The sequence below is a fragment of the Mobula birostris genome, chromosome 7 (genome assembly GCF_030028105.1).
Source record: "Mobula birostris isolate sMobBir1 chromosome 7, sMobBir1.hap1, whole genome shotgun sequence".
NCBI classification, from domain to species: domain Eukaryota; kingdom Metazoa; phylum Chordata; class Chondrichthyes; order Myliobatiformes; family Myliobatidae; genus Mobula; species Mobula birostris.
The window spans coordinates 131,901,438-132,189,795 of NC_092376.1; the positions used below are offsets into that span (position 1 = coordinate 131,901,438).

At 39.9% G+C, this 288,358-nt stretch overlaps 1 protein-coding gene across 5 annotated transcripts; it reads left to right on the plus strand.

Annotated features, from left to right (window-relative positions):
- The first annotated feature begins 35,699 nt into the window (after nucleotides 1–35,699).
- Nucleotides 35,700–189,486, plus strand: LOC140200823 (complexin-2). 5 transcript variants are annotated; one of them, XM_072264442.1, is made up of 4 exons: nucleotides 35,700–35,850; nucleotides 37,723–37,837; nucleotides 169,046–169,221; nucleotides 185,860–189,486. In XM_072264442.1, exons 2-4 carry the CDS (start codon nucleotides 37,807–37,809, stop codon nucleotides 186,055–186,057), a joined length of 405 nt encoding a protein of 134 aa, XP_072120543.1. In that variant the 5' UTR covers nucleotides 35,700–35,850; nucleotides 37,723–37,806; the 3' UTR covers nucleotides 186,058–189,486. The 5 variants fall into 5 exon arrangements, with proteins under 5 accessions (XP_072120543.1, XP_072120544.1, XP_072120546.1 ...); XM_072264443.1 differs by lacking the exon at nucleotides 35,700–35,850 and adding an exon at nucleotides 36,110–36,130; XM_072264445.1 differs by lacking the exon at nucleotides 35,700–35,850 and adding an exon at nucleotides 36,164–36,213.
- Nucleotides 189,487–288,358: the final 98,872 nt, after the last annotated feature.

Below are 288,358 nucleotides of genomic sequence, written 5' to 3' on the forward strand. Positions count from 1 at the left end.
TCACTAGTCTCATCTGCCAAGCAGAGTGAACTCCTTGTTAGGAAAGACATTATCCCACAAGAGTAAGAGATCCTGCACAGTTTACTATGCTGAAGATGTCTATATATTAGTTGTATTATATAATATACCCTGTGTTTGTGTGTTTTTGTGTGTGTGCCCTTAACTCCTGGTGGAGTCGTCAGGGCGCCATCATTGCAAGCTTTTGGTATGCTCATCATAATGCATGTCTTGGGCATCTGAAACTTGGCAGAGCTCATCCCTCTCCAGGTACTTTTTTTATGAGGTCAAGTTGTTAGCTGGACACGCAACCTAGGCACGGATGGAGAGCGTGCAAGGGAGCCAGCTGGATTCAAACTCGGGACCTCTCGCCCTGAAGTCCAGCGCTGATGCCACTACACCACCAGCCGGTCATAATATATGATGTGCATTGATATATAAATATAGATGAATCCTATGTTGAGTTTTTTAGAGCTATGCAGGGAGAAGTGTATTTAATATTTCAGAAATATTTGAGTAATAATTTACATATATTGTTTGATTAAGCATTCTTTGTTTACATATTTCATTCTGGGTTATATGTCAGAAGTACATGACCGCCATATGTCATTATACCACCATGTCATATGTTCATCCCTCACTAAAGAAAAGGAAACTAAGTAGATGTGCATCTCCTGGCTCCTGTGCTTTTCTTTCGATTTGTTTCTGGAGCTACAAAGCATAACATGGACAACAGTTCTATGCCAGAATGTTAAGATAAAGGGGATCGAGTGCACACATTAGATACAGTAGTCCTAAGATTTACTGGAACAAAGATTGCAAGAGACAGGTCATCAGAGTGGTGAATGTCATTCAAAGGTATGACAAGTGACAATCTGCAATTATTTGAGGGATGAATGGAAAAATAATTATATCTGTGACACATAGAAATTTAGAGATGGGGAGGTTGCGTGGAATTATGAAGTGCACAGATACTATTGGAAATGCAAAAAGTCATAGTGAAAGGAATAGGCAAGTACATTTTTTAGGAAAAAAAGTGTAAATGATATTTTTGGCTCCCATATGGCAGTATAAGAATTGTCATGAAAAACATGCAAATGATTTTTGGAAGTCGAAGAGATATCTCTAGAAATTGTGGTTCATGATGTATTCAATAATGTAGGAAGGATTAGAAATGAAGATCCATAGAATTGTTACAATTGGGCAATAGATTAAGGAGTATAGGTTAGGCCAATGTCACCTGAACTCAGATGGAAGTAATATCGGTGCTAACGGTAATATTAATGATATTGGGGAGGGTACAATATAAACATGGTAAGAATGCAGGATGGAAAGCAAAATAATCTCTGAATATAGAAGTGGTGTGAGAATAAACATCAAATGAGAAGAAAATTAATGGAAAGCAATCAAGTGATAGTGATTCAGCTTAATTTAAGCCAAGGCTAAAATATAACCATTCTCATCTTTCTTTTTGAAAACAAAATATGCAAGACAGGAAAAAGGAGAATCAGTGGTGGTTGTGATGAAAGATTCAGTTGTGATATTAGCAAGTTCTCTTCCAAAAAAAGCTTTGTATGTTTGATTAAGTGCAAGACTAAACAAAACAAAAGAGATAAATGGGTAACTAGTAGTTCTTTGAAAGGGCATAATTCAGGATAAATTTAGTATATCGAAAGGCGTGAATTTCTGTAAAGTAAATTGTGCATGAAAGATTTAATAAGATTCTTAACAGGGTGTTACAAAGCACATCACAAATAAGCTGCATATTATGCATATGAACGTTGAAATGGAATTTAATATATTGCAGTAAAAGAAGTATTTTGATAATGTACACCTGTGCAGAATTTAAAGAAGATTAGAGCTAGAAGTTAATTACAACAGTGACTTCAAAAATCATTTCGGTGATTATAAAATACTTTGTCATCCTTAGGTCATTAAAGGCAACTTTCCATTTTATTGAAGGAAATTACAGAGGACATTGTTATTGACAGCTGTTTCTTCAGGTAGAAAAATATTTAAAATAAACAAAGAATATTAGCTTTATAAAGATTAAATTTTGTCACATGTACATCAAAACATAGAGTGAAATGTTTTGTTTGCGTCAATGACCAACCCAATCTGAGATGTGCTGAGGGCAGCCCATACGTGTCTCCATACTTCTGGCACCAGCAAAGCATGCACACAACTTACTAACCCTAACTTCTACGTCTTTTGGAATGTGAGGAGAAACTGGAACACCTAGAAGAAACCCACATAGCCATAAGGAGAACATTCAAACAACTTATAGGCAGCGACAGGAATTGAACTCCGATCTTGCAGCTGCTGCTTTAAAGCTCTACGCTAACCGTTACACCACTGTGGTGCCCCTATCCTACCTTAAGAAGAGTCATGAGAGAATATAGAAGAAATTTCTTAAGAGTCTACCATGGATGTGATATTTCTGTAGGCAGAAGACATTAGAAAAGTTATGATAGACTTCATTCAAAGTTAAAGTAAATTTAGGATCAAAGTACATAATAGGTTATGTCAAGATTATACTACCCCAAGATTCATTTTCTTCTGGGCATTCACAATAGATTCAGTGAAAAACTGCACACGACAAAACAAGCAAACAGCCAATGTGCAAAAGGCAACAAGTAAAACAACCCAAATAATAATAATAATAAATAAATAGTAAATATTTTAAGATCATTAGTTGTAGAGTCCTTGAAAGTGAGTCCATATTGTGGATTCTGTTCAGTGTTGGGGTGAACACTCCCTTCTGTATGCTGATTGGTCACCACCTTTGATTTGGATAACAATAGTAATGTCATCAATAAACTTAGATATAGCGTTGGAGCTGTACTTCATCTCTCAGTCATAAGTATGAAGTGAATAGAGCAGGGGGCTAAGCACGGGGCCCTGTGGTGCATTTGCGCTGGTGGTGATTGTGGAGCAGAAGTTGTTGCCAATCTGAACTAACTGGTGTCTGTGAGTGGAGTAATTGAGGATCCAATTGCACAAGGGAGCATTGGGTATATCAGAACAGACAGCCAAGTGGGAGTCAACAAAGGTATTTGCAAGATGCATTTGATGAGAAAGGTAAAACTCCTTCTACAAGCTGATGAATTTGGTAGGCAGTAAGAACAAATTTAAGGTAATTTGGAAGTGTACGACCAATAGAGACACACATTGTCTTCAGTACAATATGATTACAACTATAATAAGCAGAACAAAATAGATTTTAAAAAGTTATTATAAAATATCCAGACGTATAGAACCAGAATCAGTTTTATTACCACTGTCCTATATGACATGAATATTGTTGTTTTTACGGCTGCAGTGAAGAATGAATAAACGGTGCAAAAATAATGAGTAGTGTCCATGGGTTCATGGACCAACCAGCTATCCAATGGCAGAGAGAAAGATGACATTTCTTTTATCATTGAGTGAGGGTCTTTATGTTCCTTTATTTCCTCCCTGACGATATTAATAAGAAAAGGTCCTGCCTGGAAGACAAGGGGCTGAATGATGGATGTTACCTTCTTGATGCACCACCTCTTCAAAATGCTGGAGGAACTCGGCAGGTCAGGCAGCATCCATGAAAATGAGCAAACAGTTGACATTTCGGGCCAAGACCCTTCTTCAGCAGTGGAGAGGAAGGGAGAAGATGCCAGAATAAAAAGGAGGGGAAGTGGAAGGAGGGCAGTGAGAAAGTGATGGGTAAAGCCAGGTGGGTGGGAAAAATAAAAGGCTGGAGAGGAGTGGAAGGAATCTGACAGGAAAAGACCATGAACCATAGGAGAAGGGGAAGGAGGAAGGGACCCAGGGGTAAGTGATCGGCTGATGACAAGAGGTAAGAAGCCATCATGGGGAGTAGAAAAAGAGGGGAGGGGAGAAAAAAAAGTATCATGTGGAGAAATTGATATTCATGACATCAGGCTGGAGACAACACAGATGGGATATAAGGTGTTGCTCCTCCACCCCGAGGGTGGCTGCATCATGGCACAAGAGGAGACCATGGACCAACATGTCGGGACGGGAATGGGAATCGGAATTAGAATGTTTGGCCATTGGGAAGTTACACTTCTGGCGGACGGAGCTGGGTGCTCAATGAGATGGTCCCCCAATTTCCCATGGGTCTCACCAATGTAGAGGAGGTTGCATCGGGATCACTGGATAAAATAGATGGCACCAGCAGATTGACAAGTGAAGTGTTGCTTCACCTGGAAGGAGTGAATGGAGGTGAAGGAGGAGGAGGAGGCACTCTGGCCACTTGCAGGGATAAGTGCTGGGAGGGATATTAGTGGGGAGGGACGAATGAAATCACGGAGGAAGTGATCCCTGTAGAAAGTGGAGGAAAAAGGGAGGTAAAGATACATTTGTTGGTAAGATCCATTTGGAGTACTCAAGGATGTTTTCAACCTTTCACTGCTATGGGCGGAAGTTCCCACTTGCTTCAAAAAGACAATAATTATATCAGTGCCACTACTACTACTACGTTGACTCAGGTCAGACGTCGGTGGACTCTCCACTTCTCCCTCTCTCTCATCAGTGTGTTCAGTTCACCTACGTTAGCCGCACCGCTGTCTTCTACGAGTATATTGACCATAGTCTTGGGAGGGCGCCCAGGGTTCATCCTCCCATGCTTGGGCTCCCACATGATGACTAGGCCGGCAGGTAGCTCGGGGTGGTGTAGACAGTGCCCCGCTAGCTGCAGTCTTCTTGCCTCGATTTTAGTGGTGATTATTTTAGATAATACCAGTGCCAAAGAAGAATAATGTGGGCTGCCTTAACGACTATTGCCCGGTAGCACTCACATCTACAGTGACGAAATGCTTTGAGAGGTTGGTTCTGACTAGATAGAACTCCTGCCTCAGTAAGTCCTGGACCCATTGCAGTTTGCCTATCGCCACAATAAGTCAATGTCAGACACAATCTTCATGGCTCTTCACACAGCTTTAGACCAGCTATACAGCACAAACACCTACGTCGGGTTGTTGTTCATCGACTATAGTTCAGCATTTAATACCATCATTCACAGATTCCTGATTGTGATTGAGAAGCTGCAAAACCTGGGCCTCTGTACCTCGCTATGTAATTGGATCCTCGACTTCCTAACCGGAAGACCATAGTCTGTGCGGATTGGTGATAACCTCTTCGTTGACGATCAACACTCATGCACCTCAGGGATGTGTGCTTAGCCCACTGCTCTACTCTCTGTATACACATGACTGTGTGGCTAGGCATAGTTCAAATATCATCTACAAATTTGCTGACGATACAACCATTGTTTGTAGAATCTCAGGTGGTGAAGAGAGGGTGTGTAGGAGTGAGATATGCCAATTAGTGGAATGGTGCCGCAGCAACAGTCTGGCACTCTACATCAGTAAGACGAATGTGATTGTGGACTTCAGGAAGGGTTAGATGAAGGAACATATACCAATCCTCATAGAGGGATCAGAAGTGGAGAGAGTGAGCAGCTTCAAGTTCCTGGGTGTCAAAATCGCTGATGGCCTAACCTGGTCCCAACATAATGATGTAGTCATAAAGAAGGCAAAACAGCAGTTACACTTTATTAGGAGTTTGAAGCGATTTGGCATGTCAACAAATACACTCAAAAACTTCGATAGTTGTACTGTGGAGAGCATTCTGACAGGCAGCATCACTGTCTGGTATGGAGGGGCGACTGCACAGGACCGAAAGAAGCTGCAGAAGGTTGTAAATCTAGTCAGCTCCATCTTGGGCACTAGCCTGCAAAGTACCCAGGATATCTTTAGGAAGCGGTATCTTAAAAAGGCAGCGTCCATTATTAAGGACCTCCAGCACCCAGGGCATGCCCTTTTCTCACTGTTACCATCAGGCAGGAGATACAGAAGCCTGAAGGCACACACTCAGCAATTCAGGAACAGCTTCTTCCCCTCTGATCTGATTCCTGAATGGACTTTGAGGCTTTGGACACTACCTCATGTTTTTTAATATACAGTATTTCTGTTTTTGCACATTTTAAAATAATCTATTCAATATATGTAATTGATTTACTTGTTTATTTATTATGTTTTATTTAATTTATTATTATTATTTTTTTCTCTCTCTGCTAGATATGTATTGCATTGAATTGCTGCTGCTAAGTTAACAAATTTCACGTCACATGCTGGTGATAATAAACCTGATTCTGATTCTGAGATGGGTGGAAGTTGTGGAAAATGATGTGTTGGATGTGGAGGCTCATGGGGTGGTAGAGAAGGACAAGATGTCCATAAGACCATAAGACAAAGGAGCAGAAGTAGGCCATTCGGCCCATCGAGTCTGCTCTGCCATTTTATCATGAGCTGATCCATTTTCTCCCATTTAGTCCCACTCCCCCGCCTTCTCACCATAACCTTTGATGCCCTGGCTACTCAGATACCTATCAATCTCTGCCTTAAATACACCCAATGACTTGGCCTCCACTGCTGCCCGTGGCAACAAATTTCATAGATTCACCACCCTCTGACCAAAAAAATTTCTTCGCATTTCTGTTCTGAATAGGTGCCATTCAATCCTTGAGTTATGCCCTCTCGTACTAGACTCTCCCATCATGGGAAACAACTTTGCCACATCCACTCTGTCCATGCCTTTTGACATTCGAAATGTTTCTATGAGGTCTCCCCTCATTCTTCTAAACTCCAAGGAATACAGTCCAAGAGCAGACAAATGTTCCTCATATGTTAACCCTCTCAATCCCGGAATCATTCTAGTGAATCTTCTCTGTACCCTCTCCAACGTCAGCACATCGTTTCTTAAATAAGGAGACCAAAACTGCCGACAGTACTCCAAGTGAGGTCTCACTAGCGCCTTATAGAGCCTCAACATCACATCCCTGCTCCTATACTCTATTCCTCTAGAAATGAATGCCAACATTGCATTCGCTTTCTTCACTACTGACTCAACCTGGAGGTAAACTTTAAGGTTATCCTGTACGAGGACTCCCAAGTCCCGTTGCATCCCAGAACTTCGAATTCTTTCCCCATTTAAATAATAGTCTGCCCGTTTATTTTTTCTGCCGAAGTGCACAACCATACACTTTCCAACATTGTACTTCATTTGCCACTTCTCTGCCCATTCTTCCAATCTATCCAAGTCTCTCTGCAGACTCTTCGTTTCCTCAGCACTACCGGCCCCTCCACCTATCTTCGTATCGTCAGCAAACTTAGCCACAAAACCATCTATTCCATAACCCAAGTCGTTGATGTACAATTGTGACGAAAGAGGGTTACAAAAGTACACATAGACTAAGATGCTAACTGTCCTGTGCTAGCACCAGTGGGATCAACAGTTGATTTGCCACCTGTCTTCAGGAGAGAGAGATAAGTAAGACAATGGAGCAGCATTTGGAAATGTTAATGAAGAGACGAGAGAGTTTAACGGAAGGAGACACTGGTCTGAGTATTGTCAAGACCAGCTCCTTTTGAACCCTGAACTGTTTGAAGTGTGATGGACAGGCGATACCCCAGCAGGGGGATAAAAAGGGGCAGGTTCGCTGAGACACGACACCACGGGGTAACGAGACCCTGGAAGCGGTGCGCCCCCACAAGTCGGTGGGAATTTTGGAGGTCTGGTCGCGGGACCAGCCATAGACGCACAGGGTGGAAAGATACGGTCGGCGGGAACCTGGTGTGTGTCCGCCCTTGCCTGGGTGCCGGGTTCACCGCTGAAGAACGATCGTGTCTGGAACGGAGGGGTCACAGTCGGTGACCTCAGAAGACATTACAAAGGGCTCGCCCAAAAGCTGACTGCGAGGAATATCGAAGGTCTGTTTGGAATCGGATTTGAATATTCATTCGTTCTCTCTCTCTCTCTCCAACGGCACGACGGCAATTACTGCGAACTGAACTAAACTGAACTCTGTCACTTGTGATTGAACATTTTACCCCTAGACTGCGATAGAGCTGATTGACACTATTATCCTAGTTCTGTGTACGTGTGTTTATTCATTGCTAACCTGTTGCATTTATATCCTTACTATTAGAGTACTGTGTTGCTTATTTCTTTAATAAAACTTTCTTAGTTCCAGTAATCTAGACTCCAACTGAGTGATCCATTTCTGCTGGTTTGGTAACCCAGTTACAGGGTACGTAACATAAGTGGGGTTCTCGTCCGTGATTTCGAACGCTAAATTTGGGACGAGGTAAATTGATTGGGTTAAAATTCCTGAAAGAAAGAAAAGACAAACAGCAGAAATGGAGATTGAGGAATTTCTAAAGGCGCTGACCTTGGAGGCATTAGAGGATGCCAGGAAAGCAGAATTGGCAACTGTGGCCAAACGGCTGAATCTTGTTAAGGGGAAGTCGACAATGAGGAGAGAGGAGATACACAGAGCTATTGTAGAGCACTATGTATCTAAAGGTGTGTTTCCCCAAGGGGAGCTGGAGGTGATATCTATTGGAAAACCTGGTGGAGACACAGTACAGGTGCAGATTGAAAAACTGAGACTCGAGCACGAGTTCCGGGTACGGCAGCTAGAACATGAAGAGAAACAGTTAGAACGGCAAGAGAGAGAGAAACAGTTAGAATGGCAAGAGAGAGAGAGACAGTTAGAACGGCAAGAGAGAGAGAGGGACAAACAGTTGGAGCGAGAAGAGAGGCAGTTGGAGCGAGAAGAGAAACAGAAGGAAAGGGAATTCGAGCTGGAGAGGTTAAAGATAAGGGCAGAGCAGGGGCCCATCCCGAACCAAGGTGGAGGGTTCAGGGTGACCCAGGAGCTTAGGCTGGTTCCCCCATTTGACGATACCGATGTGGATCGGTACTTTCTCCATTTCGAAAAAGTTGCTGCAAGTCAGGACTGGCCGAGGGATAAGTGGGCTGTTTTGCTTCAGAGTGTACTTAAAGGAAAGGCCCAACAAGCTTACTCGGCTTTGTCTGCGGAAGATGCCCAGAGGTATGAGGTGGTGAAAGAGGCCATCCTCAGGATTTATGAGTTGGTCCCGGAGGCATACCGGCAGAGGTTCCGGAATGCGAGGAAGCACTGGGACCGCACGTATTTAGAGTTTGCCCGTGAGATGCAGACATATTGTGAGCGTTGGTGCGCCTCAAAGGGGGTAGAGGGGGATTATGACAGACTGCTACAGCTGATCTTGATTAAGCAGTTTAAAGGTTGTGTCCCTGACGGTATGAGACCCTACCTAGATGAGAAAGAGGCAGGCACCTTAGCCGCAACTGCTAAATTAGCGGATGAGTATGCGTTGACGCATAAAACGAAGTTTGTCCCGAGTAAAGGCTACCAGAAGGGTAGTCAGGACGGCGGGGAGAGTCCGCAAGGAAAGTCAGAAAGTAAGCCGGGGACTAGTGAGAAGGATAAGGTAGACCGGGAGCAGTCTGGTAGGAAGTCTCCTGGGGTCATATGTTATAATTGTGGGAAAGCCGGACACTTGGCATCCAGGTGCTTTGCCCCAAAGAAGGAGACAGGAAAAGGAAAAATGGCAATTTCGACTGGCTGTATTGAGCTGGCAAACAAACTGCTAGGAGAGGAAAGGTCTGCCAAAGTTCAGGAAGGGCGCGAGAGGTTTATCTCGGCCGGATTGGTGTCGGTGAAGGAGGGGTTAAACCCAGTTTCAGTACGGATCTGGAGAGACACGGGAGCGTGTCAGTCATTGATATTAAAGGGTGTGTTAGACTTTAGTTCAGAGACCGAGACTCGGAAAGTCAGGGTCATAAAAGGCATTGGAAAAGGGACTGAGGCAGTCCCTTTGCACCAGATACACCTACAAAGCAACTTGGTCTCTGGACTAGTCACGATCGGGGTGAGGCCCGAATTACCGATGAAAGGCGTGGAAGTCTTGCTCGGTAATGACCTCGCTGGGGGAATTGTGTTCTCGGCAGTGAGATTGACAGGTCAGCCTGCCAGTATTGAGGCCTCGCCCATGGACTCACAGGTTCATCCTGTTTGCGCAGTGACTCGCTGTATGTCCAGAGAGACTGCTGAGACGCTTCTACCAGCCTTGTACGAGGAGGGGGTAGAAAGTGAATAGAAGGAGCGTAATGAAACAGGAGGAAGTGGGGAAATTAAGGTAGATTTATCATTAGAAAAGAAGGACTTTATACAGGCACAGGAGCGAGATGAGGAAACAGCCCTCTGTGAAACAATATTAGGAAGGGAGCCAGTGAATTATGGTGTGAAGGGGGAGGTGCTAAGGAAGGAAGGGAGACCAAGTACCGCAGATGAGGAATGGGGGGTGGTGCAAAAGAGTAATGGGGACGAGATTTTTAACCTGGCCCACAAGGTACCCCTCGGTGGACATTTTGAGGTGCTGAAGGAAACAGTCAGCGGAGCCATGAAAGAGTTTTTCTGGCTGCACAGGAGGAAGGATATTATTGATTATTGCAGACGTGAACTGAGACGGTCACAGGCTTTTGATATGCTAACAAACCTAGTCGGTGTTAGCGTGGAAATCAATGAAGCTAGGGTGCCACCTGATGAGGGGAAAACCCATTTTGAAAAGATGAGTATGGTACCGACCAGATGGGAGAAGGCTATTGTTTTGGCCAGCTCTGCTGATAAGGTCTCTCCCTTAATCCCCGAACAAAGTGACCCTTTAGGAGAGCTAATTAAATGGCTCACACACGTGTGTTTGATTGTCCCAAGGCAATGCAAAGAACTGGGACGTTGGGTGGTGTTTGTCAGGGTCAGCCTAGTGAGCAACAGCCCTATAGAATGAGTAATTCAGTGACGAAAGGGCTAAAGAACACAGAAGTGTATATTGGCGATGTAATACGGCTGTCTGAAGCCAGCTTGATAGTGAACCTTGAAAAAAATGAGTTCGGACACGCGAAGGTCACTTATCTGGGAATTGTGGTTACACAGGGGCAGCTGGCAGCGATGCAAGCTAAGGTGTGGGCTATCTCTGACATCCCAACCCCGACAGACAAGAGGGCCCTCAGAAGGCGCTTGGAGTTGGTGGGGTACTATAGGAAGTTTTGCAATAACTTTGCAGGTACTACCCCTCCCCCTCCTAGTAAGCCCTTGCGAAAGAAAACTAAGTCGGGATGGGACGACCCTTGTTATCGTGGTCCAGGACGAAACCCAATGAGAGGTTACACTGATCACAATTCATCAGTGTTTTCGGCCACTATGAAGTTTGCTAAGTTGGAGCCTGGTTTAGAGGATTATTAAAATAACACGTATAAAAGGAACAGAAAATGTGATAGCTGACTGTCTGTCAAGGTGTTGACAACTTAAAATTCTCTGTATTAGCCAAATAGCTGATGAAGATGTATATTTGTGTGTATCTAATAATGTATTCATGCTTATAATTTTTACCCCGGTAAAAATCCTTAAAGGGGAGGGGTGTGACGAAAGAGGGTTACAAAAGTACACATAGACTAAGATGTTAACCGTCCTGTGCTAGCACCAGTGGGATCAGCAGTTGATCTACCACCTGTCTTCAGGAGAGAGAGATAAGTAAGACAATGGAGCAGCATTTGGAAATGCTAATGAAGAGAGGAGAGAGTTTAACAGAAGGAGACACCGATCTGAATATTGTCAAGACCAGCTCCTTTTGAACCCTGAACTGTTTGAAGTGTGATGAACAGGCGATACCCCAGCAGGGGGATAAAAAGGGGCAGGTTGCACTGAGACACGACACCACGAGGTAACGAGACCCTGGAAGCGGTGTGCCCCCACAAGTCGGTGGGAGTTTTGGAGGTCTGCTCACGGGACCAGCCATAGACGCACAGGTTGGAAAGATACGGTCGGCGGGAACCTGGTGTGTGTCTGCCCTTGCCTGGGTGCCGGGTTCACCGCTGAAGAACGATCGTGTCTGGAACGGAGGGGTCACAGTCGGTGACCTCAGAAGACATTACAAAGGGCTCGCCCAAAAGCTGACTGCGAGGAATATCGAAGGTCTGTTTGGAATCGGATTTGAATATTCATTCGTTCTCTCTCTCTCTCTCCAACGGCATGACAGCGATTACTGTGAACTGAACTAAACTGAACTCTGTCACTTGTGATTGAACATTTTACCCCTCGACTGCGATAGAGCTGATTGACACTATTATCCTAGTTCTGTGTACATGTGTGTTTATTCATTGCTAACCTGTTGCATTTATATCCTTACTATTAGAGTACTGTGTTGCTTATTTCTTTAATAAAACTTTCTTAGTTCCAGTAATCCAGACTCCAACTGAGTGGTCCATTTCTGCTGGTTTGGCAACCCAGATACGGGGTATGTAACACAATGTAAAAAGAAGCGGCCCCAACACTGATCCCTGTGGAACACCACTGGTAACCGGCAGCCAACCAGAATAGGATCCCTTTATTCTTACTCTCTGTCTCCTGCCAATCAGCCAACGCTCTATCCACTAATGTAACTTTTCCGTAATTCCGTGGGCGCTTATCTTGTTAAGTAGCCTCATGTGTGGCACCTTGTCAAAGGCCTTCTGAAAATCCAAATATACAACATCCACTGCATCTACCTTGTCTAGCCCACTGGTAATTTCCTCAAAAAATTGTAATAGGTTTGTCAGGCAGGATTTTCCTTTAAGGAATCCATGCTGAGTTCTGCCTATCTTGTCATATGCCTCCAGGTACTCTGTAACCTCATCCTTGACAATCGACTCCAACAACTTCCCAACCACCGATGTCAAGCTAACAGGTCTATAATTTCCTTTTTGCTTCCTTGCCCCCTTCTTAAATAGCGGAGTGACATTTGCAATCATCCAGTCTTCCGGAACCATGCCGGAATCTATCGACTTTTGAAAGATCATCGCTAATGCCTCCGCAATCTCCACAGCTACTTCCTTCAGAACACGAGGGTGCATTCCATCTGGTCCAGGAGATTTATCTACCTTTAGCCTATTCAGCTTCCTGAGTATTTTCTCTGTCATAATTGTGACTGTGCACACTTCTCTTCCCTGCCACCCTTGAGTGTCCGGTATACTGCTGATGTCTTCCTCAGTGAAGACTGATGCAAAATACTCGTTCAGTTCCTCTGCCATCTCCTTATCTCCCATTATGATTTCTCCAGCATCATTTTCTTTTGGTCCTATATCTACTCTCACCTGTCGTTTACTCTTTATATACTTGAAAAAGCTTTTAGTATCCTCTTTGATATTATTTGCTAGCTTCCTTTCATAGTTAATCTTTTCCCTCTTAATGACCTTCTTGGTTTCCTTTTGTAAGGTTTTAAAAACTTCCCAATCCTCTGTCTTCCCACTAATTTTTGCTTCCTTGTATGCCCTCTCCTTTGCTTTAACTTTGGCTGTGACTTCTCTTGTCAACCACGGTTGCATCCTTTTTCCACTCGAAAATTTCTTCTTTTTTGGAATATACCTGTCTTGCACATTCCTCATTTCTCGCATAAACTCCAGCCACTGCTGCTCTGCTGTCTTTCCTGCCAGTGTCCCTTTCCAGTCAACTTTGGCCAGTTCCTCTCTCATGTCACTGTAATTTCCTTTACTCCACTGAAATACTGACACATCAGATTTCAGCTTCTCTTTTTCTAATTTCACAGTGAACTCAATCATGTTATGATCACTGTCTCCTAAGGGTTCCTTCACCTCAATCTCTCTAATCCCCTCCGGTTCATTACACAATACCTAGTCCAGTACAGCCAATCCCCTAGTGGGCTCAACAACAAGCTGTTCTAAAAAGCCATCTCATAGACTTTCTACAAATTCTCTCTCTTGAGATCCAGTGCTGACCTGATTTTCGCAATCCACTCGCATGTTAAAATCCTCCACAATTATCATAGCACTGCCCTTCTGACAAGCCTTTTCTATTTCCAGTTGTAATTTGTAGTCCACATCCCTGCAGCTGTTTGGAGGCCTATAAATAACTGCCATCAGGGTCCTTTTACCCCTGCTATTTCTTAGCTCAACCCATAAAGATTCTGCACCTTCCGATCCTATATCACCTCTTTCTAATGATTTAATATCATTTCTTACCAATAAAGCCACGCCTCCCCCTCTGCCTACCTTCCTATCCTTCCCATACACCATGTATCCTTGGACGTTCAGCTCCCAGAGATATGCATCCTTTAGCCAGGTCTCAGTGATGGCCACAATATCATACCTGTCCTGGAAAAGAAAGCCACATCCGGGGAACGATGTGGTGGAGAAGAAGGAACTGAGAAAAGGGAATAGCATTTTTGCAGGAGACAGGGTGGAAAGAGGTATAATCAACATAGCCATGGGAATCAGTAGGTTTATAAAAGATGTTGGCCAACAATTTGTATCCAGAGATGAAGACAGAGAGATTGAGAAAGGCGTGGGAGGTGTCAGAAATGAACCAAGTGAATTTAAGTGCAGAGTGTAAGTTGAATGCAAAGTTGATGAAATTGACAAGATCAGTATGGGTGCATGAAGTAGAACCAATACAGTTGTCAATGTAGCTGAGGAAGATTTGGGGAGCATTACCAGTGAATTCTTAGAACATGGACACTTCTATGTAGCCAATGAAAAGGCAATGAAAATAGCTGGGGCCCTTTGAGTCAGGAGAAAGTAAAATGAGTTGAAGGAGAAATTGTTGAGGACCAGTTCTGCCAGATGGAGGAGGGCGGTGGTGGAGAGGAACTGGTTGGTTCTTTTATTGAGAAGGAGGCTGAGAGCTTTAAGGCCTTCTTGATGGGGGATAGTACTGTATAGGGACTGGACATTCATGGTGAAAATGAGGTAGTCAGGGCCAGGGAATTGAAAGTTAGTGAGGAAATCGAGGGCATGAGAAGTGTTGCAGATGCAGGTGGGAAGGGACTGAACAAGGGGGATAGAATGGAGAAGGGGTATGGGGATTTGAGCTTAGCAGGGCAGGAGTGGCTGAGACATTCAGCCTACCTGGTCAGTCAGGTTTGTGGATCTTGGGTAGGAGGTAGAAGAGAGCAGTGTGGGGTAAGGGATCTATGAGTTTAGTGACAGTGGACGGGTGATCTCCAGAGATGTTGAGATCAGTAATGGTGTCAGAGAAAGTTTTCTGATGGTCCAGAGTGAGGTCTTCTTCAAGGAGTAGGTCAGAGAAGGTGTCTTAAAATTGTTGTCTGGACTTAAGGTAGAAATCAATCCACCACATTACAACAGCACCCCATTTGTCTGCAGGTTTGATCATAAGGCTGGGATTGGTCCATAGAGCATGGAGGGTGTAAGGTCCAAGGGGGAGTGAGGAGTACTGAAGTTGAGCTGGTTGATGTCTCGGTAGCAGCTGGAGATGAAAGGAACCAGCACGAGGTGTCCAATTGTAGAAATCTGCAAGCCTTTGGTAACATACAAAATCTTCACAAATTTCCAACAAAGTAGAGCCACCAGCAGACCTTCTACGTATTATGTTAAAAAACAGACAGCAGATTAAAAAAAATACCTTTGGTATTTATTTAGTTGCTGTGATTAAATACATTAGTAATGTGTTGATACAAACAGTACTGTTTTCTTTACATTTTTTCAAATTCTATTTGTGTGATGTTTCTGATAATGCATCAATATCATTTGATAGCCTGAAAGAGTAAGTTAATAACAAAAGGGTATTGCCAGATTCTTTGTATGTTATCTACAGATTTCTCCCTCCACCAACTGTTTCATAATGTTGAACCTTTGTTTTACAGTATATTTAGTAAGTTGATTAAATTTGACTATAAGCCTACTGTTTCTACAAAGATCAAATGTCAATTCAAACTTACATTGAAAAAACAATCAGTCAATATGCAACAATGCATTAGCTATTCAGTATCGTAACTATTAATTTACAGATTCCTCTGAAATGAAATGAATATTTCATGATTGTTGAAATTTGTGTCCATTTGCCAATGACTCTGTACCCTTGTTATTTCCTCTGCGCTGGAGAAATTGAGAAATGGTATAGAAATAGATATGGACAAATACCACTTTATTGCCTTTCTAAAGGTTGAATTTTCTAGTTAGCCAATACAGACAGTGGATTATTTGCACATCACATTTTTCTGTAATGATAGAGTTCCAATGACTATTGTCCACAACAAGATGTGCCAAAAGAGATACTTTTCACTTCCACAATTACAATTCAATAAAAAACCTCTTGTTCCCAGTCCATTAAGCTTTGTGAGAAATTGGAAAGAGAATGTGCAATAACAAGGAAAACTTGTTTTTGAAATAAAGTAGCTGTGCAAATCTATTAGACTTCTTGTGAGATTTTAACCTAGAAATTGATACCTATATTGGACATTAAAAGCACTCAATTCTGCTTTTTTAGTGTTGATGTAAAGTCGGATCCTAGTAACCTGGGCAAGCCTATGATTGAGTACTCCCAGATGGCATTGTCTTAAACTCACAGTGCCAGGCTAGGAGGACTGCAAAACTAGTGAAAAGCTGGTCCAATTACTGCAGATTTTGGAAATCTAAAATAAAAAATGGGAAATAATCTGGAATATCTCAGCAAGTGAGGCAGCGTATTTGGAGATAAATGCAGAGTTATTGTTTTGGGTATGAAAATTTATATTGCCTAGTTTGTTATACACTGAGTTTTGAGGTGGTGGGCTAATGGCCAAAATTATCAATATCCCATCCCTTTAATGCCACTTTAACAAGCCTTTTACTGTGAACAAGAACGTCTAGCCAGTTATCTCTTTGTGGATTGCTATGTATAATGTAGTACAGACTATTCAGTGTTGCTGCTGTTGATGGGAACACTAATTAAATCTTCACAGGGTGTCAAAATTTAGTACATGGTCCAGATGTATTATGCAGGATGTCACCAAGGTTGGAAACATGAAGCGGTAGCAGCTCTATTTTGATTTCAGTAGTGTGAATATCGGAAACATAGATATGGTAATGTTAATAGGCTCTTTACCATTACCTATGGGAGATGGATTTCCTTTATGGAATTTTTGAGTAAACAGTAAAGGCATTCCAAACAGATACAAGTAAATTTCTTCATAATTGCAATCATAAAAATATCATTATCTTTTCTCTAAAATCTCCTAAGTAAAATGTTACCTAATGCCTTCTGAAAATTCAAGTAAATCTCATCATTAAATCATCCTTTTTAGTTAATTTAGTTATCTCTTTTGATGAAATTATAACAGGTTTATTTTGCAGTGGTGAAGGGATAACATTAGCAGTGACTTTGAAGGTGGCTCCCAGGAAGATCTTGTATTCTCCAAAGCAAAATCTTACCAGGCCTTGTCCAAAGGGAAAACTGTTTCCAAATAGTAATGAGGCAGCGAGTGGGGAATCTGTGGAATTCCTTGCCACAGAAAGCTGTGAATATTGTGAAGTATAGGAATATATCAAGCAGACTTTGATAGGTTATTGTAGTCAGGGTGTCAAAGGCTGTTGGGAGAAGGCAGGAGAATGGGGTTGAAAGGAATAATAAATCAGCCATGATTGAATGATGGAGCAGACTTGATGAGCCAAATAGCTTAATTCTGTTCGTGTCTTATGGTCTTATCATGATATTGATGCACAACTTTTAATTATCTTCATAAAGTTCCAAACATGTCCATAAAATTGAGGTGAATGTCAAAATATTGTGGGTAAAGAATTTAACATTTTATTACAAAATATAAATTCTGTAGACACTGGAATTCTGTAACAAAGATGGAACATATTGAAGGTCAAGCCAGGACCTTTCAAGAGAAATGGCAATATTGTTTGAGGTTCATGAAATTCTAGTAGATGGGGAATAGTTAGAGATATAAGGGGCTGAAGCTGAATAGAAGGATCGGAAAGTAGAGTTGGAACAAAAGGGAAATCCTGTGATTAGGTGACAATCAAGGGCCAAATAATAACATATTAATAACAAGGCTAGTAAATAACAAAGGGAAGAAATGTAAGAAAGTGAACAAAATCTGCAGTGTTTGTCCATTCACAACTTACCTTCAGATGATCCTGGAACCTAAACAGTTTCTGTACCCTGAAATGAAACAACAATTCACATGCACTTCTTTCAATCTATTGCATCTGGTTCTCACAATGTGGTTTCATTACTCTGGAGAAATCAAGCACTGACTGATCATTTTGTGAAGCACCTGAGTTCTGTCTGCAGGTGTGATCTGAGCTTGTGGTCCCCTGCCACTTCAATACACCACCCCACTCCAGCCTTTCTGTCTATGGCTTTCTGCACTGTAACAATGGCACTCTGCGCAAGCATAATTAGCTATACCTCATTTGCCAACTGAGCAATGTTTCAGCCTTCCAGGCTCTGTATTGAATTCTTCAATGTTAAGAAACATGCTCTTTCTTTCTATCCATATCAGACCTAGACATTTCTGCCTGTCATCATTTTGGCTCAGTTTATTCTTTCTCTAACTGTATAATCTAACCTGTTGGACATATTCCACAACATCACTGTTGACATTTGCAATGCCTTGACAAAGTATTCAGCACAACTACGCTTTGTTCACAGAAATGATTATTACAATGAGTGGTCTTGATCAATTTAACTGAGAGCTTTTATTTGTGAACCACGTGCTCCATTTTTTCACAGTAGAGCCCCAAAACAGGGGAAATTACTAAAAAATCAAAACCTGAGGTATCAGTTGTTCAAAAGTATTCATCCCCCTTTGCTCAGTACTTGGTTGAACCACCCCTCGCAGCTACTACAGCCTGTAGACTTTTTGAATAAGTGTCAATTAGCTAACTGCTGACATTCCAGTTTTTAAAGTGTTAATTTTTCGCGGTTTACAATTTTCCCTGCTTTTGGGCTGTATTGTGAAAAAAGGGAGCATATATTTCAGTGATAAAAATGCTCAGCTAAATTGATCAAAACCTCTGCTTGTAATACTCATTTATGTGAAAAAAAGGTTGGGGGCAAAATATTTTTTCAAGGTACTATACAAATTTGATCTCATTCTGTTGGAATTTTTTTTGTGGTACTTATCACTACTCTACTTACTTTATTAGGGGACTCCTCTTTCTTACTTCGAAGTGAATGGAGTGCTGCATGTCCAAAAAGGTGGATTATAATGAGTAAGTGAATCAGAAAAAAAAATGATACAGATTGCCAACAGCTTGCAACGAATAGATCTGAAGAGGGAAAGAGATTAGAGGGAACGGTCTACGTGTATTATTAGCAAACTAACATTAGGGGTCTGCTGAAGAGTCAGGCTTGAGGCTCTCAGGAAAGTGGACGAGGTACTGTGCAGCACTGGTGAACTATGATGCTGAAGGCTTAAGGGAAGATCTCCAGAAGAAATAACGTCAGTGAATGTCTGGGAAACAATGGCCTAATTTTCAATCGTGGTATTGTGGTCCACAGGGAAATGTGAGAGCACAGAGCTGACATTCAGGGTCTGTGAGGTAGAGGTAATTTGCCAAACAACAACAGGGCTCTTGACAGTAGGTGTGATGACAATATTGGGCTTGGTCTCCAGTGAGTGGAGTACTGCACATTCAGAAGGGTAGATTAGAATGAATAAGTGGAGTGGAAAAATTGAGACAGATTGCTGACAGCTTGCAATAAATAGATCTAAAGAGGGAAAGAGACCAGGGAGAACAGTCCGGGTATATCTTATTACTTCATAATCTTCTAAAAAATTAAGTACTTATTTGAGTGAATTGCAATCTATGTGCATAAATTTAAGTTTATTTTTGGCCAGAGTATTTATAAACACAGCAATTAGGGCTTGGTACACCATTAAACACTCATTTACAATTGAGCACCTCAGTGTACCTTTGATAGACTCTTCATAGATCTCTGAGTTGTTCATCAGTTCAACTGATTTCCCTTGATGACACTGGAGAAAGCTAAATTGTGCAGCCAATCCAGCAGGGCAAAATCACAGAGAGCATCCTTGGGAATTCCAGGCTAAATATTGCTTCTGTGGAAATCCCACATATACACGGCCATAATTTTACTCTATTCCAGCATAAAATCCACGCTTTTGTTCAACAAGGGGATGTTATTTTTTTGAGCTGCTGGTATATTGCCTTACATACCCAAATACATAATAAAAATTCAGCTTTAGGGCTCAGAGGACTACAAAGAATTTTCTCTTATAAAAGTTTTATTACATTTATTCAAGAGCAATCTACATGCAAGCCCCTGTTGTCTTACGCATTCCAAATTCCTCATCCATATTTCTAATATACAGATCATTTTGTCAGAAATAAAGTCTCCCCTCTGTGGAGCATTATGCCTTATTTTATTGTTACAAACTTTAGACTAAATGACTGCTACTTATAAGTTCATACTCAATTCAGGACATAAGACAATATTTACTATCTTCCACTCTGAAGTCAATGTCACAGGGGACACAGAAAACCAGAATACAGACAGCTCTTTAAAAAATTAATCAATAACAGCAAGGAATCTCATCATTTTTTTTCTCAGGAAGATAAACAATCTGATATTTTTCTTTTGTTGAGATGGAGCTCCATAACTTCAGAAAGTTCTAGGGAATGCTACAGGACTAGCAGTAATATGAAGTATGATTCATTGATTTAAATACTGTCTGAACCATAATTAGGGAGTTAGATATGGCCCTTGTGGCTACGGGGATCAGGGGGTATGGAGGGAAGGCTGGGGCAGGGTTCTGAGTTGGATGATCAGCCATGATCATAATAAATGGCGGTGCAGGCTTGAAGGGCCGAATGGCCTACTCCTGCACCTATTTTCTATGTTTCTATGTTTCTATAATTCAGTGAATTTAATGCAATGGCTCATGAAATTCTAGAACATTTCAGAACATGCCAGAAGAGGCCATGCTCTCTTCTCCCCATTGGGAAGGAGGTACAGGAGCCTGAGATCCCACACAACCTGGACCAGGATCACTTATCACCCTTGAACCATCATGCTTCTGAACCAGCATGGGTAACCTCACTCACCTCAGCACTGAAATATTCCACAAGCTGTGAACTCACTTTCAAGGACTCTGCAACTCATGTTCTCGACATTATTTATTTATTCATTATTATTTCTTTTATTGTAATTGCATATTTGTCTTCTTATGTACATTGGTTGTTTATCCATCTTTTTTGTGACATTATCATTGTTCCTATTGTGTATCTTTGTGCATGCCTGCAAGAAAATAAATCTCTGGGTAGTATATGGTGATATATACATATTTTGATAATAAATTTATATTGAACTTTAAACTTTGCAAACAAAGTTCAAAGTCAATTTATTATCCAAGTACATATATATCAGCCTGTATGACCCTGACATTCATCATTCTGTCGGCAATGAATCCATAAAATAATAACCATAACAGAATCAATGAAAGACCGCACTAACTTGGGCATCAACTGGTGTGCAAAAAACAACATGCTGTGCAAATAGAAAAATAAATAATAATAGTAAATAAATAAGCAATAAATATCAAGAAGGTGTGATCAAGAGTCCTTGAAAGTGAGTCCATTGTTTGTGGGAACATTTCAATGATGGAGCAATTGAAGTTATCCCCTTTGATTCAAGAGCCTGATGGTTTGAAGGGTAAAAACTGTTCCTGAACTTAGTGATGTGAGTCCAAAAATTCAATAGTTCAATTTAATATCAGATAATGTATACAATAAACAACCTGAAATTCTTGTTCTTTACAGGCATCCATGAAAACAGGAGAGTTCCCCAAAGAAGGAGTGACAGTAAAAATGTTAGAACCTCAAAGCCCCCTACTCCCCTCCTATGCACAACCAGCAGCAAAGCATTGACCCATCCCCTCCCCCCACTTATTTCAGCAAAAAACCATCAGCACCCTCCACCCACCAAGCAAGCAATAGCAAAGCCCATGAGAAAGACAATGATCTGCAGTACAACAAAAATTGATTGTTCACCTGACAATTCCACCTACCACTACTTTTTGTAGGACTTTTATTAAAGGGCATTAGTATTTCCATACCAGGCTGTGATGCAGCCAGATGATATACTCTCCACTGCACATCTGCAGAAGTTTGTCAAAGTTTTAGGTATCATGCCAAAACTTTGCAAACTCCGAAGGAAGTGGAGGTGCCGCCATACTCTCTTCAAAATGCCACTTACATGCTGGGCTCAGGGCAGTTCCTCTGAAATAATAACACCAAGGAATTTCAGGTTTATGACCCTCACCACCTTTGAACCTCCAGTGAAGACTGGCTCATGAACCTTTGGTTGCCTTCTCTAGAAATCAATAGTCAGCTCCTTGGTCTTACTGACTTTGATTAAGGCATTGTTGTTTTGGCACTACTCAGCTAAATTTTCAATCTCCCTCTATATGTTGATTCATCACTACCTTTGAATTGGTCTACAGCAATGATCTAATCAGCAATCATGAATATGGCATTAGAGCTGTGCTTAGCCACACAGTTATGATCATAAAGTGAGCAGGGCAGGAGGCTAAGCAAAATATCTTGTGGTGCCTCTGTAATGATGGAGATTGCGGAGGAGATTTTGTTGCCAATCCAAACTGACTGGGGTCTGCAAGTGAAGAAATCAAGGATCCAATGCACAAAGGTGTAATGGTGCCAAGATCTTGACTTTATTGATTAGTTTTGAGAGGATGATAGTATTGAAGGCTGAACTGCAGTTGATAAAGAGTATCTTGATGTATGCACCTTTGCTGTTGCATGATCATTTGTGTGAAGAGTTGAAAAGATGGCACCTGCTGTGGACATGTTGTCTCAGCAGGTAAATTTGAGTGGATCCAAGTCACATCACTTCTCAGGGAGGAGCCGGTATGTTTCATCACCAATTGCTCAAAACACTTCATCATTGTGGATGTTAGCGCTACTGGACGGAAGTCATTAACGCAGGTCATTGGTGTAATTGAAGCCTACTTGAAGAGCAGGTGGGTACCTTAGACTGTCAAAGTGAGAGGATAAAAATCTCAGTAAACATTCCAGCCAGTCTTTAGTTCTTGACCAGACTGGGCCAGATGCTTTCCATGGGTTCATTCTCCTGAAGGCTCCTTGCACATTGGCCTCAGAGTTTGAAGTCACAGGATCATCAGGGGCTGCGGGAGTGTGACCATTTTTTGGTGGTCAAAGCAAGCATGGACGGCATTGAGCTCATATGGAAGCGAAGCGCTACTATCGCCTGTGTTGCCTTTAACTTTATAAGACATGATAGTATTCAAACCCTGCCACAACTGTCAAACATTCTTCATTGATTCAAGTTCAAAGTGAAAATAAAACTATACCTATGAGAATCCCTGCAGCATCTGGTGACCCTGTGATCTCTGTCCCAGAGGACTACATCAGAAGGTCTTTGAAGAAGGTTAATCTTCGCAAGGCAACAGGCCCCAAAGATGTACTTAGTAGGGTTCTGAAAGCCTGTGCTAATTAACTGGTGGGAGTGTTCAAAGACATTTTCAATTTTTCATTGCTACAGTTGGTAGATCCCATCTGCTTCAAAAGGGCAACAATTATATTAGTGCCCAAGAAGAACAGGGTGAGCTGCCTTAATGACTATCGTCCAGTAGCATTCACATCTATGGTGATGAAATACTCTGAAGAGTTGGTTTTGGCTGGAATCAACTCCTGCCTCAGTAAGGACCCAGACCCACTGCAATTTTCCTATCACCACAATGGGTCTACAATATATACAATCTTATTGGCTTTTCTCGCAACCTTGGATAACCTGGACAATACTGATACTTGCATCAAGCTGCTGTTAAACAGCTCAGTGTTTAACAGAATCATTCCTACAGTTCCAGTTAAAAAGCTCCAAAACCTGGACCCCTGTGCCTCCCTCTGCAACAGGATCCTTGAAGTCTTCACCAGAAGACCACAGTCTATGCGGATTGGAAATAACATCTCCACCATGCTGGCATACCTCAAGGATGTGTGCATATCTCACTCCTCTACTCTCTCTATACCCATTACTGTGTGGCTAGGAAGATCAAATGGCAACTATAAATTTGCTGACAACACAACTATTGTTGGCAGACTTTCAGATGGTGTTGAGAAAGCATACAGGAGTGAAATAGATCAGCTGGATGAGTGCTGATGCAGCAACAACCTTGCACTCAATGTCAGTAAGACCAAAGAGTTGATTGTGGACTTTAGAAAGGGTAAGACGAGAGAACACACCAGTCCTTATCGAAGGATCAGAAATGGAAAGGGGGAGCAATTTCAAGTTCCTTGGTGTCAACATCTCTGAGGATCTACCTGGATGCATCATATCAATGCAGTTACAAAGAAGGCATGACAGCGGCTATATTTCATTAGGAGTTTGAGGGGATTTGGTATGTCACCAAAAAGACCATGGAGAGAATTCTAACTGGCCACATTACCATCTGGTACGGTGGGTGGGGGGGGGGGGGTCAAGCACTGCACAGGATCGAAATAAGCTACAGAAAGTTGCAAACTCATCATGGGCACTAGCCTTCCTAGCATCCAGAACACCTTCAAGGAGTGATGCCTTGAAAAGGTGGCATCCATCATTAAGGACCCCCATCATCCAGGACATGTCCTCTTCTCATTGCTACCATCAAGGAGGAGGTACAGGAGCTGGAAGGCACATATTCAGTGATTCAGGAGTACTTCTCCCCTCCGCCATCAGAGTTCTGAATGGACATTGAACCCATGAACAGTACCTCTCTACTTTTTTGGTCTCTTTTTGCACTATTTATTTAATTTAATTTACTGTAACTTACAGTTTTTATTATTATGTATTGCAATGTACTGCAGCTACATAACAACAAATTTCCCGACATATGCCAGTGATATTGAACCTGACTCTGGTTCTGAAGTTTAGTCTGGAATTGCCGCTTAACCGATGAGATGGCTTTTCCAGAGATCGTACCTAGACCTCCTGTAACTTTCTTGGCCACCAGACTTGAATGCCTCTGATCTAGTCCTCAACAGTTTGCCAATCTCATAGATCATCCAGGACTTCTGATTGGGGAGGGCTCTAAATGATATTGTAGGGACACACTCGTCTACACTGGTTTTAATAAAGTCCGTGACAACCATGGTGTTTTCATTGAGATCCACAGATGAGTCCTTAAACATGTCCCAATTCACTGACTTGAAGCAAACCCATAGCTTCCCTTCTGCCTCCCATGACCACTAATTTGTTGTCCTAATCAACGGAGCTTTGCTCTTTAGCCTCTTTCTGTATGCAGATAGGAGAAGGACAGTCAAGTGATCTGATTTACTGAAATGCAGCCTGAGCATTGAACAGTAGGCATCCCTTATCCTAGTAAAACAGTGGTGTAGTGTGTTGGGACCTTGGGTGCTACAGGTTATATGCTGATGGTAATTGGGCAGGGTTTTCTTCAAACAAGCCAGGATGAAATCCCTGACTATGATATGAAATGCATCAGGATGAACTGCTTCTTGCTTTGGAGATGGTATCTTGCAGTATCTCAAATGCTTGATTATGGTCAGCCACTGGTGGTATGTAAACTATAAGACCATAAGATATAGGAGCAAAATTAGGCCACTCAGCCCATTGAGTCTGCTCCAGCATTCTATCATGGCTGATCCTGGATCCCACTCAACCCCATATACCTAACTACTCGCCGTATCCTTTCATGCCCTGACCGATCAGAAAATTATCAACATCTGCCTTAAATATACCCACAGACTTGGCCTCCACCACAGTATGTGGCAGAGCATTCCACAGATTCATTACCCTCTTGCTAAAACAAATTCCTCCTTACCTCTGTTCAAAAAAGTTGCCCCTCAGTTTTGGAGGCTGTGCCCTCTAATTCTGGATGCCCCAATAGGAAACATCCTCTCCACATCCACCCTATCTAGTCCTTTCAACAGTGGTAGGTTTCAATGAGATCCCCCACGCACCACCCGCTCCCCCCCAGCATTCTTCTAAATTCCAGTGAGTTCAGGCCCAAAACTGACAAATGTGCCTTATATGTAAACCCCTTCATTCCTGGAATGTTCCTTGTAATGCTCCTCTGAACTCTCTTCAACTCTCTCCATTCTGAGATATGGGGCCCAAAACTATTGACAATATTCCACATGCAGCCTGACTAGTGTCTTATAAAGCCTTAGCATTATATCCTTGCTTTTATATTCTATTCCCTTTGAAATAAATGCCAACATTACGTTTGCCTTCTTTACCACAGACTATGGTCAAGAATTTGGAGGAGAATTCCCTTGGTGAGTAGAATGGATGGCATTTGATTGTTAGGGGTTCTAGGTCAGAGGGAACATGAATTCGAATTATGAGAAGCAGCTAAACGACTTAAAAAATGTAATATTTTCATTTTGGATCTGATGATAATATCTGAAAAATTTATAATATTTGTGTCTGCCATATCTGTCAAGAACATTCTATAAAAGTTAAATTAAAAGACTGCACTACATTACTGTATTTTTAATGTATGTGAAACCCAAGATTATTGATCAAGTAGATCAGTAAATAAAAGGACACTTATTTTCCCATTCTTATTTAATGCATGTGACAGGAATTTATGGAATAATTTGCACCTACTAATGCAGTTATAGTACACTGTATTTATTTTTTAACTGTCATATTCTGGATTTATAAAAGAGATATACAGTTTACTGAAATTAAGTTCAAAGGCAAAAGGTAATATCACAGCAAACTGTGAGTATCAGTTATATTTTCTGTCCTTTGAAATAAATGAAACAAAACATGCAGGAATTAGTGAATCCAGATAATGGCCAAAACACTTGCAGATGTTGAGTGAAAACAGCTAAAGATGTTCCACATGTTCAAGCAGCTGCATAATAAAATTATGCCCCTAATTGTAGTTGTTATATGAGGCAGACTTTATACATTTCAATAACTAGCTTGGTTCAAATATTTGAAGGTAGTTTTAGAAACTAGAAACTGTTTAATTGAACTTAACGTTACATTTCTTCATGAAGACCAGATACCTGAATTCAATTTTCTCTGGTTATAACATATCTGAAAGTGATGTATGTCCACATAATAAAGCTATTATCTAAAGAAATTACCAGATTAGTTTATATCCATCATCAACTGTATTAGGGATGTTTTTTAATATTGACGAAATATTGAACAAAAAAAAAACAGATTAAGAAGAAACTAGAAGGCAGTCAAATCACATTACTTCATTCTTAAATTATGGACAATTTCTCATTTAAATAGCTTTGGATTGTTAATCCCTAAGGTTGCATGTGGTCCTTAAAGACTGTATTAAAAAGAAGTCATATTCACTTTTAATTTAATTTACAAGAAAATCTGGAAGTGGTATAAACAATTTTTGTCACACAGATGTTGACAGAGAGACGAAGACCTCTGATCCATCCAAACTATTCCACACAAATTTGATGCTCACCCAAAACAACAGTGATGCCTTGAGAGAAGCAGGAAACCATTGGAAGCTAAATGAACTTAGCAAAAGAGATATGAATACTCCTTTGCTATCAAACAACTTCTTCCCACAACTCCCAGTTCTGACAGAAACTCAGACCTAAAACATTAACTGTATTGTTAACTGTTTTGCTTTCTATAGAGTCTGCCTGGCTTATTGAAGGTGTCTGGAGCTGATTTGTTTTTAACCCCTAGGAATTAACTCTGGCCCTTTCTTTTTATTTATACCTTCAATAAGAAAAAGGGTCAACTCTTCCTTCCAAGTATTTAATGAATTATTGTCTGCCACAGAAACTAGCAACCTGTTCCAGACATCCACAATTTGACCTCAAATATGGCTTCAAACAACTTAAAGTAGAAATGCTTGACTTCTGGTTTATTTGGATTCACTCTCAATTTGAATAGCATTGATCTTGTTTCTCAGCAATTATTGATCTGATCCTCATTAAACCCAAGCTTCTCTAATGTCCTTTTGAAACAATATTTCTGAAGTATCATCCACTATTTGAAAACTAGAACAATAATCCCTGTACACGAACTACTGAAAGTTAATATATTGGAACAACAAGCAATTTGGAAATCAAATAGTACGTTGACCTTAATTGCAAGAAAATGTGAGAACACAAGGAAAGACATGTTACTAAATTTACTTAGAGCCCTGGTGAGATAATACCTGAAATATTGTGAATGTATCTGTACTCCTAACCTAATGAAGTTTAGACCAATGATTGAGAGACTGAAATGAAGATTCTTGAGATTCATTCCTTGGATGACGGGATTGTCCTATGAGAAAGATTAACAGAAAGAGTTTAGAATAGCAAGAGATTCCATTGAAATATACACAGTGTTGCAGGACTTGACAAGCTAGGTGCAGCAATGACGTCACTCCTGGCTGAAATATCTAGAACCATGGACCACACTATCAAAATAAGACATCCATTCAGGACTGATAAGAGAAGAAATTTCTTTACACAGAATACAATGGATCTTTGGAATTTCTTACTTCTGGAGCACTGTTGGAGGTTCAGTTGCTCAGAATATTCCAGATGCAGTACGATAGGATTTGACATACTGTATTAAGGAATCAAAAGTTCAGGAAAATGATGCTGAAGTAAAAGATCAGCAAGAATCTTAATGAATAATGAAGTAGACCAGATAACCAAATACCCTATGTCTAATTTTTGTGTGATGAGATCTGCCCAAATGCTTAACTTAGGAAAAAATTCCAGTGAATACAAATTCACATTTTGCTAGCCTAGCCCCATCAATTTTCTGCAGTACTCATGAACCTTTGGGGGATCTAAGCATCAGATGGTCATTATCTGGTGCCATTAGCTCGGTGTACAAACACCAAGGCCTTGACAATATCACTGTGGTCATGTTTCACAACCTACACAAATCCACTATGTGATATGCCAAATCCAATTATATGGTTCTTTAGCAATACACACAAAATGCTGGAGGAACTCTACAGGTCAAGCTTGGTACAGTTCTTAATGTGGTTCAAAACATTATTATTAATAACAGAGGCTTTGAGTCTGCAGAGAAATCCCTTGTGGATTAAGTTATAAAAAACTTTATGAATGTCTTTATGAAAAATTTATGAGTATAAAGGGAGCCTTTTCTGGTTGGCCGCCGGTGAATAGTGGTGCTCTGGGGCGGGGGACGGCACTATTGGAACTGATTTTGATGATGGATTTGAAGACATTGTGGCCAAGTATGCGGATGATATGAAGATGGATGGAGGGGCAGGTAGTGTTGAGGAAGCAGAGAGGCTACAGAAGGGCTCAGGCAGATTGGGAGAATGGGCAATGAAGTGGCAGATGGAATATAGTATAGGGGCCTGTGTGATAGAAGGAATAAAGACACAGACTATTTTCTAAACACGAAGAAAATTCAGAAATCAGATGTGCAAAGCGACCTGGGAGTCCTTGTGCAGGATTCTCTAAAGGTTATCTTGCAGGTTGAGTCAGTGGTAAGGAAGCAAATGCAATGTTGGAATTCTTTTTGAGAGGACTAGAATATAAGAGCAAGGATGTAATGATGATGTTTTATAAAGCTTTGGTCAGACCACACTTGGAGTGTTGTGAACAGTTTTGGGCCCCATATCTAAGAAAAGGTGTGCTGGCATTGAAAAGGATCCAGAGGAGATTCACGAGTATTATTCTGGATATGATTGGGTTGATATATGATGAGCATTTGATTACTCTGTGTGCAATGAGAGCACAGGAGGTTCATTGGCTTGTCAGCACCCAAGCAGTACATAGGTTCTTCAACACCCTTAAGGTCATTTATGGCTCAAATATCTAAGACTCCTCTTGACTGATAAACAAGAGGTGGGGTGAACTCATCAATGTCTGCTGGAGAGAGCTCTTCAAAACCACTCTAACCACAACACTGACCTTATTCTAATCTTCATCGACACCAACCCATAGAAATCAATTCAATTTAGTCTTGCCACTACGTCTGACAAAAAAGAAGTAGCAAAGACAGTATCCCAACAAAAAAAAAGCAAAGTCTCTTGAGCAGGCAGTACCCTGCTGAAGCTTAAAGTCTTGGCAGTGAAGAGTTTCAGTTAAGAATTCAAATTTAGTTGTGTACGTAGGCTTGTAGATCGACACATCAGATCTAAAGAACATCTTGTGGCTACAGAAGGACTTAAACAGATTGGGAGAATAGGCAAAAAACTGGCGGATAGAATATAGTGTAGGCATGTGTATAGTCATGCACTTTAGTAGAAAGAATAAATGTATATACTGTTTTCTAAACGGGGAGAAAATACTCAAACTCAGAGTAGCAAAGGGACCTGGGAGTCCTTGTGCAAGATTTCCTACAGGTTAACTTGCCAATTAAGTCAGTGGTAAAGAAGACAAAAAGAAGAAGGCTGTCTACAAGAAGGGTCAGAGCCGTCTCTATTTCCTGAGGAGACTGAGGTCCTTTAACATCTGCCGGACGATGCTGAGGATGTTCTACGAGTCTGTGGTGGCCAGTGCGATCATGTTTGCTGTTGTGTGCTGGGGCAGCAGGCTGAAGGTAACAGACACCAACAGAATCAACAAACTCATTCATAAGGCCAGTGATGTTGTGGGGATGGAACTCGACTCTCTGACGGTGGTGTCTGAAAAGAGGATGCTGTCCAAGTTGCATGCCATCTTGGACAATGTCTCCCATCCACTACATAATGGACTGGTTGGGCACAGAAGTACATTCAGCCAGAGACTCATTCCACCAAGATGCAACACAGAGCATCATAGGAAGTCATTCCTGCCTGTGGCCATCAAACTTTACAACCCCTCCCTTGGAGGGTCAGACACCCTGAGCCAATAGGCTGGTCCTGGACTTATTTCCTGGCATAATTTTCATATTACTATTTAATTATTTATGGTTTTATTAGTATTTAATTATTTATAGTGCAACTGTAACGAAAACCAATTTCCCTCGGGATCAATAAAGTATGACTATGACTAAATGCAATGTTAGCATTCATTTCAAAAGGATTAGAATACAGGAGCAATGATATATTTCTGAGGCTTCATAGGATATTGTTCAGACTGCACTGGAATATAGTGAGCAGTTTTGGGCCCCTTATCTAAGAAAAGATGTGCTGGCATTGGAGAGAGTCCAGAGGAGCTTCACGAGAATGATTCCAGGACTGGAAGGTTTAATGTATGAGGAGCGTTTCATGGCTCAGGGTCTGTACTTACTGGAGTTTTGAAGAATAAGGGGAGATCTCATTGAAACCTATTCAAATATTGAAAGGCCTAGATACATTGGGTGTGGGGATGATCTTTCTTATGGTGGCTGAGTCTAGAACCAGAGGGCACAGCCTCAGAATAGAGAAACATCCATTTAGAACAGAGATGAGGAGGAATTTTTTTAGCTGGAGGGTGGAAAATCTATGGAATTCATTGCCACGTGCATCTGTGGAGGCCAAGTCATTGAGTATATTTAAAGCAGAGTCTCATAGGTTCATGGTTAGTCAGGGTGTCAAAGGTTATGGAGAGAAGGCAGGAAAAGAGGTTGAGAGGGATAATAAATCAGTCATGTTGGAATGGTGGAGCAGACTTGATGGGCCAAGTGGCCTAATTCTGCTCCTATATCTGATGATCTAAGCATGCAATATGTTCCTGATTTACGACAACCATCTAGTGACTTTTCAAAACATATTGTGAGAATTACCCAACTAAATTTCCACCCTTTGTTAAAAATACTTTAGCCTTCTTATTGTCCATGAGTAAGGGATTCGCACATTTTGCTTAGTTGAGCGTTAGTTGCCTTTATGTAGGGGGAAAAAACATTTCTTACACATTTTTTGCATAATTGTACATAAGGTTTTGAAAGAAATGGTGAGGATATTCTGGTTCTCCTCATGCTGCACAAAATTAGCTTTTTGGTATCTGTTTTTTTTTCATACAAATGAAGAATCTGGGATGAAGTTGTAAGTACAGACTAAATGTATCATAACAAATTAAGTCTTATGCATTTCCATTCAGGTATGTTTTCAACAATGTAGCAAGTCTTAAATACAATCCAACAATTATTGCAGTACGGAACATTAAGATTTGCCAATGAGAGGTCCCATTAATAGTTAAAATCTGTCCCTTTTACTTCTCACGATCTCTATTTTTTTTAGTTTGCATTTTGAACATTATCTGACATTTCACTAACTTAGCATTCTTATTCTGGTTCAGACTCTTAAATACTGTGACAATCTGATTGATTAAGTAGGTACACAGTGACTTAACCTGTTCACGTAGCTTGATGATTCCCTGTAGAGGGCACTGGTATGTTTGGTTTACAGCAACTTGCAACTGGACAAATACCAGAGACATGATTTGCTACTTGTAGCAAAACACAGGTAGAATACTGACAATACTGTATATTTTTCAAATGATTTCAAAACATGGAATTGAACACACAAAGAAAAATACTGAGAAATTATTTGATATAATGAGTCTCTTTAGGAAAAGGTAACACACACTAATAACTTGTAAGATCCTTATCATTCGGTACCCTGTTTAAACTTGATTCATATACAGTTAGAACATTATGAAATCTATTATTGATGCTAATTGAAAAATGCAATATGTAGATATAATTATATTTTTAAAAATCAATCTTAGACATTTGGAAAGTCAGTGTCTTTGCAAAACAATGCATCATTTAATATTTAATGGTTTGTCAACAGTAATTGTATCAATTCTGGACATTACACCAGGGCAAAAAGCCTGTTTCACATATTGCAGCATTGCCATGATGAAATAACTGCTTTTGGGTTTTCAGATGATAATCACAGTTTTCAGATGACTGAGGAGGCTGAAGGCAAACCTGTACAATTACATGTCCTCTTCTCTCTCTTTACATTGCTTCCATTCACCCCAAAAAATGTATGTAGCATATTGGCTTTTAGGGATTTGGACTGCAATGTTTCTTTACGTGTTTGGATGTTGATGGAGACAAAACTAAACCAAAGAGCAACTGGCAGAATCACACTATTTTAGTCACTCCCTCAATATAGGCAGTTGGAGGATTATCTTTTGTTCTAAGTGTACTTCATAATGACATACCTACATAGAGTTCACAGATTCAACTGAAGGAGAGGCTCCCTGGAGTAACTCAAGTGGGTACCTTATACCTTGCCTTCCCTGAGAAATGTTAAACCGCAGAGGAAACGCTTTAACAAGACTATTATATATATATATATATATATATATAGAGAGAGAGAGAGAGAGAGAGAGAGAGAGAGAGAGAGAGAGAGAGAGAGAGAGAGAAGATTGATGATGCAACATTCCATCCTTTTTTAACAGCTAGATGGACCAACCATTGCTCTGAGCAAGAAACTTCTCCATGGTCTGAAAACCGTGCAGTCCTTTGAATGTTTTGTTTTGTAATATGCATTCTGTGAATATTTAGAATAAAAATTGAAAAATCACATACTTTTGATTATATTGATTAATTGAAAGTTATATAATGAAATACAATACAACAAAGAAAACCTTTTACGTTTCACTAATGTTTTTTGGCTGCGCCCAATTCCAACTGCGCTGCAACAAAGGCCTTGTGCACGGGAGCACTTCAGGTACTGCATGGCGGCACTGCTTAGAGGAAGCAGTGTGAGTAATTCCCTATTTTGAAGACAGAATTACTTCTTCCTTTTTCCTGCACTTTTATTATAGGCCCCAGTGAATTGGCTGCACCTAGTGGGAAATGAACATAACTGTTCTATGATGAATTGTTTTTTAATAAACAATCATAGATTAGCGCTTTCTGACCAAAAGAGAACATTTTCATTAACAAAATCATGCTCAACAACAATCATTGTTGAATATTTTTAGGTTCAGCCATTCCAAATTTATCAAAATAAGATTTTCTTGTAGTTAACTTAATTGGTGTTCATTGTCAAGGGCAAATAAGGATTTGTCCAGAATACCTCAGCACACGCAAAGTTTGGCATCCTTCGAGTAAATTGAAGTTGGTTAGACCATAGTGGATTAAAGCCTTCAGGTGATCATTTTGGGTTTTGACTACATTCTGGTCATGTGACCAGAGCAAATAGTTGTTTAGGCATATATGTGCAACCAAAATTCATACTCTGTAAATTAGCCAACCAGCTAACTGAGTATATTCCTTGAAAGAAATATCTCATTGCAAATGTATTGGAGATAATTCTAGAAACATTTGCGGCTGTGGATATCATACCCTGCTTTATTTCCCATTTTTAGTATTATACCTCACCAGCACACAAAAATAGTCCTACCTTTGATCCTTAGAAATATCAAACCTGTTTTAAAAATGATGAAATATATTTCCCAGTGAATAGTAAGTGACTGATGACTGCAATGGATACACTGCAGTGCCCCCTGTGGGGAAGTTGGCAGAGGGATGCAATGACCCTGACTCTTTGTTGCTGGTTTCAGTAAGAAATTCGAGTCCCAGCATCTGCCGGTGTATCTTTGCCCAACAGGAGATGAAACCAGCTCAATTCCGAACAGCTTGCGTTTGGAATAAAGCCCACCTGAAAATAAAATCACGGATTTATCCAAGCTTTCTAGGGGTTGAGAAGGCATTTCATAGGAAAACAATTTCTAAATGAGATTTTGCTATGAGAGGCAGTGTTTATTGTGTCTTTATTTAGTTTAGGTAATGGTTTTTCCTTGGGAACTGAGTCTCCCTTTGATAGAGTTGATACAAATGATTTTTTGTGCTTCAGTATCTGATTGTCATGATCCATGAATTTAGTATTTAAAGTGACAATTGCATTATGAAACATAAATCTTTCAAATCTAACGTGTCCCTTTGCTGTAGGAACGGTACAAAATCAGTGAAATAGTAGGTAAAAGCAACACGAGCGAACCAAGAAGTTCTCAAAGTTATGCTTCATTGCTAAGCGATGCTTCACAACATGGCTTTTTGGCTACTTGCATTGCACTGTCGGATAATTGCAGGAGGATGGAGCGCAATTGTTCTTCGTCATGTTGGCGTCCAATTTTATGAACAATAATTCTGATTTTCAACTACTTGAAAAAAAAGGTAAAGGCTGCAAATTTGAAACAAATCCCCGGGTATACTTTTTGAGACGAGTGACTCCTGTTTCAAGTTCGGAGGAGGAGGTTTAGGTTTGAAACCCTTCCCTCTTCACACCTGGGAAATAAAAGCGAGAAAGAAGGTCGAGGGGAGAACACGAACACCGCAAAAGGAAGGAGCCGAATTCCTCGTAAAGTGTTGAGATTGACGGATAGGCAGTAATATCACAAAAGGGCAGGTTCAACAAAAGGAAAGGCACAAGAGGGGGCCGAGAATGGCTTCAGGGTGTTAATGAGAAAGAGTGAGAAATATTTAAAGCCTTCAAAATGAAGTAAACTCGCACCCACCAGCCAGGACAAGGTGTTGAGAAGATGAAACAGCAATGGGTGCTTTGTTTCCGATTTGCAACAGGTATCAGTGCAGATGCAAGCGCGAAGCCTGTCATTAATTCTGGCACAGCGGGTTACGGCCACGATCTGTTTGAGGCCCACTTGAACATTTGGTCATTAATTTGCCATGGTCATTGTCATTGTTGGTAAGCGTACACTGAGCTCTGGACCAGAAGGAAATCACGCGCATCAGCTAAGAAGAGGAAATGGTTATCTCGCCATGCGCGTAAACATAAAGCAGCTCCCCGGAGAGTTACAAGCCGGCATGACGAAACCGTAGTTCAATTAATGCAAAGAAAATAAAGTAAGAGATTGCTGTAAACCCGATCCCTCACATATATCCTTTATACTTAGTTTGCTTTAACATAGAGGAATAAATAATTTCATTGTGCTTAACCAGCACTAACCTGCCTAAACCATGTGCATTGATGGTGAGTGGGAAGAAACTCTACGCATTGAATCAATATTAATCAGCAGTGCAAGTAACAGCGAAGTTGTTTGCTCGAAAATACCGGCAGGGCCAAAACTGAAAGCAGATCTGTATACTGAAGCTGGAAATTGTGGGCGGAAGGTGATGGGAATAGTTTCCTGGTGTAGATTACTCGTGGCGTCTAGATCGTAATATTCGGGACTCTCCCCTCACGGGCTGTCGTCAAACTAAGTAGAAATCTCGACGAAAACGTGGTGCAAGTGACTTGCAGGCAAGAAAGATACCGAAACGTATTCTGCACGCGCACCTACTGAGACTGAGGTCGAAACATTCCGCATATCGATCAATCTCAAGTAAGATCGATTATTTTTTTCATTCAGAGCTGCCGGGGGTGGGTGGTTTTTCGACAACGGTCCAGTTGGCTTTAATGTGTCTCAGAAGCTCCCTATCCTTAATTGCACAGTTAATAACTTGCGCTGTCCCTAAGACGGTAACTATTCAGCGAATGTTACTGATATATGGCGGGTGGGGAAGAACCAGGCTAAAATCCGTGCTTTATTTCAAAATGTGTTGTTTCGCATGCCCCGCCCCTTTACTTTGCCAGCGGTGAAAATGCGTGTGGAATACTTAAAGGTGCGTATGCAGAATGCGCTTGGGCTCTTTCTTCCCAGAAACTCAGCTGTACCACGCAGTGGTCAAGATCCCTGCTCAAAGTAGTGAGGCTGCGTTGATTTTTATTTACTTTTTGGGGGGAAAGGAGACGAATACTCGTGACTATTAGTACCGACTGAATGCTGTATGGTCAATGTATTGCTCTCAGCAAAGGGGTCTGTCTTGTGGGGTTATGTTCAATCTACCAACTACACTAAAGTCTTTTGTGTATAATTATGCCAAACACCTGTAACGCAATAGAGACAACGGTCTCTGATGCAAGTTCGCCGTGGATGCACTTGTTTCCAGAACCCAGTGCTACAGGCACCTGTTACAAATGTGTTCAGGGCACCAGCCTGGGAAGGGGCTGCCCTACCATGCCGGCTTGCGGCGTTTTAGGGATAGCGGCATCGTATCTGCGCCTTTGGTCGCAGTGATGGCGACAATTAACAATATAGCAACATAGGAAGGAAAATTACTTCCATACTTAGAAAGCTCACGAAAAAAAACTGGGTATCCTTGGCCGTGATCCAAGCGGGTGTTTATAACCGAATGTGCAAAGTACCTTCCCAGTATGCACAAACAATGCTGGCAGACGCACCGGAGACAGAGAGCACCTTGGCATAGAAAAGTGAATTACTAGTGTCTTTCTGGCACTTGCTACTTTTGCGACTGGAGCCGCAGTTGATCAAAGGCGAAGCTCGCATGGTCGCCGTCTGTCATATTAATTGGGTTTATAATTTTCTTTGAAGCTTAGTTGTTCGCGTCTTCACGTTTAATTTCTAACTCCCAGGGAGTAACCGCAATGTTTTAATGATGACCCATAGGGAACTAAATTAGGCACGGTAAATGCTGGCATTCTGCAGAGCTGGGATTGCTTCTTCCCAAATTTGCTCATGGTATCTTCCTGTCATAAATTTGTATTAGCCCCTATTGCCCTATCGAATGGAAGCCTCCCATTACAATTGTCAGTCAGTGACCTGAATGAAATTACACATTCATGTAAATTCCTGTTTAACTCCTCACAAATTGCAGCGACCAATACTACGCTCCTAGCTCGAAGCAATCAAATCCCGCCCAAACATAACAATTCACTGTAAGCAAAGAACAAAGTACTTGTCAACATCGTCAGTGAGACTCGCCATAGATCTTGAAAAGGTCACCAGGAAGCAAGCCGATAAGTAAATAACACGTACAAGCGCGGCGTTTGATGTGACAAGTATGCACACCAGCGTAAAATTGAAGGCTGAGGCAACTAACTGCAAGAAGCACCTCCACCACTAGAGAGAGTCATACTGCCTACAGAACGTAGCTTCCTACGGCGTCCGTAACTTGCAGACACGCCTTTAGTTATTGTACATCCAAAAAATAAATGAAAAAGGAGTCGGCGTCCGTAGATCCCATTTCACAGAGACTAAGACAACGGTACACACGTCCTGTAAAATATGGGACTATAGCCTACCAATATAAGTATACGAAGCTGTAAACTGAACTCACTTCCAGCAAAGCGAGAGTGCAGAACGAAGCAATTCAACAACACACTGTAATCTATTTTCCTTATATCTTGTTTCCAGGTCTGACGGCGTTCTTGGGCAATTCAACAGCAAATCTGAATGAAAGCTTCTTAAATTAGGAGTGAAGACAATTAGTTAAGCACCATGGATTTCGTTATGAAGCAAGCGCTGGGCGGTGAGTAAAGCCAGTCGTTATTATTTGGACAAGTCTGCGATGCTGTTATCAAACACGGAAGAATAATATTGGAATCACTCTGTCTTAATGTTGCGCTGGCAATCTTTGTCCCGATTTTAGTGCGCGCAATGTCGATGTTCGCTACTCATTCTTACTATAACTCAGGATTTCACAGAGAGAGAAAAAATAGGAGCTGAATCTGGCACGTGAGGTTCCAGCACGATCTGTTGTTTGCTCAAGGTCACGCTGTATGCTAAAAATCGGCGGAAAGGTTAAATGATGGAGGAAGATCAAGGAGCCGGGTGCTAGGGGATTAGTGCCTATTATAAGATTCTATATCCCGAGAGGCTTTATGACTGGCACAAGCGATAATGATGTTCATAAATCCGATATATTCTCTTAAAGCTACAGTATACTTATCTATTACCTTGTAGCTTTTTCATAACGGGGCTGATAACTACAGTGCGTGTAATCAGCATCTTTGTCGAGAGGGTCCTGAAGTTTAAATTCACATACATTAAGCGAACAAAATCAAGCACGGCTCCTTTACTTCTCTTCAACTGACTTTTTTGCAAACGGTATGGGTGTTGGCAAAGCCAGATAAAGACATCAATATTGTAGTATACGAAATAAACTCTTTCTTACCGTCGTTATGAATATCCTATCTGTGTATTTTTTTTGATGGTGGAATGTAGGTGTATTTTGCGATACTTTTCTAGATGAAGTTTGAAATCAGAAACTCCCTTAAGAATAAGTTATTTATTTGTCTGTATATTATCCATGGGATTTTGCGGTAGGTTAATCTGCGACTTGTAATGCTGATGTTGACTCATTAATAATTTGATTATCGGGATAGATTTGACATTTATAAAGGAGTTAAAAGCACTTTATTCAACAGGCAGCTGCACAATTTCGATTGGAAGTCGCGGAAAAAGATTCAATGTTAATGCAAGGTCAGGGAATACGAAAACAATATTTGGTGTTTTGTCATCAATTGAATTGGCTCTAATTATTTTGCCTGGCTTTTTTTTCAGCTTCAGTTACAACGTGTCAAGTTCTTGTCACTTAAAATCACCTCCCACATCTCCCAAGGGAACACTCAAAATCGGTTTATTAACAGATGCTTTACCTCCTCCTCAGTAGGAGAGGTCCCATTCAGCAGACAGCCACGGTCATTTGTACTGGCCAACACTTTTATAGTCCTTGGAAAATAAAGGAAAAATTCCACACAATATTTATTTTCAGAATTCATTTTGACGCAAGACAAAGTATAATGCAATGGAATAGTTAAACATTCCATTGATTCAGAAAGGAGCTTCAAAATTTATTGCCATGTTTATACTTTCATCCAAGTATTAAATATGACAAGCAACACACATCAACACTAGATATTTATTTTAATAGCTTTTAATACTATATTTAATCGTTGTGGTAGGTTCTATTAAAAAGTATTTGAATTCTTGCAATTTTGATGTCAAGTCCCCTGAACAGCATAACGATCAGAAAGACCTGATATCAAAATTAGGAAATAAAAAAATAAAGAATACAGTAATTTCAAAAATAACCCCAAAAACAATACAGTAACTTCCTTGAATATTGAACTTATTTAAATTCAATTTATGTAAGCCTCATTGATGAGCAGATTTTCTATTCTCATAAGGTTTTACAAATGAAAGCAGGGTTAAGATATTATACTGTCAAACTCATCCAATTCTGTAGCCAGCAAATGAACCATAACTAGATTCCACATAAGCGAGGGACAAAATGTACTGCCAGATTATGTACAGTTATGCAATGCTGCTAGATTAAAGATGGTTGATTGGTGATTTGGTTGCTGTTTAAGTTCTAAAGAAACTAGATAATATGAATTATGTTAAGTTTCTTTTTACCTCGTTTTGAACAGTAGAAGTAAATAACATGACCTGCATTTGAGAAGTGTCAAAGAGGATCTAAGAGAAACAATATTTCAACAACTGGAAGACCTGTCTGTGGAAGAGGGTCTCTAGAAAGAGAGTAGAAGCTGTTAAACTTGATTTATTCAAATGCAAATTGGATAATTACTTTCAGAAAAATAACATTTCAGGATGTAATATGTGAACAAATGAGACCTGGTGTGTATGGATGACAAGCTCGAAAGGAATGATTAGACTGTCTTCCACAAATCTTTCCCTGCCTCACATTTGACAGAGCCATAAATGGTTGCTACCAGTGTTCTAAAATAAAATCTGACATCTTTCCAGTTCAAACATTTTTTTTACAGATACACCAATTCTCCGCCAAGATCATGTGATGTTATGCTGCATTCGGAGAAGGTTGTGTTTGTTAGGAGAAGAGGTTGAATGGTGTAGGAAAACGGTTTGTGTAAGAATTATTAGAGGCTAAAATTAGAAATCTTTCTATCATATCCATGATGTAATAGTAATTAGAAGAGGACATGGACACTCAGAGAAATCAGCTTCTGGAATTATTTCCCAGAGCATTTGATTATGAAAGCTATGTCATTATAGTGTAGAGATGGGCCAATTGTAGCCAATTGTTTCACTTGTCCACATGGAACACTTACTGTACCACATCGTGAGCTGGAAGAGTAAGATACCTTACACTTCCATCTTGCCACTACCTCTTCTTCAACTGCGTACTTTTATCCATTGTTAAGTGAATCAAAGTTATTTGTTTCAAATATTTGTGATGTTTCTAATACATATGATCTATTTTAATTATATTTCTGTACTCTGGTTTGGAACACCTATATCTACCTTATCAAATAATTTCATAACTTTAAGAGTTTCTACCAGTCTTTTCTAAAATGTATTGTTGTTCTTGGTAGAAACACATAACATCTGAGTTCTCATGTTTCTACAATGCCTCCATCTTTTCCGAGATTTTAAAACCAGAACTATTTGCTGAACACCAAAAAGTTATTGTAAAGCCCTTGTTTAGTATGTGAAGAAGAATTATAAGCTTGGAGCTCTTAGGGGAAATTGTATTTGTTAGCTTTTATTTGAAATGGTTTAAAGTGTTTCTTAAGGTGGATAATTTTCTAATCTTTTGGTAATTTTGAGGAAAACTTATCAGCACAATTCTTTAACTGTTATTTATAATGTTATTTATACACTTCATGAAAAGATCACTAAGAAATAGAATGAGAGGTGGCATGTAAGTAACATGAAACATGAAACTATACCTGGACGTCCTAGCATGTCTATCTGCTGACTATAAAAGCAAACTGCCATTGTTTTCCTCAAGTCATCTTTACCACCTGCACCCATTCCAATCAAACGACACTACCATCCTGACTGGTAAGGTCATCACAGCCCTATCTGTTATTTCTCATTTTACTCTGCTTAGCACAGAAGGCTTGCTATGTCAGATGCAGTATTTTGGTGTATGAAACCTTTTGAAAGATTTGTATGTGGAAAGGTTTCTAACTGAAAATTGCAGCCATAATGCAGGTACTACACAAAATGGAGGGATGCAGAAGATCTGAAGAATCAGAATTAAGATTGGGTTTAATTATTTTGTGGCAGCAGTACAGTGCAAATACATAACATTACTATAAATTATAACATAAATAAATAGTGCAAGGAAAATAAATAATAAGGTAGTGTTCACGGGTTCATCATCTGTTCATAAATATGATGGCAGAGAGGAAGAAGGTTTTCAAAACATTTTGTGACACTATGTGTTATAAATGTTACTTTGTCAAAGCAGCGCAAATTCTTCATGTAGCCAACATTGCAAATGCATAGATTTAGCTCATCTAACCTATGCAAATTGCTATTCTGTTCCTCCTGAAAATCAACTATGTGATCTTTTGTTCTTTCTCCTGACATTGCTGATATCTTCAGCAAACCTTTTACACTAAGAACAGTGTGGATTTAGGAGCATAATTTTACACAATATTTTGTGGATCTCCTTGCTGAAAACTGGCTGATAAGTAGGAAAAACATTGAAAGCAATATATATTTTCCAGTGGGGAAAGAATCTAGATTTCTACTGAACAATGGGATTTTGATGTCCGTAGATATGAACATTAAAATCAGGCATGTGTTTTCAACTAGTTAGGAAGACAAGTGAAATGTTGCCCCCTATTACAAGGGGGACATAGGGATACTATCTAGGAATCCTTGCCACAGCTGCAATTACTTGGTGATACTGTACCTTGTGAAATGCACAGAGTATTGTCGTAGAGTTAAGGATAATGGAGAACAGTCAGAAATTTGGAGCAGAAGTCAAATCAAAGCAGCCATGATAGGAAGGGCACATTTCATCCAACATTTTGCCATATTGCTATGATTGCCTTTCTTTATGTTCCTAAAAGATCATGGGATTTAAAACAAAATTATGGCCAGCATAATGTCGGTTTCCAGAGTCTTACTTATTCAAAGAAATGTACTGGAAGTTGAATCTTGCCACAATTACAGTGACACTCCATTTGGGTGGAAATCATAAATTTGGTTCTTCTATTAAACTACAATCAAGAGCAGCAGTAGACTTGAACCTGCATGTTCATTCTTCAAGATCATGTCTTATCCTCTACCACTGATTCTTATTCCCACACAATCTCCATATCAATCTGTCTTCTTTGAGTAATAGCAATGGCCAAGCTCCTATAGCCTTCTGATTCCAAAAATTGGCATACTCAGAAAAGAATTTTTCTCCTGTTCTTATTCCTACATGGTTTTCCCTTTATTCAGAGACTGTGGCCCTTGGATTTTAGAGCCCTCCACCAGGACAAATATCTTTACTGCAACCATTATATTAAGATACATAGGAATGTTGTACGATTTAGGAAGATCACCTCTCATTCTTCTAAACCTTAATGATACAAGCTCAGTATGTTCAATTGCTTCCAAAGTGGCCAATCTGTACGTGGAGGGTAAACTGGAACTAGGAGACAAAAATTTAAAGAAAGATGATGGAAATGTAGATACAGAAAATGCTGAAAAGATGAAAGCAGATCAGGCAAAATCTGTGAAAAGAAAAACATAGATAACATCTTAGGCTAAAGCCTTGACCAGAATTTGGAAAGAGAGAAAACAATTTATTATCAAGTTGCAGAGAGTATGGGAGAGGTATTTATTGACCTAGGTACCTCATATCACTTTATTTACATACAATCCATATAAATATATATGAGCAATCTTGTGTATTTATATTTAATGTATATTTATTATTGTGTTTGATTGTGCTGCATCCGATTCGGAGTAACAGTCATTTTGTTCTCCTTTACCCTTGTCTACTGGAAATGACATTAAATAATTTTGAATCTTGAATCTTGAATCTAAGGAATGGGGAAGCCAGTGTTGCTATGACAATAGCTGTTCGTGTAGCAATCTGGCTGATTGGGGTGGGGAATGGTATTTAAAACACAAATTAAAAACCGTTAACATGCATGTATGTAGAAACTACCCATCAGGTCAGACTGTACTGTTGGAGAGAGAAAATAATTGGGTCATTATTGCAGATGGAGGACTCATGGCAAAGGTGGCCAGGTGAAATGGAGAAACAGAGAAACAAGTGGAGAAAGCAAGTTACCTGAAGTTGTTGAGTCCAGAAGGCTGCAGCATGTCCTGATAGAAGATGAGGGTTTGATTCTTCAGCTTACATTCACTCTCACTCAGGCAGATTGAACTCAGGTGCTCTGCAAAACATTCAGTCAGGTCTGCATTTGGTTCCTGAATGCAAAGGAGACCACATTTCATGGAAGAAATGTAGGATAATCACTGTTTCATTTGGAAGGACTATTTGGATGGCTCAACAGGTTCAAAGGACAGGGATTGTACCTCCTGTCATGGGAAACATTTTATGAAAAAGAAATGATTGATAGGGATAGAAGAGTGGACCAGAATGTGGTGGAAGAATGTTCCCTTTGAAATACAAATATGGAAGGGGAAGGTGCATCTGATAGTGAAAATTATGCAGGACTCTTTGTGGATATTCTTTAACTTCTCTCTTTTTTTTTAAGATCTTCCATATTAACTGTGCAGGATTCTGGAGCTGCTCTTCCTGCCTTAGATTCTCACTATCCTATTTAGTTATTCAGATTTTGTAGCAATATAAGTATTGGTATTTTTAAATAGTTTTAACTTTTTGTATTAATCCTTTATGTGGTAATCAAAAATCTGATATCAGAATGTTGCTTGTGCAGTGGTTGAAGTTGATTTCAAACCTCCGTAATGTCCTCATTTAAGCTTTCTTGAACAGAGAAGTCACTATAGAGAAGGATGTGCATATTTTTGTGAAGAAATAAAAAAAATTGCAGCAGATGGTTGCATCAGTGTATGGAGATGTGATAGACGGTATAACATCTACTGCCTGACATTGATATGTACTTAAAATCTGTTGTGGTCTAATACAAAAGGTTCATCCTATGATGAATCTAGAAAGAACTGTGCATTAATCTGGAAGGTCTCAACGGTGTTAGAATCATAATACAATGAAGATGAACTTTTTCACTTGCTAGTACAGTTCTATTATAATTCTCTGATAGTTAACCTATTTATAGCTTTCAAAATAAACAAAGGTTTTCTTAATGGTAATTAATGACAATTAAAATGAATTTTCCAGCATTCACAGTGCTTTATTAAAATTGACATAGCTAGTGAAAATAATTTTAATTAAAAATATCACTGAAAAACATTAGCTTTCTTAAACATCAGAAAATCTTGTGCTTTTACAGAAACAGTAATAGCAATAATAGCTTCACCATTACAGCATAAAATAGACAGAGGCCTGTTTTAGTTAAATGAAGAAATAGGAACGTATGACATCTCTAAGACAATAAGGCATAGGAGCAGAATTAGGCATTTGGCCCATCAAGTCTGCTCACCGTACCAACTTGGCTGACTTATTATTATGTCTCTCAACTCCATTCCATAGAATATAGAACATAGAACAGTACATCACAATACAGGCCCTTCGGCCCACAATGTTGTGCCAACCCTTAAACCCTGCCTCCCATATAACCCCCCACCTTAAATTCCTCCATTCCCCTGCCTTCTCCCTGTAACTTTTGCTGTCCTGACTAACCACAAACCGATTAAAGTCTGGTTTAAATATACTCAATGACTTGGCCTCCACAGTCATCCTTGACAATGAATTCTAAAAATTCACAACAATGGCTAAAGAAATTCCGTCACGTCTCTGTTATAAATGGATGTTCCTCTATTCTGAGCCTGTGTCCTCTGGTCCTCGACTCACCCATCATCAGAAACATCCTCTCCACATGCACACTGTCTAGACCTTTCAATGTTTGATAAGCTTCAATGAGAGTCCCCCTCATTCATCTAAACTCCAGTGAGTTCAGGCCCAGAACTACCAATTGCTTCTTATACATTATCCCTTTTATTCTTGGATCATTCTCATGAATTTCTTTGAACCTCTCCAATGCCAGCACATCTTATCTTAGATAAGGGACCCAAAACTGCTCACAATACTGCAAGTGTGGTCTGATCAATGCCTTATAAAGAATCAGCTTCATATCCTTGCTGTTATATTCCAGTCCTCATGAAATGAATGCAAACATTGCATTTGTCTTCCTTTCCACTGACACAACCTGCAAGTTAAGCTTTAGGGATTTGTGCACAAGGACTCCCAAGTCCCTTTGAACATTCATTTTTGAATTTTCTCCCCATTTAGAAAATGGTCTACACCTTTATTCCTTCTACCAAAGTGCATGACCCATACAATTTCCTACATCATATTCCACCTGCCACTTTTTTGCCCATTCTCCCAATCTGTCCAGATCTTTCTGCACGCTCAGTGCTTCTTCAACATTACCTTTCCCTCCACCTGCCTTTATTTTGTCTGCAAAATTGGCCACAAAATCATCAATTACATCTTTCAAATCATGAACATATAATGTGAAAAGAGGCGGTCCCATTATTGACCCCTGCGAAACACTACTTGTCACCAGCATCCAACCAGAAGAGGCCTCCTTGATTACGACACTTTGACTCCTGCCAGTCAGCTAAATCTTTATACATGCTAATAATTTTCCTGTAATATCATGGGCTCTTGTTAATCAGCTTCATGTGTGGAACTTTGTCAAAGGCATTCTGAAAATCCAAGTAAACACCATCTACTGACTCTAGTTTGCCTATCCTGCCTGTTATTTCCTCAAAGAAATTCCAATAGATTTGCCAAGCAAGATTCCCTTTAAGGAAACTGCTGACTTTGACCTACTTTATCATGTGCACCAAGTATCTCAAAGCCTTACCTTTAATAATGGACTCCAACATCTTCCCAACTACTGAAGTCAGGCTAACTGGCCTATAGTTGTCTTTTTCTGCCACCGTCCCTTCTGAAAGCATGGAGTGGCTTTTGCAATTTTCCAGTGATTCTTGAAAGATAATTATCAATGCCTCCACAATCTCTTCATCTCAGTCTTTAAGGATACTGGTGTATAGATTATCTGATCCAGGTGACCTTTCTACCTTCAGATCTTTCAGCTTCACAATCATCTTCTCCTTAGTAATTGCAACTACACTCACTTCTGTCCTCTGACATTTTGAATTAATAACATACTGCTCATATCTTCCATGGAGAACATTGACACAAGATACTATATTAAGTACATCTACCATTTATATGCCTCCCATTACTGCCCCTCCAGTGTCATTTTCTAATGGTTCAATTTTCACATTTGCCCCATTTTTACTTTTTATACTATATTTTTGGAGAAAAAACTTTAGTATGTTTGGCTAGCATTCCTTTATATTTCATCTCTTCTTTCCTTATGGTTTTTGTAGTTGCTCTCTGTTGGATTTTAAAAGCTTCCAAATCCTCTAACTTCCTGTTATTTTTTGCTATATTATATGCCCTCTCTTTTGTGTTTGTGGTGTCTTTGACGTCTCTTATTAGCAAATGTTGCCTCATCCTCCCTTTAGAGTACTTCATCTATGGAAGTCTCTATCCTATGCCTTCCAATTTAACCCCCCCCCCAAAAAAAACTCCAGCCATTGCTGTTCTACTGTCATCCATGCTCGTGTCACCTTCTAATCAACTTTGGCCAGCTCCTGTCTCATGCCCCTATAACTCAGTTTTGTGATACACCTGATTTTATCTTTTCCCCCTCAAACTGTAGGATGAATTCTATCACATTATGATCACTGCCTCCTAAGTGTTTCTTTACCTTGAGTTCCCTAATCAAATTAAACAACAACCACTCCAGAGTTGCCTTTCTCCTAGTGGGTTCAACCACAAGCTGTTCTAAAAAGCTATCTTGTAGGCAATCAACAAATTCCCTCTCTCAGGATCAAGCACCAACAGGATTTTCCCGATCTACCTGCTTGTTGAAATTCCCCATTACTATTGTAACACTGCCCGTATTACGTGCTTTTTCTATTTCCCTTTGAAATTTATATCCCACTTCTTGTCTATTGTTCAGAGGCTTGTATATCACTTCCATCAAGATCTTTTTACCTTTGCAGTTTCTTAAATCTATCCACGAGGATTCTACATCTTTTGATACTATCTCACCTCTTTCTAATGACATAATTTAATTTTTTGCCAACAGAGCTATCCCACTGCCTTTTCCTACCTATCTGTTCTTTTGATGCAAGCTGCATCCTTGGATGTTAAACTCCCAACTATGATCTTCTTTCAGCCATGACTTTGTAATGCCTTCATTATCATACTTGCCAATCACTAACTGCGCTGCAATATATTCTGCCTTCTTCCGTATACTGTGTTCTTTCAAATATAACACCTTCAGTCCTTTTCGATTTTGCCCCCATGTTAGATCTCTCCTCATCTGATGGACTACAATTTTGCCCTATCAACTGCCTGTATATCGTCACTGTCTCACTACACACTGCATCAACCTGTATATCGAATGTTCCATCCTCATCCCTATCACCCCAGTTCCCACCCCCTGCCAGTCTAGTTTAAACCCTTCCCAGCAGCTCTAGCAAGCCTGCCCGCAAGGATATTGCTACCTCTCGGGTTCAGTTGTAACCTTTCCTTTTTGTAGATTTCATACTTTCTCCAGAAGGGATCCCAGTGATCCAGAAATCTGAAACCCTGCCCCCTGCACCACTTCCTCAGCCACTCATTCATTTGAACTTTCATCCTATTCCCGCCCTGACTAGCACGTGGCGCTGGGAGTAGTCTAGAGATTACTACTTCAATGCCCTGTTCTTCAGCCTTTTCACTAACTCCCTCTGTACTCACTGTGCAGGAACTTCTCCCCCTTTCTACCTATTTCATAGGGGCTAATGTGCACCACAACCTCTGGCTGCTCATCCTCCCTCTTGAGAATCTTCTGCAGCCACTTTGAGACATCATGGACCCTAGCACCTAGGAGGCCACACACCATCGTGGCTTTTCTTTCACTGTCCATACCCCTGACTACTGAGTCTCCTATCACTACCACTCTGCTTGACTGTTGCCTTCTCTGCTGAGCCTCAGGGACAGCCAGCTTGCAACAGGCATGGCTGCTGCTGATAGGTCATCCCTCTCCCCGTCCCACCAGCAGTTGCTGAGGGGAATGCCTACAGGGAACCCTGCACTGCTCGTTTACTCCCTTTACTTCTCCTGCACTCTGGGTCTGATCACCTCTGTAATAATTAATCTATGAAGTTTCCAGCCTCCTGGATTGTCCTGAGTTCATCCAGCTCCAGTTCCAGTTCCTTGACCTTGTCAGTCTGGAGCTGATGTTGGATGCACTTCTTGCAGATATAGTCATCAGGGAGATGGTTAGGTACGCAGAAATCCCACACCTCACAGGAGGAGCATTCCAATGCCTGAACTGCTATCCTGCTTACACTTGTTATGCATCTAACTTCTCAAACTTAAGTTCTAGCCTGCGTCTGGTCTCGCCAAATTCTGATCACTTTAACACTGCCCACTGCAACAGTGGCCGCTCTGCTCAAACCGCTTTTGGTTGACCTGTGGTATTAACCCAAGCAATCTTCTGCTCCACAGACAAGTTCAACAGACCCTGCTCACTTTTTAAAACAAAGAGGTTTCGCATTTAAGTATATGTTTTGGCATGTAGTTTTTGCTAGTTAGCCAGTTTATCTCATAAGTATAAGAACATTTCCATTTAAATATGGTTCAATGTTTACAGTGTGATAAGTTTGATTTACAGCCGGGAACCTCTCTGGGAAAAAAGAAACCTTTATTTATTGAGCACACTGAAAAAATATATTTTTTGTCTCTTCTAGCACACATTCTCTTAATTCAGTCTTTCCCTTTATTTTGACACTGAATTAACTCTTGGATGACATTTCTTTAGACACTATTGCTCAGTGGAGATTATTCCATTTGATTGGTTAAGCAGGCACACAATTAGCTGGCTTTATGTACCACTGACTGAAAAATACAGACTGAAGTTAAAATTTGAGCATCAATAATAAGCAGACACTCAGTGCACAATTTAGTTCTTTGAATCTGATAAAATGCAATCTTATATTAATTGAATTAATATGCAGATAATATTGTAACATCTGATGCTTAACATGTATTTTCACATTAGCTATGTAATTTTAGTGGTGCCACAGATTATTGTACTCAAATGTTTGAGTGTTAAATCAAAGTTGTAGTTTTATTTCTGACCTGTCTCTTTTGAGAATGGCTCGAAATTGAATGTTTCCATACACTTCTAATTATGTAGACACAGGACAGTGAAGAGAACATATCATGCTTTGTAACTAATTTCCATAGTTGCATTTAATTCTGGTATGTTTGACCACTAATTAAAAGTTGTAAGTACGATTTTAATGAGCCAAATTGATCTGGCTGTGGCAGGCTGAGTCTAATGGTAGAGTTCAGGCATGCTGGGATTCCTGCTCTAATTATCTCTGCGTGTCGCTACCTAATGCGGTGTCAATTCTTTTCAAACAATAAACGAAATAAAATAATTTTCAAGGAGTGGAACAAAGTGAGAGGTTTCAAAAACATACAGAAATCAGGAAAAATAAAAGTCATATTACGTGCTTATAGCAATACGGTATTAGGATTCAGAACCCTAAGTTAGCTTGTGCTATTCTGCTGGGCCAGCTGCACTATATGAGCAGTCAGAGTTGTCTTAAAACTTCAAATTTATTTTAATCTTTGAAACTTCAGTGAGTTTAAAACAGCTCTCAAAATGTATGAAAAATAATTTCCATACATATTATAGCAAAAACATCCTAGCATTTACAGGGCATATTTAATTAAAGAAGGTATCACAAAATGCTGAACATGGGCACAATCTGACAAAAATCTAAACTGAGTCAAAAAAAGGACATGATCAGAGGAAGGTTTGCAAAAGTGGGATTTTGAGAGAGTCTGGAGGAGCAGGTATGAGGCAAAGAAAGCTTAGAAAAAGATTTCCAGTACTTTATATCTAGAGAACTGAAGGCATCACAAAATATTAAAGAATTCTAATGGAAAGTAATCACACAAGTTTAAAATATATAGCTTTTGACTTGATTCTGTAATGATTGCTAGAGGGCACTGTCGTCTTTAAAAAGTTTGCTTCAGGATTATATCCTTAGGCACACGTTCTTGAGAACAAGCTATCCAAAAGAAGTACAAGCATACACAGACATGTATACAAACACACATAAACATTCTGCATTAGTGATAACATAAGACCAATGCAATAGGATAATACTTTCATTTATCGTTCAGAAATTCATCTACGTTTGTCCTGAATGCAGTTCAGAGTTTATACATTCGTCTGTTTACCTCACTTTTAGGGTATCATTGATTTCAGTGGAGCCAATTTTCAGAGCGCAGTATAAAGTGCAATTGTTATGAACAGTGCATGTTTGGCATGAATGAATAAGGTATAGTCTGTATATACTTATGTTGAATAAATTTCAACAAATGACATTTTGCAGAGGGAGCAAATTAGGAAAAGAAAGTGAATACAGCTAACTTTTTATAATTACCAGAAATTGGCATTTCTAGTTAGAATATTCTCGTGCTTTATTGCTGGATAATTATTTTGTGATCCATTTACAACTAAGAAAATAAAAACAAAGTCATAATTTTGAAAAAAGAAACAACAGAAAATCTGCAGATGCTGGAAATCCAAGCAACACACACAAAATGCTGGAGGAATTTTGTGTGGGCATTGACTGTACATTTTGAATATACTTAGCAATTTTAAATCCATTTTTCATAGATACAGTATACACTCAGTGGCCACTTTATTAGATACAGCTGTATCTGTACACGGAGCAAAGAGATTAACACAAGCTGTTACAGCTCAGAGCTTTCTGGAGTTCAGAGGTCAATCACGGTGCCATTCTATAAGGAGTCCCTGTATGTCCTCCTTGTAGAATGCATGGAATTTCCTTGAGTGCATCAGTTTCCTCCCACAGTCCAAAGACTTACCGGGTAGGTTGAATGGTCATGGCAAATTGTTGCTTGAGTAGGCTTGATCAGGTTTGTTGGGGGTTGCTGAGGCAGCATGGCTCAAAGGGCCCGAAGAGTATACTCTAATCTGTATTGCTAAAGTAAAATAAGATTGAAAAAATAAATAATTCATGTGGCAACAACTCAATGCCTAAGAGCATGCGGACCAGAAGACTATAAGATATGGGAGCAGAATTAGGCTCTTTGGCTCATCATGCCTGCTCCACCATTTCATCATGGCTGATCCACTTTTCCTCCCAGCCCCAATTTTCTGCCCCGTTAAGATAATGGGCCCAAAACTGCTCACAATACCCCAAGTGAGACCTCACCAGTGCTTTATAAAGTCTCAACATTGCATCCTTGCTTTTATATCCTAGTCCTCTTGAAATGAATGCTAACATCACATTTGTCTTCTTCACCCAGACTCAACCTGCAAATTAACCTTTAGGGAACCCTACACAAGGACTCCCAAATTTCTTTGCACCTCAGATTTTTGTATTTTCTTTCCATTTTGAAAATAGTCAACCATTTCATTTCTTCAACCAAAGTACATGACAATATACTTCCCAACATTGTCTTCCATCTGCCACTTCTTTGCCTTTTCTCCTAAACTGTCTATGTCCTTTTATAGCCTCCCTACTTCCACAAAACTACCTGCCTCTCCACCTATTTTCATATCATCTGCAAACTTTGCAACAAAGCCATCAATTTCATCATTCAAATCATTGACATATAACATAAAGAGAATCAGTCCTATGGAACACCATGAGTCACTGGCAGCAAACCAGAAAAGGCCCCCTTAATACCCACTCTTTGCCTCCTGCTGGACCAGAGTGAAGGCTCCCGAGTTTGAATCCAAGTCGGGCCACCCCCCCGAGCATGCTTTCCATCCGAGCTAGCCACTCGGCTTCATAAAAAACCAGGGTCGAGTCAGGAACGTTCATATCGTGACCCAGTTAATCTGAAAGGAGACCAATCCTGATACTACGTGCCAGACAAGAATGGCTGACTGTCAGGTGTGACACGCTAGGAAGGCCTTCTGCCAATCAACTACTGCTTTATCCATGCCAGAATCTTTCCTGTAAGAACATGAGCTCGTAGCTTGTTAAGCAGCCTCATTTGTGGCACCTTGTCAAATGCCTAATGAAAATCCAAGTACACAAGATCCACCAATTCTCCTTTGTCTATCCTGCTTGTAATTTCTTCAAAGAATTCCAACAGATTTTTAAGACAAGATTTTCCCTTGAGGAAACCATGCTGACTACAGCCTGTTTTATCAGGTGCCTCCAAGAACCCCAAAACCACATCCTTAACAATCAACCTCAACATCCTCCCAACCACTGAGGTCAGACTAACTGACCTATAATTTTCTTTCTTCTGCCCTTCTCCCTTCTTGAAGAGTGGAGTGACATTTGCAATTTTCCAGCCTTCTAGCACCATTCCAGAATCTAGGAAGATCATCACTAATGCTTCCATAATTTCTTCAGCTAGCACATTCAGAACCCTAGGGTGTACACTATCTGGCGAAGGTGATTTATCTATCTTCAGACCTTTCATCTTCCCAAGAACCTTCCTTCCCAAGTAACCTCACAAACTTCATGACCCCTGAAATTTCCACCATACAACTAGTGTCTTCTACAGTGAAGACTGACGCAAAGTACTTATTCAGTACATCCACCATATCCTTGTCCCCACTCCAGCGTCATTTTCCAGTGGCCCAATATTCACTCCTGCCTCTCTTTTACACTTTATGTATTTGAATAAACTTTTGGTATCCTCTTTAATATTTTTAGCTAGCTTACTTTCATATTCCATCTTTACCTTGTTATGACTTTTTAGTTGCCTTCTGTAGGTATTTAAAAGTTTCCCATCCCCTAACTTCCCACTAGTTTTTGTTCTCATTATATGCCCTTTGTTTGGATTTTATGTTGGCTTGGACTTCCCTTGTTAGCCATAGTTGTATCTGTTGTAGCGTGGATGAAATGACCGGAGAGACAGAGTTACTGGTAGATACAATGCAGCTTCTTTATTTGACACAGCAAGGTACAAAAGGCATCTTATGGACGGAGACGCTTTCCGCAGAAAGGTCTGCTAGCTCAACGTGGGCTCGATACTTATATGTTAAACACAAAGGCAATCGCTACTTAAAAAGTTATAGACAATGCATAGACAATGCTTCCTTTTGAAGCTACTACAAAATATCACACTATCCTTTCCTTCCGACGCCAACACGTCTGGGTTGGTATCCACAGCCTTTAGGAATGTAAGTTGTCTACGATACACTTATTTGGCATTTCCTGTGCTAACATAGAAGACAATTAATATTTATAATGTATAGATAATACTGTCTTCGCAACTACAGCATTAGATCAAACTACGGTGCCAGAAGCATCTGGAACTCACACCCTTTTAGGAAGCGCATTGTCAAACAGTTAAAATAGAAATCTGGTGGCCAAAGTCACTTAAGTGTAAACAAATGACCCAAAAAAACTCACTCTAACAGTATCATCTTGCCTTTAAAATATTTCTTCCTCTTTTGGATGTATATATCCAGTGCCTTCTGAATTGCTTCCAGAAATTCCAGCCATTGCTGCTCTGTCATCATCTGTGCCAGTTTTATTTTCCAGTCGATTCTGATTAACTCCTTTCTCATATCTCTGTAATTTCCTTTACTTCACTGTAATACTGATACATCTAACTTTAGCTTTTTTTCAAATTTCAGAGTTCTTTTACCTTAAGCTTTCTAATCAATTCTGGTCATTGTACACTATCCAGAATAGCTGATCCAGTGGGCTCAACCACAAGATGCTCTAAAAAGCTATCTGATAGGCATTCTAGAAATTCACCCTCTTGGATTCCCGCACCAACCTGATTTTCCCAATCTACCTGCATATTGAAATCCTCCATGACTATTGCAACATTTCCCTTTTGGCATGCATTTTCTATCTCCTATTGTAACTCGTAGACTACGTCGTTACTGTTGTTTGGGAATCTGTGTGTGACTCCTGTCAGGGTCTCTTTACCCTTTCAGTTCCACAACGATTCAACACCTTCTGACCCTATGTCACCTCTTTAATCAGTGATTTAATTTCATTCAAAGAATTCAGTTGTTGTTCAGACTAAACATCTGAATGGAGAAGAAATGTCATTTAAGTGCCCAGGTGGAATGTTTTCGGTGCCAGATAGGGTCATTTGAGTATCTCAGAAACTGCTGCTCCAGTGGGCTTTTCACACACACACGTCTCCAATAGTTTACAGAGAATGGTGTCAGAAACAAAAAAATATCCAATGAGCAGCGGCTGTTTTTGCAAAAATACTTTGTTAATGAGAGCATAAGAGAAGGATGATCAGACTGGCTCAAGTTGACAGGAAGGTGAAAGTAACTTAACTAATGACTGATTACAACAATGGTGTGCAGAAGAGCATTTATGAATGTATAATATGTGGAACATTGAAATGAATGGGCTACTGCAGCAGAAGACTACTCCAGCTCTGAATAACGTGGCTACTGAATGAACGTTATTGGTAAAGTTCCTTTTGTAAAGAAATTGACATGTTGAATACAGAGATATTCCCCTCTCGCTTCTGGCTAATATCCAAATTCCAAATTGACACAAAGTTCCTTAAATTCAGAAAAATAATGTACAACAGTTCAAAAGAGATTAATATTAAATCAATTTAAATTTGAAGGTGACTTCACACCTCGCTTTCAGTTAGCAGGGAAAACAAAGCCTTTAGAACGCTGATTTAAGTGACACCTCATCATGCACATACATGGATGCTTAACTTGAGAATCTGGATTGACGCCAAAAAACATTTTATTAGAAACAGCCTGAATTGTCCCTGAAGCAATGTAAGTGCCACAAAGAGCTTGTACATGGTGTTTGAGACCAGTGTTATATCATCTTTCCTCGGGCCAAGGACTTGAAAGCTTTTGTTCTGATTTGCAATGAATGGCATTTTGACTTCATGCTGCTGTTTGTAGACATTAATGACACCAGACGACAGGAATTCTTCCTCCTGAATACGTTTGGGTGCATCTTATGCATTTTGGTCTTCTGATTATGAAAATCACCATAAAATTTCCCTATCATGTACCGTTGTTTTTAAGTCACCTGTATTTGTTATTTCAATTCAGAACTCAAGTCAATTAAAATGTTGCCCACAATGTAGGCTGAAACGTTTCCTATCTTGTCCAGCGATGCCTGGATATGCTCAGGCAGTGTGGATGCTGCATGGGAAGAAAGGTTTTAGAAAGGCTAGAAAAGCATCATGCGCACACCATTGTATACATTATGTTTACTTGTATATCAGTTTGCGATCACGTTGATGCGCATGCTGTACACTCATAGCAAGGCAAAATCTCGCACCAATGTTGCAAGCAGCTGTGATACTTCATGTTATACTTGTGGCGAGTATACCTTTACATCTCAAAGATGGAGCATGACTCCTCTTATTAAGAAAGCCTAAGAGCTTGACTTTGGGTTTAAATTGGCAACCAAGACACAGCCTGGGCTCCTCACCTTTGTTACGCAACGTGCGCTGTTGCTTTTGGAGCTTAGCTCAGAGATACTCGGAAGTCAATGTCGTTCACTATCCTGATGATTTGGCAAGTGCAGAAAGATCATGTGATAGACTACCTCTGTCTGACCACTGATGCCAAGATTAAGGAAGGCAATTTTGCTGGTCCACAAGCCAAACAGGTCATTAATGACAAACAATTTGAAGAACTTCTAGTGGAATGGGAGAAAATTACATGGAAGGCATTCAAGGATATTGTGGAAAGTTTTCTTGGTAACTACAGAGCACCTAACCAGCTGGTTGACAATATGCTTCAAGCATTCAAAACCATGAAGTGCAACTTGTCAGGAAAGATTAAATTTCTCCATTCCCATTTAGACTTCTTCCCTGTCGATGACGAGAATGGTGAAAGGTTTCGCCAGGACATTGCGGTCATGGAGAAATGGTATCAGGGCAACTGGAATCCATCAACCCTGGCTGATTATTATGGGACAAGCGAGAAACTTCAGAAACACAGTACAAATGAAAATCACCAACAAAACATTTTTAGCTTAGTTGAACTATTGCAAAGCATCGGCATCATTATGCAATTAAATGCATTATATTCAATAAAAGTTAATTACTTGTTTCTCCAAACTCCAATGTGATACAGGTAGTCGGAAATTATATTTGTTTCCAGCTTCAAGCCTTCTATCATAATCACAAACATTTCTGAGCAAGCAACACCTTTGAAAAAAAATTGTTGTCTGGTACAGATGAGAATGTCCTGTGCTCCTGTGAGAGAGATATATATAACTGTCCACTGCCAGCAGAACTGTGTAGTCCTATTAAATGTTACTTTGCACAACTGGTGAACATTCAAATGCACATACTTAATGCTAGTGGTCAATACTATCATCTAAAGATGTGTATTATGAGATGAAGATTGTGATGGTATTGGATTTGCTGACTGTAAAGTTCTAAACTCAAATGAAGACGTTAAGCCATATCAGATATAAACAGCCATGAGTACCCTCACTGAAGGGAGATTCTACTGTAACTTCCCAATCTTCAAAGGCTAGTTCACTTCCCTGTTTATTCTCCATGGTGAGCTTAGCTGCTATTACCCATTATTTCAGTGGTGGGTCCCCTTTCCAACCTTCCAGTTAACAAAGTAATTTCAAGTACAGTTCCAGTGGTACACATTTAAATCCAAATAACATTCATAAAATACTTTTGAAACTCACAGAGGATTTCTACCTTATAAAACATTTCTAAAATACGAAGGATTTCCAAAACACTGGTACAATTTCTATGAACTAAAAAGACATACTCATGATGCATTTGAATGAATTGTCCGTCACAGAAGTCAAAGGTAGAGGAATGGACTCCAGTCCACCCTGTGTTTCTTTCATTCCTCTTGACATTCCTTACTCCATACCTAATGAGCCTGAACTGATTTCTACATTTCTACTGTTTCTTTGCCACTTGGATGACTTCATATGTATATGAAATTTCTTCAGATACACTTTTTAACATAAATGATGAAAAAGCTTTTGGAGACTCAGACCTTAGCTACCCATAGTAAATGCTGTAGATCAAACTTCTCTGAGTACATAAAATTTCCACCATAAATAGATCAGTTATTTATATGCTGAGTGACATTATCCATCAGGTCTGCAAGCTTCCTTCAACAGAACAACTTAGTCAACTTGTCTGTTTTGAAAATGCCAAATTAAATAACCCTTATACTGCACCTTATATAGTGGCTGTTTAGCAGCAGTAAACCAAGTGTGATGGGCTAGCTGTCTGCTCCATCGACACAGCTTGTTTGCAAAGCTGTATTTTCAACTTCAAGCTGCTTACTGCTTTCCAATTGCATTTTAAGAACTGTAGACTGGCTCTCATTTATACTAGAAGCTAAACAACTGTTGTTGGGTGATTAACTTACACTGTTTGATCTTACAAGAGACAGCTGCTGTGATTAGAAAGCTATGCATGGCAAAACATGAGGCCTTCTGTCTCAGGAAGTGGATATTCACCACAAGGTTAGTTGCAGCAACAGGATAATCAAATGTTTGGTTCCTTTCTAGTTAAAGATTGGCAAGAAATTTAACTCAAAGTGTTGAAGCCTTTTTCCCAATGCAGGGGATATAGAACTTGATGGTATAGGTTAAAGGTGAGAAGGGAGAAATTCAAAACAGATTTGAGGGGTACATTTTTCACACAAAAAGTTGGTGGGTTATTGGAAACAAGCTGATGGGGTGATGATAGAGGCAAATACAATTAAAACACATAAAAAGGCTTTTGAATAGGTACTTGGATAAGATATATAGATAAATAGATACTTAATGATCCCAAAGAAATTACAGAATCACAATAGCATTATAAGTGCACAGATATACAAATATACAAATATTAGAAGTAAAGTAGGAAAAAATTAAAAATATTACCTCAAACAATCTTAACAGGAGAGGGTCATCACTTCCTTGGCTATAGGTTGACTGATTATAGAGCATAATGGCCAAGGGTAAGAATGACCTCATATTGCGCTCTGCGGAACAGCACAGTTTCTGAGTCTATTGCTGAAAGTGCTCCTCTCTTCAGCCAAGGTGGGATGCAGAGGGTGAGAAACATTGTCCAGATTTGCTAGGATTTTCTGTAGAGCCCTTTGTTCTACTACAGCCTCCAGGGTGTTCTGTTTGACTCCTATTACAGAGCCAGCCTTTCTAATCAGTTTATTGAGCCTGTTGGCATCACCTGTGTTGATGTCATTGCCCCAGCACACCACTGCATAGAAGATTGTACTGGTGACAACAGATTGGTAAAACATGAAACAGAGGCCTGCATACTTCAAAGGACCTCGGTCTACTCAGGAGAAAGAGGCAATTCTGGCCCTTCTTTTACACAGCCACTGTGCTTATGCTCCTCTCAAGTCTGTTATCCAGGTGCTTGTAGGTCCTCACCACATCCACGTCCTCACCATTACAATTAATAGGAAGCAGTGCAGGCTTAGTCTTCTTAAAGTTCATCACCATCTCATTTGTCTTACTGATGTCAAACTGTAGATGATCCAGCTTGCACCATTTCCCAAGTCCTCCACCAGGGCCCTGCATTCATTCTCCCATTCTCCCTTTACACACCCAACTATTGTTGAGTCATCAGAGCAGTAGAAATAAATTCAGGCAAATGGAACTAGAATAGACAGGCTTTGTGGTTGACATGGACAGGGTGGACTGATAGAACATGTTGTCTGCTGTTCGATTCTATGATTCTAAGCCACAAGTATTTCTTATTTTCTTTTGCAATTTTAATAAATAATCCAAAATTGAAATGTGTATGCTGAAATGTCATGTGGATTTCCCTGTGAGGAAGATACTTCTGTAGCATCCATTGAGAAAATCTTTTTTATCAATATCACAGCATGAACATTTGATTAGGAGGAACTGAAATTTTGGTCAGGAATTTTGTCTTAAATTCACGACTAGCAAAACTAGTAAAAGAGTTTTTGAAGAAGTTTAATACTCTCCTTCATATGGTGCAAGTCTGGATTTTTGCAGTCATGTGATCATACTTCTTCAGTTGCTATGACAAAAAAGAGACTGCTGTGAAAATGTGTCTCACAGCTGTGAACTATTGTATGATTTCCTCCCCTGAAATATTGTATGAATATAAAAGAGTGGTGCAAATATTATGGATAATAATGTCTTGATGTTAGGAAGTTAACCGATGTGCTAAATACATGTTTCATTTTGAAATGCATCCAACTAATTATACAATATGCCAACAAATCATGTCATTGTTTCAAATATTTAGTTACTTAATCAACTGGATTCTAAGTTTTCTTCATTAGAATACAGATGTAGAACTAAAAAAAAACATTCTGACATACTTCAGTGAAATGAGATTAATGAAGATATATTGCTGAATGCATACACAATCGGAATAGGGCATAACACACATTCTGAACATTTGCCTTGTAAACTTGCACATGTTCTGCCTGTTTTAACAAACATTTGACTAAGAAGCCTTTTCCTGATGAAGGGTTTCAGTCCAAAATGTTTACTGTTTATTCATTTCCATAGATGCTGCCTGACCTGCTGAGCTCCTCAAGCATTTTGTATGTATTGCTCTCGATTTCCAGCATCTGGAGAATCTCTTGTGTTTTTGACTAAGATGAGGTTTATTGATTGTTAATGAGATATTTGAAGTAAGAAATCTATTTAGGCTAACCCACTCTTTAAGTATTAATCTCATAAGACAGTATTTATTATTTGCAAAGTAAAAATATTCTCTTATTTGAAAACATACTTCAGTGCAATAATCCTGAACAGCAAAAGCAAAATGCCTTTGCATTGAAACAGATAAAAGATGACCTTAAACCACCAGTGATGTTTTTCTTCCAAATCCTACACCTTTCGTTATTTCTGCTTTTTATATAAAAAGCAGATAACTTGTGTAAGTTCTGCAGCTGGTAATTTACATTAAGCAGTTGTAACAGGCTTTCAATGAATGATATTAAAAATGCTAAGCAAAAATTAGTTTACTAGGCAAGCTAGACTCAATTCAGTAATGAAAAAGCTGAAGCTTTTTTTTTGCTCAATATCTTCTCAGCATGAATTTTGACGTGAACAATGGATGGAAATATTTACCTTTGCTGTTGGGAGAAGAATATTAGTTACTTCATTAGGGACTAAACAATCATTGTATAAAACCAAAAACCAGCCAGGCCAGATATTTAATTCTTCTTCATAAGAAGTCTGAAATTTCATTAGCTTATATGCATGCAGGTTTATCATTCTAACTAATATAGTTAATGAATATATTTGAAAACAACATGGGTAACATTATAAAAGGAGAGAAGAAGAGTGTAATAAATAGGGTTACATTTTAAAAGAAGGAATTTAAGGAGGTTATATTTAAGGAATGAGAAGTTGAGAATTGGGAAGCATTTGGAAGAGTTTCAGGCGTCTGAAAGTATTGAAACTGGACTGATGGACTAAAGGTCTGAATTAGAGGTAGCAAGTATGGGAGGTAAGTACTGAACAAGTCAAAAGCGACAACAGATTAATAAATATGGAAAGTTGCAAATGTAAGTAAGAATCTACATTTTTAAGAATGTGCAGATGAAGGATAACTGTATATCAGCAAGAATGGAAGAGTTCAGTTTTCAGGACTTAATGTGGTACTAATATGAAGACAATATAAACACAGTTTATATCTGAAGCACATTTTTTGGTTTTCCAAGGTTGCCATTTTTTGGATTTGATGTGTGCACACACATTTGTGGGTTGGGTTAAGGTGAAGGCCATTTAGAGACAATACCTATCAGGTGTCATAATGTCAATAATAGTTTAAAACTAGCATTACCTTTCAGAAGCTCAATGCTGCAGTTAGTGCTCTCTTCTAATCATGCATGGCTCAATACACCTTGCATACCAGGAAGCACACTTTACCAACCTTTTTTTTAAAGGCACCAGTACTTTCAATTGGTTGTTACTTGATTTCTACTGCCTCCTGCCACACTCCCACCAGTTAATTTGTTTTCCAAAGTTTGTAGTAGAAGGACATCCCAAGTAAAAGTTTCTCCTCAGTCATGTGTTTTAAATGCGCAGTATATCATATACTCATTTTCTCCAACAGTATCACTAAACTACACAGAATTGAAATTTTGAAAGTAGAGTCAGCATGGGTATCATAAAAAACGTCTGACTGAAAACAAATTTCCACTCATTAGTTGTTGCACAGCTTGACTCGGTAATAGAAAGCGAATTGGGAGATGAATGGTATCAGAAGCAAAGGCACAGAGATTGTGGTTCATGCTGGAAATCAAATATACTTTTTGCTTGTGTTCAACTAGAGTAAGTGGACTTGATATTGTCTAGCAAGAAGCAGCCCTATAGCTCACAGTTATGACAAGACAAAGCAATGTTTATGTAGACCCTTCAAGATATTAAGAGGAAATGAAAGCTACGTCTGGACCTTGGGCAATTTCAGAGAAAACATTGAGAAAATCAAGGAGAGAATTTGTTACTAGTGACATGATACCTCCTTTCAGATAGATTAGAGTGGTGGAGGATGACATAATTCAAAGATAATTGGAAGGTTAAGGACAAGTTGCTACGTTGCTGTGTTTCTAAAACCTACTACACTCTGTTGAATTAATTCCCTTGGTCCTTTAACTTAGTAAATTACCTTAAAGTCATGTGGGAAACACGGAGTAACTTTTATTGTGAGGCAGACCTAATAGACCAGGTTTTAAATGTCTTAAATCTGCAGTAAATTTGAGGTTCAACAGTAAATATTGCTCTTATAAGCAGGCCTTGAACCCCTTATGACTTTCATCTAATAAAAGAATAGAATGATCAAGGGGTCTTTAGGATTGATTCCTGCAGAATGATTAAGTACCCCTTACAAAATGATACTCTGCAAGTATGTTATTAGTTTGCAAGGGCAATTTAATGCATTCTGTTTTCTTCTAAGACTTGTTGATGGCATATCCAGGTGGGATATAATAACTTGATGTGTATGAATAAACAAAGCAGGTTTTTGCAAAATGCTCTATTTCACATTCATGCCAGATAATACACAACTTTCACATCATCTTGGTAGGAAATACTTGAGGCTGATCGATCATATTCATAAAGTGGTCTTAAGTGTATGCTGCAAGTATTCTGACAGTTCAATGAGCTTCACCTTTAGTATCTAGTGGAAAAGAATCACCCTGCATATGACACAGCAACTTCAGAGAAAAATAAATACTATCCCCTGACCTCTTTCTCATCACTGGTTCTAAAATAATAATTCCATGAAACTGCCAATCTTAGGTACCACCTTGAATGAAGACAACTTGATTTGGAAGCTGACAGTACTTGAAAACTATTCAGCTAAGAACCCTGCTGGGCATAATGAGTGAAAATCATTCTAACACCACCATGTGAACTGCTGTGGGATGTATTTAATGACTCCCCATTGCTTCTCAATTAGCATCCAAAATGTTTCTAAATGTTAAGTTACAAATTGTTATACATTTGGGAGTTAACCTTTTGGAGAATGAATGAAGTCTTTTATAATAACATGAAATAAAACTAATTTCTTTCCAGGCAATATAGATTGAAGTCCCAAAATGTTACACAGAAGAAATCTAAAACAATGAATCACCTGAAAACCAAATTATCGCATTTATTCATTCAATTGAACAAAAATGGCAAGAACAAAATGACTAATTTTGGGAATAAAATAAACCTGATTTCAGAATATATTTTATGACATACTCATGTAAATGCTTTGGCATATTGTACACGGTACTGGGTTTAAAATGCAGGAAAAAGCATCTTTACTATATCTAACAACTTTGTCTTATCAAAAATATCTCAGAAAGTGTTCTGTTCTCCATATTGTTGTTCCTTGGCTTTTTGTTTTCTCCTTTTTTCACCGTGTGACAAAGGTAAAATTCTTCATTGTAGGAGGATCCCTCCTAAAAAGTGGATTATTCATTGCTTTAGCTTCCCAAATTTCATTAGATTTACTTTGAGATTGTTTTTATAATGATCTTTGTGAATATGTTTCCCCTGACTGAGTTGGGAACAGAGAACTTGATTGACAAGGCCCTCATCCCACATGTGCACACAGTAACTTAGCAATTCCAAGAAATATTTGGAATATCTCTAGGAACAGCTTGTGGCTTTTATTTCCCCTGTTAAGGCTTTTGGTTCTGTGAACTATAGTAACTGCTGTTTGGGAGGTGTAATACCCATTTTCTTGTCTTCTTCGGTGAACGAGTCAACAATAACCTGGAACTCCACATCTAATCATGTATTGTATAGTAATCTTAATAACCAATATTAGAGTGACCTTTGTTCTATTGTGAAGATGTCATCAGTCAGGTATTTACCTATATGTCCTGTAAATTAACTCCACATGAGCAGCAGAGTGGCAGAGATGGTACAACCAGGTCATCACAGCTTCAGTGATCTGTGTTCAATCCCAATTTCCAGTGCTGTCCATGTGGAGTTTGCACCTTCTCTCTGTGGCTGCAAGGATTTCAAATACAAACACTTGCAACTCTAATCAATTTTGTGAAAAATAAACAAGAGAAAATCTGCAGATGCTGGAAATCCAAGCAACATACACAAAATGCTGGAGAAACTCAGCAGGGCAGTCAGCATCTATGAAAATGATTACAGTCAACGTTTCAGGCAGAGACCCTTCTTGAGTCCTGATGAAGGGTCTCGGCCTGAAACGTCGACTGTACTCTTTTCCATAGATGTTGCCTGGCCTGCTGAGTTCCTCCAACATTTTGTGTGTGTTTTTCAGAAGAAACAAATCTGTTATATCAACCAGTCCCCATATCAAGACCAATGCACATACCTGTATTTGAAAATCTGGCTAAGGGTGTCAAACATAAGCAAAACATGAATTTGCTCTTATTCTTGATTACCAATGAAAAGGAAATTGTAACCAGTGAATAAATATGCTAAATTCTAAAAAGTTCTATGTAAGGTGATGTCCACCTTGAATGAGTAAAGGAATGTTTTGGTTTCTGGATGGTGGGAAGAAATGCAGTAAAGGGAATCAGAATCAGGTTTATTATCACTGGCGTATGACGTGAAATTTGTTAACTTATCAGCAGCAGTTCAATGCAATACATCAGTGGTCCCCAACCACCGGGCCGCGGACTGGTACTGGGCCACAAAGCATGTGCTACCGGCCCGCGAGGAAATGATATGATATGGCGATGTGAAACGATATGAGTCAGCTGCACATTTCCTCATTCCCTATTGAACTTGAGCACCACCCCCCCCCCCCACCCTATCGGCCGGTCGGCAAGAATATTGTCAATATTAAACCGCAGTGCAGAAAAGGTTGGGCACCCCTGCAATACATAATCTAGCAGAGAGACAAAAATAAATAAAATAAAAGTCATAATAATAAATAAACAAGTAAATCAGTTATGTATATTGAATAGATTTTTTAAAAACATGCAAAAACAGCAATACTGTATATTAAAAAAAAGGTGAGATAGTGTTCGAAGATTCGATGTCCATTTAGGAATCAGATGGCAGAGGGGAAGAAGCTGTTACTGATTCACTGAGTGTGTGCCTTTAGGCTTCTGTACCTCCTGCGTGATGGTAACAGTGAGAAAAGGGCATGCCCTGGGTGCTGAAGGTCGACACTAATGGATGCTGTCTTTCTGAGACACCGCTCCCTAAAGATGTCCTGGGTACTTTGTAGGCTAGTAGCCAAGATGGAGTTGACTAGATTTACAACCTTCTGCAGCTTATTTTGGTCCTGTGCAGTAGCCCCTCCATACCAGACAGTGATGCAGCCTGTCAGGGTGCTCTCCATGGTATAGGTGTGGATCTCCAATGTTTGCCCATGGGAAGTGGAGTGGATATTATAATTCAGGATGAAGTAGAAGTGAACTGTCCACTTAAAATGCTGGAAGGAGTAGGATGGATATGTGTGATGGAAACAGAGGCAATTGAATGCAGAGTCTGGTGGAATAGAAGTGAACAAAGTGAAAAGGGTCCAGAGGACGTTAACGAGAATGATCCAGTGAATGAAAGGGTTAACGTATGAGGAGTGTTTGATGTTTCTGGACTTGAAATCACTGGCGGTTAGAAGAATGATGTGTCGCTATAGAAGGACAGGGGGTATTGCAATGTTTAAATTCCGAGCGCCTGACAGCTCGGAACTAGAACTAATATTTTCCTGTGTATTACAGACCGATGGCTGGAGTGCTGCTATGGCGCATTGCTCTATTAGGGGCACTTCAGGGGAAGACCCTGGGGTCCGAGCTTGGACCCCCTCCCCAGCCGATCATAAAAGAAAGTGGAACCTTACACGATCAATATAGGCGATTTCTCAGGGATCTTATTGAAGCCTACCAAACATTTAAAGGCCTAGAGAGAGTGGATGTGGAGAGGATGTTTCCTTTAGTGGGAGAGACTAGGACCAGAAGGCACAGCCTCAGAATAAAGGTGTCCCTTAGAACCAAAATGAGTTTCAAAATGAAATTTTTTTTTCGTCAGTGTGTGGTGAATCTGTGGAATTCATAATTCATTGCCATGAGTGTTTGAGAAGGCCAAGTCATGGGATATATTCAGAGCAGAGGTGGATAGGTTCTTGATTAATAAGAGCATCAAAGGTTACAGTGAGAAGAAAGGAGAATGGGATTGATGACATCATCCATGATCGAGTAGAGGAGCAGACTCAGTGGGCTGAACTGCCTAATTCTGCTCTTGTGGTCTAATAGTCTAACATACAGTAGTTCTGGGAGGATGAAGAAGTGGAGAGAGTAGAAGTGAAGGAAATGGAACAGAGAAGCTTTAATTACACATTCTCTCATTAATCTCATCACCTATGAAAATCTGTGCATCACCTTGAATCACATAGTTTATCTTTACAACACGCATCCCAGATTATTTTAAACTTGAAGACTGGAGGAAATATATCTAAAGATGTTAAGACATTCAAAGTAAAACAAAATCTTTTATCTTCTTTCCAAGACAGACTGATTGGATGACAGTTCTTTAGAACACTTGATCTATTCACTTCAAATCACCAGCCCAGTCACACTTTGACCTCCACTTCCAATATTGTTCCAGTGAAGCTTAAATAAATTAGAACAGTAGCTCAGCTTTTGATAAGGTTCAATCCTTTAGAAGTAACATTTGAGTGTAATAATTTCACTATAAAACTAATACCAAAGGGTCTAGAGGAGAACTAACTGTTATGGCTATTTGTGTTTTTGCCTTATTACATTTTTATGCTTTCTGTTCTATCAAAGACTTTCTTTTTACTTCTCCTTTCCCTGTATCAAAAAATCTTTCATATTCTAATTGAAATGTAGAAAAGAGTCAGTGGGACTAATAAGGTGAATGTCACAGCGTTTATTTTTATGACTGGGGACTCTAGAAACAGGATCATTGATTCAGAGAAAGGAATTTAGATGAAGAGGAATTTCTAACTGAATGCATAGCAGGAGAAACACATGGAGAATCAACATATTTAGCCCTCTGCTGAAAAGTTAACTTACAGGAATTAGGTGCAAATAACCAAGCAGTTTCAGAAACTAAAAGATTGTCCCAGATATCTCTGTCGGAGACCAGTATCAGGGGATTTACAGTCACAGGTTCAGTTAGGAATCTGTTGTAGCCATGGGTGGGGCAATGGAGTTTGGCCTTCTCGTAGGCAGTGTGTGATCAGTGTATGAAAGGCTGAGGTTATTGGGTTAGTCACCCCACAGTCAGAGTAGGGGAATCTTGGACCAGTGCTGCGGCATGTGGTGAGTCACGCCAGGAAGTGGGTGGACATATTTCCACAGTGATGTACCGGGCCCAGACATGGTTATTATTGGACTTTGCTTAAGAAGGAGGCCAATTTTCAGTTACATAACACTTGATAAATCACCATTGTCTTTTTTGGTAATGATTGTAAATTCTGGAATGTTAAAGCCAAAGATGTGTAGATGTTCAGTGGTAGGAAAGCTTATATTCAGGTCTCTAAAGTTTGGAAATATAGTATGATCTTATAGCCCAGTCTACATAGTTGCTTACAACAAATCTGTAAGCAAAAACTATATTGAGAAGGAAACCAGTTGATTCCTGACTTGAATTAAAACACAAAATTAAAATGACTGTAAATGTTAAAATTTCATGTAACTGTTATCAAGGCCAAATTATTTAAAAAATGCTCGGTAAGCTGAAACCTGGGGAGAAGTTCTGCATAAACTGGATCGTTGATGAATTGGCGGAGGCTTATTACATCTACATTTTTTTTACCACACATTTTGAAAGCTTTTAAAATGTGACATGTTTTTTAATGGCTACTTATCACTGCAAGTGTTTGTTTGGTAAGTTAGAAATAATAACTGACTGTACTTTCTATAACCATAGAAACAGAACATAATTAGAAAAGCAATTACCTGATTATGTCAAAATGCAGCTTAATCCTACAAGCACTTTCTAAAATGTTTGTAACATTATTTTCTGCCTTTCAATTTTCTGCTGTTCTGATTAAAGGTGCAGTCTCATACTCAATACGCTGTGTGATTTAAGCACAACCTTCAGGTTCAAGTGATCACAATATATATCTGTAGACTTTTGGTGTCGGTACCAGAGTTAAACCTGACAGATGCTGCTTTTATTGGAAAAAACACTGGACCATAGATTCGTACCTGATCATATCATTCCTGTACATTTCAACAATAGCAATGTTTATTTATAAAGCTCTAATGTAGTATTATCACACAAACTGTTTCCCAGGAGCGTCATCAAACAAAATTTGACCAATACTTGAAAATTGTTGGTGATTAAATAAAAAGGTTTTTCATATAGTAGATGTAGAGTATGTATTAGGAAGTGCCTTAAAGAAACAGATGGAGGACGTACTGCAATATCTATTCACTAACGCAATGTTCCTTTTCACACTTTTAATCATCTTGATTTCTGTGTCTGTTTGGAAAATAATACATACAGCAAAAGATTATGAAAGTGATTTGAAAAAGTAATTAATTCTGCCCTGGTTTACACATACGTGTCTGTAAAATTTCTCTTTCAGTCAGCTGTTACTAGGTTTTCTAAAACCGACTGATGCAAGGTGGGTTAGTGCGAAGTTAACAAAATGATGTTGTTTAATTAGCTGCTACTGATATACTGTATATTTACTAACATTGTTTTACATCAGCTAAATGACTATAAAAGATACAGAAATGCATCTGCCTGACTTTTTCACCAGTGTGGGAGAGCTACATGGAGTTAAGGCTAACACCGAGAAGAAACTACATTGCATTTTGTCCACTTCATGTTTTTTCTGCGTGAGAGGGATTTGGCCTTTATTAATGTGACCACCGTTTTATTATCTATCCCTATTCACCCTTAGAAGACTGGTAGTTAGCTGTTTACTAATAGCACTGCAGTATTTTGGATGAAGGTACTCCTCCAGTATTTAGATTCAGTGATATAATGAAGGAAGAAATATATTTGAGGGCAACTTACATTTGGTGGCATTCCTATGGATAAATTGCTCTTGTGCTTTAAGCGATATCAATTGTGATTTTAAGGAGCTTTAGTGGATTTGTTGAAAGTAATGATAATCATACATTAAGATTTAAGTATACCACTAGTTTAAAAATCAATTATAAATTCCACCTTTATACACTGTGATATGGGATATGACACATGATCCTAATATATATCAGTGCAATTTAAATGATGAAATTGCACTCCAATGATGAAATGATGAATTTGTACTCCAGGGAGCACGAAGAGCAGTATCAAATATCACTGTGATGATTGTACGCTCTAGTATCAATTGTTTGGCGACAATACAGTATAAAGTCTGCTCTTGAATGGAAAGGGAAATCAAAACAGTCAACATGTACGGTCAGAAGTAAATCATTGAACCTGTTGCTTGAGCTTGTGATCGCTAATGAGCCATAATCCAATCAGTTAGCACCGATTGGAATGCCCCTTCCTCTTCACTGCAATCTGTAGCCTAGAGTAATGTCTGATTATTTAGATTAAAGGAGTTATTGTAGACTGTATTGATAGCCTCCGTTGGTTGGGTTTGACCATGGACATTGCATCATAGCTGTTGAAGTCGATACACAAGTCAGTATGCAAGCCAGGGCAGTATGATAAGGAGAGCAAGCTGTTGCCCAGCTATGTAGCTGATGAATCCAAAGGAATAACAAACACCAATACAGTTTGGCAGCAGCGGCATTGCAGGAGTTGCCAGTCAGCATTGAATTCAAATTAAGTCTGCCTGCGGGACTCCAGCTTTAGACTATTCCTCGAGATTTACTTCAGAAGCCTGCCCCATGAGTGGCTATAGCCGCAAGGCAGCGGGGGTTTGAAATCAGAGTTTCCTTCTCCAAGATGAGCTACCGACCATGGCTGACAAACCGCAACTGTCCAAAGTGAGTGGTTTTAAAGCACCAGTAACCCAACTTTACCTCTTCACATATCAGTAGAAGCAGTTCTGCTGGGCTTAGTAACAAAGCCACACATGAATATCAGGAGCTGGACTTTGTTACTTGAGATGAACACCATTGGGAGCATTCAATAGGTACTGGGAGCTTATCCCCAGTACCTCTGGCTATGACAACAGTAAGGAACCATAGACTATATAGTATTAGGAGAAAATAATACATTTTAACATGCTAAATACTAATAAACTCTTTGGACCTTCACAATCACATGACAATTGTGCATTAATGTTGTTATATTTACACAAAACTTATCAGAATATTTACTGTTCTGATGCAAGACACAGGAAAAGGAACAGTGATTTCTGTCCAGTGATAAACAGTATTTCCACCATATTACTCATGGACAAAACAAATACTTTGAAGAGAATACCAAGAACATGATCACACACAAACCAAATAAACATGCAAGTTTGACACAACTGATTGACTGCTAACACTGTAAAGAAGCTCCTGAGAGATATCCTTCTAACCTCAACTAAAGAAGCAGCCTATTTATATTAAAAATGTCATTTGGTTGGAGTTGGGGGACAACCAAATGCCCAATAAAACTTACAGAGTGATGTGAAACAACTGAAAAATAATTCCAGAGAAGAATCACTCAAGAAGTACGATGCTGATTAGAACTGCACTATGCAGTTGAAAGTATGTGTCGTAGATATTCTCTGAAGTAGCATACAAATCATTTTGTATGAGGTTTCCATGCATAAAGCAGGTCTTAAAAGTTTGGAAATAGTCTATGTCCTGTTAATTTGCAATTTAATCTAAACTGTTGCTGATAATAGTGTTATTAGTAACAGTATTCAATAATGCAAAACAGTACTCTTAAAAAGCCCATAGGAGGGTGAAAGAAAAAATACGTCTTTAATAGTTTGAGATTCAAATTTTAAATGTTTTCTTCGGGGAACAGGTTGCAGCTGTTAAAAACTTTGGGGAATACAACAAATTTGTTTACTTATTAGAGGAGTAACTGCATCCTTTCAAAAATTCACAAGTCATAGACAACACAATAATGACATAAAACAAATCACTTTGAGGTCTTGGATAATCTTCTGATTACCCAAGACATCACTTAATCTAATCTTTGAAGTACATATATCAGATATTCCAATAAAGATTGACTTAATTTTACACATTTACCCTTCTTCATTGGTACTTCGATTTCAGGAGAAGTTTTACAAAAGATTTTTAGAAAACATGTTTCCAAAGAGCAAATGAATAAATAAATGCATAAAAAACATGGGAAATAATATGGATAATAATTTTAACAATAAAAGAGAAAGAAATTATTAATAAGTAGACCAAGTTGTGTACTACTCACATCTATCCCTATATACATATTTTAGATATGGTCAGCTGTCTATCCATGATGTAAATAAAAGATTTGGTACCTTTGACCTCTGGAAAAACTCTATGGTAAATGTTTATTATAATTAGATCCAAAATCTGCACAGGAAGTAATCACAGATGAAAAATCAATCTATGGGTAAAAATGTCTCCACTGTACTTTTGATTTGGTTTATTTTATTTTAGTATTCTGACCATGAAAAAATGCTAATATTTTAATTGAGATAGGGGAAAAGATACAAGCTGTACTTTCTTGGTAACATTTAGGTGTTTAAATCATAGTAAAGATTATTGTCGTATGCAGAAGTGCATGCATGCACAAGTGCAATGAAAAACTTCCATGCTGCAGCATCACCAGCATTCACATGTAAGCATCATTTAAGAAGCATTAACAAGAAATATATAAATAAAACATAAATTGTACACAATTTTTACAAGAAAACATTATCTGCAATTATAGTCTTGTGTTCAGATCCTTTGAAGTAATAGAACAAAATGTAATGAGGGATGTAAAGTGGGTGGTCAGTGCTTCCATGCCTTAATTAAAGATATATTCCTTCCACTGTAATGGTGAATCATGTACATTTAGTTCAGCTTTAATCTATAACATGACCACTTCAAAGAAGCAGTTGTTTCCAAGGTTTGTCTGGAGTGTGGCTACCAATTCTTCTTGCCTTTCAAAGGCTTTCAAAGGGAAGACTTCTAAATCACTAGTTCTGATCTGCTTCATCTAATGTTAATTGTTTAATGGTCCTATATTGTTACTAAACACTTCGAAGAGATTTAAATACAACTTCCCAACTTTTTCCTGCAGCATTTTGAAATTAATTTGAATAACTTGTGAGAATAATGTGCTGTCCATTGCTGTCAAATTGATGTACTAATAGTCCTTAGCAAGAGTACAGATATTAATATTAATGGGGATTTATGTGAACAGATTCTGTATAGGCCAAAAACATGCTTAATTTATTTGATTACCCAAATATATAGGGCTGTGATTGTTCACTCATTAACATTTTATTAATCAAGTACAGGGTAAAGAAAACTGTAGCAAATGATAAGTTTATATCAGCAGCACTAAATCTGAAAAAAAAATTCAAAATAGTGTTTCAATGTATTAAGTCATATAGCCTTGCAAATACAGGACTTCCTCTGTATATAGCACTTTCTGGATGTTTGGTTGATTATTGCAAAACACTGGGTATTCCCAGTGGCAAATCCTCCAAGTACTGCAATGTGATGCCACCTTTCAATGAAGCAAAACAGTGCCGTTTAAAGCCTCGCAGGAGAGTGTAAAAAAGCAGTTTTCTTTTGCAGCTTGAGATTCAAATGTAAGAATTTTACCTTAGGGAATGGTATGGAACGCAGTGAAAATTCTGGAAAAGAAACATTAAGTCACTGGAGGATAAGCTCATATGCCATAAAAAAAACCAACGTGGGGACTCAAAGAAAATTACTTTGGTGAGAGAATCTTATCCTTCCAATTATATTAGGTGCTGGTTTCCTTTTGATTTGAATGTGTGCCGCAATTAGCCAATTAATTATCGATACGTTGCGTACTATTTTCATGTTTTGAAAATAATGGAAGCTATTGTGCATATGCAATGCTGTTTAGGTTGGAACAAATTGCATTGAGCAGATGACAATGATAAGCAGCAAGGGCCTCTCGTACTAAACCAATCAGAGGATTAAATGATACAACAAAATATCTAGGATACCTCCCTTGGAGATTGCTCCCACCAATACACTGGTATTGGTCAAACTCAGCTGTGAAATTTGAGATTCCGCCTTCATGTATGTGGCTTTATGGAACATTTGTAAATCATTCATATCCAATTTGGCAGACTAAACGTATATCAAATTAACATTGTCACTTATTCCATTTGTTACAGTGGTCTGTTTAGCTGAGCTCTGACGATCAAAGTAAAATAGTATTCCTTGAGTAACATCATTGTTTAAAACAACTCTTTGAGGTGCCTGAAAATAGTCCATGAGAAGTTTGACTTTGGCTGCACCTTTTCAAGCAACCTGAATACATCTGGGCAAAGAACGAACACTGACTGCTACATGACAAATCTCAGGCTAGTATTCTGCATCAGCAGTACACATCTTGCTGGAGAAATCCAGCATTTTGATGGTCAGGGCATTACAATAACAGGCTACACCTGAATGTATTGTTTCGTTCAAGTTTATTATCATTCAGCCGTACATCTACACAGCTCAACAAAACAATGTTCCTCTGGGACCAAGGTGCAAAACACAGTGCATATATCACATACAGCATATCAAATAATATTAACACCATAATATTAGCATATAGTTAAAATACAGTTCAACAGTATAAGGTTACTGGCGCTGTCATGTAATGTATATACTGGGTGATGTACTGTATAACAGGGTGTTCAGAAGTCTCACAGCCCAGTCCTTGTTCTTATTCTGTGGTACCTTCTGCCTGATGGTAAGAGGTCTTAGCAATTGTGGTACAGTTGGGAGGGGTCCTTGACAATGCTGTTGCTTCTGCGAATGCAGCACGTCTGGTATCGTCCTGGATGAGAGAATGAGATCCTGATGATTTGATGATTCTCTCAGCAGTCCATACAAACCATTGCATGGCTTTGCAATTCCCATCCCAGCTAGTGATACAGCTGGGCTGGATACTCTTGATGGTGCTCCAGCAAAACGTAGTTAGAATGGGGGCCTGAACTAGGGAACTAGTCCTAGCATACTAAGGCTGTAACACTGAAGCTCACTTGATATGTGAACTGAACAGTGTAAATTTGCACACCTTCATAGTAAATTTTTTTAAGTGTTTTGAATGAAAGGGGCCAATTGAAATTCAGCAGACTGAGTCATTTTTCACATTCATGCAGAGTGCCAATTAAACTTTCCTATAACGCTTCTCACCATGGAAAGTAATTAAGTATTCCGGACTGCAACAGGGAGACTATATACGTATATCAATCATATGATTTATTTTTCTGAGTCTTGCTGCCTTTATGATTTATTCAGCTGAGCCCTGCTGAACAGTGTGAAGACAAAATTAATATCACTAGGTGATGTTGGAAAGTATCAGGAACCCCTCCTCTGCATCTGAATGGTATTGTAGGGTAATGTAAATTGGGAGAAATGTACATATTTTACAACCACTGACATTCAGCTGCAGTTTCACTTTAAGAGGGTGGTCTGACGTGATAATATTGTCAACATAAAAAGTTTTAGTGTGCTTTTGTGTTTGGGTTTTGGAGTTCAATAAAATGTGTTATGGGTTTCATTAAACATAAAACACCTCACTTCATTTTATTTGTGAAAACCTACAGTATTGTCAATAGTAATCTCATTGTTTCAAGGAAGGCTTAATTTCTCCTTTATGTATTTATTTACCGTTTAATTTTATTTTACTGTCAAATAGTTAAGTAGATGTTTTTACCTATTAGTTCTTAGAATTCCCAAGTCTGGCCAGCGAAAAAGAAACAATTATCTCCTCTGCTGGACCAAGTAGTCAAAAACTGTGAATTGCTACAATGACACTGAATACCTTGTTGCACAATAATTCTCCCTCTAACACCACTTGAGAGCTGGAATGTCATATAATGAAAGTGTCATGCTTGACTTCTGTGTATTCAGAACTGGCATGCAGGATAAAGAGAGTGCTATCGCCTGCTAGCTGCACATTAGAAGCAAAGAAATTCTTGTGGTTTGTTGTCATATGGTACTTCAATATCAAATAACAACTCATGGTGCTTGTGAACGTGGTCACTCTGCAGAATTGGCAAGCTTTCTGTTGGTTGGCTGGTGTCATTGGGAAAGATATGCATTACAGAGCTTCCTGACTAGGTCATCACAGGCATCCGTGTTGTAGGAACAAAAAGGCAGCCAACCCCTATATCAAAGTTCACATGATGTCACTTGGAAGAATCAGATTACAAAGATATCAAACGTATTGGCTTTCAGACACTGACAGTCAGTGCTGTTCTCCCCTAATGGAAGGATGCTTATAAGAATTGTACATGTTTGGAAATCTGTTGTACTTTGGAAATCATTTGAAATTCAGAAGTCTTTTTATAAATCAGAAATACTCTGTAAGCTTAAATGTATATCACTAAAAATAAAATAACTGTTTAAACTACTTCCTTAGCTGGAAATATTTCTTTCTTGGTAGGGGAGCAGTTGACATCTTTCTTCTAGGGCAGCAGTCTGAAGAACTGAGAGCAAATCAACATTTGATTGTAGAGTATGATAGGAAGAAATGTCTCTGAGATCCCTAATCATGTGATGATATTATGCTCCCTATCTGCAAAGCACCAAACTTAAGAAGACTTTAAGCCCTATCCGATATAGATATCTATAGGTACCCTTACCATCAGCTAGTTATACTGTATCCATCTGCTCTTCAAGGACTAGCTTACTTCCCTGTCTAGCCTTTGCAGTGAGGTGTACCTGCCCCAACCCACTATTTGAGTGGTGGGTCCCCCCTCCTTACCAAGGAGTACATACCTCCAGATAACAAGGTATCTTAAACACAGATATTTTATTTTTAATGGTACACATTTAAATTTAGACAAATGATTCTAAACACATATTCAATACTCATTGAGGGTTTATAATTTATAAAAGATTTCTGAATTACAAAAGATTTACAAAACACAAAGTTTTTCCAAACACATACAATTCTTATGAACCAGAAGAACATATCAACAAGTTGCAGTTGAACAAGTCGTCCATCACAGAAATCAAAAGTTAAGGAATGAATTCTAGTTCTTCTTTCTTTGTTGAATCTTTTTGTTGTTCTCCTCATCAATCCTAGCAATTTTCCCATTTTTCCAATATTTATACTATTTTCTATTAGATCACATCAACTGCATGTGATATTTTCCAGATACTTTTGCTGGGACAAAGTAACTCACACAGATGATCTTTAATCACCTTTTTTAAGGTGATTTAAAAAACTTTTTTTATGCCATTGACTAATAACATTAAGCAAGTAGTCCATGGACCACAGGTTGGGAAACCCTATCTTAAATGTTTCTGGCAGTAGAGATCCAAAGTAAACTCAATTTTGGTCCTGATAAAGAGTCTTAGTCTGAAACATTGACTGTTTATTCATTTCCATAGATGCTGCCTGACCTGCTGAGTGCTTCCACAATTTTGTGTGTGCAGAGAATAGATTGAGATATAGATCAGTTGCGGATATGGTCAGAGAAATGGCAGATGGAGTTTAACTTGGCCAAATGAGAAGAGTTATACCTTGTTAGGTTAAATATAAAGAGACAGTACACTGTTAAGGGCATGATCGTCAACAGTGTTGACAAGCAGAGGGATCTTGTGTTCCAAGTTTATAACTCCCTGGGTTGATGGGGTGGTTAAGAAGGCATATGGCATGCTTAGTCAAGGCATTGAGTTCAAATGTCAGGAAGATGTGTTGCAGCTTTATAAAATTCTAGTTAGTCCACATCTGGAGTTTTGCATACAGGCTGTCCCATTAAACGAAGGATGTTGAGGCTTTGGAGAAGGTCCAGAAAAGTTTTATCAGGATGTTACCTGAATTAGAGGGCTGTGCTGTAATGACAGGTTGAATGAACTTAAATTGTTTTCTCTGGAGAGGCAGAGGTTAAGGGGACATCTGGTAGATAGAGTAAAATATAAGATTGTGAGAGAAATAAATAGAGTTGAGAGACAATCTCTTTCTCCTAGGGTTGAAATGTCTAATACCAGAAGTCATGTATTTAAGGTGAGAGGGGTAAATTCAAAGGAGTTGTGAAAGGCAAGTTTTTTAAACGCAGAGAGTGGTGGGTGTCTGGCATGGACTGCCTGGGCTAGTGGTAGAAGCAGAAACATTAGAGATTCTTAAGATACATTTCGATAGGCACATGAATCTGGGGGAAATGGAAGGATAGAGACATTGTGTGGGCAGAAGAGATTACTTCAGATAGCCGCGTGATTACTAATTTAATTGGTTTGGCACAACATTGTGGACTGAAGTGCCTGTTCCTGGGCTGTACCGTTCTATGGTCTATGTTCTATGTCTTCTCTTGATGTTTATTTACATTAGACTTTGAAAAGGTATCCTTTTATATGTATTGATGAGAGATTACAAACAAGAGATCCTTTACAGACCAAATCCCAAGGGAGAATGAGGTCGAGAATGGCTGTGACAATCCACTCTCTTCTCCGTCCTATTCACTGAAATACTGCATCCTATTTCCAACAAGTTTTATTTCTGGAAAAATACAGAAGACCTGCCAAAAGTTATGGAAAATTACATATCTAGAATGAAAATGGAGTCTACAGAAATTAACATTATTAGAAAAAATAAATTTGGATGATTTTATACAATTGAAGATAATAATTCAAAGAATCTGATGATCGCTATCCAAGGGTTACAAGGAAAGATTATATTGAAATATAAATACTCCAGTTGTTTTGCTAGACACCTCTCTACCAGACAGGCTTAACAATTTCTTTGCTCGCTTCGAGGCATCAAACACTACAGCAAGGGGGAGAGCCAGTCCCTTTTTACCATCTGACCAGCCGGCTCCAATCATTGATCCAGAGCAAACACAGAGGACCCTTGCCAGGGTCAACCCCCGAAAAGCGGGAGGTCCCAACAACATCCCTGGACATGTGCTCAAGGAATGTGCTGATGTATTAGCAGATGTCCTGACAGACATTTCCAACATCTACCTTAGTCAAGCTATTGTCCCCAGATGCTTCAAAACCTCCACAATCATCCCTGTAGCAAAGAAATCAGTTGTAGCCTGTCTGAATGATTACTGTCCCGTTGCCCTGACCCCCATAGTGATGAAATGCTTTGAACGGCTTGTCAAGACTCATATCACAGCCAGCCTCCCCTCATCACTGGATCCTCTACAGTTTGCTTATCGTCCAAATCGCTCTACGGAGGACGCAATATCCACCACACTGCACAGTTCTCTCTCACTTGGACAACAAAGACACTTATGCCAGAATCCTGTACATTGATTTCAGTTCAGCGTTCAATACCATCATCCCGCAGAGACTAGTGGAGAAATTGTCGCTGCTTGGCCTTACTATTGCCATGTGTCGCTGGATTCTGGATTTCTTGACAGAGAGACCACAGTCAGTCCGTGTTGGCAGGAACATCTCTGACTCCATCACACTGAGCACTGGATCTCCACAAGGTTGTGTGCTTAGCCCATTGCTGTTTACACTGCTAACAAATGACTGTGCAGCCAGATTCAAAGAGAACCTGATCATTAAATTTGCAGACGATACCACATTAGTGGGGCTCATCAGCAAAAATGATGTACAGGGAGGAGGTCAAACACCTAGAGAGCTGATGCAGGGATAACAACTTGATGCTTAATGTCACCAACACCAAGGAGATGATCGTCGATTTCAGACGGTCTCAGCCTGAGCACACACCCCTCAGCATCAGCTGCTCCACAGTGGAGAGAGTGGAAAACATCAAGTTCCTTGGGGTGCAGATCTCGGACAATCTCACCTAGTCCAGGAACACCACTGGGCTTGTGAAACGGGCCCAGCAGAGATTGCACTTTCTGAGGAAGCTTAAATAAGCATCACTCCCCACTAACATCTTAACTACATTTTACAGAGGCGTGGTTGAGAGTGTGCTGACCTTTTGCATCACAACCTGGTACTCCAGCTGCAGTGCTGTCAACAAAAAAGCTTTGCAGAGGGTGGTTCGGGGAGCAGAGAAGGTTATTGGGGTCTCCCTACCTTCTGTCCAAGACCTCTTTCAGAATCGATGCCTCCAGAAGACATGGTACATCATTAAAGACCCCTCACACCCTCTCCATGAACTGTTTGTTCTTCTGCTATCAGGCAAATGTTACAGGAGCATCAAAACTAAAACCACAAGGCTACTAAGCAGCTTCCTCCCACAGGCAGTCAGACTGCTAAATAGCTGCTCCACCTGACTCTGCTTTGGACACTTTTAACTTGCACTGGACACTTATAACTGATTTAACTGACATGTGGCTGTTGTGTTTTACTATTTATTGTTATGTTTATTATTTAGTGTTACGTTTGTTATGTTATGATTGCACTGCCCCGAGGAACGCTGTCCCATTCTGCCTTGCAGAGCTGATGTATGGTTAGAATGACAATAAAGTTTTTTGAATCTTGAATCTTGTAAATTCTAAAATGGTTACCTCAGATTAGAAAGTAGCGTAGTGGTTAGCACAACACTCTACAGTATAGGCGACCAGGGTTCAATTCCTGCCGCTGCCTGTAAAGAATTTGTACGTCCTCCCCGTGGCTGTGTGGGTTTCCTCCAGGTGCTACGGTTTCCTCCCACAGTCCAAAGACATACCAGTTTGTAGGTTAGTTCGTCATTGTAAATTGTCCAGTGATTAGGCTCAGATTAAATTGGGGGATTTCTGGAAATGCTGAATCTGAATAACAGGAAAACATGAGGGGAAATATTACTGCATAAAATAAGTTTTTCTTGGGACACAGGGATGGATTTTACATCTGATAATTGTCATGAATCTTACTGTAAATAAGCACAAATGGAAGAGATTGCCAACATACAATTTTCTTAAAGATGAGAAAATTTGAAGATGCTAGAAATCTAAAGCAAAATGCAGGAGGAACTCAGCAGGTCAGGCAGCATCTATGGAAAAGATGTTTCACACCAAAACCCTTCATCAGGACTGGAGAGGAGGGAGGAAGGAGTCAGACAAAGAAGATGGGGGAGGAGAGGAAGAAGTACAAGGTGTCATATGATAAGTGAAACTAGAAGAGGGGGAGGGGTGAATAAAAAGAGCTGGGAAGTTGGTGGTGCAAAAGGTAAAAGTTTGGAGATGGGGAAATCTGATAGGAGAGGACAGAAGACCATGGAAGAAAGGAAAGGGGGAGGAGCACCAGAGGGAGGTAAGGAGAGAATGTGTGGGGAAAACAGGAATGGTGAATGCTGAAGGAGGGGTGGGGGGGTTGGCATTTACTGTAAATTCCAGAAATCGATGTTCATGCCATCAGGTTGGAGACTACTGAGACAGTATGTAAGATGTTGCTTCTCCAACCTGGGTGTGGCCTCATCATAGCAGTAGAGGAGACCATGGACTGACATAGAATGGGAATGGGAACTGGAAGTAGAATTGAAAAATGGGTAGCCACTGGGAAATCCTTGTTTTTGTGGCGGATGGAGCAAAAGTGCTTGAATTAGCAGTCTCCTAATCTACATTCTGGTGCGGTCTCCTGTATCTCAGTGAGACCAGACGTAGATTGGGAGACACCTTTGCACTTGTGATTCTGTGTCATTATTATGTACCAAGAGTGTGAATGTGTAAATATAAGTCAGATGTAGTGAAGCATTACTTCTGTTCTGTTCCAGCATGAACATTGTGTGCTGTTAGCAAAATAAATATCCTTAATACCATTGAGAAAGAAATTAATTAGCTAGATAGAGTGAAGAACAAGCAATTTAATGTTATGATCTTGGATCTATTGGTTATTGGGCTGAGTCCCCTCCAGTTATTTTAAATGTGGAAATCAATGAGAGAGATAATCATCTTTGGACCTGGAGCTGAATGGACAGTCCTGTTCTTTATGCCTTTTTCTTCATGTCCTTGTTATAGTTACTGAAACTGACATTGGGGTTCTCTGAAGCAATGCTTCGGCAATCCAATAAATCTGTTAGAGAATTTCTTGTTGGATAGTAAGACATTATATAATAGATGTTCATGCTTATTTCTACGCCCAAGCAATGCAAGTAATATCAGAATCAGAATCGGGTTTATTATTACTGGCATATGTCGTGAAATTTGTTAACTTAGCAGCAGCAGTTCAATGATATAGAAGAAAAATAATAATAAATAAATAAATAAATAAAATTTAAAAATCAATTACAGTATAAGTATATTGAATTGGTTAAAATCTATTCAATAAAAAACAGAAATAATATGTGTAGCCCCCCTGGCCAGCCTCAGGGTTGCTTGGCTCGCTGTCGTCTAGGGAAGCAGCCCTCAGCCCCACCAGACGGGGTAATCAGTTTGTGTGGATGCTGTGTGATGTACCGCACCCCGCCCAATTAACAGACAATACACCAGATATGATTAAATGATTTACAGTTTATAGATATTACTGGAACTATATAATTAATAGAGAATAAAATATGAAAGGAAAATCAAGGGCGCCACACTTAGCAAAGTTCAATCTCTTCGTGCACAGACAGTTGGAGCTCAGGACCCTTCTGCTTCACTCGGACCACCTCGACCGGCTGCCTGGGACCAACAATGGTGGTCGACCAGACGCTCCACACGAGTCCATCTCCGTCTCCTCTCCTCGCCAAACGCCCCGCTCAGGGTCTGACCCCGTTAGCAGACTCACAGCACCTGGTCTATCCTCTGTCTCTCCCTCTCTCGCCTTCTCCCCCCAAAACCCCGCACATACAATATCTTACAGACACACCAAAAACATAACAACTCTCCCAATTGGTTCATAACATCTTCTTATCAGTAACGTGATTCAAACAAACTGCTAGCGGGAGGACTTTCTCAGCAGTTAACATAACAAAGAAGCCCTTTCAATTATAACATAACAAAGAAGCCATTTTAATTAGACTACGCAGTGACATAAAAAAAAGAAACCCTTACATATATATATAAAAAATAGTGTTCATGGGTTCAGTGTCCATTTAGGTATCGAGTGGTAGAGGGGAAGAAGCTGTTCCTGAATCGCTGAGTGTGAGCTTTCAGGCTTCTGTGTCTCCTACCTGATAGTAACAATGAGAAAAGGGCATGCCCTGCGTGCTGGGGGTCCTTAATAATGGACACTGCCTTTCCGAGACATCGCTCTTTGAAGATGTCCTGGGTACTTTGTAGGCTAGTACCCGAGGTGGAGCCGACTAAATTAACGACCCTCTGTAGCGTCTTTTGGTCCTGTGCAGTGGCTCCCCCCCCACCCCCCATACTAGGCAATGATGCAGCCTGTCAGAATGCTCTCCATGGTACAGCTACAGAAGTTTTTGAGTGTTTTTGTTGACACACCAAATCTCTTCAACCTCCTAATGAAGTATAGTCGCTGTCTTGCCAATAGATACTTGCAGAGGTGCGAAAAGTTGCTTGGACATGTGCAATTGGTTTCAGTATGTAATTGGTTCATTCGGCTTGTACATTTACTGCATTGCACTATTCTGTTTTTGAATAAAAGTGCTTGATATAAACATATCATATGCAGATTTAACTTGTCACAAATGTAATTGCATTGTTGACTTTGTGTCAACTTTTTAACTTGAAGTTGACCTAATTCGGTAAAATCCTGCTGGCTTTTCTATAATATGCATTGGATCAACATCTGGAATACTCTCTATTATGTATAATTCCATGTTCTTTTTCTGTATATAATTGTTGTAGTATTTTATGTGTCTAGTTCTCACTGCATGTATTTTTGCAGCATAAGTATCATGCCAACATTCAGATTCTGAATGTTAGTTTGGTTGGGTGATAATTAACACATCTCAATCGTGAGGCTCCAGTTGTTTCTATCTGTCGGGTGAATCATAATTACATTTTTCACAGGATTTCCTATCAAGGTGTGGTTGAACCAAATTCAATACTTGAGAATAACTGTTGTCCATACTTGAGAGTAACCTTTTGTACAATTTACTGCCATTTTATGATTTAACATAAAGCTTCTTAATTGATGTTTCGTGGTTAAACTTTGTGACCCTTGTCATACTTGCTACTTCCATCTTTGACAGTCTTAATGGTCTCACCACTCTACCAATTGATACTAGATGATGCTAGATTCTAATAGATACTAAATGGTAGATGTTGTGTGCTTTTACTCCAATTTTGTTTCATAATTTATTCAAATAGATATCAATGAACCTGAGGATTGTTATCCAAGACAATCTCTTCTGATAATTTACAAGTGAAAAACTGACAACAGCACAATTTGTTCCAGTACTGCAAGTAATATATTTCACCTCAATTCATTCAGAGTATTTCAAGTTTTTATTTAAGAATTTATGAATGCCATTCTCATTAAAAACCAATGTGTACTATTTGGAAAAAACTCATTGAACCTTTCCAACTCACTAACAGTATTCTCCTTGGTTTGGCTCTGCGATCGCAAGCAGTACATCTGTCTATTAGCCAAGATGTTTATCTAAACCTTGCCAGTAAACAAAACCTCTGGCAATTGCTTTCTTGCTCACAGTAACAAAGTGTTCAGTGTGAAGTTCTTTTTAAACCAGATGCTTTAAACATCTTGTTATGACAGCTTTGTTTTTACACCCACTTCAACTCTGCCTTGCTAGCAATCTTCAGTTACAGCACAATTCATTGTTGCCATCTGGATATTGGTATGATTCAGTTCATCCATTTGAAGGCTTTTGTATGTTCATTATAATGTGTTCTTGTGTCTTACCATTTCTGTAACTTCCAGCTACCACCACTGGTGCAAATTATCATCTTTTCTTTCAGTTTGAAGATCATGCATTCAATCTGTTATTTGATTTCTCATATGGTAAACTTGACAACATGTTTCATTTTCAATGTCTATCTTCAACTTGGTAATTTTATTCAGATAGAAAATGACTCACTTGTGTTCTTTATGCAGCCATAGTTAATATTGTTAATTTATGACTAAAAATTGCTTGAAATGTCTTATGATCTGTGATCAAAGTGTCTTCAGTAGGAACTGATGATTCTTCTAAAGAAAATTTGAGCTAATTTTTCTTAAACTTCGTCAGTTATGGTAGTTTATGGACAACTGGTTTCTCTTGCACATCATGAAAAACATGCTTGAGCATAGTTCGAAACCCATAATTTGAAGCATCATATTTTAATTAGGTTTTGTATCATGGTGGACTGACAAAGACCTGCTTTCTAGACTTAATGTGCACAAGTCATCTGTCTTTTGCTGTTCTGTATCCCATTTCCATTTCTGGCTTTCCTCAGTTACTTAGATTAGATTATGAGGACACTCAGTCCTCATTTATTGTCATTTAGAAATGCATGCATTAAGAAATGATACAATGTTCCTCCAGTATGATATCACAGAAACACAGGACAGACCAAGACTAAAACTGACAAAAAACACATAATTATAACATATAGTAACAACAGTGCAAAGCAATACCATAATTTGATAAAGAGCAGACCAGAGGCACGGTTAAAAAAAGTCTCAAAGTCCCGATAGCCCATCATTTCACGCAGACGGTAGAAGGGAGAAACTCTCCCTGCTATGAACCTCCAGCGCGGCAAACTTGCCAATGCAGCACCATTGGAAGCGCCCGACCACAGCCGACTCTTGAGTCTGTCCGAAAACTTCGAGCCTCCGACACCGAGCACCATCTCTGCCGAGCACTTCGACCCCACCCCGGCCGCCGAGCAACAAACAAAGTGGAGGACTTGGGGATCTTCCCCTCCGGAGATTCTGGATCACACAGTAGCAGCGGCAGCGAAGCAGGCATTTCAGAAGTTTCACCAGATGTTCCTCCGTGCTTCTCACGTCTGTCTCCATCAAATCAGGATTGTGCACGGCACCCTACTTGACAGATAACAGATATTCATCACTGGAGTGGCTGCTGCGAGCTGCGTCGCACCACTATCTTCTCCTCATTATAAAATGGAACAAACACAAAATGTTGGAAGAACTCAGTAGATCAGGCAGCATTTATAGAAAGGAATGAACAGTTGATGTATTGGGCTGAGACCCTTCCTCAGTCCTGTTCATTCCCATTGAACCTTCCTACTGTATTGGGCCCCTTTCTGTTTAATCTGTATATCTTGGGATTAAATACAACACTGAGTCATGTCATCTGCAGAAATTTTCTGATGATTCAAAAATAATTGGGTTTATAAAGTGAGGATGGGAGGATGAATACAGAGCCCTGCTGGAGGACTTTGTCAAATGGTGCAAGTAGAATCATCTGCAGCTCAGCATCAGTAAGACAAAGGAGATGGTGATGGACTTTAGGAGGACTAGGCCTGCACTGTTCCCTGTTATTATTGGTGGTGAGGACGTGGATATGGTGAGGACCTACAAGTACCTGGGGGTGAACCTGGATGACAGACTTGAGTGGAGGACTGACAAAGAGATGATGTACAAGAAGGGCCAGAGTCATCTCTACTTCCTGGAGGCTGAGGTCCTTTGAAGTATGAAGGCCTGTCCTTGACATGTTCTACCAGTCTTTTGTTGCCAGTACAATCTTCTTTGTGGTGTTGTGCTGGGGCAATGGCATTGACACGGATGATGCCAACAGGCTCAATAAACTGATTAGAAAGGCTGGCTCAGTTATAGGAGTCTACCTGGACGCTCTGGAGGGTGTGGTACAACAAAGGACCCCATGAAAAATCCTGGCAATTCTGGACAGCATTTCTCACCCTCTGCATGCCATCTTGACTGAGCAAAGGAGCACTTATAGTAATTGACTAAAACAACTGCACTGCTCCAAAGAATATTATATGAGGTCATTCTTATCTTCACTATAATGAGTCAGCCTACAGCTGGGGCAGTGATGAACCTCCCCCCCTCCACCCCCAGACTGTTTGAGGTAACTTATTTTTTATTCTTTCATACTTCTCTTCTAATATGTGTCTACCTGTACACTTGTATTCCTACTGTGACACTGTAATTTCCTTCAATAAAGTATCTATCTATCTATCCAACGATGCTGCCTGACCTGCTGAGTTTCTCCAGCATTTTGTATTTGCTGCTCTGGATTTCCATCATCTGCAGAATTTAAAAATGCAAATACGAGGAATTCTGCAGATGCTGGAAATTCAAGCTACACACATCACAGTTGCTGGTGAACGCAGTAGGCCAGGCAGCATCTCTAGGAAGAGGTACAGTCGACGTTTCGGGCCGAGACCCTTCGTCAGGACTAACTGAAAGAAGAGCTAGTTAGAGATTTGAAAGTCTACACCCAGCCCACCTTATACCACCATATCTACACCCAGCCCACCTTATACAGCATGTATTAGAAAAAATTAACATAATTTTGCTGTTTATTATTAGGGGAATTGGATGCAAACAAAAGGAGGTTATGCTTCAGTTACATACAGCACTGCTGAAATTACATCGGAGCTCTAAAATACTGGTCTTTCTTAAGGAAGGACATTAATGCATTGCAAGTATTTCATTTGGTTTACAGCTTAGAGTTGTTGGATAGATTTTGAAGAATGGCTAGACGGATGAGGCTTGTATCTGTTGGTTTAGAAAAGGAAGGAGTGTCTTGATGGAAATATATAAAGTACATTCAAATAAGGTCAGCTGTGCAGAAGATGCTTCCACTCATAAGAGAACAAAAAAAAAGTGGTTACAGTTTAAAAATAAGAAGCTATCCTTTTAAAATAAGAGATAAGACTCTTGAGCAACAATCTTCCTCAAAGGACAATGGCAACACTATTTGGATATTTTTAAGGAGGACATGGATAGCTCCTTGATAAGAAAGGAAGTGAAAGCCTACTTGGAGTAAACAGCTTTGGAGTAAACAAAATTTGGGATACCATAAGGGTTGACATCATTTTATTAATTGATGGATCAGATTCAAGGATCAGGTCACAGTCTGCTCCTACTCCTGAGTTGCATGGATGTAAGCTATCTATCATATTTATGCAATCAAAGCACAACTCCTTAAGAAAATGTAATTCCTGAAACTTTACTTTCAATACAATATTTATCACTGATACATAATTGTAAATATACAAATGAAGATATTGAGCATGGTATCACTTTTAATAGGGAGAATTTGTTTTTAGGAATGCAGTACACCAATAATAGTACATATTGGTCATGCTAAATCTGAATACTGTAAGCACAAATGCAGAAATATCTGTTTATTGTTCCTTCCGATCTGTGAGAGTGGGTCTACATTATAACCTTAGCAGGGTTTTGATTTATACAACCTTTTCAATTTCCTGCCAAGTTGAGAAAATTAATGCATTGCTATGTTTTGGCACAAAACTGGTGTAAATCAGTTGCACATGAATAACTGAAAGAACTTACCCTAAATTTCCCTGGAACCTTGCAGTAAATTACAGGCCGAAGTGAAATATGCCAAGTACAATAAATTCTATCAGTACAGTAGTAATTTGCAATGTCAACAACTAGCCAAGCCCTCAGTACAATTGTGTGTTAAGGAGTTGGGGCATTCTGTAATCAAATATAAATGTGCAGGAAAGTATAATATCTATAGATGGAAAGCCCACCCCATCTCTGAGCTCGTCTACACAAAGCAACGTCACAGGAAGCAGGATCCATAATCAGGGACTTCCACCTCCAGGGTCATGCTCCCTTTTCTTGCTGCTGCCATCAGGAAGAAGCTACAGGAGCTTCAGAACTCACACCACCAGGTCCAGGACAATTATTATCCCTCAAACATTAGGCTCTTGAACCAAAGGCGATAACTCCACCTGCCCCGTTATTGAGGTGTTCTCACAATCTATAAACTTACTTCCAAAGACTCTTTATCTCATGTTCTCAATATTTAAAACATTTATTTATTGTTATTTCTTTCCTTTTGTATTTGTACAGCTTGTTGTCATTTGCACACTGATTGAACACCCAAGTTGGTGCGGTCTTTCATTGGTCCTATTATGGGTTTATTGTGTGTGCCCAGAAGAAAATGTATCTCAGGATTGTATATGGTGACATATATATATACTTTGATAATAAATTTACTTTGAACGATTGGGCATTTGCAATAACCATCAGTTACATGATTTAAATATCATCTTAGTTTCTAAATATAAACACTACCGGGTGCTCATTATTTAACATATATTTACATAATGAGATTGAGGTTGAAGGGGTCAAGAGCTTCAAGCTCCTAAAGTGAACATCACCGATAACCTGTCCTGGTCTGAACACGTAGACGCCACAGCCAAGAGAGCTCAGCAATTCCTCTACTTCCTCAGGACACTAAAGAAATCGGGATTTGCCTGTTGACGCTCAACATTTCTTCATCAAAGCACCGTGGAAAGCCAGACCCATTGGTAGAATGCCGCATCACAGGACGTTGCCAACAGGCGTCAAGGCCTTGCCTGGCTGGCAGTGAGAGGGGACCTCCCAATCAGGTCCATCCTGCATGCCTGGAGCATCACTCCCACTGCATGCCGCCCAAGGGATGACTGTAGTGTAGAAGAGGCGGTAGCTCACTTCTTTGCAAACTGTGGGTTTGCAAAGAGGGTAAAAGCAGGAATGGCTCACATCACGCTCATCCAGAGCAGGTAAGTGACAGAGGACTCTCTGATCTACGGGCTGTTCCCAGGGACACACACGAAGATGAACATCAAGTACTACTGGCAGATCCTCAACTCATTTAACAGATGCCCTTTGGTCTCCCCGAAAGTTGTTGGTCTGGCAGCACATGGAGATGTCTGTGGAGGAATGCTGCTGACGAGTACATTCCAGACTGCAGCATTATGTGCTGAGGGACTCAGTGAAGCTTGGCGCAGCCATGCAGCGGCTCAGTGGGAAGGACTGCAATTTAGGGTTCTTCTGCGACTGGAGAGGGTGAGACCAGGGTTGGGTAAGAAAGCTGTTCCATTGTTGTAGTAGTATGACACTCCAGAGGACCTGATGAGTGACAGCAGAGCTGCTGATGTGCAGGAATGGAATAGAACAGAACTGAAAGCATTGACTGTGAAGGTAAAGAATTAAAAAGGCACCACACAGTTTATTCTTGTAAATATCTTTTATTATGAATAAAATTGATTTTGTTAAAAAAAACACAGAAAATATCCTATTTGAATCCATCATGGCTTAGCATGGCAACTGATCTGCATTTGAGTGCAAGAAACTGAAGAGAGTTGTGAACACAGCTCAGCACATCACAGAAACCAGCCTCTCCTCCTCTGACTCTATCTATACTTCTCTCTGCCTCAGTGAAACAGCCAGCATAATCAGAGACCCCACCTATCCCAGACATCCTTTCTCCCTTCTTCCATCGGGCAGAAGATTCAGAAGCCTGAAAGCTGTTTTCAGATTTATTAAATAGTTCCCTAGTATGACAAAGTGGACCCTTGACTTCAAAATCTACATTACCTTGTTATGATCGTCTACCTGCTATCTGTAGTTCTTTCAAATTATTCTGCATTTTGTTACTGTTTTACCTTACCTGAATGCACTGTTGTAGTGAATTGATCTGTCTGAATGGTATGCAAGACAAGTTTTTCACTTTAGTTCGATACAATTGCCAATAATAAACCAATTCCAATTCCAACATTCAATTTCAGCAAATCCAAATTACAATATTTATTATTACTTATAGTTCAGATTTAGAATTACTTTTTACTTTCAATTAGATGGTAATTGTAAATATTATTCCTTGAAGCAATTAAGTTTATAATGTTGAAATTTAAAATTGTATTTTAAAGCTATTAAAAGGTGAATTAGTAGCTTAGCTGCTTGGATATTTAGCTCCTTTCTAGCTATTCAATAATTGAGAACTGTAACATAATGATAGTGGTGCAGACCGCTAGAACAATTAAGGGTTAGAAATGATGCTGTGTGTAATAAATCGGTTATAGATTTTATTTAAAATGAGTTTAAATCATCAATTGATCAAAAATATATCATGCAGGTATATTAAATGTTCATAATTATCAACAAATCAGCAATATAATTTTCAGGCTGAAGCTTTTGAAGACTATCCATGGCAATTTATTACAAAAGCACAGATGGAAATTACTTTATTCTTGATTGTATGAACTGAACAGATAATACAATGAAGCATTTATACTGTACTCTGCTTCTGAAATTTGAATCCATTGAAGTTAAATGAACCAAATTACTGGAGTGCAGCATAATGTGCATTTGCATATTTAGTGCTGTTACAGAGGATGAATTTCTACCCTAGAGTTTTCAATGCTTTCCAAAGTGACCCAGTAAACCATTCACTTGTCCATTCATCTGTGCTGCTGTGTGTTTCTGTGTTTTATTTACATCAGTCATAGTCTGATAGCCACCAGAGATTATGTTCAGAGTAAAACCTTTCCCTTGATCCAACCATAACTGATGATTCACAATATTTAAACAAATCATAGGAAGTCAGAAGGCAAGATTTGTTGGCAGGCTCTGGAGGATTCACATGACACTGCAGATGCTCACAGGTTAGACACATACTCACAGCATTAAGACTAACTGTTTACCAGCTGCCTAAAAAGATCTTACTTTGGAGTTATTTACATCCTGTAATGTGTTACATAAAACATTTTTTATGTCTCTTTCACTGCCAACAAGCTCGACAAGCTGAATCTCAATTCATCGAAATAAATGAACTGGAATTATGTTAGAGACTAAATTGCTAAATAAAACTCTGGAACAAAAGCTGAACTTTGCCTGAATCCATAAGTTTCCAGTTTTAGCAGAGAGGGCCACGTGGCTAGTCTGCTTTAGGGAGACAGATTGATCATGTAGTATGTATAATATGATAAACTGTCACCCTGATTCCAAGCACAACAACCAGGGTTCTGAAAGCCTATGAGGTTGGACAGATGATTAAATGCAAAATATCCAAGATGTCCTGGCTACTCTCCCATTACACTATTCCTCCATTAACAACCATCGGCAAACCCAGGCTTAACAGAGGTGGACACACTAATGTTACATTAGGGCAACCAAAATGGAACTTTGATACCAGCTCCTCCAGGTTTAACATCCTCCCTCAAAGTCATTTCAGTCTGCCTTTCTTTAGCTTTCTGAAGCAGACATCTCATCCAAGAGAAGTCCAGCTCATCAACCATCTTGTGAACGGGAACCCTCCTTAAAGCAGACCTACCGTTAAATTCTGCAAGACATTCAAAAGTCATGTTCCACCCAGAAAGACCTCTCACACAGAACTCTCCTTCAGGCTAAAATCAAAGAAAATGCATCAACATTTGTTTATCATTGTCACATATAGCAAGATACAGTGAAAATCTTTTGTTTTATGTGCCCTCAGCTTCACATTTGTTACATAATTATATCAAGAAACTAATGAAAAGAAAACAGAATGCCAAATGCAGAGAATGGTTAGAGGGGTCCTTGATAACCTTAGATGCTTTCCCAAGGTAGTGGGAAATGCGGGTGGAGCCAGTTGGAGTCGCTCCGATTTTTCGTGATGTTAGGGAGCGTTGTTGTCTTGCCAAGCAGTGGTGAATATTGATAGGATGCTTTTTATACTGTGTCCATAAAAGTTGGTACACACTTTTGTACCAACTGGAGGCACATGTTCTGAGGGAGTGAAGGTCTACTCTCGAATGCAGTAATGTTTATGGAACCCAGCAGATCAGGCAGCACCTATGGAAGGGAATGTTTTGGGCTAAGCCCCTTCATAAGAACTGATGAACTGTCTCAGCCCAAAATGTTGACTATTCCTTTCCATAGATGTCATCTGACTGCTAGTTTTCTCCAGCATTTTGTGTTTGTTGTAACAACACACACAAAAAATGCTGGTGAACGCAGCACGCCAGGCAGCATCTCTAGGAAGAGGTACAGTCCTGATGAAGGGTCCCGGCCTGAAACGTCGACTGTACCTCTTCCTATGGATGCTGCCTGGCCTGCTGCATTCACCAGCAACTTTTATGTGTGTTGCTTGAATTTCCAGCATCTGCAGATTTCCTTGTGTTTGTGTTTGTTGTTCTAGTTTTCCAGCGTCTGCAGAATCTCTTGTGTTTATAGTAATGCTTATGTTGTTATTAGATGTAGTGAACTCTGTCGGGAGAATCACCTTTCATTCTCCGACTGTTCCTTCTAAACTATATTTAAACCATTTCTTATAAAGCACATTATCTCAGCATATTGTAGAAGAAATGAAGAACTTTTGTAGCCATGCACGCACTTCCCAAAGCTGCAGCCAAGTGCTGCAAATCTTAGTCTTTATGCAGGGGTCCACTCACTCTGTCCACTCATCCCTTCCCATTCTACACTCTCTGGCCCATGGAACTTACCCCTGCATCTGTAGGCGGTGCAATACTTGTCCCCACAGAAACACCCTAACGACCACCAGTGATCTACACGTCCTTTCAGATGAGGCATACATGTACAAGCATTTCCTCCAGCATGCTTTATTGCACAATGTAGCCTCATTTACATTGGTCTAGAATAGACTAGGTGACAGTTTTATAGACACAAACACGAGGAAATCTGCAGATGCTGGAATTTCAAGCAACACACACAAAAGCTGCTGGTAAACGCAGCAGGCCAGGCAGCATCTCTAGGAAGAGGTACAGTTGACGTTTCGGGCCGAGATCCTTCATCAGGACTAACTAAAAAAAGAGCTAGTAAGAGATTTGAAAGTGGGAGGGGGAGGAGGAGATCCAAAATGATAGGAGAAGACAGGAGGGGGAGGGATGGAGCCAAGAACTGGACAGTTCCCATCCTGATACAGTATGTCTATCCACAGCCTCCTCTACCGTAAAGATAAAGCCACACTCAGGTTTGAGAAACAACACCTTATATTCCATCTGGGTAGCCTCCAACCTGATGGCATGAACATTGACTTCTGAAACTTCCACTAATGCCCCACCTCCCCCTCGTACCACATCCGTTATTTATTTATTTATATACACACATTCTTTTTCCCTCTCTCCTTTTTCTCCCTCTGTCCCTCTCACTATACCCCTTGCCCATCCTCTGGGCTTCCTCCTCCCCCTTTTCTTTCTTCCTGGGCCTCCTGTCCCATGATTCTCTCATATCCCTTTTGCCAATCTACTGTCCAGCTCTTGGCTCCATCCCTCCCCCTCCTGTCTTTCCCTATCATTTCGGATCTCCCCCTCCCACTCCCACTTTCAAATTTCTTACTAGCTCTTCTTTCAGTTAGTCCTGACGAAGGGTCTCGGCCCGGAACGTCAGCTGTACCTCTTCCTAAAGATGCTGCCTGGCCTGCTGCGTTCACCAGCAACTTTGATGTGTGTTGCTTGACAGTTTTATAGAGCATCTGTGCCCTGTTCACTGTGGCCACCTTGAGCTTCCAGGTGTATATCATTTCAACTCCTCTTCCAATTTCCACATTAGAACGCAAACTAGAAAAAAGTAACTTATTTCTGCTACGGTCCAATGGTATGAATGCTGAATTTTCTTATTTCAGATAGACTACTTCCTGTGTACCTTTCTCACTCCCAGCAGCCCACCCAGGATCTCCTTCTCTCTTTTTCACCTTTGCCATCTCTTCACCTCATTGCTGAGAATCATCATGCTCTACCACCCACCCCCCCACCATCTGTATCCATCTGCCCATCGTCCTTCCTTACGTGCATCTATTTATCACCTAACAGCCTCTATCTCACCCTTTCCTCTCATCTCTTTATACTGGTTGTCTTCCCTCTACACTCTCAGCCTGATGATAATCATCCCTTTTCTGCATAGATGCTACTCGACCTACGGAGTTTTTCCAGCAATTTATTTATTTATTTTGCGCCAGATTCAAGTTTCTTCATCTCCTTGCATCTCCTGCAAACACACGGTAGCTCAGTGGCATAACGCAGGATTTTAAGAATGCCGTCTTGTACAACAAAATAAAACGAGAGCAACACACTGGAGCTGGAGGGACTCAGCAGGCCAGGCAGCATTTACGGGAAAGTGTACCGTCGACATTTTGGGCCGAGACCCTTCTGCAGGACTGGAGAAAAAAAGGTGCGGACTCACATTTAGAAGGTAGGGGGAGGGGAGGAAGAAACACAAGGTGATAGGTGAAACCGGGAGGTGGAGGAGTGGTGAGGTAAGGAGCTGGGAAATTCATTGGTGAAAGAGATACAGGACTAGAGAAGGGGGAACCTGATGGGAGAGGACAGAAAGTCATGGAAGAAAGAAAAGGGGGAGGAGGACCAGAGAGAGGTGATAGGCAGGTAAGGAGACAAGGTGGGAGAAGGAAATGGGGATTGGGAATGTTGTGGGGCGGGGGGCAGTACTGGAGGTTTGAGAAATCGATGTTTATGCCATCAGGTTGGAGGCTACCCAGATGGAATATAAGGTGTTGCTCCTCCATCCTGAGTGTGGCCTCATCATGACAGTAGAGGAGGCTGTGGATTGACATGTCAGAATGGGAATGGGAAGTGGAATTAATTTCAGAATGCTACATCTACTGTGGCAATCGCAGACATGTGAAATGATGCAGCAAATTATAAAACTTTTGCTTCTTGAAGCAAAGATCTGCTCATATCCTTTTTTTTAGAGATGTAAATGCTGCATCATTATCTGAAACTGTATTTTTCTCAACTCCACTTGGATTGTAATGACAACACTTTACATAACACAAGAGTAACGTCTGGATCCTACGAAAATGGCACTGTTTAATTTCCCTCCAGAGATCATGAGTTAATCTGCAGTATTGCTTGCTCCTGGTTAAAAAAACGGTTTAAAATAACTTGCACCTGACCTACCCAAGTATTCCCAGAGATATTCTCAAAGATTACTTCAAAGACTAAACTGGCAAATTGTATTTCTGTCTGTCAGAGTCTAAACAAAACAGGTGTAATGGGTTGCAGTGATATTATAATTGCTTGTTCACCATGTCACTTGATGTTAATACAGTTCCTGTACTACTGCCGGCAATATCTACCACCCAGAAAGAAGCTGAAATTAGTGTTTGTTCCAATTGTATCACTATATGGTTATTTTTGTTGCACTCACTGATATAATGGTGCTAATTTTCTTGAAAGTTGTGCCTGAGGCATGCTTAGTTAATCTCTTTCCCAGCTCTAAAGAATGAAAATCAGGATGCAGAGATCCTCGACCCTGTGTGTCTATTCTTTCACATATGGTGGGGAGGGTGTGGGAAGCACGGCTTACAGTGTGCCAAGATGCAAGACTGCTAGCAAGGGGAGGCTATTGATAGGGCAAAATTGTAGTCAACAGGATGAGCTGCAATGTAAAAGGCAGACAAAATCGAAAAGTGTGAATACAGGACAGAATAAAGGGTGTTATATTTGAATGTGTGCAGTATATGGAATAAAATGGATGAACTTGTAGCACAGTTACAGATTGGCACGTATAGTGTTGTGGGTATCACTGAACCATGGCAAAGAGAAGATTATAGCTGGGAGCTTAATGTCCAAGGATACACGTTGTATTAAAAGGCAGGCAGGTAGGCAGAGGTGATGGCATAGCTCTGCTGGTAAAAAGTGAAATCGAATCATTAGAAGGAGGTGGCATAGGGTTGGAAGGTGTTGAATTGTTGTAGGTAGAGGTAAGGAACTGCAAGAGTAAAAGGGCCCTGATGGGATTTATATGCAGATTCTGTGCATAATGCTGCTCCAACATCTAATAGTCTTATGGTTTTATGTAATCATGGTCAAAATTACTGGCCTCAGAGAAACCTTAGTAAAAACAGATTCAACAGTTTCTTCCAAAGCATGTTTGGATATACATTCAAAGAGGAAATACTTGTGCTGCTATGAGGATAGAGTACAGAAATGTGGCTTAATGAACTATTCCTTGAGAAAGCTGGTTTGATTACAAAGGGTCAAAACACCACTATCTCTGTTGTATGACTTAACTTCTTTAGCCAGAGGGTGGTGAATCTGTGGAATCTATTGCCACAGATGCCTGTGAAGGCCAAGTCATTGGGGATGTTTAAAGCAGAGATTGATAGGTTTTTGATTAGTAAGGGTGTCAAAGGTTACGGGGAGAAGGCAGGATAATGGTGTTGAGAGGGATAATACAGTAAACCAGCCATGATGGAATGGCAGAACATACTCAGTGGGCCAAATGGCCTAATTCTGCTCCTATATCTTATGGTCATCTGAGAGTCTGAGAGGCTCAAATAACTAATTGAAGTAAACACCAAGCAAAATTTACAGAATCCACTTTATTAAATATCTGATATTTCTCCCTTGCTCTGCATGCAGCTGGTAAAGCTGTTGTCTGAAGCTGAGTTTTCATTACTCCCCACTTGCAAATGCGAGCCGATCATTGAATTGGGATTTTTCTGGACCCTGCTGAGGGCAGACCACAATTAGAACTGGCAGCCCAGAAGAAAGAAGAGCAACACTATTGGGTTTGGATGTGCTCCCTGAGGTGGAGAGGGTGCCAGAAAATAATTTTCTTGGGGAGAAAGAGAGTTGTGTGGGGAAAAAATGCCTTCACTGCCTCAGAATGTTAAACCTTGCCTGCTACCTATTAGAGCTGGTAATAATGTACTTGCTGTGAGTTCGTCAGCCACAATCCTCTTTATGGCATATTAAATAATGCCACTTCTCATTGCATTTTTTGAAAACAGTCAGTGACAAGGACACTTCAGGACTGGATTTCACGGATCTGGGAACAGGAAAGAGAATGTTCTGATAATAGTCCCTTTAAATAGTAAAGAAAGAAAATTGTCTTTTTGACCTGAGGGTTAAGATGCTTTACACTCCCATAGTCACAGCTTCAGTATCAACACTTGTAATGAGTTCTGTCAGCCCCTGATTCGGTCTCCCAGTGGGACACTTCCCAATAGCAGGGAAGAAACCAGAGTGTATGTCGCCCGGCAGCCAATGTACCGATACTGAGTTGCCGATACTCGCTGCCCAGGAAAACTAAATGGAGGGATGGCATAGCTGAAGAGGGAGAAACCCACAGATGATGAAGCTGCAGTATACGTTGCTAGTCTGCGCAGCAGCAATAGCAATCTGACAAATGCTATAAACAAAAGAAATGATATTCTGTATTTCAATGTAAACTCCACAGAGTAGACAGCTCGTTACTTATGCAGCAGTAGAAATGCAACTTAATCGGACAATTCAAATTACAGTTTATTCAGGAAGTTTATCCAACCTCCACTCCGTGATAGAATTTTTATTAAATCCCAGTCCACACTTTGATCAAGCATTGTATCGCAGCTTAGTTCTCCAGCCCAGAGCAGAGAACTAAACAGTTCTGTTCTATCTCAGGTCCATTGGCCTTGGAGCAAATGGCAAAGGTAACAGTTAGGAGGAATTCACTCTCCAGAGGACAGCCGGTACAGTTGAAAAAATAAACTGCCAGAAGAACTCAGCTGGGTAGGCAGCGTCTGTGAAGGAAAAGGTACAGTTTATGTTTTGGGTTGAGAACCTGCATCAGGACTGAGTACAGGGAAGAAGTGAGAGGGAGGAATGAGACAGAGCCTGATAAGTGATAGGTTGAACTAGATTAGATTAGATTATGAGGACACACATAGATAACAGTGATATGGTGGTGATATAGAGCTGGAGGCAAAAGGGGAGAGTGCTAAATCAGAGACTCATAGGTGATAGGTGGAACCAGATAAAGGAGAGATGATAGCCCATGGGTTGGGGGTGTTGGGTGGGGAAGGTGAATCCAAGTAGAAAGGTATGTGGGTATGGCCAGATAGAACTATCTGAGGAAGGTGATGAGTTTAGCCTACCCTGAAGAAGTTTAAATCTTCTCATTTACAGGAGTTCAGTGATAGCCACTCTCGCTGCACCCCCTCTGTGATCTGCACTGCCCTCTGACTCTTTGACAATGTACTCACCCAAACTTGCTACCTCAGCTATGTGTCCTTCCTGGGAACTTGCCTCCCATGTCCACAATACCTGGCACACCATAACTGGCAACTCAACAATGTAATGTTACGGCAAAGAGTTAGCCCGACTAGGAAATCCAAAATGCCAGAGCTCACACTAAATTAATATTACACAATGATCAAGCTTCTCGGCACCCTCCCAAAGGGGATCATCAAACATCAACAATGCTTTTGCACCTGTTACTATTCCCAGTCCAAATGCGTGTATCATGATGTTGCTTTGGACTGGTAAAGATGCACAGAAGCAATTACAGCAAAAAGGCTCTAAAGATCTGAGTTTCTTTTTTGCTGACCCAATCCTTTCCGTAATAATTTGGAACTCATAAATCAGTCATTCAGCAACTTTTTAACAAACAGAGTATATTATGTTCAAGGCCTTCCATCATTAATGTAGTTATCTTAAAATTTTGAAGATTTTCGCTTACTATTGAAAATACATTGCCTCATTCAGAGATAAATTAGCACATCACAACCTGCTAAAAAATCTTGTTTTGCCCAGTCACATCCTATTCTATTGAACAGTAACCAGTTGAGCATGGAACACTTACAACACAGTGTAAGTGTACATGTGACCACTGTGTACATGTAAGGGCAGATAATTTTCAGCTCAGTCTGTATACAAATTTTGATTCTAATTTTCCCACAGCTGTTTGAACCACACATACATGATAAGCATACACCATACTTTAATGCAATTAATCAATGATTTATTTTTGTAAATATTTTGAAACATCAGAAGTGTAGAAAGCATGGTCTGTATTTAATAAACCCTTATCTATTTTTCATGCTATGTCAAAATAACTTCTCAGCATTACCTCCATTAACGTTTGGCATATAACTGAGCACTAATTTCTTTTGCTCCCCACAGTGCAGAGTATGATTCCTTATACCTAACAATTAAGAGATTTATCTAGTTATTAGATGACTAGGAGAGGGTAACCAAATGATATTTTGAAAAAATACTATTTTTTTGATCTCAGGAAAACTTTGAATAACGATCAAATAACATGTTTGGCCAAAACAAAAGGATATTTCCCTTTGTCTTGTCAGTAACATTATACATAGTGTTTTGCACATCAGAAGAGTGGACTTGATTTCGACTTGTCTGAAGAAAAGTCTCCATTTGGTACTTCCATCACTAGAACTAGATACTTATGATGGAAGAAGGCTGTTTTCCTCAGTTTGCTTATAATATTTTATTTCATAATTTTATTAAATATAAATAGCTTATAAATGATGCATTTACTACCATAATCAAATTGTCTGACTGCAAACTCTCAGATTTGGATTACACAATAATAAAAAATCATGCCTATACAGTATAAAACCTTCAAAAGATTAGAAACCCCTTAATGCATTGCCTCACCACCTTCTTGAGAACCCCACACACACACGGTAAAGGTAGTTAATGAATAGAATAATAACGAAAAATGATTAAGACAGAACCAAAGGTAGATCTATTGTGACCAAATAACCAAAAGCATGGTTAAAATATGGGTTTAAGAAGCATCTTTGATGAAAGATAGGACCCAATAGGACACCAAATTTGCATTTGATCTGGATCACTTTGATTTGACAACAATTTTTTTTTCAAAGAGTTGCTTCCTCAAAATTTCTTTTTGTTTATGGTAGATCGCTTGAAACTGAGCGCAAATATAATTACAGACTACTTGTATCACATATGATTTTGGAGAAACAAGAAATTAACTCGTATTGAATATAATGCATTTTATTGCATAATGATGCTGATGCTTTTAACTAAGCTAAAAATGTTTTATCAATGATTTTTGTTTGTACTCAGTGTCTGAGGCTTCTCACTCAAGTGTTCAACAATAATCAGCCAGCATTGATGGACTACAGTTGCCCTAATATTGTTTCTCCATGACTGCAATGTCCCGGTGAAACCTTTCACCATGCTTGTCACTGACAGTGCCAAGATTTGCAAGAAAGAAGTCGAAGTGCAGAAAATGAATCTTTAGTGACATGTTGCACTTCATAGTTTTGTATGCTTGAAGCATGTTGTCAATCAGCTGCAGGTACTTTAGTGCTCTGTAGTTGCCAAGAGAATTTTTAACAACATCCTTGAATGCCATCCATCCAATCTTCTCTAGTTGCATTAGAAGTTCTTCAAATTGCCTGTCATTGATGACCTGTTTGACTTGTGGACCAACAAAAAATGTCTTCCTCAATCTTGGCATCGGTTATTCTGACTTGAATTATAAATTGAAATATAAAATATAAGTGATTTCAAAGAAATAGTGTGAGATAGGAACATTTCATGGTGCTTTTCATGATTAGCAGCCCAAAATCCATAAAATACACCCAAAAATATTCAGGAAGCAAAATCTTTGTTGTCCAGTGTTAAGCCTGAAAGAGATGTTGCCAGAGCTCAGCTTGTTCCATGGAATGCATACAAGTTTAATATTCCCAGTATTTCATTGGAGGACATGTCTACTCATCCAGTCTAATACATAATTTAGGTAGTGGGAAACTAGGGGATATGTTACTCCGTATATGTTACACTCTTGGCGTTGACATTCAGAGTACGAATTGTACAGCTACATTCAGCCCTGACTGCCCATGGAATTTTTTTAACTCCTCCCTTAAATATTTTGTTAATGTGTTTCAGGAAAGAAAGGAAAATATTACAGTTTCCTATTAGAATATTGAGATTTTTATTATTTGCGTAAGTTAAACTTCCAACCAATACTCTTCATTCAACTTCTTGTCATAAATGGGAGCCAATCTTCAATTCTTCATGTAATTGGAAAACAATAAGCAGTCTGAAGATAAAAGAACATATTTTCAAACAAACAGCACTGTGTATAGAGTACAGGATGCTGACCCAAAGTATGGGGCTGATTGTAGTGTAAAACAATGGGGTTATGTTAATTGGCCTGTTTCGTATGAGACAGTGCTGTCTTAAGTTATTTAGTTCAAGTAAGCTTGCAGACCAGATTGATACTATCACTCAGCACATCAAATAACTGATCGATTAATATTGGAAGGTTTGCATGCTTAGAGAGTCAGTTTCACAGTATTCATTGTGAAAATCTGGGAACTCTGTCCCCTGAAGCTTTTAGACCACCTGTGGGAAAAGGTACCTGAAAAAAAAATCACATCGTGTCAAGTCACCCAAGTGACCAAAACAAAAGTATAAATGATAGAGGAATGGTCAAGGAACAGCAAGAAGAATGACAGAAAGACAAGGGGTGTAGAACCCATTCTTCTGGCTATGATTTCTGCGATGCCTGCAACTCGTTGGTATGTCTTTTTAGTCTATAGGAATTGTACTTGTTTTGGAAATCATCTGATCATCTGGAAAGATAGAAAACCTTTGTGATTTAAGAATTTTATCTGGTTTTAAATGTGTATCACTAAAATTAAATATTTAAACTACTTTGTTAGGGAAGTGAATTAATCTCTGAAGAATAGGTAGCTACTCTTTAGTAAGGGTACCTGTAGCTCTATATATTGGATAGGGCTTAAGAACTTTGTTCGGGTTCACGGCCAGCAAACCCAATATGATCACACTACCCTGGAACTGAATCATTATCTAATTAAAATTCATTCAAGTTTTCTAACTACTAAGAAACGTATTTTGCAGTTTTTGTGGAGTTGCATGGTGCCAGGAAGGAGAGCAGATGGAAGGGGATCCTTTTGCTTACTGCTCAGTTGTACTTCCTAGTTATCCAAATAATGAGTCATGGTCTTATGGTGTTCACGGAGATTGCTGCAGGCAATACAGTGTCATTGAAATAATTCAATTGGGCAGAAATGGGGTAATAAAATTAAAATCAATCAGAACTTTTTATATGTTCTAAATTATGCTGTAGTTTAAATTATAAATAATAGCATTTATTTGCTCATGCAATGCATGTCTGTTTTTTTAAATCTTGAAATTGAAAGCAGGTTAAAGTTTGTATTCAATTCCAGGTGAAACATAAACCTACTACACAAACCTCATACTAACTTGCTGGTCTGTTGAGAGAATCCAAAAGGAAAATTCTTTCTGAATGAAAATTTAGAGTCTACATTTAGTGATTTGCCTAATCTGTTGACCTTTAGGGAGCTGGAAAAGTTTTTAAATTAAATTTCCACATTATTAAAATATAGCAGATGAATAACTATTTGATGGTTTTAAAATGATTGGCAAATATAGTAGCAATATGCTTTTATTTACACTATTGCAAAATATCAGTTTGAGCATTAGGAAGGTAAATGCCAGTAGTTTTTATTTCTTTCCTTGCAACATTATGACAAGAAACTGTGTTACTCAACCAAAGGTATGATCCATCTCTGGTTTTTAATTTAACAACATACTGTACATTTTAAGCTATTTTATTGATAGATCATGGCCTTTTGAAGTTTAATAATCCAAATGGATTGTATAAATATGAATTATATTAGAAATAGAACAAACTATTAATTCAGCTTAGAGGCTTTCTTCTTGACTGGAAAAGAAAAATGTTAATACATCAGAGGAAATGAAACACTTCCAGTTGTATATTTAACTGCGAGCTTATATGTCAATATCACCACTATGCATGAGTGAAAAATTGAATGAAAACTGTAGGTGGGTCACCTTGACGGTCTACATGATACCTGAAAGAATGCCAGTCCCAGTTGTGCAGCATATTTATCACTCTGGGGGACATAGTCATCATATGGTCTAATTTATTATTCTATGTATGTTCTGACAAATTATTTAAAAGACTCCAAATCAAGCCCACAACCTTTAATGTACTTTTAACCAACTTCTTGTTATGGAGAAGGTTGCACTAAAAATTTGCCCGAAAGCAGTCACTGAATAATATTTAATATGGGAAATATCAACTAGTGTTGCTCCTTGAAAAGTTTCTTAAAATTTCCCAGAAATAAAAGAGTTTTATAATCATCTTTGTCTTGTCTTTGGAATTCATGTTCTGATACCGAAACTGATACAAACCTGATGAGAGCATATTTCAAATTCAGAAAAAAATGAAACTTTTAAATTCCACACTATCTGGAAACACCACTGATGAGATCTGACATTAACACTAATCAAGCAATATCATGTTTATGAAATGCCTGTCTTTAATAAAGCTATTTTTAGGAAACAAATTTGGTTTAATATCAGAAATAATAAATGATCTAAGGAAGTAAGTATATCTAAAATAGCCTGCCAGCAGTAATGCTTATGCTAATTTCCATTAGCAGTTAAATATTGATTAGTTGAAAACAGAATTCCTTAACCTTACAGCATCATCTTGGATTATTTCGTTCATTGATATACTAGAAGATTGATATCTTCATAAATGCTTAATTCCTTCTCATTCATGCTAGTAATAATAAAGTTAAAACTTGCATTTATCTACTCGCCTACTACAATGTTACAAGAACTCAATAAGTTGGCATATAATTCTTGAATTTTAGAGGAATTGAATAATAAGGCTAAGGAGACTGGTATTTGATAAATTGAAGTCATGGACATCCCTGCCTTTTTTCCATGGCCATGTCAATTTTTTTTAATCTTTTAAAATGTTATTGCTGCTTTTGCCTTTACCCATCACCTTTTACGACCAACCATGAGAAGTAACGTTATCTATAAAAATGTTTCCTTATGACACTCTCACTCTGGTCACTATTGCTGCTGCTAATTTACTTGATCAAAGTCATTGAGGAATTTTGGCACATTTAACAAATTTCCTTTTTGATCGTCTCTAAAGAAACCAATCCCACCCTCTCCAGTCATATTGCATATTCTCTCCTTACTTAGATCAGTCTCACTAATCTCCTCTGCACCCCATTTAATAATCTTATGAAAGTATAATGCCAAAGTTGGAACATAATTCTCTAGCACCCTTCATTTAATTCATTTAATTACCTTACCCTTTCACTCTATTCTTCTATTAGTAAAACCAAGAATCTATTCTAATTTTATCTGTTTCTTAAATATGTTCTTTCTTCTTCAATTACCTGTGGTCATATATCCTTAAATCTCCCTGCTTTGCATTCATTTTTTTTTACACTCCATTTATATTCTATGTCTGTTTCCTCATTTTTACTATCGAAATGCAACATTTCACAAATTTATGGGTTAAATTTCATTCCGCCCATGTCCAGTCATTTTACCAAATTTTCCAGGTCCAACTCATACTTCCCAGCATTTAGTACGCTTGTAAAACTCGGCATCTTTGTCTCAGATTCAGAAGAATAGTCAGTAATTCAAACAAATAGATGAAATCATTTCAGAGACAAATTGAAACTGATTTTTGTGGTTGATAAAGGTAGTGCGGCTATCTATATATATGTTATATTATTGCCCCTTACTTCACAGAGACAGACAAGCATTATAGTAAATTTCATACTAAACAATGTTCCAACAGTTGGTTACGTGATACAATTTCTAAAGTGGTTCTGATTAATATTGCACTTGATGTTAGCGTCATTTACAGATTTGATCTCAGTTGGTCCAGGTCATTAATATTTATGGAAAGGATCTATGATTTTAATCTCCTCTGCTGGGAAACAGCATATTGTTCTTCACTAAAGTCACTTATGCAGTGCTACTCTGCTAGAGCGTCATTTCTTCCTTATCCCTGTGTCTTTGCCACTGGCCCTTTACCTAAAATATTATATATTACTTAGCAAATGCCTTTTAAAAATCTACGTAAATCACCACACATTCTTCATCAGCTATCTCTATTACTTCATCAAATATCTCACTCAATTTAGCAAAATGATTTGTAGCTTTAACTCTCACTTACGTGCCTATGTTTTTCCAGATCCCAGTTTCTCCCCCAAGATTGTTGTCTTTAATCTTTCACTTCCCTGCCAGGTTTATTCTTCACATTTTTTGTTGAGACAGAATATTAAATTTCAAAACCTCCATGTAGTCCTCCATATTGAAGGAGTTTGGGATGATTATGCCCCGAGCTCTCACAATTTAATTTTAGTAACCCAAGATGTAACATTCAGGATAAAATGTCTTTTGAAGATTGACAGGTTTTTAATTACCTCCTGTTTACCTATTCTTCTATTTAGTATCATCATCACATCTTTGTACTGTCAGTTACTTGTTTTCTAGAGCAGACAGGTGCATTGTACTTACCTAATACTGAAGCCATGAACTCTGCTTCTATTTAAAAAACAACTCTTTTTTGTGCTTTTTGATGCCTGATCAATCATATTCTTTTAACTATACTTTCACTATTTATGATTTAATTTTGGACTAATCTTGATGTTTAACATTGATCCATTGAAAATTGTCAATTTTCTCTCGATGTGCATCATTTAGTCTGGACTATTAATATCTTGCTTGGGTCTCCATGGAATTCTGCACCGTGCATTTGCCTTGACTCATAATTTCCTGTCTCCTTTCTAGTACCTAGGAAATAGAGTATGTAGCACCAGCATTTTAAAATAAAAATCCACCATAAAATTGTTGAAGTCTTACCCATTGTGAAATTGAACTAGGGACATTTAGACATATGGGCATGGCCAGTCTTAGCTGAGCTGTTGTTATTCTGCTGACATTCACACATATTACAATTTTTAAAATATACATACACTCATACCATTTCAGCAAAATGTCACAACCTTTGATTTCAACTTACATTAAAATGAAAAACAATGCCTGCAGCTATTATATATCTATATGTATATTACAGAGTCTAAGCTAGGACAGTCATGTTTTGGCCACTGACTCTGCCATTATTATTTATATGTGCTGTAATCTCCACAAACATCACTGATAAAGATTCACATACAAAATGCTGGAGGAACTCAGTAGGTCAGGCAGCATCGCGGGAAATGTATAAACAGTCAACATTTCAGTCTGAGTCACTTCTTCGGGAGTGGAAAGGAAGGGGGAAAACACCAGAATGAAAAGGTGGGGGGAGGGGAAGGAGGATTGCTGGAAGGTGATAGGTGAAGCCAGGTCGGTGGGAAAGGTAAAGGACTGGAGAGAAAGGAATCTGATAGGAGAGGAGGGTGGACCATCAGAGACAGATTCCCAGGAAGGATATGTGGCTGTGTTAGCAAGCCCGGGTGACTACATGGTCAAAGAGGTGGAGTAGAGCAAAGGCCCACAGAGAGAGAGCAATGAGAGGGAGCCTTCCTGAACTATCGAAGGGAGGATTTAATCTTCAGGGGAGGCATCCATCACAGTGCAGCAGCAAATCATAAACAAGTGAAATTCTGCAGATGTTGGAAATCCAAAGCAACGCACACAAACGCTGGAGGAACTCAGCTGGTCAGACTGCAACATCTACAAAACACACAAAATGCCGGAGGAACTCAGCTAGTCAGATTGCAGCAACTCATTGCAATGCAGCCCAATGCAAGATGCAGTTATCTGACATGATCCCAAACCTTGCAAAGGGTTTGGGCCATTTGCTACATGGGAGACTATGCCCTTTTTTAAGGTCGTGCCTCTACAAATATGTTTTCTTTGGTGGAAACATTCCTCTGAACAGGAGTAATCCTGAAAATTTTAGAGATAGGATGAAAAAACTACTGTTCTGGTGAATGGTCGGGGTTTGTATTTTGGATAGTTCAGATGAGACACTCGTTAAATTAATGAGCTGGCTTACAATGAGTGCGTGTACATGGGTCAACACAATTTCTGAACCAAATTGACATGATTTGCAGATTAACATGATCGCATTTGACATTTTCATTTGTTTATTTTAGATTTTCTGGAACTGTTGCAGCATCCTACATATTTACATACTATTCTCAGTGCACTCTTCTTAAATCATTAAGGCAATATATTTCAGTATCATTAGTTACATCTTCAATTAAGCAAATCAGTGAACTCTATCGATGACTGTAATTTCAAAATGGTCCCCTTTTAATATTTAACTAGTGCTAAAAATTACATTTCTGTAAAAAAAAATCAGTGAGATGGAAAGAAAGAGAAGATTACCCTCTTGGTCACTCTTTCCATATTTGCCTCACTTGGGTGTTTAAAACAAAAAGGAAACATTCTGCATGCCAGACGTCCTGAGGAGACTTTGAATTGTGCATAATTAGGAACTTGGCTAGGGCCAATAGAAAGAAATCATGTTTAAGTGGAGCAGCCTTTATGTGACTGGGCCAGTGTTAGAGTGGGAACTCAGGCTTTGGCTCATAGAGGCTTTGGTAAGGAGAGTAGGAGGCCATACATATGTTTTAGTGTTTAGTTTTTCCCTTTTTCTTTTTGCACAGTTGGAGCAATGGAGATGCCAGGCAGGATAGTGGAATGCTCCTCTTGCAGGATGTAGGAAGATGGAGAGACCTTCAGTGTCCCTGATAACTACACTTCAGCTTCAGTTTCTTTCAGACCGTGTTAAAGAATCGGAGCTGGAACTGAATGAACTCCAGATTATTTGGGAGGCCGAGGGATTGATCGACAGGACATACAGGGAGGTAGTTATACCCAAGGTGCAGAACACAGGTAAGTCAGTGATAATCAGGAGGAGGGAAGTGTGAGGTAGTCAGTGCAGTGTACCCCTATGGCCATTCTCCTCAAGAACAGGTATACCGCTTTGGATAGTGTTCGGGGATGACCTAGCAGAGGAAAGGCACAGTGGTTGGGTCTTTGGCACTAAATCTGGCTCTGTGGCTCAGAAAAGGAGAGAGAAAAAGAGGAGTACAGTAGTTTTCCATAGTTACATGTCAGTGATTTAGATGATGGATTTGAATGTCTTGTGGCCAAGCTTACAGATTGTGAAGATGAGTTGGTGGGCAGCAGGTGGTGTTAAGGAAGTAAGAAGTCTACAGAAGGATTTGATTGGGAGATCAAGATTGGGATAAAGGGCAAGGAAGATGGAATATAGTGCTGGAAAGTGTATGGTCATGCACTTGGTAGAAGGAATAAAGGCATAGATTAAACAGAGAGAAAATTCAAAAATCAGTGGTGCAAATGGACTTGGGAGTCCTTGTGCAGGATTCCCTAAAGATTAACTTGCAGTTTGAGTCAGTGGTGAGAAAGGCCAATGTAATGTTGGCATTCTTTCTGGGAAGACTGGAATATAAGAGCAAGTATGTAATGCTGAGGGTTTATAAGGCATTGGTCAGACCGCACTTGGGAGTATTGTGAGCACTTTTGGGCCCCTTATCTAAGAAAAGATGCACTGGCATTGGAGAGGGTCCAGAAGAGATTTCACAAGAATTATTCCAGGTATGAAAGGGGTAATATATGAGGATTGCTTTGGGTCTGTACTTGCTGGAGTGTATAAGAATTAAGGGGGAATGTCTTTGAAACCTTTTGGATATTGAAAGGCCTAAACAGAGTGAAAGTGGAGAGGATATTTCCTAAATCAAGGGTTGGGGGTGTGGGGTCTAGGACTAGAGGGCACAGCCTAAGATTAGAGAGACATCTATTTAGAACAGAGATGAAGAGGAATTTCTTTAACTCAAAAGCTGTGAATCTGTGGAATTCATTGCCAAAGACGTTGACAGGTTCTTGATTGGTCAGGGAGCCAAAGATTATGGGAAGAAGGCAGGAGAAATGGGTTGAGAAGGATAATAAGTCAGCCATGATTGAGTGCAGGGCAGATTTAATGAGTTGAATGGCCTGATTCTGCTCCTGTGTCTTATGATCTTATGGAAACAATTCCTTCACTAAATATTGGAAAGATGAAAGGCTATGTACACACTTAAAGAAATGGTAAGTATGTTCTCCCTGTAAGGATTACATTTGAATAATTATAGGACATGCCTAGGTTATTTGCTGCAGACTCCTTTATTCCTCAGGTGTAAAGAAACAACACCTGTTGGCAAATGTCCAGCAGAACATTTGTGAGCTAAAAACATATGGTGTGCACTGAGAGTACAGGAGGTTCATTGGCTTGTTGGCAGCCAAGCAATCCATTGGTTCTTTAATATCCAACTTTCCTCATGATTAAGAGCCAAGAGGTGGGGTGAACTCATCATTGCCTGCTGGAGAGAGCTCTTGAAAACCTCCTCCAAACCTCTCCAACCACAACACGGACCTTATTGTGATTTTTCTTGATTCCAAGCCATAGGAAACTAATTCATTCTAGCCTTGCCGCTACACCTGACAAAAAAAAATAGTAATGTTAATATCCCAACAAAAAAAAGCAAGCCTCATGAGCAGACGGTACATCTGCTGAAATTCTAAGACTTGACAGTGAAGAGCTTCAGTTAAAAACTCACAATTTAGTTGTCTACATGGGTTTGATTTCAAGACTTTAGTCCTGATGAAGATCTTGTGGACTACCATACAGCAATGATCGTGACATTAACAAAGCTTCTGAGTCATCTCAAGGTATTGAACAAATAGCTCCAATGTTAGCTCTGTAGATTCACTGGAAATACGTACAAACCTATGTGAGTGTCTCTCCCTGGTCAATAACACCGACAACGATGGCCAGCTTACACTCAGTCACCTCCATTGGGAAAGCCAAGCTATCAGGTTGTCTGACATCAAAATCCTAAAACAGACACTGTACATACACCACAGCATAGTACAGAAGAGGAACAAGCTCATTGGCCCATAATGTTGTGCCAAATATATTAAATTAGTAATCAAATAGTTAACTAAACTAATCACTTCTGACTACACAATGTCCAAATCCTTCCACTCTCCTCAAATTCATGTGCCTATCTAAATCATAAGACCATAAGATATAAGAGCAGAATTAGGCCATTTGGCCCATTGAGTCTGCTCCTCCATTTCATCATGGCTGATCCAATTAAGCTCAGCCTAAAACTCCTGCCTTCTTTCCATATCCCTTCATGCCCTGGCCAGTCAAGAATCTATCAACCTCTGCCTTAAATATACATAAAGACTTGATGTCCACAGCTGCCTGTGGTAACAAATTCCACAGATCCACTGCTCTCTGGCTAAAGAAATTCCTCCTCATCTCCATCCTAAAGAGGATATCCCTCTATTCTGAGGGTGTTCTGAGGCTGTGTCCTCTGGTCTTACATTCTTTCGCCATAGGAAACATCCTCTCCACATCCACTCTATCAAGGCTTTTCACCATTTGATATGTTTCAGTGAGGTCACCCCTCAGTCTTCTGAATTCTAGTGAATACAGGCCCAGAGTCATCAAATGCTCTTCATATGACAAGCCATTCAATTCTGGAATCATTTTCGTGAACTTCCTTTCAACCCTCTCCAGTCTCAGTATGTCCCTTCTAAGATAAGGGCCCAAAACTGCTCATAATACTCCAAATGAGACCTCGCCGTTGCTTTATAAAGTTTCAAAATTACATCCTTGCATTTATCTTCTAGTCCTCTTGAAATCAATGTCAACATTGCATTTGCCTTCCTTACCATCTCAATCTGCAAATTAACCTTTAGAAAATCCTGTACAAGGACTTCCAAATCCCTTTGCACCCCATTGTTTTGTATTTTCTCTCCATTTAAAAAATAGTCAACCTTTTCATGTCTTGTACCAAAGTGTATGACCAGACACTTCCTAACACTATGTTCCTTCTGCTACTTCTTTGTCCATTTTCCTAATCTGTCTAAATCCTTCTGTAGCTTCTCTACTTCCTCAAAACTACCTGCCCCTCCACCTATCTTTATATTGATTAGAAACTTTACAACAAAGCCATCAATTCCATCATCCAAATCATTGATATATAACGTAAAAAGAATTGATCACAGCACAGACCCCTGCAGAACACTGTTCACAGTCAACCAACCAGACAAGGTTCCTTTTATTCCCACTCTTTGCTTCCTGTCAATCAGCCAATGCTTTATCCATGCTCGTATCCTTCTTGTAATACCATGGGCTAGTAACTTGTGCAGCAGCTTCATGTGTAACACCTTGTCAGAGGCCTTCTGAAAATCCAAGTACAAAACATCAACCAGTTCTCCTTTGTCTATCCTGCTTGTTACTTCTTCAAAGAATTTCAACAGATCTATCAGGCAAGATTTTCCCTTGAGGAAACCATGCTGATTACAGCTTACTTAATCATGCACCTCCAAGTACCCTGAGACCTAATCCTTAATAATCGACTCCAGCATCTTCCCAACCACTGTGGTCAAACTAACTGGCCAATAGTTCCCTTCCTTCTGCCACTCTCCCTTCTTGAAATGAGGAGTGACATTTGCAATTTTCCAGTCCTCTGGAACCATTCCAAAGTCTAGAAATTCTTGAATGATCATTAGTCATGCCTCCACAATCACTTCAGCCACCAATTTCAGAACCCTGGGGTGTACACCATCTGGTCCTGATCATTTAATCTTTTCACTTTCCCAAGAACCTTCTCTCTAGTATTGGTAACTTCACACACTCATGACCCCTGATACCTGGAACATCCACCATACTGCTAGTGCTTTTGCAGTGAAGACTGATGCAAAGTACTTACTCAGTTCGTCCACCATCTCCTTGTCCTCCACTACTCTCTCTCCAGCGTCATTTTCCAGTTGTCTGATATCCGTTCTCGCCTGTCTTTCACATTTAATGTATCTGAAGAAACATTTGGTATCCTATTTAATATTATTGGCTAGCTTACTTTTGTATTCCATCTTTACCTTATTAATAACCTTTATAGTTGCCTTCTGTTAGTTTTTAAAAGCTTCCCAATCCTCTCACTTCCCACCACTTTTTGCTCGATTATATGCCTTCTCTTTGGCTCTTCTGTTTGCTTTGACTTCTGTTATTAGCCACGGTTGTGCTAACTTGCCTTTAGAGTACTTCTTCCTCTTTCGGATGTGTATATCCTCTGCTTTCTGAATTGCTTTCAGAAATTCTAGCCATTGCAGTTCTTCTATCATCCCTGCCAGTGTTCTTCTCCAATCAATTGTGGCCAACTCCTCTCTCATGCCTCTGTAATTCCCTTTACTCCACTGTAATACTGATACATTTGACTTTAGCTTCTTCTCAAATTTCAGAGTGAATTCAATCTTATTATGATCACTTGCTCCTAGGGGTTCTTTTACCTTAAGCTGATACATCAATTCTGGTTCATTGCACAACACCCAATCCAGAATAGCTGATCCCCTAGTGGGCTCAACCATGAGCTGCTCTAAAAAAGCTATTTGAAGGCATTCTAGAAATTACCCCTCTTGGAATTCAGCACCAACCTGATTTTCCCAATCTACCTGCATATTGAAGTCCTCCATGGTTATTGTAACATTGCTGTTTTAGCATGCATTTTCTGTCTTCCATTTTAATTTGTAGACCCCATCCTGGGGATGGGGGTCTGTGTACAACTCCCATTGGGGCCTTTTTACCCTTACAGTTCATCAGCTCTATGCACAATGATTGAACACCTTCTGACCATATGTCACCTCTTTCTAATGATTTGATTCCATTTTTTACCAGCAGAGCAACACCACTCCCTCTGCCTTCCTGCCTGTTCTTTTGATACAATGTGTATCCCTGCGCTTTAAGCTCCCAGCTATAATCTTTCAGCCATGATTCGCAATAAAAATCTGTTAAAATTCTCTCATGTTTCTCTCTCTACCACTCTCCGAGGCAACACATTCCTGTCACTCACCACTCTCTGTGTAAAAAACATACCCCTCACAACTCCTTTGAGATTACCACCTCTCACCTTAAATGCGTGCCCTCTGCTATTAGACATTTCAACCCTTGGAAAAAGATCAAGTTCAATTATCATTCCACCATACATGAACACAGCCAAATGAAATAGCGTTACTCCAAGGCCAAGGTGAAAAGCACACAAGTCATACACAGCACAAGGAATGTAGATCACACATAAGATAGATGGCCAGTGGTGTAGTGGCATCAGCACCAAACTTTGAGGCTCGTGGTCCCAGGTTCAAATCCAGCCGGCTCCTTGCATTCTTTCCACCTGTACTGGGTTGAGCGTTAAACTGAGCAACTCAGCCTCATAAAAGCAGACAAAATGCTAAAAAAGTGGTAAGGTTGCCATGTGATGCGCCACAAGGCACAGAGAGGAATAACAATAAGAACAACTTATATGATAGCAGTAAAATACAGTCACACAAAAAATATAATCCAAGCCCCTGAGTTCATGAATGTTGCTGCAGCCTTCATTTGAAAATAACAGAGCTTGTCTCCTGCTTCGAGGACACTCCAGGATGCGTGCCACACTACACTGTTTCTGGTACTCTATCCTGGGCGACTGCAAACTGGTGACACCACAGCTTGTGACCTAGTTCTACTACCGAGGCTGCAAAACTCCCCTGCCATTTGCCAATAAGCCAATGAATTGGAATTGCTACATTCCACATAGCCATTGTTCAACAGGGTCTTGCAATCACAAGAAAAGCAACTAACACAATCACTCACTGTTAGACTGTACACCTCTTTTGCACGCTGATGCATTTCTGTGACAGGCAGCATTATAGTCTGCACCAAGTCAAGCTCCTTCATTTTCTCCACCAATGGACAATGGGGTAGACTTGCAGTACTTTAAGTTCCTAATGTCCAGTAGGGTCTTGCAATCGTAAAGAATATGTTTTAAAAAAGACAATAACACCTTTGGTTGACCCCGTAGAAGCCACAGCATTGGAATGTGTGACCATCTTACTGGAAGTACATAACAGATATTGCCTCTCATAATCTTATAAACCTGTATTAGATCTCCTCTCCGCCTCTGGCACTCCGCAGAAAACAATTCAAGTTTGTCCAACCTCTTATTATAGCACGTGCCCGTGCCATCTAATTCATCAATATCCTGGTAAACCTTTTCTGCACCCTCTCCAAAACCTTGACATCTTCCTGTAATGGGGCAACCAGAACTACATGCAATACTCCATATGCGACCTAACTGGAGTATTATAAAGCTTCAACATAACTATCTGATATTTGAACCCAATGCCTCGACTAATAAATGCAAGCATGCCATATGCCTTCTTAACCACCCATCAACCTGTGTGGCCACTTTCAGGTAGCTATGAACTTGAACCTGAAGATCCTTCTGCACATCGACATTGTTAGAGATCTCGCTCTTAAAACTGTACTGTCTCCGTTCATTTGACCTACCAAGGTGCAACGCTTCAAATTTGGCTAGGTTAAACTCTACCTGCAATTTCTCTGCCCTTATCTGTATTCTGTTTTATCCCTTACTAGTCGCCTTTGCTGTCCACAGCACCATCAAACATTGTATCTTCAAACTCACTAATCCATCTCTCTCCATTCTCATCCAGGTTGTTCATATACATCACAAACAGCAGAAATGCTTGCAAAACACCAATAATCACAGATCTCCAGCTAGAATAAGTCCCTTGGACCACTATGCTCTGTCTTCCATGGGCAAGCCAGTTCTGAATCCAAACAGTAAATTTGTTGTGGTTGTGCAAAGTGTGCAAAGGAAAGGTTTCAATGATATGTTAAAGCCTCTATTTGAAAAAAACAATCTTAACGTCTCCACTGGTCAAAATGGAAAAGAAACATTTTGGGTGGCTATTGAGAACCTTGAGTCTATGTATCAAGAGTCCTACGCATATGGCCCTACCTCCTGTCATCCCACCAGTTTTACTTTCTCCCCATCCGTGGCAAGGTCAGCAGTTCCCACAGTCCATAAAACTAGAGTGGAAACAAGTCATCCTCAATCCCGAGGAACAATCGAAGAAAAAGAAGTGTGACACAGTTTCTTTCATTGGAGTGTTGCTTTAGTTAATTGCTAAAGCAGAGCTGCTTATTACAAATAAGATATAAAACTGTGTCATCAAGGAATTTCACGGTTAAATCAAAGCAATGTGGAAGCGTAAGATAACACCTGAAAAAAAGGTAAACTATTCGCTGGAGTTACTATCAGGACGGACCTTTAATGAAAGTCACATAATTATATTTCAAACCAATCAACCAACAGTGATGTCCCTCTAGAAAATCTGACCAGAACTTAAAACAGAATTTAATATCAGCAGCTTTAATTTATATTGAAATATTTCATTTTTTCTTAAATGATTTTTAATGATGATGATTGCATTCAAGTTATTATACCAATGTGTTGATTCTAATTGCTTTCTCAGATTATAGAACTATAACTTCTTTCATATTCTATGAATTGCTAACATCTCAGAATGCTATTTGATACATAAAGAGCCCAGGAAAGAAAAATATAGTCCATGCTGTTATTGTGCTGAGGAAATAATTCGTGTCTTATAGATTTCATTTGGCCAATTATTCTTAAGGGTAGCTTTATGTATCAGTATTAATACCAACTACAGATGATGATAAAGCTTGATCTCACAGGTATTCATTGCATATGTTTTTACTTAATCTACTTCAGATGCTTTTTCCTACAAGGGAATCAAATATTTCAAAGCTAAGTCATTCAATTAATAAACAAGACTGATATAAATACCACTTTTCTGTTTCAGGATGTCAGTCTGTGGAAGAGATGAGATTTATGGTAAAATGCCATTTATTTAGCTAGGAAAAGTTGCATTACTTCATACACATTCAATTCAAATGAAGGTTTCATGTGGTGCCTTTAACAGCCATGTTTCTCTTAAACTCCTCTCATAATCCTTTCCATTCTCCCTTCTTGAAACCTGGTTCTTTGTTGGGTGTTTTTTTTTAATATGTGACTTGGTCTCATATTTTGTTTAGCAGTGTTTTTGTGTTTTAATCTGAGATATCTTATTGTATTAGCAGTGCAGCATTTGAGCTATTGATGTTCCTTCAGATATATTCATATTGAGCATTAATTCCTGTCCCTGGTCACCATAAATTAGTGTCTGTCAAAATGATTTCAGCATTCATTCAGTAACGAAGCAATAAGGTTGAGCACATACCTCACCTATTGAATGAAACCTGGTAATTTTGTTAGAAAAGGCAGATACTTCCCTCTTGAGGAAACTGAATCTAGATCTCTGCAGCAATTTTATTTGCTATTAGCATCTGTAGTGCAGCAAAATCATCTCAAAGCTGTTCATAGAATTGTAATCAAACAAAAGAAAGATGCTGAGTTATATTGAGTAGCAATTAAAGCAGATATCAGAAAGGTTGGTTGAATGCTAGTTTTAAACCAGAGAGATTTACAATGTGTTTACCGGAAATTAAGACCTTTGGGATCCGAAGGACTGGGCTAATAGTGAAAAAATATTAAAGCATCAGAAGAGAACAATGAAATTGAGAGGCATAGGACCATCAGAATTGATCTTGTGACAGACTCTGATGATTTTCACTTTTCAGTATGTAGACAAGAAATTTCTTTCATTGTAATGGTTTCATTCTGTCTGATTCTTTAGAGATGGTAAAGGAATCAGGAGAGCTGGTGGCTCGATAAAGTGGGGTATAATTAGTACACATGTAGAAACCAATGCTGAGCTTTTGAATGATGATGGTGAGGTGGAGCTTGTAGATCATTAAGTGGAGATGGCCAAGGATTGGTCCAGCCTCATTCAGTAAAGCTGCAAGTGAAATCAGGCAAGTGATGTCCCTCCCACACATAGAATGCTGGGGAACTGGGGGAGGATGGCAATATCCATCTAAAAAATGTCTATATTTGTAGTATTGCTGTGGTAGAAAGTTGCAAGAATTTTACAAGCATGGCAGGTGTATAGCAATGCAAGATTCCTTTTAATTCATATCTGCTTTTCCAATCTTCTTCAGTGAATTGAAATCTCGGACCATATTGTAAGTATCTTTACCAGATGGAATGCAGGTGGCTCACCTTTGATGGTCACATATTAATAAACAATTAGTTCTGGCCTTAGCAAAGATTTTTGATCTGAAAAGCAAAAGCAAAACTATGAACTTTGAAATAAAAACAGAAAGAGATGGAAACTGGAGGTAAGGCAGATCACATCTGAGAGTGGAGAAACAGAGTCAATAGAGTTAATGTTTTGGGTTAAGTTCTGACGAAGGAATCTCATTCTGAAATGTTACCCCTGTTTCTCTTTATACAGATGCTGCCTAATTTGCTGAGTATTGTTGGCTGTTTTTAATTGCTTTCAATCTCATTACATATGGACATCACTGGCAAGGTTAGAATTTATTGCCGACTATTTATCACCTCTCATAAATAAACTGAAAGGTTTAGTTCATATTAAATGGAATCTTGTGACCTTGTCCTCCTTATGAATTGTTACTGCCACTGATCCTCACAGCAGCTCCTGAACAAAAACTAATGAGCCAAAAATAAAACTTCCACAATAAACATTTGCTTTGAACAAAATTTAGCATGAAGGAAAGATCTGAAGGCATGGTCTGAATTATTTTTAGTTCTTTCTAAGGGCCAGTGGTCACTTTTCTGACTGCCCCATCATACCGTAAAAGCTAAATTGACACAATGTTTGCTAGGCTTATTCAGACACTCCTGTAATTGTGTTTGCTTACTGGAAATGTAATCAGTTCTAGTTTTAGGAATGTGGAGAAATAGATATTTCCAACTGACTGCGGGTTAGGATTATAAAATGTGGAACAACATTATTGAAAGAACTAGATAAGCAATATGCATATTACTGAAAATCCACAAAACGTGTGAATAACAGTGCCAAAGCAGTGAAGATTACGGACCAAATATGGGTGAATAGGATGAGTGCAGATTACAATTGTCAGAGTGGTCATGATGTTCATAAGGATCTGTTTCTGTGCTTTATAACTCCATGACAATAATCCCTTCATGATGTTAGACTTGGAATAAACCACCAATACAACCTGTGCTCAAGCTTTGATGAGCCATATGGTTTACAGTGTATTTTGGTTTCCTTTAGACATTTAAGCATGAAATTCGAAGATATTAAGGCCAATCTTACTATATAATAGAAATCCAAGTGCTTGGTATAGATAATGAATAGCATTGTTAAGGAATTATTAGCATTGATGATTTTGGTAAAGGATGAAGCTTTGAAACTATAGTGTAGATTGGGCATAATTTAGTTGAAGGCTTTTATCTGGTGAGAAATACAGAAATTTACATGATTTGGGTTAACGCAGGATGCAGACTAAATTGTTAAAAAGCTTACTCAGGTCTAACCTAAGCTAGAAATTGCAATCTAAATACATAGTTGAGGGAAATTTAGAAATCACAAAAGAAACTATGCAAAGAATAATGGTTTATTTTGAAGACCATTTTGTTTGAGTTTGTTTGCTAATATTTTGGAAAGATTATAAATATCCATAAAGATCAGGACATTACAGTTGAAATGTTACCAATATTTTAATTGGAATAATATTTATATAGAGCAATATTGCCACCTATTGGTTCAGTAGCATATATATAAGTAACACATGATAATCTCACAATGGGTTCAGAATAATAACATCTTTGAAGTATTTACTTAAGTGGTAGAAATAGGTTCACTATTGAAGTTCGTAGGCATTCCAAACTGAAAACTCATTTGAATTTTTGTGTGGCTCATGGGGATCCTACTTGTATGTATACAGATCCACATGTGTGGATGTGCTCTGGGGGGAAAAGGATGGATTGTTTCCCTTGGAGAGATCTCAATGGTATCTGGTAAATAGGTAATTTTGAGGTAAATGCAAGAATATTTACCTGACTACTATGCAGTAAGAAATGCAGTGAGCACATCGACACTGCCAGGAAAGGTAAGGGCACTTGTCATTTTCATTGCGATTACTGTTCAGATCCACATGAACCCAACTAAATTTTGAACAAAGGTTTGTTTTCCCTGCTTCTGTTTGCACCTACAATACGAAAAATTGGAACCACCCCCCACCCCCCCCCCCCTTTCCCTCTTCAACAGACTTGCTCTTGTTTCTTGTCAATAAATACACTGTGGTAATGTGGCATCTTGAAACTTTTCCTAGAAGAGATGCCTGTATTTTTTGTCTTGTCGTGAGAGAGACTTACCAACAACCACGGTGACAACTAATAGTCATGTGGCCTTTCTAACACTAACCCTGCAGGAGAGGTTACAACTGGTATTTTGAGGGGAGATGGCCAGTGCTGGAGATGGCAGAACTGGAAGTCTGAGTTCATTGGAGAGTGTGTGTATCTGCTACCACTCATCCTTTACTTCCTTTTACCCTCTCTCATCACCTAATCATAACACCCTGCTGAGGTCGGATATTAAATGAGCTTAGTATTGAAATCGCAAACTGTAGCCTTCTTCACAGCAATATATCTGTTCATTTATTCAATGACTCAAGAGACTGAAGCAAGATAGAATTAAATAGAAACCTTGATAACAATGCTATTAATCACTTGTCACCCTTAATAGAATTCAGCATCCTGCTTAACTTTAGGTAGTAACTCAGAAAGGATTTTATGAATGGGCATGTGAGCAGGAGCAGGTAGAAGTGGTACAGAAGACAAAAGGCTCAGTGAAACAGAAACCTGTACACAACTACAATTACTTTATGCTTTCAGCTCTTACTAGGGAGTTTTAGAGAAAGGCTGTCTAGAATATTAGAGTCTATTCCTCCCTTGCAAGAGGTATTACATCCAGTATTGAAAACCTGGAGTAATGCACAGAATGACAGTTCCTACTTCTCACATCATCGTCCCTGTAGCCACCTGCCAACCTGTATCTGTGCTCTCTTGCTCTGTGAATATCAGTCGGATGCGCCAGATATCACTGGACAGACATGGAGACGTGTCAGAATCATTCCAAGATTTGGTAATATCATTTTCTGAAATCCAATACCTTAAACACCGGAACAGTTTCACACACAACTTTGGTGATAGGAAGTTTTAAAATGTTATTTTCATGGTTCACTATGAAAGTTTTTGTCACTGGAACAGGTTTCTTAAGTGCAATTGGTGTACATTATTAGCAGCTAAACAGCAGGTTACCTAATTAATACTCTACTATACCATTGTGCCTGGTTAAGTGTGTATATTTCCACTGAAGTGTTCAGTCGTCAGCTTGGCTTCCTTGAGGAATTCTGCTGGCAAGTTAGGCTGATATTTTATAGCAACACTGGTGCTGGTCTGGTGAAAGATTAATCATTCTGATGAGGCATGTAATAGAAACCCCTTTAGCCTAGCCCTTGGACTTTTAAAGATTACAGAATACACATCAATTTTTTTTATATACAATATTGACAAATATCCTTGCTTAATTCAATATCCCTGACACAGGGTTCAGCACTTATCACTAGCATAGAATATTAACAGTATGTATTATCACTGGATTGCAATACAACTCACTCCCTGCATTCTGTGCTTCTAAGGCAGAATCATATTGCATTGTTTTAGCAGCATCATTATCTTTAAATTATTCTAGTTGCACACATTCAGACAATATTTTGGAAGTTGCTATCGAACAGGAATTTTAGAGATCCATTAATCAACAACGAATCAGTTCAAAAAGAAAATCTGATTGCACCCTTGCACTTTATTGCTTGGAGTTGATTTCAGGCTCCGTAAGTTTTTCCATAATCATTTGACCATTTACAACTTACAATTTACAACTATATGTTCCTTATTCATTTGACTAAGTGCGTTTCAGAAAGTTACAGCTTATTCAAGATTATCTCTTGATCAGTTTCTTGATCTATTTTGTCATATTCATTTCAAACCCCAGATCTCCAGGTTGCATACTGCAGTGGTCCCCAACCACCAGGCCGTGGACCGGTACCGGGCCGCGAGGAAACGATATGGTTTGGCGATATGAGTCAGCTGCACCTTTCCTCATTCCCTGTCACGCCCACTGTTGAGCTTGAACGCACACGAGGTCATATACCCGCGCGTTATCCATGTCAGCATGGGAAGGAGATCAACTCCTCGAGCTTGCAAATGACGGCGGGCTGAAAAGTATGTTTGACATAACATCTCTGCCGGAATTCCAGATCAAAGTCAAGGCTAAATATCCTGAGATAGCCACAAAGGCACTGAAAACGTTGCTTCTAACATATTTCTGCGAAGCGGAGTTTTCTGCAATGAATGCAACGAAAACTAAATTGCGGAATAGACTGGACATAAGGAACCCGTTCAAGTATCGCTGTCTCCCATCACCCCTCGATGGGACCGTCTTGTTGCAGGAAAACAAGCCCAGGGCTCCCACTGATTCAGCGATATTGGTGTGTTGCAATGATTTTATATGTTCATACGAGGAAAATATGTGCTGTATGTTTAATATCCAAATGTTACTTAAAATGTTATGATGCTATTGACTTCCTTATATAACCATATAACAATTACAGCACGGAAACGAGCCATCTCGGCCCTTCTAATCCGTGCCGAACGCTACTCTCACCTAGTCCCACTGACCTGCACTCAGCCCATAACCCTCCATTCCTTTCCTGTCCATATACCTATCCAATTTTTCTTTAAATGATAATATCGAACCTGCCTCTACCACTTCTACTGGAAGTTCGTTCAACACTTACTTCAAGCTCCCCTGTCCTCCCCTGATAATTGACTTATCACTATATTCATGCGAGGAAAATATGCGCTGTGTGTTTAATATTAAATTCGTTAGATAAACCCTTTTAGAAACGAAACTGAGTGTATTAGCGATTTATCACCTATATTCCGGTTGTGATTAACACCCCACCCCCCGAACAGAATTGCCAAAAATGATTTGCAGGGGGGAGAAAAAATCGGCAGGCACACGGACGCATGCGCACTGGTGTCCGCGCAAAGCTTCATGGTCATTGTAGTCTTTCTCTGGGTAAACACAACGTATTTGACTGCTACTCTTGTCCGTTGGCAACACTACCCCTCCACCCCCCCACCCCCCGGGTAGGCCGGTCCACAAGAGTATTGTCAATATTAAACTGGTCCGCAGTGCAAAAAAGGTTGGGGACCCTGGCATACTGCATCGCTATGGCACTGGAAGTATGTATATCCTCAATATTGTACTGACTTTGCTCAATTTATTCAGTGTTCATTTTATTTCATGGTGGAACCTTTTAATCTTTTTCCTGGATGAGAAAACTTGCCCCCATGCTGTGTCTTTTGAACTTTTATCTGTTCCTAAATCCGTACATAAGCACAGTTCTATTTACTGCACAAAAACACATTTGATGTTAGTTGTGGTAAGTAAACTCCTGCTAGAAAGGAAGGCTTAAAATTTGAGTGGTTGGGAATGGGGTGCTTCAATGAAATTACCATGAGAATCCTGAGGTTATGGCATAGCTGGGAGAAGAACGCTGGAAGGTGGGAGCCTTGAAAGGAAGGGGGAGGAGGCTGGAGGTAGGAGTTTTGGTAGGGAGACGGGTACTAGTAGAGTGGAACTGAAAGTTAATATTGAATTGAGAAGGCTTATGATCTGAATTGAGAGAAGTCAATGCTTTCTAGTGAAGTTTGGAAAGCCCAGTCTGAATTATTTCAGTAAGTTAGTAGATCTCATCTTGGACCTGTTATTGCGAATCATGTAGTACCTGACTCAATCGCACATACAACTCCATGTATGAACAAATTGCTCGAGAGCATAAGTGTTTATGTTTTGCAATGATCTGGCCTTAACTCTGAAGAATACCTCTACACCCCCTTCTGCTGTGCACGGAACATGACTTTGGGATGTTAATTGCCCCCTTGCCCACCACCAGTACCACCAACAACTTCCATGTGTGATTTCAACCATGGGACCATACACTGCGGTTTCAAATTTAAGGGCTTGGTAGGTGGTCCAGTTGTTTGAACCTGCTTTTTCAAACCACAGACCCCAGACTTTCCCTTCCCCCATTAGTTTCACCTGCTTAATGATGGGTAAATTACTTGTTTTCAGGCCAACCTTCATTGGGCAAACTGAACAGACCCTTCAGAAAATGGTGGTGAGAAATCTGTAATTCAATAGCATGAATTTCAGAGGCAATTTATGTATCAGTGGCGTAGCACATATGAACCCAGGTCACAAAGAGATGTTAGGTTTCTCCACTGAAGATCATCCCTGCACTAGGTAGTTTCTGCAACCGTTCAGTGGTTTTCGTGTTCATAATTAATAGAACTAGCTGTTTCATATCCCAGATTATTAACTCTACAGCTGCTATGGTAGGATTTGAACACACCTTTGGATATTTAGTCCAGGTCTCTGGATAAGTACTGTGCCACCCATATACCATGGTACTTTTAAGTGCAAGTGTTAAAACAAAAGAATAGGAACATTACAATATGAAATTGATGGTGACAGGATGGTTAGTCTTGTTGTTTCACAGTTCAGAAACCTAGTTTCAATTCTGAAGTGCTGTCTGTGTGGACTTCTTCTTCCTATGATCATGCAAGTTTATTCTGGGTGCCCCACTCTCCTCCCACTTTCTAAACACATACCTGCTAGTGATTTAACAGACTTCTATAACATGCCCCAACTGTTAGTAGATGCCAGGAGAATTTTGAGTTCATGGGAATGTGACGGAGAGTAGTTTATAGAGAAATTTAGGAGTATAGGATTAAAATATAATAGGGCAGTACAGTGGCATCTCTCGTAGAGCTGGTGTCTCTTAACCTCCAATACCTCATGTGAAAGTGTGCTCTCCCTGTGAGCATGGGTTTCTTTCAAGTGCCCCAGTTTCCACTGCATCACAAAGATATTCAGGTTGGTAGGTGAATTGGCTTTGGTGTACGTTTGAGTGGTAAAATCTGTAAGGAGTAGATGGGAATATTTTGAGAAAAAAATGGGAAATGTGTAAAATACAGTACCAATAGGTGACAAAGATTCAGGGGGCTGAAAGTTTCATTTCTGAGCTCTGTAATGGAAATGATCTTGTCGGTCACAGACACCAGAGACTCTATAGAGGCTGTGAATCCGGAATAACACACATAAACTGCTGGAGGAACTCAGCAAGTCAGGCAGCATCTATGGAGAGCAATAAACAGGTGATGTTTTGGGCCAAGACCCTTCATTAGGACTTAGACTCATCAGTTCTAGGATTTCCCAAATCCATTCAGATACAAGATGCGTACTGCTGTTGTACATTGCCAAGCAGTCATCATAACTTGATAGGTTATAGAAGAAGGGCAGAATCTAGTGAAAAGCATGTTTTTACTTGCTTCAAATCAAAATGTATTTTTTTTTATAAAATAATGCCTTTGAGGTCATCTGTAACATACCACACCATCATCAAATTTTGAGGAAAGCAAGGCTGAAGTATTCAGTCACATCTCCAAGATATTAGAATATATTTTCTTTTGCTCTGGATTGTGTCAAATTTCTGTTCTTCATGGGTACCAATCTCACCTCTGAGCTTATAAATGTTCGGTGTCCTCCCTGTAATTTGTTGCAATTTGTGCCTTTTGAGGCATTATTGGGTCTACCTGTGCACATTTTATATGCTTGCACTATTTCTAATACTTCACTTGGTTGTGCAGACACCGAGCAGTAATTTTTGGATTGCTTTTTAACAGCCCAAAGGAAAACAGACTTAATTAATAAACCATAATAAAAATTAATTCACATTAACATGATTGCAAAACTTTGAGACAATGGATTTTCAGAAATTAATATGGATGAAGGCATGAGATAGCAATTGAAGGACACAATTTTCCAGAGAAACAGCAACACAATGGTATGTCCTTGCAGCTCCTGCAATCAGAACATCTGGAATCATTCACTTAAGAGTAGTCAATTTGTGAAGTGGAGGAAAACATGTCAACATATATAAGGCTGCACACCAATCAATTATAATTCCTGTGTTGTGTTAGATATTAGAGAAAGAAAATGCTCTCGAGATCTGTTTATATTGACTCTGAGATAAAGAAATATCTAATACAAACATATCTAACAATGGAATTGTCATTTATGCTTTTGGTATTCATTAGTAATGTGAGGTATGAATCATTTTTTTTGTAATTAAAATTAACCAATTTCCCACATCGGGAATCAAGACCATGTGTCATCTTCTGGAAAAGCTGAGTTAACTGGTTGTTGTTATTGGATAAAAATGAAAAGTCCTAAATCAGTCACACTTTTCATCAAATATTTTGTTTCTTTGAGCTATTTTGAGTCACTGTGTGTAAATAGTTGATAAGGTCAGAGTTTAAGACTGTGTTCAAAGCTAAAATCACAGCAAAGTGCAAAAATGCTGCATATCACAGGTAGAAAGGTTCTATTACTTTGCAGAGGTGGGAAATTAAATATTACAACATGAAGCAGATGCTGAAGTAATATTTTACAGTTATAAAGCATATTTATTTATTGCCATACAGCGAGGAATAGGCCCTTACGACTTTTCGAGCTGCGCCACCCAGCAAACTCCCAATTTAATCCTAGCCTGATCATGGGACAATTTACAATGCGCAGTTAACCTACCAACCAGAGGAAATGGGGGAAACCCACACGGTCACGGGGAGACCACGCAGTCTCCTTACAGGCAGTAGCAGGAATTATAAGCAATTCAGCCCACTACAATGATTAAAAGTTATACTGATCTAAATTAATCTCATTTTCTTGAATTATGTCAATACCCTCGAGTGTCTCAGCTGTTCAAATGCCTCTGTAGATATCTCTAAAATATTATGATTGTATATGCCTTTACTGTCTACACTGGTGCCAATCCATGATCCCAGGATCAACAGCTACCTACTACTAGCAGCTTATTCCAGATATCAGCCACCCTCCATGTAAAAATAAAATAATGCCCTATAAGCTCTCTTTGGGAAAAATATATATAAACTTTCTATCCCTTTAGTACATTTCAGAGTTGTATATCTATCTGTCAGGTCACCCAACAAGCTCCTTCGATCCAGGGCAAACAAACCAGCCTCTCCAAACTCTCCCCATGACTCATGTGCTCCAATTAAGGCAACATCCTGCTGAACCTCCTTTACACTTTCTGCAGAGCACTCGTGTCATTGTTACAGTGTGACAACCAAATCTGCCCACAATACGTTAGTATTCTATATTCTGTCCGATGAAGCAACAATGCCACATGCCTTCTTCACTAGCCTATCCAGCTGTCATTCACAGGGATCTCTGTTATCCCAAGCTGACTCCGTTCATCCTCACTCCCGAGGGCTTTGTCTCGTACTGTGTATGTCATACCCTGACAAGACTTTCTGAAATGCATCATCTTATACAAATAAAATGTGACTTTTTTTCTTCCTGTATGAAAGTAAAATCAGTGGTTTAGTATTTCCTTTCCTACTAATCTTTAGTTTATCAAACTTTTGCCTAACTTACTGATCATTAAATGTACTTTATTTCATTCCTGTAATCAATTACTATATGTTTGAAACAATGTTGCATTTGCAGACAGTAAACAGTTGCATTTAAACTGTTCTTTCTTTAGCAAACAAAGCTAAATTATGGTTCTAATTCCATGGTTTTAGGTTGAAGATATTGCAGAGAAAAAACATTTATTGTACTGTTACTGCCTTACAATTAAGCAGTGACAGTATGATGCTCTGTAATTCAAGTCCCTGCTCAAAGGGGAGTGGTCCTCTGTTACAGTGCTTATCACAAAGACTGTTTTTAAAGTATTTATAGCTTTATACTATCTAAAGCACTCAGCCACACATTCACTTCATTCACAATGTATTATTAACATCTACTATTTACAGATTAGTTGCAAGCATCAAGGACGTATGTAAGTATCTCAATTCCCAGAGCAGAACAGCAAAAGTGAATGAGTTTATTACTTTAAGATAAAATGAGATCATCCAGACTGCTGCAATTGTAGTATTAATAGTTTATGCTCCCATTATAATCTTACAACTATTAATGTTTTGTTAGAATGTGAAATAAGCAGATTCTAAATAAGTCCACTTATTTAGCTACATGGTCACGGCATGCTGTTTGTATTGCATAGCAAAGGTCCTTCACTTACAATTTTGAAAGGCACTTGGAATAACGTGGAGATTAATTGTCTTTTGCAAAACCTTTAACTATTTATTTTAGCATGGCCTTAAATGAAATGTGAATTGCTAGGGATATTTTTGACACTTGAGCAAAAAAGGTAGATTTTCTGCAAGATACATTAGGAACTAATGCCTCGCTTCTTGATAGCACACGAGGCTGTTTATCATTCTACCTTCACACTGTCATCAATGACCTTGAGGCTGCTGACTAAATGATGGAAACTGCAGATGCATTCAGGCACACCAGCACGCTAGGATACACACACTCCAGCTTTCTTCATACTGAGTGCAATTAGCCAATCTTGACATTTCAAAATGTCATCAAAGCCTTTGATTTTACAAGGCAGTAATTACGGACAATTTTCTATTTTTTTAAAATAGCTTATCAAGCAGTATAAAAACGTACATGTAGGTGTGAAGAAGCTGGATGTGCATTAAATGATTTGTTTGATTCTTAAAGCCAACAATTTACATGTCACCAGTGAAGGAAGTTAATTATTAATGATGAAAAAATTGTCTTTTGAATTAGAATTAGTGCCAATTTTGCATAAAGTGAAATTTCATTAAAATATAAGAGTTATACTGACAGTCAGTGTTAAAGATTTATATGAGTTTGGAAATTTTGGAGTTTAGAAAGCTTTTTGTTTTAGATTACACTCAGTGGCAGATAGCGTTGGATGCTGGGATGAAGGAGGACAGTATTCCTGAGGATAAAGGAGAGCCAGTTAAGAAAATGAGGAACTAAGAGGGTGAAAAAAATCTCAACCTACATTTTCAATATCATCATTCATGCTGTGTGATTTCAGAATTAGTGGCTCATGAAGGAGTTTATAGAGACAGTCTGTTACTTTGTTGTATTCCTAGAAAGGCATAAAAATAAGAGACATGAGAGTCTGGCACAGTGGAAAACAATAACATAAAAGAAATGAGGTGGATAAATAGTATTTCTAATTCTGAAAAATGACGTGCTTATATGCAACAAGTAATAATTGACAATTGCAAACAGCATCTTGTTTTGCTTAGTGATCAATGGCATTTGTTAGCATTAATATCTAATTGTGATGTTTTCTACATGAAGGTTTTAAAAACGCCACTTTATACATAAATACACAAGTATAATGTTTATTATTAAAATCAATAATACACTTAACTATAGTTAGGAAATTGAACATTATTTCAATTAATGAAATTTAATGGAAAGTACAGGTACATGATCTATTGTTCAGTTTAAATTATATTCAAGTTGGTAGCTTCTTATGAGTGATGTTTTCACTTCCAATGTGGAGAGTCATGAAGGAATATGGCTTCATTTTTTGGCCTTCATTCATTGAAAGTTTGGATGGAAACATTAAGACTTTAATTCTTAAAATGAGTATTAAATCAAAATTAACTCTGAATATGAGCAACTGAAGTCTAAAGGCTTCTGCAACTTCAGAAAAAGGATGGGCTCACTGCCCTCTTTAACGAACTCACTAGACTGATATAAAACCAACCCTCAAGGTAAACCTCCTTTTATCAATATCTTTCTGTTCTTTTCTGCCCGTTAATTCAGCTTTGACATTCATCAACATTATCAGCATTGCAGAGTGCCAACTGTAGTATAAATAAGGAATGCCCCAATTTAATAGGCATTCATTGCTGAAGGAACTTTTTCAACTTGCTGGTTGCCTGTAAATCCTTGTTTCTGTCTACCTTGTGGCAAAGCTAAATTATGAAAGTAATAAAATCCTATGAATAATTGGCTTTTAATAGTTTTGACTGCATAAAATGTGACACTTGGAGTGTGATGGGTGTGCATTAGACTCATGTTTATATTTATAAGTCTGTGCTTGAATACAAATGATTAGATTCTAAGAAGCAACAAACAATTACAAGTTACCATGCTAATGAATAAATGTTTTTTTTTCTTGAGGCTTGAAAGGCTGATTGTAATTCACACTCCATCTAATAAGCATGGTGATTATCATTATAATATAGACTGTCAAATGGACAATCAAGGCACTACTTATTGAATTTAAATATTAATAGCATTCAGATACTTGATGTATACAAATCTTCAATGTCATGTTTAAGCATTTTCAGAATATTCTGATTTACCTCAGATGGATTTTCAACTACGAATCTATTTTATTGCAGGAGTTAATGTAAACGTTATCTTTGTAGTTAACAAGATTTGTGGGGTCTATATATATATAAATAAATGCTGTAATGGAAGCAGTGATTTTGCTTCTCACAGGTCTGAATTATAATGTTCATTGAGAAGCTTTAGACAGAAAAGACTTCATTCTTTGCTGGCTGCACATTACCATTCAAAAAAAAATCCCATGTTCATCTCACTTGGGACCCTTGAGGCCAAGATTGGTGTGCCCAGACTTTGGTAGATATGCTTTATATTGTCTAGTCCCTTTGCTCCGGAATTCTCTCCATCTATCCTTTCTAACTATTACTCCTGCTTTAAGAAACCCTTAAACATTATCTGCTTTATCTACTAAGCCTCACATGGGTTAGCATCAATTTTTTTTTACCAGCTCACCTGTGAAATTCCTTGTGACTTAATAAACAAAACGGGTAAACATGGCATTCACGCTTACTAGACTAACTGGGGGAAAGAAAGGAAACTTCTTCAACTGTAGTCCTACCAAATGCTATTTGTTTAAACAGCTGGGTTAATCAGACAAACAGGACCTAGAAGGACAAAATATGCTAACTCAGATTCAAGTTCATATGCTTATCCAGGCGGGTTTAAAGAGATACAGAACAAATAGTGGGGACTGTGATGTTTGTTAATATACTTTAAAAATGAATATAACTTAGTTTTCCCTGTCTGTTATAATCTGATTTGACTTTCCAGGCTTCTGTGGGCTAACTTGATTATTCAGTTTTCAGTGGCCAGACCTGACTGTCCATTGCATTCAACACCATGCACTAAATCAGCGTTATTGTTTTGTGTCTATAATTTGTCAAGCCTGATTTGTTATGGTTGCCATCAGAAATACCAAATGAATCATATTACAGAACTAATTGCATTCACACACATCCATACCCTGAATTCATAAATACTGTACAAAGCAGTTTTCTTCTTCTAACAAACTGAGATAAGACCATAAGACCATAAGTCATAGGAGCAGAATTAGGCCTTTTGGCCCATCGAGTCAGCTCCTTTTTTCCCCTCCTCAGCCCCATTCCCCAGCATTCTACCCCTAACCTTTGATGTCATGTCCAATCAAGAACCTATTAAGCTCTGCCTTAAATATACCCAACAACCTGGCCTCCACAGCTGCCTGTGGTAATAACTTCCACAAATTCACAGCCCTTTGGCTAAAGAAATTTATCCGCATCTCTATTTTAAATGGATACCCGAGGCTGTGCCCACTTGCCCTAGATTCCCCCACCATGGGAAACATCCTTTTCACATCTACTCTGTCTAGGCCTTTCAACATTTGAAAGGTTTCATTGAGATCCCTCTCATTCTTCTCAACTCCAGCGAGTATAAACCCAAAGCTATCGAACATTTTTCGTATGGTAACCCTTTCATTCACAGAATCCTCCTGTGAACCTCTTCTGAACCCTCTCCAATGCCAGCACATCTTTTCCTAGATGAGGAGCCCAAAACTGTTCACAATACTGAAGGTGCAGCCCGAGCAGTGCCTTATAAAGCCACAATATCACATCCCTGTTTTTGTAATCTAGACCTCTTGAAAGGAATGCTAATATTGCATTTACCTTCCTCACCACCAACTCTACCTGAAAGTTAACCTTTAGAATGTTTTGCACAAGGACCTCCAAGTACCTTTGCATCTCAGATTTTTGGATTTTCTCCTCGTTTAGAAAATAGTTGCGCATTTATTTCTACTACCAATGTGCATGACCATGCATTTTCCAACATTGTATTTTATTTGTCACTCTCTTGCGCATTCTCCTAATTTGTCTAAGTCCTTCTGCAGGCCGGACGGCATAACTGGTCACGGGCTGAGGGACTGTGCAGACCAGCTAAGAGGTGTCTTTCTTATTTCCTAAATCGAGGTTCCTAGCTAAGATCTTATTGAAATCTAGTGAATATTGAAAAGCCTAGAAAGAGTGGACCTGGAGGATACATTTCTTACAGTGGAGGCAACTAGGACCAGAGGGTCCAGCCTCGGAATAGAAGAACGTCCCTTTAGAACAGGGTGAGGAGCAATTTCTTTACCAGAGGGTGGTGAATTAGTGGAATTCAATGCTGCAGATGTCTCTGGAGGCCAAACCATTGGGTCTATTTAAAGCAGAGATTGATAGGTTCTTGATTTGTAAGGGCTTCAAAGGTTAAATTGTAAAGGCAGGAGAGTGGTGATGAGGCGGAGGATAAATCAGCCATGATGGAATGGTCGAGAAAACTCAGCTGGGCCGAATGCCCTGATTTTGGTCCTTAAAGTGCCTTACGGTCTTATGTTCCCTCTTGTACAAGTGTCTACTGCCAAGCCAGCAGTGCATTCCAGGCATCTCCCTAAACTTTCTTCCACTGACATTGAACAGGTGTCCTTTAGTTCTTACTGGCCATTGCCGTCCAGGACAAAGCTGCTGGCTGACATTCTATATATTCCTCTCATAATCTTATACACCTCTACCAAGTTGCATCTCATTCTCCGTCACTCCAAAACAGGAAAGTCCGAGCTTGTGCAACCTTCCCTCGTAAGACATATTCTCTAATCCAGGCGACAATCTTGTAAATCTCCTCCACACCTCTTTAAACTTCCACATCCAGAACCGAGCATAATTCTCCAAGTATGGTCTAACCAGAGTTTTATAGAGCTGCAACACTACATCCTGGCTCTTGAACACAATGCCTTTTCTAATGAAGGGCAACATACCGTGTTCCTTCTTAGCTATCCCATCACTTTCATGGCAGTTTGAAAGGATCTACAGATTTAGACCTCCAGATCCCTCTGTTCTTCCACACAGCTAAGATTCTTGCCACTAACCTTGTGCTCTGCCTTAAATTTTGTTCTTCCAAAATGTATCACGTACAACTTTCCTGGATACTCCATCTACCACTTCTCCACCTAGTTCTGTATCCTGTCTATATCTCATACTAACCTACAACAACCTTCGTCAGTATCCACAACATTGCCAACTTTTGTGTCATCTGCAGATACACTTTCCACTACACTTCCTTATGTAAAACATTTATGACAATCACAAAGAGCTGGGGTTGCAGAACAGGTCCTTGTGGAACACCAATAATTACTAACCTCCAGGCAGGATAGACTTAATCTACTTAATAGACTTAATCTCTGTCTTCTGTGGGAAAGGCAATTATGAATCCCTGCAGCCAAGTTTACATGGATCCCATGCCTCATGACTTTCTGGATGAACATTCCATGGGAAACCTTGTCAAATGCCTTACGAAAATTCATATACATCAAATCCACTGCTCTACCTGCAATTTGTTTGGTCTCTTCCTCAGAAAACTCAATTAGGCTTGTGAGGATTGAATTACTCCTCAAAGCCATGCTAACTATCCCTAATAAGACTATGATTCTACAAATACTCATAAATCCTGTCCCTAAAAATCCGCTCCAATAGTTTGCCCAGCACTAACCTAAGACTCAATGGTCTGCAATTCCCTGGATTATCCCTATTATTTTTCTTGAAAAACAGAACACTTACCATCATTCTATCGTCTGATACCACTCCTGTGGCCAGGGAGGATGCAAAGATCATCATCAACATCCCAGAAATCTCTTCCCTCACTTTCCATAGTAAACTGGGGAATATCCCATCTGCCCTGGGGACATAATTATCCTAATGTTTTTTGGAAGTTCTTTCTTAACCTCAACACAGTCCAGCATGTTAGCCTTTAGATTAATGTTGACCTCTCATTCATCAAAGTCCCTATTTATTTGTGAGCACTGGAAAAATAGTCATTATGGACTCCCTCCCCTACCTCCTACTCCTGCATATACATTTCCTCTTTATTACGGAACAGTCCTATCCTCACTCTCGTCATTCTCTTGTCCTTCACATTCTTGTTTTCTTCATCCTACTCACCAAGGCCTTATCACCTCCCCTTCTAGCTCTCCTCAGTCCCTTCTTTACCTTTGATGTGTGTTCAAAGTTAGAACATGGCTGTAGAACCTTAGTTTCTGTGAAGACTGGACTCACCTTCATGTTTTTAAACTTGAAGCAAGTCTGCTATTAACAGGCTGGATAAATGAAAATGGTAGCAAAAAGTCCATCAGACATTTGATCTGACCTGCACAACCCGAATCCTACCATAGCAATGGAGTACTGTGGATCACATCTTGTACTACCACAGATATTTTCCCTGCACTAATGCCTTGTTTTTCACAGTCTTTTTTCACTGTATTGTGTTGTCTGAATCAACATGCTGTAGGCAATTCTTTTTATTGTACCTCATCTTACTTCTGCATATGACAATAAACTCAAATCACACCTGTCATTATTCACCTTAAACTATCAAGACATTTTCAGAGAAAGGGTTAACAAAATAAATGACAAGTGTCCTGTTTCATAAGATGTAATGCTTTTAGCAGCTACAGAGACTAGAATCAATTATACAATATCAAATACAAAGAAAATAGGAGCCTTCAGTGATTACATCAGATGAATCAAGAGCAATAAAATCAGTTTGCCTTAAATAATAACTTCTTCATGGCTATGTTTTGCATTTTTGAAATAATGAAGAAAGTAATTGCAAAATGTGGGCAAAATGTTTTAAGTGGATTTGCAGAAGCTGGAGTTTCTAATGGAAAAGTGAAGACATGATGAGGAAGTTGCAGATGATAGTTTCAATGTAGTCTCAGTTTATCTTAGTTATCTTATCTCAGTTTATGTTTAAACTAGTAAGGCATATATCCAAAGTGTATGAGAGTTGACTGTGAGAGGAAACCTGTGTGGTCATGGAGTGACCATGCAAACTCCTTCCAAGAAGGGAGTGGAATCTGAATCGCTGGTACTCTCACTCCAATAAGTAAACATCTACAGAAGTCTGGTCGTGGGCCCATCACAATAAATTCAGTAGTGCCTGAAGTCCAACATACGGAGTGATTCTGAAAGGCCCGCCTGAACTTTAGTTTCAAAATGTTAAATGAAAAATAACATTTGAAGGCAGGAGTAGTTTGGATTCAGTAATCCTGCGAGAGAGCAGGTTAAGAGTTGGGTATCCACTTTTGACCTTCATAATTGGTTGGAACACTAATCAGGGCTCAAGGGTAGGGTAACTCTCGAGAGTAGACTAACTCTTGGATCCTGGAGAAGGATACCAGAAGTAGAAGATAAGAGATCAAGAATGGCTGTGGAGCTGAAGAACCCGGTCGGAGATCTGTGAGTGGTACCAAGCATCTTGAAATAAATTCATAGCCTGAAAAACCATGCAAAGCAATTCAGTTTGTAGACCATGAAGTACAAATTTGAGTTACATTTGTGATAGTTAGCTTTTTAACTATTTGTTTAATTTTACAGATGCCAAATTTATTTAGATACTAAACACTTCTGCAGGGATTGGCCTGACCTAAAGTACTGCACCTGAGAAAAGGCAAGCAATCAGTCCAAAACTAATCAGACTGCCAAACATTCTTATTTTGCCGAAGCATCTGGCTGTGTCTAATGCATTTATGTTTCCCATCTGCAACCAATAAATTGCTGAAATGTGTTACGTGAGATACTAAGCTAGACGAAGCAGAAGTGAACCTGAAAGTTAAACTGGGATTAGAGGGTGTAAAAACTTGAAATAAAAAGTAAACTGAACTAGGAGAACATGATAGAAAACAAAGCTGGGCTGGACAGAAAATATTAATGTCTAGATTATGTTATGAACAATTGATTTCAATAGTGATTGAAAGTAAAGAAGTTTGAGCATGAGCTTACCAAGTTTATATTGAAACTATCATGTACCTTTTTCAGGAAGACAAATGGTCAATGAAGAGCTTTTAGATGACAAAACTTGCTTCCAGGTAAAATGATCCTAGTTAGCATAGAACCATAGAACCATACCATAGAAACTACAGCACAGAAACGGGCCTTTTGGCCCTTCTTGGCTGTGCCGAACCATTTTCTGCCTAGTCCCACTGACCTGCACATGGACCATATCCCTCCATACACCTCCCATCCATGTATCTGTCCAATTTATTCTTAAATGTTAAAAAAGAACCCACATTTACCACCTCGTCTGGCAGCTCATTCCGCACTCCCACCACTCTCTGTGTGAAGAAGCCCCCCCTAATGTTCCCTTTAAACTTTTCCCCCCTCACCCTTAACCCATGTCCTCTGGTTTTTTTCTCCCCTTGCCTCAGTGGAAAAAGCCTGCTTGCATTCACTCTATCTATGCCCATCATAATTTTATATACCTCTATCAAATCTCCCCTCACTCTTCTACGCTCCAGGGAATAAAGTCCTAACCTATTCAACCTTTCTCTGTAACTCAGTTTCTCAAGTCCTGGCAACATCCTTGTAAACCTTCTCTGCACTCTTTCAACCTTATTTATATCCTTCCTGTAATTTGGTGACCAAAACTGAACACAATACTCCGGATTCGGCCTCACCAATGCCTTATACAACCTCATCATAACATTCCAGCTCTTATACTCAATACTTTGATTAATAAAGGCCAATGTACCAAAAGCTCTCTTTACAACCCTATCTACCTGTGACGACACTTTTAGGGAATTTTGTATCTGTATTCCCAGATCCCTCTGTTCTACTGCACTCCTCAGTGCCTTACCATTTACCCTGTATGTCCTACCTTGGTTTGTCCTTCCAACGTGCAATACCTCACACTTGTCTGTATTAAACTCCATCTGCCATTTTTCAGCCCATATTTCCAGCTGGTCCAAGTCCCTCTGTAGGCTCTGAAAACCTTCCTCACTGTCTACTACTCCTCCAATCTTTGTATCATCAGCAAATTTGCTGATCCAATTTACCACATTATCATCCAGATCATTGATTATAGATGACAAATAACAATGGACCCAGCACTGATCCCTGTGGCACACCACTAGTCACAGGCCTCCGCTCAGAGAAGCAATTCTCTACTACCACTCTTTGGCTTCTTCCATTGAGCCAATGTCTAATCCAATTTACCACCTCTCCATGTATACCTAGCGACTGAATTTTCCCAACTAACCTCCCATGCGGGACCTTGTCAAAGGCCTTACTGAAATCCATGTAGACAATATCCACTGCCTTCCCTTCATCCACTTTCCTGGTAACCTCCTCGAAAAACTCCAAAAGATTGGTCAAACATGACCTACCACGCACAAAGCCATGTTGACTCTCCCTAATAAGTCCCTGTCTATCCAAATGCTTGTAGATTCTGTCTCTTAGTACTCCCTCCAATAACTTACCTACTACCGACGTTAAACTTACCGGCCTATAATTTCCCAGATTACTTTTTGATCCTTTTTTAAACAACGGAACAACATGGGCCACTCTCCAATCCTCCGGCACCTCACCCGTAGACGGCGACATTTTAAATATTTCTGCCAGGGCCCCCGCAATTTCAACACTAGTCTCCTTCAAGGTCCGAGGGAACACCCTGTCAGGTCCCGGGGATTTATCCACTTTAATTTTTCTGAAGACTGCAAGCACCTCCTCCTTTTCAATCTGTACAGTTTCCATGATCTCACTACTTGATTTCCTTAATTCCATAGACTTCATGCCAGTTTCCTTAGTAAATATGACCGCAATAGTATCAAAGAACCACCACAGTGACTACATGTCTTTATAAAATTGAATAATTATACAATAGTTACTAAAATAAAAGCAGAAGCATAAAGCCACAGATTGAAGGAAACAACTTTATCATAATAAGGAAGCAAAAACCTTGGATCTGATTATCAAAACTATTATGGTCTAGAGCAGGGATTCCCAACCTTCTTTATGTCATGGGAACCCCTGTTCTAGACCATCACAATGGTCACTGCAAGGTGTGTCCATGCATACCTCACATGTCCTGACCCACAACTTCTGCCTTTGACTCCACTGTTCCAATGGCTTAGCTATTGAGTGACTGTCCAAATCAATGGACAGTCACTCAATATTCTCTCATTAATAAGTATCTACTCTATTAAAGCATATTATCAATGCAGTTCCATTTCTAATCCAAAAAGTCCAAAATAATCAAAGCTGTTATCTTCATATTTTCCTTCAGCTTTATTTTCACAAACATCATTTCCCCCCAGTATTCTGCATGCATCCTAAAGGTCCAGATTTTGGAAATGTGGTTGGATGCACGTGCAGAATAATTTGCAGAGATTTGCTCCTACACTGGAGACTCTGCAGACACCACCTCTTCAGCATTGTGCTCTTAGACAATCTGGTAATGTTCCGTAAATTCAACTTGCTTCCAAAATCACTTTGACAAGGAAAGACAGGAAACTGATTTGTGCCCGTGTTGTGGAGAATAATGTTACGGTCTTCAGGTATCAGGTAGACTTCAGGTATTGCTATTTCACTAGATCAGTATCTCCCATGAAATGATTGGTCTATGAATGACTATTGGATTCTTAAAACTCTGTGCAGTTACCTTTCTCAAGCTGCAAGACTAATTAACATCCTCACCTACTTACTAATGCCGCCATACCCGCCCCCCCCCCACCTCCACTATTTATCATTTCCTATCAATCACCCTACATACAGGCACTCCTGTTGCCTAGCATCACTTTATATAGATGCAATCGATGTATATAAACTCGAGAAAATCTGCAGCTGCTGGATATCCAAAGCAACATTCACAGAAAGCTGGAGGAACTCAGCAGGTCAGGCGGCATCTATGGAAAAGAGTAAACAGTCGATGTTTCGGCCCAAGACCCACCTTCAGGGCCGAGAAGGAATGGGAAAGATCGACTGTTTACGCATATCCACAGATGCTGCCTGACTTGCTGAGTTTGTGTTGCTATGTATGCAAGCTATAATGCATTTATATTGATTGTGCTTTTTTATCTCATTGTGTATTTTTTGTGTCACATCACATCTAGAGTAACAATTATTTCATTCCCCTTTACACTTGTATACTTGAAATGATATTAAGTATTCTTGAATCTTGAATACAGTTGCCACATTCTTCAAGTTCATTGTGGACAGCTCTGAGATGTTTCTGCTTTATTGAGCTTCAATCTGTGTTTTCATTGAAGAATGATTTATTGCATATTCTACCAAAGTGAGTCCTGTTATCATACTGTCTAGAATGACTTCTTGTCTTCATTAAGTCATCCTTTATTGTTGTATGTAGATATGGTCGTATGTCAGAGATCCACATGTTTGATCTTCAATTAAATACCATGTCCTTGGAGCTTCCTTTGATAGGACTGAGTACTCATGAACCTTGATTACAGGAAGTCAATTCTTTAATCTCTTCTGTGAACAGTACCCTCAAGTTCTCAGTCTCTGAGAACACTTGTGCTTTGATAATGAACTATATCTTCTCCAACATTGGTACTGCAACTTCTTGGCTGAATTAACGGATAGGTATTCAAAGGCTTCAAGTAATGATTCAGAATCATAATTCCAAATCCTACCATAATAGTTTGTTTAAATTTAGTAAAAAAGAGAAGGAAACCACATGTTGAAAGAAACCACAGGTGGGATACGTTTAATTCTTGTAGCCTTTCTGAGGATGCTTCTGTCACTTTAAACCTGTCTTCTAGTGTGTCTGCTCACTTCTGGTAGCTTGGAAAGATGTGGAGATGAGAGCCATAAAATAATTGGATTCTCATTTTGCACTTACATGTCATAAGATACTGCTTTGATTTGTGAATCTTGAAAAACATCACAAAACATAAAGTCAATAATAAGTAGTTTACAGAAACCAAGCATTGTTAACCCAGACTACACCCAGACTTCCAAATAACTACATCGGAGTATATTAATCACTACTCTAAATAATACATTGCCCCTGTTCCTCCAGTTTTGACCAAGGAATTTTTTTACGCTGCCAAGATGTAGAACAAGATATTTTCCCTGATCAAACTTTAGATACTATGCCTTGGGATTTTAGTAATATACTATGATACTGATCTTCATAAAATTATAAAGCACATGAATCCTTTGAGCAGAATTAACATTTGTTTGAAAATTGCACAAGTTGAAATTATAAATGGCCAGAATCTGAGTGGGCACTTTGCTCATTTTATGGTTAAAATCATCTATATTATCTTCAGTGCATGTCTCTTTCATCTTCAAGACATACCTGAAATATGTATTTTGCATATGAACTTTCACTTCAGTATGATCCACATATATCATCACATGAATGTTTAATGATTAGTTCCATGAGAATATGAATTCCCTTCCCTTAAGCTAGATATGCTAGATATTCACTTCTTGCTTTTTTTTGCTGAGCTTGCTTTCAAGATATAACTGCCATTTGTAAGTTCAAAAACAGTAGTAAGTAAACTTCCAACTAATAGTTTGTTTAGTTTCGTCATAAATGGAAGTCCGTCTTCAGTTCTTAAAATATAAATGGAAAACAATCAGCTTGAAGTTAAAAACACAGCCATGCAAACAAGCACTGTATTTTGCACATGCTCTGTCAGTGTAGAAGGAGATGCTGGTCACTGCGCCTGCTTAATTGTTGGAGATGCAGACAAGACAATATTGTTTAATTTGCATCGTTTCAAACAAAAGGAGGCTTGAAGAACAGATGGATATTATTCAACATATCAATAACTGATGTGTTTACAGTTGGAAGGGTTCATGTGCTTAAGGAAGTTATCATCACTGCATTTATAGCCTAAGTTGAGGCCTATGTCTCCAGAAGTGCTTGTAGACCATTTTTAAAAGGATATTTGCAGAAATATCACATTTATGAAGTCACCCAAGTGGCTGAAAATGGTATGAATGTAGAAAGCAACTTTGCCTTTTTATGGATGGGTTAAGGAACATCAAGAAGCCATGAAAGAAACATGGGGTGAATGAGAATCTATTCCTCCTGCTTCGGTTTCTGCAACAGATGACTTGTTTGTCTGCTATTTATTGGTAGTCTTTTTAGTTTAAAGGAATTGTGCATGTGTATGGAAAATCCTTTCTGTTTATGAAATCCTTTATGTTTTAGAAACATTTTATAATGTTTCAAAATTTGAAATAATTCCATGATTCAAGGATAAGAGAAATCCTGTGAGTTTTAAATGTGTTTTTAAAATAAATATGTTTATTTACAGACAAATATCACTGTAAATAAATAAACCTCGTTTAATTTCTTGTTTTAGTTCCACAGTTTCTGGCTCAGTTTCTTCCTCTTTTTGTTTTTCTTCCATCTTGGCATCAGACATTGGTGCTTCAGGAGCAGTCTGTTGAGAGTTTGTGTCTGTACTACTGACTTACGCTGGTGTCGATACTCGACCACCATCTACACTCACTGCTGACGTGAAAGAGGAGTACTGGGATGTTGAGGCTGTATTTTAAACTGTGTTTTAAACTATTACTCAAGTGTGCAGCAAAACATCAATAAAGACACAGACTTGCAGTTCCCCAAAGACTACTCGTTCACCTGGTACTTGACATACCATAAGCTCTCTCTCTCCCTAATATGGGAAAAAGAGGTGTCCCCAACTCACAGCGAGAGGAGAGACATAACAAACAACTCACTGATTTATGGTGTTGAATCTCTTTTTCCAAGCTCTGTGCCCAAAGAACTCGCATCTCTGGGCATACAGCCAGCAGCCAGCTTGTTGCTTTCAATCTTCTGTGTACTCCCACGACATGGAATGAGAGGGTTAACATATGAGGAACGTTTGTTCGCTCTTGGACTGTACTCCTTGGAGTTTAGAAGAATGAGGGGGGACCTCATAGAAACATTTCGAATGTTGAAAGGCATGGACAGAGTGGATGTGGCCAAGTTGTTTCCCATGATGGGGGAGTCTAGGACTTAAGGATTGAAGGGCACCCATTCAGAACAGAGATGCAAAGAAATTTTTTTAGCCAGAGGGTGGTGAATCTATGGAATTTGTTGCCACGGGCGGCAGTGGAGGCCAAGTCGTTGGGTGTATTTGAGGCAGAGATTGATAGGTATCTGAGTAGCCAGGGCATCAAAGGTTATGGTGAGAAGGTGGGGGAGTAGGACTAAATGGGAGAATGAATCAGCTCATGATAAAATGGTGGAGCAGACTCAATGGGCCGAATGGCCAACTTCTGCTCCTTTGTCTTATGGTCTTATGGACACACCAGGCGGCAGCGCCAGTCTTTGCTCAGCCCATCTCCAGAGCCACGAACATCCGGCACCTTCCAGGCTGCATCCTTGGCATATCGAAAAGCGACTGGTCGTGAGGCCCTGAGAACGGGTCCCATTTCCACAAAGAACCGAAGTCAGCATGTAACTCCAGGTCAGGGTCTTCAAAAGAACCTTGAAAGGGAAAAAAAGAGATATCAAAGATAGAAATAGAGCTGTTTGCAAAGATGCAAGCAAAGGAGACGCCGTTAGGTGCCATTATCCTCCTAAGTCCACCCCCTTGAGTTGTGTTATTAATAAAAGCACATTTTTTCTTTCTGCTTTTGAAAGTGTAAGTTGAAATACAAAATTATTACATAATCACATAAAGATAATTTACTTATCTAAACCTTGCATTGAATGGAATGATTAAACGCAACTACATGTATCAATCTATAATCCTTACTTGCATTTGCCTATGATATTTAGACAGCTGGTTGAACAGGAAGGCAATATTGTTCCATGCAGTGTGTGCATGAGGAAACAATAGCAGAGCAGATGGGATGGATGCAAGGAGACATGGCATCTTATTATATAACATCTGTCCTTGTACATTTATTTATCTTACGTAAGTTTGCTCAGTGTGTTTATTGTTCACACACAGGTACACGCAAGCTGTTCTGGATAGTTTGCGTCATCCATGTTTGCCTCTGGCTGTTATTTCCCAGTTCAACTATAGATCTACACTAACAGCTTTTAGTTAGGTCAGGGCTGATTTATGTTCCAATTGAATTGTTCTTTTTTTATTAAGTAGTACATGTCCTTACTTTCTTGAAAAAGGAATATATTTGAAAGCTCTGAATCAAAAGTTATGCAGAAATTATTTTTCCCCCAATGCCAGCTTCAAAATGTTAAATATGTAGGGATACAGTGTCACTGACATTATAATTAAAATCATTCCTATCCTAGTATTCCAGTAGATATCACAGGATGAAGATTAGAGTGGACTGAGCTCAGGAAAGGAACAAAAATGTCATCCATGAACTGTGAACACCAATTGCAATACCCAATTCTTGCCTTGGGTATAGAGACTTCCTTTTCAGTAAACTGAGCTGGATAAACGGTCAGGGCCACTATTTAAGCCCTTAGATATTTTCCTAGTTTATGTTAAAATATACCTTCATGCCCAGACCTAACAGAAGACTATCAATTCCAGAAGCCACATGCAAATTTCAAACTAATCTCTATGTCGTTCCGTGGTTGGAGCTCTTCTAATGATGAATTGTCACCTTAACTATTGCTGGATTTGGTGTAGTGTCAGGAATGACACAGGAGCAAGCACCTCCTAATTTAAACATGATGACATAAGAAGTAATCACTTTAAGTGAGGTTCAGGACACTTGGAACTTGCCTGAACTACAGTAGAAAGTCTCACCTAAGTAATGTTTGGAGGAGGGGGTGGATCTGGCCCACTATTTCAAAATGAGCAATGTCCATTTGATAACTTTTATCTTGGAATCCCTACTGTGTGTCTCAGACTTCTCATCGAATTACAGACATTTTATGCACTTCTATTTTTCCAATAATCTTTAGCATAACCCTCTCAAAAGCATTTTGGAAACATCACCAACAGCCAGATATTCTCCATTCCTTTATGTTGGTCACCTCCTTAGAAAGAATCAAATTACTGTTCAAAGTGAAGGTGTCCATTAAGACAATTTTCTCATCGTTATGCAAGCTGAACTATCCAACTGATAATATGAAAGAAAACGAGCCTATACATAAATTATTGGAATTCATCTGAGTTTTTAAAGCAGCAAATTAACTGAATGAAATAGCTGATGAATTATCTTCTGTAGTTATAGCGATACATTATTTGCTGAACATGGGATTATTTAACAAAATAGAATCAATCAGAATCAGGTTTATTATCACTAGCATGTGTCATGAAATTTGTTAATTTATCGGCAGCAGTTCAATGCAATGCATAATATAGAAGGAAAAATTAATAAATAAATAAGTACTTCAGTTACAGTGTATGTATATTGTATAGATTAAAAATTGTGCAAAAACAAATAATATATATTTTAAAAGTGCGGTAGTGTTCACAGGTTCAATGTCTATTTAGGAATCAGATGGCAGAGGGGAAGAAGCTGTTCCTGAATCACTGAGTGTGTGCCTTCAGACTTCTGCATCTCCTACCTGATGGTAACAGTGAGAAAAAAGCATGCCCTGGGTGCTGGAGGTTCTCAATAATGGACACTGCCTTTCTGAGACACCTCTCCCTAAAGATGTCCTGAGTACGTTGTAGCCTAGTACCCAATATGGAGCTGACTAGATTTAGAGCCTTCTGCAGCTTCTTTCGGTCCGGTACAGTAGCCCCTCCATACCAGACAGTGATGCAGGCTGTCAGAATGCTCACCACGGTAAAAATATAGAAGTTTTTGAGTTTATTGTTGATATGCCAAATCTCTTCAAACTCCTAATAAAGTATAGCTGCTGTCTTGCCTTCTTTATAACTACATCGATATGTTGGGACCAGGTTAGATCCTCAGAGATCTTGACACCCAGGAACTTGAAGCTGTTCACTCTCTCCACGTCTGATCTCGCTATGAGGATTGGTATGTGTTCCTTCATCTTACCCTTCCTGAAGTCCACAATCAGCTCTTTTGTCTTACTGACACTGAGTGCAGGTTTTTTGCTGCAACATCACTCAACTAGTTGGTATATCTTACGCCTGTGCACCCTCTCATCTCCATCTGAGATCCTACCAACAATGGTTGTATCATGAACAAATTTATAGATGGTATTTGAGCTATGCCTAGCCACACAGACATGGGTATAGAGTGAGTAGAGCAGTAGGCTAAGCACACACCCCTGAGGTGCACCAGTGTTGATCGTCAGCAAGGAGGAGATGTTATCACCAATCTGCACAGGTTGTGGTCTTCTGGTTGGGACGTTGAGGATCCAATTGAAGAGGAAGGTACAGAGGCCCAGGTTCTGTAACTTATCAATCAGGATTGTGAGAGTGATGATGTTAAATGCTGAGCTATAGTCAATGAATAGCATCCTGACATAGGTGTTTGTATTGTCCAGGTGGTCTAAGGCCTTGTGAAGAGCCATTGGGATCTGCAACAGGGAAATTGCAGTGGGTCCAGATCCTTGCTGAAGCAGGAGTTCAGTCTAGTCATGACCAACCTCTCAAAGTACTTCATTACTGTAGATGTGAATACTACTGGGCGATAGTCATTAAGGCAGCCCACATTATTCTTCTCAGGCACTGGTATAATTGTTGCCTTTTTGAGGCAAGTGGGAACTCTGCCTGTACCAGTTGGTTGGCACAAATTTTCAGAGCCTTACCAGGTACTCCATCAAGGCCTTCCACCTTGTGAGGGTTCACCCTCCTTAACGATAGGCCTAAAATCAGCCTCCAAGACAGAGATCACTGGGTCACTGGGTGCAGCAGGGATCTTCATAGCTGTAGTTATATTCTCCCTTTCAAAGCGGACATAAAAGGCATTCAGTTCATCTGGTAGTGAAGCATCGCTGCCATTCATGCTATTGGGTTTTGCTTTGTAGGAAATAATGTCTTGCAAACCCTGCCAAAGTTGTCAAACATCCAATGTCACCTCCAACTTCATTTGAAATTCTCTCTTCACCCTTGAGATAGCCTGGTTGATCCTTGGCTTTTGGATTGGGATTGTACAGGTGCACACTAATCCACACAGGTTTTAATGAAGTTGGTAACAACTGCAGCATACTCATCCAGATTGAAAGATGAATCCCTGAATATGGTCTAAGCCATCAATTCAAAGAGATCTGTAAGCACTCCTGTGTTTCCCTTGTCTACAACTTATTGGTCCTCACTACTGGTGCTGCAGTCTTCAGTCTCTGCCTATACTCATGGAGTAAAAGTACAGCCAGGCGATCACAGTTCTCGAAGTGAGAGTGTGGAATAGCACAGAAGATATTCTTGATGGCAGTGTAACAGTGGTCCAGTGTGTTGTTTCCCCTGGTATTGCAAGCGACCTGTTATTGGTAATTGTTTAGTGATTTTTTCCAGACTGGCCTGGTTAAAATCCCCCAAAATGATGGTGAAGGCATTAGAGTACACTGTTTCGTGCAATTTGATCCCATTGCTCAGATCATCTAAAGCCTCATTGACATTGGCCTGAGGTGGAATGTATACTGCTACCAAAATGATCATGGAAATCTCCTGTGGTAGGTAAAATGGATGACACTTAACTGCAAAATATAGCTTGAAAGCATAAAGACTGGAACAATGGCATCTGATAAAGTATCTTTGTGTACTATAATGACTCAGAATTCTTCGTCAAAGGCATACCACTCACTTATTCATTAGGAATGATGGATTGAGCAGATTCCTAAGCAAGAACCATTCTGTAGCAGTCATCCCAATCTTCATCGTCCATATGTCAATTCCATTTCATGGCAGTCTTGAACAATCTCCATTCCCAGACATCTTAAAACAAAGGTCAACAACTGACCTAGCCATTCTTTTGTTTGAACATTCTTTCTGTTAAAAGTGTTAATGTTTCAAAGAAATTCAGATACATTTGTAAACTGCTAAAAATGAATTAGCTTTTATATTACAAAAGTAAAACCCTAAACAATGAAAATGTTTGAGGTTCAAAGAAGATAAATCTCCAAGAGTTTATCAAGAGTTCTGGCAGCAATTCATCTTTAGAGAAATGAATAGAATCACTATTCCTGCAGAGTTAACACAGAAATATTGTGCATAAAATGTTCACCTAAAAGTTTAAAATCCTGGAACTTTTTCTGATAATTTTTGGTCTCTTAATTCAAACACATCTACTCTATATCTTATGCTTCTTTTAAAACAATTTTACAAAATTAAAAATTAAAGGTTTCCAACTTGGGATTTGTTTTAATGTGTAGTTGTTGCACATGAATAAGATGTGACTGAGTAGAAGCTTTAGTTTTCATCCTGGAAGATGGAATGGATTCAATGAATTTGGTGCATTATTGGAAGAATATTATACCTATTTGTACTATTATGGCTATTTTTAATGTTGGGCTTATTCTAATGAGATTCTTGAGAAATTTAGATTAGATTAAATTATGAGGACACGCAGTCCTCTTTCATTGTCATTTAGTAATGCATGCATTAAGAAATGATACAATGTTCCTCCAGAATGATATCACAGAAACACAAGCTAAACCAAGACTAAAAAAACTGACAAAAACCACATAATTATAACATATAGTTACAACAGTGCAAAGCAATACCGTAATTTGATAGAACAGACGATGAGCACGGTAAAAAAAAATCTCAAAGTCTCTCGAAAGTCCCATCTTCTCACGCAGACGGTAGAAGGGAGAAAACTCTTCCTGCCATGAGCTTCCAGCGCCGCAAACTTGCCGATGCAGCGCCCTAGAAGCACCCCGACCACAGCCGACTCTTGAGTCCATCCGAAAACTTCGAGCCTCCGACCAGCCCTCCGGCACGGAGCATCATCTCTGCCGAGCACTTCGACCCCAACCCCAGCAACAGGCAGTAGGCAAGGCCGAGGATTTGGGGCCTTCCCCTCCGGAGATTCTCGATCGCACAGCAGCAGCAGCAGCGAAGTGGGCATTTCAGAAGTTTCTCCGGATGTTCCTCCGTGCTTCTCACGGCTGTCTCCATCAAATCAGGATTGTGCATGGCATCCTACTTCACAAATACAATATCAATTCGGAGCGGCCGCGCATGCTGCGTCGCGTCGTCATCTTCTCCCCCCCATTACATTTAAGCAAAAAGCTGACAGCTGCAGAATGGTGTTGATTTAGGGCCTAATATTCATTTAAGCCAAATTTTTCTCTATGCCACTATGACTTAACTTTAACTTACTGCAGGACACAGTGTTAATAATGAAGCTGAGAGATTCCAAACCTTTGAAGAACATCTTTTGTAGATTTAGGACCATTCCAAAAGTAGGTTTTTCAACAACTAGTAAAACTAATGTATTTCACACTGGCATTGTTGAGAAATGTAGAGGACCCGAATGCAGAGCAGTGGAGATAATTTAGTGGTGAGCAATAATGTTAATAATAAACTGCAAAATAACAAGCCACAAAACAAGAGAGAAGAGAAACTAAACTCACAGGGATCAAGGTAATTGAAGGTTAGAAGCAATTGGTTGATGATGGGTGAACAATGACTGTGGATAAGAGCTAGTTTTAAATAGGTGATGCATTGGTAACAAGTGGCAGGTGATTCCTGCAGCTGGGTGGAGATTGGGAGGTGCCTGCCTGTGCAGGCCTGAGGGTCTTTGCAACAACAGTGGTATGGATGCATTTAATGCTTTAGTAGCTGAAGTATTGGATTTTCTTTCCACTTGTCTATTATTCATTGTGTAATGTATTTTGCACTGAATTTTGTAAGACACAGGAGCTATGGCAATTAACCTGATGCTGTATGGTACTAAGCTTAATATCCCAAGTTCCACAAGACAGTTACGTGTCCTTCCTACCTGGTTGACCTCATGCAAATAAAGTGCATGTAACATAGTTGATAAATGATATTTTAAACAGTCAGAAAAATATTAGTGCATCTAGCCATATTTCTGAATAGTACTCTCTAAAAAGAAGATAACTTATGTAAATCAAGGTCACATTAGCAGAAACAGAACCCCACACTATCATCCAAAATATTGCTGTAACTTTTGGCGTAATCTTATTGTTCTGAAGCTAAGTTACTCAGTACTAATCAACAGCTGCATCATCCTCAGCATAACGTTTGAATCTGTGGATCTTTCGTGAGCTGATTACAAATAGGCCAGATATGTGAAGGCAATTCAGAAAAAAAAAAATCATGATTTCTTTCTACTAAGGTAAAATGTAATACCCTTCATTACCTCTGAAAATGTGAAAAAAATATGCTTTCCCTCCCTATTTAAAGATTAATCTGTCTGAGATAGAGTAATGAAATAGCCATTGACCAGCAACATATCTGGACTAACCCAATAACTGCTGCAACTCTAAGACTGTTTTTGCATTGAGCTAATCATCTCCAAACTATTTAACCCTTTTTATACCAGGACAGATTAGACAAATTCACTGGCACTGCATTCACCTTAAGCTCATTCCCTGAACCATTAGGCACTTTGACTGCAGAATCAGTATGCATGCAGTGGTCATATGTGTACACTATCAGAGACATGAGAGACCATCAGCTATTTCCCTCCAATTGCACGGTTGTGATGTGAAATCAATTCATTGTGATGGGAAAATTACTTTTCATTGTAAATACTTCCAAATCCTGAGATTCTGATGGACTGCTGTGGTTTAAGGGCAAGTACAAATGGATATTAAATGCTAGGACTGACAGTAATGCCCCTATCCAATGAATATGTTTAAAAAGGAACACAATATCGACTTGCGGTTGGCAATGAAAAGGTATGAAATAAATCTTTACTTATAAGGGGATTTAAAATATTTTTCACAAAATGTAAGCTTGTACAAAGAAATATTACATGCAGGAAATGTAAAATGGACAGAAATAGACAGAAACAAACCTTGTATCTTGAGAGAACTAAGGTAAAATCCATGAGATTGCTACTTGATTTTCTGCTATTGTCATGAGTTCTGTCAGGTATATAGGATTTCATAATGTTATCCCAGTGGAAATGACTTTATACAGGCACATATTTAGAAAACGTAAGCAAAATACTGAGGTTGATTGCAATCTGAAGCAAAGACAGGTGATGAAAAGCACTCAGCTAGTAATATGCCCTCACTAGGCATCAAAAGAGCTGCAAATGAATAAGGTGGGGCTGGACAATAAATATAAGGAGAAATAAGTCCTGCGGGCCAGAAATGAGTTGTAACAATGGATCTGTCAGGTTAGTTCCGCTTCTACATCTTGCAAGGAAAATAGAAGCAGGCTACATGCATTTGTGGTTTGTACAGTAAGTGTAGAGAGAGGAATGGTCTCCATTGGAGATGGGATTAATAGCTTTATTAATGATCACATGATGTTAGGTGCTGGTGCTAAATGTCCAGAAAAAGGTATTGTTACGTACCCCGTAACTGGGTTGCCAAACCAGCAGAAATGGATCACTCAGTTGGAGTCTGGATTACTAGAACTGAGAAAGTTTTATTAAAGAAACAAGCAACACAGTAATCGAAAGGATAATAAATGCAACAGTTCAGCAATGATAAACACATGTGCACAGAATTAAGATAACAGCATCAATCAAGCTCTATCGTTGTCTAGGGGTAAATAACCAATTTCAAAGTGTCACAAAAGTCCAGTTGGATTTAATAGTTCAGTTCGCAGTAATCGTTGCCATGGCGATGGACAACGTGGGGGGAGGGAGAGGGAGAACAACTGATCATTCAGAAACGGCTTCCACTCACAGACCGGCGATGTTGCTCACAAGCAGCTTTCGGGCAGGTCCTTGGTGATGTCACCTGAGGTCACCGACTGTGACCCCTCCTCCAGATGCGGTCGATCCTCTGCAGTGAACCCGGCACCCAAGCGAGGGTGGACACACACCGGGTTCCAGCTGATCGTACCTTTCCACCCTGTGCGTTTAAGGCTGATCCCCCGATCAGCCTTCCAAGAGCTTCCCACCGACTCGTGAGAGGCGCACTGCTTCCAGGGTCTCGTTACCTCGAGTGTTGTGTGTGTGTCCTGCCTTAGTGAACCTGTCCCTTTTTATCCCCCTGCTGGGGTATCGCCTGTCCATCACTTCAAACAGTTCAGGGTTCAAAGGGGGAGCCGCTCCAGACAGCTCTCTCTCCCGTCCCTTCATTACACATCTCCAGATGCTGCTTCATTGTTCCTTATCTCTCCTTCCCCTGAGGACAGGTGGCAGACCAACTGCTGATGGCACTGATGCTAACCCAGGCCAGCAAACATCTTAATTTTATGTGTATTCTCATCACAGTATGAAGAATTGACATTACTAGAATAGCATCATCCTTGTCAGCCAATATAACTAACATCCCCTTAAATTTATCAATGCTGTTTGGTCAATAACTATTCTATATGGTAGCACTATATCAATTTACTGGCTATAGAAGATTCTTCATGATCCTTTATAGAGTTTATTAATGAGAGAGAATAAAATTGAATGTTTTGTTGGAATATAATGGACCTACAAATGTTACTTTGCATTTACTATGAAAAAGCAACAAAATAATTCAGGTTTCTAGACTGCAATGGACAAATTTAGATGCCCTCAGATGAAGACAATTGCTAATGCTTTACATGTTTTTCATTTTAATTATATACTCCACTCCGTTATATAGAGACATGTTCTAAGGTCTTTAGAAAAGCAAAGTATTTTCAACTATCTGAACATAAATATTAAGCTCTGCAAAGTAGGATGTTAAGGCTCTGAGACTAATCTAAATGAAAGATTCTGCAATAGTCTTGGATATTAATCAAGATCACAGTGAGATTATAGCATTACCACTAATGCTATTTTGGCAGTGCTCTGAGTGGTTATTATTGAGTAATATTGCACCATGCATAACTAATTGTAATAAGCAATTATGTACACAGATCTCTCATTGTCATTGAAGTCAGTGATATTAAAATATTGGTTAAAGTATAATTGCTCATTTCTAACAATTAAGACTTAAACATACCCTACTGTATCACTTTATATCAATTAAAATATAGCTTTAATTTGCTTACACTTGAAGTGTTACGGGGTGCCACAGTAGCGAAGTGGTTAACACGATGCTATTACAGCTCAGAGCATTGGTGTTCAGAGTTCAATTCCAATGCCTTCTATAAGGGGTCTATACTTCCTCCCTTTGGAATGCATGGGTTTTCTCCAGGTGCTTTGTTCTCCTCCTACAGTCCAAAGATGTACCAGTTAGTAGGTGAATTGATCATTGTAAATTGTCCCATGATTAGGCTGGAGGTTGCTAGGCAGCGTAGCTCGAAGGGCCTGAAGGGCCTAATCCATGCTGTATCTCAAGTAAGTAAGTGCTGTGAAATGTCCTTCATATTGTTTCACCTCCAAGGCAAAGTGCAACTCAAACTCTATATATTTGTGGCTTTGGCAAACTTGCACACTGTGACTTTGAACGTACAATGTATTATTACAGAGTATTCAATCTAAGTGCCTTTTCAATAAAAACCAGAGCTCCGTGCTAATCTCTGCTTATCCATTGTAACTTCTGTGAAAGGACTGTGGAAACAATGGGAAAACAGCATAAATATTTAAGATCTTTTTCATAAGTTTCAACAGCTTGTCTATCAAAGTTATTCAGATGAGCATGGAAAGTCTTTAGAGCATTAAATAAATTATACGAAGTTAAAAATAGAAAATGGTGGGATACTCAGTACTTCAGTAATTCTGGTGGAAGAAATAGTTCACATTTCATTCAATGACCCTTTGTCAGATAAATTCTGTAGATTACTTTTCAATAAATTGTATGAATTATGCATAGAATTGATTACTCTACCACACAGATTATCCATAAAATTTAATGCCATAATTTAAAAATAAAATTAACTTTGCTGAAACAAGACAGGTAATGTAAAAAATTCTTAATATGGCTGACATGATATATTGGTTGGCTGTACTTTTACTCCACACTCAGCATGGTTCTGTTATAATCAAGCTGAATTTCTTGAGCTGAGATCAAGTAATGAGGTTTATTTAATTCCTCAGCTAGATCTTTGTAGCCTATTAAAGTTCATTCTCTCACATATTAAAGAACGCTGTGGGTGGTTTTCTGTTCAATTCAAAGGTGTTAATTGTGAATACTGAAATGCATTCTTTCCCAGACAAAATCAAGTTTCCAGAAAAAGCTCTGAAACAGTAGGATTAATTTTCAAGTTGCCAAGTATCATATTGACAGTGGGCAATCACTTTGGTACAATGGAATCAATAGGAGAATCGATGGTTTCCACTGAGCAAAGTCATTCCAAGTGGTGAAATTTCAAAACCAAGTCAAAGCTTCAAAATTCAAAGTACATTAAAAGATTCAAAGTACAAATATCAAAAAATGTATAAATTATACCACCTAGAGATTTGTCTGCTCACAGGCAGCCACAAAGCAAGAAACTCAAAAGAACCCAATTTAAAAAAAAGACCAACCCCCAATGTGCAGAGAAAGAGGGAAAAAAATCACAAATCATGCAAACAATAGAAGCGAGCAACAGCATTCCGACCCAAATTGAGTCCTGAGATCCGAATCCAAGTACATTATTTATTAACACCGTGAACATATGATAGATTGGAAGTATCTTACTACAAAATCTCTCTCATCATCAAAATTATAAGAATAGAATGGGCACACAGCATTGGATATGGCAAGGTTGGTGTCAATGAACAGTGAGTCAATTTTCGTGAGTTGTGATTAGCATTTGCATCCAATCTATCCCCTCCATAAAACAAGATCAATGTGCAAATATAGAAAGGATTGATGCAAGATAGAAGAGTCATGGGAGCAGGAAGAAGAGCATGTGAAGTGTTAAAGAGAATTGCATAGCATTAATGATTTACTGGAAGAGAAGTGGCAGACTTTCTGAAATTACTTCTGAGACCTTAAGCATGTTTCTGACCCACTTAGGAGGAGTGACACACACAAAATGCTGGTGGAACGCAGCAGGCCAGACAGCATCCATAGGAAGAAGCGCAGTCGACGTCTCGACCCGAAACGCCGACCGTGCTTCTTCCTATGGATGCTGTCTGGCCTGCTGCGTTCCACCAACATTTTGTGTGTGTTGCTTGAATTTCCAGCATCTGCAGATTTCCTCGTGTTTAGGAGGAGTGACATTGGGTTATTTCTGAGAAATAAAACAGGCTGAGACCCTGCAACACATAAAAGTTGCTGGTGAACGCAGCAGGCCAGGCAGCATCTCTTGGAAGAGGTACAGTCGATGTTTCGGACTGAGACCCTGAGCCAGATACCAGTGTGAGAGTGCTTAGGGAGTAGTGATTATGTATCACACAGCTTGGTTTATAAGGAATTCAGAGGGAAACACTCAAGCTGGGGAATGCTAACTTCAGTCAAATAAAAAAATGTTCTGTCTAGGATGAAGTGGAATGAAATTATCATAGGTGGTTTGAGTTTTTTTTAGAATAGAAAGGGTGAGAGTTGTTCACTTTAGCAGCTGGCGGCGCAATGGCATCAGCGCCGGACTCCGGAGTGAAGACTCCCGAGTTCGAATCCAAGTCAGGCCTGCCTCCGAGCATGCTTTCCATCCGTGCCGGGTTGAGCGTCAAGCTAGCCACTCGGCCTCATAAAAAATACAAGGGTCGAGTCAGGAACGTTCATATCGTGACCTGGTTAATCTGAAAGGAGTCCAATCCTGACACCATGTGCCAGACAGGAATGTATGACTGTCTGGTGCGACATGCTAATAAAAACTTTAGCAGCAAATAATTTTGAAACATTTGATAATAGTGTACAAGATTTTGACAAATTTGGATTTAGGGCTTGTATGAACAAAGACCAAGGGACATAGACTTTAAAAAAATTGGTGGAAAGACAACAGGGACATGAAGAATGCCTTTTTTTCAGAGAGTAATTATGATCTGGCAATAATTACTTCTTTAAAGTTAGAGAAACAAAAAGCAATCCCTTCAAGGAAATTGAATGAGAACTTTAGACAAAATAGTTCACAGGCACTGGGGAAAAGTGATTCTATCGGGAAACAACACAGGCCAAATGTCTTATAATGCTATGATTTTGTACTTCAATGAAATTTGGTGATTGTGATAGTTAGAAGTTTGTACTCAAAAGGTTGAAAAGTGTGAAGCTGTAGGTTGTGACAAAACCTACAAGGTAACAGTAATTGCAGAGCTTGCTGTAGCCATGCATTTTGATTCTGTGATGGCCATCCTGAACAAGCATAGTCTTGTCATGAACAGTGCCTGTGAGATATTAAGGTATACATTGTTAGAATTGCACAAACACTGTTGCTTGGCTAGATGGGAATGGATACAAAGATAGACATTTTTAAAAAGAAATTCTTTCTAGTCCCTTCTACCTTTTGAATATGGTCAAAATGTTAAAATGTTATTTTTAAATCTTACTGAAAAGTAGAAGTATATTGTCTGCCAAATATTTGTGGTGATCGTAAAACCAGGCATATACTACTTTAAACATAGAACATAGAACATAGAAATTTACAGCACATTACAGGCCCTTCGGCCCACAATGTTGTGTTGACCATGTAACGTACTCTCGAGACTGCCTAGAATTTCCCTAGCACATAGTTCTCTATTTGTCCATGTACCTATCTAAGAAGCTCTTAAAAGACCCTATTGTATCCAGTTCCACCACCGCCGCCGGCAGTGCATTCCACGCCCCTACCACTCTCTGTGAGAAAAACTTACCCCTGACATTCCCTCAGTACCCTTTTCCAAGCACATTAAAACTATGTCCCCTTGTGTTATTCAGCCCTCAGAAAAAGCCTCTGGCTATCCACATGATCAATGCCCCTTATTATTTTATACTCCTCTATCACATTACCTCTCATCCTCCGTCACTCCAAGGAGAAAAAGCCAAGTACATGCAACCTATTCTCATAAGGTACACCTTCCAATCCAGACAATATCCTTGTAAATCTTCTGTGCGCTCTCTCTATAGTATCAACATCCTTCCTTCATGGCTCTTGAACTCAATCCCATTGTTGATGAATGCCAACACACCATACGCCTTCTTAACAACAGTGTCAACCTGCGCAGCAGCTTTGAGTGTCCCATCAACATGGACCCCAAGATCTCTCAAATCCTCCACACTGCCAAGAGTCTTACTGTTTGTATTATATTCTGTCTTCAAATTGGACCTACCAAAATTAACCACTTCAGACTTTTCTGGGTTGAAGTCCATCTGCCATTTCTCACCCCTATCAATATCCCACTGTAACCTCTGACAACCCTCCAGACTATCCACAACACCCCCAACCTTTGTGTCATTGGCAAATTTACCAACCCATTCTTCTACTTCTTCCTCCAAGTCATTTATAAAAATCACAAAGAAGAGGGATCCCAGAACAGATCCCTGTGGAACACCACTGGTCACCGACCTCCATGCAGAATGCAAACCATCTACGACCACCCTTTGCCTTCTGTGGGCAAGCCAATTCTGGATCCTTGGATGCAGAGGCCTCCTTGAATCCCATGCCTCCTTAATTTCTGAAGGAACCTTTCAAGGGGAACCTTATCAAATGCCTTACTGAAATCCATATACACTGCATCCACTGCTCTACCTTCATTAATGTGTCTTGTTATTTCTCCAATCAGGCTCATAAGGCACGACCTGCCCTTGACAAAGCCATGCTGACTATCCCTAATCAGATTATGTCTCTCCAAATGCTCATAAATCCTGCTTTTCAGGATCTTCTCCAACAACTTGCCTCCACTGAAGTCAGACTTACTGGTCTATAATTTCCTGTGTAATCTCGACTCCCTTTCCTGTACAAGGGAACAAGATTTGCAACCCTCCAATCCTCCGGTACTTCTCCAGTCCCTATTGATGACGCAAAGATCATCACAAGAGACTCAGCAATCTCTTCCCTCCCTTCCCACAGTAGCCTGGAGTATATCACACCCACTCCCGGTGATTTATCTACCTTAATGCTTTTCAAAAGCTCCAACACATCCTCTTTCTTAATGTCTATATGCTCAAGTGTTTCTGTCCACTGTAGGTCATCCCTACAATTGTCAAGGTCTTTTTCCCTGGTGAATACTGAAGCAAAGTATTCATTAAGTACCTCCACTACCTCCTCTGACTCCATGCACACGTTTCCACTATCGCACCTGATTAGTCCTATTCTCACACAGCTCATCCTCTTGCTCTTCACATACTTGTAGAATGCCTTGGGGTTTTCCTTAATCCTGCTCACCAATGCCTTCCCATGGCCCCTTCTGGCTCTCCTAATTCCATTCTTAACTTCCTTCCTAGCAACCTTGTAATTTTCTAGAGCTCTAAAGGTACCTAGCTTCTTGAACCTTTCATATGCTTTTCTTCTTAACTAGATTTTCTGCATACTTTGTATAACATGGTTCTTTAACTCTTCCATCCTTTCAATGGAACATACCTATGTAGAACTCCATGCAAATGTTCCCTGAACATTTGCCACATTTCTGCTGTACATTTCCCTGAGAACATCTGCTCTCAGTTTTTGCTCCTAAGTTTCTGCCTAATAGCATCATATTTTCCCCTACCCCAACTAAATGTTTTCCCAAATTGTCTGCTCCTATCCCATCCCCCTCCAGCGCTTTGGTGAAGGAGATAGAATTTTGGTCACTACCGCCAAAACGCTCTGCCACTGAGAGATCTGACACTTGACCAGGTTCATTTCCCAATACCAGATCAAGTACAGCCTCTCCTCTAGTTGACTTATGTACATGTTGAGTCAGGAAACATTCTTGAACACACCTAACAAAGTCTACTCTATCTAAACCCCTTGTGCTAAGGAGATGCCAATCAATATTAGGAAATCTCCCAAATCTACCATAAAGTAATGGTACTGTAAGTGCCATTAAAACAAGCTGTTTTCTTCTGTTGACCTTGATGAAATAGAAAGGATGTCTAGATCAAAACTGAATCATAGATAGGCAGGTTGGCCACTTAAACTAAGGCACATTCAAAAAACAGCAGCATTTTATTCTAATTTTCATCCTGCTAATGCCTATTCACCATGACAAGTAGGAGGGTTGGGAGATGAAAATTGGCTCCCATTTGTATTATAAAGCCAGTGAATTAATTAAACTACACAGTGCCGCCAAATGTTTCAATTAGCTCAATATCCCCTTGTCCATCATGAAACTCCACTTAAATATTCATTATAATCATTAGTACATTGGGAAAGAAAAACAAATGAGTTTAATGTTTCCAGTCTAAGAACAACTGGAGATCCAGTAAATTAATCTATATATATGGCAAGCTGTTCCCACGAATGAAACCAATCTGACCTGAGGTTAATCAGATTGTTTCATAAGCAACAATATATCCACAAAGGCGTGGTGAGGAGGCAGAGATGCCGAAGTTTCAAAATCAAGAGAAAATTAGCTCATTGTTCAGTGAGAATATTGTAGTGTCCCCAAGGTGATTCAATGGATGGGTTATACAGGATGGCTTAAGAACATCTGGTTAAAGGCAAATAGATAAACTGAAACAGAAAAAGGCACACCATGCAGGGAATAATGAAGGGGAAATAAATGAGAGAGCAAGCTTGGGTCATTGTGGTATGGCTATAGCTTAGCTTGTTAGATTTCAGATTTTCACAGATAATGCATGCCCTTGGGAAAAACAAATGACCTTGCTTAACAAATAAGTCATAAAAAGGACAGATCTGAACAATTTATTATCCCCATTCCATTTTTGTTGTAACTCCCATTTTCCCAGCAAAATAGTCTGAGTCACACTTACTACAAAGGTTAATTCTTTTTCAGGTTTTGAATCAGTTTAATGCAGCTGAGCCCAGACGCAAGTGTGAATTCTTTCATCCATACAGAGTGCCTCAAAATATATTTGTCATTTTTTAAAAAGATAATTTTTCTCTGAATCTGGATGTTACATGTTAAATGTCAAGTGTGAAAACGTGCTAAAATTAAACTGACGCAAAGGAATATTCAGCACGAGAAAGTCTGGAGATGCTGGAAATCCAAAGCAGCAAACAGAAGAATGCTAGAACAACTCAGCAGGTTTGGCAGCATCTATGGAAATTAATAGATAGTCGACATTGCAGGCTGAGACCCTTCATCAGGACTGAGAAGGAAGGGCGAGGATGCCAGAATAAAAAAATGGGAGGAGGAGAAAGAGGCCAGCTGGAAGGTGAAAGGTGAAACCAAGTGGGTGGGAAAAGTCAAGGGCCGGAGAAGAAAGAATCTGATAGGAGAGAAGAGTGGACCATCGGAGAAAGGGAAGGAGTAGGGGACACAGGTGGAATTAATACACAGGTGAAAAGAAGTATAAGGTCAGAGTGGGGAATAGAGGAAGTGAGGGGTGGGGAGAGCTTGTTTAGTTGAAGGAGAAATCGATATTCATGCCGTCAGGTTAGAGGGTACCTAGAAGGAATATGATTAGTGTTGCTCCTCCACTCTGAGGGCCTCATCTTGACACAGGAGGAGGCCATGGACTGACGTGTTGGAGTAAGAATTGGAATTGAAATGTTTGGCCACTGGGAAGTCCTGCTTGTGACGGATGGTGCGGAGGTGCTCGATGAAGCGGTCCTGCAATTTGCAACAGGTCTCATCAATAGTCATAGTCATACTTTATTGATCCCGGGGGAAATTGGTTTTCATTACAGTTGCACCATAAATAATAAATAGTAATAGAACCATAAGTAGTTAAATAGTAATATGTAAATCATGCCAGTAAATTATGAAATAAGTCCAGGATCAGCCTATCGGCTCAGAATGTCTGACCCTCCAAGGGAGGAGTTGTAAAGTTTGATGGCCACAGGCAGGAATGACTTCCTATGACGCTCTGTGCTGCATCTCGGAGGAATGAGTCCCTGGCTGAATGTACTCCTGTCCCCACCCAGTACATTATGTAGTGGATGGGAGACATTGTCCAAGATGGCATGCAACTTGGACAGCATCCTCTTTTCAGACACCACCGTCAGAGAGTCCAGTTCCATCCCCACAACATCACTGGCCTTACGAATGAGTTTGTTGATTCTGTTGGTGTCTGCTACCCTCAGCCTGCTGCCCCAGCACACAACAGCAAACATGATAGAACTGGCCACCACAGACTCGTAGAACATCCTCAGCATCGTCCGGCAAATGTCCAGGTGTGCAGAGGAGGCTGCATCGGGAGAATCGGGCACAATGGATAGCACCAGCAAATCTACAGGTGAAGCATTGCCTCACCTGGAAGGACTGCTTGACACCCTGAATGGAGGTGAGGGAGGAGGAGTATGGGCAGGTTTAGCACTTCAGCTGCTTGCAGGGATTAGTGCCTGGAGGGAGATGGACAAGGGAATCACAGAGGGAGCGATCCCTGTGGAAAGCAGAGGGAGGGCAGAGATAAAGATATGTTCAGTAGTGTGATATTGGTCGTGAAAGCACAAGAGATGGCTGTAATGCAATCAAGAAAGTAAGGTATAAATACAAGAGATTCTGCAGATGCTGGAAATCCAAAGTAACACATACAAAAAGTTGGAGGAACTCAGCAGTCAGCAACATCTCAGCAGTAATTTGGGATTCTTCCCCTTTCTTTTTCAGTCTTAATGAATGGTCTTGGCCCAAAACATTGACTGCTTACTCATTTGCCTGACCTGTTGAGTTCCTCCATCATTTTGTGTGTGTTACTCAGGAAAGTAAGTTGTTATGAATCATAGAGAGTAAAGAATGAGTGGAAAGTAATCCTACGATCAGAATGATGGGGCTACTTCCATTCACTTGTACAGGTTATACATAATGATCAGAGGATTGATTTAATATGACAGACAGATGATGGTGAATTTCTAGCAATGACAGTTAAGGATGATTATTTCAGTTGGAAGAGAATATCAGATAATTAATTTAAAGACTCTAATTTGTAGGGTAAAGGAGAGGATTTTTATTGGTTCTGGTTGATAGTCTAGCTCTATAGACAGTACCAGCTGGATTTGTCTATGTATATTTTAACAAGGGTGTTTCTACAGCCACACTCCATTCAGTGGAAGCCTGAAATTGATCCTGAACTCTGCGTATTCCAAGGACTTGAACATGAATATCTAACACAGGTCATATTTCAAAAAAGAAATGGGAGATTGCCAGTCATCTTGCCTACTCTAAAATCACAATCGGCAGGAATATTGCACCATTCTTTTGACTGAGTCCCTTATTTTCCACAGAGCAAAGAGGATGATAATTAATTCCATTCTGAACCTCATGCTAGGCTTCATATTGGATTTGGAGACCTCTATCGCCACATTATCTGAGCTATTGCGTAGACAAATAATGACCCTTCCCTTACAAAGAAAGTAAATGTCATGTCAGTCTGAAGGGTTTTATAAATAATACCAGTTTTCAATGTTATATATTACCACGCAAAAATGTGAAAGCTGCATTCTGACATTTAGGAAGTAAATATATTTTCTTCAAGGCTGATGAGTGCTCATGTATGCAGCTCTTAAGAAGATCAAACAGAATTCTCTTTACCAGAAGGTCAAGGACGTGACATAAGATAAGCCCCCAAAAAGCACCATAGCTTGGAGAAGAACTAACTACTATGCACATTCCACTTTAAATAAATTATATATGTCACTCAAACTTTGTTAGTTTTTTCCTGTAATATGGAATGGATATTTATACAGCCAAAACTCTACTTGCCTTTAAAAAGGTTCCAATATAGATGGTTAAACCATGTATGTGTACAATGTCACTAATTCTCACTTGCTTCAACTGGAGTTGATACTGAGGAGTCAAAACTATAGAGGATGAAACATTCTGCATTGCCTGGAAAAGTATGTTGCCCTTTATTACAAGTGGCTTGAGGTAAAAAGTGAGATGATTTTTTTTGTGCATATCATTGGCATAATCTAATTGCTTTTGTTTTCTTCATTCATAAGGAGGATATATTTGACTTTGAATCAAAGTAACTGACATCCACTAAATTAATACTTGGTATGATGGTTGGACTATGAGGAGAAGATTGTGGAAACTTGAAATGCAAATAGAAAATTTTGCATATATTGAATTCAGTGATATTGTAGACACAGTAAATTGACAATGCCAGCACTTACTGAAAACGGTGTCTAAGAAAACAAGTGAAACAATGAGGAAGGTTAACAGCAAACTTTGACAAAGTATGGATCAACTTTATTTAACTTGTACTAATAACATTACAGCTTCTGAGTTTAAAATAAATATCTTTGAACAGTTAAAGCCAAAAACAAAATAGTACCATCTGCTAAATCCCTTGCTGAAAGGGATTATTAATGTGTTTTCATATGATATCTCTGCTACAAGTTGCAAAAGGATGTTCCTAGAAACTGAAGCAACACACATCAAAGTTGCTGGAGAACGCAGCAGGCCAGGCAGCATCTCTAGGAAATTAATACTTGGTATGATGGTTGGACTATGAGGAGAAGATTGTGGAAACTTGAAATGCAAATAGAAAATTTTGCATATATTGAATTCAGTGATATTGTAGACACTGTAAATTGACAATGCCAGCACTTACTGAAAATGGTGTCTAAGAAAACAAGTGAAACAATGAGGAAGGTTAACAGCAAACTTTGACAAAGTACGGATCAACTTTATTTAACTTGTACTAATAACATTACAGCTTCTGAGTTTAAAATAAATATCTTTGAACAGTTAAAGCCAAAAACAAAATAGCACCATCTGCTAAATCCCTTGCTGAAAGGGATTATTAATGTGTTTTCATATGATATCTCTGCTACAAGTTGTAAAAGGATGTTCCTAGAAACTGAAGCAACACACATCAAAGTTGCTGGAGAACGCAGCAGGCCAGGCAGCATCTCTAGGAAGAGGTGCAGTCGACGTTTCAGGCCGAGACCCTTCGTCAGGACTAACTGAAGGAAGAGTGAGTAAGGGATTTGAAAGTTGGAGGGGGAGAGGGAGATCCAAAATGATAGGAGAAGACAGGAGAGGGAGGGATGGAGCTAAGAGCTGGACAGGCGATAGGCAAAAGGGGATACGAGAGGATCATGGGACAGGAGGTCCGGGAAGAAAGACAAGTGGGGGGGGGGGGACCCAGAGGATGGGCAAGAGGTATGTTCAGAGGGACAGAGGGAGAAAAAGGAGAGTGAGAGAAAGAATGTGTGCATAAAAATAAGTAACAGATGGGGAACAAGGGGGAGGTGGGGCCTAGCGGAAGTTAGAGAAGTCGATGTTCATGCCATCAGGTTGGAGGCTACCCAGACGGGATATAAGGTGTTGTTCCTCCAACCTGAGTGTGGCTTCATCTTTACAGTAGAGGAGGCCGTGGATAGACATGTCAGAATGGGAATGGGATGTGGAATTAAAATGTGTGGCCACTGGGAGATCCTGCTTTCTCTGGCAGACAGAGCGTAGATGTTCAGCAAAGCGGTCTCCCAGTCTGTGTCGGGTCTCACCAATATATAAAAGGCCACATCGGGAGCACCGGACGCAGTATATCACCCCAGTCGACTCACAGGTGAAGTGTTGCCTCACCTGGAAGGACTGTTTGGGGCCCTGAATGGTGGTAAGGGAGGAAGTGTAAGGGCATGTGTAGCACTTGTGCCGCTTACATGGATAAGTGCCAGGAGGGAGATCAGTGGGGAGGGATGGGGGGGACAAATGGATAAGGGAGTTGTGTAGGGAGCGATCCCTGCGGAATGCAGAGAGAGGGGGGGAGGGAAAAGTGTGCTTAGTGGTGGGATCCCATTGGAGGTGGCGGAAGTTACGGAGAATAATATGTTGGACCCGGAGGCTGGTGGGGTGGTAGGTGAGGACCAGGGGAACCCTATTCCTAGTGGGGTGGCGGGAGGATGGAGTGAGAGCAGATGTACGTGAAATGGGGGAAGTGCGTTTAAGAGCAGAGTTCATAGTGGAGGAAGGGAAGCCCCTTTCTTTAAAAAATGAAAACATCTCCCTTGTCCTAGAATGAAAAGCCTCATCCTGAGAGCAGATGCGGCGGAGATGGAGGAATTGCGAAAAGGGGATGGCGTTTTTGCAAGAGACAGGGTGAGAAGAGGAATAGTCCAGAAAGCTGTGAGAGTCAGTAGGCTTATAGTAGACATCAGTGGATAAGCTGTCTCCAGAGACAGAGACAGAAAGATCTAGAAAGGGGAGGGAGGTGTCGGAAATGGACCAAGTAAACTTGAGGGCAGGGTGAAAGTTGGAGGCAAAGTTAATAAAGTCAACGAGTTCTGCATGCGTGCAGGAAGCAGCGCCAATGCAGTCGTCGATGTAGCGAAGGAAAAGTGGGGGACAGATACCAGAATTTTTTTTTTTCCAAAAATACTTTATTCAGAAATATTACAAAATAAAAATAATTACATACAGGAAAAGAAAACCATTCGTTGACTGTGAGTCCTCATTCAATACAGTTATTAAGAATAAAAATTTTGCGTTGACTCTCTGTTCATTTACAAAACATAGATTGTTCCACAAACCCAACAAAAAGACAGGCATAGCTAGGACCCATACGGGTGCCCATAGCTACACCTTTAGTTTGGAGGAAGTGGGAGGAGCCAAAGGAGAAATTATTAAGAGTAAGGACTAATTCCGCTAGGCGGAGCAGAGTGGTGGTAGAGGGGAACTGATTAGGTCTGGAATCCAAAAAGAAGCGTAGAGCTTTGAGGATAAGCTGTCTCCAGAGACAGAGACAGAAAGATCTACAAAGGGGCAGGAGGTTTCTGGACTATTCCTCTTCTCACCCTGTCTCTTGCAAAAACGCCATCCCCTTCTCGCAATTCCTCCGTCTCCGCCGCATCTGCTCTCAGGATGAGGCTTTTCATTCTAGGACGAGGGAGATGTCTTCATTTTTTAAAGAAAGAGGCCTCCCTTCCTCCACTATCAACTCTGCTCTCAAACGCATCTCCCGCATTTCACGTACATCTGTTCTCACTCCATCCTCCCGCCACCCCACTAGGAATAGGGTTCCCCTGGTCCTCACCTACCACCCCACCAGCCTCCGGGTCCAACATATTATTCTCCATAACTTCCGCCACCTCCAACGGGATCCCACCACTAAGCACATCTTTTCCTCCCCCCCCCCCGCATTCCGCAGGGATCGGTCCCTACACAACTCCCTTGTCCATTCGTCCCCCCCCATCCCTCCCCACTGATCTCCCTCCTGGCACTTATCCGTGTAAGCGGAACAAGTGCTACACATGCCCTTACACTTCCTCCCTTACCACCATTCAGGGCCCCAAACAGTCCTTCCAGGTGAGGCGACACTTCACCTGTGAGTCGACTGGGGTGATATACTGCGTCCGGTGCTCCCGATGTGGCCTTTTATATATTGGCGAGACCCGACGCAGACTGGGAGACCGCTTTGCTGAACATCTACACTCTGTCCGCCAGAGAAAGCAGGATCTCTCAGTGGCCACACATTTTAATTCCACATCTCATTCCCATTCTGACATGTCGATCAACGGCCTCCTCTACTGTAAAGATGAAGCCACACTCAGGTTGGAGGAACAACACCTTATATTCCGTCTGGGTAGCCTCCAACCTGATGGCATGAACATCGACTTCTCTAACTTCCGCTAGGCCCCACCTCCCCCTCGTACCCCATCTGTTACTTATTTTTATGCACACATTCTTTCTCTCACTCTCCTTTTTCTCCCTCTGTCCCTCTGAATATACCTCTTGCCCATCCTCTGGGTCCCCCCCCCCCCACTTGTCTTTCTTCCCGGACCTCCTGTCCCATGATCCTCTCGTATCCCCTTTTGCCAATCACCTGTCCAGCTCTTGGCTCCATCCCTCCCCCTCCTGTCTTCTCCTATCATTTTGGATCTCCCCCTCCCCCTCCAACTTTCAAATCTCTTACTCACTCTTCCTTCAGTTAGTCCTGACGAAGGGTCTCGGCCTGAAACGTCGACTGTACCTCTTCCTAGAGATGCTGCCTGGCCTGCTGCGTTCACCAGCAACTTTGATGTGTGTTGCTTGAATTTCCAGCGTCTGCAGAATTCCTGTTGTTTCCTAGAAACTGAACTACTTTTAGAAAGACACACACAGGTTACTGATCTGATCTATTTATTGCTCCATTTAATCAAATTTACTCAAAAAATAGACAACTTTCCAATCTCTTCCTCTCCCTCTGCCATTAACAGCAGAGTTTTGTGTCACTGGGGAAGAGAAGAGAAGCAGTTAATCGCTCCTTCCACCTCCCACTAGCCTCCAGTCCCTTCCCTATCATTACTAACAAATATAATACTTTACTGCAGTTTTACTTAAGCACTGGCCTGCTGGAAATGATGATCCCACTGAGATGGTGACATAAAACAACCACAAAATTACTTTAAGTTGCTTTCCAAAGAATAGCCGCCAAGGAGAGCAATCGCACTAGAAATGTTAGAACAGGTTTAAAGCTACTTTTTTATTATTTTCTCCGAATTTGACTGTGAATTTAACTGTGCTGTCTTGTATGTTTGTTTTGTAGTGCATTTAAATTCCAATTAGCAGCACCAGTGCTACCAAGTTCTGCGGTAAACTATAAAATAATTAGCATGAAATGAAATGATGAATTAAATATGTTTGAAGATTTACATCTAAGCATTGCAACATCACTGAATTGGGAATGCAGGCTGTACCCAACACAAGTTGGCATTTATAATCAACCTATTAAAAACACTAAGATCAACATGGAGGATATTTTGGAAATATCATGAAAATTATTCCATCCAAGAGCTAAGAAAATTCAGTGGAAAGTTACATAATCAAAAATAAGTTACACTATTATTGTCATTTTTTTCTTTGTGACATCTTTAATTTTTAAATTTCTTGTCCATTAGTATTGGATTTTGTTGAATAATAGAATAAGCAAAGTTACTGGTTAGGTATCTCAGGTGAATTTGTAATTTGACCCTAACACTCTACTCTACATGGAATCTAAAAGAGGTGGAGGATCTTACTGAGATTCCTCAAAATTAATACCGGGGAGCTTGCTTCAGGAACTCTGACTGCATTAGATTGTAGGTTTTGGCAAATAAAACAAAGTGAGATGGTTTATGTTTACTGAAACCCATAATATATTTTATTGAACTCCAAAATCTAAAACCAAACTCACACTAATGATCCTTACGTAACAACGGCACCATGCCAGACCAGCCTCTTAAACCAAAACCCCACTGAATGTCACTGGTTGTGAATTATGTACGTTTCTCCCAGTTACGATACCCTACAAGACAAAGTTCCAAATTCACAACCCAATTCGTCTCAATGAGGGTTGCAAAGCTACAAAACTGAAAGAAAATGAAGTAAGTTACTAACATGAGAAAATCTGCAGATGCTGGAAATCCAAGGAACACACAAAAAGCGTTCCTCCAGCATTTTGTGTGTGTTGCAAAGTAAGCTACATTTTAACTATTTGTCTGTAGATAGTGTTTAATCACTTAGATGTTTTAGATGAGTTTGCGTTTTTCAATTTTTTCATACTTTTTCATTTTTAGTTGTTTATTTTATGGAGACATTCAGAAGGATTGATTTGTCTTCACATCTAACAGCAAAGTTATGAGTAGGGGTTTGCCATCCATCCGATATTTTCTGAATAGTTCTATGGGCAGGGCTTAGCTTGAGGACCATTTCAACCAGAAAGTTCAGCGTTCCAGATCTGGTGAAGGTAAATTGAATTGGAATGTGGGTAATCAATGAAACAGAATAATCCAGGACAACACGAAAGATGTTCCTAGTATTTGAATGCTTACTCAAAAAATGATTACTGAAATTCTAAAGTGATGCCAAAGTAGAATAATGAGGTTGACCTGCAATTTTCTTGAGCTAGAAGACTGGTAAATACATAGAGAAGCTTCTTCTTGAAGGAGACTATGAAAGTTGCGACAAGAGGGTAAAGTTACGATAATTCAAAAACAAGGACAAAGATCCTTTATACCCCTTATACAGCATTTGGAGCAAATAGAACTGGAAACTAGTTTATGCCTTGTAAATACTCAGCGGCATTGTAAAAATAACTTTGGGTACCAGAGCTCACCTTGTTACAGTTCTGAAGCTCAGAAGGTGGCTCAGATCAATACTATTGCTACAATGCAGTGGCATTGTGTTTAAATGCTATTTAATTCTCTCAGCACCGTACAATACAATAATAGCAACACACTCCTCTGGCAGCTATTACTGAATATCAGCTTTCCAATGCATGAAGCCTGATCTTAGACTTCTTGGCTACAACTATTAAGGTAATTCTGTGCTGCATTTTTTTTTCACTTGAAATATTCTTAAGCAACTTTGTTACAAATAAATCCTCAGCTTACTGCAGTTTGATAATGAGATGTACCTATTCTCTGAGAATTTGTCGTGAAATTTGTTAACTTTGTTTCGGCAGTACCATGCAATACATGATAATAGAGAGAAAAAACTGAATTGCAGTAAGTAATTATGTTTGTATATAAAATAGTTAAATTAAATAAGTAGAGCAAAAAATAGGAAATATAAAATAGTGAGGTATTGTTCATGAGTTCATTATCCATTTGGGAATCGGATGACAGAGGGGAAGAAGTTGTTCCTGAATATGTGAGTGTGTGCCTTCAGGCTTCTGTACCTCTTTCCTGCTGGTAACAATGAGAAAATGGCATGTCCTCAGTGGTAGGGGTCCTTAATGATGGACACCAACATTCTGAGGCACCATTCCTTAAAGATGTCCTGCATACGTACCTATGAAGGAGCTGCCTAATTTTACAACTCTCTGCAGCTTACTTTGATCCTGTGCAGTAGTCCCAGCCCCCATACCAAACTGGTGTGTTTTCCCATGTACTCCCCTTTCTGAAGTCCACAATCAGTTTTTTACTGACGTTGAATGCAAGGTTGTTGCTGTGACACCACTCAGCCAACTGATGTCTCTCTTCCTGATGGGCTGAATGCCCTCTATGCATTATTTGATGCAATGAATGATGTGACACCAAGGAAAGGCCTCTCTCCCCCGAGGAACAGGCACCCTGTCTAGTCACAGCTGAGGTGAGGAGGATACCAGCCAGGGTAAATCCAAGCAAAGCCATGGGGCCGGACAACAAAACCTGAAGGCACACACTCACATATTCAGGAGCTGAGGGATAGTGCGGCTCAGCTAACAGAGATCATAACGGACATCTTTAACATCTCTTTGTAACAGTCCACTGTCTCCGCAGGCTTCAAGCAGCCACCATCATTCCTGTGCTCAAGACAGCAATGGTAACTGGCCTGAACGATTACTGCCCAGTGGCACTGACCTCAAAAATTGTTAAGTGGTTTGAGCAGCTGATAATGGATCATATAAAGTCCCATCTTCCAACTATATTGGACCCTTTCCAATTGGTCTACCACGTAAACCAGTCCACTGTTTATGCCATAGCCTCAGCCCACCATTCCATCTGTTCCCATATAGAAAATGATGCCCTATAACCCAGGATATTGTTCATCAACCTCAGCTTAGTGTTTAACACCTTCATCCCTCAGAGGCTGGTGGGTAAATTTTTCTTGATTGGATTCAACACCCCTCTCTGTAACTGGATCTTGGACTTTTTGACAGAAAGATCCCAGTTAGTCTGAGTTGGCAACAACATCTCCAGCTCCATCATGCTGAGCACAGGTGCCCTCCAGGGTTGTGTTCTCAGCCCACTGCTGTTCATGCTGCTGACTCACGGCTACACTACCAGATTCAGCTCAAACCACATCATATAGTTCGCAGATGACACTACAGTGGCTGGCCTCGTCAGCAATGATGAGAAGGCGGCATACTGAGAGGAGGTAGAGAGGCTTGCCAAATGGTGTGAAAATAACAACCTGAGTCTCATCATTGACAAGATGAAAGGGATGATTATGGACTTCAGGAAGGCATAGGTCAACCACTCTCCATTGGATGTCAGTGGTTCTGCCGTAGAGAATGAAAAGCATAAACTGCCATGATGTGCACACAATGGACAATCTAACATGGACCTGCAACACCACCTCATTAGTCAAGAATGTCTACACTTTCTGAGAAGATCAAGGTGTGCAAGGTTCTTTGCCCCCATTCTAATAATGTTCTACAGGAGCACCATGGAGCGTATCCTATCAGGCTGCATCATTGTGTGGTATGGAAGCTGCAAGGCATCTGACTGGCAGATCCTACAGAGGATAGTAAAAACCGCCGAGTGGATCACTGGGGTCTCCCTCCCCCCCTATTTTTGACACTTACCGGGAGTGTATTATGCAAAGGGCATGAAACATTGTTACAGATTCCTACCACCCATAACACAAATTATTTGACCCATTACCATCAGGAATGAAGTACAGGAGCATCAGAACTAGATTTGCAAGACTGACTATCAGCTTCTTCCTCCAGGCTGTAAGACTAATGTATATCCCATCACCACCGCAGTCTCATCACTAGGACAGTGAGCTGTTTACTCTACTGTTTACTTGTGCTGCACATTTCACATGTAATTTGAATTAAATTTTATTATTTGTAGTAATATTTTGTTTTAGGTGCTGTGTGTGATATATGTATTGGGTGCACCATGCTCTGTGGGAACATTGTTTCGTTTGGTTGTGTATATATATATATATTCTTCAAGTTCAAATTTATTGCCATCTGGGTGTGTGTGTGTGTGTGTGTGTGTGTGTGTGTGTGTGTGTATGTATATATGTGTGTGTGTATATATATATATATATATACACACACAGCCAGATGGCAATAAACTTGAACTTGAAGAATGGACGTACCCTTGTGACAATAAAAATATGTACCATAACCTAATCTGATGTGAATGCAGACATTACCAAGACTGACTGGTCCACAAGAAACATATACAACTTCACCAATCTTTGTCCTGGCCCTGGATACCTAGCAAATGTCATCCTAATTTTCTAGCAAAGGAAGGGAAGTGGCTGACATCCATTATAGAACTGCTATCTGTGGAAGGAAACCCTCAATCCATAGTAAAAATATCTTCATTGAGTGCAACATCCTCATCAAGACATAGTTGATATTTCAGCCTCCTTAAACAATTTTTGCATGCTTCCTTCCAAAGCACTGGCTTACTGTAGGTCAAACCATAGCCCTTTAGGAACTGCTGTTTTGCTGGACCTAGACCCTTGGACAGCTGTGACAAGGCAGTTTGCTTGGTCATTATTTATCTCTGACACAAACCTTTTCAATACTGTAAATTGTGCATTGCTAGGTGAGGCCTAACTCCACACCCACATCAAGAGTTTATGTGATGTCAAGTTTGTTGTGTCTCACGTATAATATCTTATTCTTGGCAATCTTCATGAATGTTTCATACAGGGGCCACTAAAGACATGGGGAAGATGTTGGGGGGTGATGAGGAGAAAGACCCAGATGCACAGAAGAAGGAAGAAGAGAGACAAGAGGCCCTTCGTCAACAAGAAGATGAACGTAAGCAAAAGCATATTAGAATGGAAGCTGAACGGGAAAAAGTACGACAACAAATACGGGACAAGGTAAACAAACTTAGCTGCCACTGTTAACTTCACCTGTTTAAACTGTTCTCAGTTATATTTGTAACATGTATGCTTGAAAAGTTATTATTACAGAAGAAGGCACAATGTAATTGTTCTGCAACAAAGCTACTTATTTAAAGTTTGCAACACAAAATAAGCTTCAGCATGACAAATGGCAAACACAGTTTAAGGAATGAAGCAATCCTTTGCTTCTGATGTTAATTTTCATTCATTGGTTTAATGAATAGTTTAGAGCCTCAAGCACTGGATGCATTTTAATGTAGGTATATACAAGGCTGCTCCATTCCCCAATACCTTTCTTGATCATCCTTGCTGCATTGTTGAGCCTCACCTCTAGCATATTACAGCACAGAGATACAGCATAGAAAGAGTCTTCCTGGCTCAGAGTCCATGCTGATTGCCAACCACCCAATCACATTAATTCCATTATTTTATTTCCCACATTCTCATCGTCTCCTCACAGTGGGAATGGAGCAAAGTTACTGAACTAATTGGAAATTGTACAGCCTACTGCACTTGCACTCTAGAACTAAGGTCACCTGTACATTAGTAAGTGAACTGAACTATGCAAATGGCTTTCATGCTGTGTATGCTCTGAGACTGAGCTTCAAGCCATCCTTGACTCGGTCCTTGAAACAGATCTACCCGGTAATCAATGTATGAAGGACAAGAGTCCTCTTCAGAATTACCCACTCTACACTACGCTGTCCTCTAACAATAAAGGTTCACTTAAAACGTGAACCATTCCCTTGGCATGAAGCAGACCAGACTTCCACAATAGGCAGCTTACCCAAACTGTGTCATGGTTACAGATTATCAGGAAGGTGGGGGAAAAGAGTTCATTACATGCTCAAAGCTTGTAATGGGAAATAAGCAGGTTTTGATTACTCGGTTCAAGGAAGGAGAAAGAACACTTCAATGTTGCTATAGGGTATTTATTTAAAGTATTACAAGAGATAAGAAAGATGTACAGTATATTAGATATACTAAAGAGTAAGTCAAAAACACAGTGTAGAATGGGTGATGAAAGAACAAATCTCATGCTCTTTTGCTTGTTGATTCCAATTTCCAACGACTGCTCTGGAGAATCTCAAAGGTCGTTGGCATTGATCATGATTCCGGTCTGAGGAGAACTCCGTTGAGCTTGTTCACTACTCACACATATATAATCAAGAACGCCAGTGCTTCTTTTCTAATCAATGTATGCCATTCAGGTACAATTCTAAAATTAATTATTTCTTAATAAATTTTACATTATCAACCAAACCAGTCTCACTCATCTCCAAGAAACATACAAGTTATCTTGTCATTTCACATTTCTTAATGTCTCATATCTGTGTGCCTCAAGGATCGCATGGATTGAGACAGACTTATTCTATCATAAATGATTACTTAGTGCACAGTTATTTATATTATAGGTGCTAAGTAGATGACTTATTATCAAACATTATTAGAATTTTCATTGCGTTACCCAGAGACACAAAGAATGAAACAAAATTTAATCAGGGATATCAGTATTCCTTTGCATAATTTGGATGGAAATGCACATGGTGTAGGTTGGAAGGACCTCAATATTTTTAAGGTGTTTGCTGATTATTTAGTAAGTAGTTCTGTGTAGAAATATCAAAATGAAAAAGGTAATATAGATTGGCAAAATAATTTGCACTCTTCAAATTTCTTTTTCACTAGAAATCAAATTTTATCCCCAATAGCATTAGGTTTAAAAAGACTAAAAATAGCCTTTTATGTGCAGCCTTGGTTCCAGTGTGACGTGATGAGCAATTAACATGTGCTTAAACTGTGGGTTATGTCACATGCCCTATTAGTGGAGTAAGACACTGTTATATTAATCAGTGTGCAATAGTGATTGGGTTGCAGGGCCCATACCCTTAGTGAAGCTGAACATGCATTGAAATTTATTTATATATACCGAAAGCTGCAGAAACTGTTGTAACAAAAGATGAACAAGTTTGACCTTGAATGATGTGTGAAATTCCTGTACATCCATAACAACTTCCTCACTGAAATCTGACGTCTGCTGCAGCCACACTTTTGCAACCCCTGTGATATATATAAATACTTAAAGCTGAAGTCCTTTATATGATGTCAGAGCTTAACTCCCTTCGACAACAATCTTCATTAATCTATTTCCTGATGATTGACTGATCTGCTATGTTAATACACTTACCACAAGTAGGAACATGTTCAGGTAAAGGATAAAGGTTGTTGAAATTGATTTTGCTGACTAAATAGCACTTCGGACCACTTCTCATGGAAGTTCCATAAGGAGCAAAAACTTTAACTGTGGAGTTTGCAACAGTTCCATCAGGTTTCTCTGTGTTAGACCATGCTGAAGTTTCATTGCTCTGTTCCCTATTAATTTTTTCCAACTCCTTGCAGTTGTCAGCATGTAGCCCATTATAGGTGATCTTTGTAATTAGGTTTTAAAGAGCATCCTGCGAGATGAACAAAGCTCGTTCAACTTTTTATTAGTGTGGCCAACGTTTGAATGGACGGCGTAACAAAATGATCGAGATTAAAGAGTGCTTGCAAAGGGGTCGGATGTGGACAGGCTAGTGCTGTAGAGTGCCTGAAGGAGACATGTCCTTGGTACACAGAGGCTAAAAGTCTGATATCTTTGGAGGCGATTGATGTAACAGCATGAGTTCAGTACAGGAATATCTTCAAAATGGGGAAGCTTGAGCAAGTAATTTTAGAAACCTCCCTAATGCAGGCCTGAAATGTGCAGAGTTAATGATTGGTGAAGGGGAGCTAATGATTAGAAGACTTTAAATTAAGACCATAAAGAATAAACAGAGGGGCAGTAAATCTCAGAAAATATATTGTAGGTTTGACCCAAAAGCAGAACACTAGGACCAGCAGTGACGAACTGATGTACATCAGAGTCCGTCAGAGAGGGAAGAGGAGTGGGCCCACTGGAGTATGTGCATGTTGTCAGGTGTGCCAGTGGGAGCAGGCTCCTGCGTAGGGCCTGACAGATCCCAGATCCCAGATCCCAGATGATCAGAGCAAGGAACTGCGAGGGTGGAATATGGACGGAGCGTCCATCTCCATTTCAGCTGGTTTAAGCCGTCGTGACAGCACATCCGTCTTAATGTTCTTTGTGCTGGGTCAGTAGGAGATGCTGAAGTTGAATTGCTTGAAGAAGAGGACCCAGCAAGCCTGACGTGGGTTGAGTTGGTGGGTCTAGTGAATGGATATGAAGTTCTGGTAGTCAGTCAAGATATTGAAAAGATCGGTGTGTCCCATCAGCCAATGTTTCCATTTCTCCAAGGACCACTGAATGGTGAGAAGCCCCCTACCTCCTACTCCATTACAATGCTATGTAGAGTTGAACTTGCTTGAGAAGAAGGCAAAAAGGGTGTGTTTTCCTGTCCAGTCCTCATTGGGAGAGGATGGCTCTGGCGCTCTTGGCAGATGTGTCCACCTCTGGCATAAAAGGTCTAGAGGGATTTGGATGGTGGAGAAGGGGAGCAGTGGTGAAGTGTCTCTTGAGCTGTTCAAAATTGTGGTCCGCTGCAGGTCATCTGTGAGGTAGGTGACGGTGAGGGAGGTGAGAAGAGGGGGGATTTGGCTGTAGTTCCTGATAACGCAGTTGGAAAAATTTGGAGAAGCCCAACAAGTGATGTGTCTGTTTGAGTGAGTACGGTCGGGGCCATTCAGTGACAGTGTGCACTTTCATTGGGTCCATGGTTAAGCCTTGAGGTGAAAGGACGTAACCCAGGAAGGAAACGTCTGTGGTGTGGAACTGACATTTTTCTAATTTGCAGTGCAGCTGGTTCTTGAGGAGACGATAAAGGATTGAATGGACATGACAAACATGGTCTTGGGAGTCCTTGGAGAATATGAGGATGTTGTCAAGGTAGACAAACACATACTGATGTAGTATGTCTCAAAGGATCTCGTTCATGAAGGCTTGGAAAATAACTGCAATGTTGAAAATAACTGAAAGTCCAAGTATTTGTAGAGGCCAATATGTGTTATGAACACTGTCCTCCATTCATCTCCCTGATTAATGCAGAACAGGTTGTACGCTGTCATAGAACCAGTTTGGTAAAGATCTGGGTACTGCAGAAGGTATTTTGAATGTGCTATCCTTCCAGGGGAGAGACTGGCGGTTCATAATGGTAAATATATTGGGTTCATGGTAGTTGATACAGGTTCGAATACCCTCTTTCTTCTTTTTGACAAAGAAGGATCTTGCAGCAGCTAGGACTGGGGTGGTCAAATGAAACTGTGTTCTAGTGCATTGGCAATGTAGCCATTCAGGGCTTAGGTCTCAGGAGGGGAGAAAGAGAACAGACAACTGCAAGGAGGGGTCTTGCCCTGGAGAAGGTTGATCTCACAGTCGTGTGGTCTGGCTTCCATTTTACTTAAGGCAATGGCTAAGTCATCACATTCCTGTGGGAGTTTGGGAAGGTTGAGAGCTTCCTCCATGGATTTACTGGGTGAAGGTAGTTGAAGTTGCAGGCAGGTGGGTCCCCAACTCAGCAGTGAACAGGATGACCAGGTGAACGAGCGTCATGACTGGAGAGATGAGTAGAGTGTTGGGCAAGTTCATGGGGAGGAATTAGATGGAGTTGATGGGGAGGAATTAGATGGACTCACGTGCCCTCCAAAGTTCATGTGCTTAGGCTGTGTGCACACTAACCATCCCAGATCCCAGAGGACATCCGTCAATATCCATGATGCAGAAGTGGTGAGCTAAGCTTAGGGGGAGTCCAAACTGCCCACAGAGTTCAGTTCAGAAAGTTGTCTGCTGTGCGCATAGAGCCATTGGGGTATGGAGGAGGACAGGGGCTGAGTCAGGCTATTGCTCTGGAATGAGAAGCCAGGGAGAGCTTGCCAGTTAGAAGCCCCTTGTTTTTACCATTGGTGGCGTTTTCCTGGACACAGTGGGCACTTGATGCATGGGTAATCTGTGGCTCCACAGTAAGTGCACAAGTTGTTTCTCCATCAGCGCTCATGATCTTGGGGGATTAAAGAGCTCTCCCTACCTGCATGGGCTCCGAATGCATTTCTGATGAGGGTGATGCAAACTGAAGTTGTTCTGGGAACAGTACTGGTGTTCTCGTTGGAGCATCATTCCAAAAGACAGTTGTCAATTTGAAGGGCTAGAGTGATGAGACTTTCAAGGTTGGTGAATATCTCCTGGGTAAACAATTCATCTTTGAAGCATTCTGAGAGGCCATTCATAATGGGCATTCCAGCTGCACTTCAGTGTAAGGCACTGAATTCCATGGTGTAATCCAGCATTGAGCATGAGCCTTGATGCAGGCGAAATACCTGATCTGCTGCCCCCTTCTGCTCACCGGTGAGTCCCTCACATTTATTCCAAATGGTGGTTTTATTATCCTAGTTAGTGGTGGCCCAGTCAGGAGAGGGATAACAAAGGGAGTCTTGGCCCAAACCTTAGAATACAGAAATTGCTGGATCTCGAAGTATAAACTACACTGGCCTAGGAAGTTATGGTATTGGGTTAGGGGTCCATTGAAACATTTGAGCTCCAAGTGGGGAGGTTGACTGATGAGAGGTTACTGCATTGAGACGGAGTGTTGACTGAGAGTGGCGAGTGGTCAATGGTTTCCTGCTGCTTTGGGATTATGTGCTACTGTCGATGGACGACTTCCTTTAGTTGAGTGCACTCTGCTCAGTTATTTGTTGATTCACTCATCCCGTCAGGAAATGTAGTGGACCCTTGACTCAAAAGCCGAGCAGCAGAAACATTTAGCAAAAATGACATTTTACTAATAAGTGCAAAATAACACACCACAAGGGGCCACAAAACAAAAGAGAACAGATACTTAACACAAGTATCAAGGTAACTGAAGACTAGAAGCAAGTGATTGAGGCTAGCTGGATCAATGAGTGAACAAAGGACCATGCACAATAGCTGTGGTTCCAACCACAGGTGCTGAGTTGGAACCAAGTGGATGATCAGCCATGATCATAATAAATGGCGGTGCAGGCTCGAAGGGCCGAATAGCCTATTCCTGCACCTATTTTCTATGTTTCTGTAACTTCTGTTGGCTGGGTGGAGATTGGGAGTTGCCAGCCTGCACAGCCTGTCAGTTAAAGGTAAGTAATAACCTGCCAGGAACAGAACTTGCATCATCAAAGCAGCACTGTGCCTACCTTCCTTCAGTTAGTCCTGACGAAGGGTCTCGGCCTGAAACGTCGACTGTACTTCTTCCTAGAGATGCTGCCTGGTCTGCTGCGTTCACCAGCAACTTTGATGTGTGTTGCTTGAATTTCCAGCATCTGCAGAATTCCTGTTGTTTCCTGTATTTAAGCTACTTTGTTAGTCAGGGCTCCCCTTGTGAAACCAATTGCCAGCTTTGTTGAACACCATAGACTTCATCTTGTTTTGGGAAGATAACTATGGATTGACACTAGCTGAGTAGTTCTTGTATATAGCCAGTATGGACTTGACGGGAAAACACAGTTTCCTTCCATTCTACAATCTTTCACCAATTCTGTGATTCAACTACCCCACTTGATATTTCAGCTCCAGATTCAGTGTTGGATCCAGTCTGAGCAGGAAAATGTGTGTGCACCAAGCATTTTCGGGAACTCTACTTTGGGACAGCCAGTAGTTGCTCTTTTGGTACCATTTTCTCTCCAAAAGCTGAATGAAGCTTCTTTCCATTTCAGAGCTGACAAAGGACAAGTTCTGGAAATGGAACACCTTTGCTACTGAGTTTAGAAATGTTCTTACAGTTTCTGTTGAAGTCATGGGGATTTGGATGAAATCCCTAAATGTAGTCATTGCCAAAACCTGCAGAAGTAAGAACTAAAAATAAATAATCAGAACGATTCACATAAAATAAAACTTCCAAGTGGACAGTAAGTAATGGAGCATGAATCACAAGCAACTTAAAAACAACAGCTAATTTTAGTATACAATTCTATCTCTGAAAATATTATATAAAATGTTATTAAATAGAGTCAGCATCGTGATCTGCATAAATCACAGGAGTCTTACAGTACCAGAGGCACAGAGGCATGAGTTGTGCAGAACCTCTGCACTTTTATCACAAATCCTACTCATTGGGTGTGTCAGTGTGCAAGTGATTGAAATTAATTTTCTATCCTATAATTTAGTGGCTGAAATGACAACCATTCGCTGAGTGCAGGCATATCTTTCTTAAACTAAAATTATATTGGAATTTAAAACTGTTTAACATTTATAATGAGTACAAAGGAGAAAACATAGCTTAATCTCTCCAGAATTGTCATGCTGCATGGTCATAGGATATTAAATAATGGAAGCTATTACCTAATTTTTAAAGGACGTGGATACATTTCCCAATTAACTGATAGGAGCTGAATTGGTATCTATAACCTCTACACTACCTACAGACAACAAAAGGAAAACAAGGGAAGATATTTTTGCTTCAATGGAGTAGAGTCCTCTCAATAAAAGAGGCACAGTTCTCTTGACTAGACCAAAGGAGTGCTCAATAGCCCAGACTTGAGTCACTGTTCACAAACATTTCTATTTTGTGAGGAAGCATGAGCATAAGATCAGACATGACAGGCATTAGTTTAGGGGATAGCCTGAATAGTAAGTGTAAACTGTGGATGAGATTAAGCATGTTCCGGGCTTTTAATAGCCTTTTTTTTTCCCCAGATGTGATTTTAAAGTACATGAAAGCCACTAGCAACAGTAATAACTTGATTATAAAACATCTATGACAAGGAATATTTCAAGAAACCTCAAAGAAATCACATGAAACAAATTTTAACACCAATCCAGAAAACACCATTCAAGAACAGAAAGCAGAAAACCTGGCAATTGTTTTAATGAATTATTAAAGTGAGGAGAAAGGGGAAGGGAGGTCTCAGAGAGAAATGCAAGAGCTTAAATCCTATGCTGATGTCAGAGCAATGAAAACTAGGGAGGGCCAGGTGTTCAGAAATGGAGAAATGCAGAGATCTTTCAGGATAGTGACTGGAAGCAATGATATAAAAATGTTAGTGATTACTTGCTAATGGATTAAGTTCAAAGTTATGTATGTTTATTTGATGACCCCACAGATGTAGTGAAAGTACTGGCAGGATTTTACATAATATTCTACTCTACAGCACACTTGAAGCTCACAAAATGATTTCAATTGCACTCCACTCAAATACACTTAAAATTGTTCACAGCTGGTGCCTCAGAAAAATTGATGGGCCACCATTTCAAATGACAGTTGCTCAAACAGAACATTTGTGATGAAGTCTACACCTAAATGTTACTGGTCTTTTTTCCCTCACAGATGCTATCAGAAGTGCTGTCTATTATTTGCATTTTGCTGTCTTTACTGCTGACCATTGTTGTATTTCTAATTTTTATCAAAACTGATTGTTTCTTTATTGTGAAGACATATAAAGAATGATACCATACATAAGCTATCATCATCTATGCTTGGGATTCTAAAGGTATATTGCTCTATTTTATTTTCAGCAGGGTTTACTTGGAAGTGCCTACAATTATTGGGAATTATCAGGATGAGAAACTTTCCCAACCACCTGATAGAAATGCAAACAATGCAGGTGCTGGAAATCAGAAATAAAACCAGTACCTATGTATGAACTGGGGATAAGACCTCTTATGGAGAACTGGAGTTCCCACCTGTTTCTGATAGTGGTCTGGGACACAGTTAATGCCTCCCAAACCCATCAATTACTGATGGACCAATTGTGATGTTTATGAACCAAGTATTGGGCATCTTAGGGCTGTTTAAATAAAAAAGCAGCATTTCTGAAAAATCACAGATTTACCATGTTGTGTTGTGTAATTCCTTCAAAAAAAACTCCTTCCATTACCAGCTTATTTTTGACATGTTAACTTTTTAGTTATTGAGTCCTACCATTACACAGTCATTGAGTATCATGGCACAGAAACAGATACTTTGGCCAATCTGGCCTATCCAACCTGATCTAATGCCTGGTCCCATCAACCTGCACCCAACCATATTCATCTAATCCCACCCATCCATGTACTATCCAACTTCCCTTAAAAGTTACAACTGATCTCACATCCAGCACATCTGCTGGCAGCATGTTCCATATTCACAAAACCCTCAGAATGAAAAAGTTCCCCCTCAGATTCACTCTGCGCATTGGTTGTTTGTCAGTCCGTCTTTATGTAAGTTTCTTCACAAATTCTATAGTATTCCTGCAAAAAATGAACCTCAAGTTACTACACGGTGACAGACACAGAATGAACTATGATAATAAATTTACTTTGATTTTGACTTAAATATTTTACCTTTCACCGTAAATCTATGATCTCCAGTTCGAGTGTCATAGAAACGTAGAAAACCTACAGCACAATACAGGCCCTTCAGCCCACAAAGCTGTGGCGAACATGTCCTTACCTTAGAAATTATCTAGGGTTACACATAGCCCTCTGTTTTTCTGAGCTCCATGTACCTACCCAGGTGTCTCTTAAAAGACTCTATCATATCCACCTCCACCACCGTCACCAGCAGCCCATTCCAGGCACTTGCCACTCTCTGCATAAAAAAACTTACCCCTGACATCTCCTCTGTACCTACTCCCCAGCACCTTAAACCTGTGTCCTCTTGTGGCAGCCATTTCAGCCCAGGGAAAAAGCCTCTGACTGTCCATACGATCAATGCCTCTAATCATCTTGTACACCTCTATCAGGTCACCGCTCATCCTCTGCTACTGCAAGGAAAAAAGGCTGAGTTCACTCAACCTGTTTTCATAAGGCATCCTTTCCCATCCAGGCAAAATCCTTGTAAATCTCCTCTGCACCCTTTCTATAATTTCCACGTCCTTCCTATAGTGAGGTGACCAGAAATGAGCACAGTACTCCAGGTGGGGTCTGACCAGGGTCCTATACAGCTGCAACATTACCTATCAGCTCCTATACTCAATCCCAAGATTCATGAAGGCCAATGCACCGAATGCTTTCTTAACCACAGAGTCAACCTGCGTCACAGTTTTGAGTGTCCTATGGACTCGAACCCCAAGATCTCTCACTGATCCCACACTGCCGAGAGTCTCACCATTAATACTATCTTCTGCCATCATATTTGACCTACCAAAATGAACCACCTCACACTCCATCTGCCACCTCACACTCCATCTGCCACTTCTCAGCCCAGTTTTGCATCCTATCAATGTCCCGCTGTAACCTCTGACAGCCCTCCACACTATCCACAATGCCCCCAACCTTTGTGTCATCAGCAAATGTACTAACCCATCCCTCCATTTCCTCATCCAGGTCATTTATAAAAATCACATAGAGTAGGGGTCCCAGAACAGATCCCTGAGGCACACCACTGTTGATTGATATCCATGCAGAATATGACCCATCTACAACCACTCTTTACCTTCTGTGGGCAAGCCAGTTCTGGATCCACAAAGCAATGTCTCCTTGGATCCCATGCCTCCTCACTTTCTCAATAGGACCTTGCATGGGGTACCTTGTCAAATGCCTTGCTGAAATCCATATAGGGTTTGTACATTACATCTACTGCTCTACCTTCATCAATGTGTTTAGTCACATCCTCAAAAAACTCAATCAGGCTCATTAGGCATGACCTGCCTTTCACAAAGCCATGCTGACTATTCCTAATTATATTATGCCTCTCCAAATGTTCATAAATCCTGCCTCTCAGAATCTTCTCCATCAACTTACTGACTACTGAAGTAAGACTCAAGGGTCTATAATTTCCTGGGCTATCTCTGCTCCTTTTCTTGAATAAGGGAACAGCATCCACAACCCTCCAATCCTCCGGAACCTCTTCTGTCCCCAATGATGATACAAAGATCATTGCCAGAGGCTCAGCAATCTGCTGCCTCACCTTCCACTGTAGCCTGGGGTACACCTCATCCGGTCCCGGTGACTTATCCAACTTGATGCTTTCCAAAAGCTCCAGCACATCCTCCTTCTTAATACCTATATGCTCAAGCTTTTTAGTCGGCTGTAAGTCATCCCTACAATCGCCAAATCCTTTTCCGTAGTGAATACTGAAGCAAAGTACTCCTTAAGTAACTCTGCTATCTCCTCCAGTTCCATACACACTTTTCCACTGTCACAGTTGGTTGGTCCTATTCTCTCATGTCTTATCCCCTTGCTCTTCACATACTTGTAGAATGCCTTGGGGTTTTCCTTAATCCTGTCCACCAAGGCCTTCTCATGGATACTTCTGGCACTCCTAATTTCTTTCTTAAACTCCTTCCTGCTAGCCTTATAATCTGCTAGATCTCTATCATTACCTAGTTTTTTTAACCTTTCGTAAGCTCTTCTTTTCTGCCAGACTAGATTTACAATAGCCTTTCTACACCACGGTTCCTGTACCCTACCATCCTTTCCCTGTCTCATTGGAATATACCTATGCAGAGCTCCACACAAATATCCCCTGAACATTTGTCACATTTCTTCCGTACATTTCCCCGAAATGTCACCCAACCTGAGGAGAAAAAGTCTGCAAGCATTCACTCTATCTAAACCCCTCATCATTTTATATATCTCTGTAAGATCTCCCTTCATTGTCCTGTACTCCAGGAAATAAAACCCTAACCTCTTCAGTCTTTCCCTATAACAGAGGTCTCAAATTCTGGCTACTTCTTTTTAAAATAGTCATTTCAGAAAATAGTCTTCAGAACACATCAATAAAACAGTGTTTAAAACTTCTGTCATCGCAGAGTGAAAATTAAATCATGCGAGGAGCAGTGTACCATTAATATTTTTGAATTTCCATTAACTTTATGTCTTATGCCCAATGTGTACCACTAAGACAAACATTTATGGCCAGGAAGACTTCATGATCCTGCCATTAATATACCAGGAACATTGTTTTTGATAAAATTAGAGAGCTAAAATATAAAGTTTACAGTTTTACTTTACTTTAGAACAGGTTAGGTATTTTCATTCATTGATCTTTCACTTCAATGAGCGACCCTGTCAGTTAACCATGGGGAGAAACAGGAACACAGGATCCCAAATTACATTGATAATAAACAATTTAAATTATGTGGTGCACGCTAAAGAAAAGAAATAACATATTAAAGATGTTACTGTCTATCTATCTTTAATAAGTGCTTTTGCATTGATTGTAGAGTTCGAGTGAAGGATGTGTCAAACTATGAGGTTATACGCTTATTGGCTGCTTTATTAGGTACCCCTCCTTTTAATGCAAATATCTAATCAGTCAATCATGTGGCAGCAACTCAATGCATAAAAGCACGCAGACATGTTCACAAGGTTCAGTTGTTGTTCAGACCAAACAACAGAACCCTAATAATCATGCATTCTGACAGTGGTGTTTAGAACAGCATCTCTGAATGCACAACATGTCAAACTTTGAAGTGGATGGGCTACAGCAGCAGAAGACCTTGAACATACACTCATTGGCCACTATAAATCATACAGGAGGTAATTAATAAAGTGACCATTGAGGCAAATTGTAATCATGTTTTTATTAATTTTTTATCCTTCAGAATATAAGGAAGCTGGCAAGCTGATAAACAATAATGCAAATTATCTGTGATCATAATCCTACAGAATGAATTTTAGCAAATTTAAAGAGTTGCCTTGCACTAATCAAACCTGTCAGAGAGATAGAAATTTTGAAACCCACCATTGTACAAGTTAATTCTTGCATCTAACAGATGTACATTGACAGAAACAAGGTACACTGATATAGATAGGGACCTTTGGAGTTATAAATTCTCTACTCTCTCTATGGAAGGAAGTTGCAAGTTGAGGTAGTAATGGACTACCACGACTAAATTGCTAAGGCAGTTCTATGAGATAACCCTATGTTGAGTGCCAATACTCTAGAGGATTCATAGTTAGGATTTCATTTTGCCATAAGGCCAGGAAAAGAAATTGTGCTACTAAATGCAATAACTCATCAGGTGAAACATGAGTTGAGAGATTGAAATGTGAAGATACACCAAAGGTGGCACAAATTAAACTCAATAAGTTCATAGAAGAATCCAGGAGCCTTGTCAAATGCAGAGAGTGAAAAGACCTAAACCTTTTTGGCATAATATATTAGCACAAGTGCTGCCTCACAAATCTAATTCTTCTGTGCCATCTGTGTGGAGATGGGATCTGATCCCTTTGAATGCATGGGTTTCCCTGAATACTTCGTTTCCTCTCACAGGCCAAAGAAGCATAGGTTAATTGGTCTCTTTAAATGGAAGTATAGATTATTTGTTAGAATTAATGAGTGTGTCAGAAAAAAGGTTATTGAACTAGTGGGGGAATGGGATTGCTTTGTGAGCTGGCATGACTGACTGGGACAAATGGCCTTCTACATCATAAGCAAACATGAAAATTGTTTTACTATTGCCACAGTTATGCCCTGACTGACACGTAATTGCAGCTTGAGCTACTTATTGCTTAAAAAAAGAGACAAATATGATTAGCAAAATAAACCTCCTGGAACTCCAAGCAGCAATCAGACAACAAGTTACTAATACAGAAGTTAAAGGAAATTTAAAAAAAAAGTGAAAATCAAAATAAAACCAGAAAATTCTGGAAATACTCAATAGGTCTAGCACAATTGTAGGTTAATGCTCAGGTTGAAGGTCCTTCTCCCAAACTGGGAAGGAGACAGAGGAAGTTTGATAAATGCAGGAAGGGTGAGAAGGATGTCTATGATTGGCTAAAACCATGATGACCATGAGGATAAACTGTGAACAAGGTTACCTTGTCATTGAGTGAATGGGAATAGTTAGAATGAGAAAATGGACAATGGAATTTAGGATTTGAGAAATGCAACCTTGTTAAATTATATCTGAGCTGTTAAAATAGCAAGCCATGCAGGCACAGATTTAGTTATGAAAGCAGAAAATATCACTGATCAAGCTCATACACCAAGCTCCAAGATGGAGCTGCAAGTGAACCAGAATAAAAACCAACATCTGACCTGCACCACGTACAAAATCACCAACATAACACACCAACTCATTGTAGGAAGTCAGAAAAAGAGATTTGAATTCTGCCCACTGGTGTGACATTATAAATAATACTTAAAAATATTGATGAATAATGATTGAAGCTGGTTTAAAATAGATTATAGAGGTCAGCATTTCTATTATAGTGACAAAGAGAAGCGATGATAAAACAAGCAAATGTATGCAAAATGAAAGTCCTCGGCAAAAAACCTCAATGATAATAAAAGTGCACAAATGCCTGGAAAATATAGACTACTTCCCACACTTTGGGAGTCTTCTCTCAGGGTAGCCAAATATCCTTACAGATATTCCCTGTTACTTCCTATGCATCAACAGAGCCTTTGGATTTTTTGGGCCAAATATTGCCTGAAGATCAAAATATCAAACCCAGCACAACACTCATTATCTGCCAAGCAATAATACCTGCATCCTTTACACTTTTGAGGCATAAGCTACCTATAGCAGCTTATCTCAGAGTTCTGCAGAGATACCATCATTGCTATCTTTGCAAAATCCTTCATATCCATTGTCAAAAACAGTGAAATACCATAATCTCCCAAAATCAATATCCCTAATACTGAGGTCCTAATTATGTTTAGTCACCAGACTTTAGAAAACACAAGAGATTATCTTGAGGAAAAAGGAAATAATTCTATGAAGTGTTCAAAACCTCCTTCAAGGAAGAATGTAACACTTTCACCACCTCATAAAAATCACAGCATCCAATTAAAATGGAAAAGGCTTATTCTGGTTGGCAATTAGAACCTCAAGTGTAATCATCAGGAGCTCAGCACAACAGCAGGAGGGATGTACCACCTGTCTCACTAAGTACCTCCTGACCTACACTGATTTTATCAGCTACCTGAGAATCCCCAGAATGGTTGTAGATAAAAAGTTATACTGCATGGAAATAGGCGCTTGGCCCTCTATGTCCATGACGACCATTGTAATTAACTATAAAGGTTCCAAGTCTGTTTTCCCCACACTGGGTCGATAGCCTTCTGTGCCTTGATGATTCAAGTTCTTGAATGGAAGTAAGTGGAGTTGGTAGTAAGTCATCGTCAACCAGCAAAAAATGCCTAAGAAGACAACTAGAGGCCAGGGCAGCAAGATACAAAGATTCACTGAATTCCCTGCAGCAGTTGTTTTCATTTGAATAAAGTAACACAGATATCACTTCAAAATTGATTCTCTTATTTGGGATGGTGGAGGAAGAGTAGGGCTCTTACAATTTCATATGGGCTGCTTCACATGAGATGTTCTCAGTTCTAATCGACCAGAAACAACATACGCATCCTTGTAGCCAGAAAGTCAAGGTCAGATCTTACTTTGGTAGATGATTAGTGAAAGTGGATTTACTGCCTTTTTAAATAAATAGAACAACAAGTGTGACTGGCTGGTGGCGTAATGGCATCCACACTGGACTTTGAGGTGAGTGGTCCCAAGTTCGAATCCAGCTGGCTTCTTGCAGGCTTTTCATCCGTGCCAGGTTGAGCGATGAGCTAGCAACTCGGCCTCATTTTAAAAAAAAGTCAAATATTAAAGAAAGGGCAAGTTTGCCGCCCAATCTGCTACAGGGCATGGAGAGGAACAGCAACAACAACATTCATAAAACATAGGTCTATAATGAAAATATCAAAATAATGGCCCACTAACTAAGATGCCATCAATCACATTTGCAGGCAGTGTTGCAGCTTATGGGGTTATTTTGATCAGCAGAACTGAATGAAGAGTTATACTAAAGAAAAATTGCTAATCTATGAGGTGACATAGAAAGTAATTGAGCTCACTGGCTGGGGCCATAAATCTCTTTATGAAGCTTTCTTTATTCATGATCTCTAACCTGGTGCACCTGAGGTTTAAGAACATTAAGAGGCTCAAATATCATTTAAATCTTTATAAGGACTTACAGAAGTGTTCCTTTACCTTTTATATTCTGACGTACTCCCTCAGCTATCTGCATTCCTTTAAATTCATTTACCCACACTTTCTTCTCCCACCTGTGTTGTCCTCATACCTTGCACTGTGATATCTATGAATTAAAATGCAGATGAGCTGACAGGATTGAGTTCTATTAGCACATTAGCAGTTAGATAGATGCTGCTTCAGTTCAAATCGCTTTAGGCATAACTTGAATCAAATTAGGAATTTATCTTTATTATGAGCTAAATTTCCACAAGCTCATCAACAATTACTCATTTTGCTGAGCATATATTAACTTACAATTGATGTGCCTCATGTCATCTGTCTGAAAGCAAACGGAAGGAGGTTGAAATTGCCCAGGCACCTGGTCACCCTATACTCTCGAGAGAGAAATAGCCTTTACAGGTCCGGATTATGATATTTGTGATAGAGCCGCATGGGTAATTTGTATGTAATTATGAAGATATATTAAATATGATCTTGCAATTAACTGTAATTCTTTCTTTCAGCACAACAATCTGCAGCAAAGTCCCTTGCAGTAGCTCCAAGAAACATTCAAATATTATACAAATGTTTTAAAACAGTTGTAAAGAGATTTTAGCATGACTTTAAAACAATGCACTGTATGCAGTTTTGATCCATTTTCAGTGTTGATTTTGGAAATGCCACACCATTGTTTTTTTCAAGGGCAGCCTATTGTTAAGTTTTTTTTTAAGACTAACCGCTTTCTTTAACTTCTAGTATGGCCTTAAAAAGAAGGAAGAAAAAGAAGCTGAGGAGAAGGCTGCAATGGAAGCCCCAATAGAAGGGAGTTTGACTCGTCCAAAGAAAGCAATTCCTGCAGGCTGTGGAGATGAGGAGGAAGAAGAGGAAGAAAGCATTCTCGATACTGTTCTTAAATATCTTCCTGGGCCACTTCAAGACATGTTCAAGAAGTAGTTTAAAACAAAAGAATACTTAATTTTGTAAATTATTTTAAGTTACATTAATAGGATTTACATAGGTTTTGAGCATATATTACAATACATCTTTTCTCTGAATAGAGTAATTGCTTATACTCCTACTGCAATATAATTACAAAGATTTTTTGTGCCTCTCTATGATGTAAGCCATGGTGAGGGGGTTAACATGAGCATGAGGAGTCCAGGAGACCAGTGGACCTCATGTAAACTCCTAATTGTCTCTATTGTAGACTCCATATATGCTCATGTGATGCTGAAACCCTTAACCTCGCAGCTGGCAGTATTAAGTTGTGTTCATTGCTAAGCTTTTCTACCGTATTGCAGACTTTTTTTGAGATTGCCTTTTTAAGTTACCATACTGCTAAATGTATTGTGATGTGTGACTTGGTTGTTGGTTGTTACAGGAGAACTTGGGGTGGCATGCAGCTAGGCACCCTGCGATGTATGTGTGCAAGATCAGAAAATTTTCACACTGATTTCTACTGAGATTTTTAAAAGTTTTATGCAGTTAAATGTTTAGTAGCAAATATCTTGCATGATTTGCTAAAATAGTGAAATTGTAAAATATTATATGTGGAGAAGCCTTTTGTTAAAAAATGGCAATTTGCGATATAAGTTGATAATCTTTATGTTGTAAGGATATGTATCATCATTGCTTTTTTGGTAAGGTATGAGGATCTCTCTGGTTTAATGTATAAAGGTAGCAGTATCATTTTCTGTATGTCACAGAAAAAATAAGTTTGCTTAAAAATGAAAAAAATATAAGACTGCCGTTGCACTAAATTAAATCCAATTAGACCTTCAGCATTTAAAACCATCTCAGCTAATCATCGATCTATGGAACACAGTCCACCAAAATATTAATCCAAATTCCTTCACAGTTACACAATATAATGCTAAAATGAATAATATATTGAATTACTCGTTAATCATTCCAAAGTAATGAAGTGACTAAAGCTTTCTCTTGGAGTTGGGGAGGGCCTTTACAATAATTACTTTTTTTCTAATATTTAGCTGTACTTAGTTCAAAAGATAATCCTTTTCATGTCTTTGGCTGTCAGAATCTTGGTTGGGATGGGAGTTTAGAAGGAAATGAAGAATTTTGGCATATTGAGGTCAAAACTTCGTTAACTAATCAAATACTGATTATACAAAGTTATGAACTTGCATTTTTATTGATTCATGAATCTGGCTATCACTGGCAAGGCCTGTTTGCATTGCCCATCCCTAATTGCTCTGGTGAAGGAGTTGGTGGTAATTAGCCATCATCATGAATGTATTCAATCTGTGTTGGAGTTACTCCCATATCCCCATTAAGGGGGATATTGCAGGATTTTGTTCCAGGGACAATGAATGTCCCATAATTTAGCATGACTGCCATCATGTTAAGGAAACTTCTTTCTTAATCTGTTTAACATTTTGTAGCCATTACCTAATATTTTATATGTTTGTAATTTTTTGTAATTTCTTATTACTTTGGTTACTCTTTGTAACAGAAACTATTTCTATTGTGGATCCTCATGGTCTATAATCCTGCATAGGTTTTCTGCAACATAATTAATATATGTAGGAAAAAGACATTCTCAATGATTACAGGCAAAGTTAGCAGATTTAACAGATTATTGCCAAATAGAAACTCTAACATTCCTGGATTATGTATTTATTAAAATGCAAATTTCTCTCCAACAAAAAAATAAGTGGTTTATATTATATATTTCTTTGTTACCAGTCACTAGGCAAGACTTCATTTAATAGTGTAATTAGACAATGCTTAACATTAAAGCAAAACAGGTTAAGTGATATTCCACCAGGAGAATTTTTAAAATGTATTTAAATCACTTTAACTTCAACAAATGAGTAACATTGGATATATTTTCCCCTTGAGCTGCATACCAATTACATTACCAGTAGTTTAGATTAACAAGTGAAAATTCTATTAGAGTTATTCAGTAGTAAACTATTTATTACTGATCTGTTCAAGATGCTACCACAGAGTGAAATTATTAGCAATTTGTCTTCAGATGTGGCACAGGCTGACTTGTACTATAAATGTAGATTTTACTTTGATGGTAAACTTTGCTGCTTGCATATAATGCTATTTCAGCTCTATTGAATTTCAGTGGTCTAATAAATTGTGTTTCACCCGCATTTCATTCTACACCAAACCAAAGAGAGCTTTTCTCTATGGATACACTGATTTAATTGCTTTCCATGGCATAAAACTAGTTTAAAATTTAGAGAAAATTAGTTTAAAAATCTCAGGTATTGGTTCTTGGATTTCAAACCACTATGCAGGAGAGTTGCTGTATTTGTGTTAATGCTTGCTGTTTCCCACCGCAGTCCTACTAAAACAAAACCAGGTCTCCATTCAGGAGAATCCTAAGTTAATGTTTAAAATTAATTTAGGGATGTTAAGCTTCTTTGTTTAAACTCTTTTTCAATAGTTAAAGCCATATCAGTTAGACTGCAATACTAAAAGAAAATTGAAAGGAAATGCATTTTCCTAAAAAAAAGTGTATTCAATAATTTATACTTAAAGCCACAGTGATGTCTTTTTGTCTACGTGTGAAATTAATCATGCTGTCAAAACACCTGTCTAGTTTTCAATCAGTCTTTGTAACAGGGTATTTCGCTTGAGCTCCGTTCTCATACTCATCAGTTATACAGCATAGCATTATCTTAACCATTATGGAAACATGTTCTGCTCTTTAATGTTGAAGTTCCAATGCACAACATAAGGGTACACACAGTATATGTAATAACGAAAAATATTTATGAAAGCCATGCTTGTCTTCAAATGTTTGCATCATTCAAGCTAATATTCACTAAGTTGTAGATGAAATGTGCATACAGAGGTGTAATCTTTACTGACTGTGAATTAAGAAAAAGAGGCGCCACAAGTTTAGAGGTAATGGATTTATGAATGCTTTCAACCTTATTCTCAGGTGGCATGCCTTTGCTTTTTGATAGAATCAATAGCATTGTTATTTAAGAGTACTGAATTCAAAGTTATTTTATTGGCTTTAACAAAGCCATTAAGCATTCTTCAGTGCTTTGCTTCAAAGCAGTGCAAACAAATCTTATAATGTTACATGCTCCATTCAGGAAACTGCGTTGAAAAGTAACATAATATTCAAATTTAACTTTTCAACTTTTATTTCTATCAAGATATTTTCTTGAAATGAAGATGAATATGATAAGGTTGAGTATTTTCAGCAATGACACTTCTATATAGCAAGTCAGAAAGGTTAGCCTTTTGCAGCCCAGCAAAACTTAAAATTCTGCCGCTCTGATAAATGAGAATGTAAACTGTGTCCATCTGATAGAAGACTGTAATTCCACTGCATGTCATAAATGTGCAAATCACTGTAGTACTGTCACAAACTGGAGTCATAAATCTTTAAAATAAAATGGTTTATAAAAACTTCACTCTGCCTCTTCTTTGGAGTGAGTTAACCCATACTGAGTGCAAGAGTTAGGATGTTCTTCTATACCTGGAATTTTAGAGTTGGATCAGAGTACACAAACTCTTAAACTCATAGAAAGATTTTTGACAAGGTCCCACATGGGAGATTGGTCAAGAAGTTTCAGTTGCTTGGCATTCAGGATAAGGTGGTAAATTGGATTTGACATTGGCTTAATGGGAGAAGCCAGAGAATGATAGTAGATAGTTGCTTCTCTAACTGGAGGCCTGTGACTATCAGTGTGCCACATGAATTGGTGCTGGGTCTGTTGTTGTTTGAAACCTATGTTAACAATCTAGATGATAATGTGGTAAACTGGCTCAGCAAATGTGCAGATGACACCAAGTTTGGGGGTGTAGTGGACAGTGAGGAAGGTATCAGATCTTGCAGTGGAATCTGGACCAGCTAGAAAAATAAGCTGAAAAAATGGCATGTGGAATTCAATGCTATCAACTGTAGGATGTTGCATTTTGGGAAGAGAACTTACACAGTGAGCAGTAGGACACTGCGGACTCAGGTAGAACAGAGGGTTCTGAGAATGCTGATCTATAATTTCTTGAAGGTTGCATCACAATTAGATAGGTTCCGAAAGAAAGAATTTAGCACGTTGGCCTTCATAAATCAACATACTTGAGTGCAAGAATTAGGATGTTATGTTAAAGTTGTATAAGACATTGGTGTGGCACACTTTGGAGTATTGTGTGTAATTCTGGCCACCTGCCTACAGGAAATATATCAATAAGATTGAAAGAGTGCAGAGAAAATTTACAAGGATGTTGCCAGGACTTGAAGACCTGAATTATAGAAAAAAGGTTGAGCAGGTTATGACTTTATTCAGTGGAGTGTAGGTAACATTGGGGAGATTTGAAGAGGTATACAAAATTATGAGGGATATAGATAGGGTAAATGAAAACAGGCTTTTTCGAGTTTGGGAAAGATTAGAACTAGAGATCATGGGTTAAGGGTGAAAGGTGAAATGTTTAAGGGGAACATGCGGGGAATCTTCTTCACTCAGAGGGCAGTGAGACTGTGGAATGGGCTTCCCGAGGAAATGGTGGATGCTGGTTCAATTCATATTTAAGATACATGGATGGAAGGAGTATGGAGGACTATAGTTCAGGTGCAGGGGAATGGCAGTAATCAGAATAATAGTTCGGCATGGACTAGATGCACGAAAGGGCCTGGTTCTGTCTTGTACTTCTCTGTCTCTTGATATCTCTAGGAATTCGGAATGTAGTGGAATCAAACAAGACCCTTCAATTTCATTACTTAGAAAATAGTTTGTCATTTATTCATTAACCAGACAACTTACATGGAAATATCCGGGAGTAAGCGCTGAACTGCTCTTTTGGGAGGTTCAAAAAGAACAAACTGTGAGTTTGGGAGCACTCCTCTCAAAAGAATGAAGGGTGAGAGTACAGCAGAATGGCAGATGATCTCATGATGAATGATTATCACAATATGGGGGTTAGCTTACATGTCAGTATTTGGTTTAGTTGATCATTCATTTAAAATCAAAGCTGGTTAATAAAATTTCATGTTAAAGTAACTGAATGCAGAAGGGTCATGTAAGTTTATATACAAGAATAACTTTCATTGCATATCCTAACCCTTGGAATTTGGGATGATATTATGATATTACTATATCGCAAGCCCTAAAATTTGAAAGGCACAGTGTGTGTACATGGAAAGAGAAAGAAATATTCTAAATGCAAGATGACACAACCAGGGCTATCAAGAAAAGTCAAAGCCAACATAAATGCCAAAGAGAGGGCATATGATAGAGCAAAGATTAGTGGGAAGTTAGAGGATTGGGAAGCTCTTAAGAACCTACAGAAGACTACTAAAAAAAGTCACTGAGAAGGAAAAGATGGAGTACAAAAGTAAGCTAGCCAATAATATTCAAGAGAATACCAGGTTTCTTTAGATACATAAAACATAAAAGAGAGGCACAAATGGATATTGGACCACTGGAAAATGATGCTGGAGAGGTAGTAATGGGGGAACAAAGAAATGATGGATGAACTAAATAAGTATTTTGCATCATTCTTCACTATAGAAGGCACTAGAAGTATGCCAGAAATTCAAGAGTGTCCGGGGTAAAAGTGAGTAAAGTTCTCATTACTAGGGAGAAGGTTATAGGGAAACTGAAAGGTATGAAAGTAGATAAGACACCTGGACCAGATAGAGTACAACCCAGCGTTCCAGAAAAGGTGGCTGAAGAGATTAAGGAGACATTAGTAATTAATTTTCAAAAATCACTAGATTCTGGGATCATTCTGGAATACTGGAAAACTGCAAATGTTGTTTCTCTCATCAAGAGGAGGGAGAGGCAGAAGAAGGTAAATTATAGGCCAGTTCGCCTGACCTCGGTGGTTGGGAAGATGCTGAAGTCGATTGTTAAGGATGTGGTTTCGGGGTACATGGAGGCACATGATAAAATAGGCCATAATCAGCATGATTTCTTCAAGGGAAAATCTGGCCTGACAGATATGTTGGAACTATTTCAAGAAATAACAAGTAGAATAGACAAAGGGCGGGCTGACTGGTGGCGCAATGACATCAGCGCCATACTCTGGAACCGAGGTTCCCAGGTTCGAACCCAGTCGGGTCCAGTCCCAAGTACGCTTTCCATCTGAGCCGGGTTGAGTGTCGAGATCGCAACGCGACCTCATAAAATAAAGGGAAAAATGCTGCGAAATGTCTGCGTGGGGAGTGGCGTGCCACATAGTCTCTCTCTCTCTCTCTCTCTCTCTCTCTCTCTCTCGCTCCGCGCCTTGTAAAGGCATGAAAAAGACATCGACCCACCAACATCGCACACGCACGGACGCATGCACGCACACGCCAAAAAAAATAGACAACGGAGAATTGGTGGATGTTGTGTACTAGGATTTTCAGAAGACTTTTGAGGAAGTGTCACACAGGAGGCTGCTTTACAGTGTCTTTGTAGTGGCTGATTGGCAAAAGGCAAACAGTGGGAATAAAGGGAGCCTTTTCTGGTTGTTTGCCGGTGACTAGTGGTGTTCAATTGGGGTTTGTGTTGAGTCCACTTTGTTTTACATTATATGTCAGTGACTTGAATGATGGAATTGATAGCTTTGTTGCAAAGTTTGTGGATGATACAAAGTTAGGTGGAGGAGCAGGTAGTTTTGAGGAAGTAAAGGACTTAGGTAGATTATGAGAATGGGCAAAGAAGTGGCAGATGGAATACAGTGTCAAGAAGTGTATGGTCATGTACTTTGGCAGAAGAAATAAAAGGGTAGACTGTTTTCTAAACAGAGAGAAAATCTTAAACGATCTGAGATGCAAAAGGACATGGGAGTCCTTGTGCAGGATTTCTTAAAGGTTAATTTGCAGGTTGAGTCAGTGGGGAGGAAAGCAAATGTGAAGTTAGTATTCATTTAGCAAGGACGAGAATATAAAAGTAAGAATGTAATGTTGAAACTTTATAAAGCGCTGGTGAGGCCTCACTTGGAGTACTGTGAACAGCTTAGGGCCCCTTATCTTAGAAAGCATGTGCTGACTTTGGAAAGGGTTCAAAGGAGGTTCAAAAAATGATTTCCTATGCTGGGAGAGTCTAGGACCGAAACCAGCCTCAGAATAGAGGTGTGTCCTTTTAGAACGGAGATGAGGAGGAATGTCTTTAGTGAAAGAGTGGTGAATTTCTTGCCACAGGAGGCTGTGGAGGCCAAGTCTTTATGTATAAAGCAGAGTTTGATAGATTCTTGATTGGTCAGAGCATGAAGGAATATGGGGAGAAGGCAGGAGATTGGGTCTAAGAGGGAAAATGGATCCGCCATAATGAAATGACGTAGCAGACAATGCACCAAATGGCCTAATTCAGCTCCCACTGTATATCTCAAGGTCATATGTTCTTATATAGGATGTCACAACCACAGATTCGGCAGCACTGTGAATACGGCAATTGCGCTTGCAAATTTGCATATGTCAGCTAATTATTATTTAATCGTGATAGTATTTAACGCCATACTTGTCGTTGTAATGCTTGTTGAGACTTGGACAGAGCACAGTAATGCTTCACTGCCTGTTTGCTTTCGGCCTTCCCTGAGAAACTGGACTTTCAAATTAACTGATTCTAAACACTACTGGTATTCATTTAATGGTTAAATTTTCTTTTCAGCCGCAGTGTAGGCTTCGTTTCCCATTGTAGTTAACGGCCCCATTTGGCCTAGCGTTTATTGTTTGTTTTCCCTTTAACACTGTTCACATTAAAGTCTGTGAATTATCAACCTGCTTCAGTGTCTCTCACTCTGCACTTGATAAGAGCAAGTCTCGACCACACGAAGATGGACCCAGCAGATAAAAAGCAGTTGACCTTGGCCATGAGATTCATTGATCAGGTAGGAGACAAGCTACAGGCAATGGAATCCGTTCTCAGTGAAGTTACGGAGGCAATGAGGCAGATAACCTCGTGCCGACAAACCCAATCTCACTTGGAGGAACAGGTATCATCCCTACCTGCAACTGTTCAACAGCTCACCACAGACAATCGGACTCAGGTGTCTGCGATTTCCATACTCACAGCCGCTGTCCACGAACTTACTGTGAACAGCCAGCATCAGCTGACAGCAATTAATGTTCTCGCTAGCTCAATTCAGCAGCTTCAGGCCGCCTCAATCCCACTCCCAGCATCTCACAGGTCCTCCTTTTCTGCTGCCCCGACAATTTCTGCTCCTCATGCTCCCGCTCCCACACCCAGACCAGAGCCGACTCCCACGACCGTACAGAAACCAAATATTCCATCACCAGGCAGATATTCTAGTGATCACGATGGTTGCAGGAATTTTATTACCCAATGCAAGCTGACATTCCGAGCCCAGCATGGTTGTTTTGGTGCTGATGCGCGAAAATTGGCGTACATGGTCAATCATTTTGATGGACCTACACTCAGCTTGTTCAGCGCTTTATGGGAGCAAGGATACCCCGCAGCCCAGTTGTTCCAACATTTCGTGGCGGAGTTAAGGAGGGTTTTTGATCTTCCAGTACGGGGTCAGGAGGTTGCCCACCGACTCTTGGACCTGCACCAAGGCAGAAGCACGGTGAAAGCCTATGCAGTCAAATCCGTACACTTGCCATAGAAATGGGATGGAATGAGAGATCTCTTATCACTGCCTTCCAACATGGACTGAACGCAGGGGTCCAGCATGAGATCGCTGTCCAGGACGAGAAGGATAGTCTGGATGACCTGATTAATCTAGCTATTCGAGTTGACGACCGGGTAACTGAGTGGCGCAGGGAAAGAATGTTTCAAACTTCCTACCTGATCACCGTCTTTCCTCGCCCTCTCCCCCTCCCTCACCACCCAGCACCCAGCCCACGGACACAGAGGACCCTATGCAAATGGGAAACATGCGCCTGTCTCAGGAAGAACAAGAGCGGCACTGGAGGACAAGTTCCTGCCTCTACTGTGGTGATCCAGGACACTTCCAGACAGCACGTTCCAAGCGTCCAGTAAAAGAGAAAGCGTCCAGGGAGGGGAATCCTGATGGGTCGCTTCTCTCTTCAGTCAGCTTCCCTTAATTCTGTAATGCTCGCAGCTTCCTTGTTGTGGAGGTCTCAGACCCATGAACTTAAGGTGTTTATTGAATCCGGTGCAGCTGGGAATCTTATGGACGTCTCTCTCACTCAAAGATGAGAAGTTCCAACTCAGGAATTAAGAGAAAAGATCAATGTCAAGGCACTGAACGGTCGACCTCTGGGAACCGGCCTGATCCACCTTTCCACCCAACCCCTCCAACTGGTGCTCGAAGGCAACAAACATGAAGAAATATCTTTCTATCTGGTTAATTCACCTGAACTGCCACTGGTACTTGGTCTCCCCTGGTTATCCCAACATAATCCATGGATCGACTGGTCTCCGAAGGTACTCCAAGAGTAGGGACCGGCATGCCTGTCTTCCGGTCTGGGTCCAGATCAAGCTCCATTCTATGAATCTCCTCCTGTGTCAGCTAAGGATGTGGACCTGTCTGGTATTCCGGCTAAATATGTCAATCTCCTTGAGGTTTTCAGTAAAAGAAAGGTCACCACCCTGCCCCCACACCTGCCATATAACTGTGCCATAGACCTCCTACCTGGCACTAGTCCTCCCCGAGACCACTGTTTTCCCTCTCTCGTCCTGAAACGGTGGCCATGGAGGAATACATCAAGGAGGAATTGAACATGGGGTTTATCCATCCATCAACCTCACCGGCAGGAGCGGGCATCTTTTTTGTGAGCAAGGAAGATGGCAAGCTCCGTCCCTGCATCGATTATCGGCCACTGAACAACATCACTGTGAAGAACCGCTACCTTCTTCCCTTGCTGGCGTCTACGTTTGAACATCTCCAGGGAGCAACCATATTTTCCAAAATTGATCTGCGCAATGCTTACAATCTGATTTGCGTAAGAGAAGTGAGTGAGTGGAAAATGGCTTTCAACACCTCTAATGGCCACTATGAATACCTGATGATGCCTTTTGGTCTGGCCAACGCCCCCAATGTATTCCAGGCCTTGGTTAACGATGTGCTCAGGGACATGTTGAACCAGTTTGTGTTTGTGTATTCAGATGACATCCTTATCTATTCCCTCTCTCATCAGGAGCACATCCAGTATGTCCGGGGAGTATTCAGACACCTGCTTGAAAATAACCTGTACACCATGCCTGAAAAATGTGTAATCCATACGGACCAGGTGTTGTTTTTGGGCTATATACTTACCCCATCCAGTGTTCAAATGAACCCTAGAAATGTTCAGGCAGTTGCAGAGTGGTCCAAACTATCTACAGTCAAACAGGTACGGCGCTTCATGGGGTTTGCGAACTTTTATCAGCGCTTCATCCAGAATTTCGGCTCTGTCGCGGCTCCAATTAACGCACTCATCAAGAAGATCTCGGTAGGATTCCATTGGATGGACAATGTCGACCAAGCAATTTCAGAGCTAAAGTGACGTTTAACCACTGCCCCGCTGCTGCAACACCCAGACCCACCTCAGCCATCCATTGTCGAGGTGGATGCATCCGATGTAGGCATTGGAGCTGTCCTCTCTCAGTGCTCGTCTGCAGATAGCCGGCTGCACTCTTGTGCCTTTCTTTCCCATCGCTTGACCCCGGCCAAGAGAAACTATGATGTTGGGAACCGGGAGCTTCTGGCTGACAAGGAGGCCCTGGAGGAATGGCGGCACTGGCTGGAGGGGGCAGAGCATCCATTCTTGGTCTGGACAGATCACAAGAACCTCTCCTATATTCAGGATGCTAAGAGACTGAAATCTCGTCAAGCCCAGTGGGCTCTCTTCTTCACACGGTTCAATTTCATCCTCACTTATCATCCTGGCAGCAAGAATACAAAGGCCGATGCTCTCTCCTGGCAGTTCAAAGGATCTGAGGACAATGCCAATCCAGAGCCCATTCTTCCTCGCTTGTGTGTCGCTGCTCCAGTGATCTGGGGAATAGAGGCAGAGGTGAGGGCTGCCCAACAATCAGATCCAGGCCCAGATGGGGGACCTCCCAATCGGTTGTTTGTCCCTGCTTGTGTGCATTCCAAAGTGTTGGAATGGGGTTACTCCTCCCATCTGACTGGACATCCAGGAATTCATCAGACCCAGGAGTTTGTAATGAGACCATTTTGGTGGCCATCTATGTCCCAGGATGTCCACGACTTTGTATCTGCCTGTACCACCTGTGCTCAGAACAAGATGTCACGCCAGCATCCTGCGGGTCTGTTATGTCCACTGCCTGTGCCCCACCATCCCTGGTCCCACCTCTCTGTAGATTTCATCACTGGTTTGCCCCCATCTAATGGAAACACCACCATTTTGGTCATTATGGATCAATTTTCCAAGGCTACCCACTTCATTTTCCTCCCCAAGCTCCCATCGACTCGTAAGACTGCCACACTCATGGTCCAATATGTGTTCAAACTCCAATCCAAGGCTTTCCTCAAGACATAGTGTCCGATCGTGGACCACAGTTCACCTCCTGCTTTTGGAAGACTTTCTGCTCTCTTATAGGAGCCACGGCCAGCTTCTCATCTGGCTTCCACCCCCAATCAAATGGTCAGACTGAGAGATTGAACCAGGAGTTGGAGACAACCCTGCACTGTCTTGCCTCTTCCAACCCCACATTCTGGAGCTCCCAATTAGTTTGGGCAGAGATCACCCACAATAATCTCCAGTCATCCTCCACCGGTATGTCTGCCTTTGAATGCCAGAAGGGATTCCAGCCCCCGCTCTTCCCTGATCAGGAGATCGATGTAGGAGTTCCTGCTGCTGAACAGCTGATCCAGCGCTACAAGCACACCTGGAGACGAGCCAAGGTTTCTCTGCTGCGTGCCCAGAAACAACATTCCCGGCAGGCTGTTCGGCTCCGTCGACAGGTAAGGCCATTCAAACCAGGAGAGGAGGTCTGGTTGTCAGCAAGAGGTCTTCCCCTGAAAGTCAAGAACCAGAAATTGGCACCATGCCACGTGGGACCGTTTGTAGTGGAAAAGGCTGTCAACAAGGTGCCCTATAGATTGCATCTACCAGCATCACTGAAGATCCACCCAGTATTCCACGTTTCCCAGCTCAATCCAGTTACTACCTCTCCCCTGGCCCTAGTCACCCCACCTCCCCCTCCTCCCCGCCTGGTAGATGTTTCCCTTGTCTATACTGTTGCCTCCTGGCATCTCGCCGGGTACATGGTAAGGTCCAGTACCTTGTGGACTGGGAAGGGTATGGCCCAGAAGAACGTACTTGGATTCCAGGAAAGGAATCTTGGACAAGGCGCTGATCCAGGACTTCCAGCAAATACAGGTCTGTGGTGCCTCAGGGGTTGCGCCTGTCACAACCACCGAGTTGGCAGCGCAGTAGATACGGCAATTGTGCTTGTGAATTTGCATTTGTCAGCTAATTATTATTTAATCGTGTTAGTATTTAACTCCATTCTTGTTGTCATAGTGCTTGTCGAGACTTGGACAGAACATAGCAATGTTTCACTGCCTGTTTGCTTTTGACCTTCCTTGAGAAATTGGACTTTGGAATCAACTGACTCTGAAGACGAGCAGTATTCGTTTAATGTTTAGATTTTCTTTTCAGCTGCAGTGTAGGCTTTGTGTTCCTTTTGAAAGTTTTAGTTAACAGCCCTGTTTGGCCTAACATTTATTGTTCATCTTACCTATAACACTGTTCACATTAAAGTCTGTGAACTATCGACCTGCTTCTGTGTCTCTCACTCTGCACTTGGGCCATATCCAAACCTGATAACATAGGAAGCATGAGAGGAGATTTCTGGGGCTCTATCAAGTGGATGTTTTTGAATCTTCATTAGACACAGGTGAGATACTGTAATGGGCTGGGTTAATCAGACACAAACTATTCAAGTATCCAGGAGATGTGATAATAAGCCTACAAACACAACGAAGTAACTTAAGTCTAATTCATTATCAAAAAATAGGAAGTACAAATAAATCACACAAAATACAATGTAGCAAAGCAATGAGATTTCCATAAAGATTTCATGGCTCACAATTCTTAGTCACCACTGATCTTCATTTTTTCAAGATCACCCCAAATTCTGAGTCACTCATGAAACTGCCCAAGGCATCAATTGCAATTTCCAGCTCTTGGTTAAAATTCACCAAGTTTCACCGAGTTTCAGAAGCACAGAGCAACCACGGAAACAGAAAAATTCTTCGTTCTAATGCGAACTCAGCCTGATTTCTTTCATTTAAATCACTTAAGTGTCCATCACATAGTGTTCTGCATACACTCATAAATCAATCAGACATTTTAATGATCATTCCCCATTATCTCATAGCACACAACATTCCTTTGGATTTACAATCAACATTACCTTGGATTTACAATTATTACATATAAATGATAAGCCCATATCGAAAAGAATCCATCAAGTCAGCTTGACAGACATTCGCATTTTAATGATGTCTGAGACTACAAAAGAATGCAGCAAAGAATCCAGCTATCAACACATTCTACAGACATTAATGGTGCTTGCTCTGTATAGACACTCTGCAAACATTACTCACTAACAGACATACAGTATAGACCCCACATACTAAGAGTTCAGAAAGAGTTAAATTGTCCTTCTACCCTCCAGAAATTCATCCAATGTTTTACAGAATTTAATATAACAAAAGTACAGAAGATTGAAGGATAGCTGATGTTCTTCACTTCTTTGAAAAGGACTGTCGGAATAAGCCAAAAAACTACAGGATGGTGAGCCATATGTCAATAATAAGGAAGTGGGTTGGAAAAATATTCTAAAGGGTGGAACTTATGTTCACTTGGAAAGACAGAGACTGATTAAAAGGAATCAGCATGGATTTATGCTGGAGATGTGCTGCATTCAATCTGATTGTGTTCTTTGAGAAGGCAATTGACTTCATTTCTGACATTCACAGGGCATATACGTTAAATACAAGTGTTACTGCACACAGGGGCCTTTTGGTACAAGTTCATGATTCTCTGAGAATAACAACAGAGGAGATTAGTGTAGTGTAGTGAAGAAGGCATTCAACATGGTTGCCTAAATAGGACTAGTTAACGAATTGAAACATGTTGCATCTGTACAAAACACTGGTTGGGAAGTAGCTGGAGTATTGTGTACAGATTTGGCCGCCACACTACAGGAAGGGTGTGGTAGTATTTGAAAAAATGCCAACATATTCACCAGAAAATTGCTTGGACTGGAGGGCTTTATCTTAAAGAGAGATTGGATAAACTAAGTTTACTGTCACTGAAATATATAGGGGTGACCCTACGAAGGTCTCTAAAATCACTAGGGGCATGGATATGATATGGGAGAGTGTAAAGCTAGAGTGTATACAGTACTGAGCAGGCGTCTTAGGTACGCATATATAGAGAGCTTGCCAACATGGAGTGGAGAGTGAGGAGTAAATCTGGCAGGAGCAAAGGATGTGTCATGAGAAGTGTGTGGGACAGGTGGCAGAGAATACCAGGGATAGGGTGTGGCATGGGTGCAGACATACCCAGCCCTGAGACACCAGGGAAGGTAATTTGATTTCAAACAATTGGTTTTTTGATCATAGCAGAATGTCTCTCTGTTGCTTCCCGCTCCCTCACCTCTCTCTTCCTCTTTTCCTAAACTTTTTTCCACTTTCTATTCCCCCTTCCCACTCTCAGTCCACAATAGAGACCCAAATTGTGGAAGCACTACAGTGCTATACATAAAGTTACTATAGTACTGTACAAAAGTCTTATGCACGTTAGCTATATATATGTGCCTAAGTTTTAAGGTGAGAGGGATTCAAAAATTCAAAAATCATGGATTTAGGAACCACTGTGTAAAAGAGTAAGGCAGATTAGATATTGCTTTTTCCCTACAGTTGTAACATGATTTACTGACAACATAACAACCAGGAGAATCAACCCCTACCTCCTCCAACTTCTGACTGGTAGTCATTACTGCTGTGGTTCATGCAGAGATATGCACCTTATTTTAATCTTAAATTGATTTTCTTCCTGCTTTTAAAGTTTCTGAAGTGCATATGGAGTTGAAAAGGTAACGTACAGATTGATGTTGGTGTTGCACACTCTTTAATTTCACATGCCAGCACATCCTGCATCCAGTGAGCTGCTACACAATTTCCCATCACTTGCTATGTACACACAGGAGTGGCAATTATATTGAAGGATTGAATCTGTTTTATGATAGATATAACACTAACACCACAGATAAAATCTCCAAACAATTGACTTTAATTAATTTCATTAATTACATGAGACTAAATAAGGACAGGAATACAAGTGATTTGTCATAAGTTCATGCAAAGTTTGATAGGTCAACCACCCAAGCAACTACACCAGAAGTAAGGATAATTTCTCAAGGAATATCAGCCCAGAGTTGTCAGGCCAAAGTTCATCAGCTGGAATATGAGATACATTTATTGTACAGTATCCAAAAGGTGAGCAATTAGACAAAAATGATGTGATAGTTTTTAACTACAGGAAGATTAGAGGATACGATTACGGAAATACTCTGTATTGGTTTGGTCTCCTTACCTAAGAAAGAATGCTTTGCCTAGGAGAAGTGTAAGAAAGACTCGTTAGTATGATTCCTGGGATGGGGAAATTGCCATATGAGGAGAGACTTATCAGACTTGCTCTGTCGAAGTGACTCAATCAAAATATATGTGCAACTAATCTGGATACCTCTGGCACTTGAATGAGGATTTGAGTAGGACCGACACAGTGAGAATTGACAGAAAATTCATCTCAAAATCTTATGAGAATGTCAGAGGCAATTAACCAGAGATAATGCTGTATTTCTTGTTTTTTTATAAACCTCTGATCTTTGTTTTGAGATTAATTACACCAGTGCAGGTTAGTCAACGATAATTACGATTAAATCTGTAGTGGATGCTTCATCCTTCCAGCTGAGGAAGTCAAATCGCAACAGGCAGCATGTAATAGTAACAGGTGTAGAACCACAGTAAGATATGAATGATTTTCCTTTGTTAGTGCATGAGGAGAAGAAAGGTTACCCGCCCACAGTGAGATGTTGCATTGGTAATATATGAGAAGATGGAGGAGGTGAAGATGGCGGCGCCGGTGAATGATATCTGCTATCTGTCAAGTAGGGTGCCATGCACAAATCCTGATTTGATGGAGACAGACATAAGAACACGAAGGAGCATCTGGAGAAACTTCTGAAATGCCTTCTTCACTGCCGCTGCTACTGTGTGATCCAGAATCTCCGGAGAAGGCCACGAGTTCTCGGCTTTGTTTGCTGCTCGGCAACCGGGGCAGGGTCGAAGCGCTCAGCAGAGATGGTGCTCGATGCTCAGTGTCGGAGGGCTGGTCAGAGGCTTGAAGTTTTTGGACGGACTCAGAGTCGGCTGTGGTCGGGTGCTTCCAATGCATTGGCAGTTGTCAGCGCCTGGAGGTTTATGGCAGGGAGAGTTTTTCCCTTTTGCCACCTGCTATCAAGACTATCGGGAGTCGATCGGAACTTTGAGACTTTTTTTTATAGTGCCCATGGTCTGCACTTTATCAAATTATGGTATTGCTTTGCACTGCTGTAGCTATATGTTATAATTATGTGGTTTTGTCAGTGTTAGTCTTTGGTTTGTCCTGTTTTTTTTGTGATATCACTCTGGAGGAACATTGTATCATTTCTTAATGCATGCATTTCTAAATGACAATAAACGAGGACTGAGTGTCCTCATAATCTAAATATGCTAAGGCCCCATTGAGGGAGGAGGCAGCAGATACATTGAACAGAAGCCAAGTCTCCAGGAACGTGGAACTGGAAATGAAATTGGTTTATTATTGTCACACATACAGTGGAAAGCTTGTCTTCCATTACTGCCCATGCAGATCAAATCATTCTACAGTATATTGAAGTATTGCGTGCTACAACAACAACAGATGCAGAATTAAGTTCAACAGATACAGAGAAAGTGCAGTGCAGGTAAAGAATAAGGAGCGAAGTCATAACGAGGTAGATTAAGATAGCGTGATATAGGTAGATAGTATGGTAAAAATAATTAGTATTTTGGATATAATACTGAAAGATATTTCATGACACCACATGAGGGGTTAAATTAAGAATGAAACAACTTTATAACCCATTGCCTCTAAATCTACCATTAGCCACAATTAGTTCACATTTCAGATGCAACTATCCTCATCGTCACTTGTCAATCAATGGCGAGAAACTTTGCAGATGCTGGAAATCCAACCAACAAACTCAAAATGCAGGAGGATCTCAGCAGGCCAGACAGCATCTATGGAAAAGAGTAAACAGTCGACGTTTCAGGCCGAGACCCTTTATCAGGACTGGGAAAAAAAGATGAGAAGTTAGAGCAAGAGGAGTGGAAGAAGCACAAGGTGGCAGGTGATAGGTGAAACCGGGAGAGGGAGAGAGGTGAAGTAAAGAATTGGGAAGTTGATAGGTGAAAGAGATAAAGGGCTGGAGAAAGGGCAATCTTCTAGGAGAGGTTAGAAGACCACGGAAGAAAGGGAGGGGAGGAGCACCAGAGGGAGGTGATCAGCAAGTAAGGAGATATGGTGAGAGGGGAAACAGGAATGGGAATGGTGAAGATGGGGGAGCAGTTACTGACAGTTTGAGAAATGGATGTTCATGCCATCAGGTTGAAGGCTACCCAGACAGAATATAAGGTGTTGCTCCTCCAACCTGAATGTAGCCTCGTTGCGGCAGTAGACAAGGCCATGGATTGACATGTCAGAATGGGAATAGGAAGCAGAATCGAAATGGGTGGCCACTGGGAGATCCCAGTTTTTCATTGATGAAGCATGGGTACTCAGTGAGGCGGTTTCACAATCTACGTCGGTCTCACCGATTATACAGGAGGCCACACCAGGAGCACCAGATACAGTATATGATGCCAACAGAGTCACAGGTGAAGGGTCGCCTCACCTGGAAAGACTGATTGGAACCCTGAATAGGAGTGAGAGAGGTGGTGTAGGGACAGGTGCGGCACTTTTTCCACTTGCGTGGATAGGTAACAGAAGGGAGATGAGTGGGGAGGGATGAATGGACAAGGAAGTCACGTCAGGAGTGATCTCCACAGAAAGCAGAGGGTGGGTGGAGGGAAAGATATGCCTGGTGGTGGGATCCTGTTACAGAGAATCTTGTGCTGGCCATGGAAGCTACTGGGAGAGTAGGTGAAGACAAGAGAAACCTTATCTCTGGTGGGGTGGCGGGAGATGGAGAAAGCCTGTTTCTTTGAAGAAGGAGGACACTTCACTAGTTCTGGAATGAAAAGCCACATCCTAAAAGCAGATGTGGCTGAGGCAGAGGAATTGAGAGAATGAGATGGCATTGTTACAAGCGTCAGGGTAGGAAAAGGTATAGTCCAGGTAGCAGTGAGAATCTTATAAAAGATATCAGGGATTGAGAAAGGGGAGGGGGGTAATGGACAAGGTAAATTTGAGGGCAGGGTGAAAGTTGGAGGCAAAGTTGATAAATCGATGAGCTCAGCATGGGTGCAGGAAGCAGCCCCAATGCAGTTGTCAATGTAGAGTAGGAAAAGTTGGCGAGCAATACCGGTAGGCTTGGAACACAGATTGTTCCACATAGCTGACAAAAAGGAAGGGTAAGTGGGACCCACACATGTGCCCATGGTTGCACATTTGATTTCAAGGAAGTGGGAGGAGCCAAAAGAGAAATTACAGAGAGTGAGGGCCGGTTCTGCCAGATAGAGGAGAGTGGTGGCGGAGGGGGCAGGTTGGGTCTGTTACCTAGAAAGAAGCAGCGAGCTTTAAGGTCCTGCTGATGAGGGATGGAGGTTGTTAGAGTGATTTTTGGGTTTAGGTTATCTACATTTAACAAATGGCTTTGGCTACCAGTCTTCTGTTCCCTGAAAATGTATTGTGGATTTAATTTGGAACAATGCATTCTGAAAAGCTGTGAATCCCAGTCCAGATGATGATGGCGTCGGTAGTATGGATGTGAATCAGGAGGTGTGAAGTTTGGATGTAGTTTCAAAAGAAAGCATTGTCTATACTTTGTAAATATGGAATTGTCCTTTGTGTTTAGCACACAAAATATCAAGCCCCACGTTCGGCCAGCAGACCTTTCCACCAAAAGCGTCTCTTTGACACCTGCTGTACCTTGTTTAGTCGATTAAAGAAGCTGCTTTGTACCTACCAGTAATTTTCTTCAGCAATTTCATTCACGCAACAGCAGAAGTTTAAAGAGACTGGATGTCCATGGAGAAAATGGGATGATCGGGGCCAAAGAACTTGAAGTCATTGAAATGATCTAGAATATGTGAAATTTCATAGATATAGGTAGGAAGGGACTGAACCCAGGGGATAAAACAGAGTCGAGGTATGCAGATATAAGTTTGATGGGGCAGGAACAAGCAGAAAAAAATGGGTCTACCTGGACAGGCAGGGTTATGGATCTTAGAAAGGAGGTAAAAATGGGAGGTGTGGGGTAACAGAACTATGAGTTTGGTGGCAGTGTATGGGAGATCCCAGAGTTAATAAAGTCAGTGATGGTGTGGGTGACAGTGGCCTGGTGCTCCTTAGTGGGATCCTGTTCAAGGAGTAAGTAAGAGAAGGTGTCTGACAGTTGTCTCAGCAAGGTGGAGGTCAGTCCGCCGGACTACTACAGCACCCCCTTGACCTGCGGGTTTGATGGTGAGTTTAGGACTAGTGCAGAGAGAGTGGAGAGCAGTACGTTTGGAAGGAGTAAGGTTAGAATTGGAGAGAAGAGTGGTAAAGCCAAAATGGTTGATGTCTTGTCGGCAGTTGGCAATGAAAAGATCAATCAATGACCTCTCGTCACCAGCATTGAAACCTAATTTTCATATCACCCCATCTCATTCCCACATGCTTACCACAACCCAAGTCTCACTCCCCTCTCTCTCAAAGTACAAAGTAGATAATCATTGTCTTTAATGACGTAGTAGAGTAACTGGTGACAGGTTTGGTTTTAACCCCCACCTCACCCTCCCCACATGAGAGTGCTGGGAACAGCTGTTGCAGCAGTGGCTATGGCCAATGAAATACAACCATGAAATCAACCTTAATTGTCCTTCCCACGTTTTTTGCTTTTCGAAGAGTACAGCATCTGTGATACAATGCCAGAGACTTGGGCTCAAATTTAGCCTCAAGTGCTGTCTGTGTGGTAGCTGCAGATTGTTCTTGTGGTCTTATGAGTTTCCTCCAGATACTTTAGGTTTGTCCCACATCTAAACGTGTTCATATACAGTACTGTGCAAAAGTCTCTGGCACGCATAACAAAAATTCTGTGAAGTGAAGATTCTATCAAAAATAATAAAATGAAAAGTTGCTAAATATCAAAAAAATACTGTAAAGAGCAGCAAACAGTAAACATTAAATCAGATCAGTATTTGGTGTGACTACCCTTTGCCTTTAAAACTGCACCAATTCTCTTAGGTACACTGTTGTGCAGTTTTATAAGAAAATCAGATGGTAGGTTGTACCACCCATCTTGGAGAACTTGTCACAGTTCTTCTGCAGACTGTGGCTGTCTCGCTTGCTTCTATCTCTCCAGGTAATGCCAGACACCCTCAAGATTATGTTGAGATCAAGGTTTGGTGGAGGCCATACCATCTGAAATCATATATAAAAAAATCTAGGGCGCCTAAGACTTTTGCACAGTACTATGGGTAGATTCAATGGTTAGTGTAAGTTCCCCTCAATGTGTAGGTGAATGGTACAAACTAGAAAGAGATGATAAAAATAAATGAAAATTGGACTGATGTCCGATTAGTATAAAGTGTTGTTGATTGTCGGTGTGAATTCAATCTGCTTCTGTGCTGTATCTTTATGACTCCAACCTCTTTTGATTTACAAACTCAAAATGATATTAGCATACAGCAGCTATTTCAGCCTCTCCTCTCTCCTTATCTCTATTCTTGTCAAAACATCCCATCTGGCCAGCCAGCAGGGTCTGAGTGGAATGAAGGAAATGATGAAAGTGCACTGCCACTTTATCTGATACCACAGCTGACACATCCCTTGCTGTCAAGGTTAACTTAGAGCTGGGAGATGCAAAGAATAAGTCTCTGGCATGAACAGCCTACATGCAGTTAGGGCAGGAAGAAAGGGTACATAGGAAGCATGACTCCTCTCTGTAATAAAATTTTGTCCTTTACTGCTGTGCAACAATTAAACCAGCGTAATTATTTTTACTGAAAACCTAGCGAATAATCCAATTTCTCACCAATGAATTGCACAGCATATTCATTGATATAATATTTCTACTAAAATGAATTATTCATATGGCCCGTCACTGAGGAGCCAATCTTGGAATTATCTGATATTAATTCTTGGCAGTGCATAATTTTATATCTAGAAAATGAATTCTAGTTGACATCCGATTCTGCCCTTGATGGATGAGCCATGGCAGCGCTACTCCCCTACCAACTGGATGACACGCATCTTGATTATTAGCACACTGACGACTTTCTTTTTGTCCCTTCCCTGTCCGTATTCTACAATAACATTGTAAATGTACATCTATATTGACTAAAAACTAAATTTGTAATGTATCTGTGAAAGAAGGTGTGAGAGCTAGAGAGAGACAGAGACAGAGAGAGAGAGAGAGAGAGAGAGAGAGAGAGAGGGAGGGGGAGGGGGAGGGGTTGGGAGAGAGAGAGAGAGAGAGAGAGAGAGAGAGAGAGAGAGAGAGAGAGAGGGAGGGAGGGAGGGGGAGGGGGGGTTGGGGGGAGAGAGAGAGAGAGAGAGAGAGAGAGAGAGGGAGGGAGGGGGAGGGGGAGGGGTTGGGAGAGAGAGAGAGAGAGAGGGAGTAACAAAACAAAAACACAAGAGATTCTGTACTGGTTGGAGGTGCAAAAATCTCATATTCCGTCTGGCTAGCTTCTTCAACCTGAGAGCTTATACATTAATTTCTCTGACTTTTAGTAATTTTTCCCTTTTTTCCCTCTTCCCACCTCTTTTTTTTTGATTCCCCATTCTGGCTCCCCTATTACCCCTTAATTTCTCTTCATCTGCCTATCTCCTCCCTCAGGTGCCCTCCTCCTTCCCTTTCTCTCATAATCCACTCTCCTCTCCTATCATATTCTTTCTTTTTCAGCCCTTTACCTTTTCCACCTATCACATCCCAACTTGTCACTTCAACCCCCTCCTCCACCTACGTACCTTCCCACTCACCTAGCTTCACTTATCACCTTCTAGCTTGTCCCCCTTCCATGTCCCCCAGCTTCTTATTCTGCTTCTTCTCCCTTCTTTTCCAGTACTGATGAAGGGTCTCGGCTGGAAACATTGACTCTTTATTATTTTCCATGGACGCTTGCTGAGCTCCTCAAGAATTTTGTGTCTGTAATAAAGTAAACACCACATTTAAATGGTTTGTAAACCTGCCTCAATCTGTATTAGGCATTTGAGGCATCATTTAAGCTCCACAGTTTGTACAACAGCATTATATCAGAAATTGTAGAGTACTTAATATCTCAGTAACATTTGAGTAATATTATAAATATATTGTATGATTGTTTCTCTACATAATTCATTGCAAGTGATATGTAAGAAGTAAAGTAAAGTAAAGGCATCCATTAGTCTTGCGAGACCCTGGTTCTGGGCAAGGTTGTATGGAACTCCTTGCCGAACCAGTTGTATTAATGTTGTGACAGGGGCCCTCATTACTGATCATCAACCACTAGTGTCAATTTTCAATCCACAGAAAGATGTTCCAGTACCAGCAACAACATGAATGCAGAAGTGGGTCTGTTTCTTGGAGGACAAAATTACAAGATTCAATCCAAGAGGACAAGTACTCATGTAAATGCTGGTGGATTGTAACAACTGCCCTTGAAAAAAGAATTACCTGAAGAATTTTCAAAAGAGAATACTCCGCTTGATGTATTCTCCGTAATGCAAATCAAAAGTCTCCTTATTACAGCAGAAATTATTCAAAGGGGAAATAGTATAGATCCCACACTGTTTCAGGTCTACATTGCAACCCAAAATGGCTGGAACGTACAGCAGAAATTCTAGTTCTTCCATTTATACTTGTGTCGGGATGAATTTGCCCTTGATGGGGGCTGCCTTATGTAGTGATTGAGAGCTGTTGTACCATTCAAGCTTAGAGCTAAAGTGTTGGGGGAACTACATGCCGATCATCTAGGCATGGTCAAAATGAAAGCTGGAAACTTTGTCTGGTGGCTTGGGTTAGATCAACAGATCAAGCAAGTTGCTATGCACTGTTCAGATTGCTAATACATCCAGAAGGTGCCAAGAACAGCACATCTGAATCCTTGGGAATGGCTGGCATTGTCCTGGCAGAAGATTCACGTGGATGTTGCCAGGTTATTCACAGGCACAAATTTCTTTGTAGTAGTGGATGCAGCTACAAAGTGGCCAGAAGTGTTCCCAGTAGCTTCCACTACATCCTCATACACTGTTGATGTGTTGAGAAGCCTCTTCTCAAGGACAGGTGTTCCAGAACACTTAGTCAATGACAATGGGCCAGAGTTTGTCACAAAAAAAGCTTTCAGTCATGTCCAGAGCGAACTCCAGAGACGTCAAAACCACTTCCTGCAATCCCAGAGTCAACTCCTACAGCCACCATGAAGGAGGCCCCAGAACCTGAGATTGTCTCACAGCCACAAGTCTCACCTACCAAGTGGAGTGACCCCCCCCCCACCCATATCATCAAGAAAGTCGTTGTCCCACAAGAGTAAATCTTTAAGCCTGAATTGAACAATTTAAAATTTACTATGCTATGGATGTCTGTATATTGTAGTTGTATTATATAGTATACTGTATACTGTATCTGTCTCTCCGTCATGCATATATGCACATGATGTCTAGAGAGCAATATGTTAAAGGTCTGAGTTGAAATGCCTTCTATATTGATTTGGAGTTCATAGCTAACCAGAGAGTTGAGTAGCATATTTAATATTTCAGTAATATTGTAAATATATGGTTTGATTAACCCATCTTACATAATTCATTACAGGTTAGCTATTGTCAGATGCATCAGTATTACAGTGGAGTAAAGAGAATTACAGAGGCATTAGAGAGGAGATGGTCAAAATTGATTGTAAAAAACACTGGCAGGGATGATGGCAGAGCTGCAATGATTGAAATTTCTGGAAACAATTCGGAAGACACAGGACATATATATCTCCCAAAGAGTAAGAAGTATTCTAAAGGCAAGGTGTCACAACTGTTGCTAACAGGAGAAAGAAAAGACAACATAAAAGACAAAGAGAGGGCATATATATATGGAGCAAAAATTGCTGGGAAGTTTGGGAATTGGGAAGTTTTAAAAAACTAACAGAAGGCAACTAAAAAGTCATTAAGAAGGAAAATATAGAATGTGAAAGTAAGCTAGCCAATCATATTAAAGAGAATAGAAATTTCTTCAGATACATGAAGTGTAAAAGAGAGGCATGAGTGGATATTGGACCAATAGAAAATGATGGTGGAGAGTTAGTAATGGGGACAAAGAAATGGCGGATGAACTGAATAAGTACTTTGCATCAGGCTTCACTGTGGGAGATACTAGCCATATGCTGAAAGTTCAAAAGTGTCAGGGGTCAAAAGTGTGTGAAGTTGCCATTACTAGGGAGAAGTTTTGTAGGAAACTGAAAAGTCTGAAAGTAGATAAGTCAACTGGACCAGACAGTGCACAACCCAGAGTTCTGAAAGAGGTAGCTGAGGGGACTATAGAGGCATTAATATTGATCTTTCAGGAATCACTAGATTCTGATATGGTTCCAGAAGACTGGAAAATTACAATGCCACTCCACTCTTCAAGAAGGGAGAAAGGCAGAAGAAAGGAAATTATAGGCCAGTTAGTCTGACCTCAGTGGTTGGAAGATATTGGAATTGATTGTTAAGGATGTGGTTTCAGGGTACTTGGAGGCACTTGATATAATAGGCTGTAGTCAGCATGATTTCTTGCCTGATAAATCTGTTGAAATTCTTTCGAGGAAATAATAAGCAGGGTAGGCAAAGAAGAATCAGTGGATGTTGTGTCCTTGGATTTTCAGAAGGCCTTTGACAAGGTGCCACACATGAAGCTGCTGACAAGTTAAGAGCCCATGGTATCACACAAAAGATACTAACATGGATAAAACAGTGGCTGATTGGCAGGAGGCAAAGAATTGGAATAAAGGGAGCCTCTTCTGGTTGGCTGCCAGTGACTAGTGGCATTCCACAGGGATCTCTGTTGGCACCGTTTTGATTTACAATATATGTCAATGACTTGGACGATGGAATTGATAGCTTTGTTGTAAAATTTGCAAGTGATATGTAGATGGGTGGAAAGGCAGATGATTTTGAGGAATTAGGCTACAGAAGGACTTAGATTAGGAGGATGGATAAAGAAGTGGAAGATGGAATACAATGTTGGTAAGTGTATGGTGATGAACTTTGGTTGAAGAAATAAAAGGATAGATGATATTCTAAATGGAGAGAAAATTCAAAACTCTGAGGTACAAAAGGATTTGGAAGTCCATGTGCAGGATTCTCAAAAGGTTAAGTTGCATGTTGAGTCAGTGGCAAGGAAGGCAAATGCAATGTTAGCATTAATTGGCTGCAATTTCTGGTTTACAATGGTGCTACTGAAGATGTGCAACAGCTTACTGGTAAATCATAAGCCAAGAGATTCAACTAAAAATACTACTATAACATCATTTCTGAAGAAAACTGTGGTAAACTATCACTGCAGACAGTGAGGAAGCAGGTGGAGGCGAGGCTTTGGGCTTGATGGCTCAGGTGTTTCAGGGCATCAGGTCCTGGCACTACTCAGTGCTTGGATAATTTAAATGTCAGCCCAGATAGACTGGGAGACTTAGTGTCAGGTACTGGAATGAGGGTTCGGCTGATTTCGCTTACTCTCCCATGAATGTTTATTCCTTTCTCCACTGCGCCGAGGCATTTCTGCCCCACTGGTGTGATGAACTGGAGATCCAGGCTTTGGGCCTACTCCAGCTACTCCGGGAGTGTAGTTGGGACTCAGTCTGGTTTGGGGTGTTGTTGGCTTGCTTCTATTGTTTAGGTGACGAGTGTGTGTTTCTTTTCTCTCTCTTTTTCTCTGCGCAGTGGCTTTTGGTCTTTTTTTATTGGGCTATTCGAGTCTCTTGCTTTGTAGCTGCCTGTGAACAGACACATTTTAAGGTGCATAATTTATACATTCTTGGATAATAATGTCCTTTGAATCTTTAAATCGTTTGAATTTCAAGATGACTAGAATATAAAAGCAAGGATGTAATGCTGAGGCTTAATTAAGCACTGGTGAGGCCTCACCTGGAGAATTGTGAGCAATTTTGGGCCTCTTATCTGAGAAAGGATATATATATATATATATCACTGGACTAGACATGCCCAGGCATAAACCCTGATGAGGATGGCAGCATTAGTCATCAAAACATTGATTAAAATTGATACCTGCACCCAGCTGGAAGCCTGAGAATGTTACTTGTCATATTCACTGGGAAAGCAATAGATCCTTTTTCATCTTATATACAGTATCTTATTAATCTCAATAGAATAATAGAATGACAAATCCTTAAAAGAGCTGGCCCTTCTAGCTGACATAACAGCAGTCCAGCTCTCCATTGTTAAACTTTGGAAAGCAATAAATTAAATAGATCTTTGTCTCGTTTAGCCATGGTCTACGTTCTTTAAAAAGGAGGCATCACCTACTGTAGATTTTATTTCCAGTCAACAAGTATTAGTATTGGGATATGTATCATTCAAATCATTACTGATGTATTTTGCGTTAATGCACGACCAAGCAGGGCACTTTCAATTTGGCACTCCATATCAAGTATTTCAAAAATATGTTACATATATAGTGAGAACAAAAAAAAACATATAACTAGCAAAAGCAAATGTTTTACTAATATGAAGAAAATGTTAATTATTTTTATTCTGATATCTTCCCCTTGCCTTTCTAGTACTAAAGAAGGATCTCAGCCCAAAACGGTGATTGTTTATCCATTTCCCGAGATGCTGCCTTACTTGCTGAGTTCCTCCAGCATTTTGGGTGTGTTGCTCTAGATTTCTAGCATCTGCAGAATCTTTTGTATTTATGTTATTTTATAGAAAATTAAGATATAGTATGTGTAAGTGTTACACCGTTACAATATACATTTTTATTAAATAACTTACACAAGTATGAAAGCACTCAAAATTTTAAGATTTAAAGATTTGCTTTATTTATATGTACCATACTGTGTAAAAGTCTTAGGCATGTACACATAGCTAGAATGCGCTAGACTTTTGCACAGTACCGTGGAAATTTAATTTATTACACTGTACTGCTGTTACAAAAAAGAACTAATTTCATGTCAAGCAACACACATAAAAGTTGCTGGTGAATGCAGCAGGCCAGGCAGCATCTCTAGGAAGAGGTACAGTCAACGTTTTGGACCGAGACCCTTCATCAGGACTAACTGAAAGAAGAGCTAGTAAGAGATTTGAAAGTGGGAGGGGGAGGGGGAGATCCAAAATGATAGGAGAAGACAGGAGGGGGAGGGATGGAGCTAAGAGCTGGACAGTTGATTGGCAAAAGGGTTATGAGACGATCATGGGACAGGAGGCCTAGGGAGAAAGAAAAGGGGGAGGGGGGGATAAAGCCCAGAGGATGGGCAAAGGGTATAGTGAGAGGGACAGAGGGAGAAAAAGGAGAGAGAGAAAAAGAATGTGTGTATATAAATAAATAACGGATGGGGTACGAGGGGAGGTGGGGCATTAGCGGAAGTTTGAGAAGTCAATGTTCATGCCATCAGGTTGGAGGCTACCCAGACGGAATATAAGGTGTTGTTCCTCCAACCTGAGTGTGGCTTCATCTTTACAGTAGAGGATTTCATGTCCTATGTGAGTGATGATAAACCTGATTTTGATATGGGTTTCTATTGTGGACTGAGAATGGGAAGGGAGCCGGGAGAGGGGAATCATGGTTGGGAAAAGGGAAAAGAAGAGAGGAGGGAGCAGGAAGCCCCAGAGATACTTTCCATAATGATCAATACACCAATCATTTGGAATCAAATGACATTCCCTGGTGTCTCAGGGCTGACTGCCTACACCTGTGCTATCCCCCACTCCTGACACTCCTTCACTGCCACCTATCCCATACACCTCCCATGGAGATCCACTCTCACCATTCCCAACATCCTTTGTTCCCGCCAGATCTACAAACTGGTTCTCCACTCCATGTGACAAAGACAGTAACGTGAAAAATTCTTACACACTCTACCTGTATGTATGTATGTATATATATATATACACACATGTGCCTGAGAATTTTGCACAATACTGTACATTGAAACATACATTGAAATGCCTCATTTGTGTCAGTGACCAACACAGCCCTAGGATGTGCCATGGGCAGCCCACAAGAGTCGGCATGCCTCTGACACCAACACAGCGTGCCCACAATTTACTAACCTGTACATCTTTGGAATGTAGGAGGAAACTGGAGCACCTGGACAAAACCCAGAAGATATTTACCGCAGTGAGGCTTCAAAAGTAATATCATCAATCAGCAATTTGGAATACATCTGCTACACTAAGCAGCATTAATTTTGCATAATTTTTATCGCAAGAAACATATCAAGGATAATGCAAAAATGTTGTATCCTTTAATCTACTTCTGGAAATGGAAGTCTTCCTACTTGGGAAACTATTGAATGAGTAAGCTGAGGTATCATGCAAAATATACCTTGAAATAAACAGAAAAAACAACCACTTGCAGGCTATTCTAAACAAATAACAAGGTGGTTGCAATCAACATGCTTTTGAAACTTCCAGAATGAGTTAAATACCTCCAATAAATATTTTTCTTTCTCTTCCATGCTCCACATATTAGGACTGCAGTTAGTACTGACATGCATCATTTTGGTTAAGATCCGTGTAAAAAATATTTTATTCAAGATGCCAGTATTACCCATATAGAACCCTATCATTTTAAAATTAGCCATATGTAGATTTAACTCTTCCATGATTCTGAACACAAGCTTGTACACTTCACAACAGAACCTAAGGATTACTGTGATCTTATATGCCCTCTCACATTAACTTTTTTAAAACACATTTCTCTTTCTTTCATTTGATGTGCATATTTTCACTATTGCATTTCTATCTTCAAAACAATGACTATACTTCAAAGGTTTTAAGCACTTCTTTAAACATTGGTTTTAAAACACTTTGGGATGCAACCAAGTCAGGAAAGACATAGCAATAAATCAAAGTCTTTTTTTTCTTATTTTTTTCTGTAAATAACACATTAAATCAAAGCCTTCTCTCTGTCAGTGGACACAAAGGATTTATGATATAATTGAAACAAAGCTTTTCCAAATCTCATAACCAGCATTTTTCCACAACTGAAGCAGCAGAGCTCTACTAAATTGTTTTTGTTTTGCGTGTGCCTGTGTGCGTGCGTGTCTGTGCGTGTGCATCTGCGTGTGTGTGCGTCCGTGATGATGTCTTTTTCATGGCTTTTTACAAGGCGCAGAGCAAGAGCGAGAAGACTGTGTGGCGCTCCACTCCTCACCCAGACACTTTCGCAGTATTTTTCCCTTTTATTTTATGAGGTCGAGTTGTGATCTCGTCACTCAACCCGGCACGGATGAAAAGTGTACTTGGAAGCAGACCCGACTGGTTTTGAACCCGGGAATTTCCGCACCCGGGTCCGGTGTTGATGTCATCGTGCCACCAGCCGGACCAGCTCTACTAAATTGTAACATCCCAATATCCGTTTTGAGTGGAAAGCTTGCAGAAGATCCTGAGGCCTGAAAGAAAATAAAAGCTCATTTGTATTGGAGGAAACTCTGCTTATTGTTAGCTTCATGCCCAAACTGCTGTTAACAAACATCATAACAACATTTCCCACTGGGTGCAGACGATAAATCCAAATTGCGAATGACAACCCATTTATTTGAAAGAGCTTGAAAGAGTTTGGCAGGAGCAGTGAAGCTCAGCCAATAATATTATTTAAATTGTCAAGTGATGGTTGGCTGTTAGAATTATGAACTAGCCACTCATCGTCAAATTCTATTTATCAATCATTTCAAATACAATTAACATATTATAATATTTTAGCATGCTCATTTTTTCTAAATAATATATAAACTTAGAAATTGAAAGAGGAACTAGAGAGGCTTTTCTTCTTCTGTAGAAATAAATCTTGCTTTCTTGCCTGTTTTCCTATTTTCTTAAAATGGAGGTTGTTTTGCAGATATTGCATGCTGATATTTATATAAAATGGTAAACATGGAATCAATAAACTTATGTTCTATTTCCTGACAATCACATCATCCTCCTCTTAGAATTTATGAAAAATATTAGATACTTTGGAAATACTGTTGCTAAAGAAGTGAGGTCACATTATTGAGAATTGTTCTGTCCTTAAATTCCAACATTTAATCGGTCAGGTTCAAAATTTTTTAACTTGGTGATAGCAATATTTCATAAGGTAAATCTTCATGCTAGCTTAATCCTTTATTTGAACGAGAAGCCATGAAGGATTTCAGATCACTTTGTTCTCCTTACAGTGCCATTCTCACCTATCTTGATTTATATTCTGATAATACTGTAAATTACAGGCATGCAGATTTGTATTTGAATATATTAATTCATTCTGGATTGTGATAGACTGGCACTTGGCTGTTCAGCTTGTACCAGTTCAGAGTGGAGCATTCCATTTTATTAGTAAAGATTTAGCTTTATGGTGTAAGGGTTTATGTATATGGTTTTATGTGGATTTGCTGTCATAACTTAATGGGGTTGGTGGTGAGAAAATTGATGAGAGATTATGTTACAGGAAAATTAATGGAGGAGTGGAATTGATGGAATTATTCTGAGAGCCATCATAGACTCAATAAGTTGAATGCTCTCTTTTCATGTTGTAAGAAAATATAAGAGAAACTGAAATTGTGCATATCCTAAATGTTCACTTTCAAAGTTAGCTTTGTACAAATATATTGAACATGACAAATTTGTAATCTAATGCATGAAATTCTAGCTGATGTTAATATATTGCCCCAGTTAAAATAAAATTTTTTGTATTTCCACAATTCTATGTATCCTCGAAGTGGGATTTAAAAAAAATCTCCAGAATTTACTTAAACAGAAATTTCACTGTAATTCATGACTGTTTCATTAATATTTTCTTTTTGAATTACAGGGAAATGAAAGCGTGTACATGCCTCTGCAAGGAGCTGGCATGGACTTGATGGGTTGACTAGCCTCCTATACTATGATGACACCCTGTTTTGTATTCTGTAATCTTGTGAAGAAGAGTTTCCCATTCTAAAGGAAAATTGTACATTTTATACTATCCTGTATCATGACTCTCCAAATATAAGAAATAATATTGTGAGGAATTAAAGTGTTGCAATATGTGTAAAATTATGAATATCAATGTACTTATGTATCTTCACTTACAGCACCATAAACAATTGTAAATGTATACAAGGAGTACATTTTAGATCTCAGTGCCTTCTTCATTTCAGGGTTGCCCTGCGGTATTTACCAAACAAATGTAGATAATTCATTGCTATGTGAGACAGGCTATATTGATCCATCAAAGTGATGCCAGTGAGGTGATCTGACCTGTGGTTCATGTGCACAACTGAACAGCCACAGTAGGAAGCAAACTTGAGGGAGAAGAGGCCACCCTGATGATTTACATGCTCTGCATCCAAAGCTTTGCCTTCCATTTAAACCATTATTGACAGGAGTTCATATAGAGTGATGTCTCTCTTTAGTCTGCAAAACATAATCAAGTGGGGAAGCCCAGAGATGAATAAAAATATCACACACCTTACTTTGCTCCTCCACATGCACTATTTAACACATGGATGAATGAATTTTTGCTACTAAGCAACTTTCTATAAAATATCTGTAGTTTTGAATGGGTGGCACTTTGCCGAAAGAATACAGCCTGAATATGAATACATTTTTATGTGAGGATCATTTTCTTGTGGATTAAGCAACTTAGCGTTTCTTGGGAGAAAATGAAAATTCTTCCAGCATTGTTGTAATGATTTAAATATTTAAACATTTTCGCCTTGGAGCAACAGAATATGAGAGGTGACCTGATAGAGGTGTATAAGATGATGAGAGGCATTGATTGTGTGGATAGACAGAGGCTTTTTCCCAGAGCTGAAATGGCTAATATGAGGGAGCATAGTTTTAAGGTACTTGGAAGGAGGTACTGAGTGGATGTCAGGAGTAGGTTTTTCACACAGAAAGAGGTGGGTGTGTCAATTGCACTGTCTGCAGCGGTGGTGGAAGCGGTAACAATAGGGACTTTTAAGAGCCTCTTAGATAGGTACATGGAGCTCAGAAAAGTACAGAGTTATGTGCTAGGGAAATTCTAGGCAGTTTCTTGAGTAGGTTACATAGTTGGCACAACATTGTGGGCTGAAGGGCCTGTAATGTGCTGTAGATTTCAATGTTCTATTTAGCAGGACATCACTATTTCATTTATCATCCGCCAAACTATTCATAAAAAGCCAGGTGAGTCTCCAGACCTCACTGAGACATATGGCCTTTTTTCTGCAAGGATCTCCAGGAACGAGAGTTACATGACCTTTGAACAAATGTGGGAGTTATCTTCCTTTCCCTTGTGGCCTCTGCCTCCTCCATGTCAGACCAAGTGTGTGTTGCTGGTATCGTTACTGCAATGGGGATCATGCCTTCATGAGCCTGTATACAACTATATTTGCAAATTATTGAGCAATATGCCGAAATGTCCATTTTTTGGGTTTTTTTTGTCCATAAGCCACCCAAACTTAATTCAAATTTATTTTGAACAGTTTTTAAAAAAATATATGAAACATAATGTGGGACAACATATTTTTTTGAAAGTGTTGCATCCTCAGAATTTTTTCTTTATTTTTGATTGACCATTTGAAGCTGAAGACAAATATAATTTCAGACTACTTGTATCATGTAAGAATGTGGAATACCTAAAAATTAACTTTTATTGAATATAATATGTTTAATTGCATAATGATGCTGATGCTTTACGATAGTTTAATTAAGCTAAAAATGTTTTGTTTGATCATTTTCATTTGTATTCAATGCTTGAGGTTTCTAACTTAAATGTCCAACAATAATCAGCCAGCATTGATGGATTCCAGTTGCCCTGATGACATTTCTCCATGGCTGTAGCATCCTTGTGAAACCTTTCATCATGCTTATCACCGACAGTGCCAAGATTTGCAGGGAAGGAAACTAAACGGGAATGCAGAAAATGAATCATAGTGACATGTTGAACTTCATGGCTTTGAAGTATTTTGTCAACCAGCTGCACATAGTTTGATGCTCTGGAGTTGCCAAGCAAATGTTCAACAACATCCTCGAGTGCCTTCCATGTGATTTCCTCCAGTCCCACTTGAAGTTCTTTGAATTGTCTGTCATTGATGATCAGTTTGATTTGTGGATCGAGAAAAATGCCTTCCTGCAAGTTAGTCTGACTTGAATTATGAATTGAAATAATAAATATAGGTGATATTAAAAATTGTACATGATAGGGAAATTTCATGGTGATTTTCATGATCAGCAGCCCATAATCTATAAGATACACACAAAAGTATTCAGGAAGCCAAATCCTTGTTGTCCAGTGTAATAATTATTGATTATTAAATGATTGGTCATCAAGATGATCATAATCCTGTATTTTTCTATTGTTGCTAACTTTCATTAGTATCCCATCCCTCAATATTTGCATTTTAATGATCTTTATTTTCATCTGTAAGTTCTTACACAATCTTTCCCCTTTCCATGCATACTCCTCGTAAAAAAATGTAATAGTACATCTTCATCATTGTGTTGTGCACTTCATTGCCTTTAGGAACGCCATCTCACATATGGCGATTCAGTTAGAAATACATCCAAAGTACTATCCAACAGAAGCTCACTTAAAATTTATGAATATTTATTTTCTCAACATTTCTCTCAGTCACTTCTTCTGCTCTTTTCTCGCTGTTGTTCAGAATTATGTTAGAAATGATATAAAAAAAAGTGATCTGTCGTTAGTAAAACACCTTAGGCCCCACACCACCAGCTTCAGGGACTGTTATTAACATACAATTATCAGGCTCCTGGATGACTTCACTCACCACTACTCTGAATTGATTCTATGACCAACAAACTCACTTTCAAGAACTCTTTACAACTCATATTGTCAGTAATATATTTATTTGCACAGTTTGTCTTCTGTTGCACTTTGTTAGTCATTTGTCAGTTTATGTATAGCTACTTGTATTTTTTCCCAGTAAATGGTTGCAAGAATCTCAAGGTACAGTAGTATATGTTACAAATATGTCCCTTGATAATAAATGTCCTTTGAACTTTGAGATTGTATGAGAACAGTGAATAGAATGACTTTGCCAGACCTACTGATTTAGTTCCAAGCCTTTTTCCTCCTTAATTTATTCCTCTGCTTCTTCCTATATTCAAATGTACTGCATGTTTCCTTTTCCACTTCTAAATAAGCACAATTTATGCATGTTTATGATTTTAATACTAGGGATGGCCCCAGGTTATATCCGTCATCGTCGTTAGGTCGCATCTGGAATTTCCAGTTGGCGGACGATTTCCCTCCGTGCTGCTCTGTCCCGACACTTGTCCACGACATCCCTAGTCTTGTCCAGCTTGGTCCAATCCTTGATGTTATCCAGCCACGTTGTTCTTTGCCTTCCTCTTCCTTTCTTTCCCTCTACCTTTCCACATAGGAAGTCCGACAAGATGTTATCTCTCCATGCAACGTGTCCACAATAAGCAACTTTTAACTTCATAATCTTCTGCAGCAATATCTGCGGTCTGTCAACTTTGGATAAAACCCTCTCATTTGAAACTTTATCTACCCAGCTGACCCTCAACATTCATCAATAGCACCACATTTCAAAAGCATTAATTTGTTTCATGTCATCTTCCTTCAGTGTTTCTGATCCATTCAGTACTGACCATACGTAACACTCGAGGAAATGGATTCTACTTTGGATGTCTACCTTCCGATTGCATAATAGATCTTTTAGCTTCATGAACTGGGTCTTAGCCAAACCTATTCTCCTTCTGATCTCAACTTCATATCTCCTGTCATCTGTCAGACAACTGCCAACATAATCAAACTTTCGCACCTGTTCGATGTCTTGTCCATTCACTTGTAATGATACCATCATGAATGAGTCTTTAGTGTTTGTTTTGCTTACCATCATCGATTTTGTTTTCTTAGGGTTGATTTTAAGTCCATAGTCAAGGTTTTTCTCATTCACTTTATTCAGCATAATTTGCAGTTCGCATTCGCTGTCAGCTAACAACGCAGTGTCGTCCGCATACCTGATGTTATCCACCTTCCTGCCTCCGATTGGAATACCTGTCTCATGATGGTTGCATTCCCGAAAAATCCATTCTCTGTAGTGGTTGAACAAATCCGGTGATCTAACACAGCCTTGCCTTACGCCTCGTTTAATACATGCCCATGGTGATAGCTCATTTTCTACCAACGGCTGCTTTCTGTTTCCAATATAAGTTCCTTATTGTCTGCACATTCTCCCATCCCAGATCGTACTTGTTCAGTACCTCTATTACTTTCTTGTGTCTTACTTTATCAAAAGCCTTTTCATAGTCAATAAAGCATAAGTAGATGATCTTTTGCACCTCAATGCATCTCTCCATGATGTTTCTCATCGCAAATATTCCTTTCCTTGTTCCTCAGTCTTTACGAAAACCAAACTGTGTTTTTCTCCACTTTCATTCTGCCGAACACTATTTTCAACAGTAGCTTGACGCAGTGAGACATTATGCTGATCATCCTGTGTTCGTTACACTTTATCGTCCTTGGCTTTTTTGGTAAGGCAATAAATACCAATTTAAGAAAGTCCTCCGAAAGATTTCCTGTCATATAACTATTGTTTAATATCGCTAAAAGGTTCGTTTTTCCTTTCGGACCAAGTGATTTCAGAAATTCAGAGGAAATCTTATCCTCACCAGCCGCCTTTCTGACTTTTAGACTCTAAATCGCACTTTCCATCTCTGACATCAATATTTTAGGTTGATTAGTCATTTGATTTAATTCTGGTAAATCCTCAATCTTACTATCTTCAAATAATTCCGAGATGTACTCAGCCTATCTGTCCATGATCTCTTCTTTTTCATAGCATGGATTACCACTACCGTCTTCGATACACCCAGCTGATGGCACGGTCCTCTTTAATCTTGTCATATCCTTTACCTTTTGGTGAAGGCCTCTATAATCATAACTTCGTTCATACTGCTCAATTTCTTCGCACTGTTCATTCATCCAATTCTCTTTTGCTTCCTTGCATTTTCTTTGAATCAACTGGTGTAGGACTTTGTATCGTTCATTATCCTGATGTTTTACCTTTCTTCTTTCTTCAGTTAACTTTCTTAACTCATTGGTGAACCAAGTGTTATGTCTTTTGCTCTTTTTCCGATAAGCCAAAGTCTTTTCTGCAACTTCTATCACTGTTGTTTTAAGCTCTTCCCAGATGTTCTCCACTGCCATGTTGCTACCTTCGTCATCTAAGACTGAAAATCTATTTTCCATTTCGACCATATATTCGATCTTTTTTGCTTCATCTGTAATGAGTAAATCAAAGTTTATCTTATTGGATGATTTGGCCTTTCTCATCTTCTTCAAACACACACTCATGTCCAATACCACATGGTTGTGATCTGTGTAACAGTCAGCACGAGGGTACGTTTTCATCTGCTTCACTCTATTCCTGAACCGATTGGGTACTAAAATATAGACAACTTTGGTTTTTACTGAACCATCAGGACTGGTCCACGTGTACAGTCTCTGTTTTGGCAGACTGTACCAGGTGTTCGCAATCATCAGTCAGTCCACAGGTTATATTGGAATATGATTAAAGAGAGAACAATTTCTCCATTAGTAACCAGTCTGATAAAATTAAATTAGAACATTACTGTTATGCATCGTAACTCCAAAAATTAATTGAAAGAAAAACAAGGGAGGTGGGAAACATGTCAACTTAATTTCTTTTCTTTAGTGAGGCACACACATAAGACATACGTCATTCACATACTTCTTGCATATAAGACCATAAGACCATAAAATACATGAGAAGAATTACGCCATTTGGCCATGTAGTATGCTCTGCCATTTCACCATGGCTGATCTATTTTCCTCTCAGTCCCAATCTCCTGCCTTCTGCACGTATCCCTTCATGGCCTGACCAATCAAAAATCCAACAACCTCTGCCTTAAATATACATAAACGCTTGGCCTGCACAACTACCTGTGGCAAAGAATTCCACAGATTCACCACACTCTAGCTAAAGAAATTCCTCCCCATCTCAATTCTAAAAGGACGCCCTTCTGTTCTGAGGTGTATTTGTTTGGGTTACCCAGAGAAACTAGTAGCAGAACATTGTATTCACAATGGCCATTGGATTGACTTTGACAGCACAAAACTACTGTGCCGCACCAATGGCTTTTGGGATTGCCTGGTGAAGGGAGCCACTGAAATAAAACTAGAGGAAAAGAATTTTAACAAAGACAAAGATCTCACTCTAAGTAAGAACTGGAACTCAATTGTAAACAAGGTAGGACAATGGAAACCTGTTTGGATGAGAACTAACCAATCAGGAGGGTCAGATGATGGGGGTATAAATACCACCAGATTAGACTTGTCCAAACATCATTCCTGATGAAGGTGACAGAGTCTGTCATTGTAACATCGCTTAAAATCGATACCTGTACCCAGCTCAAAGCTTGAGAAGAGTTTATTTGTGTGTATAGATATTTGCCTTCTGATCCAAGGCACAATAAAGTGGCAAAATGAATAATTGTTAATCATCGTCTGGCAAAATTAATCTGGAGAGAAAATTGAATGGAAGACAACTTTCTAATTAGTTTCATTAGCCACTGTAAAATGCAACAGATTGTTCTTTATACTGGCATTGTTTTTACCATGTTGGACCACTGTATTAAAGCTTAAGATAAAACTAGTGCCAGGAAATGAGTATATTGGAACTTGGCATACACATTACTTCACATACATAGTTAATGCAACATGCTCTGAAGGAAAAAGTGACCATGGCTTGCTAAACCCTGCAGTTTGATGTTTAACACTCATGTAAAGCAACAAAATGAGATCAATTGTCATGATTAGTCAGTCCACAGATACCGTACTAGGACAGATATTTTTCCTCCTTGAAATTCAGGCCAACATGAACGCTGTGCACTGGATACCATGACGTTACCAAGAAACTGAGAAATGGGAATGACTCATCATGATAATAAGTCGGTCAAGTTAAAATTAGAAGAAGTGATGACATTTTTCAGTCTTTTAATGACGTGGATAGAGTATGGAGAAAAAAACTATTTCCCTGCAAAAATATTCAAATTGTTACTAACCACCAAATTGCTGTATACAGGTTATGGATTGAAACTTCCATAAATTTTCATGAAGTTCAGTTCTTGCGAGTTATATTCCCTTTTTGCACGAAAATCATAAAATCTACCTTAAAAATTAGGAAAACGCCAATCAGTTCCAATTTCACAAAACTGATATGGAAATGACTTTTTATGCTGAGCAATGCAAAATCATTGGTGTTGTCAGAAACTGAAAATAACAGAAGCCAGCAGTAATGTTTTAATTCAATGTCAGAATCTGTGCAAACTGAATTGCTCTAATCCTCTGAAAAAGGATGAGATGGTATTGAATCAATTAAGGCAGTTATTTACCATGTTTTAACATAGTACTCATGTATTAGCAATTAATGTATACAAGATGTGTGAATCTATGCAATAATTATAAACAGGACAAAATTCTAGAGGATGTGATCCTACCAGTTATGTTTGAATCATGCTCAGTGGAGCTGGATGAGGCATTAGGAGTATTTAAGTAAAAGATCGGAAGCACACAGGAAAATAGGAGAAGGAAATAGAGTACACAACCTAGCCCCTCAAACCTTCCAAAACAATCATGACTGATCTGTCCCAAGCATCTGTGACAGTGTCCCTTATCCTTTTATTCCATAATCTTTTGAAAACCTATCATTTTCCTCCTTGTATATTTAGAATTATCTCATCTTTACCCCTGTGAAAATCAATTCTTACATACTCATCCACTTCCTTAATCTGTCACGAGGGTTCATTGTTTCAGACTTGCCCAGTGGCCAAATAGCTCCACCTAAATCTCATCATGCCCCTTAGGATTCACCTCTCGTTCTTCTGAACTCCAAAGACTACAGATTGAAACTCTTCAATTGTGCACAATAGGATAATATTTCCATCCTTGAATTAGTCTAGTGAATCTTTATGACCAGCCCCCATTTCTAGATCTCTAGTACTTTTTTATGAAAAGGCACTGAAAGTATACACAGCATTCCTTAATGTCCTATATAATTGCAACAATACTTTCTTCTAAACTCCAATTCCTTGTAACAAGTAGTAATTTGCCATTGACCTTCTTAACCACCTGGTGTTCCTGCCTGCTAACTATGATTCAGGCAAAAGGATACCCACATTCATTGAGCAAGTGTACACAATGGGACATACACAGAGCCTCCTTGCTTCCTTCATCTGGAAACTCTGGAATTTAATGCTACTGTGGGATGTCACCTAGATCTTTCCATTCAAAAACAATTGTCCTCTTTAACTCACATGCTTCAAAAAGAGTACTGCGTACTTTATTAGAATATGTGGTGTAAGAAACATTTTAATGAACTTATTATTGTTATAATGGTAAATGTCATGAGGATCCATGGCTAATAAACTCAATAGCTGTGAATGCCTAAAGTTGTCCAAAGATCCAACGTTTTGCTTGTTGGCATTGAGCAGAAACTCAACTTGACAAGCACTGTTGGTACAGGAGTAGGAGAGAAGCTGATTGACCACCAAACTCCTAAGCCTTTCTATCAATCTACAAAGAGAAATCAGGAATGTAATGAAATGCTCTGTATATCTAATGGATGCAGCTCCGACAGCAGTCAAAAAAAAATCTTCACTATCAATGACTGTACAGTCCATTTTGCTGACAAGCCATCCACTTTTCAACATTCAATCTCTTCACTGGCACACTTATGTAAGATTATGTAAGATTGTGGTGCGTTTGATCACAGCAGCTTCTATGGGGTTAACAAAAGATTCTATTGTCTTTTTAGAACCTACTTTTTATGATTGCAAGATCCTGCTAGACATTAAGAGCATAAAGTACTGCAAGTCTACCCAATCAGCAAGTTGCTCGTTGGCGGAGAAACTGACGGAGCTGCACATCGTGCTGCTGCCTGTGTCGAAGGAAGCGTACAGTCTAACAGCAAGTAACTGTCTTGGTCATATTTCTTGTGATTGCAAGATTCTTTTATTAATGGGGAATGCTGGCAGTTTGATTCACTGGTTTATTGGGGGAGAGCAGGGTCAGCCAGCAGGAGAGCTTTGGTGGTAGCAAGAACTAGGCCTTAAGCCACAGTGTTGCCTTTTTACAGCCACCAGGAGAGATGCATCGGAGTTGGTGTGCTCCACCAGGGGTGGTGTGTCGCGGCATCCTGGCTGGGGTCACTGCTGCCTCTCTAGTGTTCACGTGGCAGGAGGCAAGCTGTATTGTGGTCAACTGGAGATTTCTGTGGCATTCATGGCTCGGGTCTGGACTTATGTTTTGTGTGTCTGTATCTTACTGATATCTCCACGTGTTTGCCATCTTGTATGTGCTATGTGTGCTTTGTGCTGTGTGACTGTTGGTACTGTGTTCTGCACCTTGGCCCCAGAGTAATGCTGTCTCGTTTGGCTGTGTTCATGGGTATTCGTATATGGTTGAATGATAATTAAACTTGAATTGGATTGAATTGTTTTGCAGTTTTGTACAATGCAAAGACGTCGATCCTCACCAATTTTTATTGGTGCACAATGGGAAGCATCCTATCTGCATTTATCATGGTTGGTACATGACCGCAAGAAACTGCCGAGTTGTGGAACACTTTAGCACATCACAGAAGCCAGCCTCTATGGATTACTGTATATGTACATTTCTTGCTGCATCAGTAAAGCAGCCAGTACAACCAATGGCACCATCCACACTGAGCATTCTCTTTTCTCCCCTCTTCCATCAAGCAGAAGATAGCAGAGTCTCAAAACGCACTGGCCAGGCTCAAGGATAGTTTACTGTATACCCACTGCTATGATACTATTAAACAGTTCCCTCGTACAATATTAGGACTCCTGACCTCTCAATCTACTTTGTTTTGATCTTGTACCTTATTGTTTTTCTACATTGCACTTTCTCCATAACTGTTACACTCAAAGTTCAAAGTAAAATTTATTACTGGAGTACATACGTGTCACCACAAACAACCCTAAGATTCTTTTTACTGTGGGCATACTTGGCAAATCTATAGAATAGTAACTGTAAACAGGATCAATGGACAACAAACTGTGCAAATACAGATATAAGTAAATAGTAACACATAATGAGGATGAAAGAACGATTAAGGAGTCCTTAAAGTGAGACCATCACAGTTAGTCTGCATTAGTATTGTTTTACCTTGTTCGACTTCAGTGCCCTGTGTAATGATCTGATCTGTATGAGCAGAATACAGGGCAAGCTGTTCACTGTATCTCAGTACATGTGACAATAATAAACCAATGAACAAAGTAAATAGTGACAAAAGGGGAATAATGAAGTAGACTTCATGATCATTCAAAAATATGACAGCAGAGGGGAAGGAGTTGTTTCTAAATCATACATTGTGGATCTTCCTGCTCCTGTATCTCCTCCCTGAAGGTTCTATAGAGAAGAGGACATGCCCTGCATAGTGACGGTCCTCAGTAATAGATGCCACCGCCTTGAGGTGCTGCCTTCTTGGGGTATAGCCTCTTGAAGATGTCCTTGATGGTGCCCATGATGGAGCTGACAGAGTCCACAACTCTCTGCAGCCTCCTGCGATCCTGTGGATTGCAGCCTTCACAGCAGACTGTCACACCACCAGTTGGAATGGTCTCCGCCATGCATCTATAGAAGTTTATAGAAGTCTTTGATGACAAACCAAATCTCTTTAATATCCTAACAAACTCAAACACAAGAGATTCTGTAGCTGCTGTAAATCTTGAGCAAAGCACAGAAAATGCTGGAGGAACTTCAGCAAGTCAGGGAGAATCTATGGACAGGAATAACCAGTCGATATTTCGGGCTGAGACACTTCATTGAGTTTCAGATGAAGTATGGGCACTGGCACGCCTTATTCATGATTGCATCAATCTGTTGATGCCTGGAAACTTGCTCACTCTTTCTGCCTCAATAAGTCATCCTGCAGGCTGCTCTCAAACTGTTACTAATGGGATTTTGCTGTAGTTTAAAACTGGGGGAAAAGGGTGAGCATGAAGGCAGTAGTTGACCTGTTACTCATTTGATGATTTGTTGGCACACCAGATTTATTCCAGCAGCTTCTCTTGAATACAGAGTTCTTTTTCCCTTACAGTGCAATCCACTTTCTGTCCAATTGTTCAGTTATACAGTATGCTTTGCTGCACCTAGAATGAAGCTGATTCCTCTGAGTTATGAAGTGTAGGCTTTGAAATAATCTAATATTGAGCTCACATTCCCAGTGATTTCAGATGTTACTGCATTCAGTGATGTGCATACATATTTCATAAATGATTTTGCATGATGAAGACCATGCTTTATTTTAATGGGAAGGTCTTCAAGAACAGAAGAGGGATGACTAAGAAAAAGAAAAATGCTATTTTTAGCAGCTTTTGAGACAAAATTCAGTTGCATTTTTGCAGCTTACCACCGCCTGGAGTTATTGGTTTCATCCTGCTGTTGCATTGTACTTAATAGTTATTTTTCTGCCCAGTGAGCAGTATCAGTTTAAATTTTCATACCTATGTATACTGTACATAGTTCATTATTAGCCTTGATGTCTTAATGCCCTACTATGTGCAATTGCTTCCAATACACATCCACATCATGCTCGTCTTACTTCAGTGCGCATAATATTCCACAAATGGTTGGTCAGTATCAGCTCTTCTTTCAGAAGAGTAGCTGTGCTTTCATTGCCAGAACACGTTATAGTTATTAAGAGAATCAGAACCCCAGCCATCCACGCTGACTGCTGGTAAGATTTTAAAAGGCTGGAAAGAACTCAATGGAGAACAAGCTGATTCAATGACAAAATATAAACGGCAAGCAGTTTGCCAGGCTATTTCATGAATGTTATAGCTCATCTGCTCACTAGAATCTGAGAGACTCTAAGCAAATAAAGCAGGAACCTAAAGGACTTTCTAAAAAAACGTTCCTGGAGCAGATATTGACTTTCACATAATTTTCAATTGCATCATTCTCTCCAGAATAATCAGGGTACGTACAAATTTACTGACGACGCTGGATCGCAAACCTTGTTAAAAACAGGATCGGACTTGACAGTGATGTCAATTGCAAAAGCATCGTACTTTGCTAAATTAATTGGCAGAGAATTATGACCGTAGTTAAACATTTTATTTACATTATGAGTTATTGTGATCTGGAAATCACTGCTTGAAAGAATAGTGAATGCATGATTAAAGAATGATTATCGAAACAATTTGGTGAAGTCTGGCAAAGAAAATACAGGGAGATGAGGAAAAAAGCAGAAGATTGGGAATAATTGGTTAGCTCTTCTAGAGCAGCGGTCCCCAACCACTGGGCCGCAAAGCATGCGCTACCGGGCCGCGAGCGAACAATATGATTTGGCGATATGAGTCAGCTGCACCTTTCCTCATTCCCTGTCATGCCCACTGTTGAATTTGAATGCATGCGAGGTCATTACCCACGCACCATCCGTGTCAGCGCGGGAAGAAGATCAACTCCTCAAGCTTGCAGATGACGACGGGCTGGAAAGTATGTTTGACATAACATCTCTGCCGGCATTCCGGATCATTAAAAATACCATTACTGAGGTAAATTATGTTAAATTATTGCCACAAACAATGAAGGGGCGAACGATGGTAAGACAAGTTCGCAGGATGAATTGATGGAAATGGAGTTCTGATACCCATACCTCCGGCCCGGGAGCAAATTTGGATCACTCTGGGTACCAAGCTGCTTTGAAGAGCTTAAGAGTGACTTCGGGCTGGGCAATGAAATCTGGGCCTGGAGCAAGTTGCTGGGCAGTATTGTCTAGACCCAGGGCCTTTCACAGCAGTGGTGCTTGGGTCGGAATGTGGGGTACAATGCGCCATTTAGATAATTTAAATGTTACTCCAGATTGGAGGCATGAACTGACTTTGCTCACTTCACAATGTTCACTCCTCTCTCCAGAGTGCTGGATGTTTTTGCTGTTCACTGTTTGGTCAACTTAAACGCCAGCCCAGAAAGACTGAAGAGACAGGGTGTCAGTCAAGTCGAGAGCCAATTTTGCTCATTCTCTGCGATGGCCATCTCCATGGCACTGAGGATATGAAAATTGCCCCGGCTGCTGTGCTCTGTGCCCGCTAATACGTTTGATAAACTGATCAGCGAGGCTTTAGGCCTATGCTGGGCTGCTCCGGGGTTCGGATCTAAGGACTCATTTTTGGTTCGGGATGCTGTTGTTCGCTTCAATTGTTTACCTGGCTTACAATTTTTTTTACTCTTACGCATTGAGTGCTGGTCTTTTATTTTTATTTTTATGATTTTTTTTCCTTTTGAATTGGATTCTTTTGTGTTTCTTGCTTTGTGGCTACCTGTGAGCAAGCAAATCTCAAAGTTGTATAATTTATAAATTGTTTGATAATAGATGTACTTGCTTGAATCTTAAATCTGAGACTTAATTTGGTATTTTAAATACTTTAAGGGTTTTAGCTTTATTTTTGAAAGAAAATCTTTATAGTGTTTAATTATTTAAAAATTTCTCAATGTCAGAAGATTTTAGAAGTTTCAACATGCTTATTTTTGTTTCAATAGTTTTTTTTTCTAAACTCTTGCATGGTATAGAAGCCCCTACCTTGAAATGACGTTGGCCCATTAGGTTTATAGCAGGGCTGTGAAGAACAATCTAGTCAGTAACATTAGTCAAGTACTTTTCTGCAGCCCTACAGGTTCAATTCTCACAGGTGCCTTTCCAATTGTTTCTGATCCCACCAAGCTCATAAGCAACAGTTTCCAGATTAATTGTGTTCACTGCTTAAAACAAAATGTCTTCTTACCACACCTGTTTCTCTTGCTGAACCCATTAAATCTATACTCTTTAATCGTTGTCAGATTATTAGCCGGCATTTGAGAATCTTACCTGTTTCACATAGTAAGACCCTGCTGAGAGAAACAGTGTGATGTAAGTGGGGTCATTTTTTGTAAAGGTGCAGCCGGTAGGTCGCCAGTGAGTCAGTTAGAATCAGAATTAATATCTCTGGCATATGTCGTGAAATTTGTTGTCCTTTACTGTAGTATTTAGATACATTAAATAATTAAATTAAACAAGCAGTGCAAAAGTAAAACTAAAATAGTAGTAAGGTGGTGTTCATGGGTTCAATGTCCATTCAGAAATCATTTGGCAGAGGGGAGGAAGCTGTTCCTGAATCATTGAGTATGTGCCTTCAAGCTCCTGTACCTCTTCCTGGATGGTAGCAATGAGAAGAGGGCATGTCCTGGGTGATGGGTTTGCTTAATAATGGTTGCTGCCTTTCTGAGGTATTGTTCCTTGAAGATGTTTTGGATACTATGGAAGCTAATGCCCATGATGGAACTGACTAAGTTTACAACTTTCTGCAGCTTCTCCCGATCCTGTGTAGTAGTATCTGCATACCAGAGGGTGATGCACAACAACTCTGGCAGGGTCTGCAAGACATTATTCTCTACAAAGTGAAACCCAGTAATATGAATGGAGTGATGCTTCATTACCAGATGAATTCAAAGCCTTCTATGCATGCTTTGAAAGGGAGAACAGAACTACAGCTGTGAAGATCCCTGCTGCACCTGATGACCATGTGATCTCTGTGTCAGAGGCCGATGTTAAGACTGTCTTTAAAGAGAGTGAACCCTCGCAAGGCAGAAAGTCCTGATGGAGTGCCAGGTAAGGCTCTGAAAACCTGTGCCAACCAGTAGCGGGAGTATTCAAGGACATTTTCAACTTCTCACTGCTATGGACAGAAGTTCCCACTTGCTTCAAAAAAGCAACAATTATACCAGTTCCTAAGAAGTATAGTCTGGGCTGCCTTAATGACTATTGTCTGGTAGCACTCACATCAACAGTGATGAAATGCTTTGAGTGGTTAGTTATGACTAGACTGAACTCCTGCCTGGTATGGAGGGGCCACTGCAAGGACTGAAAGAAGCTGCAGAAGGTTGTAAATCTGGTCAGATCCATCTTGGGCACTAGCCTACAAAGTACCAAGGACATCTTTAGGGAGTAGTTCCAGAGAAAGGCAGCGTCCCTGGGTGCTGGAGGTCCTTAATAATGGACGCTGCCTTTCTCAGACACTGCTCCCTAAAGATGTCCTGGGTACTTTGTACCAACAATAGTTGTATCGTTAGCAAATTTGAAGATGGTATTTGAGCTATGCTTAGCCACACAGTCATGTGTATACAGAGAGTAGACTTAGGATGCTGTTCATCGACTATAGCTCAGCATTTAATACCATCATTCCCACAATCCTGATTGAGAAGTTGCAGAATCTGGGCCTCTGTACCTCCCCCTGCAATTGGATTCTCGACTTCCTAACCAGAACACCACAGTCTGTGCAGATTGGTGATAACATATCCTCCTTACTGACGATCAACACTGGTGCACCTCAGGGATGTGTGCTTAGTCCACTGCTCTACTCTCTGTAGGCACAGCAGGAGCTATATTTCATTAGAAGTTTGAGAAGATCTGGTATGTCACCAAAGACACTCACAAATTTCTACAGGTGTAGCATTGAGAGCATCCTAACTGGTTGCATCAGAATCAGGTTTATTATCACCAGCATGTGATGTGAAATTTGTTAGCTTAGCAGCAGCAGTTCGATGCAATACATAATTCAGCAGAGAGAGGAAAAATAATAATAAAATAAAACATAATAATAAATAAACAAGTAAATCAATTAAAAAATGCAAACAACAGGAATACTGCAGATGCTGGAAATTCAAGAAACACACATCAAAGTTGCTGGTGAACGCAGCAGGCCAGGCAGCATCTCTAGGAAGAGGTACAGTCGACGTTTCAGGCCGAAACCCTTCATCAGGACGAAGATGCTGCCTGGCCTGCTGCGTTCACCAGCAACTTTGATGTGTGTTAAGTAAATCAATTACGTATATTGAATAGATTTTTTTAAATGTGCGAAAACAGAAATGCTGTATATTTAAAAAAGTGAGGTAGTATCCAAAGCTTCAATGTCCATTTAGCAACCAGATGGCAGAGGGGAAGAAGCTGTTCCTGAATCAATGAGTGTGTGCCTTCAGGCTTCTGTACCTCCTACCTGATGGCTGCATTGATATGTTGGGCACAGGATATAGCCTCAGAGACAGTGACACCCAGGACCTTGAAATTGTTCACTCTTTCTGCTTCTGATCCCTCTCTGAGGACTAGTGTGTGTTCCCTCGTCTTACTCATTTTGAAATCCACAGTCAGTTCTTACTAATGTTGAGTGCAAGGTTGTTGCTGCAGCACCACTCAACTCGTTGGTACATCTTGCTCCTGTACGCCCTTTCGTCACAATCTGAAATTCTGCCAACAATGTTTGTATCATCAGCAAGTTTATAGATGGTATTTGAGCACAGTCATGGATGTAGAGAGAGTAGAGCATTAATCTAAGCACACATCCCTGAGGTGTGCCAGTATTGATTGTCAGTGAGTGGAGATATTATTCCTGATCCATACTAGATTGTGGTCTTCTGGTGAGGAAGTCAAGGATCTAGTTGCAGAGGGAGGTACAGAGGCCCAGATTCTGGAGCTTTTCAATCAGGACTGTAGAATGATTGTGTTAAATGCTGAGCTATAGTCAATTAAAGGCATCCTGACATAGGTATTTGTATTGGCCAGACGATCTAAGGTCACATGAAGAGCCAGTGGGATCACATCCACCATAGACCTATTGTGGCGATAAGCAAATTGCAGTGGGTCCAGGTCCTTGCTGAGACAGGAGTAATCTCTCATCCACTAATGGCCTTTAGATCAACCTTATGTACAACTGCTGCGCTACTGGTGCTGCAGTTCTAGGTACCCAGGTTCTTACCTCTAAAAGTCCCTCCTCAAAATGTTCTGCTTTTATAGCATTTATTGATGCTTCTTAGTGACTGCTTTGTTGGGTAAAGTTTGGTTATTTCCGCCAAAATCTTCCTGCAGCTTTGTGTCAAATTCTGTTTGATGTTGCTTCCCTGAGGTAATTTGAAGTACTTTGCCACTTTAAAAATTCTATGTTAATACAAGTAGCTGGTGTTTGTATAGAAATGTAGATCCAGTGATCAAAATTACTCAAGATGCATCCATTCAAGATTGATATGTCCATTCAGAGGATTTGCTTAAAAGAAGCAGCAGTTAATTTAGGATTCCACAGCCTGTTGGGCAAATGGTCAGCTCCAGGGTACCTTCATTTGTTAAAACTAGTGGCTCCTACAGTATTTCATGAGATTTGCTTATTAGCATCACTGGACATCTAAGTGCTACATGTTTATATGTCAAGCATTTTGCAGAATGTGAGACATCTTCAGAGCAATTGACAGATATTGCACTGCATGACCGCATGGCCAAACTGCATACAAAAGAGCAGAACTACTGGGAGGTTACTTTCGTCCTTATCTTAGATGCTAAATGACTATAGAAGCCTGGAAATGGCATCATAACATCTTTGACATATTAAGACAGATCACCTAAATGTTTATGAAAATGACATAGAGCAAGGTTCACATCACAGCATCTCCCCATGTTTCCCGTGTAATACTGTGCCGAAACTGACAATGTAATGTTCCCTATTGATATATTGTAAACTTGTACAGCTGTCGCCATGTGGTCCAGCAGATGTGATATTTGCAGCCAAGTCTTAAAGGTACATACCAGGGGAGATACTGAGGAGTACTTTTTTCTGCAGAATGAATGATGCAAGAGGGCGAGGGTGTTCTTCCAAAAACTCAGGGAATTCACATAGACTGGTGAATAATAGAAACCTTTTGTGGCATAATCTATATGCAGGGCTGCCACAGCAGAGCTCCATGGCTATGACATGACAGGAGGCGGCCAGGGAGATGTTACTGAAGCTCATGACAACAGCATTCTTTCACTTTGGGAACCTCCCCAAAGTAAGAAAATGCCTTTGCTGTTCTGCAGGCATATGTAGGCTACATGAAAAGCAGATGGAATCTCCTTTCTTTGAAGATGGAATTTGGAGGACTTGTTAATAAATCAATAAAACTATGAAAGCGTGAGGGGTCTGCAGTAATCGATTCAAAAACCCTCGAGTCTAAGAAGCTGACATTGACTACAGACTTGAGTTTGACCTCCACAGGCAAAGAATTCCTGACAATCCCCAATCAAAATAAAGAATGTGGATTGAATTGGCTCATTAAATACTGTGGCTCTTGGGGGGGGGGCGGTGGCGGGGGGAATCATGTTACCATCTCCTGGCTGTTCTCTGAATAAATAAGAATTGTTATTTTTCAGATCTGTGAGATTGAAAAATCTCACTGCAGATGCATTTTGCATGTAGATTGTTTTAGACATCATTTGAGGGGAAATACTAGAAAAATAATGCAAGTCAGAGCAAAATTCCCACAGAAAAATGAGAAGTTCTTCCTGTCAGGTTTTAAGATACCCAGAAACTGTGCAAATTTGCACCACTTTGAGTTAAGCTGATTTTTAGCACCACACCACCATATTTTTTGTGCTTGTAGGCACAGATTTCTCATCTATCACCTGTAGTCAATGCTTTACCTGGGTTTCTAGATCTTTGGGCTGTATGTAGTAAAATGCCATCTTATCTGAATTCTCCCTTTTGATGAATTAAGTTGAGACATTTTCAATGCAGGGCTTCAACTAGTACAGCTGCAGAGTAATCTGCTCCCATACGGAGCTCCAGCCAAGCAGAGAAAACCAGACAGTGGAGAACCAGCTGGTTCAGAATTCTGAATTGCTTTTCAGGGGCAAGTAACAGCCATAGAAGTCATGATTGTAGAAGTGAGAGAAACCAATATGGTGCTTTAAGTTGGAAGGCCATCTGTTAATCAAACAGAAGAATGAGTCTACTTTTAACTGGGTGCAAGTAACTCATAGAAATAACTTGAGACAGAAAGAAACTGTTCAACTAATCTGCGTCAACATTTAAGCTTCACACAAGCACTTTTCCCTAAGCTGTCATCTCTGAATCAAATTATTTTTTTCTTCCTCAGTGCATATCTAGGATATAAGATCATAAGACACAGGAGCAGATTTAGGCCACTCGGCCCATCAAGTCTGCTTCACCATTCTACCCTGGCTAATTTATTATCCCACTCAACCCTATTCTCCTGCCTTCCCCTTGTAATGTTTGACATACTGGCTAATGAAGAATCAATCAACCTCTGCTTTAAATATACTCGATAACTAGGCCTCCCTCTGTGGCAATGAATCACACAGATTCGTCACCCTCTGACTGAAGAAATTCCTACTTAGAGAAAATTTTTGTGAACTGAAAGTAGTAAGGAATCCACACCAGGGCTTTCAAAACACACTCTGGCTATTAGAAAAGTTAAGCATCTGCAAATAGTGAAAAATGTGGGAAAAAGTCGACTTGGCGCGGGGTGTGAAGGAAGAATCAGAATTAATTTGTCAAGTCAATGAGCTTTCATATACTAAAAAAAACTCAGAAATGAAACATGGTGATGTAAATTAAAAGCTGCAAACAAAGTGGGGGAGAGGGGAAGAGGTTAGAGAGAACAGTTAAAACGTGAAACATAATTGCTGAAGACCAAGAAAGACTGACACAAATATTGCTTGTGCTGCAGTTCTAATTGGATGCTAAAGTCTGAAATAACTAGACTGTGACAAAATATACCCAAATGCTTGATATCATTTATCCCCATTCATTGTTATGACCCTTTACTCCTGTTACAGGAAAGAAACCCCTGATTCAAACTTCTTAACCCAACAACTGCAGCAATGGTATTAAGTGATACTGATTGCATCAAAATGACAACTTCTTTAATGTGATCTCAACTTAGTTAATTGGATCAACAATTTTGTACAAAGGAATAGCATGCTACAATGCTAAATTAAATGAAAATGTATATTGAGAGAAATATTATTGTAATCATAATGTTATGCAATTAGCAAGTAATTTGTTATTTACTTTGTCATGTGTTAGATTTTGCTTTATTGGATGAGGAGAGTAAACTTGAACAGCTGTCAATGCAGCACCTGATCAATACATTTCCTTTGTTTTCACTTCCCTTAACATTCATATCCACCTTTTTAAAGCTCAGAGTCAAAATAATTCAAACATTTCTTTGAACCCCCCTTTTCAGTCAGCATTTTATATAGAAATATGCATGTATCAGTACAGGCAGTTTGTGATGGCCAAAATCCTGCATCAGGTTGCATTTCAGACCAATAATAAAGTAAATTGAAATCTCAAGAAATACAAAATAGTATCTGCTGATAAATTGTGCACCCTCTGATGAATTTATCCATTATTTGCTTACATAGTGGATTTATTCTAAAGGAAAATGATTACCATTGTCTTGTGGATTTGCAAATCTTCGTGTCATTGTCTGTTGAAATAATTATATATGGCAATATGTAAAATGGGTACTATAACTATTGTTGTACCTGTGGTAGTGTGGGGCAGTATGCTATGCAGACAGAAGAATACATTCAAGGGTAAAGAAGAAATTGGAAAGTCTCTCAATACACAGCAAACAGCAATCAATCTTAAGTAAGTGACCAATTTATATTACCAATTACAATAATGCACGCTTTGCAGCTCTATCTGTCAACCCTCACACACTTTATTTATTGAACCACAGAAGACACATCACCCAGACATTCGATAAAACAACTACCTACACACTGTTGTTGTTGTTGCTGCCAAACAAAGACAGTCGGACAGCAAACAAAATGTCTGACCATTCCTGAAGCAGCAAGGATAGCGAGACATGCGGTAAATGAGTGCATAAAGATAAATGAAGATGATATTGTTGATATCAAATTTGTTTCTTGTCCTACTTGGTCTTCATTCTGCAACTGCTGATTCACAAGCTGCAGCTATTAGAAGGATTTGCCATTAACTTGTAACCTATTAGCACCGCCTTCATCTATCTTTACATCTCCTTTCCTGTTGTGTATTTAATATTTCAATAGTATTTAGGTAATATCATAAATATATTGTTTGGTTAAGCATTCTTTGTTTAAATAATTCATCCTGGTTATATGCTTGAAGCCGGTGAATGAAATATGTCATTACACCACCATGTCATATGAACACACCTTGCTTAAAAGTAAGAACAAAACTAACACCCATTCAACTAGGTTTCCATATTTTTCATGCTATTAGTTTTGTGCTTTGAAGTTACAAATCATAACACTACCCATATTCTCTTCAATATTACCCTTTCCTTTGTGCCTCAAGAAGGTGGCATCCATCATTAATGACTATCATCATCTGTGACACGCCCTCTTCTCATTTCGATCCAGAGGTTAGGCCATCTCAGTGTACAGCTGCTCCAGAGACTCTGAGTATCTTTGCAGCTTATTCTACAGCAAGTGAGTTGTACCTCCACCCAGCTCTCCCTAGCACTCCGCCACCAACCAGCTGTTTTGGAATATAGCTTGGGAGTGATAGGGTAGGAAAAACAGTAAAGGGCGGGCATCAGGTTTCAAATAGAGAGGATTAGTAAATCTCTGTATAGATTTGGTCTCAGTGTATGAAGAACTATGGGTTTGAAGATGTTTTGCTGGTTCTTGAACTTGAAAATTACAACAGCTGTGGAGAAGGAGTTAATATTTCAGAATAGGTTTCTTTTTTCACAGACCATAAGAATTAGGCCATTAGGCCCATCAAAACCATGGCTGATTTATGTTAGAGGATCAGCTCCTTACTTTCCGTTAAGGTATATTGCAGTCTTTCAGACACCAAGTTGAATTTAACAATTTAGATGACCTTTCTTGTTTTGTATCAAAATTATCAGTTCAGCTGTGCAGGGGTAGGGTAAATTTTCAGTTTTTAACCCCTTCACTAAATATGGGTGACTATATCAGCCGTATGTGAATGTGTCAGCCATGAGTTATACTCTTTATCAATGGAAAAAAATGGAAGTGATGGTCAGAAGCCGTTTCTTAATACCCTGAGAGAGAAGAGGTAAGTCAGGCAGCACGACGAGTCAGATTGTCAGTTCTGTGATGGGAAGTAATGGAATGAAAACCTGAGCTGGCAGGACAATGTCCAATCAGACTTCTGAGACAATACTTCAGAATCAGAAGTCTGATTTCTCACAGTAATACACGTAATGTGTGCAGCATGGGAAATGATGTAGCCATAAACATGATAAATGTGGAAAACCCATCAACAGTGTGAATGCACTTCACCACTGGAAATTCCCGACTGGATTTCTGGAGAGTTGCAGCTGAACTCAGGAAATTCAGCTGTGAACAAACTGAAGAATAAATTGATCATTTCCATAATGGTGAAAAAGACATCTCTATCTGATTGAATTTCCAAATAATTACCACCTCCGATTATTCACCACAGAGTATTTCTGCCAAATATCAAGTTTCTACACAACTACAATCAGACATTCATGGAGTGTCCCTTTAAATATCGCTGATATGGAGGGTTTAATTATCTTCCAACAAAACACAGTTGTCTAATGGCAAATTTCTCTGGCTCATTTTGGTGGTGCTGCTAAATTAACATTGTTGAAGTGTTGATCTCACCAACTGTCTGATGTGTAAGTTGCTTTTGATGTGCTGTCTATGTGATGCATAGATTAATCCCACTAAAAATATGTGCTTGTGATATTTCAGATAGCATATAAGCAGCACATCAGTACCAGTAGCACCAAAAAAATAGACTAATGACTAATAGATTAACTTCTTGAACTTTAAATTTTGATTTTGAGTACCTTGAAAAATACCTTCGAGGGCACAATTATATTTGTGGTTTCTGAGGTAGATTGACTTAAGTACAATCATTTTATATGTTTCAGAAGATCAGATGTGTAAAAGACCTCTGAACATCTACAATATGTTGACATGAAATAGGGCAGTATTTCTACTTTATTTTTCAATGTGTTTGACAGGATGTGTTCAGGTTCCGGCTTGCAATGCATACAGCCATTTACAGCTGTAAATCCTGCCATTTATGCTGTAGGAACTCAGCAACATTTAAATTTTATGAAATCATGGGATCAAAGCTTAAGCCTTTCAATGCAATTCTGAGACCGTTACAGACTTTAATTACCTTAATATTTGTGATATCTGTAGTAACGATTTTGCTTCTGAGAAGTTTGCAAAATCCCAGTGATTTACCTGTCTTAGACTTTTGTGCAGCAGTGTCATTTACGTGCTCAGCCTTTCAAAAGCACCTTGAAATCATCCTGGCATCAGCTCAGTTGCATTAGCTTTAGCTTTCCCCTGTGCATAATTGCATTAAACTTGCTGTATGGGGTCACCACCCATTAACATTCTTACATGTTTCAGTCTGGGTTCTTTTATTTTGTAACCTTGTGGGCTTGGAATTGAGCAGGCTGAGATCGTCAGTTCAGCTTCCTTTTGCCAAGTATCTATAGACAATTGCTGTAACTGAGAGAGTAGTCCATCATAATGACACTGAACCTAATGAGATGGCAGTCTCAAAGACACAGTCGCACTTTATTGGGCAGCTAAATACACTACTATATTCTGATGCTACGGTGCTTAAACGATGTGAGGAATATTCATGAGATTGTTTGAACATTACAGGGTATACTTTGCATATCATTCTTCAGTTAGACAAAAGTGATCTCTTATCTTGGGTCAGGAGATTTTATTAATTCATGCATGTGATTATAGATTCTATTGCGACCAGCTGGATGTTTCCATTTTTTTTCTATAGTTAATTTTTCCCTGTTTTACACACAAAAAAAAATAGATTTAATGGCATTTCTCACACTACTTAATACTGAAATCTGGTTAGTGAAGCAGATTCCATGTTTCTTGCATTTAGCAGTTAGAGCTCATGAGAAGTATGAAGTTAGTAAATGTATGAAACAAAATCATGCACTTAATATGGTTGGAAAGACCATCAAAGTAGTTCCCTGAAATGACTGTTTCTGTGGTAAAATTTGCAAGAAGGATAATACCTTTGCCAGCCACAGCTGAATGATGAGGATAATTTTTCATTTTGTGCAACTTAAGTGAATTGTAGCAGCGGGTTATCAGAGATAAGAATCACGAAACTGACATTTGAAAGTCATCTAGTTTTGTGAGTTGAGATTGCAATCTGTTCACTGAAATCATCATTCTTCACATTATTGATTTCACATTCTTATTCAACTAATTAGCCCAAAATCAATGGAGTGTTTTCACAGCATTGTAAAAAAAATCACAGAGAAGCTTAAAATGCCAAAATTTTATTTCAATTAAATCACGCTGTGCCTATTGCCATGCCTAACATTAAAAATGCCTGAAATCACACTCTGTGAAAAGTATTTGTAGATGGATTGTACAGTGATGCTAGAATGCAATTCCCTAAATTAACAAGATGTTTTGTTTTCATGGTAATTTTAAATTTTGTGCCTGTTTCACTAAGTTAGGCAACACAGAAGCCATTGCATACTTGTGATTCTGTTCCTTCAAGTCTTTTCACAAAACATACAACCCGAAATAAAAAAAAACAAAAAAAAATGCTGTAAACACTCAGCAGGGCAGACAATATCTGTGGAAAGAGAAACATTTCTGTGTGAAAACATCATCATAAGTGGGGAAAGGGAAAAGTTAGTTCTAAGTTGCACAGAAGATGAGGATGTGCCTACCTGGTCTCTCACTTTTAGAGGTATTCAAAGTTCAAAGTACATATATGTCACCATATACAATTCTGAGATTTGTTTTCCTGTGGGATATTCCCTTTGGTATCTCTATAATATCTCAAAAAGTGAGAGGCCAGGGTGGCACATGTGATTCAGATGTTTGAAATGCTGTCCAGCCACTAGATTATTCAGGAAGATTAACAGAACAGAAACCAAGTAAAAGGACAAGTTAAAACTCTGAACTGCAAGTCAAACAAATATGGCATAATAATGCTGCTTTTGAACAAAGCCTAGGATAATGGATCAATTTAGAAATGGATGAAACTAGTGCAAAAAGGAGAAAAAAGGATAATTAATACAGGATATAAAGAAAACTGAAGTAGCAAAGCAGATATCATAGTTTCTGTTTTAAAAATTCCATGACAATAGAGGGTCTAATGGAAGAAAATAACAGGAAGTAGTTTGATACAGGGAAAGATCTTTTTGTGCTCTGGAGTAATAAATTTCTCTGGGTATAAATTAAGAGCTTAGATTATCAACAAAGATATTAAGCAAGGCTGCCAGGATTTCATAGGAAAACATGAAGCAAATAACTAGCAATCAACCCCCCCACCTCCACCATATGTATAAACAGTGAGCATAGAAGCATAGTCTCTCAGTTATAACACAAAGAGATTTTGCAGTTGCTGGAAATCTTGAGTGACACATACAAAATGCTGGAGGCTATCAGCAAGTCAGGCAGCATCGAGAGAGGGAATAACCTGTTGAAGTTTTCAGCTGTGACCCTTCATCAGGACTGGAAAGAAAGGGGGAAGGAGGACAAACTGACAGGTGATAGGTGAGACTAAGTGATTGCAAAGGTGGGTGGGTAGGTGTGGAGGAGGGATGAAGTAAAAAGCTGGAGTTGAGAGGTGGAAGAATAAAGGGCGAAGAAGAAAAGATCTTGGTTTGTTTTCAGAATTATTCTGGCAAGGAACTATTCATTGCCCAAGTATTGATATCCTGTGGACATTCATTAAAGTAAACAAAATAATGTGAAACTTTTGAATCACAATGGTGTGGTAAAGGTGCCACATTCCCGATACTGACGCATGAGAGAACTAATTGGTTGGTTTTATTTTGGTACTACTACACAAGTGAATTAGAACATTCAATTTGAATTTGAATTTGCTCAGTACTTTAACTAATAAATAAGGAGGCATGACCTTGGAGTACTGTTCTTGCCTGGTGTTCATTTGGACAGACTTGGAGCATATTTCAGACATCTTGACGCATGGGCAAGAGCTTAGCAAACACAAGAAAATCTGCTGTTGGAAATCCAGAGCAAGACACACAAGATGTTTGAGGAACACAGTAGGTCAGGTAGCATCTATGGAAAAGAGTAAACAGTCGACTGGGACCCTTCTTCAGGACTGGAAAAGAAGGGGAGAAGTGAAAGTAAGAAGGTGAGGGGAGGGGAGGAAGAAGTACCAGGTGGTAGGTGATAGGTGAAACTGGAAGGGGGAAGGGTGTGAAGTAAAAAGTTGGGAAGTTGATTGGTGAAATTAATAAAGGGCTGGAGAAGGGGGAATTTGATAGGAAAGGACAGAAAGCCACAGAAGAAGAAGGGAAGCAGCACCAGAAAGAGGTGATAGGTGGGTAAGGAGATAAAGTAAGAGAGAAATAGGAATGGTGAAGGAGAGGAGGGTGGCAGTCCAGAAGTTTGAGAAATGGATGTTCATACCATTAGGTTGGAGGATACCCAGATAGAATGTTGCTCCTCCAACATAAGTGTGGCTTCATCCTCGCAGTAGAGGAGGCCATGGACTGATGTGTCAGAATGGGAATGAGAAGTAGAATTGAAACGAGTGACCACTGAGAGATCTGTTTTTGTGTTAGGTGGAGCAAAGATGCTTGGCAAAGCCATCTCCCAATCTACATCGGGTCTCATCGATATGTAGGAGGCCACACTGGGAGCAGCAGATGCACCAGGTACAGCAAATGACCCCAGTAGACTCACAGGTGAAGTATCGCATCGCCAGGGAGGGCTGTTTAGGGCCCTGCATGGTATGTAGATAGGAGGTGAAGGGACATTTGTTCTGCTTGCAAGGATAAGTGCCAGGAGGGAGATCATTGGGGAGGGATAAATGTACAAGGGGGTCACATAGGGAGCAATCTCCACAGAAAGCAGAAAGAAGGGAGGAGGGAAAGATGTGCCTGGCAGTGGGACCCCCTTGGAAGTTACAGAGAGTTATATGTTGGACGCGAAGGCTAGTGGGGTGGTAGGTGAGAACAAGAGGAACCCTATCCCTGGTGGGGTGGCGGGAGGATAGGGTGACGGTCAATGTGAGCAAAATGGAAGAGATGCAGCATTGATGATGGAGGAAGGGAAGCCCCTTTCTTTGAAGGAGGAGGATATTTCAGTTGTTCTGGAATGAAAAGCCTCATAGTGAGAGCAGATATGGTGGAGGTGGAGGAATTGAAGGGGATGGCCGTTTTACAAGTGACAGGGTATGAAGAGGTATAATCCAGATTGCTGTGAGAGTCAGTGGGCTCATAAAAGATATGAGTAGATGGGCTGTCTCTAGATAGTGAGACAGAGAGATGGAGAAAGTGGAGAGGAGTGTCAGAAATGGACCAAATGGTTTTGTATACTGGGACCTATCATCATACTTAGGTTTGCCTCGTTGACTGGTCTCCTCATATTACATGGAATGTAGAAGTCTGTCCAATATCATGCTAACACCTTCTTTTGATATGAGCACAGCTGGCCAGATTGTTAATCAACCTGCTGGTTCTTTTTCCTCCATTTCACACTATTCTGGAAGGGATGGCTGTGATAATACATGAACAACCTCAGAGCTACTGACAATCTTATGATTAAAATTGATTTGTTTCTCATTTACTTTAAATGTCAGAGAACATCACATAGATAAGAAATAGCATTTGTGGTACAAATTCACATTACACTCTCCAGAGACAGCAATGCAAGATCATGATGTTGGGAAAATACTCTTCATAATTTTTGCAATAAAAGTGTCAACAGAAAACAGTATGTCAATAAAAAACTACTGTTATATTGTTAGCCTTTCTAATTTTATGTTGGATAAGAACAAATTGTTTAAAAATCTTTTGAAACCCTGTGCTTTCAGAAGGGACTGGTTGAAATATGTAAACACCATAAACATTTTATAGATTTGAAAAAGTTAGAGTATTTTATTCACTTATTTCATGATCTGAACACAATATAACTGGAGTTTGCTATAAGCCGTATTGAGTTCGCTGCAAATGGCACAGAAGATGGCCTGAGCTTAGCAGTTCATTATCCAGGTGTCGAGTGCTTTTCAGCAGCCACTAAATGAAAAGCTGAATTTTTGCTCTTTCTATTCATTCAGTGAAAAATAAAAAAATTCTGTATCCCGCTGTGGTCTGTCATTCAGCAAATGTCACCTTTCAGAACCTTGTGAAACCACAGCCCATTGTAGCTGACATTTTCCTGCTCTTTTCAAAGCTCTAGGGGCCGCCTCATTTTCACAGCTGGAACACAAGATTTGTTGAAAATGTCCAGACTTCAACAACAAAAAAAAACACAAGGCAAAGAAATGAGCTCTTTCTGGAAAATCTTAACAATGTGTGAGATGTGGAAAATTTGGGACACCTCCAGCCTCCTGGGCAACCACATCTGCATCATGTGCACTGAGCTGCAGCTCGTCAGCGAATGTGTTAAGGAACTGCAACTGCAGCTCGATGGCCTTCAGCTCATAGAAAATGAGAAAATGATAGATAAGAACTACAGGGAGGTAGTCACCCCTAGGTTACAGGGCGTAGGTAACTAGGTGACTGTCAGGAGAAGGAAGGGACATGGGCTGCCAATGCAGAGTGCTCCTGTGGTCGTACCCCTCAACAGTAAGTACAGGTTTCCCCCGCCATCCAAAGGTAGAGCGTTCCTATGAAATGGTTCGTAAGCCGGAATGTCATAAAGCGAAGAAGCAATTACCATTTACTTATATGGGAAAATTTTGTGAGCGTTCGCAGACCCAAAAATAACCTACCAAATCATGCCAAATAACACATAAAACCTAAAATAACAGTAACATATAGTAAAAGCAGGAATGATATGATAAGTACACAGCCTATATAAAGTAGAAATACTTTTCCACAATCATTGCCTGAACTGTTCTCTGTAGCGAAAATCTCACGCAAGCGCCGTCAGCAAAAAATCTCACACAAGCGTTCTCCAGTAACCTTTAAGCTACGAAGCTGCCAAATCATACCAAATAACACGTAAAAATACACAGCCTATATAAAGTAGAAATAATGTATGTACAGTGTAGTATCACTTATGGGAATCAGGAAGACAGCTTGCCGAGCACACTGGTGATGGTGTGTTAGGCTGAGTCGTCGGAGTCTGGCTGGTGCAGTGGCCCCTACTCTCCAGGCAGCCGACCGATACCAAGCCGCGAAGCATGCTGGGTTCCAGCTGTAGCCAGGATGTACCCGGCACATCTTTAAGAAAAAAGCTGAAATAAATAACCTAATTAATTAGCATGTTTATTTCGGCTTTTTTCTTAAAGATGTGCTGTGTGTCTCCTGGCTACCGCTGCATTCTCCGTGAATCGATATCTGTCCGCAGCCTGGGGGTTGGGATGGTGGGACACTGGGGTGTCATCTCATCGTCATCTGTTTCCATTAGAGCAGGCAGCTCATCTTCTCCTATGACTTCTCGCCTTGATGTCGAAGGTCGAGGTTCGTTGTCTGCTGTGACTGATGTGGAAGGCTTGCTTGACTGCTGAGCCTCACGCATTTTACTATCATACAGTTCTTTGTAAGCACTCAAACCATCCTGCAAATATGCCCTAGACCTACGTACCCTTTCAAAATTAAAGTCATACTTTATCATTACTCATTCAGTTTTGACTGTTATTCCTTCCTCTTCCAATTGCATCAGCTCTTCATCTATCAGTTCTTGGTCATGGGATGCCAAAACCTTTTCAACATCATCTTCGTCAGCTTCTACAATCCAAACTCACTTAGTCCTTACTTCGTTCATCATGATCAAAACGCTTAATTATGTCTAGTTTTACGCCAAGTGTAACACCCTTACGAGTTCTTTTAGGTTTTTCCAATACCTTAGAAATCATCTTGCAAACGGCTGCTCACAGGCACGTGTTTAAGCAATGCCAGCGAGAATGCCGTTCCGAATCCAGGGGAGAGCAGCTGCTCGGGGTGCGCGCTGCCTTTTATCGTGCGCTGTTTTTTTCGCGCGCTGCTTTTTTCGTAACAGTGAAAACACCTTCTGTTAGCAAAAACAGGGTACTAATGTAGCTCTTTCATAACAGTGAGGTTTCGTAAAGCGAACGTTTGAAAAGCGGGGGACACCTGTATACCATTTTGGATACTTTTAAGGAGGATGACCTACTAGTCACCAAGTCTCTGGCACTAAGGCTGATGCTATAGCTTAGAAGAGAAGAGAGGTGAAGAGGACTGCAGTAGTGATAGGAAGTTCCATAGTTAAAGGAATGGGGACAAGTTCCTTTGGATGCAATAGAGATACACAGATGGTATGTTGTCTCCCAGGTACCAGGAGCAGGGATGTCTCAGATTAAGTCCATAGCATTCTAAAGGGGGAGGATGAGCTGCTAGAAGCCTTGGTCCATATTGGCACTAAGAAGAAATTTTCGAATGGAAAAAGGATGCAACCGCAGTTGACAAGAGAAGTCTAAGCCAAAGTTAAAGCAAAGGAGAGGGCATACAAAGAAGCAAAAATTAGTGGGAAGACAGAGGATTGGGAATTTTTTAAAAGCTTGCAAAAGGAAACTGAGAAGGTCATTAAGAGGGAAAAGATTAACTATGAAAGGAAGCTAGCAAATAATATCAAAGAGGATACTAAAAGCTTTTTCAAGTATATAAAGAGTAAAAGACAGGTAAGAGCAGATATAGGACCGATAGAAAATGATGCTGGAGAAATTGTAATGGGAGATAAGGAGATGGCGGAGGAACTGAACAAGTATTTTACATCAGTCTTCACTGAGGAAGACATCAACAGTATACCGGACACTCAAGGGTGGCAGGGGAGAGAAGTGTTCACAGTCACAATTACAACAGAGAAAGTACTCAGGAAGCTGAATAGTCTAAAGGTAGATAAATCTCCTGGACCAGATGTAATGCACCCTCGTGTTCTGAAGGAAGTAGCTGTGGAGATTGCGGAGGCATTAGCAATGATCTTTCAAATGTCGGTAGATTCTGGCATGGTTCCGGAGGACTGGAAGATTGCAAATGTCACTCCGCTGTTTGAGAAGGGGGCAAGGAAGCAAAAAGGAAATTATAGACCTGTTAGCTTGACATCGGTGGTTGGGAAGTTGTTGGAGTCGATTGTCAAGGATGAGGTTACAGAGTACCTGGAGGCATATGACAAGATAGGCAGAACTCAGCATGGATTCCTTAAAGGAAAATCCTGCCTGACAAATCTATTACAATTTTTTGAGGAAATTACAAGAAGGCTAGACAAGGGGGATGCAGTGGATGTTGTATATTTGAATTTTCAGAAGGCCTTTGACAAGGTGCCACACATGAGGCTACTTAACAAGAGCCCGTGGAATTATGGGAAAGTTACATACGTGGATAGAGCATTGGCTGATTGGCAGGAAACAGAGAGTGGGAATAAAGGGATCCTATTCTGGTTGGCTGCCAGTTACCAGTGGTGTTCCACAGGGGTCCATGTTGGGGCCGCTTCTTTTTACATTGTACATCAATGAGTCGGATTATGGAATAGATGGCTTTGTGGCTAAGTTTGCTGACAATATGAAGAAAGGTGGAGGGGCCGGTAGTGCTGAGGAAACAGAGAGTCTGCAGAGAGACTTGGATAGATTGGAAGAATGGGCAAAGAAGTGGCAAATGAAATACAATGTTGGAAAGTGTATGGTTATACACTTTGGCAGAAGAAATAAATGGGAAGATTATTATTTAAATGAGGAAAGAATTCAAAGTTCTGAGATGCAACGGGACTTGCAAGTCCTTGTACAGGATACCCTTAAGGTTAGTCTCCAGGTTGAGTCGGTGGTGAAGAAGGCGAATGCAATGTTGGCATTCATTTCTAGAGGAATAGAGTATAGGAGCAGGGATGTGATGTTGAGGGTCTATAAGGCCCTGGTGAGACCCCACTTGGAGTACTGTGGGCAGTTTTGGTCTCCTTATTTAAGAAAGGATGTGCTGACATTGGAAAGGGTACAGAGAAGATCCACTAGAATTGATTCCGGGAATGAGAGGGTTAACATATGAGGAATGTTTGTCTGCTCTTGGACTGTATTCCTTGGAGTTTAGAAGAATGAGGGGAGACCTCATAGAAACATTTTGAATGTTGAAAGACATGGACAGAGCGGATGTGGCAAAGTTGTTTCCCATGATCGGGGAGTCTAGTACGAGAGGGCATGACTTCAGGATTGAAGGGCGCCCATTCAGAACAGAAATGCGAAGAATTTTTTTTAGCCAGAGGGTGGTAAATCTATGGAATTTGTTGCCACCGGCAGCAGTGGAGGCCAAGTCATTGGGTGTATTTAAGGCAGCGATTGATTGGTATCTGAGTAGCCAGGGCATCAAAGGTTATGGTGAGGAGACGGGGGAGTGGGACTAAATGGGAGAATAGTTCATCTCATGATAAAATGGCGGAGCAGACTCGATGGGCTGAATGGCCGACTTCTGCTCCTTTGTCTTATGGTCTTATTGACATAGGTAGGAAAGGCAAGGAGGCCCTAAAGAGAGATTTTAGGGAGCTACGTGGAAAGCTGAAAACAAGACCGCCAGGGTAATAACCGCTGTGCCATGCATGAGTAATGGTAAGAATAGGAGCATTTGGCAAATAAATGTGTGGCTGAGGAACTGGTCCGGGGTGCAGGGGTTCATATTTCTGGATCATTGGACTCTCTTCTGGGGAAGGTACAACCTGTACAGAAGTGTTGGGTTACATCTGAACCCAGGGGCGACCAGAATCTTTGTGTGCAGATTCAGGAGGGCTTAATCTCATTTGGCAGGGAGATGGGAATTGGAGTGATAGTGCTGAGGATGGGGTAGTTGGTTTACAAACAGGGGCAGTGTGCAGTGAGACTGCTAGCAAGGAGAGGCTGATGATAGGGCAAAACTGCAGTCAACAGGATGAGTTGCAATGTAAATGGTGGAAAAAAATCAAAAGGGGTGAATACAGGACTGAAGGTGTTATATTTGAAAATGCGTAGTATACAGAATAAGGTAGATGAACTTGCAGCACAGTTGCAGATTGGCATGTATGATGTTGTGGACATCACTGAATCATGGCTGAAAGAAGATTATATCTGGAAGTTTAACAGCCAAGGATACACAATGTATTGAACAGACAAGCAGAAAGGCAGAGGGAGCTAGGTGGCTTTGTTGGTAAAAGATGAAATCAAATCCTTTGAAAGACATGACATAGGATCGGAAGGGGTAGAGTCAGTGTGGATAGAGCTAGGGAACTGCAAGGTAAAAAGGTCCTGATTGGAGTTATACACAGGGCTCTGGACAGTAGCTAAGATGTGGGCTACAAATTAGAAATGCCAAAAGGGCAATGTTACGATAGTCAGCAGGGATTTTAATATGCAGGTAGACTGGGAAATTCAGGTTGGGGAATATGTAGAATGCCTACAGGATGGGGGGGATCTCCTTAAAACCTACCAAATGTTGAAAGGCCTCAATAGAGTGGATGTAGAGAGGATGTTTCCTATGATGGGGAGACTAGGACCAGAAGGCGCAACCTCAGAATAGAGTGATGTCCATTTAGAACAGAGATGAGGAGGAATTGCTTTAGGCAGAAATTGTGAATCTGTGGAATTCATTGCCACAGGTGGCTGCAGAGGCAAAGTCATTGGGTATACTTGACGCCGAGGTTGATAGATCCTTGATTATTCAGGGCATGAAGGGTTATGGGGAAAAGGGCTGAGAGGGAAATGGATCAGCCATGATAAAATGGCAGAGCAGACTCGATGGGGCAAATGACCTAATTCTGCTCTGATATCTTATAGTCTTATGGGACTCAGCAGTTCAAATTCTGTCTGAAGATCATTTTATCCATCAACACTTATAAATTAATTATTGTTCGTTTCTCAGATTTAAATGCAAGGTTCCCAGAACATTTTGTATGTATATTAGGAGGCCATAGATGTTGGTGAGATTAAGGGCTATGTCAATATTTTAGGCCATGTTGATATTAAGGAAATGGTTTGGGGTGTCTTTAATAATATTATGTTGGATCTATTCCAAAATACCGACGGAAGCAATGGAGGAGAGTGCTGGGATCTTGACAAATCTTTGTATCCTTCTCAACCACAGGTGTGACACAGAAGACTAGAGAATAGCAATGTTGTTCCTTTGTTTGAGAAGGGCAACAGTAACAAACCAGGGAATTATATAGCAGTTTATATACTAGTTTGTTTAACAAACCAGGGAATTATATACCAGTCAGCCTTGCATCATTGGGAGGGGAATTATGGGTAAAGGTTCTTAGAGACAGGATTACTTGCATTTTAAACAAAAGCATGAGCTAAGTAGGGATGGTCAGCATGTCTCTAAAGTCATAGAGTTGCACAACAAAGTAAAAGATTTTCAGCCCACCTTGTTTATGCCGACCATCATACCGATGCATGCATTCCATTTGCTTGCATTAAATAGATAGCTTGAAGTCTTGGCTTTGCCAGGTGCAGTTGGACAATTTAGCAAATTGTCACTGTGCACTTTGTAAATGATGTTCACAGGAATCTTGATGGGAAATTGTTCATAGTGCTAAATAGGGAGACAGTCATGCGGGGACCTTGTCTCATGTAATGTCAAATTTCCTCAATGCTGATGTATTCATCTGAGAAATAGGAAAATATTTCAACCCATTCTTACTTGTGTCTTAAGGTTATGAAATATCTGATGGAGTCAGGAGTTGATGTCCTTGCTTCAAAATACCTTTTTCTTTTTGATCCAGATTTGTACAACTAATGCAAAGAGAATGGCTTGGCATGTTTCTGCAAATTGCATGCAGCAGGCAGTAGGGCATGGTCACTAGTTCCTTGAAGAATCTAAATCTCTGATTTCACTTTTCTACAGAGAGGTAAACATATACTGTAACTTCTTCCCTCAGACCTGAGCTCTTGCTGTCCTCTTCTGCTTCACCTGGAATCACAGGCTTTTCCTCGTACCCTTTCTTCCCTCCACTTCGTACCCTCCACTTTTTGCAGTACCAGAGCAGAATGTCTACCAAAGCGTTGTTACTGCCAGCAAAAGAGGTCATTGAAGGTTATGAATGAAATCCAGATATTGAACACTGAATACAAGTAGCAGAAATTATGTCTGCTGCCTTTGACTATTTCTACCCCTCTCACATACCTTGAATTCCTACCAGTCATCAACACACTATTCCTTAAGATGTTAAATCTCAGGCATGATATTAATGGGTCCTGGACCTCAAAACTGATATTTAAATTTGGTTAGCTTTGGACTTTTGCAAGTCATGCACGCCAAGTTTGGTGGGGGGGTGGGTGCAGTGATACAGATTTAAAGCGATCAGCTGGAAGTAGGACAATGGAATGACAGCAAATGAAACAGATAGAACATGATAGAATTGGGACAGAACATTACCATTCAGACAGCATAACCTGAAGTGGACAAATCACATGCATAATTATTTTAAATTTAAATGCAATATCGAGAAAGTGTTTAAATGAAAACTAAGGAATTGCTGCATTGTTGAAAATGCTGTATATAATGAAGAGTTTGCATATTCCTTCTAATCAGATATTCTAAAACAATGGCAAACTAAAATGCACATTGCACTGTTGAGTGATGAAAAGAAAATAACATTTTTTTTAAAATGTTCTACTCCAAACGATCGGTGCTGCTGAGAAATTAAGCAAGTTCAAAAGCTATTACCTTAAAACAGGACAACTGCTTGACATTTCTCTCTTTCTAGATTTTCTTTTCTGTTGAATGCATGAATGAAAGTTAAATATACTGTAGCTAATAATAATTGCTGAATGATTCTTTAATTTCTTTGGTAATTGTAAAGAATTGCTAAGCATTAATGATGAAATCTCACAAGACCAAATTATTGAAAAATTGGGATATTTTGTGCTTGTTTTTGGATTCCAGAGGTACCCTGGGGGCTTGAAAGAGGACGTCTGTGGAACAAATTGTGCCAGGTTCTGCAATGATGAGTATATTTGTGTGCATGCAATAAACATCCACCAGAAGTAAGCAGAGCATAAAGTGTGCAATGTCTATTTGATGCCAGAACTTGATTATTTTTAAGTTCAATGGAGCAGCTTGTATTTTTTCCTAGCCTCACAAGTGTGAATGTTTTATTTTGGAAGCAGATAGGTCCTAACGCTGACATTATTTAAAAAGATCAATACCTTCTTTGGGTTAGTTACACATTGATTAGTTTTTGGATATTGTGATAATTCATTCATGCTTGCTAGATTTTTTTTCAAATAGCCAAGGTCTACAAGAAGTGCTGCAGGAGGTGATGAATGGCTTCCTTAGCTTCAAGGATCTTGAATCAATAACTTACTCCGAGACACAAATAATTGAGTGGGCATTCCCCTTGGTTTACACAATAACTGAAAATGTTGATCAATCTGCTGAAAATAGGAGGAAGAGGAGGGGAGTAAGGACCTTCAGGAAGAAACTATGTCTCTTCTGCATGTTCAAGGAGTAATTCCTTACCTGATCCAGAGAAACAAACAAAATGTGAGTGGTTAAAACTGTAATAAAGACCCCTCTACTGAGATTCTCCACCTCAATGTAACTTCAAATGGGACAAGGATTGCACTGCTGGCTGCTGTCAATGTGACTGCAAGGTGAACCTTTGTACAAGGAAGGAGATTGAAAATCTGGTTGAGCAGTGCCACAAAAACAACCTCTCACTGAATGTCAGCAAGAACAAAGAACTGAGTATTGACTACCGGAGAGAGACGTTGGTGGTTCATAAGTCAGTCCTCTAATGGGGAACTGAGGTGGAGAGGGTCAGTAGCTTTAAATTCCTTGGTGTTTTGTCATATTAGGCTATCAGCCCCCAGACCAGCACATAAGTGTCATCTCAAAGAAGGTGTGATAGAATCTTTACTTCCTTAGAAATCTGTGAACATTCATCAAGTTACAAAAATATTTTATATTTGCACAATGGAGAGTATTAGGGTTGCGTCAGAACTTGGCATGGAAACACCAATGCCCAGGAATGGAAAAGGCTACAGAATGCGCTGTATAGAGCCCAGTCCATCACAGGTGAATCCTTCCCCACCATTAAAGACACTTACGTGGGGCACTGTCACAAGAAAATCAAAGAGACCCACTCTCCAATCTGTACAATCTTAGGTCCCACAAAATCAGGTTCAGGTACGGTTATTACATAACAATCATCAGACACTGGAATGGCATGATTAACTTCTATCACCTCTAATCTGAATTGATTCTGTGATCTGCAGTCTCACTTTTAATGACTCTCAGAATTATGTTCTTTTTTTATTTGCCCAATTCATCTTCTTTTGCACATTGGTTGTTCCAGTCTTTGTCTGTTGATATATAGATTTTCATAAATTCTATTGTATTTTTCCTATAAATGATTCTCAAGGTTGTATCTGGTAACATATATAGACTTAGATAACAAATTTACTTTGGACTTCAAAGTGGCTTCCAGGGAGCAAGTGACTATATTTGTAACATCTCAAGTTTATCATTCAGTTTTATAAGATTGCTAGTTACATTTCATTTCTTTTGCCAGAGAAGGTTAGGCAGAGAGAAAACAACATTTGGTAGAGATTCCATGTGTTTCCTAGTTGCAGGGCTCTTTTGACTATATGTGTGTCAGTTTCAAAGTATGTGATGTCAACTTTGTCCCAAAAATTAAATGAAAAGGATTCGACCTTCTTAACGCCAAGGTGATGTATGAACATGGGAAACCCTATAATTCGATAGTTGCTACTCTAATATTAATTGCGATATCTTCATGTTGCAGCTTTCTGCTCGTTGCCATCTTAGTGTTGATGGCAGCAGTCTGAGCTGGAAAGCTCTTAGGCAACAAGGAGGGCATGTGCCTTGGCAGAAGTGAGTAGTTGATTTTATTAGAGTGCAAATGGATGGCAAATTTTGGCTGTACAAAGTTGCTGTTGCTTTTCTAGAATGGTGCTTCAGCAGTGTTGGAAATCTGTTGGTGAGCATCTTGCCAGATGGCTGTGAAGCCCTACAAGCTCTTTTGAAGCTTTAGTGATGACTGGCTTTGCAGCCATGAACTCACTTTTGTGTACTTCAGTTGTCTGCTTGCTTTTGTTATTCTCGTGATTTGTTTTTTTTCTGCACATTGGGTTTTGACAGCCATCTTTTTTAATGGTTTTTATTGGGTGTCTTTGTTTAGTGGCTCCCTGTAAGGAAGCAAATCTCAAGGTTGTATATAGTATACATAATTTGTTAATAAATGTACTTTGAACTTTGAATACTGGTACCCACAGCCATAATAACAGCCACCTGATGGAACACAAAAGAACACAGGGGGAACAGGCCCTTCAGCCTATAATGTTGTGGTGAAAGAATTACACTAATAATTAAATGTCTGACTAAACCAATCCTCTCTGCTATATACCCCTCATTCTCTACACATTCAGGTGATTACCTGGAGCCTCTTAAATGTTTCTACTATATATGCCGCCACCACTATCCATGGCAGTGCATTCCAGGCACACAACACTCAAAAACAAACAATAGGCAACAATATCTCTGCCTGGGTGTTAGGATATGCAGACAAAGCCTGTCCTTTCAGTGAGCTTCTTCACCCTTTAGCTTCTAGTTTTCTATTTTGTACTCCTGATTTCTTTTCTCTTGTAGAAGTGTGTGTGTGTGTGTGTGTGTGTGTGTGTGTGTGTGTGTGTGTGTGTGTGTGTGTGTGTGTGTGTGTGTTTGGTTTGACCATATTGACTGGTAGTGACGTGACCTTCACAGCTATTTCTAATACAAGTGTCTGCAAGACCTTTTACTGTATTTTCTTACAGAGTGCTTGTCTACAACTTCCACAAGAGACTTCAGAGCAATACTTAACATATATCAGCCTGCTCCCTTATTTGCTCTATAATTATTCACAGTCTATCTTCGTGCCAGAGTTTGCTCTAGTTGCAAGGCACTGTCTCTCTGAGGTTAACTGAGTGGTGTAAGTTACTGAACACAGAAACTAATTTTGGACTGAAATGCTTGTATCTGTTTTTGGTAACCATCCAATTCAGCCCTCATGTCTAATGAAAGAAAAGAATCATTTGTGATCACGATGTATATTTTAATTAAAAAGCAGGAATATTTATTTCGCAAGCAAATGAACAAATAAAAAAAATTGCTGTTTATGAAAAGATTTTTAAATGTATTGTGGGATCATTCCTGGTTTTATAAACATGGAATTAACAAGATTTGAATTCTCCAATATTTGAACCAAAGAGAGCTGTGGAGATTCGCCAGGATGGAACACGCAAGAGACTGCAGATGCTGAAATTTGAAGAAACTCAGCAGACCAAGTAGCATCTGCTGAGGAGCAGGGGGTGGTGGGGGGGGGGGGGTTGTTGGAGGAGGTTGGGCAGATACTGCTCATGTTTCAGGTTGAAACCACGCATCAGAACTGACAATGAAGAGGCAAGATAGCAAATATAAAGAGGAGAAGGGGAGTGGTATGAAAGGATTCCAAGGTGATTGGTGGATTGAAGAGGGGGTGTAAGATAATATGCAGATTGTGACATGTAGGGCAGGAGAGAGGGGTGGATTTTGGAGAGAGTGCCAGGTGAATGATAGTTGAGGGCAAACAAAAATTCAGAGGAAAAGGAAAAGATTCACCGGGATGTTGCTTGCAATGGAGTGTTTCAGTAAAGTGGAGGTAATTAACTGGCTGGGTATTTTTTTTGTCAGTATACAGGAAGCTGAAGAAGAAGGCATATTGTACATGGATCTGAGTGAGAGATCCATATGATCCACAGAGGGTCATAGCAGAAGCATCTAACACTAGAGAACATAAGCTTGAGATAGAAACATAGAAAACATAGAAAATAGGTACAGGAGTAGGCCATTCAGCCCTTCGAGCCTGCACCGCCATTCAGTACGATCGTGGCTGATCATCCAACTCAGAACCCTGTACCTGCCTTCTCTCCATAACCTCTGATCCCTTTGGCCACAAGGGCCATATCTAACTCCCTCTTAAATATAGCCAATGAACTGGCCTCGACTGTTTCCTGTGGCAGAGAATTCCACAGATTCACCACTCTCTGTGTGAGGAAGTTTTTCCTCATCTCGGTCCTAAAAGGCTTCCCCTTTATCTTCAAACTGTGACCCCTCGTTCTGGACTTCCCCAACATCGGGAACAATCTTCCTGCATCTAGCCTGTCCAATCCCTTTAGGATTTTATACGTTTCAATAAGATCCCCCCTCAATCTTCTAAATTCCGGGGAGTATTAGCCTAGCTGATCTAGTCTTTCATCATATGAAAGCCCTGCCATCCCAGGAATCAATCTGGTGAACCTTCTTTGTACTCCCTCTATGGCAAGAACGTCATTCCTCAGATTAGGGGACCAAAACTGCACACAATTCTCCAGGTATGGTCTCACCATGGCCTTGTACAACTGCAGTAGTACCTCCCTGCTCCTGTACTCGAATCCTCTTGCTATAAATGCCAGCATACCATTTGCCTTTTTCACTGCCTGCTGTACCTGCATGCCCACTTTCAATGACTGGTGTATAATGACACCCAGGTCTCGTTGCACCTCCCCTTTTCCTAATCGGCCACCATTCAGATAATAATCTGTTTTCCTGTTTTTGCCACCAATGTGGATAATCTCACATTTATCCACATTAAATTGCATCTGCCATGAATTTGCCCACTCATTTAACCTATCGAAGTCATTCTGCATCCTCCTCACAGCTAACACTGCTGCCCAGCTTCGTATCATCTGCAAACTTGGAGATGCTGCATTTAATTCCCTCATCTAAGTCATTAATATATATTGTAAACAACTGGGGTCCCAGCACTGAGCCTCGTGCTACCCCACTAGTCACTGCCTGCCATTCTGAAAAGGTCCTGTTTATTCCCACTCTTTGCTTTCTGTCTGCCAACCAATTCTCTATCCACATCAATACCATACCCCCAATACCATGTGTTTTAAGTTTGCACACTAATCTCCTGTGTGGGACCTTGTCAAAAGCCTTTTGAAAATCCAAATATACCACATCCACTGGTTCTCCCCTATCCACTCTAGTAGTTACATCCTCAAAAGACTCTATGAGATTCGTCAGACATGATTTTCCTTTCACAAATCCATGCTGACTTTGTCCAATGATTTCACCGCTCTCCAAATGTGCTGTTATCACATCTTTGATAACTGACTCTAACATTTTCCCCACCACCGATGTTAGGCTAATCGGTCTATAATTCCCTGGTTTCTCTCTCCCTCCTTTTTTAAAAAGCGGGGTTACATTAGCCACCCTCCAATCCTCAGGAACTAGTCCAGAATCTAAAGAGTTTTGAAAAATTATCACTAATGCATCCACTATTTCTTGGGCTACTTCCTTAAGATGAGGGCTGAAGGCTCAGAAGGGCTCTGAAGGATGAATTTTTTTCTTGTTTTTTGTTTTACCCAGAGGGTAGTTAGAATGTGGAACACACTTCCTGAGTGGGCAGTGGAGATATCATAATCTAACAACATATCAGTATCAAGATATAGACTAGAGATCTACTTAGAGGTATCTTGACTCCCTCGTCCATTTGATCCACCGCACTGATCTCTCTCATGGCAATTACCCTTGCAAGCGGGGCATGTTACACCTGCTCCTGCACCTCCCTCACCACCATTCAGTACCTAAAACAGTCCTGCTGGATGAGGTGATGCTTCACCTGTGAGTCTGTCAGTGTCATCTGCTGTGTCCGGTGTTCCCTGTGAGGCTTTCGTTACATCAGTGAGATCTGATGCATATTGGGAAACCACTTTGTCAAGAAACTTCGCTCTGTCCACCACAAAAGGTAGCTTTTCTCTGTGGCCACCAATTTTAATTTCAATTCACATTCACATTCCAACATGTCAGTTTACGGCTCCTTTTACTGCCTCGATAAGGACACTCTCAAATTGGAGGAGCAACACCTCATATTCCATTTGAGTAGACTCCAACCTGACGACATGAACATCAATTTTTCTAACTTCTGGTAGCTTCTCTCCCTCTCCTCCTTCTCTCTTTTTTTCATTCTTCTTTCTGGCTCCCCTCTTATATCTTCTCCTCTCCTCACCTGCCTATCACTTCCCTCTGGTACCTCTCATTCTTCCCTTTCTCTCATGGTCCACTCTCCCCTCCTGTCAGACTCTTTCTTCTTCAGCCCTTTACTTCTTCCACCTATCTCCTCCCAGTTCTCACTTCATACCCCTCCCCCATACACCCACCTTCCCCCTCACCCGGTTTCACCCATCACTTGCCAGCTTGTACTCCTTCCTCTTCATATTTTGGTTTCTTTCCCCTTCCTTTCCAGTCCTGAGGAAGTGTTTCGGGCCAAACTTCAGCTGTCTCTATTAATGCAGGAGGAGCTGCTGAGCTCCTCCAGCATTTGGGTTTGCTATTTAGAGGTACGTTTGAATTGTAAGCAATATGGCTATAGGCCAAGTGCTGATAAATGTGATTAGTTGAGGTGGGTGCATGATAGGGAGCTGGATCATAGCAAGGATTTGTTTTGTGGCTTATGTCTCTGACTCCTCTGTAAATATTATCTTTTAATACTTTCTGCCTTTAAGCCAAAAGCAGTCTAGCTTTCAATTAAGTTGCAGTTTGAGACACAAACTGTCCTTCAATGTACCGGATGTGAATTTGTGCAGGAATTGAAACATTCTAGTTGAAAGTAGACTATTCTGACAGTAGAACCAAAGAGGCATATCTCGAAATTATTGCTATCAATAGTAATGGATGGCTTCTTAATTTTTTTTATGAAATTCCAGCTTTGTTTGTTAACTAATGAAATATACCTATTTAAAATAAACATGTTAGCTAAAACCATTAAAGTAGTAGTAGACTATTTATAACAAAATTTTTTTATAAGGCAACACTGCTTAACTCAGTGAAGTCATTAAAATACCCATAGAGTTAAATAACTAGGAAAAGCAAGATGAATTTGATTTGGTTAAACAAAGGAATAGAAGGGAATTTTGGAGATTCTAAAGAAGCAAGGACAATTTAAGTGAAAGCGAGGAAAATTGCCTAGTAAGTCACTGGGGAGTTTTTAAATGGGTTAGATAAAGTACAAATCAAGCACGTGGCAATACAGGATATATTGAACAAATAGCTTCATAGGTAAGTAGACTGAAACAAAATCCAATATAAATTGCTTGCATCTGTTATAGTTAGAACAGAAATTCAAGAGAACAACAGGAAATGCAACCTGAAAAGGGAAGTTAAAAGAAAAAAGCTAGCAGGTAATATATATAAGGGCATGGTAACTTATAAAAGGTGAAATGAAATGAAATCATCAGCCTGCTCAGCGTTTAAAAATAATTTAATCAAGGTACTTAAATGCATGGGCTGAGGTAATAAATAAGAGTCATGTATCAACTTTTTAGCAGATGAAATAATGGTTATGAACAACATTTTTTTCAAGGTTGATACAGTTTTAAGTCTGTCACATTCTTAAGCACTCTCTGGTTGTAACAACATTTATAGAACGGCCGTGACAGTCGGGCTTGAGAAGTTCTGGAAAAAAGAGGACATAACTTGTTTTGAACTCATTGGGTTTCATGTATTTGGTAACATGCTGAATGTGAGAATTTCACAGAGATAGTACATCCCTTTAAGCATTATTTTCAGATCAAACATATAACGTTTAACTTGGTTAAATATCACCCTATAGTCACAGCTATCATATTTCTCTAATCACTTCAAATCAGTAGCTGCAATTGGGTCTCTTTATTCAATCTGGTCACTAAAGCAACTGTAGTATCTGTTCTGTTGTCCTGGCTACTTTCCCCCATAAGCTTTGCCTTTGGGTTCCTCCCTAGCTCCCATCTTTATCCAAACTTTTCATCTCATTCCACTTCTGTAAAATGCCTTTTTACCCTTTTTCATATTAAAGGCTTACTGTAAATTGATATTCATTATTTGCATGATGTGTTTTGTCACAAAAAATTAGGGAAAGGCCACATCCATTGCTTGTGGTGAGACTTGCATTCTGCTTTATCAGGTTTGCTTCTAAGAAAAGAGGAAATACATTTAAGATTTTTTTTTTGATACGTAGATTGTTGGAAGAGCATGGGTTATTTTGACAGAGGTGGGTTGCTAAGATAAAAGCTTTGCATCTTTAAAAGGAAAGTTTGATAAAGTTTGAAAGCCAAAATTGAAAGAAATATTGCCAGAATGATGAAACTCAATATCTTTATACTAAATGTGAAACATGTTGATTATGGATTCAAAATCATAAAAGTTAAGTTAATACATACGATAGTGTATAAATTTACATCATTAGCATATTTTTATAAGTTTTGGACTGCTCTGGTGCAGGTTATCATGGGCTTCCTTGTGCTATAAATGTGTCATTTCAATGATGCCAACGTTTTAGTTTCAGTCATAAATCACATTGCAGTGGGAGAGGTAATAATGGTTATTTTAATATGACATCACCCCATCATTACCATGTGATTTGCATTTGAATGCTGCTAAATAGGCACATGGAGGATTTTTTCTTGCCCTGGTGCACAATGGAAATTTGCCCTCTTAGTAGTTTAGAATTATATGATAAATTATGTTCATCCTCATTAATCATTTCCATTTTGAGAATTTTGCTTTGTATGTTTCGATATTGTGTGGATAAGATACTTTTCAAGCATGCTGTAATTTATCATTTCTGTTAATGAACACACCTCTCTAACCTTTAACTGAATAAAAATGATTAAAATTACAAGTATTGAAATGTTGATAATTCTTGCTATAAGGGTTTTTAACAGTTGAAAGTGGATTTTCCAGAAATCGTTACCAAAAGAAAAACCAACAATGCAAATCCTCTCAATGATGCTGTGTAATGGTCCAATCCTTAGTGCCATGGAATAATTAATACTATTTTCTGTCTGCAACTGATATATGACTGCAGAGTGGCAGTAGAAGGCTGATCATTTGTCCAATGTAAAGTCAATGGGTATATCAAGTAATTCACCTGTCAGGTGATCCACTCAACAGGAGTACTTCTACACAGACACAGGTCTAACCAGATCCTGAAAAGGATGTTAATCATCTCTAGCATTAAAGCAATATATGTAACTTTTGCACTTTTATGATGGCGGAAGTAATTTTTATGCATAACATACACTGGCTTGAAGGAACAAAAAGCTTGGGCTTGAAGTTCTGGTGCCAGTCCCTCGTAAGTCCGACCTTTATCGACCACATCAATCTTTGAGCCTGGCATTCATTTCTCTAATAATATTTCCCCTGTGCCAATTAACATCTGTCTGTGAGTACCCATGATGAACTGAGCCATATTTTCAGTTCAAGGGCACTGGTGTTCCCATAAAGGCTAAAGGGCAAAGCTCCAGGGATTGGGACAACAAACAGGTGGTCACAGATGGCAGGGTTGGTGGTCTGGACCATATTCAAGGACTTACCTGAGGATTTGAATTAATACACCATGGTTGTCATGGGCTTTATTAAAATAATTGTAGACGATTGTGCCTACACAAAATCATTCAGAGTCTTCCCCAGCCAGAAATCCTGGATGAACCATTAGATCCACAACCTGCTGAGGGCCAGATCAGAGGCATTCAAGCTTGGTGACCAAAATTTTTACAAGTGATACAGGTACGATCTCTGGGAAACCATACGGTTTTAAAAATTTTGACTAATGGAATAGAGGGCAAAGAAAAATGAATAGGTGTCCATCAAACTTTTCATCTGAAAGAAATCAAGTAGAATACTTCAGCTAAGAAACTTTGCAAAATGCTGGAAATCCAAAGCAACATACACAAAATGCCGGAGGAACTCTGCAGGTCAGGCAAATAAACAAACTGTGTCAACATTTTGGGCCAAGATCCTTCTTCAGGACTGGGAAGGAAGGACGAAAATGCCAGAATAAAAAGGTGGAGGAGGAGAAAATGATAGCTGGATAGTGATAGATGAAGACATGTGGGTGGGAAAAGTAAAGGGCTGGAGATGAAGGGATCTGATAGGAGAGGAGAGCGGACAACAGGAGAAAGGGAAGAAGTGGTTAAATACTTTGCAACAGCTTAGTATGTGATCTAGTAGTCCTGTATGGCACGTGTCATATGTTGTTATTACCATTTGACTACCAAACAGAAAGCTTCAACTTACTTGTTCTTTTTCATTTTATTCAGGAGTTCCTAATTAAAGGGTAAATTATTTATTGTTGAGTTATTGACCTGATTGTGTAATGATATAGGGTACCCTGTCTGTAAAGCCCAAAACTCATAAAAGACTTTTTAAGCCTGTATATTATTCAATATACAGTTGCAAGAAAAAGTTTGTGAACTCTTTGCAATTACCCGGTTTTCTTCATTAATTACTCATAAAATGTGGTCTGACCTTCATCTAAGTCACCATAATAAACAAACATAAACTGCCTAAACTAATAACACACAAACATTTGTAATTCTTCTCACCAATACTGAGTACACCATTCAAACAATCACAGTCTAGATTCAAAAAAGTATGTGATCTTCTGGGATAATGCCTTCTGCAAAAGCTACTTGGAGTCAGGTGTTCCAATCAATGAGATGAGATTGAAGGTGCGGGTTGTCGAGGTGGCATATAAAAAAGACACACAAAGTCAGGTTACTGACAGAGCCTGCTCTTCTCAAGAAAGATCTGTTTATTTGCACCATGCCTTGGTCAAAACAACTTTCAGAGGATCTTAGAGGAGGAATTGTGGAGATGCCTAAAGCTGGAAAAGACTAGAAATACATTTCTAAAGACTTGAGTGTTCACCAGTCCACAGTAAGAGAAATATTCTACAAATGGAGGAAATTCAGTACTGTTGCTACTCTCCCTAGGAGTGGGCTCCAGCAAAGATCACACAAACAGCACAACATGCAATGCTGAAGGAGGTGAGAAAGAATCCAAGGGTAACAGCAGAAACCTGCGGATATCTCTGTTCTTGTGTCCACTATAAGAAAAACGCTGAACAACAATGGTGTTCATGGAAGGACACCATGGAGGAAACCACTGCTCTCCAAAAAAAAAAACACATTGCTGCATGTTTTAAATTTGCAGAAGAGCACTTGGATGTTCCACAACACTGCTGGGACAATGTTCTGTGGACAGGTGAAACAAAAGTTGAACTTTTTGGTAGAAATGCTCATGCTGTGTTTGGAGGAAAAAGGGCACTGCACACCAACACCAAAACCCCCACCCAACTCTGAAACATGGTGGAAGGAGCATCATGGTCTGGAGCTGCTTTGCTGCCTCAGGACCTGGACAGTTTGCAATCGTTGAATGGACAATCAATTCAAAATTCTATCAAGACATTTTACTGGAGAAAGTCAGGATAGCAATCCATCACTTGAAGCTTAATAAAAGCTAAATAATGCAACAAGACAATGAACCGAACAGAAGAGAAAACCAACAACAGAATGGTTTAAAAAGAAGAAAATTCTTGTTTTGGAATGGCCAACTCAGCGTTCAGACCTTAACCTGATTGAGATGTTGTGGCATGACCTGAAGAGGGTTGTTTATGCAAGTCATCCCAGAAATATTGATGAACTGAAACAGCTTTGTATGGAGGAATGATCCAATATTCTCCTCACCATTGTGCAAGTCTGATCAGCAACTACAGGAAATTTTTTTGTGGAGATTATTGCTGCTAAAGGAGGTTCTACCTGTTACTAAATACAAGGGTTCACAAACTTTTTCCAGTCTGGACTGTGAATGATTAAACAATGTGTTCAATAAAGACACGTAAAGTACAATTGTTTGTGTGTTATTAGTTTAAAAGGATTGCTTGTCTATTATTGTGACTTAAATGGAGATCTCTCTACGTTCTATGAGTAATTAATGCAGAAAACTAGGTAATTGCAAAGGGTTCACAGACTTCTTGTAGGCACTGAAGGGTGCCCTCACTATAGGGAGTTTATATGCTATAAACCTAAGTTCAAAGAATAGCTTATTTCCATGTCTAGTCTCTGCAGCACAGCCAAGCTGCCCATACTACTTAAGTGGTGGACTCCTCCTCCCTACCAAGGAGGAGATATTTCCAGTTAACAAAGTAGTTTAAGCATAGCTTATTTTATTTTTAATGATACATGCTTAAATTTAGACAAATAGTTTTTACACTCGTTTAAAACTCACAGAGCATTTCTGATTTATAAGCAATTTCCTAGTTACAAAAGGTTAACAAACTCCAAAGAATTTCCAAACTCAGTTACAAGGTCGGAGTATATTTATTATTGAAGTATGTATACTATATGCAACCTTGAGATCTGTCTCCTTAAGACAGCCACAAAGCAAAAAAAACCCAATAAAACCCGTTAAAAAAATGAACATCAAGCACCCAATGTGCAGAAAAAGAAACAAATCGTACAAACAACAAAAGCAAGTGAACAACTGAAGTTTACAAAAGTGAGTCTGTCATTGCAGCCATTCCAATAGCCCATTAGTTGCAGGCCACAGCCTCAGTTCAGCACTGAGACGAGTAAACCTCAAGGAGCAGCCAGCTAAATTAACCCATCCCTCACCTCCAGCCCTGACACCATGACCTTTTCAATCTGGCCCGGTATGTTTACTTTAAACGAGGTGCACATGTATCAGGTGTTATTGTGATGTTTGCAATTCACGTATTTATAGATGTTCACTGTAATGAATTATTTAAATAAACAAGCATTTATATACAAGATTACTCAAATATTAAATACATAAGGCTCCCACCTGCTTATCTATAGACTCCAACTTACTAAAGAATGCATCTCAACAATATACACAGTATATTATATAATACAACTACTATACAGATATTCACAGCATAGTAAATTTTTAAATTGCTCCATTCAGGCTTAAAGATTTAATCATTGTGAAGGACTTCTTACTCTTGTGGGATAATGCCTTTCCTGACAAGGGGGATCACATGGTCTTGGGGAGAACGTACAAACTCCTAACAGCCACCAGCAGGAATTGAACCTGAGTCATCTTCATTGCAAAGTGTTGGGCTAACTACTACTCTACCATGCCACCCTTGTGGGATGACTAAAACAGCTGAACAAGGGTCCAATGCCATTTTAATTAACTTGCCATTCACTTCTAGTGTGAGCCATATTGCTTGTCTGTTGCTGGGTTTTATATTGTAAATTTCAAGGCCTCACAGCCCTGTGTCACTTTCATCATTATCAGATTTTTCAACAACGGCATGCAGATTAATGCTTTTTTGACATTGCGACTTTGCATTTATCTTTATCTCTTCTCTAGCAGACCACTTATTTTGTTTGCCTGACATGTGCTTTGTATGTGTCCTACTTTGTCACATCTTCTGCAAGTTTTGCCTTTAAACCTGTATTGGCCTGTTGTATGTGCCACAAGTGACAGAGTTTGTTTGACCAGCCCAGTTTCTGTTTAGATATGGCAATGTTGTTCATGCTCACTGTCATTCATGACCACAAATCTATTGCGTCTGTCTGTGGTTTCCATTGCTGCAGCAATTTCAACTGCTCTTTTAAATGTAAGCTGTGCTTCAGTTAGAAACCATTTTTGAATGCTTTCCTGAAGATTCCACAAAATAAATTACCTCTCAGTGCATCATAAGGCCCATTACAGAACTAACAATGCTCAGACAATCAAACTTGCTCTGAAATGGGCTCCCCTTCCTTTTGATTCCACTTTTGAAGCTTAAAATGTTCTGTAATCAACAATGATTTTGGTTCTTAATGTTCTTGCATTACATTGACAATATTAGCAATTCACATTTCTGCTGGCTTGGTTGGAGCAGTTAAGCTTCAAAGCAAATTTAAATGCAATGCACTTAGCAAAATTGGTACTCATTTTTCATTAGCTATTCCATTTCACTTCAAAACACTGTTAAATCAACAATATTCATGAGCCAGTTACCTATTGAGCAATCGGACTAGTAAACTTTTCTGACCTAGCCAGCCATTTTTGTATTGTATGTTTATTATCACCTGGTACTCACTCTTTATGAATCCTGAATTTTCCGTTTTCTGACATTTTTTTTTAAGAACTTGACCGTGTCTTCCCTTCTGAAGAGCACAAGCTACACTGCTTTCTTTTTAGCTTGAATGTCTGGCTGCACTTCCAGGGCTCAGTAGCCATTTTGGGTCCATTGTAAAAAACACCTTGCTGTCAATGTTACGTTTTGCATCTACTTCAAAACATTAAACTGATTCAAAGGAAGACATGACAATTCAAAATTTTACTTTAACCTCCACGTTTACTTTAAGCAAAGAACACACGTATCACGTGGTAGTGCGATGACATATGTTATTCAGATATATATATATATACACATACACACAATTACTTAAATATTACTGAAATATTAAATACAAAACGGTTCAGTTCCATACTTATAAACTAGAGGAACATATAAATGAGTTGCAGACAAACAAGCTGCTCATCACAGAAACCAAAGGTTAAAGAATAAATTACAGTTCTTCTTTCTGTTACCCCATCTTTCTGGTATTCTCCGTGTCATTTCTAACAGTCCACAATGCTTTCGAACATTTATACTGTTTTGTTACTAGTCAACATTCTCTACATGTGATGTTTTTCAGATACCTTTACTGGGACAAAGTAATTCACACAGATGGTTTAAAAACTTCTGGGGACAGTAGTGTCTAAAAACTTCTGGTCTCAAACACACAAAAGTAATGCATGAGGGCTGACCCTCTGAGTACACAGATACCCCAAATATTGATTGATCAACTGTACCTGTGACTATGTTTGATGTGCTTAGTGACAAAATCAGTTTGGTCTGCAAACTTCTTGAACTCAATCAAAATGGTGCAAATAACTTAGCCATTGTTGTCTAGTTTGATGCATGCCAATTAACTTTATCTTATGTTGATTCAACATAACAAGGGCCTACAACACTGTTTACTTGTTTACAACAGGAAGCTGAACAAGGAATATTGGTTGGAAGTTTAAATATGTCAAAAACAACTCTGACCCTTTGGAAACATCATGCTAGAAAGCTAAGGTTAGCAAGAATATCCATCACAATTGATGTACATGTTTGGCAAATTAAAATATTTATTGTCTCCAATGTGATGCAATAAATATCATTGTGGCTATCCTGAAATATAAATTCAGTGACAAACTGACTGCTTGTTGAGCACAATGATAGACAGAATACTTTTTTGTGTCAATATATTGAAAAATAGAGGCTGTGAGGGGATATTTAATTATATATACAAAGTGCATTTAGACAATTTATAAATTCTTCCCTTGAATAAATACTTTCCTCCAGGACCAATTTGAATCACATCATTTGAAGGTTTCACACTGAGCACAATTGATTCTTCCAAAAGCTGCACTTCCTCTGATTCAAAGTTGAAATGCAAAAAAGCTTCAGAAAGAACATCACCGTGTATAAAATTATAGGTTCAAATCAAAATTTGAAGAAATCCCTTTCAGCCACTAGGCCATAGTACTTATTGAACTCTCTCTCTAATGCTTGGTTATACTTCAATCAATAAGCTGCTAGTGTTGCAATGTATTTAGAACCAGTATACAATGCCTGTGTTTGTCCTTCAATGCATTATTGTAGACCTCAGCCAAATTAACTGATTAGCTATTTTCTCTCTTTGACTTCAGTCAAAAATATTGAAGTTCTTGGGGTTATTATCAATTCAAGCCCAGATGAACTGAGAGCCTGTCTGGAAAGCTGATTGCACCTGAAAAACAGGCATGTCTTGGATGCCGCAAGATTCTTTTAATGTGGACACAGGATGTAACTTTGGGGTAGGTCAGGAGAGGAAAAAAATACTACTGCTGATGTGACTAGAACACAATCAGGACCAATTAAAGTGGGGGTACATTGATTCAATAGACACAAAAGACAATTTGATTATAGACAGGGCATCCTGTTAGTCCAATTGAAATGAGGGTAAATATAAAAATAGGAAATTCTTGTGTAACTGCATGGACTTTGCTCAGATCATGCTTGAAGTAAGGCAGACAGATTTTGTCAGTTCAAGAAGGGATATTTGACTTGGAGACAATACAAAGATGATTAATTACTTAACTTCCTAAGATGAAGGGAATGTCCAATGAGGAAAAATTTACGTTATTATGTTTAGGGAAATGAGAAATTACCTTATTGAAACATGGAAAATTATGGGCGTACTTGACAAATCAGAAGTAGTGAGAAAGATTCTAAGTGGGCCATTTTGAACTTGGAGACATTGTCCCAGGATGATGGGATGCCCATTTAAGGCTAAGATAATGAATATTTTTTTTTCGAATAAACGTGCAAGGTTTTGGAATTTGCTACCCAAGAGGCTGAGAATATTGAGTCTTTGATCATATTAAAGCTGAAGAGAGTAATGGAATTCAGGGAAAATGTAGTGTGATGCAGATAGGATCATGCGATCAGTCATAATCTTATTGAATGGGAAAGCAGGTTTAAGTGGGTATAATAACAGTGTCTCTCTGTGATTGTCCTGTCCGTTCACCATTCCCCTCCCAGTCCATCCCATCCCTGGCACTTCCTACTGCATCTGTCAGAGGTGCAACACTTGGCCCTTCACCTCTTCTCTCACCACCATCTATCAGCTAAACAGCCCTTCCAGGTGAGGCACAGATTCACATGCATTCCTCCAAATTCTGCATTGCATTCAGTGCTCTCAATGTAGCCTTTACAATGACAGGACCAAGTGTAGAGAGGTGAATGTTTTACAGAGCACCTGTTCTTTTTCCACAACAGCTACCTTGACCTTCTGGTTGTGCATCATTTCAAATTTCTCATTTGTGCACCAATCTCTCGGTCCTTGGTCTACTGGAATTTAAAAAAAAATAACAAACCCTCTTCCAATTAGCTACCTATAGCTGAATGATATGAAGATTGAGTTTTCAGTGAACCCTCACCTCTATGTTTTCCGTTCCCTCTCCCATCAATGCACCTAGCCTCTCTCTCCCTTTGATCACCTTTATGATTGCCCTCCCCTACCTGGTTTCATTATCCATTTACTCACGCCCCTCAGAAGGGTAGGGAGAGGAAGAGGATGGCTGCAACGAACAGATATCTATAGTTAGGGGTCAGACAGGTGATTCTGTGGACACAGGAAAGAAGCATGGATGGTAGTTTGCTTCCCAGGTTCCAGGGTCCGGGATGTTTCTGATTGTGTTCAAGGTATCCTGAAGTGGGAAAGAGAACAGCCAGAGGTTGTGCTACATATTGGTACTAACGACATAAGCAGGAAAAGGGAGGAGGTCCTGAAAGCAGAATACAGGGAGTTAGGAAGGAAGTTGAGAAGCAGGACCACAAAGGAAGTCATCTCGGGGTTACTGCCTGCGCCAGATGACAGTGAGTATAGGAATAGAGTGAGGTGGGGGATAAATGTGTGGCTGAAGGATTGGAGCTGGGGGCAGGGATTCAGATTTCTGGATCATTGAGAGCTCTTTTGGGGCAGGAGTGACCAGTACAAAAAGGACAGGTTGCACTTGAATCCCAGGAGGACCAATACCCTGGTGGGGAGATTTGTTAAGGCTATTGGGGAGAGTTTAAACTAGGATTCCTCAGGGGTGGGAACCAAACTGAAGAGATGGAGGAAGAGGCAGTTGGCTCACAAATCAAGAAAGCTTGGAGACGGTGCGAGAGGGAGGATAGGCAGGTGATCGAGAAGGGACGTGCTCAAACCAATGGTTTGAGATGTGTCTACCTTAATGCAAGGAGTATTATGAACAAAGCGGATGAGCTTACAGCGTGGATCAGTACTTGGAGCTATGATGTTGTGGCCATTACAGAGTCTAGGATGGCTCAGGGGCAGGAATGGTTTCTTCTAGTGTCAGGCTTTAGATGTTTCAGAAAGGACAGGGACGGAGGCAAAAGAGGTGGGGGTGCGGCACTGTTCATCAGAGATAGTGTCATGGCCGTAGAAAAAGAGGAAGATATGGGGGATTGTCTACGGAGTCTCCATGGATGGAAGTTAGGAACAGGAAGGGGTCCATAACTCTACTGGGTGTTTTATATAGACCACCCAATAGTAACAGGGATATCGAGGAGCAGATAGGGAGACAGATTCTGGAAAGGTGAAATAATAACAGGGTTGTTGTGGTGGGAGATTTTAATTTCCCAAATATCGATTGGCGTGTCCCTAGAGCGAGGGGATTAGATGGGGTAGAGTTTGGTGTGTTCAAGAAGCTTTCTTGACACAATAAGAAGATAAACCTACAAGAGGAAAGGCTGTACTTGATCTGGTATTGGGAAATGAACCTGGTCAGGTGTCAGATCTCTCAGTGGGAGATCATTTTGGAGATAATGATCACAACTCTATCTCCTTTACCATAGCATTGGAGAGGGATAGGAACAGACAAGTTAGGAATGTGTTTAATTGGAGTAAGGGGAAATGTGAGGCTATCAGGCAGGAACTTGAAAGCATAAATTGGAAACAGATGTCCTCAGAGAAATGTTCAGGGGATACTTGCGTGGAGCTCTGCATAGGTGCCTTCCAATGAGACAGGGAAAGGATGATAGGGTACAGGAACCGTGATGTACAAAGGCTGTTGTAAATCTAGTCAACAAGAAAAGAAGAGCTTACGAAAAGTTCAAAAAGCTAGGTAATGATAGAGAGCTAGAAGATTATAAGGCTAGCAGGAAGGAGCTCAAGAAATTAAAAGAGTCAGAAGGGGCCATGAGAAGGCCTTGGAGGACAAGATTTAGGAAAACCCCAAGGCATTCTGCAAGTATGTGAAGAGCAAGAGAATAAGATGTGATAGAATAGGTCCAATCAGGTGCGACAGTGGAAATGTGTGTATGGAACCAGAGGAGATAGCAGAGTTACTCAATGAGTACTTTGCTTCAATATTCACTACGGGAAAGGATCTTGGCGATTGTAGGGATGACTTACAGCTGACTGAAAAGCTTGAGCATGCAGATATTAAGAAAGAGGATGTGCAGGAGCTTTGGGAAAGCATCAAGTTGGATAAGTCACCGGGACCGGACGAGATGTCCCCTAGGCTACAGTGGGAGGCGAGGGAGGAGATTGCTGAGCCTCTGGTGATGATCTTTGCATCATCAATGGGGACGGGAGAGGTTCCACAGTATTAGAGGGTTGCAGATGTTGTTCCACAGTTCAAGAAAAGGAGTAGAGATAGCCCAGGAAATTATAGACCAGCGAGTCTTACTTCAGTGGTTGGTAAGTTGATGGAGAAGATCCTGAGAGGCAGGATTTATGAACATTTAGAGAGGCATAATATGATTAGGAATAGTCAGCATGGCTTTGTGAAAGGCAGGTCATGCATTACGAGCCTGATTGAATTTTTTGAGGATGTGACTAAACATGTTGATGATGGTGGAGCAGTAGGTGTAGCTTATATGGATTTCAGCAAGGCATTTGACAATGTACCCCATGCAAGGCTTATTGACAAAGTAAGGAGGCATGGGATCCAAGGGGAAATTGCTTTGTGGATCCAGAACTGGCTTGCCCACAGAAAGCAAAGTGTAGTTGTTGATGGATCATATTCTGCATGGAGGCCGGTCACCAGTGGTGTGCCTCAGGGATCTGTTCTGGGACTCATACTCTTCGTGATTTTTTAAAAATCAACTGGATGAAGAAGTGAAAGGATGGATTAGTAAATATGCTGATGACACAAAGGTTGGAGGTGTAGATAGTATGGAGGTCTGTCAGTGGTTACAGTGGGACATTGATAGGATGCAAAAATGGACTGAAAAGTGGCAGATGGAGTTCAACCTAGATAAGTGTGAGGTAGTTCATTTTGGTAGGTCAAATATGATGACAGAATATAGTATTAATCGTAAGACCCTTGGTAGTATGGAGGATCAGAGGGATCTTGGGGTCCGAGTCCATAGGACACTCAAGGTTGCTGTGTAGGTTAATTCTGTGGTTAAGAAAGCATACGGTGCATTGGCCTTCATCAATCGCAGGACTGATTTTAGGGGCCAAGAGGTAATGTTGCATCTATATAAGACCCTGGTCAGACCCCACTTGGAGTACTGTGCTCAGTTCTGGTCGCCTCACTATAGGAAGGATGTGGAAACTATAGAAAGGGTGCAGAGGAGACTTACAAGGATGTTACCTGGATTGGGGAGCATGCCTTATGAGAATAGGTTGAGTGAACTCGGCCTTTTCTCCTTGGAGTGACGGAGAATGGGAGGTGACCTGATCGAGGTTTATAAGATGATGAGAGGCATTGATCATGTGGATAGTCAGAGGCTTTTTCCCCAGGGCTGGACTGGCTAGCACGAGAGCGCATAGTTTTAAGGTGCTTGGAAGCAGGTACAGAGGAGATATCAGGGGTACTTTTTTTTTTTTAGCAGGGACAGGTGAGTACGTGGAATGGGCTGCCGGTGGCGGTGGTGGAGGCGGAAACGATAGGGTCTTTTAAGAGACTCCCGGACAGGTATATTTTCCTCAGAAAAATAGAGGGCTATGGGTAACCCTAGTTAATTTCTCAGGTAAGGACAGGTTTGGCACAGCTTTATGGGATGAAAGGCCTGTATCGTGCTGTAGGTTTTCTATGTTTCCCCTATTAATCTGGATTTCTTCTCCCTTCGCCACCTTCCTTATCCCCTCCCTTGCCTGGCTTCATCTGCCTGTCATTCCTCCCTTGTCGGGTTTCTACCTAATACCTTCTATAGCATTTGTCTCTGGCTCTCCCTGCACTTGAACCCACCTACCCATTTTTCATTCCTCATCTCTTTCCATCTATTAGCCACCAGCTACCGTGTCCAAACTCACCCCAACTATTTGCCCTCTATTCAAGGTCTTGACCAATGTATCCACAGTTGCTGTTTGAGCCACTGAATTCCTTCAGCTGTTTTTTTTTTTGCTCAGGGGGAGTACGGTCTACTCTTTTTTTTTAATGTTGTCATGGCTGGGATTTGAATTGGTTACAACAATTTGGCAGTGGATGTAGCTATTCTCATTGATACTAATACCCTGATCATGTGTACATATAGAGTTAGTGTTCAGAGCAGATGTTCTATTTCAAGTAATTAGACCATCCCCAGAATGCTTTTGCTTGTGGTCCTCAAGAATTCCCTTTGTAAAAGCCCTGATAGAGAACCAGAATCGAAGTATTTGATAGCACCATAGCCAAGGTGTAAAAATACATGGTTCATATGCAAGGATAGGGAAGCAGGATGTCAAAAGAAATTAATACATTAAGGAAAGAATCTAAAAAGACTACTTAATGTTTTTAAATAATTTAATGTTTAGATTAATTATGATTTGCTTTATTAAATAGCTTAAAAAAGTTTTGGAAGGAGCATTTGCGATCTCAGTGATATGGTGGTAACATCTCCTATTGGATTAGTAGAACTTTCCATGTACCCACCTAAATCAACGTTCGCCAAACTCCAAATTCAATTCTAAAGCTCAGTATTACTTTACTAAGATAAATTGTATTGCTGCATGTAACCTCCAGTGTATTTTAGATTTTATTTAAAAAAAACAAAGAGTAACATACCCTATTTGGAACATAGAGGATTATATTAAATATGGAGCCAAGGCATCTGTCATGATAAATATTGAAACTCTATTTTCAATTCAGTATTTAATAAGGATACAAGAGAAGTGTTCCAAATTAAAAAAAAACATTTTAGCTTTTCAGAGAAGTTACAGATTTCAGCAGTTGCAAAATGAAAGCTTATACAGTACTTCCAGGTTCATTGAAATTGCTGAGATACTCAGTAGATCAGTGAAGAAAGAAGTTCATATTTTAGATCAGTGAACTTTTGTACTTTGTTCATGAAACAGTTTCAGCAGCCATGTTTACAGCTGCTTTCCTTCCAGAAAGCTGTTTCTGTTGCAACATTGCAAGTTGTTAATCACAGGATGCAATCCCTACAAATGTGAGACAGCAGTGACTGTCCACAGATGAAACTTTTTGGGCAGATCATTGGGACTGTGGATGACTTAATTCCACTCTGATTTTGTGGGCTCTGAGATGATAAACAAAGAAAATGTAGTGAACTGCAAATTCCTCTGCAGAGAAGACAGGTTAGGTAGCAAGATGGGTAGTCCTTGAGGTTTCAATAAACCAATATTATGTTTGATTCTTAGGCTGCATGCTTCCTTTAATCACAAAAGGAAATAATAGTATATATAAAATATCTGAACACCTGTAATGCCAACATTTCAGAATCAGAATCAGGTTATTATCATTGGTGTGTAACGTGCAGCTCAATGCAATACATAACCTAGCAGAGACAGAAAAGTAATAATAAATAAAATATAATAATAAATAAACAAGTAAATTACACATATTGAATAGATTTTAAAATGTGCAAAAACAGAAATACTGTATATTAAAAAGTGAGGTAGTGTCCAAATCTTCAAAGTCCATTCAGGCATCGAATGACAGAGGGGAAGAAGCTGTTCCTGAATCGCTGAGTGTGTGCCTTCAGGCTTCTGTACCTCCTACCTGAAGGTAACAGTGAGAAAAGGGCATGTCCTGGGTACTGGAGATCCTTAGTAATGGACGCTGCCTTTCTGAGACACCACTGCCAAAAGATGTCCTGGGTACTTTGTAGGCTAGCACCCAAGATGGAGCCGACTAGACTTATAACCTTCTGCAGCTTCTTTTGGTCCTGTGCAGTAGCCCCTCCATACCAGACAGTGATGCAGCCTGTCAGAATGCTCTCCACAGTACAACTATAGAAGTTTTTGGGTGTATTTGTTGACATGCACAAATATTGATGCCAAACTCCTCAATATTTCCTTCAACAGGCTTTGCTTCTTCATCTAGCCCAAAGTGATTGCAATTCTGATATCAGATGTCACGCTATGATATTCTCAGTCTGCACTGTTTGCAATGCCTGTTCTACTGTCTGCACATCTGCATCAGTCAAACCAGCTTCCTCAGTGATTTTCCTGAAATGATGCCTATTTCATGGAGTGTGGTGTGCATTAGACCATGCCTGTGCTGTCTGACGGAGGATTCACCCTCACTATGTCTCTGTTGCAGTGGTGTGTCTTCTTTTTTGACTTCCTTCTGCTGAAATCATTTTCTTCAGTGCTGAAACAATTCCGGCCATATGATTAAAGATTGCTCCCAGCAGAGCAATCCCATTAGTAGTGTGTACCCTCCCTTATCCCTTTATAGATATAAAGTGTAGTCTGTCTCATATGCTTGCTAATGTTTTTTTATTATCGTTTTGCCTCTTATCTACATAGTACCTAACTTGCTGTTGCCAATTAGCCAACCAACACATTTTGGGATGTGGGTGGAAATCGAGTACTCAACAGAAACCAACAGTCACAATGAGAACATGTGAACTTCACACAGACAGCGCCTGATGTCAGGACCAAATCTGGGATCCCACACTTTCAAGACAAGACAAATTGCTGCACAATTATGGCACCCATGTTCCTTCTGATATTCAGAATTGAATTCCAGTCTGTTTATTCACGTCTCTGCATTGGACAGCATGTCTTTGCATGGGTTGGAATATTTCTGAAAGCTAGGGTGCTCAAACAGGAGACTGACTGTGATGATGAACCCAGCCTAACCTGCCTTTCTATCACTCTGTGGAAAGTGAGCTGATATCATCCCATGACCAAACTGCCAGTCAGGAGGGAACCTCACAACATTGTCAATTGTGAGCTGTGGTCCATATTCTGAAGCTGCATCTCAGGAATACAATATATGCAAGATGTTCAATATATAGAATAGTCAGAAAGAAGGTATTTGCTAAGAAGTCGATTTCCCAGAAACTTTAAAGCATTTTTCTCCTTCAGGTGGAAAACATCAGACCCATCTTTTGTCTACAGTCTCCTAAGGAATGCTAGAAAATTGAAAAAAAGCCTTTGGTTGGTTACTTTCTGCAGATCTGCAGATCTTACATTTCTACATATAGTTTTGATCTTGCTCACCATCTATTACCAGCAGAGATGCTCATTGTCTCCAGATCTATCTGCCTGGCTCCCCGTGAAGGTAATCTTTCAGTCTCATTTGCGAAAAATGAGTGAACCTGATCATGTTAATTAGCAGCTTAAACCAACTACCGATTTACCTCATTTCTCACAAGGAAGTGTAATCTGATAAAAACCTCAGCCTATTATGTTTCTTTCCATCCTGTCCAAATCAGTTTAATCAAGCAATGTATTTATCACCTTGATTGGTAGTTTCCAAGTCCTTGCATGGCTGCAAGAATGGACAGCCACATTAATTTCTCATCTTTGTTATCCAAGAGTATTTCTTTGTTGAGCATGTGATCCATGTGTGTTTCTTTGATTGGGCATTGTGAACTTTCAGCTTATGAGCATTCAGAAGCAAGGGATTTCTCTGCAAGCACTTCGGTGCTTAATGTAAAACCTTCAATGGTTTCCGATCACTATGTCCATGTACATCTCCCTTTTCCAATCCAAAGAGCACAGCTAGTAACTCCTCTCAATGCATCTGATTCTTTCGCTCAGCTTGTAATGCTAAAGATAACACTCCTGCATGATTTCCTTTGTAATGTCACCTCTTTTCATATCTCATGCACCATTGTGTCCACCTTCTTAAATCCCTCTGTTTTCAGTTGTGTACAATGAACTAGCTATGGTCAACTATTTCAGTTCTGAGCAGGTTGTAATGTGTGTTTAGTGCATTCTCGAGGGTCAATAAGGATTTAATGGTGTGGTGTTGTTTTCTCCCTTTTGCGAGCAGTGATGTACAAAAACTCTATTACCTTTGTCTGCTCTTTTTTATCTACTATTGTTAGCTCAAAAAATAGTGTAAATCTTTTCTTTCACTCTCTACATTCTTTAGAGAGGTTACTTGCCTGAAAATTCAGTAGTTAGACTGCTAGCCTCATTTGTTCCATCATGTGCTCTCACTTGAATCAGACAGCTTGCTGTCTCTCAGCACCAGTCCTATATTATCTCAATTGGAAGGGATTATGCCTAGCATTCAGAATTATGATACTAGCATAGGTGATGAAATTTACTCATCAGCTCTAACACTACATCTCCCCCACTTACTTTCTAAGTTACTGAAAACAGTGCATAATTTAGACCATTAACAATATTCATTTAGCCAGCTGTAATCCTTAGCTCTGTTCTTACCTGCAAACTGTTCGTGGACTTTATGCACTATTGCAACAGTAGAAATGTTACGCACATGAAAGAAGCTTTAAAGATATGACTGCACTGAAGGCACAAAGAAAGAAATAAAGAAATATTAGCTTTATTTGTCAAATGTACATTGAAGTATACAGCGAAATGCACGATTTGCATCAAATCAGACAGAATTGTCCTGAACAGCCTGCAAATGTTACATTTCCAGCGCCAACATAGCCTGCCTCCAACTCACTAACCTTAACCCATACATCTTTGGAATGTGAGTTGAAGCCAGTGCACCAAGAGGAAATCCACCAGGTCATGGGAAGAGTGTATAAATTCCCTACAGTGGTGGGAATCAAACTCTAATCTTACTGTAAAGCGATACGCTGACTGCTACCCTACCATGACACTGTTAATAATGTTTATGAATTGACATTACAAGCAACACATGTTTCAAATAAAATAAATAACTGAGTTGAGAGTAATGGTTGCTTTTACAAAATCATGGCAGCTCAGAAGAGTAATTGACTATTCATTTATCCCACTTCCCAGTTCTCAGTCTGTAGCCCATTCAGATGCATGTTACTGTCTCTGAGTGCGACTCATTAGCATGGTGCCCTGCAGTTTCCTTTTCTGAAGGCAGAATTGATTTGTTGGTACAGTTTATTCGATAGTAAGCTATTGGAAACTAATAATTAAATTCAGGGACTCTGTTTGGATAGTTGGATTGTTTCCATGTATGTACGCTGAGAAATTGGACTTCATTTGCTTTTGATGTGCTAAATTGAATTCTCATTAAAAAATGCCCAACATCTGCTGTAGAATAGTGTTATTTGTACTCAAGAACAAGCACCAAAGCAGGACCCGAGAAGTTTGTAAATAAATCCTGGCGCTGTGCTGCATAGATTTTAGTGATTGCATTATTGCTTTAAGTCACGTTCCCTGTGATAGCCACAAAGCAGATTCCATAAAGCTGGCACACAGAAACCATGATGGTGCAGGACTCTGTCGAGAAGTGTCCTGAAGCCTGTATTGCCAATTCTTCCCTTCTTGGCTTAAATGGAAGCCAGTGCAGTGAATGCTGAGCAGAGATCTCCCCCGATGGCTACTACCTTCCATCAACCACCAAATATATCAGGCAGAGCAGACTCCCTAAAGTCAGCCGAACACCCCATGAATATGCCATTGAACACGTGCAACTTCATCTGTCTCCTGATCCACAGCAAGGTGCACATTGTGAAAGGGGAAATCGATTCTTTCTAATGAAATGACGGGTATTTCATGGGAACCTTTTGACTCCTGCCTTTGGGCATGGGTTCACTACCAGTTGTAATCTGGCCATCACAAGAACACCCCCCCCCCCCCACCATTTTAAATCTCTTACTAGCTCTTCCTTCAGTTAGTCCTGACGAAGGGTCTCGGCCTGAAACGTTGACTGTACCTCTTCCTAGAGATGCTGCCTGGCCTGCTGCATTCACCAGCAACTTAATTCCAGCATCTGCAGAATTCCTCGTGTTCACCCATACCTAGTTGCCCATCAAGATTAGGGCATCAACGCTATGAACAGTTGCATTTTTCCAGTAAATTGTAAATCTCACAGTGCTGTTGAATAGGCCCGCTAGAGGATAAGAACTAATGATGACAAAAATCAGAAGTATCTATTCAAATCAGAATAGTATGTAAGTGTGTGCATGTGGAGGGTGTAGGGGTTTACTATTTAACTACTGGCCTTGTCTTTCTTGGTGAAAAAGAACCTGGTTTGAAAGGTACTGTTGAACCAGACATTGATTGTGTGTAGGGAACGCATTGCTGTGACTATGGAGGGAAGGAACGTTTAGGGTGGTTGATCGGTGCCAGTTAAGTGTTTTGTTCTGAGTGGCATTAAACTTGAGAGTTATGCAAATTCTATTCATGATGCAAGGAAGTGAAGAAAATTCCACCTATTCCAGATTTGTACTTCACAGATCATGTAAGGGATCTGGGATGTCGGAGAATGAATCACTCATTACATGGCATCCAACCTCAAACTCCCCTGCAGTAGTGATATTTAGGTGAATGGTCCAGTTGAGTTTCAAGGCAATGACATTGGTGCGGTAAAAGTCATAAACAATAAAGCCATTGATTGTGAAAGGTAAATGGTGAGACATTTTTCTTTGTTATGGTGCTTGCCTTGCACTTTTGAAGTGTATATATTACTTGCCTCTTTCCATCCTATGTTTGTTGTTCCCTAGGTCTTAATGCAGGCATAGCTGTTGCATTGGCTGAGGAGTTGGGAATGAAATTAAACATTGTGGAAGTGGACTAGCTTAGAGGGGCATCGTGGTTGGGATGGTCCAGTTCAGTCAAAGGGCCTGTTTCTATGTTGTATGACTCTGTTGACTCTACTGTGCAAACATCCCCACTTCTGACAATATTTTGGAAAAAGACATTAATGAGTCAGTTGGAAATGATCTGGCCCAGGACATTGCCAGGAAGAGCTTCAACATTTGTTGGAGATCAATTCATCCCTTGGGCTTGCGATGATTTGTTCTCCAACAAGTGCAACGGTCTTTCTTTTTGCCACCTGTGACTCTAACACTCAAAGTGTTCTCTTTGATGCCCGTTGACTTTAAAATTTACTCTGGCCCATTGATGCCATATTCTTTCAAACACTGCCTTGATGTCAAGTACAGTCACTGAATTTTAGTGCTTTGCTCCATGTTTGAACTAAACACGGAGAAGGAGAAGATGGCGGCGTGACAGCAGCACTCATGGCCTCTCTGGTGATTGATATCTGCAATCTGTCAAGTAGGGGACCATGCAGAATTCTGATTTGATGGAGACGGACATGAGAGTACAGAGGAACATGTGGAAAACTTCTGAAATGTCCGCTTTGCTGCCACTGCTACTGTGTAGTAACCGGAATCTCTGGAGCAGAAGGCCCCGAATCCTTGGCTTTGCTTGTTTCAGCGGCCAGGGCTAGGTCGAAGGCGCTCGGCAGAGGATGGCACTCGGGAGGCTGTATCGGAGGGGCTGGTCAGAGGCTCAAAGTTTTCCGACGGATGGACTCAGTGTTGGCTGCTTCCAAGGCATCGGCAAGTTGACGGTGCCTGGGGGTTTATGGCAGGGAGTTTCTCCCTTTTGGCACCTCCTATGGGGGACTCGGGAGTTGATCGACTCGGGGACTTTGAGACTTTTTTTTTATATATATACTGTGCCCATGGTTTGTTCTTCATCAAATTATGGTATTGCTTTGCACTGCTGTAACTATATGTTATAATTATGTGGTTCTGTCAGTATTAGCCTTTGGTTTGTCCTGTTTTCTGTGATATCACTCTGGAGAAACATTGTATCATTTCTTAATGCATGTATGCATTTCTAAATGACAATAAAAGAGGACTGAGTGTTCTCATAATCTAAAAATCTAAAAAAAAAGCAGCGATGAAGTCATAAGGCATTAACTGAATCAAAAGAAGGTATTGGTAAACAGGTTATTGGTGAGTAGGTATCACTTAATAGCACTGTAAATGATACCTTTCATTACTTGGCTGCAATAATATTGAGGCATGCATGGAATGAATATTTCAGCAAAAGCATTTAATATTACATATGTTATATCCAAATTTAAATCCCAGATAATTGCTAAGCACTCATTAGTTGTGAATGTTCTCTCAGATGGACAGAGTAGTTGGAGACTATTCACCAAGGACAACCATTTCTTCCCCACTCACCAAGGATGATGGCATACTTTCAATTTTCGATTATAAGTTCACCCCTGCAATATTGTTGCTTTATCTAATGTGCAAACTTTGGGCCCTCAGGAACAAATCAGTGTCCAGCAATAAGATAAATGTCTAGGCTGTGGAGTCTAGGATAATTCCACTACACTCTTCTAAAATGTAATGTACAAATCTTCAGATTTCATCTCAGAAGTAATTCTTTCATTGTCAAATATATTAAGACGTACTGAAGACATAATAAGATTCTGTGAAAACTCAACTTCATTCTTCCTCATAATGTTTCCATCAGGAACTACTGCTGAATGCACAACTCCATTAAGGAGGTTATCTTAAGATCTTGGCACTTCATTTAACTATGATAATTGTCACAAACCAGAAAGGAATCAAACTGAAATCTGACAGCCTCTACTGTATGAAAGGGAACAGATAAATCTGATCAAACAACTGAGGGAAACTAAATATACAGGAATAAATCTGTTCGGGTATTTATTTAGAATTTTATATACCAATGATTGTAGCTGTGAAGTCTTTGACAAATGTCAGTAGTGGTTTCCATTATCACACTTGATCAGTAGCTAGAAATGAAAAACTCACGAGAAAAATATATGACATTTAAGTTTGCTACAGCAATATTACTTTGCTTGCAAAATTCTATGGTTCAGATTCTGTGCCATAGCTCAAGCTGTTGCAATAGATGTTCATGTATGTAATGTGCCTCCACATCTTTGTCCAGAGAGTTGTTTTGGATGCAACTTTGGTAAAGACTCTAACCCACACAAAACTGGAAGAGGTGTCCAGAATAAATTAATGGTGATGGTAAGCAATGTGCAATAGTGACAGAGCAGAGTGTAGCTTGGAGCACCAGCAGTCAGGACAGTCAGCCACCATATTGACTGTAGAAGTAAATTTCCATGCACGAGTATCTCTAAATACCCTGGCTACATTCTCAGGTAGAATAAGTCACATGCTTTTCAGAAACATGGCAATTATAGAGCTGAGTAGTCTGTCTGATTTGAAAGTAAGCAAAAAAAAAAAAAAAAAATCACAAAAATCAGCTGCAGTTGCTTGGAATGATCCTGTGATGACAAGTTTGACAGTACGTGTGAGCTCAGCTTTCACTGAGACAGTAATCTATGCACGAGTTTGTGACTACAGGTTTTCCCTCAGAATATCATAAGCTCTGTGATAGCAGCTTTGGAAGACAACTGCACTGTTCACCAGTGTCACAGCAGCAATGTGGTGTCTCAGATCTCTGAGAATGGATCAGTCCTAATGGGCATTGCTTCATCTTGAGCCTTAGGGTTCCTGGGTAACCCAGACAGGTAAATGTCAATCAACACTGAAGTAATGGAGTGCTGCTGGCAGTGTCATTATTGACAAGCCCAAGAAAAGGAGAGCATATTCACTGCTAGATTAAGTGCACTCTGGAGACGTTGGATTTCTGAATATCCTGCAGTCAGTTTCGGATCTGACTAGTTAGTTCTCCAGAGAATTTACCTGAAAGTACCTATTAAAGGTGACTTAGTCTGGGAATTATGAGCAATTCATGCCAAATAAAACAGGCACAATGCCATCTGTTTTCTCAGCTCTAGGTGACTATGATAATGTGGAAGTCCCTTTGACCACAGCTGTCCATAGTCAAGGTAGTAACAGTAATAAACATTCAGGAAAATATGCCTTAATAAATCTAAGTATGAATCCTCCCTGACTAATAAGAACTGCTGGTAAATATGGACGTGTGGTGCAATGAGCCAATTGTGCATTTTGAGTCACATTCATCAATGCCATGTGCCCATTAAGCTTCAACTGGAAGTGCAGTAGGGGTCCTGGGACAGACTGGAGAAACTCTCTTAAGGGCATCTGGGCCTTTGAGCATAGATCACTGTCAAAAAAAAATCATCTGCAACTAATTGAAGTCAATGCTTTGAAATTTGAAGGGATAGCTTAATTCACAAGTTTAATGAGTGGTACATATGGGTCTACGTTGATCTATTCATTTTGTGGGATGTAGGTCTCATTGGTGAGGATAGCATTTATTGTCCATCATTAATGGCCCATGAGATGACAGTGATAAGCCATCTTCAACCACTGCAATGCTCAGATAAAGACTCTTCAGGATTTAGATCCAGTAGTTATAAGGGAATTTGAAATATTTGCAAGCTCAAGTTGAAGAGGAACCAACAAATTGTAGTTTCCCAGATGCTTGCTGTCCTTGGTGTTAAAGGTCACAAGCTTTGAAAGTATAGCTTGGGTGGTAATTCAGCCTATTTTGTAGATGATACATGCTGTCAACACAATGTGCTAGTCTTGGGAGGAAGTGGATGAAAGTAGTGGCTGAGCTGACAGTCAAGTAGGCAGATTTGTCCAGGGTGCAGTCAGACTTAGTTACCACAGTGTTTCGGTAGGTATTCCTGTTGAGTTTGGCTCAAAAATGACTTCCCCAATCAAACTGCCCCACCTCAAATCTTATGATTAATGAACCAGCTGAAGATAGCTGGAGGAACTCAACAATTCAGGCAGCATTTTGGTGTGGTGGGGGGGGGGGGCAATAAATAGTTGACATTTTGCATTTTGAGCCTAGACCTTTCATCTGGACTCAAACTGTCTGTGTGTTGCTCAAGATTTCCAATATCTCTTGTGTTTGAAGATGGCTGGATCTAGGACACTCTTCTGAAGAGCTCCTGTAGTAAATCCGACGGGTGTAATGACTGATCTTCAACAACTGCAATCCTCTCCCACTGCAGTGTGTGACCCTAAATGTGAAGTGCCTCCCCTTTGTGCTCATTGACTTCAATTTTACTGAGACTCCTTAATGTTACACCTAATCAAATGCGGTCTTTATATAAAGCCAGTAGCTATCACCTCACTCCACGAAAACAGCTCTTTGTCCAATGTATAGTTCTGTGCTATGAAGATGTGTGGAGTTGAACTGTCCAGGGAAGAGCCAAATTTGGCATCAATCAGACAGTTTTGACACTTTGTTGGCTCAGAGGTAAACTGGGTAGTAATTCCTTGAATTCGATCTGTTCTATTATACTGAAAAGAGATGGTTTTCTTCGTACACTTCATCTCTTTTCTCACAAGACCTTCAATACAGTTTTGAAACATCTTTGAGCCCACTTCTTCCTTGTTCCATTACCTTCTAATTCAAATAACTTTTACAGTGACTTCCATCACATTGTCCAGTCAAAATGCTCTAATGTGCATATGCAAAGTGCAATTGAACGGTGTAGACTGTCTTTAAGGAGTACTAACCGCTGAATAAATGGCCCCTTTTGAGATGTGCAGTCACTCTATTGCATACTTAGAATACTAGGAAAAAGGGTAAGCAAAGTGGAAAACAGCTACATGGAACAATCATGTAAAATAGCAGAGCAGTATACTGTCTGCATTGAAAGAAATGGATGTAAGTTAATCATGCTTTGCAGTTTCCACTATTGCTTTCTGGGGCTATCTAGTTCCACTTGCACTGTAGCTAATTTATTCTATTCAATTGTCATTTGTTTCTATTATCTATCAGTAGGAGGCCCAGCATTCTTACTGAGGTCCTAATTAGGTGTTGGCAGCGATTTTTAAGAATTATTAATTTGCACTCATCCCTTGATTCAAGACACCAGCTGAATCCTAATTTTGTTTTTAGCTTTCCTCAATCCAAAACTTTCAGTATTCTAAATGTTAATGCAATCGCAGAAAACTACTCAATTTTCAAATCTATTTGAAGCTGTCATTTACAGCATCTCTCTCCCATGCGTTGGATTGAAAACAATTTAAGCATTTGGTTTACGGAATGCTTCAGTCTGCTTGATGGTTTTTCCATCAAAATGAGATTGAATGAATAAACATCCTTTGGGATTACTGGAGGTTATGTGAAGGTCAGATCATTCCTCTTTTGTGATAGTTTTATTTTGGCATGTTGTCACATCAGAAAACAAAGGTAATCCAAGTTGGGGACTGCCCAGTTTTATCTGAAAACCCAGATTTTAAAAAAGTCTTTCTGAAACACTATTTAAAAAGAAGTTTTCATCTACTGAAAAAAGATAATTAAGCAGCAAAGGGAAAAGATCAAAACAAGATGGAACTGTTTAAGCCATAAGCAAAGAAATAATGATTTTATTTTTTTCTTTCAAATCCATTGTGTTATAACATTTTATGAAACTTTATTGGATTTTGGGTCATACAGCAGGGATATCGGCCTTTCGGCATAGCCTGCAGCAAACATCAAGCACCTATTTATTACAAATCTCATTTTATTCTCCCCGCTTTTCCATCAACTACCAACCCTGCCCCCCATCAGCCATGCCCCAGCATCTACCTACAGATCAAGAGCAATTTACAGTTAACATACCTACCAACATGTCTTTGGGAAGTGGGAGCAAAAAAGGAGCATCTGGGAAAATTCAGGGAGAATGTGGTATTTAAACATAGACAGAACCCACAGTCATGACTAAACTAATGCCACTGGAGATGTGAAGCAGCAGCTCCTCTGGCTGAATTACTTGACAACATTTTCATCTTTTGTAGGTAGAGGAACTATAATGATTACAACCCGAACACTCCTGTTGTTGGAACTTAACCCTTCCCATGATCGTTAATTACTGGATTCTTATATGGTTCATTGAATAATCTATTTTCTTCACAGGTTTCAGCAACAAAGGAGATGATAATGTCCTGTACCCTCCAAGGATTTTTATTTTATATATCCTTCACTACTTAGTCTCTGTGCTGGTGCTAACTATCTACAAACATACAATGAGGCCTAAACTGCAGAAATTCAATGAATGGATAGTTACTTTATTGACCCCAAAGGAAATTACAGTGTCACCGTAGCATTACAAGTGTTTCAGTTATACAAATATTAGAATAGTAAGAATAAAAAATAAGTTACCTCAAAAATAAGAATGAAAAGATTTACAAGTCAAAGATTACAAGATTTCCAAGATTTTCAAGTTCACCCTGATAAGATGGTAGTGCAATTACCATAATATTCTCCAATAATGGGTGCACATTCACACTGTCCAAGTAAGAAATGATGGTAGTATTGCACAGTATTGCTGAGGGTGCCCCTAATAGCTGGGTGTAGTAAACAGAGCTAAACCAAGCTTAAAATGAGTTCTAGTAAACAGAGGCTACTAGTGTAACAGGAGGGGGTTATCACTTCCCCAGTTATAGTTTGACTCATTATAGAGCCTAATGGCCGAGGGTAAGAATGACCACATATAGCGCTCCTTGGAATGGCGCAGTTGTCTTTGTCTATTGCTGAAAGTGCTCCTCTGTTCAGCCAAAGTGCCATGCAAAGGGTGAGAATCATTGTCCAGAATTTCCAGGATTTTCCAGAGGGAAAATCTGTCCTACTACAGCCTCCACTACTTCCAGTTTGACTCCTGTAACAGAACCAGCCTTTCTAATCAGTTTATTGAGCCTGTTGGCATCACCCATATTGATGCCATTGCCCCAGCACACCACTGCATAGAAGATTGCACTGGCAACAGCAGACTGGTAGAGCATGTGAAGGGGAACCACTTTCTGTTTTTACTCCTCCTCATCTAGAATAAAGAAAGTAGGTTGACTATTATTTACTGGAACTTTCAAAGATATACAATATAGGGATAGAAATCCTCCAAAAAAACCATGCTGCAATCAGCTGCAGACACCCAATTGTGCAGCCATGATCAAAGCAAGCGTAAGTGTAGCAAGCAGACAGAGAGTTGGTGGGATTATTAATCTGTTATTTTGAGTCTTCTCATCTCCCCCTCCACCCCCCCCCCCCCCGCCAGGACTAACAAGAGTACTGAACTGAAGCTGGCAACCCATGCAAAATGCTGGACGAACTCAGCGATTCAGGCACCATCTATGGAGGGGAATAAACAGTTGATATTTCAGTCAAGGCCCTTTGTGTTTTCCTCAAGATCCAGCTTTTCTAGTGATTTTGTTTTACCATTTTCCCAGTGATGTTTTAAAGGCAGTTTTGACCATAATTCTCGATGTTTTACAGCAAGCAACTATCCTGTTTGTATTGTTATAATTATTCTCAGAATCCTCTACCTTCTCTTCAAATTATTATCCCCAAGATAAATGCATCCTGGATAAACTAGATGCTTTCTACATGCTTGCTTTAGCAATTGCTGTTTCTGTATTTCAACAGTTATTGTAAATCTCCTATCCTACAAGACAAGTCTTGTAAGAAGAACTTCAGAACTATGTCTTCAGAAACTTTTGAAGATTCGCATTGTTAGTAACTAACCATCTATTAACAGCTGCACTGTTTTACAAAAAAAATATTTGGACATAACCCTATGTTCTTTCTCATTACTCTTATTTTCCCATGAGGAATTATTTTATTTACTCAACCGGCATTCTATTCTATTCGTGGGCTATAATAACACTGATTACCATGTTATCTTATGGTTATGCTTCATATCTTACATTACTAAAAATAAGCTGATTATGTACAGAAGTTCAACTATTGTGTTCCAAAATCCATGACCACAGAATTAAAAACCTAAAATCTAAACCATGACAGAAGTCATTAATACAACTTGGGCCTATCACTTTAGTACATTTTATTATAGTTCTCTTC

Bases quoted from the DNA above. Each gene is read 5' to 3' on its own strand.
- LOC140200823 (XM_072264442.1), top strand. From the start codon at position 37,807: ATGGATTTCGTTATGAAGCAAGCGCTGGGCG. The intron at 37,838-169,045 runs GTGAGTAAAGCC...TGTTTCATACAG, and splicing joins TATGAAGCAAGCGCTGGGCG to GGGCCACTAAAGACATGGGG. The intron at 169,222-185,859 runs GTAAACAAACTT...TTTAACTTCTAG, and splicing joins GACAACAAATACGGGACAAG to TATGGCCTTAAAAAGAAGGA.